The 288,358-nt window shown below is 47.4% G+C and overlaps 2 protein-coding genes, 1 long non-coding RNA gene and 1 other non-coding gene across 22 annotated transcripts; 3 read left to right on the top strand and 1 right to left on the bottom strand.

Moving 5' to 3' along the window:
- Window positions 1-51,696: 51,696 nt before the first annotated feature.
- c14h2orf69 (chromosome 14 C2orf69 homolog) lies at window positions 51,697-92,982 on the bottom strand. Of its 16 annotated transcripts, none has more exons than XM_078228658.1 (5): window positions 92,614-92,979; window positions 85,708-85,877; window positions 66,387-66,446; window positions 54,801-54,940; window positions 51,697-52,862 (listed from the first exon to the last, which is right to left on the bottom strand). In XM_078228658.1, the coding sequence occupies exon 5, from the start codon at window positions 52,845-52,847 to the stop codon at window positions 51,987-51,989; it is 861 nt and encodes a 286-aa protein (XP_078084784.1). In that variant the 5' UTR covers window positions 52,848-52,862; window positions 54,801-54,940; window positions 66,387-66,446; window positions 85,708-85,877; window positions 92,614-92,979; the 3' UTR covers window positions 51,697-51,986. The 16 variants fall into 16 exon arrangements, with proteins under 16 accessions (XP_078084784.1, XP_078084785.1, XP_078084793.1 ...); XM_078228659.1 differs by lacking the exon at window positions 66,387-66,446 and adding an exon at window positions 87,227-87,551 and having other exon boundaries at window positions 92,614-92,937; XM_078228667.1 differs by lacking the exon at window positions 92,614-92,979 and adding an exon at window positions 87,227-87,246.
- On the top strand, window positions 87,297-109,933 carry LOC144503787 (uncharacterized). The gene is made up of 3 exons (XR_013499557.1): window positions 87,297-87,624; window positions 103,796-103,984; window positions 109,726-109,933. It is a non-coding gene; the product is annotated as an uncharacterized LOC144503787 (long non-coding RNA).
- Window positions 109,934-111,695: 1,762 nt separating this feature from the next.
- Window positions 111,696-192,224, top strand: ftcdnl1 (formiminotransferase cyclodeaminase N-terminal like 1). Of its 4 annotated transcripts, none has more exons than XM_078228678.1 (6): window positions 111,696-112,044; window positions 137,150-137,284; window positions 137,371-137,466; window positions 161,559-161,714; window positions 187,715-187,906; window positions 190,240-192,224. In XM_078228678.1, the coding sequence occupies exons 2-6, from the start codon at window positions 137,170-137,172 to the stop codon at window positions 190,677-190,679; spliced, it is 999 nt and encodes a 332-aa protein (XP_078084804.1). In that variant the 5' UTR covers window positions 111,696-112,044; window positions 137,150-137,169; the 3' UTR covers window positions 190,680-192,224. The 4 variants fall into 4 exon arrangements, with proteins under 4 accessions (XP_078084804.1, XP_078084806.1, XP_078084805.1 ...); XM_078228679.1 differs by lacking the exon at window positions 111,696-112,044 and adding an exon at window positions 112,242-112,350; XM_078228680.1 differs by lacking the exon at window positions 161,559-161,714 and having other exon boundaries at window positions 111,923-112,044.
- A 47,122-nt stretch (window positions 192,225-239,346) lies between these two features.
- Window positions 239,347-239,545, top strand: LOC144504186 (U2 spliceosomal RNA). The gene has a single exon (XR_013499598.1). It is a non-coding gene; the product is annotated as a U2 spliceosomal RNA (small nuclear RNA).
- Window positions 239,546-288,358: the final 48,813 nt, after the last annotated feature.

Genomic DNA, 288,358 nt, shown 5'->3' with positions numbered 1-288,358 from the left:
GGCGGGAGGGGGGGGGGAAGAGGGCGGAGGGGGGGGGGGGAAGAGGGCGGGAGGCGGGGGGAAGGGGCGGATTGATGCTGGGTTGGGGAAGAGGGCGGGAGGGGGGGGGAAGAGGGCGGGAGGGGGGGGGAAGAGGGCGGGGAGGGGGGGGGGAAGAGGGGCGGGAGGGGGGGAAGAGGGCGGGAGGGGGGGGGAAGAGGGCGGGAGGGGGGGGGAAGAGGGCGGGAGGGGGGGGGAAGAGGGCGGGGGGGGAGGGGGGAAGAGGGCGGGAGGGGGGGGGAAGAGGGCGGGAGGGGGGGGGAAGAGGGCGGGAGGGGGGGGGGAAGAGGGCGGGAGGGGGGGGGGGAAGAGGGCGGGAGGGGGGGGGAAGAGGGCGGGAGGGGGGGGGGAAGAGGGCGGGAGGGGGGGGAAGAGGGCGGGAGGGGGGGGGAGAGGGCGGGGAGGGGGGGGAAGGAGGGCGGGAGGGGGGGGAAGAGGGCGGGAGGGGGGGGAAGAGGGCGGAGGGGGGGGGAAGAGGGCGGGGGAGGGGGGGGGAAGAGGGCGGGAGGGGGGGGGAAGAGGGCGGGAGGGGGGGGAAGAGGGCGGGAGGGGGGGGAAGAGGGCGGGAGGGGGGGGGAAGAGGGCGGGAGGGGGGGGGAAGAGGGCGGGAGGGGGGGGGAAGAGGGCGGGAGGGGGGGGGAAGAGGGCGGGAGGGGGGGGAAGAGGGCGGGAGGGGGGGGGGAAGAGGGCGGGAGGGGGGGGGGAAGAGGGCGGGAGGGGGGGGGAAGAGGGCGGGAGGGGAGGGGGGGGAAGAGGGCGGGAGGGGGGGGGAAGAGGGCGGGAGGGGGGGGGGAGGGGGGGAAGAGGGCGGGAGGGGGGGGGGAAGAGGGCGGGAGGGGGGGGGGGAAGAGGGCGGGGGGGGGGGAAGAGGGCGGGAGGGGGGGGGAAGAGGGCGGGAGGGGGGGGGAAGAGGGCGGGAGGGGGGGGGGAAGAGGGCGGGAGGGGGGGGGGAAGAGGGCGGGAGGGGGGGGGGAAGAGGGCGGGAGGGGGGGGGAAGAGGGCGGGAGGGGGGGGGGGAAGAGGGCGGGAGGGGGGGGGGAAGAGGGCGGGAGGGGGGGGGAAGAGGGCGGGAGGGGGGGGGAAGAGGGCGGGAGGGGGGGGAAGAGGGCGGGAGGGGGGGGGAAGAGGGCGGGAGAGGGGGGGAAGAGGGCGGGAGAGGGGGGCGAAGAGGGCGGGAGAGGGGGGCGAAGAGGGCGGGAGAGGGGGGCGAAGAGGGCGGGAGAGGGGGGCGAAGAGGGCGGGAGAGGGGGGCGAAGAGGGCGGGAGAGGAGGGGCGAAGAGGGCGGGAGAGGGGGGGAAGAGGGCGGGAGAGGGGGGGAAGAGGGCGGGAGAGGGGGGGAAGAGGGCGGGAGAGGGGGGGAAGAGGGCGGGAGAGGGGGGGAAGAGGGCGGGAGAGGGGGGAAGAGGGCGGGAGAGGGGGGAAGAGGGCGGGAGAGGGGGGGAAGAGGGCGGGAGAGGGGGGGAAGAGGGCGGGAGAGGGGGGGAAGAGGGCGGGAGAGGGGGGGAAGAGGGCGGGAGAGGGGGAGGGAAGAGGGCGGGAGAGGGGGGGAAGAGGGCGGGAGAGGGGGGAAGGGCGGGAGAGGGGGAGGGCGGGAGAGGGGCGGAAGAGGGCGCGAGAGGGGGCGGAAGAGGGCGCGAGGAGGGGCGGAGAGGGCGGGAGGAGGGGCGGAAGAGGGCGGGAGGAGGGGCGGGAGGAGGGGCGGAAGAGGGCGGGAGGGGGGGCGGAAGAGGGCGGGAGGGGGGGCGGAAGAGGGCGGGAGGGGGGGCGGAAGAGGGCGGGAGGGGGGGCGGAAGAGGGCGGGAGGGGGGGCGGAAGAGGGCGGGAGGGGGGGCGGAAGAGGGCGGGAGGGGGGGCGGAAGAGGGCGGGAGGGGGGCGGAAGAGGGCGGGAGGGGGGGCGGAAGAGGGCGGGGGGGGGGCGGAAGAGGGCGGGAGGGGGGGCGGAAGAGGGCGGGAGGGGGGGCGGAAGAGGGCGGGAGGGGGGGCGGAAGAGGGCGGGAGGGGGGGCGGAAGAGGGCGGGAGGGGGGAGCCAAGGTCGGGGCGGGGGCGGCGGCCGGGGGGAGCCAAGGTCGGGGCGGGGGCGGCGGCCGGGGGGAGCCAAGGTCGGGGCGGGGGCGGCGGCCGGGGGGGCGGAGTCAAGGTTGGGGCCGGAACAGTGGCCGGCTGGGGGTTGCCACAGTCGGGGCGGCGCCGGCAGCCAGGGGGCGGAGTCAAGGTTGGGGCCGGGACAGTGGCCGGTGGGGGGGGGGGAGGTGCCAAGATCGGGGCAGGGCCACCAGCCGGGGGTGTGCCAGGGTCAGGGTGGGGCCGGCGGGGGCAGGGCCAGTGGAGGCGGCAGGGCAGGTTCCGGGTGGGGCCGGCGGCCGGGATGCCAGTTTCAGAGCGGGGCCGGCAGCCGGGGGGAGCCGAGGCAGGGGCGGAGCCAAGGTCGGGGCAGGGGCGGCGGCCGGGTGGGGGGTGTGAAGGTCAGGGCGGCGCCGGCGGCCAAAGAGGGGGGGATTGGGGCGGGGCCGGAGGCGGCCAGTGTCGGGGCGGGGCAGGTGACCAGAGGCAGCCAGGCTTGGGGTGGGGTCTGCAGCCGGGTGTGCCAAGATCGGGGCGGGACCGGCGGCCAGGGGAGCCAAGGTCTGGGCAGGGCCTGGGGAGCCACGGCGGGACCGGGGCCAGGGCTGGCGGGGGGCCAGGGGCAGGGCCGGCGGCCGGGGAGCCAAAGTCTGGGGCGGGGCCTGGGGAGCCACGGCGGGCCGGGGGCCGGCGGGGTCGTCAGACCCGGGGCCCAGCGGGGGTTCGAGAAGCCAGCACTCCTTTGTATGTCGGCCTGGGATGCCCCACCCCTGGAAACAATGCTGTCAACATATTATTGGGTTTGCCACACCCACTTCACGATTGTCCGGATGTTGTAGTTCTTTTCCAAGAGGTTGGAGGAAGGCTGGAGTGGGGCCTCTCTGGCCTTGGCTGTTTGATGTGGAGATGCCGGCGTTGGACTGGGGTAAACACAGTAAGAAGTTCAACAACAACTTTACCCTGATGTTGTTGAACTTCTTACTTGGCTGTTGAGGCATAGAGAGGAGGTAGAGCATAGAACATAGAACAGTACAGCGCAGAACAGGCCCTTCGGCCCACGATGTTTTGCCGAGCTTTATCTGGAAACCAAGATCAAGCTATCCCACTCCCTATCATCCTGGTGTGCTCCATGTGCTTATCCAATAACCGCTTAAATGTCCTAAAGTGTCTGACTCCACTTTCACTGCAGGCAGTCCATTCCACACCCCAACCACTCTCTGCGTAAAGAACTTACCTCGGACATCCTTCCTATATCTCCCACCATGAACCCTATAGTTATGCCCCCTTGTAATAGCTCCATCCACCCGAGGAAATAGTCTTTGAACGTTCACTCTATCTATCCCTTCATCATTTTATGAACCTCTATTAAGTCTCCCCTCAGCCTCCTCCGCTCCATAGAGAACAGCCCTAGCTCCCTCAACCTTTCCTCATAAGACCTACCCTCCAAACCAGGCAGCATCCTGATAAATCTCCTCTGCACTCTTTCCAGCGCTTCCACATCCTTCTTATAGTGAGGTGACCAGAACTGCACACAATATTCCAAATGTGGTCTCACCAAGGTCCTGTACAGTTGCAGCATAACCCCACGGCTCTTAAACTCCACCTCCCTGTTAATAAAAGCTAACACACTATAGGCCTTCTTCACAGCTCTATCCACTTGAGTGGCAACCTTTAGAGATCTGTGGATATGGACCCCAAGATCTCTCTGTTCCTCCACAGTCTTCAGAACCCTACCTTTGACCCTGTAATCCACATTTAAATTAGTCCTACCAAAATGAATCACCTCACATTTATCAGGGTTAAACTCCATTTGCCATTTTTCAGCCCAGCTTTGCATCCTATCTATGTCTCTTTGCAGCCTACAACACTCCTCCACCTCATCCACTACTCCACCAATCTTGGTGTCATCAGCAAATTTACTGATCCACCCTTCAGCCCCCTCCTCTAAGTCATTAATAAAAATCACAAAGAGCAGAGGACCAAGCACTGATCCCTGCGGCACTCCGCTAGCAACCTTCCTCCAGTCCGAAAATTTTCCCATCCACCACCACCCTCTGTCTTCGATCAGATAGCCAGTTACCTATCCAATCGGCCAACTTTCCCTCTATCCCACACCTCCTCACTTTCTTCATAAGCCGACCATGGGGGACCTTATCAAACGTCTTACTAAAATCCATGTCTATGACATCAACTGCCCTACCTTCATCAACACACTTAGTTACCTCCTCAAAAAATTCTATCAAATTTGTGAGGCACGACTTGCCCTTCACGAATCCGTGCTGACTATCCCGGATTAATCCGCATCTTTCTAAATGGTCGTAAATCCCATTCCTAAGGACCTTTTCCATCAATTTACCAACCACCGAAGTAAGACTAACCGGTCCATAATTACCAGGGTCATTTCTATTCCTTTTCTTAAACAGAGGAACAACATTCGCCACTCTCCAGTCCTCTGGCACCATCCCCATGGACAGTGAGGACCCAAAGATCAAAGCTAAAGGCTCTGCAATCTCATCCCTTGCCTCCCAAAGAATCCTAGGATATATTTCATCAGGCCCAGGGGACTTATCGACCTTCAGTTTATTCAAAACTGCCAGTACATCCTCCCTCCGAACATCTATTTCCTCCAGGTGAAGAGGAAAGGGAGGGTCTCTCTGTCCAGCTGTTGAGGGGGGTGATGCGCGTTATCATACACAAGGCTTGATGCTCAGGAAATAAAGGCTTTTATTTACTGTAACAAGGCAGCTACTAATTCTATACACAATCCCAGACTGAGGGGTCCCAGACAGAGCAGGGACCTTTATACCTCTCCCAGGAGGCGGAGCCCGACTGGGATGTACCACAATACTACAATACAATGGTGTAACAACCCCACCCTAACCCCAACAGCAACAAGTAGAACAACCGATCCCTAACCCCAACAGCAACATATATACATACTTGTAGTACTGGCCAGACCCTGGCTCAGTACTATCTAGTGGGAGCCAATGATGGTTCACCACAGGGGGTCAGAGTTTAGTGCTCTCTCCCTGCCAGAGGGAAAGAGGGCAAGAAAGGAGCAGGAGGGAGGATGAGCGATGGGGCACTGAGGCGGACCAGTGCCCCAGGTGGGAGGAGGGGCCGGTATGGTGGGGCATATGGCAGTAGACACAGTAGTGGGTGTGGGGACTTGGGGTGTTAAGCCCAAAAGGGCCCCAACAAAAGTCCAACGCCATCGTTATCATCACCCCCCCCCCCCCCCGATCCCACCTCCCCCGTCCCTCCATCTCCCCTCACCTGTAATCACCAACCTTAGTTGGGGGGGCACTATCCCAGCAACTCTCCTTTGGTGGTTGTTTTTTTGTCATCTGTCCTCCTCCTGCAGATGATAATGTAGGCCTTGAGCCTTCAAGCCCTCGGCCTCCAAATCCCAGGCCTCTCTCCCCCTCAGCAGCAATGTTTGATTGATCCTCTTCCAAGGAGAGAGCACTCTTTAGCAGACTCTCAAGCAGGCTCTCAGTTTCAGTCTCCAGGCAGCAGGCTCCAAAAAAGCTTCAGGCACTAAAGCACAGGCTTCAGGAAGCAGCAGCACAACACCCAACTCCAGCAGCAATCAGGCAGCAGCTGTGTCCAATTCTCAGGCTGTGAGCAGACTGCTGGTAGATGGTCTTTCTGTGGCTTCTGGCAGTTTTCTGGAGTTGAGAATGGTTTCTATACTCCCTATGACATAGCAAAATTTGCACAATAGGATTGATTTACAGGTTATCGATCTTTTTAACCAACCAAATAAACAAAATCAAATTTAATGAGGGACAAATTAAAAGAGGCTGCTCCCAAAAGGAGGGGAAATATAGGACAAAGTAGAAGGGAAACTTAAAACATCAAATTAAAATGTGATTAAAAGAGTCGATAATGCACCCCAGCCACTGTGGAAACCAGCAGGCATGGAAGGTGTAAACAGTGCCCTTGGACAATGCATGCTCCTTCTCAAGGGACACCTGGCCGTGAATGTAGGTGCGGTAGAGGGACAGATAGTCGGTTGGACGACCACCTTGGTTGCCAGCTGCCTGGACCTGTTTATGGCAAATTTTGCTTGGCCCAAGAGCAGGTTCATGAGGAGGTCCTCTGCCTTCCTCGCTCCCCCCGCCCCCCCCAACCATCCTCCCCCCCGGCACCCATCGCCCCCCCCCACCTCCCCCCCCACCTCCCCCCCCCCACCTCCCCCCCCCACCTCCCCCCCCCCACCTCCCCCCCCCCACCTCCCCCCCCCCCACCTCCCCCCCCCCCCCACCTCCCCCCCACCCCAACCGCACTGGGTGTCCGTAAATCAGGAGCTTGGGACAGAAGTGTAAATAAAACATCAATAAAAGGTTTTTGAGGAAACAAAAAGGCTGTGCAATCTCCAACATGAAACGTAGACATGGTCCACAGACTCCACAAGATTGCAAAACGGACAAGTCTCTCAGGAGCGGCACAGTAGCACAGTGGTTAGCACTGCTGCTTCACAGCTCCAGGGTCCCGGGTTCGATTCCCGGCTCGGGTCACTGTCTGTGTAGAATTTGCACATTCTCCTCGTGTCTGCGTGGGTTTCCTCCGGGTGCTCCGGTTTCCTCCCACAGTCCAAAGATGTGCGGCTTAGGTTGATTGGCCAGGTTAAAAAATTGCCCCTTAGAGTCCTGGGATGTGTAGGTTAGAGGGATTAGCAGGTAAAATATGTGGGGGTAGGGCCTGGGTGGGATTGTGGTTGGTGCAGACTCGATGGGCCGAATGGCCTCCTTCTGCACTGTAGGGTTTCTATGATTTCTATGAGGAGCCTGTGAACTGGTGCAGCATACAATTGCATGGTATTGCTGCAGGCATCAGCCTCCAACGCAGCTCCCCAAGATAGTGGGGGAGAATCCCTCTGTAGAGGGATCTCCACTGGGGACCTCTGCCGCCAGACGGCAACAGGGCTTGCCAAGGTTTATCCGGGCGACAGGCGAGAAAGCAGTGGTGCAAGGTGTGCAGCAGCATCCCGTACAGGAAGCGCCTCCATGCAGTGACAAAGGGCACAGAGGGCATTTCCTCAAGGTGGCGCAAGTTGTGGGGCGTCTGACCTGGAAAGGGGGGCCCAGGCTTGGGGCCAATGTGGAATTCCGTCTGAGCAGGGGTACATTCGACGGGATCCCACCACACAGTTGCACCTCCTCGAGACCACGTGTGCATTTGAGTCCGGCCACGACCGTCCTGAGATCTTGGATGGCATTGGCTGCATGCCAGATGTCCATCCCCGCATGCTCAGCGAGCTTGTGTGGCGTCACCCAGCCCACTCCTCCCCAGCACTTCCCTGATCCGGCGGAGCCGCGGCCAGGGCCAGCGGACAGAGGAGCCGTGTTCTGGGCGGGGCCGCTGGCCAAAGGAGCCGCGGTTGGGGCGGGGGCGGCGGCCGGAGGAGCCTCAGTTGGGGCGGGGCCAGCAGCCAGAGGAGCCTCGGTTGGGGCGGGGCCGGCAGCCGGAGGAGCCGCGGTTGGGGCGGGGCCAGCGGCCGGAGGAGCCGCAGTCGGGGCGGGGCCGGCAGCCGGAGGAGCCTCGGTCAGGGCAGGGCCAGCGGCCGGAGGAGCCGCGGTTGGGGCGGGGCTGGCGGCCGGAGGAGCCATGGTCGGGGTGGGGTTGTCAGTCGGAGGAGCCACGGTTGGGGCGGGCCTGGCGCTAGGAGCCACGGTCGGTATGGGACTGGCAGTCAGAACCAAGGACAGTGCACGGCTGGCGGTCACTGCCAAGGTTGGTGCGGTGCTGGCGGTAGGCGACAAACAAAGAACAAAGAACAAAGAACAATACAGCACAGGAACAGGCCCTTCGGCCCTCCAAGCCCGCGCCGCTCCCCGGTCCAGGATTGAATCCTGAATCCAGGATCCCCGCCCAATTTTCCAGCCTATCTACATACCAATATCCTATCCACCGAGCTGTCCCTCACAGCTATGATGCTTTGTTCATTACAACCTATTAACTTACCCCCACCCCCCCATTCCAGACCATGTGATCTCCAGGGAGAGGCGAAAACCCAGAGTGAAAAACCCCAGGGCCAATATGGGGAAAAAAATCTGGGAAATTCCTCTCCGACCCCCTGAGGCGATCGAAACGAGTCCAGGAGATCACAATGGCCCCGATCGGAAAATGCTTCCCAACCCTAGTCATTTCCACTTCCACGAACACCATATGAATTCCCTGCCCCCGAGACAGGTTCCCAACTATCCGCAGTCTCACTCTGTACTGGCACCAGCAAGATGATCATAGAATGAAGCCTGACAAGGTTGTTGCGAGGGTCTAAGTCGAAGCCAAGGTATGTTCGGGTCTGACAGTCAGAGCCACCGTAGCTGAGGCTGGCAGTCAGATCTAATGTAGGTACAGGGCTGGCGGATGGAGCCACGGTCGATGTGGGACTGGCTGTCAGAGCCAAGGTAGGTGCGGGGAAGGCAGTCGGAGCAGGGCTGGCGGTCAGAGCCAAGGTAGATGTGGGGCTGGCGGTCGGAACTAAGGTCGGTATGGGGCTGGCGGTCGGAGCAGTTCTGGTGTTCGAAGCCATGGTTGGTGCGGAACTGGCGCTCGGAGCCAAGGTAGGGTGGGGGTTGACGGTGCGGTGCAGGCTGTCAGTGACAAGGTCGTTGCAGGACTCTCAGTCGGATCCAATCTAGCTGCGGGCCTGGCGGACGGTGCCAAGGTAGGTGCGGGCCTGGCGGTCGGAGCCAAGGTAGGTGCGGGCTGACGGTCGGAGCCAAGGTAGGTGTGGGGCTGACGGTCGGAGCCAAGGTAGGTGCGGGCCTGGCGGTCGGAGCCAAGGTAGGTGCGGGGCTGACGGTCGGAGCCAAGGTAGGTGCGGGGCTGACGGACGGAACCAAGGTCGGAGCGGGGCTGGCGGCCCGGAGCCAACGCATGGGCGGGGCTGGCGGCCCGGAGCCGAGGTAGGTGTGGGGCTGGCGGTCGGAGTCATGGTAGGTGCGGGACTGGCAGTCGGACGAAGGTGGGTTCAGTGTTGATGGGTCGGAGCAAATGAAGGTAGGTCGTGGGCGGCGGTTGGGCCCGGGGCCCGGTTGGGGTCCGGCGCCCGGACGGGACCCAGCGCCCGGTCCGGGCCAGGCACGGCCGTCGGACCTGGGGCCCGGCGCAGCCAGGGATCTGTTCTGGGGCCCTTGCTGTTTGTCATTTTCATAAATGACCTGGATGAGGAAGTTGGGTTGATGAGGAAGATGGGTTGGTAAATTTGCCGATGACACGAAGGTTGGTGGTGTTGTGGATAGTTTGGAGGGATGTCAGAAGCTGCAGTGTGACATAGATAGGATGCAAGACTGGGCGGAGAAGTGGCAGATGGACTTCAACCCGGATAAATGTGTAGTGGTCCGTTTTGGCAGGTCAAATGGGATGAAGGAGTATAATATAAAGAGTAAGACTCTTAGCAGTGTAGAGGATCAGAAAGACCTTGGGGTCTGGCTCCATAGGACTCTTAAATCGGCCTCGCAGGTAGAAGAGGTGGTTAAGAAGGCGTATGGTGTGCTGGCCTTCATCAATCGAGGGATTGAGTTTCGGAGTCGGGAGATAATGATGCAGCTTTATAAGACCCTCATCAGATCCCACTTGGAGTACTGTGCTCAGTTCTGGTCGCCTCATTACAGGAGGGATGTGGAAATGATTGAAAGGGTGCAGAGAAGATTTACAAGGATGTTGCCTGGATTGGGTGGCATGCCTTATGAGGATAGGTTGAGGGAGCTCGGTCTTTTCTCCTTGGAGAGATGAAGGATGAGAGGTGACCTGATAGAGGTGTACAAGATGTTGAGAGGTATAGATCGGGTGGATTCTCAGAGGCTTTTTCCCAGGGCTGAAATGGCTGCTACGAGAGGACACAGGTTTAAGGTGCTGGGGAATAGGTACAGAGGAGATGTCAGGGGTAAGTTTTTCACTCAGAGGGTGGTGGGTGAGTGGAATCGGTTGCCGTCAGTGGTGGTGGAGACAAACTCGATAGGGTCTTTTAAGAGACTTCTGGATGAGTACATGGAACTTAATAGGATTGAGGTTTATAGGTAGGCCCATATATAAGCCTAGGTAGGTAGGGACATGACCGGCGCAACTTGTGGGTCGAAGGGCCTGTTTGTGCTGTATTTTTTCTATGTTTCTATAATGATGGGATGTTTTGCTGTAATTGTATAGGGCATTGGTGAGGCCATATCTGGAATAGTGTGTGCAGCTTTGGTGTCCTTATCTGAGGAAGGATGTCCTTGCTATCGAGAGAGTACAGCAAAGATGTACCAAGCTGATTCCTGGGATGGCATGTCTGTCATATGAGGAGAGATTAAGACGGTTAGGATTATATTCAGTGGAGTTTAGAAAAGCGAGAGGGAATCTCATAGAAGCTTACAAAATTCTAACCGGGCTCGACAGGGTAGATTCAGAAAGAAGATTCCCAATCGTGGGGGAGTCCAGAACGAGGAGTCATAGTTTGAGGATAAGTGGTAAACCTTCTAGAACTGAGGTAAGGAAAAATTTCTTCACCCAGAGGGTGGTGAATGTGCGGAATTCATTACCACAGAATGTAGTTGAGGCCAAAACGTTGTCTGATTTCAAGAAGAAATTAGATATAACTCTTGGGGCTAAAGGAATCGAGGGTTATGGGAGGAAGAGGGGGATCAGGATATTGAATTTGATGATCAGCCATGATCAAAATGAATGGTGGAGCAGGCTCAAAGAGCCAAATGGCCTACTCTTGCTTCCAGTTTCTATGTCCCTGCAAAAATGAAGGATAGAAATGGCAGGATTCAGGAACCATGGATGACAAGGGAAATTGGAAGCTTAGTCAAAAGGAAAAAGGAAGCATACAATAGATCTAGGCATTTAAAATCTGACGAAGCCCTTGAGGAGTATCATGAAAGTAGGAAGGAACTTAAACGTGGAATTAGGAGACTGAAAGGAACCATGAAATATCTTTAGCAAACACGGTCAAGGAGAATCCCAAGGCTTTTTATACATATATTAGAAGCAAGAGAATAGAAAGTGAAAGAGTAGGCTCACTCGAGGACAATGGAGGGAAGTTATGCATGGAGTCACAGGAAGTGGGCGAGATCCTTAATAAATACATTGTATTGGTATTCACCAAGGAGAAGGACATGACGGATGTTCAGGTTCGGGATGGTTGTGTGAACGCTCTAGATAATGTCAATATATTGAAGGAAGAAGTATTGGGTATCCTAAATTGCGTTAAGATAGACAAGTCCCCGGGGCCAGATGGAATCTATCCCAGGTTACTGTGGGAGGCAAGGGAAGAAATAGCTGGGGCCTTAACAGATATCTTCACATCCTCTTTGACCACAGGCAAGGTTCCAGAGGACTGGAGAATAGTTAATGCTGTTCCTTTGTTTAAGAAAGGAAGCAAGGACAAGGCAATTATAGGCTGGTGAGCCTGGTGTCAGTGGTGGGGAAGCTTTTGGAGAAGATACTGAGGGACAGGATATATGCACATTTGGAAGAAAATAAACTAGTTACGAACAGGCAGCATGATTTTGTAGGGGAAGGTCACGTTTCACCAACTTGATTTTTGAAGAGGTGACAAAGATAATTGATGAGGGAAGTGCTGTGAATGTAGTTTATATGGACTGTAGTAAGGCATTTGACAAGGTCCCACATGGCAGACTGGTACAAAAACTAAAATCACATGAGATTCAGGGTGGGCTGGGTAGATGGATACAGAACTGGCTTGGTTATAGAAGATGTGGAGATGCAACTCTTACTTGGTTATAGAAGACAGAAAGTAGTGGTGGAAGGGTGTTTTCAGATTGGAGATCTGTAGCTCATTGTGATGAGTGCTTTGACCTCTGTTTGTAGTTTTTCTAAGTGATCTGGAGGAAAATGTGGGTGGTCTGATTAGTAAGTTTGCGGACGACACGAAGATTGGTGGAGTTGATTGCAACAGGATATAGATAGATTGGAGACTTAGGCACAGAAATAGCGGACAAAGTTTAATCCAGACAAATGCAAAGTAATGCATTTTGGAGGATCAAATTTAGGTGCGAATTATATTGCAAATGGCAAAACCATAAGGAACATTAAATACATGTGTGCAGGTCCACAATTCCCTAAAAGTGACAACACAGGTGGCCAAGGTGATTAAGAAGGCATATGGCATGCTTGCCTTCATCAGCTGGGGCATTGAGTACAAGAGTTGTGAAATCATGTTTCAGCTATATAAAAGCTTGGTTAGGCCGCATTTGGTGTATTGTGTGCAGTGCTGGTCACCACACTACCAGGAGGATGTGGAAGCTTTGGTTCACCAGGATGTTGCCTGGTCTCGAGGGCATTGGCTGTGAGGAGAGTTTAATAACTTGGATCGTTTTCACTGAAAAGACAGAGGATAAGGGGGCACCTGATAGAGGTCTACAAAATTATGAGGCATAGTCAGAGTGGATAGGCAGAGGCTTTTTCCCAGGATGAGAAGGAGGCAGAGGTTCAAGGTGAGAGGAAGAAACTTTAAGGGAGATGTGCAGGGAAAGTTTTTCACGCAGAGTGGTGGGTGCCTGGAACATGCTGCCAGAGGAGGTGGTAGCAGCAGGCACATAAGCAACACTTAAGAGGCATCTGGATGGGCACATGAATAGGGAGGGATTAGAGTGATACAGTCCAAGAAAGGACAAAAGGTTCTGTTTTTAGTTTAGTTGGGGCATCATTATCAGCACAGGCTTGGAGAGCCGAGGGGCTTGTTCCTGAGCTGTACTTTTCTTTGTAATAAGAATCTTGGTCTGTTAATAGTGTGTCTCTTGTGAGGAGAGCTGTTTGATTTTTAACTTACTTTTTTCGGAGTTTTTTCCAGAGCAGCAGGAAACCAGAAGTAGGCCGTGGAGAGACCTGGGAAGGTTTTTGTACTTTTTTTTCTTTAAAAGGTACTTACCTTCGACGTTTCGACCTCATTGTTCCAGCGGAGCAGGCAGAGAGGGAAGCGATTCTTGTGAGGAGAGCTGGAAGGTAAGAGTGTTTGATTTTTAACTTACATTTTTTCGGAGTTTTTCCAGAGCAGCAGGAAACTGGAAGTAGGCCGTGAAGAGACCTGGGAAGGTTTTTGCTTTGCCCAATAAATTTGAATAGTGAGGAAACCCGAGACACTACACGTGTAATGTCTCCCACCCTCCCCCCTCCTCTAACCTAAAAAAAAACTCGGTGTGAGAGCAGGTGAGCTTTTTTTTTCTTTCTTTTCTGCTTTTCTCTTTCATTTCTTAGTAAGGGAAGTTAGCAGGGATGGCAGTGCAGGCAATGCAATGTTCCTCCTGTGGGATGTTTGAGGTGAGGGACACCATTAGTTTCCCAGCTGAGTACACCTGCAGGAAGTGCACCCAATTCCATCTCCTTGAAGACCATGTTAGGGATCTGGAGCTGGAGCTGGATGAACTCAGGATCATTCGAGAGGCAGAGTCAGCGATAGATTTATAGCTTCAGGGAGGTAGTTACTCCAAGAAATGAAGATGCCTGGGTGACTGTTAGAGGGGGTAAGAAGCAGTCAGTGCAGCGATCCCCTGTGGCCATTCCTCTGTATAACACGTATACCGTTTTGGATACTGTTGGGGGGGGGATCTTACAAGGGGTAAGCCATGGGGTACAGGTCTCTGGCACAGAGTCTGTCCCTGTTGCTCAGAAGGGAAGGGGAGAGGAGTAGAGCATTAGTCATTGGGGACTCCATAGTTAGGGGGACAGATAGGAGATTCTGTGGGAACGAGAGAGACTCGCGGTTGGTGTGTTGCCTCCCAGGTGCCGGGGTCCATGACGTCTCGGATCATGTTTTCGGGATCCTTAAGGGGGAGGGGGACCAGCCCCAAGTTGTGGTCCACATAGGCACCAAAGACATAGGTAGTGTGGTGAACCACTGTAGTATTGTCTGTTTGTGTGATATGCCTGGACACGCCCCTGCTGCCTCAATCCGGAACTCCGCCCTTCTCTGGGTATAAAGGTGGCTGCACTCCGCCCCTTTTGCCTCAGTTTGGATTAGCTATCGGTTCGGGTGTGCTCCAATTCTTTCATAAATAAAAGCCTGTTATTTTGCAACAACGAGTCTTTGCATAATCAATGGTGCATCAATTTTATTTACGAAGGTTTTTGGGATGGAGCAACTCTTAAAACCTGATAAACTTGACTTGGACCCTCAGGCTGTTGGGGCCTCGAACTGTTTTGATCACTGGCTGCGCTGCTTCGAGACCTTCATCGCCTCCTCCGCCGTTGTCGTAACCGACATCGACAAACTACACGTGCTCCACGCCCGCGTCAGCGCTCACGTCTTCGCGATAATCCGAGACGCGGAAACTTACCAGGAGGCAATCAATCTCCTAAAAGGCCAGTACAACTGGCAGCCGAATGAGGTCTACGCCAGACATCTGCTGGCCACTCGCAGACAGCAGCCGGGGGAATCGACTGAACAATTCCTGCGCGAACTGCGTGCACTCGGCAGAGCCTGTAACTGCAAGGCCGTTTCAGCCGCCCAAAACGCCAACGACCTGATCAGAGATGCCTTTGTCGCGGGCATCAGGTCGACCTATATCCAGCATCGCCTGCTGGAACAAGGTGGGCTGGACCTGCAGAGGACTGTGGCGCTTGCTGGCTCGCTGGAGGTGTCTTTTCGGAATCTCGAGGCCTACACCCCCGACCACGAGGGCGCACCTTGGACACCGCGACCATCTCTGTACCCGGGAGGGCTGCAAACCTACGCCACGCCCCATCCTGACACCGAACTGACCACTGCGGCAGTCTCCGGAGGCCCGAGGTGCTACTTCTGCAGCCTGGAGAAGCACCCACGATGACGCTGCCCGGCGAAAGACGCGATCTGCTCCGGCTGTGGCAAGAAGGGCCATTACTTGAAAGTCTGCAGGGCAAAATTGGCCTCCAGGCCCAGCAGCGCCGCGTGCGATCCGTGGGAGGCACCGTCTTTGACGCGATCGGCCGCATGCGATCCACGGGAGCCGCCATCTTGGACACCATCGGCCGCATGCGACCCACGGGGGCCGCCATCTTGGACACCATCAGCCGCATGCGACCCACGGGGGCCGCCATCTTGGATGACGTCAGCCGCGTGCGAACCACGCAGGCCGCCATTTTGGGAACCATCCACCGCGTGCGGCTCCTCACCTAATCCGACGGTGGCCTCGGTCGCATTGGACCAGTCCAGGCCTCACAACTCGCCTGGTCTATGAAGGACATCAAGGTAAACGGTCACACTACAAACTGTTTATTTGACAGTGGGAGTACGGAGAGTTTTATCCACCCTAACACAGTGAGGCGCTATGCACTGCCAGTACTGCCATTGCAGCAATCAATCTCCATGGCTTCGACGTCCCAGTCGGTGAATGTCCTCGGCTACTGTGTAGCAACTCTGACTGTATGGGGCACGGTGCAAGAGAAGTGCAGGCTGTCGCTACCGTACTACTGGGGCGAGATTTCATGTGTCACCTTGGGAGCGTCACCATGGTATATAATGGGCCTTTTCCCCCAATCTCCGTCCGCAATCCACAGCTATTAGACCAGCCACCACGCACCACCTGTGGTCACTCGACCCTTAAAGTTGCCCCTCCCTCGCTCTTTGAACACCTCACCCCCGACTGCAAGCCCATTGCCACCAAAAGCAGACAGTACAGCGCTGGAGATAGAGCGTTTATTAAGTCCGAGATGCGACGCCTTCTGGGGGAGGGGATCATTGAGGCCAGTACCAGCCCCTGGAGAGCCCAAGTGGTGGTTGTTAAGACTGGGGAGAAACATTGCATGGTCATCGACTACAGTCAGACCATTAACTGATACACGCAGCTGGACGCGTACCCCCTTCCCCGCATCTCTGAAATGATCAATCAGATTGCACAATATCGGGTGTTCTCCACCATTGACTTGAAGTCTGCAAACCACCAGCTCTCTATCCGCCCGGAAGACCGCCAATACACTGCCTTCGAGGCGGATGGCCGTCTCTATCACTTCCTTCGGGTCCCCTTCGGCGTCACCAACGGGGTCTCGGTTTTCCAGCGTGAGATGGACCGAATGGTGGACCAGAATGGTCTGCGGGCCACCTTCCCGTACCTGGATAACGTCACCATCTGTGGCCACGATCAGCAGGGCCACGACGCCAACCTCAAAAAATTCCTCCACACCACGGCACTCCTCAATCTGACCTATAATAAGGAGAAGTGCGTATTCCGCACGTGCCACCTCGCCATCCTTGGTTGTGTTGTGGAGAACGGGGTCATCGGCCCCGATCCCGACCGCATGCTTCCCCTCCTGGAACTTCCCCTCCCCACCACCCACAAAGCATTGAGGAGATGCCTGGGCTTCTTCTCGTACTACGCCCAGTGGGTCCTCAATTATGCGGACAAAGCCCGTCCGCTCATCAAATCCACATCTTTTCCCCTGGCGGCAGTGGCTCAGCTGGCCTTTGACCGCATCAAAGCGGATATCGTGAAGGCCACGATGCACGCTGTAGACGAATCCATCCCGTTCCAGGTGGAGAGCGATGCGTCTGACTTTGCCCCAGCCGCCACTTTTAACCAGGCGGGCAGACCCGTGGCCGCCTTCTCGCGCACCCTCCAAGGCCCTGAAATTTGACACTGTCGAAAAAGAGGCACAAGCCATCATGGAGGCTGTACGGCACTGGCGCCACTACTTAGCTGGCAAACGGTTCACCCTGCTCACGGACCAACGGTCCGTTGCCTTTATGTTCAGTAACGCGCAACGGGGCAAAATCAAGAATGATAGAATTTTGAGGTGAAGGATCGAGCTCTCCACCGACAATTACGACATTTTATACTGGCCTGGGAAGCTCAATAAGCCCCCAGACGCCCTATCCCGGGGGACCTGTGCCAGTGCAAACCTAGACCGATTACAGACTCTCCACGACGACCACTGCCACCCGGGGGTGACCAGGTTCTTCCACTTCATCAAGGCCCGGAACCTGCCCTATTCCATCGAGGAAGTCAGGTCTGTAACCAGGCACTGCCAAGTCTGCGTGGAGTGCAAGCTGCACTTCTATCGGCCAGACAGAGCGCACCTCATCAAAGCCACCTGCCCTTTCGAACGCCGAAGCGTCGACTGCAAAGGCCCCCTCCCCTCTTCTGACCGCAACATATACTTCCTCAGTGTCATTGATGAATATTCGTGGTTCCCCTTCGCTATTCCCTGCCCGGACAAGACCTCGGCCACGGTCATCAGGGCCCTGCACAGCCTCTTCATCCTGTTCGGTTTCCCTAGCTATATTCATAGCGACCGGGGTTCCTCTTTTATGAGTGACGAGCTGCGCCAGTACCTACTCTCCAAAGGCATAGCCTCGAGCAGGACCACCAGCTACAACCCCAGGGGGAACGGACAGGTGGAGAGGGAGAACGCGACAGTCTGGAATGCCGTTTTATTAGCTCTCCGGTCTAAGGGTCTTCCAGTCTCCCGCTGGCAAGAGGTCCTCCCTGATGCGCTACACTCAATTAGGTCACTACTGTGCACAGCTACCAACGCCACCCCTCATGAACGAATGTTTGTTTTCCCCAGGAAGTCCTCCTCGGGGACCTCACTACCATCGTGGCTGACGTCCCCTGGCCCTGTCTTGCTCCGGAAGCACGTGAGGACCCATAAATCGGACCCCCTGGTTGAAATGGTCCAACTCCTCCATGCCAACCCCCAATATGCCTATGTGGCGTATCACGACGGGCGGGAGGACACGGTCTCCATTCGCGACCTGGCACCCGCAGGTACTACGTCCCACGGCCCCTCACCCCCAGCTCCCAACGTTGCCCATGATGCACCAGGGTCGCAGCACGCTCATCTAGCCCCCGTGTACTGAGCCCCAGGAGCAGCCTCCACACAGCCGGCAGTCTGAAGGGGCTACGGACAGCTTCACCGATTACTGACTGGTGTCTGACTCATCACCGCGGCCTCCTGAACCGGCACCACAGCTGATGCTGCGGCGGTCGCAGCGGCAGATCAAGCCCCCGGAGAGACTGAAGTTGTAACTCTGTGACTGTCGTTCCACCACCTCGCCCCGCCGAACTTTTTTTTTGAACAGGGGGTGAATGTGGTGAACCACTGTAGTATTGTCTGTTTGTGTGATATGCCTGGACACGCCCCTGCTGCCTCAATCCGGGACTCCGCCCTTCCCTGGGTATAAAGGCGGCTGCTCTCAGCCCCTTTTGCCTCAGTTCGGATTAGCTATCGGTTTGGCTGTGCTCCAATTCTTTCGTAAATAAAAGCCTGTTATTTCGCAACAACAAGTCTTTGCATAATCAATGGTGCATCAGGTAGGAAAAGGGATGGGGATGTAAAGCAGAAATTCAGGGAGTTAGGGTGGAAGCTTAGAAGGGTGGAAGCTAGAACAAACAGAGTTGTTATCTCTGGTTTGTTACCTGTGCCACGTGCTAGCGAGGAGAGGAATAGGGAAAGAGAGCAGTTGAACTCATGGCTACAGGAATGGTGCAGGAGGGAGGGATTCAGATACCTGGATAATTGGGGCTCATTCTGGGGTAGGTGGGATCTCTACAAACGGGATGGTCTACACCTGAACCAGAGGGGTACCAAAATCCTGGGGGGAAAATTGACTAATGCTCTTCGGGAGGGTTTAAACTAATTCAGCAGGGGGATGGGAACCTGAATTGTAGCTCCAGTGTACAGGAGGTGGAGAGTAGCGAGGTCATGAATAAGGTTTCAAGGTCGCAGGAGTGTACCGGCAGGCAGGAAGGTGGTTTGAAGTGTGTCTACTTCAACGCCAGGAGCATCCGGAATAAGGTGGGTGAACTTGCAGCATGGGTTGGTACCTGGGACTTCGATGTTGTGGCCATCTCGGAGACATGGATAGATCAGGGACAGGAATGGTTGTTGCAGGTTCCGGGGTTTAGATGTTTCAGTAAGATCAGGGAAGGTGGTAAAAGACGGGGAGGTGTGGTATTGTTAGTCAAGGACAGTATTACGGTGGCAGAAAGGACGTTTGATGAGGATTCGTCTACTGAGGTAGTTTGGGCTGAGGTTAGAAACAGGAAAGGAGAGGTCACCCTGTTGGGAGTTTTCTATAGGCCTCCAAAAGGTTCCAGAGATGTAGAGGAAAGGATTGCAAAGATGATTCTGGATCATAGAATCATAGAATCATAGAAACCCTACAGTGCAGAAGGAGGCCATTCGGCCCATCGAGTCTGCACCGACCACAATCCCACCCAGACCCTCCCCGCTAATCCCTTTTTTTAACCCGCTAATTTACCCGCTAATCCACGCATCCCAGGACTCTAAGGGGCAATTTTTAACCTGGCCAATCAACCTAACCCGCACATCTTTGGACTGTGGGAGGAAACCGGAGCACCCGGAGAAAACCCACGCAGACACGAGGAGAATGTGCAAACTCCACACGGACAGTGACCCGAGCTGGGAATCGAACCCGGGACCCTGGCGCTGTGAAGCAGCAGTGCTAACCACTGTGCTACCGTGCCGCCCTTTTTAATGCTACGCCCAAAGCGAGAATCATACCCCTAGACCAACGAGCCACCGGATAGGAGCGAAAGTAACAGGGTAATTGTTATGGGGGGCTTTAACTTTACAAATATTGACTGGAAAAGCAATAGTTTGAGTACTTTAGATGGGTCAGTTTTTGTCCAATGTGTGCAGGAGGGTTTCCTGACACAGTATGTAGATAGGCCAACAAGAGGCGAGGCCACATTGGATTTGGTACTGGGTAATGAACCAGGCCAGGTGTTAGATTTGGAGTTAGGTGAACACTTTGGTGATAGTGACCACAATTCAGTTACGTTTACTTTAGCGATGGAAAGGGATAGGTATATACCGCAGGGCAAGAGTTATAGCTGGGGGAAAGGAAATTATGATGTGATTAGGCGAGATTTAGGATGCATAGGATGTGGATGGAAACTGCAGGGGATGGGCACAATTGAAATGTGGAGCTTGTTCAAGGAACAGCTACTGCGTGTCCTTGATAAGTATGTACCTGTCAGGCAGGGAGGAAGTGGTCGAGCGAGGGAACCGTGGTTTACTAAAGAAGTTGAATCTCTTGTGAAGAAGAAGGAGACTTATGTAAAGATTGGTGCACAATCAATCGAGCAAAGACTAGTTTGTATGCAAGAACAAACAGGCTTTTATGAGCAAAAGACTTGGAGCACACCCATGCCGATGAACTGGTCCAGACTGAGGCAGGGGGGTGGGGAGCAGTCGCCTTTATATGGACTGGGGGGGAGGGGTCTCGGGTAGGGCCGGCAGGGATGTGTCCAGGCATGTCACAGGTAATAAGCTAACAGTGGTTTACCACATTCACCCCCTGTTTAAAAATGAGTCTGGGGGGGGTGAGGTGGGTGGAACGATATTTACAGAATTACAAATTTAGTCTCTCTGGGGGCTTGATCTGCCGCTGCGACTGCCGTAGTGCCGGTTGTGGTGTCGGTTCAGGTGGCCGCGGTGTTGGATCAGGTGCCAGGTCGTAGTCGCTCGAGTCGTCTGTAGTCCCTTCAGATTGTCGGGTGCGTGGTGGCGGCTCCTGGGGCTCAGGCGTGCTGTATACGGGGGCTAGGGGAGTGTGCTGTGGCCCTGGTGCTGTATGGACAACGTTGGGGGTTGGGGGGTGGGGTTGTGAGTCGTAGTGGTCCCTGGGGCACCCGCGGGTGCCAGGTCTCGATGTTCTCCCGCCCGTCAGGGTACACCACATCGGTGTATTGGGGGTTGCCGTGGAGGAGTTGGACCCTTTCGACCAAGGGGTCCAACTTATGGGTCCTCACGTGCTTCCGGAGCAGGACAGGGCCTGGGGACGTCAGCCACGACGGTAGTGAGTTCCCCGAGGAGGACTTTCTGGGGAAAACAAACATTCTTTCATTAGGGGTAGCATTGGTAGCTGTGCAAAGGAGTGATCTAATCGAGTATAGTGCATCAGGGAGGACCTCTTGCCAGCAGGTGACTGGAAGACCTTTAGATCTCAGAGCTAGTAAAACGGCTTTCCAGGCTGTCGCGTTCTCCCTCTCTACCTGTCCGTTCCCTCTGGGGTTGTAGCTGGTGGTCCTACTCGAGGATATGCCTTTGGAGAGCAGGTACTGTCGCAGCTCATCACTCAAAGGAGGATCCCCGGTCGCGATGGATATAGCTAGGGAAACTGTACAGGGTGAAGAGGTTGTGCAGGGCCCTGACGACCGTGGCCGAGGTCATATCCGGACAGGGAATAGCGAAGGGGAAACGTGAATATTCATCAATGACGTTGAGGAAGTATATGTTGCGGTCAGGAGAAGGGAGGGAGCCTTTGAAGTCGACGCTTAGGCGTTCGAAAGGGCGGGTGCCTTTTATGAGGTGTGCTCTGTCTGGCTGATAGAAGTGCGGCTTGCACTCTGCGCAGACCTGGCAGTGTCTGGTTATAGACCTGACTTCCTCAATGGAGTAGAGCAGGTTACGGGCTTTAATGAAGTGAAAAAACCTGGTGACCCCCAGGTGGCAGAGGTCGTTGTGGAGAGTCTGCAATTGGTCTATTTGTGCACTGGTACATATTCCCCGGGACAGGGCATCTGGGGGCTCATTGAGCTTCCCGGGCTGGTATAAGATGTCGTAATTGTAGGTGGAGAGCTCGATTCTCCACCTCAATATTTTATCGTGTTTGATCTTGCCCCGCTGCGTGTTATTAAACATGAATGCAACTGACCGTTGGTCCATGAGTAGGGTGAATCGTTTACCAGCTAAGTAGTGGTGCCAGTGCCATACAGCTTCCACTATGGCTTGGGCCTCCTTCTCGACAGAGGAATGTCGAATTTGAGGGCCTTGGAGGGTTCGTGAGAAGAAGGCCATGGGTCTGCCCGCCTGGTTAAGGGTGGCAGTTAGGGCGAAGTCAGACGCATCGCTCTCCACCTGGAACGGGATGGATTCGTCTACAGTGTGCATCGTGGCCTTCGCGATGTCTGCTTTGATGCGGTCAAAGGCCAGGCCTCTGCCGCCAGGGGAAAAGAGGTGGATTTGATGAGCGGATGGGCTTTATCCACATAATTGGGGACCCACTGGGCGTAATACGAGAAGAAGCCCAGGCATCTCCTCAGTGCTTTGAGGCTGGTGGGGAGGGGGAGTTCCAGGAGGGATCGGGAGCGATGGCCTCGTTCTCCACAACAACCAAGGATAGTGAGGCGGTGTGTGCGGAATTCGCACTTCTCATTATAGGTCAGATTTAGGAGTGTGGCGGTTTGGAGGAATTTGTGAAGGTTGGCGTCGTGGTCCTGCTGATCATGACCGCAGATGGTAACGTTATCCAGGTACGGGAAGGTGGCCCGCAGCCCGTTCTGGTCTACCATTCGGTCCATCTCACGCTGGAAAACCGAGACCCCGTTGGTGACGCCGAAGGGGACCCTAAGGAAGTGATAGAGGCGGCCATCTGCCTCGAAGACAGTATATTGGCGGTCCTCCGGGTGGATAGGGAGCTGGTGGTATGCAGATTTTAAGTCGATGGAGAACACTCGATATTGGGCAATCTGATTAACCATGTCAGATATGCGGGGAAGGGGGTACGCGTCCAGATGCGTGTATCGGTTAATGGTCTGACTGTAGTCAATGACCATGCGATGTTTCTCCCCAGTTTTAACAACTACTACTTGGGCTCTCCAGGGGCTGGTACTGGCCTCAATGATCCCCTCCCCCAGGAGCCGTTGTACTTCGGACCTGATAAAAGCTCTGTCTCCAGCACTGTACCGTCTGCTCTTGGTGGCGATGGGCTTGCAATCGGGGGTGAGATTTTCAAACAGCGAGGAAGGGGCGACTTTAAGGGTCAAGAGGCTGCAGGTGGTGCGCGGTGGGCGATCTAAGAACTGCTGATTGCAAACGGAGAGCGGGGGAAAAGGCCCACTATACTCCACGGTGACGCTCTTAAGGTGACTCAGGAAATCTAGCCCCAGGAGTACGGCAGCGCAGAGTTGTGGCAGCACGAGGAGCCTGAAATTTTTGTACACTGTGCCCCGTACAGTCAGGGTCGCCACGCAGTACCCGAGGACATCCACCAAGTGGAACTTTGAAGCCATGGAGATCGTTTGCTTCACTGGCAGTACTGAAAGGGCGTAGCGACTCACTATGTTAGGGTGATTAAAGTTCTCCGTACTCCCACAGTCAAACAAACAGTTTGTAATGCGACCGTTTACCTCGATGTCCATCATGGACCTGGCGAGTTGGTGAGGCCTGGATTGGTCCAGCGTAATCGAAGCCACCGTTGGATTTTGCGAGTAGTCGCACGCGGCTGACGGCGTCCAAGATGGTGGCCCGCACGGCTCGCACGCGGCTACTGGCGCCCAAGATGGTGGCCCCCGCGGGTGGCACGCGGCGCTACTGGGCTTGGAGGTCGATTTCGCTCTGCATACCTTCACGTAATGGCGCTGCTTTCCACACCCGGAGCAGATCGCATCCTTCACCGGGCAGTGTTGTCGGGGGTGCTTCCCCAGGCTGCAGAAGTAGCACTTCGGGCCTCCGGAGACTGCCGCAGCGGTCGGGTCATTGGTGGGATGTGGCATGGCGTAGGCCTGCGTCCCTCCCGAGTACAGAGGTGGCGGCGGCCGCGGTGTCCACGATGCACCCCCATGGTCGGGGGTGTAGGCCTCGAGATTACGGAAGGCCACCTCTAATGAGTCAGCAAGCGCCACAGTCTTTTGTAGGTCCAGCCCACCCTGTTCTAGCAGTCGTTGTCAGATATAGTTTGACCTGATACCCGTGACATAGGCATCTCTGATTAAGTCCTCAGTGTTTTGGGCGGCTGTTACGGCCTTGCAGTTGCAGGCCCTGCCAAGTGCTCGTAACGCACGCAGGAATTGATCACCCGATTCTCCTGGCTGTTGTGTGCGAGTAGCCAGAAGATGTCTGGCGTAGATTTCATTAGACTGTTGTACTGGCCTTTTAAAAGTTCGATCGCATCCTTGTAAGTTTCAGCGTCTCTAATCATCGAGAATACTTGATCACTTACCCGGGCGTGGAGCACGTGTAGCTTGTCGGTTTCGGTCCGGACGACGGAGGAGGAGGTGAGGAAAGTTTCGAAACAGCGCAGCCAGTGATCAAAGCTGTTAGAGGCTCCTACAGCTTGAGGATCCAGTTCGAGTTTGTTGGGTTTTAGTATCTGCTCCATCCCAAAACTTTTGCGAATAAAATTAGTGCACCATCAATCGAACAAAGACTAGTTTGTATGCAAGAACAAATAGACTTTTATTAGCAAAAGACTTGGAGCACACCCATGCCGATGAACAGGTCCAGACTGAGGCAGGGGGGTGGGGAGAAGTCGCCTTTATACTGGACCGGGGGGGGGGGGGGGAGGAGTCTCGGGTAGGGCCGGCAGGGATGTGTCCAGGCATGTCACATATACAGGTAATAAGCTAACAGTGGTTTACCACAAAGATGAGACGTGAAGGCTCAGTTAGGGCGCTTGAGAGTTACAAGTTAGCCAGGAAGGACCTAAAGAGAGAGTTAAAAAGAGCCAGGAGGGGACATGAGAAGTCTTTGGCAGGTAAGATCAAGGAAAATCCTAAAGCTTTCTATAGGTATGGCAGGAATAAAAGAATGACTTGGGTAAGATTAGGGCCAGTCAAGGACAGTAGTGGGAAGTTGTGCGTGGAGTCCGAAGAGATAGGAGAGACGCTAAATGAATATTTTTCGTCAGTATTCACACAGGAAAAAGACAATGTGGTTGAGGAGAATACTGAGATACAGGCTATTAGACTAGACGGGATTGAGGTTCATAAGGAGGAGGTGTTAGCAATTCTGGAAAGTGTGGGCCGGATGGGATTTATCCTAGGATTTTCCGGGAGGCTAGGGAGGGGATTGCAGAGCCTTTGGCTTTGATCTTTATGTCGTCATTGTCTACAGGAATAGTGTCAGAAGACTGGAAGATAGCAAATGTTGTCCCCTTGTTCAAGAAGGGGAGTAGGGACAAACCTGGTAATTATAGACCAGTGAGCCTTATTTCTGTTGTGGGCAAAATTTTGGAAAGGATTTATAATCATCGAGAAAGGAATAATTTGATTCGGGATAGTCAATACGGTTTTGTGAAGGGTAGGTCGTGCCTCACAAACCTTATTGAGTTCTGTGTGAAGGTGACCAAAGAGGTGGATAAGGGTAAAGCAGTTGATGTGGTGTATATGGATTTCAGTAAAGCATTTGATAAGGTTCCCCATGGTAGGCTATTGCAGAAAATACGGAGGCATGGGATTGAGGGTGATTTTGCGGTTTGGATCAGGAATTGGCTAGATGTAAGAAGACAGAGGGTGGTGGTTGATGGGAAATGTTCATCCTGGAGTTCAGTTACTAGTGGTGTACCACAAGGATCTGTTTTGGGGCCACTGCTGTTTGTCATTTTTATTAATGACCTGGATGAGGGCGTCGAAGAATGGGTTAGTAAATTTGTGGATGACACTAAAGTCGGTGGAGTTGTGGACAGTGCGGAAGGATGTTGCAGGTTACAGAGGGACATAGATAAGCTGCAGAGCTGGGCTGAGAGGTGGCAAATGGAGTTTAATGCGGAAAAGTGTGAGGTGATTCACTTTGGAAGGAGTAACAGGATTACAGAGTACTGGGCTAATGGTAAGATACTTGGTAGTGTGGATGAGCAGAGAGATCTCGGTGTCCATGTGCATAGATCCCTGAAAGTTGGCACCCAGGTTGTTAGGGTTGTTAAGAAGGCGTACGGAGTGTTAGCTTTTATTGGTAGAGGGATTGAGTTTCGGAGCCATGAGGTCATGTTGCAGCTGTACAAGACTCTGGTGCGGCTGCACTTAGAGTATTGCGCACAGTTCTGGTCGCCGGGTTATAGGAAGGATGTGGAAGCATTGGAAAGGGTATAGAGGAGATTTACCAGGATGTTGCCTGGTATGGTGGGAAGGTCTTATGAGGAAAGGCTGAGGGACTTGAGGCTGTTTTTGTGAGAGAAAAGAAGGTTAAGAGGTGACTTAATAGAGGCATACAAGATGATCAGAGGATTAGATAGGGTGGACAGGGAGACCCTTTTTCCTCGGATGGTGATGGCTAGCACGAGGGGACATAGCTTTAAATTGAGGGGTGATAGATATAGGACAGATGTCAGAGGTAGGGTCTTTACTCAGAGAGTAGTAAGGGCATGGAATGCCCTGCCTGCAACAGTAGTGGACTCGTCAACATTAAGGGCATTTAAATGGTCATTGGATAAATATATGAATGATATATGGGGCGGCACGGTAGCACAGTGGTTAGCACTACTGTTGCACAGCTCCAAGGACCTGGGTTCGATTCCCAGCTTGGGTTACTGTCTGTGTGGAGTTTGCACATTCTCCTCGTGTCTGTGAGGTCCCAGAGGATTGGAGGATAGCTAATGTGGTCCCGTTATTTATTTAAGAAGGGTAGGAAGGATAACCCGGGAAATTATAGGTCGGTGAGCTTGACGTCCGTGGTAGGGAAGTTGATGGAGAAGATTCTTAGAGATAGGATGTATGCGCATTTAGAAAGGAATAAATTCATTAACAATAGTCAGCATGGTTTTGTGAGAGGGAGGTCATGCCTCACTAACCTGGTGGAGTTTTTTGAAAATGTGACTGGAATGGTTGACAAGGGAAGGGCCGTGGATGTCGTCTATATGGACTTTAGTAAAGCGTTTGACAAAGTCCCTCATGGTAGGTTGGTGCAAAAGGTTGGATCTCATGGGATAAAGGGGGAGGTGGCAAGATGGGTGGAGAACTGGCTTGGTCACAGAAGACAAAGGGTGGTAGTGGAAGGGTCGTTTTCTGGCTGGATGCCTGTGACTAGTGGTGTTCTGCAGGGCTCTGTATTGGGACCTCTGCTGTTTGTGATTTATATAAACGATCTGGAAGAAGGTGTAACTGGGGTGATCAATAAGTTTGCGGACGATACGATGGCTGGACTTGCAGATAGTGAAGAGGCTACAGAAGGATATAGATAGGCTGGAAATTTGGGCAAAGAAATGGCAGATGGAGTTCAATCCAGATAAATACGAAGTGATGCATTTTGGTAGAACTAACGTAGGGGGGAGCTATACGATAAATGGCAGAACCATAAAGGGTGTAGATACGCAGAGGGGCCTGGGTGTGCAAGTCCACAGATCATTGAAGGTGATGTCACAGGTGGAGAAGGTAGTGAAGGCATATGGCATGCTTGCCTTTATAGGACGGGGCATAGAGTATAAAAGTTGGGGTCTGATGTTGCAGTTGTATAGAACGTTGGTTCAGCCGCATTTGGAATACTGCGTCCAGTTCTGGTCACCACACTACCAGAGGACGTGAAGGCTTTAGAGAGAGTGCAGAGGAGGTTTACCAGGATGTTGCCTGGTATGGAAGGGCTTAGTTATGAGGAGAGATTGGGTAAACTGGGGTTGTTCTCACTGGAAAGACGGAGGATGAGGGGTGACCTAATAGAGGTGTATAAAATTATGAAAGGCATAGAAAAAAAGATGAAAAAAGATGAAAAAAAGGCATAAAACTGTCACCGCTCTGTGTTCCCACTCTTTAAACTGTCACCGCTCTGTGTTCCCACTCTTTAAACTGTCACCGCTCTGTGTTCCTGCTTTTTAAACTTCTTTCCCAGTGCACTCTGAGGAAGGGGAAAAAGGGTTCAGTGTTCCATTGGAGCAATTCTTTTTCTTTGTAGCAGTAAGTTATATGAAGGGGATGGAAGTGAAGGCAGTGCAATGTACCTCCTGCAGAATGTTTGAGGTGAGGGACACCGTCAGTGTCCCTGCTGATTTCACCTGTGGGAGGTGCACCCATCTGCAGCTCCTCCAAGACCGCGTTAGGGAGCTGGAGCTGGAGTTGGATGAGCTTAGGGTCATCAGGGAGGCAGAGAGGGCCATAGACACAAGCTTCAGGGATATAGTTGCTCCAGGGAATGAAAATAGATGGGTGACAGTGAGAGGGGCTGGGAGGAAGCAGTCGGTGCGGGGATCCCCTGTGGTCGTTCCCCTTAGCAACAAGTATTCCACTTTGGATACAGGTGAGGGGGGCGACCTACCAGTGGTAAGCCGCAGTGACCAGATCGCCAGCGCTGAGTCCGTCCCTGTGGCTCAGAAGGGAAAGGGGGAGAGCGGTAGAGCGGTAGAGCTATAGTTATTGGGGACTCGTTTGTTGGAGGGATAGATAGGAGGTTCTGTGGCAACAAGAGAGACTCACGGATGGTATGTTGCCTCCCAGATGCCAGGGTCCGTGACATCTCCGACCGTGTCTTCAGGATTCTAAAGGGGGAGGGGGAACAGTCACAAGTCGTGGTGCACGTCGGCACCAAAGACATAGGTAAGAGAGGGGACGGGGATTTAAGACAGGAATTCAGGGAGCTAGGGTGGAAGCTGAGAGCCAGGACAAAACAGGTTGTCATCTCTGGTATGTTGCCGGTGCCACGGGATAGCGAGTTGAGGAACAGGGAGAGAGTGCAGTTAAACACATGGATGCAGGGATGGTGTAGGAGGGAGGGTTTCAGTTATGTGGATAATTGGAACACTTTCTGGGGAAGGTGGGACCTGTACCAACAGGACGGGGTGCACCTGAACCAGAGGGGCACCAATATCCTGGGAGGGAAATTTGCTACAGCTCTTCGGGGGGGTTTAAACTAATTTGTCAGGGGGATGGGAAAAGGAGTTGTAGTCCGGAGGTCAGTGAGTGTAGTGAAGTACTGGGAAGGGTATCATGGTCAAAGGTGGGTACCAGCAGACAAGAAGGTGGGTTGAAGTGTGTCTACTTCAATGCAAGGAGCATCCGAAATAAGGTAGGTGAACTTGGGGCGTGGATTGGCACTTAGGACTACGATGTTGTGGCCATTACGGAGACATGGGTAGAACAAGGACAGGAATGGTTGTTGGAAGTTCCGGGGTATAGATGTTTCAGTAAGTGTAGGGTAGCTGGTAAAAGAGGTGGAGGAGTGGCACTGTTAATCAAGGAGAGTGTAACGGCTGCAGAAAGGCATTTCGAAGAGGATCTGCCTACAGAGGTAATATGGGCTGAGGTTAGGAATAGGAAAGGAGCGGTCACGTTGTTAGGAGTTGACTATATGCCCCCAAATAGTAATAGAGATGTGGAGCAAGAAATTGCTAAGCAGATTATGGATAGGTGTGGAGGTCACAGGGTAGTTGTCATGGGGGACTTTAACTTTCCAAATATTGATTGGAGCCTTTATAGGTCGAATAGTTCGGATGGGGCAGTTTTTGTGCAGTGTGTGCAGGAGGGGTTCCTGACACAATATGTGGATAAGCCGACAAGAGGTGAGGCCACATTCGATTTGGTAATGTGAAATGAACCGGGCCAAGTGTTGGATTTGGTTGTGGGAGAGCACTTTGGAGATAGTGACCACAATTCGGTGTCTTTTGTTATTGCAATGGAGAGGGAGAGGGCCATGCGGCAGGGCATAGTTTACAATTGGGGGAGAGGTAATTATGATGCAATCAGGCGGGAATTAGGAAGCATAGGATGGGAACAAAAATTGTCAGGGAAAGGCACAAATGAAAAGTGGAACTTTTTCAAGGAACAAATACTGCGTGTCCTTGATAGGTATGTCCCTGCCAGGCAGAGAGGAAATGGCCGAGTGAGGGAACCATGGTTCACAAAAGAGGTGGAATGTCTTGTCAAGAGGAAGAAGGAAGCATATGTAAGGTTGAGAAAACAAGGTTCAGTTGGCTCGATGGAGGGTTACAAGTTAGCAAGAAATGAGCTGAAAAAGGGGCTTAGGAGAGCTAGGAGGAGGCATGAGAAGTCCTTGGCGGGTTGGATCAAGGAAAACCCCAAGGCTTTTTACTCTTATGTGAGGAATAAAAGAATGACCAGGGTGAGGTTGGGGCCGGTCAAGGACGGCAGTGGGAATTTGTGCATGGAGTCAGAAGAGATAGGAGAGGTGATGAATGAATACTTTTCTTCGGTGTTCACCAAGGAGAGGGGCCATGTTTTTGAGGAAGAGAGGGTGTCACAGGCTGATAGGCTGGAGGAAGTAGATGTTCGGAGGGAAGATGTACTAGCAATTTTGAATAAACTGAAAGTTGATGAGTCCTCTGGGCCTGATGAAATATATCCTAGGAATCTTTGGGAGGCAAGGGATGAGATAGCAGAGCCTTTGGCATTGATCTTTGCGTCCTCACTGTCCACGGGGATGGTGCCAGAGGACTGGAGAGTGGCGAATGTGGTTCCTCTGTTTAAGAAAGGGAATAGAAATGACCCTGGTAATTATAGGCCGGTTAGTCTTACTTCGGTGGTTGGTAAGTTGATGGAAAAGGTCCTCAGGGATAGGATTTCCGACCATTTAAAAAGATGCAGCTTAGTCCGGGATAGTCAGCACGGATTTGTGAAGGGCAAGTCTTGCCTCACAAATTTGATAGAATTTTTTGAGGAGGTAACTAAGTGTGTTGATGAAGGTAGTGCAGTTGATGTCATATACATGGATTTTAGTAAGGCGTTTGATAAAGTCCCCCATGGTCGGCTTATGAAGAAAGTAAGGATGTGTGGGATAGAGGGAAGTTTGGCCGATTGGATAGGTAACTGGCTATCTAACAGAAGACAGAGGGGGGTGGTGGGTGAAAAATTTTTGGACTGGAAACCGGTTACCAGTGGAGTGCCACAGGGATCAGTGCTTGGTCCTCTGCTGTTTGTAATTTTTATAAATGACTTGGAGAAGGGAGCTGAAGGGTGGATCAGTAAATTTGCTGATGACACCAAGATTGGTGGAGTAGTGGATGAGGTGGAGGGCTGTTGTAGGTTGCAAAGAGATATAGATAGGATGCAGAGCTGGGCTGAAAAATGGCAAATGGAGTTTAACCCTGACAAATGCGAGGTGATTCATTTTGGTAGGACAAATTTAAATGTGGATTACAGGGTCAAAGGTAGGGTTCTGAAGACTGTGGGGGAACAGAGAGATCTTGGAGTTCATATCCATAGATCTCTGAAGGTTGCCACTCAAGTGGATAGAGCCGTGAAGAAGGCCTATAGTGTGTTGGCGTTCATTAACAGGGGGTTTGAGTTTAAGAGCCGTGGGGTTATGCTGCAACTGTACAGGACCTTGGTGAGACCACATTTGGAATATTGTGTGCAGTTCTGGTGTGAACACTGGAAAAAGTGCAGAGGAGATTTACCAGGATGGTGCCTGGTTTGGAGGGTAGGTCTTATGAGGAAAGGTTGAGGGAACTTGGGCTTTTCTCTTTGGAGCGGAGGAGGTTGAGAGGAGACTTGATAGAGGTTTATAAGATGATGAGGGGGATAGATATAGTGAACGTTCAAAGACTATTTCCTCGGGTGAATGGAGTGGTAACTAGGGGGCATAAGTATAGGGTTCATGGTGGGAGATATAGGAAGAATGTCCGAGGTAGGTTTTTTACTCAGAGAGTGGTTGGGGTGTGGAATGGACTGCTTGCAGTGATAGTGGAGTCAGAAACTTTAGGAACATTTAAGAAGCTATTGGATAGGCACATGGAGTACTTCGGGATGATAGGGAGGAAATAGCTTGATCTGGGTTTCAGACAAAGCTCGGCACAACAACATGGGCCGAAGGGCCTGTTCTGTGCTGTACTGTTCTATGTTCTATGTTCTTCTATAGATAGGGTGAACGGTGGGAAGCTTTTTCCCAGGTCGGTGATGACGTTCACGAGGGGGTCATAGGTTCAAGGTGAGGGGGGGGAGGTTTAACACGGATATCAGAAGGACGTATTTTACACAGAGGGTGGTGGGGGCCTGGAATGCGCTGCCGGGCAAGGTGGTGGAGGCGGACACACTGGGAACGTTTAAGACTTATCTAGATAGCCACATGAACGGAGTGGGAATGGAGGGATACAAAAGAATGGTTTAGTTTGGACCAGGGAGCGGCGAGGACTGACGGGCCTGTTCCTGTGCTGTTTTGTTCTTTGTTGTTCTTTGTCGTTCTTTGTCTGCGTGGGTTTCCTCTGGGTGCTCCGGTTTCCTCCCACAGCCCAAAGATGTGCGGGTAGGTTGATTGGCCATGCTGAAAACAAATTGCCCTTAGTGTCCTGAGATGCGTAGGTTCGAGGGATTAGTGGGTGGATATGGGGTAGGGCCTGGGTGGGATTGTGGTCGGTGCAGACTCGATGGGCCGAGTACTGCCGGGTTTCTATGATTCTATTATTTCTATGATTTCTGTATTGGAATAGTGTAGGTTAGATGGGCTTTAGATTGGTTTTACAGGTCGGCGCAACATCGAGGGTTGTAATGTTCTATGTTCTATTTTTTTTACTTCCAAAAAAATTACATGGTAACAGAATAATATATTTCAGGAGTTACTGTAGTTTGTGACAATCCCTAAGTATATCCAACATTTACTTAGATATTGGTGTTGAGCCTGCCGCACATTCTGTTTTAACCCTTATATGGTGGACAAAGAATTGCGAGTAGACTTCTTGTTAGTACAACAATATTTATTTAAACACCCACCCAACCAACAAAAGTTATCTTACAGAAATACTAAAGTTCAAGTCCAATACGAGACCTTGACTTAACTTTTGCGTGACTGGCAAGTACCCAGGCAGATATTGGCCTTTATCTGTGTGCTCGTCTCTGTATCCTCTGCATAGTCTGGTCCTTTGGTCTGGTCTGACACTCTGGCTCTGGTCTTCCTTCCTTCTCGAGTGTGGTGGCTCTCCTTGTGCTGGTCGTTGCTGGCGATGGTCACCATTGTTGTAGCTCGTTCGTGGGGTCAGAGAGAGAGAGAGATTCTTGGTTGCACAGCACCCTTTGTAGCCCGTTGGGTTTCGCGCTCCTTTTGGCCATTGCCAATCAATCGATCAGGACTTGATCACCCTGATCGATAAAGTCCAATCAGGTGCTGCCACACCAATCTCTGAGTGTGTCCCCATCAGCCATGTCTGTAGGTGCTAGGGGTACGTAGGACACACATCTCCCTCCCAAATAAGGGGTTAAGGCACCCCTATGTCTGGTTATCAACCCAGTTTGACCAGAAAGTCCCCTTTGTTCTGGAGATGGCCCATATCATGTGTATTGAGCTGTCTGAGCTGCAGCCTGTTTATCTCTGTCTTTTAGGCTGCAGCCTGCCATTTTAGTTCTTGCCCAATTATCCCAGAGTGCTCTATAAATCGCCATTTTAGGTGGCCCATTTGGCCACAGTCCTGTTGATCCTGAACGCAAAGCGTGATGGATCACAAACTCAGGACAGATATGTGTCAGGAGTTGCCTAGTTACTCAACAGTCAAGCAAGGCCCAGGCGTTGGCATGTACAGTAATAATACATCCCTACAACATATTTACATTCCAGAAGCTACAGACAGCAACACTCTACAAATACAAACAACCACATATTCTAAACACCATTATTACAATAAGCGAATTACAAACCAAAACATTCAAACATTACAATAAAGTATTCATGAATCTGTGGCACATTTCGATAGTAGGATTTCCAACTTCATTAGTACATAGAACATAGAACAGTACAGCAAAGAACAGGCCCTTCGGCCCACGATGTTGTGCCGAGCTTTATCTGAAACCAAGATCAAGCTATCCCACTCCCTATCATCCTGGTGTGCTCCATGTGCCTATCCAATAACCGCTTAAATGTTCCTAAAGTGTCTGACTCCACTATCACTGCAGGCAGTCCATTCCACACCCCAACCACTCTCTGCGTAAAGAACCTACCTCTGATATCCTTCCTATATCTCCCACCATGAACCCTATAGGTATGCCCCCTTGTAATAGCTCCATCCACCCGAAGAAATAGTCTTTGAACGTTCACTCTATCTATCTCCTTCATCATTTTATAAACCTCTATTAAGTCTCCCCTCAGCCTCCTCCGCTCCAGAGAGAACAGCCCTAGCTCCCTCAACCTTTCCTCATAAGACCTACCCTCCAAACCGGGCAGCATCCCTGGTAAATCTCCTCTGCACTCTTTCCAGCGCTTCCACATCCTTCTTATAGTGAGGTGACCAGAACTGCACACAATATTCCAAATGTGGTCTCACCAAGGTCCTGTACAGTTGCAGCATAACCCCACGGCTCTTAAACTCCAACTCCCTGTTAATAAAAGCTAACACACTATAGGCCTTCTTCACAGCTCTATCCACTGGCCTTTATAAATCGGAGTATCGAGTATAAAAGTTGGAGTGTTATGGTAAGGCATTGGTGAGGCCGAATTTGGAGTATTGTGTACAGTTTTGGTCACCTCGTTACAGGAAGGATGTAAATAAGGTTGAAAGAGTGCAGAGAAGGTTCACAAGGATGTTGCCGGGACTTGAGAAGCTGAGTTACAGAGAGAGATTGAATAGGTTGGGACTTTATTCCCTGGAGCGTAGAAGATTGAGGGGAGATTTGATAGAGGTGTATAAGATTTTGATGGGTATAGATAGAGTGAATGCAAGCAGGCTTTTTCCGCTGAGGCTAGGGGAGAAAAAAACCAGAGGGCATGGGTTAAGGGTGAAAGGAGAAAAGTTTAAAGGGAATATTAGGAGGGGCTTCTTCACGCAGAAGTGGTGGGAGTGTGGAATGAGCTGCCGGATAAAGTGGTAAATGCGGGGTCGCTTTTAACATTTAAGAAAAACTTGGACGCGTTCATGGATGAGAGGGGTCTGGAGGGATATGGTCCAAGTGCAGGTCAGTGGGACTAGGCAAAAAATAGTTCGGCACAGACAAGAAGGGCCAAAAGGCCTGTTTCTGAGCTGTAATTTTCTATGATTCTATGGTTCACTTGAGTGGCAACCTTTAGAGATCTGTGGATATGGACCCCAAGATCTCTCTGTTCCTCCACAGTCTTCAGAACCCTACCTTTGACCCTGTAATCCACATTTAAATTAGTCCTACCAAAATGAATCACCTCACATTTATCAGGGTTAAACTCCATTTGCCATTTTTCAGCCCAGCTCTGCATCCTATCTATGTCTCTCTGAAGCCTACATCAGCCCTCCACCTCATCCACTACTCCACCAATCTTGGTGTCATCAGCAAATTTACTGATCCACCCTTCAGCCCCCTCCTCTAAGTCATTAATAAAAATCACAAAGAGCAGAGGACCAAGCACTGATCCCTGTGGCACTCCGCTGGCAACCTGCCTCCAATCCGAAAACTTTCCATCCACCACCACCCTCTGTCTTCTGTTAGATAGCCAGTTACCTATCCAATCGGCCAACGTTCCCTCTATCCCACACCTCCTTACTTTCATCATAAGCCGACCATGGGGGACCTTATCAAACGCCTTACTAAAATCCATGTATATGACATCAACTGCCCTACCTTCATCAACACACTTAGTTACCTCCTCAAAAAATTCAATCAAATTTGTGAGGCACGACTTGCCCTTCACAAATCCGTGCTGACTATTCCGGATTAATCCGCATCTTTCTAAATGGTCGTAAATCCCATTCCTAAGGACCTTTTCCACCAATTTACCAACCACCGAAGTGAGACTAACCGGTCTATAATTACCAGGGTCATTTCTATTCCCTTTCTTAAACAGAGGAACAACATTCGCCACTCTCCAGTCCTCTGGCACCATCCCCGTGGACAGTGAGGACCCAAAGATCAAAGCCAAAGGCTCTGCAATCTCATCCCTTGCCTCCCAAAGAATCCTAGGGTACATTTCATCAGGCCCAGGGGACTTATCGACCTTCAGTTTATTCAAAACTGCCAGTACATCCTCCCTCCGAACATCTATTTCCTCCAGCCTATCAGCCTGTAACACCTTCTCTTCCTCAAAAACATGGCCCCTCTCCTTGGTGAACACTGAAGAAAAGTATTCATTCATCACCTCACCTATCTCTACTGATTCCATACACAAGTTCCCACTACTGTCCTTGACCGGCCCTATCCTCATCCTGGTCATTCTTTTATTCCTCACATAAGAGTAAAAAGCCTTGGGATTTTCCTTGATCCGACCCGCCATGTCCCCTTCTAGCTCTCCTAAGCCCCTTTTTCAGCTCATTCCTTGCTAACTTGTAACCCTCAATCGAGCCATCTGAACCTTGTTTCCTCATCCCTACATAAGCTTCCCTCTTCCTTTTCACAAGACATTCCACCTCTTTCGTGAACCATGGTTCCCTCACTCGGCCATTTCCTCCCTGCCTGACAGGGACATACCTATCAAGGACACCCAGTCTTTGTTCCTTGAAAAAGTTCCACTTTTCATTAGTGCCTTTCCCTGACAGTTTCTGTTCCCATCTTATGCCCCCTAATTCTTGCCTAATCGCATCATAATCACCTCTCCCCCACTTGTAAACCTTGCCCTGCCGTACGGCCCTATCCCTCTCCATTGCAATAACAAAGGACACCGAATTGTGGTCACTATCTCCAAAGTGCTCTCCCACAACCAAATCTAACACTTGGCCCGGTTCATTTCCCAGTACCAAATCCAATGTGGCCTCACCTCTTGTCAGCCTATCCACATATTGTGTCAGGAAACCCTCCTGCACACACTGCACAAAAACTGCCCCATCCGAACTATTTGACCTACAAAGGTTCCAATCAGTATTTGGAAAGTTAAAGTCCCCCATGACAACTACCCTGTGACCCCCACACATATCCATAATCTGCTTCGCAATTTCTTCCAAAATGGCAGGTTTCCTCTGAACATTGCTCTACTGAATTAGAGGGGGCCGTGGATCAAGAGCGAACCCTATGTCCTGCCTCCGGGTTATCCTCTTTTTCCATTGGCTGAATTGGATTGTGAGGATGATCAGATATACCAGGGTGAATAAAATCAGTAATACCGCCAGGTGTGACATTATGCAGATGAATGAGTGGATTTGGATGTTTGAGCCCCAGTTCCAAAGATCATTCCACCATGAGGTGACTTTAATTTCTTTAATTCCCCCTTTCACCTCTTGGGTCTGCTGTATTACTTTGGTGAATGTTCTGTGGGCTGTAGCCAATTTTACCCGAATTTGGTTCAACTCCTCCGGTAGGGGTTTTAGGCTTGTGTCATATTTCTCATGGTATTCCCCTAGAGTCTTTCGGAGCTCATCAGTGGCATTTAAATCTACCCTCTCCCTCTTATGAATGTCTATTAGTTGAATGAGGCCCACCCTGGCTGGTATGTCGGGTTTGATGCAGAATGTAGTGTTAGTAATGTTACAATGTGTCGTGCCATGCTGATATTGTTTCAGGGAAGTGGTGAGATAGTATGCCCCTGCTCCCTTTTAAGCCACCCAAGTTATGTCTGTGTCCAGGCTACAAGCTTCTACTGAGCAATTTAGGCTTGTGTTTGTTCTGAAGCCACATAGTGCATGCTCATTTCAGTAAACTGGGTACGGGCATGTGATTATTTCGTCAGTTTGCTGACATCTGTCCGGAGTAGTGCCTGTGAGCCTCCCTTCTTTCTCCACTGCGTATGGTAAAGTACCCTATCCAGATATCCTCATGGATAATCCCTATATTTTTCACTTCAAAGACCCTCAGTCCGACCCGGTCGTCAGTGATTATGGGGAGCCCTAAGATCATTCCCAGGGCTTTCCCTTGAGTCCCTTTGCAGTCGTCATTGAACTAAACTTTGGTCAACTGTCGCATCTGGCAACCAGATAATCTTGGGTGTTTCTTACCTGTAAATAGGCGTTCCGTCTGTTCGTCACTGATCCAAGACGTAACCTGTCCACTCTGCTCTAGTTTTCTCTTAACTGTTCTATCATCCACTGTCCATATGCATTACATAAAGGCCGGTTCTGTTGTCGGTCACCATCCTCTAATTTTTCCCTGATAATTTGATTGATTGTCTTGGTGTGTCCTTGGGGCAGCATGGTAGCACAGTGGTTAGCACTGTTGCTTCACAGCTCCAGGGACCTGGGTTTGAATGATGCCTACCCTGGCTGGTATGTCTGGTTTGATGCAGAATGCAGTGTTAGTAATGTTACAATGTGTCGTGCCATACTGATATTGTTTCAGGGAAGTGGTGAGATAGTATGCCCCTGCTCCCTTTTAAGCCACCCAAGTTATGTCTGTGTCCAGGCTACAAGCTTCTACTGAGCAATTTAGGCTTGTGTTTGTTCTGAAGCCACACAGTGCATGTTCATTTAAGTAAACTGGGTACGGGCATGCGATTATTTCGTCAGTTTGCTGTGGACAGGCTCGGGTCACTGTCTGTGTGGAGTTTGCACATTCTCCCTGTGTCTGCGTGGGTTTCCTCCAGGTGATCCGGTTTCCTCCCACAGTCCAAAGATGTGCGGGCTAGGTTGATTGGCAATCCTAAATTGCCCTTAGTGTCCCGGGATGCATAGGTTAGAGGGATTAGTGGGTAAATATGTGGGGATATAGAACATAGAACATTACAGCGCAGTACAGGCCCTTCGGCCCTCGATGTTGCACCGACCTGTGAAACCAATCTAAAGCCCACCTAACCTACACTATTTCAATATCATCCATATGTTTATCCAATGACCCTTTAAATGCCCTTAATATTGACGAGTCCACTACTGTTGCAGGCAGGGCATTCCACGCCCTTACTACTCTCTGAGTAAAGAACCTACCTCTAACATTCTGTCCTATATCTCTCACACCTCAATTTAAAGCTGTGTCCCCTCATGCTAGCCATCACCATCCGAGGAAAAAGGCTCTCACTGTCCACCCTATCTAATCCTCTGATCATCTTGTATGCCTCTATTAAGTCACCTCTTAACCTTCTTCTCTCTAGAGAAAACAGCTTCAAGTCACTTAGCCTTTCCTCATAAGACCTTCCCACCATACCAGGCAATATCCTGGTAAATCTCCTCTGCACCCTTTCCAATGCTTCCACATCCTTCCTATAACCCGGCGACCAGAACTGTACGCAATACTCCAAGTGCGGCTGCACCAGAGTTTTGTACAGCTGCAACATGACATCATGGCTCCGAAACTCAATCCCTCTACCAATAAAAGCTAACACACTGTACGCCTTCTTAACAACCCTATCAAACCTGGGTGCCAACTTTCAGGGATCTATGCACATGGACACCGAGATCTCTCTGCTCATCCACACTACCAAGTATCTTACCATTAGCCCAGTACTCTGTATTCTTGTTACTCCTTCCAAAGTGAATCACCTCACACTTTTCCGCATTAAACTCAATTTGCCACCTTAAATATGGGGATAGGGCCTGGGTGGGATTGTGGTTGGTGCAGACTCAATGGGCCGAATGGCCTCTTTCTGCACTGTAGGATTCTATGATTTCTAATACAGCAACCATGTGGCTGCTGGTTGCGTTCCCAGTCAGTTCCCCTTCAGCATCTTGCTGATTGTCCTCATTGATGGAACTTAGTATCTGTTTAACCTGTTGGGTCAGAATCCTAAATTTATTGTCCAGGTTGGCTAAATCAAGGGCGTTGATAATTGCTAACCCTGCCCCATATGCTGTGGCCATGTCATTGGCTAACTCCCTCCTGGATCTTTCCTGTCTTTCGTCCATTCCTATCTTCCGTCCGAACAGTCTGCGAGTCAAGTGGAGGTATAATCTCTTAAATTGGGGAGAGCACCAATCTAGCAGTTGGGTCCCAGCTGTATCCATCACCACAGGTACCAATTCGTGGTGGATGTTGTCATGCAGGGTTTTCCCTGTGAGTTTTAGTATCAATCCGTTCTGTGATCCAGGGGTGGCTTCAGGACAAATCGTGTGAACAAAGAACAAAGAACAGTTCAGCACAGGAAACAGGCCCTTCGGCCCTCCAAGCCTGTGCCACTCCTTGGTCCAACTAGACCAATCGTTTGTATCCCTCCATTCCCAGGCTGCTCATGTGACTATCCAGCTAAGTCTTAAACGATGTCAGTGTGTCTGCCTCCACCACCCTACTTGGCAGCGCATTCCAGGCCCCCACCACCCTCTGTGTAAAAAACGTCCCTCTAATATCTGAGTTATACTTCACCCCTCTCACCTTGAGCCCGTGACCCCTCGTGATCGTCACTTCTGATCTGGGAAAAAGCTTCCCACCGTTCACCCTATCTATCCCCTTCATAATCTTGTACACCTCTATTAGATCTCCCCTCATTTTCTGTCTTTCCAGGGAGAACAAGCCCAGTTTACCCAATCTCTCCTCATAGCTAAGACCCTCCATGCCAGGCAATATCCTGATAAACCTTCTCTGCACTCTCTCTAACGCCTCCACGTCTTTCTGGTAGTGCGGCGACCAGAACTGGACACAGTACTCCAAATGTGGCCGAACCAGCATTCTATACAGCTGCATCATCAGACTCCAGCTTTTATACTCTATACCCTGTCCTATAAAGGCAAGCATACCATATGCCTTCTTCACCACCTTCTCCACCTGTGTTGCCACCTTCAAGGATTTGTGGACTTGCACACCTAGGTCCCTCTGTGTTTCTATACTCTTGATGGCTCTGCCATTTATTATATAATTCCACCCTACATTATTTCTTCCAAAATGCATCACTTCGCATTTATCTGGATTAAATTCCATCTGCCACCTCTCCGCCCAATTTTCCAGTCTATCTATATCCTGCTGTATTGCCCGACAATGCTCATCGCTATACGCAAGTCCAGCCATCTTTGTGTCATCCGCAAACTTGCTGATAACACCAGTTACACCTTCTTGCAAATCATTTATATATATCACAAATAGCAGAGGTCCCAGTACAGAGCCCTGCAGAACACCACTGGTCACAGACCTCCAGCCAGAAAAAGACTGTTCGACCACTACCTTCTGTCTCCTATGGCCAAGCCAGTTGTGGGATGGTTTTGGGGTTGGCTTCGGCCCATTTCTTATTTCGTACAATGCAAAGTTCCTCTCTATGAGTGTCCCGGGGCACCGCTGCCTGAGCTCTAATCCTTTTTCTGGGCTGTTAGCTCGACATCCAATTTCGGGGCACCCATTATTTGAAAATCCCCATCAATCCCCTGCTACATTCAGATAACTGATAACAGATACACTCAGTGCAAAGATGTGCGGGTTAGGTTGATTGACCATGCTAAAAAATTGCCCTTAGTGTCCTGAGATGCATAGGTTAGAGGGATTAGTGGGTAAAAAATGTAGGGATATGGGGGTAGGGCCTGGGTGGGATTGTGGTCGGTGCAGACTCGATGGGCCGAATGGCCTCTTTCTGTACTGTAGGGTTTCTATGATTTCTATGATAACATTCAGTTGAACTGCCATTTGGTTTGTTTGTATATCAGCCGCTGGTTGTTACACCCAAACATTATACTCTTATCGGGATGCACCCATAACACACCAGGTTCACATTCCCCCGCCTTAGGTGGGGCAAATCATAAATAACCAGGATACCAAAAGTTCATCCTGCTTGCGGTGTCCTGCGTGCTTATCCTGATGATGAGTCCGATGAGGTAGATCCTAGGTTGCATCTTTGTCGTCGTCCGTCGTTGTCCTGAGGAGATCAATGTAATTTCTGCTGTTATCGCGTCTAATATTTGAGGTATATACATGTATTTAAACTGTCCATGCCCCTCCCTTTTTTTTTGAACACTATCGACAGTGGTGTGGTCAGGAGGACCTGGATATATCGATTGTCGCTTGCATGTCATAGTTTTTAAAAATTCTAATTGTGAACCACTGCCGAGCAAAATTTTTGTTCAGATCGATAAATGGATGAGTCGTGGAGTGGTTGGAAAAGAGCTTGTTTAACTGGCCAGCAAAATCAAAGCAGCCTGTTTTATTCTAACAGCAGTCACCATTAGTCCTAGGGATTCGAAAAGCACTGGAGTCGGTCTGTAATGACCTGAAGAGGTGTCCGTTCCATGAGTGTCTTGGAGTTTGAAGGCAGTACGAATTTAAAATTTCGCATAAGTGCCTCTAAGAATTTAAAATGTAGCCCAGTCGCCTTGACGATTTTAAAATTTAGCACAGTTGCCTCGATGGTTTGAAAATTTAGCACAGCCGCCTCAATGATGTTAAAATTTAGCACAGTTGCCCTGTTGATTTCAAAGTTTAGCATGGTTGTATTAATGATTTGTCTTAATTGAAGAAAGGCAACGAAAGAGCACGGCTTCGGACTGTGTCCAAAGATGTGCAGGTTAGGTTGATTGGCCATGCTAAAATTGCCTCTTAGTGTCCTGGGATGCGTAGATTAGAGGGATTAGTGGGTAAAATATGTAGGGTTATGGGGGTAGAGCCTGGGTGGAATTGTGGTCGGTGCAGACTCGATGGGCCGAATGGCCTCTTTCTGTACTGTAGGGTTTCTATGATTCTATGTGTAGATAACCCAGTTAATTGTACTAGCAGTATACAGATAGGGCCCAATTTACCAAAATTTCGTACCCGAAATCGTGGTAAAGTTGGGCGTCGGGCCTAAAACGCGGTCTAGACCTGACCCAAGGCCAATCGCGCCTTTACCAATGGCCGATCCAGGCGCTGATCCGGCGCGCGCCCGAATTGGCCAGCGGGCCGATTTAAATGCATTCGCATGCATTTAAATCAGCATAATGAAGCCCGCGCCCAACTTACCCAAGGATTCCCACTTTACGAGGCTCTGATCCGATCGGCGCCCGCGCATTTACCGTGTTGCTGAATTCAAGTCCGATAGGGCTTCAACTTAGCAACTGAACCGCCGAATCGCCCCCGACCACCCTTCGCGGACCACCCCCGCAAACCGCTCTGGCAGCCCACCCTCCCCCCGATCGGACCACCCTGGGACACAGGCCCCACCAGCAGTTCCCCCCCCCCCCCCCCCCCCCCCCCCCGGGATCGAACACTCCGGGCCCCCAACCTACCTTGATCGCTGGTGTCCGTTGAAAGCATCTTGCGATCCTGAATCCTGGCCTTGCTCCGGGGGTCCTGATGGGTAGGATGACATCTCTTCATTGGGGAGGGTAGGGAGGGGGGAATGTGACATCCCTTCCCAGAGGGGGTGGGGGGGGGGGGGGGGGGGTAGGGGGGCGATGTCGCTTCTTTGGACACGGGTGAGGTCCCTGAGGATTGGAGGATAGCGAATGTGGTCCCGTTGTTTAAGAAGGGTAGCAGGGATAACCCAGGAAATTATAGGCCGGTGAGCTTGACGTCCGTGGTAGGGAAGTTGTTGGAGAGGATTCTTAGAGACAGGATGTATGTGCATTTAGAACAGAACAATCTCATTAGTGACAGACAGCATGGTTTTGTAAGAGGGAGGTCGTGCCTTACAAATTTGGTGGCGTTTTTTGAGGAAGTGACAAAAACGGTTGATGAAGGAAGGGCCATGGATGTCGTCTATATGGATTTCAGTAAGGCATTTGACAAAGTCCCACATGGCAGGTTGGTTAAGAAGGTTAAGGCTCATGGGATACAAGGAGAAGTGGCTAGATGGGTGGAGAGCTGGCTTGGCCATAGGAGACAGAGGGTAGTGGTCGAAGGTCTTTTTCCGGCTGGAGGTCTGTGACCAGTGGTGTTCCGCAGGGCTCTGTACTGCTCTGCTATTTGTGATTTATATAAATGATTTGGAAGAAGGTGTAACTGGTGTAATCAGCAAGTTTGCGGATGACACGAAGATGGCTGGACTTGCGGATATCGAAGACATTGTCGGGCAATACAGCAGGATATAAATAGGCTGGAAAATTGGGCGGAGAGGTGGCAGATGGAGTTTAATCCGGATAAATGCGAAGTGATGCATTTTGGAAGAAATAATGTAGGGAGGAGTTATACAATAAATGGCAGAGTCATCAGGAGTATAGAAACACAGAGGGACCTAGGTGTGCAAGTCCACAAATCCTTGAAGGTGGCAACACAGGTGGAGAAGGTGGTGAAGTAGGCATATGGTATGCTTGCCTTTATAGGACGGGGGTATAGAGTATAAAAGCTGGAGTCTGATGATGCAGCTGTATAGAACGCTGGTTAGGCCACATTTGGAGTACTGCGTCCAGTTCTGGTCGCCGCACTACCAGAAGGACGTGGAGGCATTGGAGAGAGTGCAGAGAAGGTTTACCAGGATGTTGCCTGGTATGGAGGGTCTTAGCTATGAGGAGAGATTGGGTAGGACTGGGGTTGTTCTCCTTGGAAAGACGGAGAATGAGGGGAGATCTAATAGAGGTATACAAGATTATGAAGGGTATAGATAGGGTGAACAGTGGGAAGCTTTTTCCCAGGTCGGAGGTGACGATCACGAGGGGTCACGGGCTCAAGCTGAGAGGGGCGAAGTATAACTCAGATATCAGAGGGACGTTTTTTACACAGAGGGTGGTGGGGGCCTGGAATGCGCTGCCAAGTAGGGTGCTGGAGGCAGGCACGCTGACATCGTTTAAGACTTAGCTGGATAGTCACATGAGCAGCCTGGGAATGGAGGGATACAAACATTTGGTCTAGTTGGACCAAGGAGCGGCACAGGCTTGGAGGGCCGAAGGGCCTGTTTCCTGTGCTGTACTGTTCTTTGTTCTTTGTTCTTAGGCCTAAAAGTTAGGGATATGTTCGGCACAACTTGTGGGGCCGAAGGGCCTGTTTTGTGCTGTAGTTTCCTATGTTTCTATGATGTGACATCTCTACCCTGAGGGGGGGGGGGTAGGGGGGATGTGACATCTCTTCCCTGAGGGGGGGGGGGGGGGGGGAGGGTGGTAGGGGGGGATGTGACATCTCTTCCCTGAGGGGGGGGGTAGGGGGGGATGTGATGTCTCTTCCCTGAGGGGGGGTAGGGGGGGATGTGACATCTCTTCCCTGAGGGGGGGGGTAGGGGGGGATGTGATGTCTCTTCCCTGAGGGGGGGTAGGGGGGGATGTGACGTCTCTGCCCCTGGGGGGGGCGGAGATGTCACTTCCCCCCCCCACCCCTCCCCCCTACCAGGGAAAGTCAAAGGCCTCCATACCCATGTCTGTTCATTGGAATGCACTGTGGGGTCTGTGTTTGGATCTGGGTTCGGGGGTCTTTTATCTTCATCTCCCAGTCTAATCAATCTATGTGTCCGGTCCCTTACCCAGGTGGGGGCTGCAGCACCGGGTGTCCCCATCAAAATAACCCGCTGCCGTTTAGTCAGGGCCTCACTGTTGGGTCTGGGGCTAGTAAGGCTTATGTTTATGGGGGAATCCATAATACTATGAGGGCCAATATCTGGCGAGTCGTGCCAGTCCTCTAGGGTGCGCAAGTCTCCTGTTATGTCTGGGTCAATTAGTACCCCTAGGGGCACTTCAGGTGTGGACAAGGCTCTGGGCTGTAGTGTGGTCGGGGTAAGGGTCTGGTCTGAACCTGAAACTGGATGAGAGGGTGTCCGAGGGAATACATTTCCTGGGTGAGGCCATTCTGGTCGCCGAGTGTCATCCTCCCCTATCTCTAATGTGAGATGGTGGAATGTGAGATAGATGGTGGATGGAATCTATCCTAGACTGCTCAGGGAGACGAGAGATGAAATTGCTGGGCATCTGACGGAAATCTTCGTCACTTCTTTGGATACAGGTGAGGTCCCTGAGGATTGGAGGATTGCGAATGTTGTCCCGTTGTTTAAGAAGGGTAGCAGGGATAACCCGGGAAATTATAGGTCGGTGAGCTTGACGTCCATGGTAGGGAAGTTGTTGGAGAGGATTCTTAGAGACAGGATGTATGTGCATTTAGAACGGAACAATCTCATTAGTGACAGACAGCATGGTTTTGTAAGAGGGAGGTCGTGCCTTACAAATTTGGTGGAGATTTTTGAGGAAGTGACAAAAACGGTTGACAAGGAAGGGCTGTGGAATTCGTCTATATGGATTTCAGTAAGGCATTTGACAAAGTCCCACATGGCAGGTTGGTTAAGAAGGTTAAGGTTCATGGGATACAAGGAGAAGTGGCTAGATGGGTGGAGAACTGGCTTGGCCATAGGAGACAGAGGGTAGCGGTCGAAGGGTCTTTTTCCGGCTGGAGGTCTGTGACCAGTGGTGTTCCGCAGGGCTCTGTACTGGGACCTCTGCTATTTGTGATATATATAAATGATTTGGAAGAAGGTGTAACTGGCGTTATCAGCAAGTTTGCGAATGACACAAAGATGGCTGGACTTGCAGATAGCAATGAGCATTGTCGGGCAATACAGCAGGATATAGAAAGACTGGAAAATTGGGCGGAGAAATGGCAGATGGAATTTAATCCAGATAAATGCGAAGTGATGCATTTTGGAAGAAATAATGTAGGGCGGAGTTATACAATAAATGGCAGAGCCATCAAGAGTATAGAAACACAGAGGGACCTTGGTGTGCAAGTCCACAAATCCTTGACGGTGGCAACACAGGTGGAGAAGGTGGTGAAGAAGGCATATGGTATGCTTGCCTTTATGGGACGGGGTATAGAGTATAAAAGCTGGAGTCTGATGATGCAGCTGTATAGAACGCTGGTTAGGCCACATTTGGAGTACTGTGTCCAGTTCTGGTCGCCGCACGACCAGAAGGACGTGGAGGCGTTAGAGAGAGTGCAGAGAAGGTTTACCAGGATGTTGCCTGGCATGGAAGGTCTTAGCTATGAGGAGAGATTGGGTAAACTGGGCTTGTTCTCCCTGGAAAGACGGAGAATGAGGGGAGATCTAATAGAGGTGTACAAGATTATGAAGGGGATAGATAGGGTGAACGGTGGGAAGCTTTTTCCCAGATCAGAAGTGACAATCATAGAACACAGAACATAGAACATTACAGCGCAGTACAGGCCCTTCGGCCCTCGATGTTGCGCCGACCAGTGGAACCAATCTAAAGCCCCTCTAATCTACACTATTCCAATATCATCCATATGTTTATCCAATATTTGAGTGCTCTTAATGTTGACGAGTCCACTACTGCTGCAGGCAGGGCATTCCACGCCCTTACTACTCTCTGAGTAAAGAACCTACCTCTAACATCTGTCCTATATTTCTCACCCCTCAATTTAAAGCTATGTCCCCTCGTGCTAGCCAACACCATCCGCGGGGTCACGGGCTCAAGGTGAGAGGGGCGAAGTATAACTCAGATATTAGAGGGATGTTTTTTACACAGAGGGTGGTGGGGGCCTGGAATGCGCTGCCAAGTAGGGTGGTGGAGGCAGACACGCTGACATCGTTTAAGATTTACCTGGATAGTCACATGAGCAGCCTGGGAATGGAGGGATACAAACGATTGGTCTAGTTGGACCAAGGAGCGGCACAGGCTTGGAGGGCCGAAAGGCCTGTTTCCTGTGCTGTACTGTTCTTTGTTCTTGGAAGTGATTGTTCTGAGTCCCGTAAGCTTTCAGTTGATTGATGTGGAACCAACCGGTTTTCCCGATGGTGATTAGGACCTTATACACTGAGGTGCTTATTTTGTCAGCGATGGTGTGTGGACCTGCATATCTCGGGGACAAGAAAGAACTGGGGTTGTTGAGAGAAATCATTACCTGCTGGCCAACTGTATATTCTACCGGGTGTACTCTTTTATCGAAATATGTCTTGCTCTGTTTCTTTTTAACTCCTAATCGGACAGCCGTGGCTAATTGGGCTGCTTTAATGTTTTCAGTTATCTGCTGGATGGTTTTCTCGTGGATGAGTGCTGTGACAGCAGATTCAGTTACGTCAAACCCCAATAAATATTCAGCTCCCCTCATAGGTCGGCCAGTCATTAACGTGTGGGGGGTGAATCCAGTAGAACTGGAAACGGTGTTACGTACCATCATGAGAGCAAAGGGAAATACTGTATCCCATGTTGTGTTGTTTTGCTGCACCGTCTTCCTAATGATCCCTTTTAGCATTCGGTTCATGCGCTCGACGATTCCATTGGATTGTGAATGGTCCGCGATATGGAATTTCTACTTGATGCCGAACATAGCCATAACGTTCTGCATCACCCGCCCGGTGAAATGTGTCCCTTGGTCAGACTCTATGCTACGGGGAAGACCCCATCGTGTGAACACCTGCTGGGCTAATATCTTTGTGGTGGCCTTAGCTGTGTTGGATCTAGTGGGGAATGGCTCAACCCATTTGGTGAAAGTGTCTATTATTACCAGGACGTATTTAAATCCATTCCTGCATGGCGGCAGTGTGCCGATATAATACATTTGGAGGTTTGTCCAGGGGCCTTCTATTGGACGTGTGTGTCTTAGATCCGCTTTTCTGGCATACCTCTCGGAGTTGTTCTGGACGCAAATTAAACAATTGTCGATATAATGGGTGACGTCATCGTGCAGTTTGTGCCACCAACATAATTCTTTTAATCACTCAGTTGTTGTCTCTATGCCCTAATGTCCATGTCTGTCATGGTACTAGTAGATGAGCTGATTTCTGTCTTGGGTAGGGACTACGCAGGTGCCTGCCTTTAATATCAAACCATCCTGAATCTATTTTGTCTTTCCATTTCTCATATGGGGCTGGGTAGACTCCTTCTAAAATTTGTTTTAGGGAACTGTCAGTGCGCTGCACCTGGACTAGGTCGGCTATATTAGTTTGGCAAATGGTCACAGCGTTTACTCGCCCTCTTACAGGTGGCTGCCAAAACTGTCCTGTACGGGCACTGGCATTGGCTAATGCATTGGCCTTACAGTTGCCAGGTGGGGAGGTCCTGTGATGGCTTCTAACCTTAATGATCCCGTATGTACACCCTTTGGTGGCCTGCAGAACATGTTTTAATAAGAGGGCTGACGGTAGGGGCTTTCCATCCGCAGAGACGAAACCTCTGGCTTCCCATAACGGTAGGAACTCAGTCAGACTGTTGCACACGTACATACTATCGGAGTGTATGTTGGCAGGGGTTGGAAATAGGTCTGGGTGACTCACTACGTATACGACTGCTGGTAGTTCGGCAGCTTGAGCACTCAAATGGCTGGGTAGTTTGAGAGCGAGTTCTATTAGTGGCTGTCCCTGTTGATTTTCCACATAAATGCCACATCCTGTGATTCTGGTCTCATCCTCTATGGTGGAAGAACCGTCTACATAAATTCTCATCGCTGAGTCTGTCTGTTGGGTGGCTATCTGTTTTGTCCCTGACCCCGCCTCGTATTGTTTCGGGAAAAACGGACCTGTGGTGTCCTTTGTGGCTATAACCTGACACTCATGCGGATCTCCCCCACAATTTAAATTATCTGCCAGGAACGTGCGCACTTTGGTTCGCTTTACGGCGATGTCCCTACCCTGCAGTAGTAGTGTCCAACGGGCAGTGCGGACCTGGCTTACCGAGCCATCTTTAAGGCAGCCGTCCAGCAGAAACTGGGTTTGAGTGTGTTCGGTGAGAACGGCTATTGGGTTTAGTCCGGTGATATAGGCGGAACGGTGCATGGCCCAAAATACCGCGAGCAGGAGTCGTTCGCACCCAGAGATGCCTTGTTCGACTGGGTCTAATACTCGTGAGGCCTGGTCTACCATGTCTTTCTTGCAATAATACTGCTGAAAGTGCGTGGTCGGTGGCTGCAACATCTAAGGCGTATGGTAGATCTGGGGCCTAGTAAGGCTGGTGCTGTGGTGAGGGTGTGCTTTAAATCGATTACTGCAGCTGTGTGCTGCACAGTCCACTTCCAGGTCGCGTTTTTCTTTAGCAGTTCGGACAGTGGGGCTGCCTTGGTGGCAAAGATGTCTGTATGGTTCCGACAGTACTCTACTAGACTTAGGAAAGATCGGAGGGCACTCACATTTCGGGGAGGTGGGAGGTGCTCTATGGAGTCTATCCTTTTCTGTTCAATCTCCCTCTTCCCATGGGTGCATGTCCAAAGATCTCTGAAGGCAGCAGCACAGGTAGATAAAGTGGTCACTAAGACATAAAGGATACTTGCTACAAGGCTATGGACCAAGTGCTGGAAAATGGGATTCGAACAGATAGGTGCTTGATGGCTGGCGCAGACACAATGAGCCAAAGGGCCTCTTCCTGTGCTGCAACACTCGATGACCCTATGAGAAGATACTTGGGATGGCAGCGGGTGGGAAGATTGGACAGGTTGTGCCTATATCAATTTGGAGTTTGCAAGATTGAAAGGTGATCTTATAAAATACCTACAGTGCAGAAAGGCCATTTATCCCGTCCAGCATTAGTGTTAGAATGCCCATAATAGAACGAACATAGAACATTACAGCACAGTACAGGCCCTTCGGCCCTCGATGTTGCGCTGACCTGTGAAACCAATCTCAAGCCCGTCTAACCTACACTATTCCAATATCATGCATATGTACCATTTAAATGCCCTTAATGTTGGCGAGTCCACTACTGCTGCAGGCTGGGCATTCCACGCCCTTACTACTGAGTGAAGAACCTACCTCTGACATCTGTCCTATATCTATCACCCCTCAATTTAAAGCTATGTACCCTCGTGCTAGCTATCACCATCCGAGGAAAAAGGCTCTCACTATCCACCCTATCTAATCCTCTGATCATCTTGTATGCCTCTATTAAGTCACCTCTTAACCTTCTTCTCTCTAACGAAAACAACCTCAAGTCCTTCAGCCTTTCCTCATAAGACCTTCCCACCATACCAGGCAACATCCTGGTAAATCTCCTCTGCACCCTTTCCAATGCTTCCACATCCTTCCTATAATGTGGTGACCAGAACTGTTATCAATACTCCAAGTGCGGCCGCACCAGAGTTTTGAACAGCTGCAACATGACCTCATGGCTCCGAAACTCAATCCCTCTACCAATAAAAGCTAACACTCCGTACGCCTTAACAACCCGATCAACCTGGGTGCCAACTTTCAGGGATCTATGCACATGGACACCGAGATCTCTCTGCCCATCCACACTACCAAGTATCTTACCATTAGCCCAGTACTCTGTAATCCTGTTACTCCTTCCAAAATGAATCACCTCACACTTTTCCGCATTAAACTCCATTTGCCACCTCTCAGCCCAGCTCTGCAGCTTATCTATGTCCCTCTGTAACCTGCAACAACCTTCTGCACTGTCCACAACTCCACCGACTTTGGTGTCATCCGCAAATTTACTAACCCATCCTTCTACGCCCTCATCCAGGTCATTTATAAAAATGACAAACAGCAGTGGCCCCAAAACAGATCCTTGCGGTACACCACTAGTAACTGAACTCCAGGATGAACATTTCCCATCACCACCACCTTCTGTCTTCTTACATCTAGCCAATTCCTGATCCAAAGCGCTAAATCACCCTCAATCCCATGTCTCTGTATCTTCTGCAGTAGCTTACCGTGGGGAACCTAATCAAACGCTTTACTAAAATCCATATACACCACATCAACTGCTTTACCCTCATCCACCTCTTTGGTCACCTTCTCAAAGAACTCAATAAGGTTTGTGAGGCACGACCTACCCGTCACAAAACCGTGTTGACTATCCCTAATCAAATTATTCCTTTCTCGATGATTATAAATCCTATCTCTTATAATCCTTTCCAAAACTTTGCCCACAACAGAAGGCTCACTGGTCTATAATTACCAGGGTTGTCCCTACTCCCCTTCTTGAACAAGGGGACAACATTTGCTATCCTCCAGTCTTCTGGCACTATTCCTGTAGATAATGACGACATAAAGATCAAAGCCAAAGGCTCTGCAATCTCCTCCCGAGCCTCCCAGAGAATGCTAGGATAAATCCCATCCGGCCCAGGGGACTTATCTATTTTCACACTTTCCAGAATTGCTAACACCTCTTCCTTATTAACCTCAATCCCGTCTAGTCCAATAGCCTGTATCTCAGTATTCTCGACAACATTGTCCTTCTCCTGCGTGAATACTGATGAAAAATATTCATTTAGTGCCTCTCCTATCTCTTCAGGCTCCACGCACAACTTCCCACTACTGTCCTTGACTGGCTCTAATCTTACCCTAGTCATTCTTTTATTCCTGACATACCTATAGAATACCAAACATGCATTTTCAATCTGTTTGCGATCTTACTGATTAATTGGACTTTTCTATTCAGTCAATCTGGGTTAGTGCAAAAATTCAGTTGTCCCAAAATTTCCTCCGAAACTGGAGTTTTAATTGCTTTTTGAAGATTGATGACAATTGCATCCATCAATATTTTTATTACACTAAGTCAACAGAATGCAACAGAAAGGAATGCAAAATAAATGCAAGTAGGACAGTACTTCAACGTACATAAAACAGATTAATCTCTATTAGAGATTTGTGGTAGGCAAAATTACATGTAATTACTCAGCCCTCACACTATTAAACACATTTATTTGTTAACATTTTTCTACTCTGCCTCACTGGGAACAGCTGAAACTGAGCATCATGGAATAATTCCATCAGTATGGATCCAAAGCAGCTTTGAAGACTTGAAGCACCTGAAAATGATTATCCACAGAGGGGGTTTCATTCTCAAAATGAAGTTGGTTTGTCACTTTTGCACCATACTCCCCAAGGAGGCAGATGAATTTCTTGTGCTCCTTCCCAATCCAAGCTCTCATTTCATCCCACACTTGATAAGGTGTAACGTGTACATGCACAGGAATACCCAGCTGTGCAAATTTCTTCAAGATTTCAGGACTTGTGACCCAGGTGTTGTTTCCTCCAGCGTGACCACCATCCAACCAATACATCTCTTTGATATTACTAATGAAAGCAGCTAGTTCCTCATCTTTCTCTGCTTCACTCAATGCATACAGCAGCTGATTCAAAACCACACAACCTTTGCTGAAACCAACCAATATAAATTTCAATGAAGGATCAGTACATTTCAAGTCTTCACACTCTTTTTGCATCCCAGGATGAGGGCACCCCAGATCTGTAGTGCCCAGGTCATTCTTAGCTACAAAATTATTTGGTTTTTCACAATGTGTACTCGAGTCTTCATCATGTGCAGTGGCAAAGTAACTGTGAGCACTTTCATCAGGTTTTGTCCATGGATGTAGGATACTATGCATCTGCTTGAAAGCGTTGGTCAAGAGTGCATGAAGGTGCTTGAAAGCTCTACTGTCTGAGTTATGTTCAGGCACACCAAACAGATTGCTTTGCACAAAGTTGTCGTAGCAACTGAACTTATGCAGGTGAATCCGGGAAGCCTTTATGATCCAAATGTGACAGTCAGGAAAACGACGGAACAGCAAAGCAGCAACTCCTTCCAGACTCCATTGCTGCCAGCGGATGTTTTCTGGATGGCGTATCATCTCATTGTGATAGTTCTAAAAAAAATTAAATGCATCAATAGCCATTATATTAAATTGTGCGTTTTGAGACACTAGTGCCAGTTGTTTCTATGTAGAAGTAAATTATGGTTGTGAATATATTTTGCACAGGTTTTTCTATTTCCATTTGAAAAACTGAGTTCTAATCAATCATTTGCACCTACGGTATTACACATTCAATGCACGCCTTTCAAGAGCACTTGTTTTGACAAAATATTTAAGAAGGTTTAACTAATTCACTGTAAATCATAAAGAAAGAAACATCCAACAGTTCTGGCAGCATCTGAGAGACAGAAACAGAGTTAATGTTTCAGCTCTGTGATCAACATTAACAGTTTCTGTTTCATGGATCATGCCAGATCTGCTGACCATCTCCAGTATTTTCTGTTTCTATTTCACATTTCCTGCAACCACAGCATTTTACTCTCATGCAATAAAGCTACACTGGTTGCACTCAAAAGTAATGGGAAACTGGATAGTATCCGAGTTTGGAAGCAGTTCAAGAAAAAAGATGTATTGATTTGCTTATTACAGCATGCAATTATAAATAAAAGCAAATATAGAACTTTCTATTCTTTCTGAAGCTATTTGTTTAGATTTCAAAACCATTGGTTTACCACTTGCAAAAAAAAACTTAACACTGCCCTCCCCCGTCAATTATATTAATTTATTAACGTATAAAGAACATTGACACAATTGTGGCACAATTCAACCAATGTGTTTTAAATTCACAGCTTGGAAAAAATGGGTCAAATGCTTTAAACAACTTAGAGACAAACAGAATTCCTGGGTGACTATAACTGTTGTGTTTATGTCCATCCCCTACTACAAAACAGAGTTACACACCAGGAAGTTAACAGGTTAGATTTAGCATCATTATGGAAAAGGACGAGGGGGGTCGGGAGACAAATTTTACAAAGCCAAGAGTTGAGCTGGTAAGATACTGGATACAGCTATTAGAAGGAAAAACCTAATTAAATCAGTGGGAGGCATTCAAAGGCAAGATTCTACGGATACGTTTAGACATGCCCCCACAAAGAAAAAGGGACATTTCTAGAGCCCCTTGGTGATCCAGGAGCATATAGGCCAAGATAAAACAGAAAAAAGAAAGCTTACGACAATCACAAAAGATTTAATGCTGTAGAAAGCCAAGAGTATAGAAAGTACAGGAGTAAAAATAGAAATTAGGAAAGCAAAGTGAGGATATGAAAAATATTGGCCCATAAAATCCTAAAATGTTTATCAGCACATTAAGAACAAGAGAATAACTAAGGAAAAGGTAGAGATGTACATGGTAACTTGTAGGTTGATTGAGAACCCTGTCCACATTCTCAATGAGCATGTTGTCTCTTCATTCTAGTTAAAAGCGGAGTGTGAAATATTAGATACAAAAAGCATAGCAAGAAGGGAAGTACTGGAGAAACAGGCGTCCTTGAAGGTGGATAAATCACCAAGACTGGATAGATTGCTTCCCAGGCTGTTGAAGGAAGTCGGGAGGAATAGTAGATGCTCTGAGGATTATTTTCCAATTCTCACTAGATAGAGGCTCGGTCCCAGAGGATTGGAGGTCTGCGAACATTGTACCATTATTTAAAAAGGGTGTGATGGATAGGCCAGTAAACTACAGGCCAGTAAGTCTGAATTCGGTGGTGAGCAAATTATTATAAACAACTCTGATTGGAAACAATTCTGAGACACGACAAGCTGTTACTTAGAAGGCATGGATTGATCAGGGGTAGTCAGCATGGGCTTATTAGGCAAAGACTGTGTCTCACTAAATAGATTTTTTTTGAGGAAGTAACAAGGATGATAAGGATACTGCAGTGGATGCTGTCTATATGGATTTCAGTAAGGCATTTGACAAGGTCCCACAAAGTCCCTTCATGATTTTGATTATCTCTATCAAATCTCCTCTTGAAGGAGAACAGTCCCAACCTCAGCTGAAGTTTGTCATCCCTGGAGCCATTCTTGTAAACTTCAACTGCACTCTCGCCAATGTGTTCACATTCTTCCTATAATATGGTGCCCAGAACTGTACACTAGATTCCAGATGAGGTCCAACTAGTGTCTTGTCTCTGATTGTCAGATGAGGAACAGAAGGGAAGAAAAGGGAGGAGGAATTTATCTAAGTTGAAATGTAATCCTCAGTAATGAGCTTTATTCAACAAATTATCTTAAAAATTCATCTTTTGCACAATCTCACAGAATGTAAAAGTTAATGTTCAATACAAGCCAAGAGATTGCATGTACGAGGAAAACACTGCCCCATGGCACAATAAAAGATTGTTGTCATTGCACTATAGCTGATGACAGACCTAGGGTGTTTAACAGCAAAATGTAGTGATCACCGGCTCATACAATGATACACAACTGAATGGCCATTCAGCTCATTGTGAGTGCTATCCAATTAACCCTTTCCCTGTAGCCTCACAAATTTTCCCCCTTCATATATCTATTCAATTCACTTTTGAAAATTGAATGTTTCCACTATTCATTCAGGCAGTGCATTCCAGATTATCAATACCTGCTGCATATAAAAAGTTTCCCTTCCTCTCACCTCTGTCTGGTTCGATGCCCTTTACTTAATGAACTTTCTGCCACTGGAAACAGTTTTCCCATATCTACGCTATCGAAACCCTTCAAGGTTTTGAACAGCTCTAATAAATTTATTTTAATCTTTTCTGCTCCAAGAGGATCAATCTCAGATTCTCCGGTATTTCCAAACTGAAGTCGTTCATTTTTGTATTTTTTTTTAACCTCCTTCTTTCTCCTGTTACCTGCGTGGGCTTTCTCCAGATGCTCCAGTTTCCTCCCACAGTCCAAAGATGTGCAGGTTCGGTGGATTGGCCATGCTAAATTGTCTCAGTGTCGGGGGATTAGCAGAATAAATACATGGGATTGTGGAGACAAGGCCTGAGTGGGATTGTTGTCAGCTCGATGGGCTGAATGGGGATTCTATGATCTATGAAAACTCACTTGGTTTTACTTAGTTTGTTTTGTTTGCAGTTGCATTTAACATAGAAACATAGAAAATAGGAGGAGGCCATTCAGCCCTTCAAGTCTGCTCCACCATTTAGTATGGTCATGGAGGATCCTCTCCACACCATACTCCTATTCTCTCCCCATATCGTTTGACACCTTTAGCGCCTGAAAATCTCTTTCCTTCATAAACATATTCAGTGACTTGGCCTCCACAGCCTTCCACGATAGAGAATTCCACAGGTTCACCACCCTCTAAGTGAAGAAAATTTTCCTTACCTCAGTCCTAAGTGGCCTACCCTCTGACGCCTTGTCATAGAATCCCTAGCCAGAGGAAACAACATCCCTGCATCCAGTCTATACAGCCCCGTCAGACTTTTATACGTTTCAACTAGATCGCCTCTCATTCTTCTAAATTGTCATGAATACAGGCCCAGTTGACCCAATCTCTCTTCATACGACAATCCTGCCATCCTCGAGATCAATCTGTTGAACCTAGGGGCGACACAGTAGCAAAGCGTAACCGCTTTGCTGCTGCCTCACAGTGCCAGGGACCCGAGTTCAATTCTCGGCTTGGGTCACTGTCTGTCCGCAGTCTGCACGTTCTCCCCGTGTAAGCGTGGGTATCTTCCGGGTGCTCCGGTTTCCTCCCACAATCTGAAAGATGTGCTGGTTAGGTGCATTGGTCATGCTAAATTCTCCCTCAATGTCCCCGAAAAGGTGCCGGAGTGTGGCAACTAGGGGACTTTCACAGTAACTTCATTGCAGTGTGTAAGCCTACTTGTAACACGAAGAAATAAAATTTAAACTTCGCTGCACTCGTCCTATGGCAAGTATATCCTTTCTGAGGGAAGGAGACCAAATGTCAGACTCCTATTTATTGACTACAACTGAGTCTTCAACACCATTATCCCAACAAAATTCATCTCCAAACTCCATGGCCTAGAGCTTGGCTCCTCTCTCTGCGACTGGATCCTGGACTTCCTAACCCACAGACCACAATCAGTAAGGATAGGCAATGACACCTCCACCATGATTATCTTCAACAGCAGTGCCCTGCAAGGCTTTGTCCACAGCACCATACTATACTCCTTATATACTTATGACTGTGTGGCCAAATTCCACTCCAACTTCATTTTCAAGTTAGCTGATGACACCACCATAGTGGGTCGGATCTCAAACGATGACAAGATGGAGTACAGGAAAGAGCTAGAGAATCTGGTGAAATGGTGCAACAATGATCTCCCTCTCAATGTCAGTAAAACAAAGGAGATAGCCCTTGACTTCAGGAAGCATAGTGGAGGACATGTCCCTGTCTACATTAAGGGGGATGAAGTGGAAATGGTTGAGAGCTTCAAGTTCCTAGGTGTACAGATCACCAAGAACCTGTCCTGGTCCCCCCAGGACTCTCACCAACTTTTACAGATGCACCAGAGAAATCATTCTTTCTGGTTACATGACAGCTGGGTATGGCTCCTGCTCTGAGCAAGAAACTACAAAGGGTTGTGAACATAGCCCAGTCCACCAATCAAACCAGCCTCCCATCTACTGACTTCATCTACACTTCCCGCTGCCTCAGGAAAGCAGCCAGCTTTAACGACTCCACACCTCCCGGACATACTCTCTTCCACCCTCTTCCGTAGGGAAAATGATACAAGTCTGAGATCACTTGAAGATGTAACTAGTAGAGTTGGCAAGGAGGAACTAGTCAATATGGTATATTTGGACTTTCAGAAAGTGTTTGACAAAGTCCCACACAAGAGATTACTCAGAGATTAAAGCACATGGGATTGGAGGAAGTGTATTGAGATGGACAGAAAACTGCTTGGCAGTGAGGAAAAAAGTAGGAATTAATGGGTGCTTTTCAAATTGGCAGGCAGTTACTAGTGGGATGCCACAGGATCGGTGCTGGGGCCCCAGCTATTCACTATATATATTAATGATTTGGATGAGAGAACAAAATATAACATCTCAAAGTTTGCGGGGTTTGTAAGTTTGCCGACGACACGAATGGGTTGGGGTTGGGGATAGTCTGGAGGGATGTCAGAAGTTACAGAGGGTCATAGATAGGATGCAAGATTGGGTGGACAAGTGGCAGATGGACTTCAACCCAGATAAATGCATAGTGGTCCATTTTGGCAAGTCAAATGGGATGGAGGAGTACAATATAAAGGGAAAAACTCTTAGTACTGTAGAGGATTAGAAGGAATTTGGGGTCCGGGTCCATAGGACTCTAAAATCGGCCCCGCAGGTGGAGGAGGTGGTTAAGAAGGCGTATGGTGTGCTGGCCTTTATCAATCGAGGGATTGAGTTCAAGAGTCTGGGGATAATGATGCAGCTATATAAGACCCTCGTCAGACCCCACTTGGAGTACTGTGCTCAGTTCTGGTCGCCTCATTACAGGATGTGGAAAAGATTGAAAGGGTGCAGAGGAGATTTACAAGGATGTTGCCTGGATTGAGTGGCATGCCTTATGAGGATAGGCTGAGGGAGCTCGGTCTTTTCTCCTTGGAGAGACAAAGGATGAGAGGAGACCTAATGAAGGTGTATAAGATGTTGAGAGGCATAGATCGGGTGGACTCTCAGGCTTTTTCCCAGGGTGGAAATGGCTGCTACGAGAAGACACAGGTTTAAGGTGCTGGGGGGGTAGGTACAGGGGAAATGTTAGGGGGAAGTTTTTCACAGAGGGTGGTGGGCGAGTGGAATCGGCTGCTGTCAGTGGTGGTGGAGGCAAACTCAATAGGGTCTTTGAAGAGACTCCTGGATGAGTACATGGGACTTAATAGGATGGAGGATTATAGGTAGGCCTAGAAGGTAGGGATATGTTCAGCACAACTTGTGGGGCCGAAGAGCCTGTTTTGTGCTGTAGTTTTTCTATGTTCTATACCAAGTTGGGTGGGAGGGTGAACTGTGACGAAGATGCACAGATCCTTCAGAATGATCTGGACATGTTGGGTGAGTGGGCTGATCAATGGCAGATGCAGTATAATTTGGATAAGTGTGAGGTTATTCACTTTGGAAGCAAAAACAAGGCGGCTGAGTGGCTGTAAATTGGAAGAGGGGATTGCGCAGTGGGACTTGGGTGTCCTTGTGCACCAGTCACTTAAGGTCAGCATGCAGGTGCAGCAGGCAGTAAAGGCGGCAAATGGCATGTCGGCCTTCATTGCGAGAAGTTTCGAGCACAGGAGCAGGGATGTGTTGTTGCAATTATACAGGGCCTTGGTGAGGCCACACCTAGAGTATTGTGCGCAGTTTTGGTCTCCTTTTCTGAGGAAGGATGTTTTTGCTCTCGAGGGAGTGCAGTAAAGATTTATCAGACTGAATCCGGGGATGGTGGGACGGATGTACGAGGAGAAATTGACTAGGGTAGGATTGTTTTCGCTGGAGTTCAGACGAATGAGGGGGGATCTCATAGAGACTTATAAAATTCTAACATGTCTGGACAGGATAAATGCAGGGAGAATGTTCCCTGTGGTGGGGGAGTCCAGAACCAGGGGTAACAGTCTGAGGATTCAGGGTAGATCATTTAGGACGGAGGTGATTTGATTTATTGTCACATTTTTTACTGTGTGTAAATACGTGTTGTTTCTTGCGCGCTATACAGACAAAACATACCATTCTTAGAGAAAGAAACGAGAGAGTGCAGAATGTAGTGTTACAGTGATAGCTAGGGTGTAGAGAAAGATCAAACTAATGCAAGGTAAGTCCATTCAAGAGTCTGACAGCAGCAAGGAAGAAGCTGTTCTCGAGTTGGTTGGTACGTGACCTCAGACTTTTGTATCTTTTTCCCGACGGAAGGTGGAAGAGAGAATGTCCGGGGTGTGTTGGGTCCTTAATTATGCTAGCTGCTGTGCTGAGGCAGCGGGAAGTGTAGGCAGAGTCAATGGATGGGAGGCTGGTTTGCGTGATGGATGGGCTACATTCACGACCTGTTGTAGTTCCTTGCAATCTTGGGAAGAGCAGGAGCCATACCAAGCTGTGATACAACCAGAAAGAATGCTTTCTATGGTGCATCTGTAAAAGTTGGTGAGAATCGTAGCTGACATGCCAAATTTCCTTAGTCTTCTGAGAAAGTAGAGGCGTTGGTGGGCTTTCTTAATTGTAGTATCGGCATGGGGGGACCAGGACAGGGTTGTTGGTGATCGGAACACCTAAAAACTTGAAGATCTCGACCCTTTCTACTTCGTCCCCATTGATCCTTGGAGAGACGAAGGATGAGAGGAGACCTAATAGAGGTGTATAAGATGTTGAGAGGCATAGATCGGGTGAACTCTCAGAGGCTTTTTCCCAGGGTGGAAATGTCTGCTACGAGAGGACACAGGTTTAAGGTGCTGGGGGGTAGGTACAGGGGAGATGTTAGGGGTAAGTTTTTCACACAGAGGGTAGTGGGCGAGTGGAATCGGCTGCCGTCAGTGGTGGTGGAGGCGAACTCAATAGGGTCTTTTAAGAGACTCCTGGATGAGTACATGAAGCTTAATAGAATGGAGGGTTATAGGTAGGTCTAGAAGGTAGGGATGTGTTCGGCACAACTTGTGGGCCGAAGGGCCTGTTTGTGCTGTAGTTTTTCTATGTTTCTATGATGTAGACAGGGGCATGTTCTCCTTTACACTTCCTGAAGTCGATGACAATCTCCTTCGTTTTGTTGACATTGAGGGAGAGATTATTGTTGCCACACCAGTTCACCAGATTCTCTATCTCATTCCTGTACGCTGTCATTGGGGAGAAACACCCAAAGTGGGGGAGGGTGTGTGTGTGTGTGTGTGTGCCTGTGGATTCCATTACCACAGGAAGTAGTTAAGAACATAAGAACATAAGAAATAGGAGCAGGAGTAGGCCATCTAGCCCCTCGAGCCTGCCCCGCCATTCAATAAGATCATGGCTGATCTGACGTGGATCAGTACCACTTACCCGCCTGATCCCCATAACCCTTAATTCCCTTACCGATCAGGAATCCATCCATCCGCGCTTTAAACATATTCAGCGAGGTAGCCTCCACCACCTCAGTGGGCAGAGAATTCCAGAGATTCACCACCCTCTGGGAGAAGTTCCTCCTCAACTCTGTCTTAAACCGACCCCCCTTTATTTTGAGGCTGTGTCCTCTAGTTTTAACTTCCTTACTAAGTGGAAAGAATCTCTCCGCCTCCACCCTATCCAGCCCCCGCATTATCTTATAAGTCTCCATAAGATCCCCCCTCATCCTTCTAAACTCCAACGAGTACAAACCCAATCTCCTCAGCCTCTCCTCATAATCCAAACCCCTCATCTCCGGTATCAACCTGGTGAACCTTCTCTGCACTCCCTCCAATGCCAATATATCCTTCCTCATATAAGGGGACCAATACTGCACACAGTATTCCAGCTGCGGCCTCACCAATGCCCTGTACAGGTGCATCAAGACATCCCTGCTTTTATATTCTATCCCCCTCGCGATATAGGCCAACATCCCATTTGCCTTCTTGATCACCTGTTGTACCTGCAGACTGGGCTTTTGCGTCTCATGCACAAGGACCCCCAGGTCCCTTTGCACGGTAGCATGTTTTAATTTGTTTCCATTGAGATAGTAATCCCATTTGTTATTATTTCCTCCAAAGTGTATAACCTCGCATTTATCAACGTTATACTCCACTTGCCATATCCTCGCCCACTCACTCAGCCTGTCCAAATCTCTCTGCAGATCTTCTCCGTCCTCCACACGATTCACTTTTCCACTTATCTTTGTGTCGTCTGCAAACTTCGTTACCCTACACTCCGTCCCCTCCTCCAGATCATCTATATAAATGGTAAATAGTTGCGGCCCGAGTACCGATCCCTGCGGCACGCCACTAGTTACCTTCCTCCAACCGGAAAAACACCCATTTATTCCGACTCTTTGCTTCCTGTCGGATAGCCAGTCCCCAATCCACTTTAACACACTACCCCCAACTCCGTGTGCCCTAATCTTCTTCAGTAGCCTTTTATGGGGCACCTTATCAAACGCCTTTTGGAAATCCAAAAACACCGCATCCACCGGTTCTCCTCCATCAACCGCCCTAGTCACATCTTCATAAAAATCCAACATGTTCGTCAAGCACGACTTTCCCCTCATGAATCCATGCTGCGTCTGATTGATCGAACCATTTCTATCCAGATGCCCTGCTATCTCCTCTTTAATAATGGATTCCAGCATTTTCCCTACTACAGACGTTAAGCTGACCGGCCTATAGTTACCCGCCTTTTGTCTCCTTCCTTTTTTAAACAGCGGCGTAACATTAGCCGTTTTCCAATCAACCGGCACTACCCCAGAATGCAACGAGTTTTGATCAATAATCACTAACGCATCCACTATTACCTCTGACATTTCTTTCAATACCCTGGGATGCATTCCATCCGGACCCGGGGACTTATCCACCTTCAGTCCCATTAGTCTACCCAGCACTGCCTCTCTGGTTACATTAATTGTATTAAGTATTTCTCCTGCTGCCAACCCTCTATCGTTAATATTTGGCAAACTATTTGTGTCCTCCACCGTGAAGACCGACACAAAAAACTTATTTAAAGACTCAGCCATATCCTCATTTCCCACTATTAACTCCCCCCTCTCGTCCTCCAAGGGTCCAACATTCACTCTAGCCACTCTATTCCTTTTTATATATTTATAAAAACTTTTACTATCATTTTTTATATTAATTGCTAGCCTAGCTTCATAGTCTATCCTTCCTTTCTTTATCGCTTTCTTAGTCTCTCTTTGTTGTTTCTTAAATTTTTCCCAATCACTTGTTTCTCCACTATTTTTGGCCACTCTGTACGCAGCTGTTTTTATTTTAATACTCTCCTTTATTTCCTTCGTTATCCACGGCTGGTTCTCCCTTTTCTTACAATCCTTGTTTTTTGCTGGAATATATTTTTGCTGAGAACTGAAAAGGATCTCCTTAAAAATCCTCCACTGTTCCTCAGCTATCCTACCTGCCAGCCTGCTCTCCCAGTCTACCTTAGCCAATTCATCCCTCATCCTATCATATTTCCCTCTGTTCAAACAGAGGACACTGGTTTGGGACCAAACTTTCTCCTCTTCCATCTGAATCAGAAATTCGACCATATTGTGGTCACTAGACCCAAGAGGGTCCTTCACAATAAGATCCTTAATTCTACCTACCTCGTTACACAATACCAGATCCAAAATAGCTCGTTCCCTCGTCGGTTCCGTAACATGCTGTTCAAGGAAACTATCCCGACAGCATTCTAAGAACTCTTCCTCCATTCCACCCTTACCGACTTGAGTCTGCCAGTCAATGTGCATGTTGAAGTCCCCCATGATTATTGCCGTTCCGTTTTTACACGCATCCCTTATCTGCTTGTTTATAGCCCTCCCTACCTCAACATTATTATTTGGGGGCCTATATACCACACCTACTAGTGTCTTTCTCCCTCTACTATTCCTCATCTCTACCCATAATGATTCCACGTTTTGTTCCTCAGAGCCTATGTCATCCCTCAGTACTACCCTGATATTATCTCTTATTAATAGCGCGACCCCACCACCTTTTCCTTCCTGTCTATTCTTCCTAAACGCCTGATACCCCTGGATATTCATCTCCCAGTCCTGGTCACCTTTCAGCCACGTTTCTGTAATGGCCACTAGATCGTACCCACTCGTGCTGATTTGCACCATCAACTCATTTACCTTGTTCCGAATGCTTCGTGCATTCAGGCAAAGTGTCCTTATTCCAGCTTTTATCTGGACCCGCTTTGATGAGTCGCGAACACATTCTCCCTCTACTCCCTTATCTAAATTACCGCCTTCATTCACTTGCACCCTCTCCTCTACCATTAATTTTGTAATTCCCCTTACCCCTGCATCCTCCACCCCATCAATTAGTTCCTTGATCCTAGTCAACTCTTCTAGCTCCCCTCCCCCCAACCTATCTAGTTTAAATTCTCCCCAGTAACCTTAGCCAACCTACCGGCCAGGATATTGGTCCCCGTGTGATTCAAGTTCCACCCGTTTTTTGTATACAGATCACCCCTGCCCCTAAAGAGGTCCCAATGGTCCAGGAACCTGAATCCCTGCCCCCTGCACCAGTCCCTCAGCCACACATTCATCTTCCACCTCACTCCATTCCTGCCCTCACCTTCCCGTGGCACAGGCAGTAATCCTGAGATTACTACCTTTGCTTTCCTCTTTCTCAGCTGTCTCCCTAATTCCCTGTACTCCCTTTTCATGACCCCTTCTCCCTTCCTACCCACATCAGCGGTACCAATATGTACCGCTACCTCAGGCTCCTCTCCCTCCCACCTCAGGATTTCCGGGACGCGACTAGCGACATCCTGGATCCCGGCCCCAGGGAGGCAGACCACCATGCGAGAATCCCGCCTACCTCCGCAGAAACGCCTGTCTGTCCCCTTCACCATCGAGTCCCCGATTAATAGTTGATGCCAAAACATTGAAATCATAGAAACCCTACAGTACAGAAAGAGGCCATTCGGCCCATCGAGTCTGCACCGACCACAATCCCACCCAGACCCTACTCCCATATCCCTACATATTTTACCCACTAATCCCTCTAACCTACGCATCTCAGGACACTAAGGGGCAATTTTAACATGGCCAATCAACCTAACCCGCACATCTTTGGACTGTATGGACACATCTTTGGATTGAATGTATTTAAGAGGCGGCTGGATATCGTACTTGGGGCAAATGGGATCAAAGGTTATGGGGAAAAAGCAAGATTAGGCTATTGAGTTGGATGATCAACAATGATCATAATGAATGGCAGAGCAGGCTCGAAGGGCCAAATGGCCTCCTCCTATCTTCTATGTTTCTATCACGTACCAACCAATTCAACTTTTTCCCTGTTGCCATCAGACTTTTAAATGGACCTACCATATATTAATAATGGGGAGCACATTGGTTAGCACTACTGCCTCACAGCGCCAGAGACCCGGGTTCAATTCTGGCCTCGGACCACTGTCTAAGTGGAGTTTGCACATTCTCCCCGTGTCTGTGTGGATTACCTCCAGGTGCTCCAGTTTCCTCCCAGTCCAAAGATGTGTGGGTTAGGTTGATTGGCCATGTTAAATTGCCCCTTCATGTCAGGGGGATGAGCAGTGTAAATATGTGGGGTTACGGGGAAAGGGCCTGGGTGGGATTGTTGTCAGTGCAGGCTCGATGGGCCAAAAATAGCCTCCTTCTGCACTGTATGGATTCTATGATTAAGCTGATCTTTCGCTACACCCTTGCTATCACTGTAACACTATATTCTTGCACCCTCTCCTTCCCTTCTCCCTTATGTAGTCTATAAACAGCATATTTTGTCTGTATAGCATGCAAGAGACAATGCTTTTCACTGTATCCCAATACATGTGACAATAAATCAAATAACAATACTCCACGTGTGGTCTCAGCAAGGTCCTGTATAGCTATAGAAGACATCTTGCTCCTCTACTCAAATCCTGATGCAATGAATGTCAACATACCATTTGCCTTCCTGTTTGCTGTACCTGTATGCTTGATTTTTGTACAAGGACACCCAGGTCCTTTTGCACATCAACATTTCTTAATGGTGGCACAGCTGCCTCTCAGTGCTAGGGACCCAGGTGACTGTTTGTGTGGAGTTTGCATGTTCTACTTGTGTCTGCGTGTGTTTCCTTTGGATATTCCAGTTTCGTCCCACAGTCCAAAGATGTGCAGGTTCGGTGGATTGGCCGTGCTGAATGCTAAATGCTAAATGGCTTCCTTCTGCACAGTAGGGATTCTATGATCGCCATTTAAATAATACTCTACCATTCTGTTTTTCTGCAGTGAATAACTTCACACCTACCCTCGTTAAACTAAATCTGCCATGTATTTGCTCACCTACTCAACTTGTCTAAACCACCTTGAAGCCTCTTTACATCCTCCTCACTACTCACGTTTCCACCTAGTCGTGTGTTGTCAGCAAACCTGGAAATATGATGATTTGATCCCTCATTCAAATCATTGATATATATTGCATCCACAATTTCCATGGCCACCTCCTTTAGCACCCTGGAATGTAGATCAGCCCTGTGGATTACAATCCTATTAATTTCCCCAGCACTCTTTTCTTATTAATACTAATTTCCTCCAATTCCACCTTCTCACTAGACCCTTGGTTCCCTAGCATTTCTGGGAAGTTTAAATGTCATCTTCTGTGAACATGATGTGGAGCTGCCGGTATTGGACTGGGGTGGGCACAGTAAGAAGTCTCACAACACCAGGTTAAAGTCCAACACATTTATTTGGAATCACGAGCTTTCGGAGCACTGCTCCTTACAGGTACAGACAGTGCGAATGGAGGGGGGGATAATCACAGGTTAAAGAAGTGCGCATGAAGTCAAGCCAGGACAGTTAGTAACATTTTGCAAGCCCAGGCCAAATGGTGGAGGCTGTTTACACGACATGACCGACAGAGTACCCTTCATCGTCCACTTGCACTGTGTACCTGTAAAGACCTGATTACCTGTAAAAACTTGCATTCCAACCATTATCTTGCAATTGTGCCTTTATCTATAAATGTTTGTGAAACCTACCTCTATGCTCACCTGATGAAGGAGCAGCGTTCCAAAAGCTCGTGATTCCAAATAAACCTGTGGGACTTTAACCTGGTGTTAGAACAAACAAAAAATAAGAAAATTACAGCACAGGAACAGGCCCTTCGGCCCTCCAAGCCTGCATCCACCATGCTGCCCGATCAGCAAATTTACTGATCCACCCTTCAGCCCCCTCCTCCAAGTCATTTATAAAAATTACAAATAGCAGAGGACCAAGCACTGATCCCTGTGGCACTCCACTGGTAACCAGTTTCCAGTCTGAAAATTTTCCATCCACCACCACCCTGTCTTCTGTTAGATAGCCAGTTACCTATCCAATCGGCCAAACTTCCCTCTATCCCACACATCCTTACTTTCTTCATGAGCCGAACATGGGGGACTTTATCAAACGCCTTCCTAAAATCCATGTATATGACATCAACTGCACTACCTTCATCAACACACTTAGTTACTCCTCAAAAAATTCTATCAAATTTGTGAGGCAAGACTTGCCCTTCACGAATGCGTGCTGACTATCCAGGATTAAACTGCATCTTTCTAAATGGTCGTAAATCCTATCCCTAAGGATCTTTTCCATCAACTTACCGACTACTGAAGTAAGACTAACCAGCCTATAATTACCAGGGTCATTTCTATTCCCTTTCTTAAACAGAGGAATAACATTCGCCACTCTCCAATCCTCTGGCACCACCCCCGTGGACAGTGAGGACCCAAAGATCAATGCCAAAGGCTCTGCTATCTCATCCCTTGCCTCCCAAAGAATCCTAGGGTATATTTCATCAGGCCCCAGGGGACTTATCAACCTTCAGTTTATTCAAAATTGCTAGTACATCTTCCCTCCAAACATCAGCCTGTGACACCCTCTCTTCCTCAAAAACATGGCCCCTCTCCTTGGTGAACACCGAAGAAAAGTATTCATTCATCACCTCTCCTATCTCTTCTGACTCCATGCACAAATTCCCACTGCCGTCCTTGACCGGCCCCACCCTCACCCTGGTTATTCTTTTATTCCTCACATAAGAGTAAAAAGCCTTGTAGGGACAGATAGAAGACAATGTGATAACTGTGATAAAATAGGTCATAACATGGCTAATTGTTGGGCAAAAAGGAGGAGGCAGTGAAGGTAAATGCAGTTAAAAAAGTTAACAAAGTCTACTGAGACACAAGCAAAAGAATCAGCAACATTCAACATTATTGCAGAAGAGATCCGAAAACTGATAAATCCACAATGGCTATTAGCGCCCCTAATGTCAGAGGATGGGAAAGATCCCCGAATGGATGTGGAAGCAGTATAAGGAAGACGAAAATGTAGCACGTTGATTGATACAGGAGCCACCATTTCGTTAACTAATTTAAATTTACCAGCAACAGATCAAAAGATAGCTACATGGAGTGACAGGGAGAATCAACACCACTATGAGTAGTACTCCTACAAGATTAGAAATAGAAGAAAAAGGAGAACAGGTTCAAATTTGAATTTGTCAAATCAGAGAAGAAAACAAGGGGATAGATTTATTAGGACAGCTGGGGCTTTCAGATAAAGCTCGGCACAACATTGTGGGCCGAAGGGCCTGTTCTGTGCTGTACTGTTCTATGTAACAATCGATGTCAGAGCAGGAGATGTTAAGATGGCACAATACATTCAAGCAGAATAGATGGGGACAAAAGAAAGGTTGTAGCATTTCTAGGATGATGTGGAGATGCCGGCGTTGGACTGGGGTAAACACAGTAAGAAGTTTAACAAAACCAGGTTAAAGCCGGCATCTCCACAACCTGTTGGACTTTAACCTGGTGTTGTTAAACTTCTTACTGCATTTCTAGGATAGCAGCATTTAAAACAGATTGCGAAAAGGGATCAGTTTGGGAAAAACTAGCTGCACAATATCCTTGAATTTGGGCTAGAAGGAAACATGATTGTGGAGGTCTAAATGTCCCACCAGAGAAGATCCAGGGAGAAGTTACACACTTCCCACAAGCAATATCCTTTGAAAAGAGGCTGTGGAAGCGGTCAGGTGCATCATCACAGAATTAGAGAAACAAGGTGTAGTGACAAAAATATCTCCTCCCAATTCACCCATGGCCAGTTAAAAAAAAACCAGATGGAAGTTACAGACTAACCATAGATTACACATCTTTAAACAAATATGCCACACATGCACATCCTATTGCAGCAAACCCAGCTAGCATCCTGAACACAATTGGGATAGATCAGAAGATCTTCACTGTATTGAATGTTGCTAACAGATTCTGGTCTATTCTAATCGCGAAAGAACATCAATACAAATTTGCCTTCATGGTAGGAAATCAACAATGCACATGGACTCGTTTGCTACAAGGATTTCATAATAGCCCAGCCATTTTTCACAAACACATGATACAGATAATTGAACCTATTAAATGTGCAGGTACAACCATCTTACAAAACGTAGATGATGTTTTGATTGCTTCACTCACATGACACATTACTTGGCTATGCATACTGTATTTCAAGCAATACAGGACGCTGGTCTTAAACTCAATCCTAGCAAAGCTCAGTTAGGACAAGAAAAGGTAACATGTTTGGGATATATCATCTCACAAGGCAAAAAAGAAATTCTGGAAGATCGAAGAAAAGCTATGCATACCACAACCACTCACTGTAAAAGGAGTAAGACAAGTATTGGGATTGTTCAACTACTCTTCGTAATTTTGTGGAAGGTTATGCTGTACTAACAAAACCTTTGCAGGATTCCATCAAAGGAGGAAGACTAATCGGGGAAAAGTGGAATGGGGAGAAGAGAAGTAAGCCTTTACTTATCTAAAATCAGCTTTAGTCAGAGCACCAGCTCTGGGTCTACCAAATCTCAATAAGCCATTTCATATTGTTTGCCAAGAACACAATGGAATGCAAGCTACAGTAGTCACTCAGAAACATGGAGACAAATTAAGACCAGTGGGATATTGTTCAGCCCAACTAGATTCAGTCACTAGAGGAATGCATAGATGCACATGGGCACTGGCTTGTGCTTCTTGGGCCATAAATGTCTCCAAACCAATCACTCCAATGGGGAAAATGATTCTTCATAGCCCACACAGTATAGTGCAACTCTGAGAAGCAGGAAGATTAAAGGGAGTTTCAGATGGGAGAAGATCAAAATGGGAAGCAAACCTCTTTCCAAGCTAACATTGCAATTGCCTTCCTGATTGCTGACTGAACCTGCACGCTAACCTTAAGAGAATCTTGAATAAGGACTCCCAAGTCCCTTTGTGATTCTGATTTCCTAAGCATTTTCCCATTTAGAAAATAGTCTATGCCTCCATTCCTCCTTCCAAAGTGCATAACCTCACACTTTTTCACATTGTATTCCATCTGCTACTTCTTTGCCCACTCTCCTGACCTGTCCAAGTCCTTCTGCAGCCCACCTGCTTCCTCAATATTACCTGTCCCTCTACATATCTTTGTATCATCTACAAACTTAGCAACAGTGCCTCCAGTTCCTTCTTCCAAATCGTTAATGTATATTCTGAAAAGTTGTGGTCCCAGCACCGAAGCCTGAGGAACACCACTAGTCACCAGCTGCCATCCTGAAAAAGGCCCCATTATCCCCACACTCTGCCTTCTGCCAGTCAGCAAATCCTCTATTCATGCCAGGATCTTACCCTTGACACCATGGGCTCTTAACTTATTTAACAGTCTCCTATACGGCATCTTGTCAAAAGTTTTTTGGAAGTCTAAATAAATCACGTCCACTGGTTCTCCTTTATCTAACTTCCTTACCTCCTCAAAGAACTGTAAACGATTTGTCAGACATGACCTACCCTTGACGAAGCCATGCTGACTTAGTCCTATTTTATCATGCACTTCCAAGTACTCTGCGATCTCATCTTTAATAATGGACTCTAAAATCTTGCCAATGACCGAAATCAAGCTAACCAACCTATAATTTCCCCTTCTTAAACAGCAAGTGTTACATTAGCTAGTTTCCAGTCCTCTGGGGCCCTCCCTGCTTTCAATCATTCTTGAAAGATCACCACTAATGCTTCCACAATTTCGTCAGTACTGTTCTTTGTTCTCTTTGTTCCTTGTTCACCATTGTACCTTCTCACATTTTGGATTGTAAGACCTGTCTTCATTGATTTTTTTCTTTTTACATACTTTTACAGTCTGCTTTTTAGTTCCTTGCAAATTTACACTTATACTCCATTTCTCTCCCAATCCCTTTCGTCAATCTCTACCCTCCTTTACTGAATTCTAAAATGCTCCCAATCCTCATGCTTGTTATTTTTTCTAGCAATTTTATATGACTCTTTGAATCTAATTATACCCTTAATTTCTTTTGTTAGCCGTGGTTCGACCACTTTTCCTGTTGTGTTTTTGCATCAGGAAGGAATGTATAACTATTGCAATGCATGCATTCTTTAAATATTAGCCACTGTTTGCCTACACTTATTCCTTTTAATAAATTTTCCCCAACCTATTGAAGCCAACTCATCCCTCAAGCTTACTAAACTGTTTAGTTTGTCAAGCTTACTAAAATGTCTTTGGGTCTTTGTGTCTCATGGAAGGTACACACCCAAAGCATGAATAACCTTTTTCCTTTACAGATACTGACTGAACTGCTGCATATTTTCAGCATTCGCTTTTGACCCTGCCATTTCAGACTCTCCTTGCTCTCCTAAAAGGTAAAGTAAAAGTGCCTGAGATCTACGTAACCTTACATTGTCTGAACCTTAAATGGTCTGTCTGTAAATCACATTTATTTGCTCATTTAACTACAAAATACACTTTTACCAAATCAATTTACCATGCATATCAGAAAGTTCAGATATTCATATTTTCTAAATGGGGAAATGCTTAGGAAATCAGAAACACAAAGGGACTTGGGAGTCATTGTTCAAGATTCTCTTAAGGTTAACGTGCAGGTTCAGTCGGCAGTTAGAAAGGCAATTGCAATGTTAGCATTCATGTCGAGAGGGCTACAATACAAAAGCAGGGATGTACTTCTGAGGCTGTATAAGGCTCTGGTCGGAACCCATTTGGAGTATTGGGAGCAGTTTTGGACCCCATATCTAAGGAAGGATGTGCTAGCCTTGGAAAGGGTCCAGAGGAGGTTCACAAGAATGATAGCTGGAACGAAGAGCTTGTCGTATGAGGAACAGCTGACGACTCTGGATCTGTACTCGTTGGAGTTTAGAAGGATGAGGGGGGTCTTATTGAAACTTACAGGATACTGAGGCCTGGATAGAGTGAACGTGGAGAGGATGTTTCCACTAGTAGGAAAAACTAGAACCAGAGGGCACAACCTGAGACTAAAAGGACGATCCTTTAAAACAGAGATGAGGAGGAATTTCTTCAGCCAGAGAGTGGTGAATCTGTGGAATTTTTTGCCTCAGAAGGCTGTGGAGGCCAGGTCATCGAGTGTCCTTTAAGACAGAGATAGATAGGTTCTTGATTAATCAGTGGATCAGGGGTTATGGGGAAAAAGGCAGGAGCATAGGGATGTGAAAAAAAATCAGCCACGATTGATTGGCGGAGCAGGCTCGATGGGTCGAGTGGCCTAATTCTGCTCCTGTGTCTTATGGATTGTGGTCTTACCAATACAAAAGGACAAGTTTATTAATTTTGCTTTCTTGACAAAAAGACACTACAATCCTTTGGATGTCTTGAAGTTTTGTCAAGAAAGCAAAACTGAAGTCTTTGGATCTTCAAACTATCATCTGTGGCTACTTCCTCACAAAAAATGTTTCACAGAAATTATAATTTGTTGCTTTTGTACCAGGATCACATACACAATATTAAGATTGATTTGCCATTGTTATTGGAACTAAATGTGAAGGTTGGATTACTGTTGATTACAGAGTGGCTTCAATTCTTCTGTAAATTAAATTCTAAAGTGTGTGCACTATGTTAACATGAGAGGTCTCTGCTCTTCTCCATTTCTTATTTTTTTTCTACTCCATTCTTACAAAGCCAATTCTCAGTATGGACCAGGCAAACTCAAATCCATCCCTCGATTGTTGCAAAAACAAAATTCCAATTGAATCCAATTCATGGTCTCCACAAGAAAGACAAAGAGCATCTAGTTCATCTCCAATTCCAGCATGCCTTCAGCTCCAGAATTCTATCTCTACATTTTTGTTCCTTAATCCTACCTCTGAGCAAATTGGGGTGGCACGGTGGTACAGTGGTTAGTACTGCTACCTCTCAGCGCCAGTGACCCGGGCTCGATTCCGGCCTTGGGTGACTGTGTGGAGTTTGTACGTTCGCCCCATGTCTGTGTGGAGTTTGTACACTCGCCACATGTCTGTGTGGGTGTCCTCCGGTTTCCTCCCACACTGCAAAGATATGCAGGTTAGGTGGATTGGCCATGGTAACTTGCCCCTTAGTGTCCCAAGGTGGGTAAGTTAGGGGGATTAGCAGGGTAAATACAAGGGGCTACGTGGATAGGGCTTGGGTGGGACGATCTGGTGGCAAGCCAGTGCAGACTCAACAAGCTGAATGGCCTCCCTCTGCACTATTCTATGAAAGAAGATTCAAGCTGACAAGATAAGACATTACACCCCATTTTGGGTATGATCCAATGTTTGCTCTTCTCCAATTACAGCATCTAATTCATCTCCAATTCCAGCTATGCCTTCAACTCCAGAATTCCATTTATACTCTTTTGTTCCTTAATCCTACCTCCGAGCAAGTTTTTGGTTACCTTGCCTACCACCTCTATATATGGTCCAGAGGTAAAATTTGTTTGGTAACATTCCTGAAGTTTTACAATGTCAAGACACCATAAAAATACAAGATGCTATAGATAGCTTATGGATATTGACCACGGTCCTCCTATATGTAAATACAGCACTGTTTCTGATGGCAGCAATTTGATTTTAAACAACAGCTAGAATAGACTATGGTCATTGGAAGCTCAAGATAGTAAGTAGCCTGCAGTATACACATATGCGGCAAAGATTGCCTGCACATCTGCGACTTTCCTGCACTTGGTTCTACTGCAGAACTGCAGCTAATGAGTCTACTGTATCTAATTGTAAATAGATATCGATATGCAAAGCAAGATGTCTGGCTCAGGGGCTGAGTTTGTGGAAAGTCAGCTCAACAAATTTTTTCTGAGCAAGTCTTTCAAAACATAGAACATAGAACATTACAGCGCAGAACAGGCCCTTCGGCCCACGATGTTGCACCGACCAGTTAAAAAAAAAAACTGTGACCCTCCAACCTAAACCAATTTCTTTTCGTCCATGAACCTATCTACGGATCTCTTAAACGCCCCCAAACTAGGCGCATTTACTACTGATGCTGGCAGGGCATTCCAATCCCTCACCACCCTCTGGGTAAAGAACCTACCCCTGACATCGGTTCTATAACTACCCCCCCTCAATTTAAAGCCATGCCCCCTCGTGCTGGATTTCTCCATCAGAGGAAAAAGGCTATCACTATCCACCCTATCTAAACCTCTAATCATCTTATATGTTTCAATAAGATCCCCTCTTAGCCGCCGCCTTTCCAGCGAAAACAATCCCAAATCCCTCAGCCTCTCCTCATAGGATCTCCCCTCCATACCAGGCAACATCCTGGTAAACCTCCTCTGCACCCTCTCCAAAGCCTCCACATCCTTCCTGTAATGTGGGGACCAGAACTGCACACAGTACTCCAAGTGCGGCCGCACCAGAGTTGTGTACAGTTGCAACATAACGCTACGACTCCTAAATTCAATCCCCCTACCAATAAACGCCAAGACACCATATGCCTTCTTAACAACCTTATCTACTTGATTCCCAACTTTCAGGGATCTATGCACACATACACCTAGATCCCTCTGCTCCTCCACACTATTCAAAGTCCTCCCGTTAGCCCTATACTCAACACATCTGTTATTCAAAGGCCTATAGAATGCCTTGTATTACAATATCATCTGTCAATTGGTGCATCTGTGCCTTTCTCGAAGTAAAATGTTAATATGTTTCCATTTCTAATATAAATGGAAAACAATTCCAACAACGAGAGGGGGGCGGGCGTCGACCCGCGGGGCGACGCGGCGGGGGTGGCGTTCGAGCCCCCCCCTCCTCAGCTCGGTATGCGGGAAGGCTGAAAGCCGACTGAATCTATTGGACTGGGGGGAAGAGTGAATGCTGCTTGGCCGCCGCACCGACCTGCACATCTCCCGGGAAGTAGATGATATGTTGACGGCTTCTGATCCGGTTGTCACCAACTCCCAGGACCAGGTCATTCTTGTTGGCCGCGCCCCAGCCCGACACACCGCTCAGTCTCAACACTTCAAATCCTGGCACGGTGCAAAGCCGAGTGGCCGCTAATGGCCAGCCGGGCCTGGTCATTATCACGGTACCCGTCTGGAGCAGCAACACACTGCAGAGAAAAGCCACAAAACCCCAAGGCCTAACCGCGGCTGCCGCGCTCCGGGCGACTCGGCCCAGAAATCCGCTCCTAAACGGCGCCGAATCACCGCGCCTCCTGGAGGCTCCTGGCACCACTGCAGGAATCGGGGAGCCATAGATTGCGCATGCTCAGAAGGCAGTTGCGACCAAAGTACTCACCCGAAGGAGTACTGCCCCGACAGGTGCTGCTAAAGATCAAGTGTAGTATGGACGGTATGGATTGCCCGTCCGTGCTGTGCTTGGTTGGGGTCATTAGGTTGTATTATAAGCTTCATTTAAAAATGAAGCAATTTTTAAAAACCGGCATCTCGGCCTTTTTTGGCTGAGATGCAAATGAGATTAGCCTTGGAGGAGGTGGGCTTGCGCCTGCTCCAATCAGCTTGTCTCATGTAGGTCAAGCCCGAGACGGAGGCTGTAGAACCTGGTCTGGCCACAGGGGATGCAGACTCTGTCTTGTTAGCTTGACAACACCAGGTTAAAGTCCAACAGGTTTATTTGGTAGCAAAAGCCACACAAGCTTTCGAGGCTCTAAGCCCCTTCTTCAGGGATCTCCACATCATTGTTAGCTTGGAGCAGGAATGTCTCAACTTGTTGAGACTTTGAATTGGATTTGATTTGATTGAATTGGAAAAGTACAAAAAAAATAAACCTGTTGCACTTTAACCTGGTGTTGTGAGACTTACTCGCAATCTGAAATAGTCAGAAAATGCTGAAAATACTCAGCAGGTCTGGCAGCACCCATGGGGAGACAGAGTTTCAGGCCACGAAACTCTAGCACAGATCAGTAAATTTGCTGATGACACCAAGATTGGTGGAGTAGTGGATGAGGTGGAGGGCTGTTGTAGGCTGCAAAGAGACATAGCTAGGATGCAAAGCTGGGCTGAAAAATGGCAAATGGAGTTTAACCCTGATAAATGTGAGGTGATTCATTTTGGTAGGACTAATTTAAATGTGGATTACAGGGTCAAAGGTAGGGTTCTGAAGACTGTGGAGGAACAGAGAGATCTTGGGGTTCATATCCACAGCTCTCTAAAGGTTGCCACTCAAGTGGATAGAGCTGTGAAGAAGGCCTATAGTGTGTTAGCTTTTATTAACGGGGGTTGGAGTTTAAGAGCCGTGGGGTTATGCTGCAACTGTACAGGACCTTGGTGAGACCACATTTGGAATATTGTGTGCAGTTCTGGTCACCTCACTATAAGAAGGATGTGGAAGCGCTGGAAAGAGTGCAGAGGAGATTTACCAGGATGCTGCCTGGTTTGGAGGGTAGGTCTTATGAGGAAAGGTTGAGGGAGCTGGGGCTGTTCTCTCTGGAGCGGAGGAGGCTGAGGGGAGACTTAATAGAGGTTTATGAAATGATGAAGGGGATAGATAGAGTGAACGTTCAAAGACTATTTCCTCGGGTGGATGGAGCTATTACAAGGGGGCATAACTATAGGATTCGTGGTGGGAGATACAGGAAGGATATCAGAGGTAGGTTCTTTACGCAGAGAGTGGTTGGGGTGTGGAATGGACTGCCTGCAGTGATAGTGGAGTCAGACACTTTAGGAACATTTAAGCGGTTATTAGATAGGCACATGGAGCACACCAGGATGATAGGGAGTGGGATAGCTTGATCTTGGTTTCAGATAAAGCTCGGCACAACATCGTGGACCGAAGGGCCTGTTCTGTGCTGTACTGTTCTATGTTCTATGTAGATCAACTAGATAGTCAATGTCTCTTCCCAAAGGTAGGGGAGTCTAAAACTAGAGGGCATAGGTTTAAGGTGAGAGGGGAGAGATACAAAAGTGTCCAGAGGGGCAATTATTTCACACAGAGGGTGGTGAGTGTCTGGAACAAGCTGCCAGAGGTAGTAGTAGAGGTGGGTACAATTTTGTCTTTTAAAAAGCATTTAGACAGTTACATGGGTAAGATGGGTATAGAGGGATATGGGCCAAATGCGGGCAATTGGGACAAGCTTCAAGTGCGGGCAATTGGGACGAGCTTCGATGTTTAAAAAAAAGGGTGGCATGGACAAGTTGGGCCGAAGAGCCTGTTTCCATGCTGTAAACCTCTATGACTCTAAGCATATTGTTACAAGCAGAGGTTAATCTCCTTTACCTCCTTTGTAATCTGTTAAATTTGTTTAGGAAGGTGTTAACTGTTCCTCATTAATGTTCAAAGATTCATCAGAATCACTAATTGAGACGTTAGATACGCTACAATTGACAAGCAGAAGGTGTTAGAATGGCAGCTGGAACTTCAAGTAGATTAGACACCAGGATCTGATAAAACGTATCTGAGCATGCGGAGAAAAGGGTGTATTTGCAAAGGCATAGGATGCCAACCAAAGGGTTGGCTCTATCGATCCTCTTTAGACACAGGGTATCTCAATCCTCAAAAAACAGTGCAACCCCAGGCAGTCAGCTTAACCAGTGGTGGGAAAGCTTTTAGAGACAATAATCTTGGAAAACTTTTGGACATATTTGGATGGAGTATGGAAAACCAGCAAGGATTGTTCAAGGAAAATAGTGTTTAACCAGCCCATACTCTTGCTTTTTTAATTCTTTCACAGGACATGATGTCACGAGCCATCTAGCAGTTTCTAGTAAAGCCTTGCTGAACCTCCTCCAATGCAAGTATATCCTTCCTTAAATATGGAGACCAAATTTGCACAAACTGAGCACGATTTTACCAGCTCACCATGTTGGTCAATCAGCATGCCAAGCCGGGAAGATAGCATGGGTGCCAAAAATCCAATTTGCGCCCTGTACGAATCATATCGCTATCCTCCCGTCCCTGTTTACAGGCGAGAATGGCTCCATGCCCAAAAAGGGCATGGAGCCATTCACTTGGAATACTGTGTACAGTTCTGGTCACCCTATTCCAGAAAGGATATTATTAAACTAGAAAGAGTGCAGAAAAGATTCACTAGGATGCTACCGGGACTTGATGGTTTGAGTTATAAGGAGAGGCTGGATAGACTGGGACTTTTATCTCTGGAGCGTAGGAGGCTGAGGGGTGATCTTATAGAGATCCATAAAATATTGAGGGGCACAGATCAGCTAGATAGTCAATGTCTCTTCCCAAAAGTAGGGGAATCTAAAACTAGAGGGCATGGGTTTAAGGTGAGAGGGGAGAGATACAAAAGTGTCCAGAGGGGCAATTATTTCACACAGAGGGTGGTGAGTGTCTGGGACAAGCTGCCAGAGGTAGTAGTAGAGGCAGGTGCAATTTTATCTTTTAAAAAGCATTTAGACAGTTACATGGGTAAGATGGGTATAGAGGGATATGGGCCAAATGCGGGCAATTGGGACGAGCTTAGGTGTTTAAAAAAAAGGGCGGCATGGACAAGTTGGGCCGAAGGGCCTGTTTCCATGCTGTAAACCTCTATGACTCTAAGCATATTGTTACAATGCAGAGGTTAATCTCCTTTACCTCCTTTGTAATCTGTTAAATTTGTTTGGGAAGGTGTTAACTGTTCCTCATTAATGTTCAAAGATTCATTAACAGAAAGACCTGACACTCACTTTAAGTAAATAATTAACAAGTAATTTATTTAACCAACCGGGAACTTTAACTAAGCAAGGAATATATCAATTAAAGTAAGGTTCAACTGGCACGCTGTTCAAATTAATACAAGGATCCCGGGTTCCCTAAGCATGGATGCTATGGAACTTGGGGAAATAAATAGTGATGTATGAGGAGTGTACAAAGAACAAAGAAGGAGGTGCTGGAAGTCTTAAAGCGCATAGAACATAGAACATAGAACATTACAGCGCAGAACAGGCCCTTCGGCCCACGATGTTGCACCGACCAGTTAAAAAAAAAACTGTGACCCTCCAACCTAAACCAATTTCTTTTCGTCCATGAACCTATCTACGGATCTCTTAAACGCCCCCAAACTAGGCGCATTTACTACTGATGCTGGCAGGGCATTCCAATCCCTCACCACCCTCTGGGTAAAGAACCTACCCCTGACATCGGTTCTATAACTACCCCCCCTCAATTTAAAGCCATGCCCCCTCGTGCTGGATTTCTCCATCAGAGGAAAAAGGCTATCACTATCCACCCTATCTAAACCTCTAATCATCTTATATGTTTCAATAAGATCCCCTCTTAGCCGCCGCCTTTCCAGCGAAAACAATCCCAAATCCCTCAGCCTCTCCTCATAGGATCTCCCCTCCATACCAGGCAACATCCTGGTAAACCTCCTCTGCACCCTCTCCAAAGCCTCCACATCCTTCCTGTAATGTGGGGACCAGAACTGCACACAGTACTCCAAGTGCGGCCGCACCAGAGTTGTGTACAGTTGCAACATAACGCTACGACTCCTAAATTCAATCCCCCTACCAATAAACGCCAAGACACCATATGCCTTCTTAACAACCTTATCTACTTGATTCCCAACTTTCAGGGATCTATGCACACATACACCTAGATCCCTCTGCTCCTCCACACTATTCAAAGTCCTCCCGTTAGCCCTATACTCAACACATCTGTTATTCCTACCAAAGTGAATTACCTCACACTTCTCCGCATTAAACTCCATCCGCCACCTCTCGGCCCAACTTTGCAACCTGTCTAAGTCTTCCTGCAAACTACGACACCCTTCCTCAATGAAGCTTGGCTCATTGTTCATCCTGAGAGAGGCAAGGAGGAGTGATTTGTTACAGGAGTGCTGGGGTAAGAGATCGACTTTTAAATCACCTTTTCGCAGACTTGGTTTATTTATCTATTTATTTTTAAACTTTTAAAGTCTAGACCGGACGTAGGCCGCGCGCGGGGTGTTGTGGGAAGGGTTTTTGAATTTTAGCTTAATATAAAAGCTACTTAGCTGGGGGGATCATCCTCATTGTTCATCCTGAGAGAGGCAAGGAGGAGCGATTTGTTACAGGAGTGCTGGGGTACGAGATCGACTTTTAAATCACTTTTTCGCGGGCTTGGTTTATTTATTTTTAAACTTTTAAAGTCTAGACCAGAAGTAGGCCGCGCGCGGGGTGTTGTGGGAAGGGCTTTTGAATTTTCTTTTAAGCGCGCGGGAGGTTTAAAAAGCAGGCCACAGTATCCAGCGGGCAGCGTTGAGAGCGGGCAGCGGGAGTGAGAAGGGAGCAGAGTGAGAGCTGAAGGGCTTTGGCTCTAAGGGCTTAGGCGGAAAGGGCGAGGCAGGGTAAGCTTAATTCTTAAGTACGTTTCTCTGTGTTCCTTGAAATAAGAAGGGAAATTATGAGTGTGAGGCCAGCCTGTTGTTCCCAATATAGGATGTGGGAAGTCCTGGAGGCTCCTGGCCTCCCAGATTCCATATCTGTGATGGGTGTGTCGAGCTGCGGTTCCTAAGGGACCATGTTAGAGAACTGGAACTGTAGCTTGAGGATCTTCGTCTGGTTAGGGAAAATTAAGAGGTGATAGACAGGAGCTATCAGCAGGTGGTCACACCAGGGCCACGGGAGGTAGACAAGTGGGTAACGTCCAGGAAGGGGAAAGTTCGGGTGATAGAGAGCACCCTGGTGGATGTGCCCCTTCACAATAAGTACTCCTGTCTGAGTACTGCTGGGGGGGACAGCCCACCTGGGGGAAGCAGCAGTGGCCATGTCTCTGGAGCAGAGTCCGGCCCTGTAGCTCAGAGGGCCAAGGAAAGGAGGAGGAAGGCAGTTTTAATCGGGGACTCAACATTAAGGGGGTCGGACAGGCGTTTTTGCGGAGGCAGACGGGAGTCTCGGATGGTCATAGAAGTCATAGAAAGTCATAGAAACCCTACAGTGCAGAAGGAGGCCATTCGGCCCATCGAGTCTGCACCGACCACAATCCCACCCAGGCCCTACCCGCTAATCCCTTTTTTTTTACCCGCTAATTTACCCGCTAATCCCTCTAACCTACGCCTCCCAGGACTCTAAGGGGCAATTTTTTTAACCTGGCCAATCAACCTAACCCGCACATCTTTGGACTGTGGGAGGAAACCGGAGCACCCGGAGGAAACCCACGCAGACAGTGACCCGAGCCGGGAATCGAACCCGGGACCCTGGAGCTGTGAAGCAGCAGTGCTAACCACTGTGCTACCGTGCCGCCTTGGTGGTCTGCCTCCCTGGATCCGGGATGTCTCGGATTGCGTTCCAGATATCCTGAGGTGGGAGGGAGAGGAGCCAGAGGTCATGGTACATATTGGTACCGCTGACATAGGTAGGAAGAGGGAAGGGGTCATGAAAAGAGAATATAGGGAGATAGGTAGACAGTTGGGAAGGAGGAATGCAAAGGTAGTAATCTCAGGATTGCTGCCTGTGCCACGAGAAAGTGAGAGCAGGAATGGAGTGAGGTGGAGGATGAATGCGTGGCTGAGGGACTGGAGCAAGGGGCAGGGATTCAGGTTCCTGGATCATTGGGACCTCTTTGGGGGCAGGTGTGACCTGTACAAAAAAGACGGGTGGCACTTGAATCCCAGGGGGACCAATATCCTGGCAGGAAGGTTGGCTAAGGCTACTGGGGAGACTTTAAACTAGAAAGGTTGGGGGGAGGGAATCGTGATGAGGTGACTGAGATCGAGGAGGTTAGCCCACAAATAGAGAAGGATTGTAGACAATGTAAGAGGGAGAATAGACGGGTGATGGAGAAGGGGAGAGCTCAGACCAAAGGTTTGAGATGTGTCTATTTTAACGCCAGGTGTGTAGTGAATGAAGTGGATGAGCTTAGAGTGTGGATCGATGCTTGGAAGTGTGATGTGGTGGCCATTACAGAGACTTGGGGACAGGGACAGGACTGGATACTTCAGAGGCTGGGTTTCAGAAAGGACAGAGAGGGAGGCAAAAGAGGGGGGGGGGGGCGGCAGTGGCACTGTTGATCAGGGATAGTGTCACAGCTGTAGAGAAGGTGGAGGCCGTGGAGGGATTGTCTACGGAGTCTCTGTGGGTGGAAGTTCGGAGCGGGAAGGGGTCAATAACTTTGCTGGGTGTTTTCTACAGGCCGCCCAATAGTAACAGGGATGTTGAGGAGCAGATAGGGAAACAGATCCTGGAGAGATGTAATAATAACAGGGTTGTCGTGTTGGGAGACTTTAATTTCCCAAACATCGATTGGAATATCCCTATGGTAAGGGGTTTGGATGGGGAGGAGTTTGTTAGGTCTGTTCAGGAGGGTTTCCTGACACAGCATGTGGATAAGCCTACAAGAGGAGAGGCTGTACTCGATCTGGTACTGGCTAATGAGCCTGGACAGGTGTCGGATCTCTCAGTGGGGGAGCATCTTGGGGATAGTGATCATAACTCTATCTCCTTTACGCTAGCATTGGAAAGAGATAGGATGAGGCAAGCTAGGAAAGTGTTTATCTGGAGTAAGGGGAAATATGAAGCCATCAGGCAGGAGATTAGAGGCGTAAATTGGAAGGAGGTATTCGCGAGGAAAAGTATCGAAGTAAGGTCCAAAGATGTGCAGGTTAGGTTGATTGGCCAGGTTAAAAATTGCCCCTTAGAGTCCTGGGATGTGTAGGTTAGAAGGATTAGCGGGTAAATATGTGGGGGTAGGGCCTGGGTGGGATTGTGGTCGGTGCAGACTCGATGGGCCGAATGGCCTCCTTCTGCACTGTAGGGTTTCTATGTTTCTATGTAAGGTGGCTGATTTTCAAGGAATGTTTGTCTGGAGTTCTGCATGACAACGTTCCGATGAGACAGGGAGGTTTTGGTCGGTTACGGGAACCGTGGTGCACGAAAGCTGCACTGAACCTTGTGAGAAAGAAAAGGAAAGCGTACAAAAGGTTCAGAGAGCTAGGCGATGATAGGGATCTAGATGAGTATTCGGCTTGTAGGAAGGGACTTAAGAAAGAAATTAGGAGAGCCAGAAGGGGTCACGAGAAGGCCTTGGCAGGTAAGATTAAGGAGAACCCTAAGGCGTTCTATAAATATGTGAAGAGTAAAAGGATGAGATATGAAGGAATAGGACCTATAAAATGTGGTGAGAAAGTCTGTATAGAACCGGAAGAAATAGCAGAGGTGCTAAATGAATATTTTACCTCGGTATTCACGGTGGAAAAAGACCTGGGTGGTTGTACTACAGGATTGAGGCGGACTGAAAAGATTGAGTACGTGGACATTAAGAAAGAGGATGTGTTGGAAATTTTAAATAGCATCAAGATAGATAAGTCGCCGGGACCGGATGGGATGTACCCCAGGTTACTGTGGGAGGCGAGGGGGAAGAGATTGCAGAGCTTCTGGCGATGATCTTTGTGTCATCGATGGAGATGAGAGAGGTTCCGGAGGATTGCGGATGTGGTTCCTATATTCAAGAAGGGGAATAGGGATAGCCCAGGAAATTACCGACCAGTGAGTCTAACCTCAGTGGTTGGTAAGTTGATGGAGGAGATCCTGAGGGACAGGATTTATGAACATTTAGAGAAGTTTAGTATGCTAAAAAGTAGTCAGCACGGCTTTGTCAAAGGCAAATCGTGCCTTACGAGCCTGGTGGAGTTCTTTGAAAATGTGACTAAACACATTGACGAAAGAAAAGCGGTAGATGTGGTTTACATGGATTTCAGCAAGGCGTTCGATAAGGTCCCCCATGCAAGACTTCTCGAGAAAGTGAGAGGGCATGGGATCCAAGGGGCTGTTGCCTTGTGGATCCAGAACTGGCTTGCCTGCAGAAGGCAGAGAGTGGTTGTAGATGGGTCTTTTTCTGAATGGAGGTCGGTCACCAGTGGAGTGCCCCAGGGATCTGTTCTGGGACCCTTGCTGTTTGTCATTTTCATAAATGACCTGGATGAGGAAGTGGAGGGATGGGTTTGCTGACGACACGAAGGTTGGTGGTGTTGTGGATAGTTTGGAGGGATGTTAGAAGCTGCAGTGTGACATAGATAGGATGCAAGACTGGGCGGAGAAGTGGCAGATGGACTTCAACCTGGATAAATGTGTAGTGGTCCATTTTGGCAGGTCAAATGGGATGAAGGAGTATAATATCAAGGGTAAGATTCTTAGTACTGTAGAGGATCAGAAGGACCTTGGGGTCCAGGTCCATAGGACTCTTAAATCGGCCTCGCAGGTAGAGGAGGTGGTAAAGAAGGCGTATGGTGTGCTGGCCTTCATCAATCGAGGGATTGAGTTTCGGAGTCGGGAGATAATGATGCAGCTTTATAAGACCCTCGTCAGACCCCACTTGGAGTACTGTGTTCAGTTCTGGTCGCCTCATTACAGGAGGGATGTGGAAATGATTGAAAGGGTGCAGAGAAGATTTACAAGGATGTTGCCTGGATTGGTTGGCATGCCTTATGAGGATAGGCTGAGGGAGCTCGGTCTTTTCTCCTTGGAGAGACGAAGGATGAGAGGTGACCTAATAGAGGTGTACAAGATGTTGAGAGGTATAGATCGGGTGGATTCTCAGAGGCTTTTTCCCAGGGCTGAAATGGCTGCTACGAGAGGACACAGGTTTAAGGTGCTGGGGAGTAGGTACAGAGGAGATGTCAGGGGTAAGTTTTTCACACAGAGGGTGGTGGGCGAGTGGAATCGGCTGCCATCAGTGGTGGTGGAGGCAAACTCGATGGGGTCTTTTAAGAGACTTCTGGATGAGTACATGGGACTTAATAGGATTGAGGGTTATAGGTGTGAGAAACGAAGCTCACTTTGCAAATAATTTACTCCAAGTCAAATTCTGAAGTAGCAAACACTTTTATTTAACGGTCTTGCAAGAACGGGTGGCCAGCAAATAGGCACACACTGGAGTATCTCTCCTATACTTTTATGCAATTTCTTTGTGTCTCTCAATCCCTCCCCTTCCCCACAGTTGGTGTTCGTGTTATCGGATATCACCTATCATAAGCCCTAGGTTTACTCCGCCTTTGTTTACTGCCCTTGCTATCCAGCTTGGCAGTCCCCGTCCATGTTTACTTTGTCCCTTATTTGGCTGTTCCCTCCCATCCTTATCTCCCATTTTCACGCCACTTTCTGTGTGAACGCCCACAGTGTACGTGACAAGCTGCAGCACTGGCTTCCCTTTGTTCCAGCCACTTTAACCCTATCCATACCTTATCAGTCGTCTTGTGATTCTCCTGCAGAAGCAACATTCTTATCTGCTTTTCACAGTCCCCCCTTTTTCTTTTCTGGTTCACACTTGTTGCCTTCTGCATACAAGGGGGAGTTCTCACAGGCTGCCTCAAACTTCTCAACCATTATCCTGGCAGCCTCATTCAATTTTGTAATTTCATCTCTGCCATCTAACAAGTACACACCTTCCACTTTATCCTTTTAGGGACATTTGTTTTGTCAGAGCTGTCTCAATTAGTCGCTGAATCAGCCCTCGTACACAGGGTATAATACAGCATCGCACCGTTATCAGCAGTCCGGCCACCACTATCAGGGAGGTGAAAATTGAGGCCACTATGTTTTTCCATTTCCCGAACCACGTGTCCAACCACCCAGTGATTGATGTCTCTACTCCTGAATTTTCGGCCATTTCTTCCGCAAGGGTAGTTAATCCCCGCAAAGCCCGAGTGATTGTCCCATCAGGTGCCGTGTTGTTCGGGATAAAATTGCAACAATTTTCTCCCAGCATCACACACACACCTCCTTTCTCAGCCAATATCATATCTAAAGCCATTCTATTCTCCCAAGCCATCCTGCTGGTGGCATCTAGTTGTTCGGCTATGCCTTTTACTGCATCCCTGGTATAATTAATAAACCTCTGCTGGTTATAGTAAATATAGTTTATCCAATCTACATTTTTGTTGATCGTAACCCACCAAAAGAGAGAGGACTCGATGCCCGCCGCAATCTGGTTGCGAGCCTTAAATTCATCAGGTTACTCCCCTTGGTATACCCAAAGAGTCTAGATATATACGATCATCAAAAGAGGTCTCTATTATTTCCCTTTTATTCCTCCCTTCTATTACCTTCCCTTTTTCAAACGCCAGGGTAAATGGGATGGCCAATTGTACAATGGCACACGTCCCCCTCCACTTTGGGGGTAAGGTAGTTCTTAATACCTTTCCTCCACAGTACCACCATAAGTCTGCTCTAGGAACGTTCAACGATGAATAGTTCCCTCCCTTGTCCGTTCCAGTCACATTCTCGATTTTCGTGCAGGATTTCAGTTCCCCCAAGTCTCGAATTAGACTTGCACCCTGCCGGCTCACACATGATGTGTGGTTTCCTACTGCAATAGAAAATACAGGAGGATTAATCATAGAAATCATAGAAACCCTATAGTACAGAAAGAGGCCACCGACCACAATCCCACCCAGGCCCTACCCCCATATCCCTACATATTTACCCACTAATCCCTCTAACCTATGCATCTCAGGACACTAAGGGGCAATTTTAACCTGGCCAATCAACCTAACCCGCACATCTTTGGACTGTGGGAGGAAACCGGAGCACCCGGAGGAAACCCACGCAGACACGAGGAGAACGTGCAAACTCCACACAGACAGTGACCCAAGCCGGGAATCGAACCCAGGTCCCTGGAGCTGTGAAGCAGCAGTGCTAACCACTGTGCTACCGTGCCGCCCGATACTTTAAATCTTTCTCTCTCAAGGGAGGGAACATTAATGAGAAGGATGTGCAGCTGCTATTATCCCAGGCAGTCTTGTCCTGATACAGGGCCATCATACACTCCATACCCTTCCGGTCACGTTCCCATCCAAGCGGAAAGGGTACTATTTGAGCTACCGGCCTGCCAGAGGCGCAAGCATAGCAATTGCTTTTGTTCAGGCTTTTTACAGTATACTTTATCCATTCAACCCAGGCGTTTGTATCCCCATATCCGGTTTCTATCTCGATGGTTTGTGCTAGGTCTTTAACCTCCATTACCCTCACTACTTCAGGGTCATTGGGAGGAACGAAGGGTCGTATTAGTGGCATTCGGGTAGCCCTACCGCCTGTTTTATTGGCTGATCCGCCCCCTTCTACCTTTATTCGGAAACACCCTTGGAAATCTTGCCCATCTGTTTTTATCCCTATTCCAAACACCTTGTTGTTCATTTCCCCATAGTATACCCCTCCAACAGTTGTTTTCTAACCTCCCCCTCTTTGGTTTTCCAGACTTTCCTTATTTCAAACACCTCTTGCCATTTTGTACATTTGATTGTTAGATATATCGGGTTACATCTCTTATCAGGACAATACGGACCCGGTTGAATGAGGCTTCGGAGAATTGTAATTTTTTTCATTTCTGATGATTCACTCCTCACCCAGGCTCCAGCTTCAGTTATTACCCAGGTGCTTCCTTCCCTAGTGAGGTACTTTTCCGAGGCACTATATTCCCTCTGACTTTCTACATCTCCGCAGTCTACCAGGCTACAAGCATCTGTCTCTATCACCTGTGGGTTGGAGCTTTCAGGGATCTTTATCGTGAATGTCTTAGATTCTTCCCATTCCTGATCAATAGGGGTGTAGTCCCACCCCATCACCAAGGAAATTAACATCGCATACCACAACCCCCACTTCATTCTAACCTGGTCCTAATTTGTTAAAGAGAGAGAGAGAGAGACCCAATATACAAACTTTTACAGACTATTTTTCCTGCGCTTGCGCCGCCACCGTATAAACAGTAACTCAAAGTCTTTTTAGTTTCAGTTTCAAAGGTTCGGCTGTCCAAGTTCCTGCTCCGACCGGGGGTTTCACGGGTCCCTTGATTCTTGTGTAGTGAGTCCAACCTCTTTCCACCGTTCTTATGGCTGTCTCAGTGGTCAGGAGAGTCTGGTATGGTCCCTCCCAATCCGGTTGTAATTTGGTCTCCTTCCACGATTTTACCAGGACCCAGTCTCCTGGCTGGATTCGATGGACAGCAAATTCGAGAGGTGGGGTTTGTGCCAATAGTCCCTGTCTCCTAAGGAAGGACAAAGAGGAGGACAGGCCCAGTCTACACTTCTTTAAAAACAGATCATTCGTCTCGAGGACAGGTAAATCCCCCTTCGTTCCCATATACGGCAGTCCGAACAACATTTCATCAGGGGACAGTCCCAGATCCTTTTGTGGTGCCGTCCGAACTCTTAGCAGGGCTATTGGTAGACACCGAGTTCAGGGCAATTTGGTTTCTACCACTAATTTGGACAGCTGCCTTTTTAGGGTCTGATTCATTCGTTCGACCCTCCCAGAGGAGGGAGGGTGCCAGGGGGTGTGAAACTCCCAAGAGATTTCCAGTCCTTTCATTATTCCTTGTAAGACTTTAGAGGTGAAATGGCTTCCTTGGTCTGAATGTATGCACTCTACCATTCCATATCGGGGAATTATGCGTTCAAGCACCATCTTGGACACCCTGCCTGCTGTTGCTGTAGCTAGAGGATACGTCTCCACCCAAACAGTTAAATGGTCTACTATAACTAACAGGTACTTCAACCTTCCCACCTGAGGCAATTCGGGAGAGTCGACCTGTAGACTCTGGAATGGTCTTAAACCAGATTCCCTTCCTCCCAGCACTTGTCCCCTCAACACCTTTTTGTTAACTTTTCTGCATGTTATACACCCCTCACATATTTGTTTAGCTACGGTGTATATGCCCTTGCATCTGTACTTTCTCAAAACCAGGTCACACATTGCTTGTACGCCCCAATGACTCCCCTGATGCAAGACTGCCATGATCTCCCTCATCAGCATTTTGTTTAGCATTTCCCGGCCATCAGGTAACATCCATCGCCCTTCGGTAGTCTTTCTTGCCCCCAACACCTCTAATTCCTGCTCTTCCTTCGCGCTAAATATTGGTCTTCCTTTAGCTTCTGGCACAATTGGTACTAAGACCAGTATCTCGACGGTTCGGGGGTTTAGGGCCACTTCCTTAGCTATCTCATCTGCTAGTCTATTTCCTCTTGATTCTGGATCGTCCCCTTTTTGGTGTCCATGTACATGAACCACTGCTATCTCTCCTGGGAGTAAGAGGTTCTCCAATACCTGCTTTACTAATTCCTCATGGGCCAATTCCTTGCCTCTGTTATTTATCAGTCCCCTTTCTCGCCATATTTTACCGAACGTGTACTACCCCGAAGGCATACTTGGAATCGGTATATATGGTCCCTTCTTTACCTTGCAGTTCTTTAAGGGCCCTTCCTAGTGCATAGAGCTCACAGGTTTGTGCTGACCAGTCGTTAGGCAGTCTGCTGGCTTCGATAACACTGCCTTCTACCCCATCCACTATTGCGTATCCATTGTGCCTCCTACCCTCAATCACTCTGGAAGATCCGTCAATGAATAACCTGGAACCTGCATGTAGGGGAATGTCTCCGAGGTCTACCCTCACTTTTGTCTGGTATTCTATGATATCGAGGCAATTATGTTCAAGGGTTCCAGGGGTCTCTTTCTCCCCTCTCCAAAGAAAAGTAGCTGGATTCAGACGGTGTCTGTGACTAGGGTAAGATCATCCTTTTCTATCAAAATTGCTTCGTACTTTAGAATTCTAGAGTCCGTGAGCCACCGCCCAGCTTTCTGGTTTAATATCGTTCGCACCTGATGTGGGGTGCTTACTATCAAAATTCCTCCAAACGTAAGCTTCCGGCTTTCCTCCACTAGTAGTGCAGTTGCTGCTACTGCCTGCACACACTCTGGCCATCCCCGGGATACCGGATCTAACAATTTGGATAAGTAGGCTACCGGCTGCTTTTTGTCTCCCCATTGCTAAGTCAAGACTCCTAAAGCTGCTCCTTTACTCACAGTCGCGAACAAGTAAAATGGCTTTTCCAGAGAGGGTAGCGCAAGAACAGGGGCATGTATCAGGCTTCTTTTCAATTCCTCTACCTGCTCTTTCTCTTTGTCTGTCCACCTCAGTGTCTGCGGTTCTTCTTCTAGCAATTTTAGGTACAATCTCTTGGTCTTTTGGGCATACGACTCAATCCACAATCTACAATATCCCGTCAATCCCAGGAATTTTCTTAACTCCCTTTTCGTTCGGGGGAGGGTCATTCCCGCTATTCCTTCGATTCTTTCTGGACTTATCCTCTTTTTCCCTTCACTGATTAAATGCCCTAAATATTTTACTTCTCTCTCTACATATTGTAACTTTTTCTTCAAGACCCTGAGTCCTTGTTTCCCTAAAAAGTTTAACAACTGGTTAGTGGCTTCTCTCGTTTTCCCTTCACTTTCCCCTGTGATCAGCAGATCAACCACATACTGCAATAAGGTCGCCCCCTCTGGACTTACAAACTTTTCCAGGGCTTGTTCCAGGACTTGGCCAAACAAATTAGGTGATTCGGTAAATCCTTGGGGAAGTACTGTCCACCGATATTGTTGTTTTCGTCCGGTCTCCGGATTTTCCCATTCAAAGGCAAACATATCTCTACTTCCTTCAGCCAGCGGGCATGCCCAGAAGGCGTCCTTCAAGTCCCATCACACTGAACCACTTGTGGTCATGTGGGATCTTACTCAGGAGAGTATAAGGGTTGGGGACTACTGGGTGACGAACCTGAACTATCCGATTAAGTGCCCTCAAATCTTGGACCAACCGGTAGGTACCATCTAGCTTTTTAACTGGCAAAATGGGGGTGTTGTAAGGGGACATACATGGCTCTAACAGACCGTCCTCGATTAGTCCCTTAATCACAGGTTGTAGCCCTCTCCTTCCTTCAGCAGAAATCAGATATTGTCTTTCACAGACTACCTCTCCTGCCTTCTTTAAACTGATCTCAAGGGGAGGGATCTGTAATCCCCCTCGATTATCTTTTTGCGCCCACACGATAGGATCTATTTCTTTCTCTTGTTCTTCCGTTAGCACAGCCATTTGTATCACTACTCTTTGATCGTGTACTCCAATTCCCAGTCCCAGCATTATTATTAAGTCTCTCCCCAGTAGGTTACTCCCTATGTCCAGAATGTACAACAATTGTCCCCTGAATTCTCCTCCATCGTATCTAATTGTCATCATCTCAAGCACAGGCACTGCAAACCCTTCTCCCTTTACTCCAGACACTGTTAATTTCCATTGTGTAAATCGTACTCCCCGGGGTATAAAATTTAAAGACGATCTAGATGCCCCTGTGTCCACTAAGAAAACTGCATCGTCCATATCTGGTCCCAGCTTTAAATTTATCAAGGGTTCCCGGGGGCAGGAACCCCTGACCCCCCTAGTCTTCTTCAAAACGCATGAGCGGCACTGCCCGCTCTTCCCTCCTTAGCTCGGGACACTCCCGCTTAAAATGTCCCATTCTCCCACAGTGATAACATCCCACTTCCTGTCCTTGTCCCTGTCTATAGGATCCCTTTTGAGGTCGTCCCCTTCCTCTTCCCCTATTATTTACATGCTGCCACTCTCTGTTCTGGCCCTTGGTGGTCGGTTCCACCCTTTTCTTCACTATTTCGTCTACAGTAGCCACCATCATTTTTGCCTTCTGCTTCTCTTTTTCATCCTCTCTCCTTACAAACACTTTCTGTGCCTCTCTTAATAACTCGTCAAGCGGTCTCTCACTCCACCCCTCTATCCTCTGAATTTTCTTTTGAATATCCGGCCATGCTTTGGTGACAAAGTGTACTTTTAGAAGTCCCTGCGCTACCGGGTCGTCAGGATCCATTCCAGTCCAAAGATGTGCGAGTTAGGTTGATTGGTCAGGTTAAAAATTGCCCCTTCGAGTCCTGAGGTGTGTCGGTTAGAGGGATTAGCGGGTAAATATGTAGGGGTAGGGTCTGGGTGGGATTGTGGTCGGTGCAGACTCGATGGGCCGAATGGCCTCCTTCTGCACTGTAGGGTTTCTATGATTCCTGAATATTTCCTCATGGTGTCCCGTAACTTTTGTAAAAAGGCTGAGGGAGCCTCATCTTTCTCCTGGTGAACTTCAAAAGCTTTAGCTAGATTCTGTGACTTGGGGACCGCCTCCCTAATACCCTTCACTATCAGGTCCCTTAAGTCTTTCATACGCCTCCGATCGTTCCCTTCGTTATTATTCCAATGTGCATCTGTATTAGGAAATTTATTTTCAGCCGGTTCAGCCTCTGCGTTTCCCCCAACTGGATTCTCTCTTTCCCATAATCTCATGGCTGCTCGTCTAATCATTCCCCTCCCTTCTCCACTGAATAGGATGTTCATAATGGACATCAATTCAACCCAGGAATATATATATTAGGTCCCAGAAATTGGTCTATTTGTTCCGATAGTCCAATAGGGTCCTCAACTAACGCTTTCATTTCTTTTTGGAATGCCCTGACTTCCCCACTAGTTAGAGGAGCACTTACAAACCCAATCACTCCCTGTCCCATAGGGACCTCTCGTAATGGGAGCATTGCCTCCCCGGATCCTTCCTGGAGTTCTCTTTCCAGTTCTCCCATCCTACTTCTGGTTATCATCCTTTCAGTCTTTGGATCTGAACCCTCCTTCTTATCCCCCCTTTTCCTAACACCTTCCCCGTCTTGCTGCGGTTCCTCTGCTTGTTCCCCAAGTGGATTATCTTGAGGGACTTCATATGGAGGGGGCAAATGGGCCAAAACATCCCAAGAGGGTGGCGGGGCAGAGGACTGCTTCTTGTCCTCTTTTTCCCTCACTGTATTCATGGGGTATAATCTGTATCCATCGGGTCTCCAACAGGAGGCGTACTCAGATTCTTCTTGGTTATATGGTTGTTTTTGGCTGACATAAATATTTAAAATCTGACAAACCCAATTCTCGTCCGATCCGTATTTTGGCCAGAAAACGGACAGAGCTCGGATAGGTTCCTTTGTCCACGTAAAGCAACAATATCTTATCATCGTTTTCTGGTCTTTCTTTTTAGTACTTTCATTGTTTTCCCAATCACTCAACATCCGTCCCAAAGGACTTTCTGGAGGGATGTTTCCCGGGGCCCAATTCATCTTCTCCTTTTTCCCGGGGGACTCACTATTTCCCATTGTGGCTACTACGTTAGCCTTGTTGACACAATCCCTACAATGAGTAAACCACCCCAGTCACCAAGGCAGTACTTAAAAGTCAATTTTCCTACCTTGGTCCGTGCACGGAGTTACCTGACTGCAGCTGTGCCTATTGTCCTTCCCTTCTCGTTCAGAATGACTTCCCTAAGATCTCTGTCAGTCAGCCGGGAGGGGTGTTCATCGACGAGAAACACGAGACCGTTCTAAAGGAACAGGACGCGTCTTCCTGGTCGTCGACGGTGACCACTCCGCCGGAGATGACTCGATCCCGGACGAGCCCCCAATTGTGAGAAACGAAGCTCACTTTGCAAATAATTTACTCCAAGTCAAATTCTGAAGTAGCAAACACTTTCATTTAACGGTCTTGCAAGAACGGGTGGCCAGCAAATAGGCACACACTGGAGTATCTCTCTTATACTTTTATACAATTTCTTTGTGTCTCTCAATCCCTCCCCTTCCCCACAGTTGGTGTTCGTGTTATCGGATGTCACCGATCATAAGCCCTAGGTTTACTCCGCCTTTGTTTACTGCCCTTGCTATCCAGCTTGGCAGTTCCCGTCCATGTTTACTTTGTCCCTTATTTGGCTGTTCCCTCCCATCCTTATCTCCCATTTTCGCGCCACTTTCTGTGTGAACGCCCACAGTGTACGTGACAAGCTGCAGTACTGGCTTTCCTTTGTTCCAGCCAGTTTAACCCTATCCATACCTTATCAGTCATCTTGTGATTCTCCTGCAGAAGCAACATTCTTATCTGTTTTTCACATAGGTAAGCCTATATATAAGCTTAGGTAGGTAGGGACATGACCGGCGCAACTTGTGGGCCGAAGGGCCTGTTTGTGCTGTATTTTTCTATGTTCTATGATCTATCTCCTGCTGTATCCTCGGATGGTCCTCATCACTATCCGCAAATCCACCAACTTTTGTGTCGTCCGCAAACTCAATCCAGTTACATTTTCCTCCAAATCATTTATATATATTACAAACAGCAAAGGTCCCAGCACTGATCCCTGAGGAACACCACTTGTCACAGCCCTCCATTCAGAAACACACCCTTCCATTGCTACCCTCTGTCTTCTTTGACTGAGCCAGTTTTGTATCCACCTTGCCAGCTCACCTCTGATCCCATGCGACTTCACCGTCTGCACCAGTCTGCCATGAGGGACCTTGTCAAAGGCCTTACTGAAGTCCATGTAGACAACATCCACTGCCCTACATGACCTCCTCTTCACAAAACCATGTTGCCTCTCACTAATACGTCCACTTATTTCCAAGTGGGAATAAATCCTGTCTCGAAGAACCCTCTCCAATAATTTCCCTACCACTGATGTAAGGCTCACCGGCCTGTAATTACCTGGATTATTCTTGCTACCCTTCTTAAACAAAGGAACAACATTGGCTATTCTCCAATCCTCTGGGACCTCCCCTGTAAGAAGTCTAACAACAACAGCTCCGAAAGCTAGTGGCATTTGCTACCAAATAAACCTGTTGGACTTTAACCTGGTGTTGTTAGACTTCTTACTGTGTTTACCCCAGTCCAACACTGGCATCTCCACATCATGACCTCCCCTGTAGCCAGTGAGGATACGAAGATTTCTCTCAAGGCCCCAGCAATTTCCTCCCTTGAATGTTATGATATTTCAAGTGCTCATCCAAATAGTTTTATAGGTGGTATGATTTCCAGCCTCCATTACCTTCCCAGGCAATGCATTCCAGATTCCCACCACCCTCTGAGTGAAAAAGGTTTTTCTCAAATTCCCTCTGAATGTCTTGTCACTTACCCTAAAACTATGCCCCCTCATGATTGACCCCTCAACAAAGGCAAACAGCTGTTCCCTACTCACCCTATCAATACACTTCATAATCTTATACACCTCAATCATGTGCCCCCTCAGCCTTCTCTGCTCTAAGAAAACATCCAAGCCTATCTTGTCTCCCTTTATCGCTGAAATGCTACATCCCAGGCTCATCCTGGTGAATCCCCTATGTACCTCCTCTAGTGCAATCACATCCTTCCTACAGCGAGGTAACCAGAACTGCACACAGTACTCCAGCCTAACCAACTCTCTGTACAACTCCAACTTTATCTCTTTGCTCTTATGCTCTATGCCACAACTGATAAAAGCAAGTGTCCCATATGCCTTCATAACTATCATGTTCACGTGCTCTGCCGACTTCAAGGACCTGTGAATAATTACCCCAAGGTCCACCTGTTCCTCTAAGCTTCCCAGTGTCCTGCCATTCATTAAATACTCCCTCATCTTGCAATCTCCGACCTCTTCAAAACCTGTTCTACCACCAGGTAAACCTCCTCACATTCTTTGATCAACTTCCATGACTGCCCTTTGCCCTTTGCCAGTAAACGATGCATCAGTTTCAACACCGTCATCAGATGCAGATGCAGAACGAACTTGCCATAATAATTAATAAGTTCCAAAAATGACTAATTGGGACACATCTTGGGCCTTCATGATGGCCTCCATCTTTTTAGACGCCCTGTGTAACCCATCTCCGTCAATTACATGGCCCAGCTACTCAGTTGAGACATTAAAGAACTCACATTTCTCTCTCTTGACTTGAGGCCATGTTCCTGCACCCTTTTAATGTTTCTTCCAGATTCTTTAAATGCTCTTTCAAACACTTGACCAAAATCACATCCAGGTAACATTGGACTCCTGTCAACCCACTCAAATTTTGGTCCTTGGCCCTCTGGAAAAGTGCCGGAGCTGATTTAATGCCAAAAGGTAGCTGCTTATAGCGGAACAGACCCGTGTGTGATTATTGTTAGTGATGGCTGTGAATCCTTCACTCCCTCATCTGCAAATAGGTCTGTGATAGGTTCATTTTGGAGAATTTCTTTTTCCCTGCCAGGCTACTGAATAAGTCCTCGATGAGAGGAAGCAGGTATTGATCCGCCCACAGGGCTGGGTTTACTTTCATCTTAAAATCCCCACAGATTCTCACTGATCCATCTGGTTTCAAAATTAGAAAAATTGGGGGGTCCTATTCGCTGGTGGTTACTGGTTCCAACGCATCCAGATCCATCTGCCATTCTAATTCAGCCTCCACTTTCGGCCTAATGATGTATGGAACCGGACGTGCCTTAAGACATTTTGGACAAGCATCCAGCTTCAACTGTAATTTAACCTTGACATCCCTTATCTCTCTAAGGGTTCCTTGAAAAACATCTTTAAAAATGTCTTGTAAACTTGTGTTCAAGTCTGCTAGCCTGTTAACCACACCACTGTTCAATTTCAACTTCTATAACCAGGAACGTCTGAATAACGCAAGGTAGTCATCACCGTTTACCATATATAGTGTCAATTCTGCACATTAGTTCCTTAACTGTACCTTCACCCTTGAGGGGTAACATTGGCTCTGTGTATGTTCACAATGTGATCTTAGAAGGCTTTAATGGCAGGGCTTTTAACTTCTCCCTGTATAGTGCTTCCGGTATGAAGAACACCACTGCCCCATATCAGCTTTCATTTTCACCATTTTGCCTTCCAGTTTAGGGAGAACCACAAACGATCAGTTTCACTCCATACCGACAGAATATTCAGCCTGAACTCTTGTTTCTCTGGACTGTTTGCTTCCCCTGCAGACCCAGCTGACTCCCTACCCTCTCCATGGCCAGCAACATGGACATTTTGTTTTGTCCTTCTAAATGCTTCCTTCTTTTTGCCCTCTCTCTGGACTTACTTTCACCTGGCAATTCCAGGCAATGTGGCCCACTTGCTCACGCTTGCGACATTGGGCCTTTCGTGTCCAACAATTCGATTCCTTGTGGCCTGTCCTGCCACATTGGCAGCATTCCGCTTGCAGCGCCGAACGGTACGGGGCTTCCGCTACCTTGTGCACCCAGACAATGACGCCCAAGTGCGATGATTCTCTGGTGGCTAACTCCACAGAAGTTGTGATCTCCAAAGCAGGCTTAAATTTTAAATTCCGTTCAGCTCATAACCTCTGCTGGATGGCTTCATGCCGGAGGCCACAAACCAGCCAGTCCCATAAGGCATCTTGGAGAACGTTTTTGAACTCGCAGTGCTCTGCCACAAATTGAACAATGGACTCCCCTTCATGTGGGTCACGCTTATAAAATCTGAACTGCTCTGCAATTACCAATGGCTTTGGAGCAAAGACAGCTTCTAACACATCGCACAATTCTTTACAAGTCTTCTTAGCCGGTTTTTCAGGTTGCACAAAACTTCTTAAAACAGCCAATGTCTTTCTCCCCATGGTACTTAAGAAAACAGGTACAACCAGGTCATCAACATCAGTGGAGGCAGAAGAGAGCCAATGTTTTGAGTCTGGATGACCCTTCATCAGAGCTGAAGACAAAAAAAAATAAAACGAGATTCATATAGTAAGGGTGAGCAGTGGGGAGAGGGGGTGTGGTGTAATTGACCAAGATATCATAGACAAAGAGACCAAGGGAATTTAAATGGTGGTGTTAGAGACTGAGAATAGTGCTATAAGTGTCCATTAAGAGATTAGAACATGTAAATGGCAGAATAAAGGCGTAGCGTGTCAAAGGACAACCTGAGGAATGTGGCAGATGGCCCGAGTGGGGTGGGGGGAGGAGAGAGGACAAGATGGAAAGCGAGATTTAGAAATGGACAAATGAAACAATGGAAGAAATTAAAATTAAAACTAATAATATGAAGTTAAAATATGGATTAATAAGATAAAAATAAATGGAAATTAAGTGGAGATGGAGCAGAAAGATCATGCTCTGAAGTTGTTGAATTCAATGTTCAGTCCAGGAGGCTGTAAAATGCCTAAGGTGATAGAATAGAGAATAGAATAGAATAGAAACCCTACAGTGCAGAAGGAGGCCATTCGGCCCATCGAGTCTGCACCGACCACAATCCCACCCAGGCCCTACCCCCACATATTTTACCCGCTAATCCCTCTAACCTACGCATCCCAGGACTCTAAGGGGCAATTTTTAACCTGGCCAATCAACCTATCCCGCACATCTTTGGACTGTGGGAGGAAACCGGAGCACCCGGAGGAAACCCACGCAGACACGAGGAGAATGTGCAAACTCCACACAGACAGTGACCCGAGCCGGGAATCGAACTCAGGACCCTGGAGCTGTGAAGCAGCAGTGCTAACCACTGTGCTACCGTGCCGCCCGGTAGAGGGGTGGAAATTAGAAGCAGGTCCCAGTGGAGGGAGAATGCTGCAGGCGGGTGAAAGGATCTGTTTCTTCGAATCTTGACTCCATCCTCTCTCCTCTTGTCCAATCTCTTCCCACAAACCTTCCCTCTGATGCCCTATGCCATATCAGCAACTTCTAGTTCCCTGGCCTCCTTCTTACCATGGATGTCCAATTCCTTTACACCTCTGTTCTCCACCAGAATGACCTGAGAGCTCTTCGCTTCTTTCTCAAACAGAGGCCTGAACAATCCTCATCCTATTGTTGGAAGGTATTTTGAGAGACAGGATCTACAGGCATTTAGAAACGCAAGGACTGATTAGGGACAGTCAGCATGGCTTTGTGAGTGGAAAATCATGTCTCACAAATTTAATTGAGTTTTTTGAAGGGGTAACCAAGAAGGTAGATGAGGGCAGTGCAGTTGATGTTGTCTACATGGACTTTAGCAAGGCCTTTGACAAGGTACCGCACAGTAGGTTGTTGCATAAAGTTAAATCTCACGGGATCCAGCGTGAGGTATCTAAATGGATACAAAATTGTCTTCTTGACAGAAGCCAGAGGGTGGTTGTAGAGAGTTGTTTTTCAAACTGGAGACCTGTGACCAGCGGTGTGCCTCAGGGATCAGTGCTGGGCCCACTATTATTTGTCACTTATATTAATGATTTGGATGAGAATATAGGAAGAGGGAAGCTTATGTAGGGATGAGGAAACAAGGTTCAGATGGCTCGATTGAGGGTTACAAGTTAGCAAGGAATGAGCTGAAAAAGGGGCTGAGGAGAGCTAGGAGGGGACATGAGAAGTCCTTGGCGGGTCGGATCAAGGAAAACCCCAAGGCTTTTTACTCTTATGTGAGGAATAAAAGAATGACCAGGGTGAGGTTAGGGCCGGTCAAGGACAGTGGTGGGAACTTGTGTATGGAATCAGTAGAGATAGGCGAGGTGATGAATGAATACTTTTCTTCAGTGTTCACCAAGGAGAGGGGCCATGTTTTTCACGAAGAGAAGGTGTTACAGGCTAATAGGCTGGAGGAAATAGATGTTCGGAGGGAGGATGTATTGGCAGTTTTGAATAAACTGAAGGTCGATATGTCCCCTGGGCCTGATGAAATGTATCCTAGGATTCTTTGGGAGGCGAGGGATGAGATTGCAGAGCCTTTGGCTTTGATCTTTGGGTCCTCGCTGTCCACGGGGATGGTGCCGGAGGACTGGAGAGTGGCAAATGTTGTTCCTCTGTTTAAGAAAGGGAATAGAAATGACCCTGGTAATTATAGACCGGTTAGTCTGACTTCGGTGGTTGGTAAATTGATGGAAAAGGTCCTTAGGGATGGGATTTACGACCATTTAGAAAGATGCGGATTAATCCGGGATAGTCAGCACGGATTTGTGAAGGGCAAATTGTGCCTCACAAATTTGATAGAATTTTTTGAGGAGGTAACTAGGTGTGTTGATGAAGGTAGGGCGGTTGATGTCATATACATGGATTTTAGTAAGGCGTTTGATAAGGTCCCCCATGGTCGGCTTATGATGAAAGTAAGGAGGTGTGGGATAGAGGGAAAGTTGGCCGATTGGATAGGTAACAGGCTATCTGATCGAAGACAGAGGGTGGTGGTGGATGGAAAATTTTCGGACTGGAGGCAGGTTGCTAGCGGAGTGCCGCAGGGATCGGTGCTTGGTCCTCTGCTCTTTGTGATTTTTATTAATGACTTAGAGGAGGGGGCTGAAGGGTGGATCAGTAAATTTGCTGATGACACCAAGATTGGTGGAGTAGTGGATGAGGTGGAGGGCTGTTGTAGGCTGCAAAGAGACATAGATAGGATGCAAAGCTGGGCTGAAAAATGGCAAATGGAGTTTAACCCTGATAAATGTGAGGTGATTCATTTTGGTAGGACAAATTTAAATGTGGATTACAGGGTCAAAGGTAGGGTTCTGAAGACTGTGGAGGAACAGAGAGATCTTGGGGTCCATATCCACAGATCTCTAAAGGTTGCCACTCAAGTGGATAGAGCTGTGAAGAAGGCATATAGTGTGTTAGCTTTTATTAACAGGGGGTTGGAGTTTAAGAGCCGTGGGGTTATGCTGCAACTGTACAGGACCTTGGTGAGACCGCATTTGGAATATTGCGTGCAGTTCTGGTCACCTCACTATAAGAAGGATGTGGAAGCGCTGGAGAGAGTGCAGAGGAGATTTACCAGGATGCTGCCTGGTTTGGAGTGTCGGTCTTATGAGGAAAGGTTGAGGGAGCTGGGGCTGTTCTCTCTGGAGCGGAGGAGATTGAGGGGAGACTTAATAGAGGTTTATAAAATGATGAAGGGGATAGATCGAGTGAACGTTCAAAGACTATTTCCTCGGGTGGATGGAGCTATTACAAGGGGGCATAACTATAGGGTTCATGGTGGGAGATATAGGAAGGATATCAGAGGTAGGTTCTTCACGCAGAGACTGGTTGGGGTGTGGAATGGACTGCCTGCAGTGATAGTGGAGTCAGACACTTTAGGAACATTTAAGCGGTTATTGGATAGGCACATGGAGCACACCAGGATGGTAGGGAGTGGGATAGCTTGATCTTGGTTTCAGATGAAGGTCGGCACAACATCGTGGGCCGAAGGGCCTGTTCTGTGCTGTACTGTTCTATATTCTATATTCATGGTTAGTAAATTTGCAGATGACACCAAGATTGGTGGCATAGTGGACAGTGAAGAAAGTTATCTCCAATTGCAACGGGATCTTGATCAATTGGGCCAGTGGGCTGACGAATGGCAGATGGAGTTCTATTTAGACAAATGCGAGGTGATGCATTTTGGTAGATTGAACCAGGGCAGGACTTACTCAGTTAATGGTAGGGCATTAGGGAGAGTTACAGAAGAAAGAGATCTAAGGGTACATGTTCATAGCTCCTTGGAAGTGGAGTCACAGGTCGACAGAATAGTGAAGAAGGCATTTGGCATGCTTGGTTTCATCAGTCAGAACATTGAATACAGGAGTTGGGACGTCTTGTTGAAGTTGTACAAGACATTGGTAAGACCACATTTGGAATAGTGTGTGCAATTCTGGTCACCCTATTATAGAAAGGATATTATTAAACTAGAAAGAGTGCAGAAAAGATTTACTAGGATGCTACCGGGACTTGATGGATTGAGTTATGAGGAGAGGCTGAATAGACTGGGACTTTTTTCTCTGGAGCGTAGGAGGCTGAGGGGTGACCTTATAGAGGCCTATAAAATAATGAGGGGCATAGACAAGGTAGATAGTCAATATCTTTTCCCAAAGGTAGGAGAGTCTAAAACTAGAGGGCATAGGTTTAAGGTGAGAGGGGAGAGATACAAAAGTGTCCAGAGGGGCAATTTTTTCTCACACAGGATGGTGAGTGTCTGGAACAAGCTGCCAGAGGTAGTAGTAGAGGCGGGTACAATTTTATCTTTTAAAAAGCATTTAGATAGTTACATGGGTATGATGGGTATAGAGGGATATGGGCCAAATGCAGGCAATTGGGATTAGCTTAGGGGTTTAAAAAAAAAGAGCAGCATGGACAAGTTGGGCCGAAGGGCCTGTTTCCATGCTGTAAACCTCTATGACTCTATCCATCCCCACTCTCCTCTGTCTGGTTGAACTTGTTCTCTCACTCAATTATTTCTCTTTTAACTTCCTCCCAATAAAAAGTATGACTGTGGGTACCCCCATGGGTCCCAGCTATGCCTGTCTCTTTATGGGGTATGTGGAACATTCCTTGTTCCAGTCCTACTCTGGCCCCCTCCCACAACTCTTTCATTGGTACATCAACAACTATTTCGGTGCTGCTCCATGCTCTCATCTGGACCTGGAAAATATGACCAATTTTGCTTATAATTTCCACCCCTTTATCACCTTCACATAGTCCATCTCTGACACCTCTCTTCCCTCCTTTGATCTCTCTGTCTCCATTTCTGGTGATAGACCATCCATCAATATCATAGAAATCATAGAAATCATAGAAACCCTACAGTGCAGAAGGAGGCCATTCGGCCCATCGAGTCTGCACCGACCACAATCCCACCCAGGCCCTACCCTCACATATTTACCCGCTAATCCCTCTAACCTACGCATCCTAGGACTCTAAGGGGCAATTTTTAACCTGGCCAATCAACCTAACCCGCACATCTTTGGACTGTGGGAGGAAACCGGAGCACCCGGAGGAAACCCACGCAGACACGAGGAGAATGTGCAAACTCCACACAGACAGTGACCCGAGCCGGGAATCAAACCCGGGACCCTGGAGCTGTGAAGCAGCAGTGCTAACCACTGTGCTACCGTGCCGCCCTTGTCAATATCTTTTCCCAAAGGTAGGAGAGTCTAAAACTAGAGGGCATAGGTTTAAGGTGAGAGGGGAGAGATACAAAAGTGTCCAGAGGGGCAATTTTTTCACACAGAGGATGGTGAGTGTCTGGAACAAGCTGCCAGAGGTAGTAGTAGAGGCGGGTACAATTTTATCTTTTAAAAAGCATTTAGATAGTTACATGGGTTACACTTTACTTGTAATATCCATTACAAGTCCATCAAGTCCCACAGCTATCTTGACTACAGCTCTTCATGCTCTACATCCTGTACGGACTCCATTCCATTCTCTCAGTTCCTTCACCTCTGCCACATCTGATCCAATGATGCCACTTTCAATAAGGGCATTGCTGATATGTCTTCCTACTTCCTTAATCGTAGTTTCCTACCCACCTTGGTTGACAGGGCTCTCATGTGTCTGACCCATCTCCCACGCCATGACTGTCACTCTCTCCCCTCCCTTCCAAAACAGGATAGGATCCCCCTTGTCCTCACTTTTCACCCCACCAGCTTCTGCATTCAAAGGATCATTTTCCACCATTTCTGCCAACTCCAGCATGATGCCACCATTCAACTTCTTCCCCTCACATCCCCTGTCAGCATTCTGCATGGAACATTCCCTCCAGAACAACCTGGTCCACTCTTTTATCACACCCAACACCTCATCCATCTACCCCGGCACCTTTCCATGTAATCGCAGAAGGTGCAACACCTGCCCCTCTCCCTGCTCACCACCCAGGGCCCAAACTTACTTTTCAGGTGAAGCACTACTTCAAGTGCACCTCCTTTAATCTGGTCTACTGCATTTGCTGCTTCCAATGCTGTCTACTCAACATCAGAGAGACCAAATGCAGCCTGGGTAACCGCTTTGCACAACTCCTTCGGTCCATCCACAAGCAGGAGCCAGACCTTCCTATCACTTGCCATTTGATCACACCATCCTGCCCTTTTGTCCACATGTCCATCCTGGGCTTGCTACAATCATAGAATCAGAATCCCTACCATGCAGAGGAGGCCATTCGGTCTATTGAGCCTGCATTGACAATAATTCGCACCCAGGCCCTATCCTTGTAACCCACGTATTTATCCTAATAATCCCCCTGACACTAAGGGGCAATTCAGTATGACCAATCAACCTAATCCAAACATCTTTGCAATGTTGCAGTGAAGCACAATGCAAACTGAAGGAACAGCACCTCATATTCCAATTCAGCACTTTACAGCCTTTGGACTGAACATTGGGTTCAACAGCTTCAGAGCATGAACTCTCTCCTCCACTCCACTTCCATTTATTTTGTTTCATTTATTTTTACCTTATTAATTTTTTTTACTTGATATTCTTATTATTTTAAATTTTAATTTCTTCCATCGTTTCATTTGTACACTTCTAAATCTCTCTTTCCATCTTGTTCCCCATCCACCCTCCCACTGGGCCATCTATGTTCTCCTTTGACACTCTATACCTTTGTTATGCATACATTCTGTCTCCTAATGGGCAATATTTTTGCACTATTCTCAGCCTTTATTACCACCATTTAAATTTCCTTTGTCTTTTTGTCGATGACATCTTGGTCAATTACACAAACTTTCCATAAGGGCACTGCTGATATGTCTTCCTACCACCGCCCCCCGTTTACAGTATAAAATCTCATCCTATTTCTTTGCCTCTGACGAAGGGTCATCCAGACTCAAAACGTTGGCTCCATTTTCTCTCCACAGATGCTGTCAGACCTGCTGATATCTTCCAGCATTTTCTGTTTTTGTTTCAGGTTCCAGCATCCACAGTATTTTGCTTTTATATTACAACCAGATCACCGCCCACCTTATTGGCCGTCATGCGCGCTGAAGTGTTCTGCACAAGGTATCCTGTTCTCTGCCTCCTCGTCGAAGGGACTGGTGCACGTCAATTGAACTCAAGACACAAAGCTTCGGTAACTGAAGGCTTTTATTGCCTAACAATGGAACTACTAGAACGTAAGTACACCACCCCAGACTGACGAGGTCCCGTCCGAGCAGGGGGTCTTATACCTCTCCCAGGAGGCGGAGCCCGACTGGGATGTGCCACAACAGTAACAACCACAGGTGTATTAATTCCACCCTAGCCCAACAACAACATTAGAACAATCCCACAGTGTGAACACCCTAGCCCAACAACAACATTAGAACAACCCCACAGTGGGAACCAACGATGGTTCACCACATTCACCCCTCCTTTGAGAACAAAGGCCGGCGGGGTGCGAAAACAGACTAAAAAAAAGTCAACAGATTATAAGTCCAGACGGTCTGGAGGACCGCACCGTCGTTGTGACCTCCTCAATACCGGCGGTGACACCGGAGTAGGTGCTTGCGGTGGCGTTCTCTCCAAAACAGCGTCCGGCTGTCCTGTCGCGGACTCACAGGCCGGTCGACCCTGATGAAGCGGTAGTGCAGGGGATCCCAGTACATTCTGCGATGGCGCCGATCTCCGGGTCTCAGGCAAGCTGTACATTGGAGTATAACTGTTAAGCACTGGTCCCGGTGCTGACCGCGCCACGTCCGGGGGAGAAATAAGGGATAAGGGATTCGTCACTGGGGGTATGGGAGCGACAGGAGTTGCTACGTCCCCTGCGGGCGCCAGGTCTCGGATCGAGACTGTGTCCTCTCGCCCGTCAGGATATGCTACATAGGCATACTGAGGGTTGGCGTGGAGGAGGTGGACCTGTTCGACCAAGGGGTCGGACTTGCGGGCCCTTACATGTCGCCGCAGAAGGACGGGTCCTGGGTACGTCAACCAGGCTGGTAAAGATATCCCCGAGGACGACTTCCGAGGGAATGAGAACATCCTCTCGTGGGGAGTAGCATTGGTTGCCGTACACAGGAGGGAGCGAATGGAGTGAAGCGCATTTGGGAGGACCTCCTGCCAATGGGAGACTGGAAGGCCTTTGGACTTCAGCGCCAATAGGACAGCCTTCCAGACTGTAGCATTCTCTCTTTCCACCTGTCCATTGCCCCTAGGGTTGTAACTCGTGGTCCTACTAGAGGCAATCCCGTATGAGAGCGGGAATTGCCTCAAGTCATTACTCATGAACGACGAGCCCCTGTCGCTATGTATATAGCTGGGGTACCCGAACAGGGTAAAAAGATCACGGAATGCCTTGATCACCGTGGCAGTCGACGTGTCCGCGCAGGGGACAACAAACGGGAACCGGGAGTACTCGTCTATGATGTTAAGAAAGTACACGTTCCGATCTGTTGAGGGAAGGGGGCCCTTAAAATCCACACTCAGCCTCTCGAAGGGGCGAGTGGCCTTGACCAAATGTGCCCAGTCAGGTCGGTAAAAGTGCGGTTTGCATTCCGCGCAAATCCGACAGCTCTTGTCACTGACCTGACGTCCTCCACCGAGTAAGGCTGGTTGCGGGCTTTGATAAAGTGGTAGAGCCGAGTGACCCCAGGATGGCACAGGTCATTATGGAGGGCGTTCAAGCGATCCTCCTGCATAGTAGCGCATGTTCCGCGCGAGAGGGCATCCGAGGGCTCATTGAGTTTCCCTGGACGATACATGATATCGTAATTATAGGTGGAGAGCTCAATTCTCCACCGCAAGATCTTGTCATTCTTGATCTTGCCCCTCTGCGTGTTATTGAACATGAACGCCACGGACCGCTGGTCCGTGATCAGGGTGAACCGCTTCCCCGCCAGGTAATGGCACCAGTGTCTGACGGCCTCCACAATGGCCTGGGCCTCCTTTTCCTCCGCTGAATGCCGAATTTCGGGACCTTGGCGGGAAAAAAACGCGACGGGCCTGCCCGCCTGGTTTAGTGTGGCGGCCAGGGCGAAATCAGATGCATCGCTTTCCACCTGAAAAGGGATGGATTCGTCTACCGCGTGCATCGTGGCTTTCGCAATGTCGTGTTTCAATTCCTTGAACGCCAATTGGGCCTCTGGCGTGAGTGGAAAAGTCGTGGACTTAATAAGCGGACGGGCTTTGTCCGCGTAGTTGGGGACCCACTGCGCATAATAGGAGAAGAAGCCTAGGCATCTCCTCAGTGCTTTTGCGCTAGCGGGCAAAGGAAGTTCAGCAAGGGGGCGCATACGGTCGGGATCAGGGCCAATGACCCCGTTTTCCACTACGTATCCCAGGATGGCTAACCGGCACGTACGGAATACACACTTCTCCCTGTTGTAGGTCAAATTCAGGCAAGATGCAGTGCGTAAAAAGTTCTGGAAATTTGTGTCATGGTCCTGCTGATCACGGCCGCAGATGGTGACATTATCCAGGTACGGGAAGGTAGCCCGCAGCCCGTTCTGGTCCACCATTCGGTCCATAGCACGCTGGAAGACCGAGACCCCATTGGTGACACCAAATGGAACCCTAAGAAACTGATACAGACGACCATCCGCCTCAAAAGCTGTGTAGTGTCGGTCCTCTGGGCGGATGGGGAGTTGGTGGTAGGCGGACTTAAGGTCTATGGTGGAGAACACCCGGTACTGCGCAATCTGATTGACCATATCAGATATGCGCGGGAGAGGATACGCATCCAGCTGTGTATATCGATTAATGGTCTGACTGTAATCAATGACCATCCGGGGTTTGTTCCCGCTCTTAACCACCACAACCTGTGCTCTCCACGGACTAACACTGGGCTGTATGATCCCTTCTTTGAGGAGCCGCTGAACCTCAGATCTGATGAAGATCCGATCTTCAGCGCTGTAACGCCTACTTTTAGTAGCGATGGGCTTGCAGCCTGGTACCAGATTCTTGAATAAAGAGGGTGTGGTGATCTTTAATGTGGAAAGATTGCATGCGGGGCGCTTTGGACAATTTGGAGACTGCAGCTGGTCCCCTACTGTCAGCGAAGGGAGTGGCCCACCGTACTGTAGGATCACACTCTTCATGTGGACCATAAAGTTTAGTCCGAGGAGAATTGGTGCGTAAAGATGCGGCAACACAAGGAGCCTGAATCGCTCGTAAATTGTGCCCTGCACTTTCAGAGTTACCACACAACGTCCTTGAACAGGGACAGACCGGGACCGTGATGCCATAGAGATTGTCTGTTTGGCAGGTTGAACCTGGAGTCCACACCTCTTTACAGTGTCAGGGTGAATAAAGCTCTCAGTGCTCCCGCTGTCAAACAGACAATAAATTGCACGACCATTTACCTTTATGTCCATCATTGAACAGTCAAGCCTGTGGTGCTTAGCCTGGTTCAGGGTGATCGACGCCACCGTTGGCCCTTGAACGTCACTGCAGGCAGCTGAGGTCGATGCTGAGGACCCCTGCTGGTTGCTCCTGGTCGTCGTCGACCAAAATGGCCGCCCCCATGAATCGCACATGGTTGAGGGCGCCAAGTGTAGCGACTCCTGGTGGTCATCCTCCTCCGACTCCGTCGACCACAATGGCGTCGTCCTGGACTCGCACGTGGACGAACCCCGTGGGTACTTCGACGTCGATGGTGATGATCCCCGTTCTGAAGGGTCACAGGCTGCACTGCTGTTCTTGGGCTTTGATCTGCAGACCTTCGCGTAGTGCCCCTTTTTACCGCATTGATTACAGACCACCGCTTTAGCAGGACACTTTTGTCGTGGATGCTTGGCTCCTCCGCAGAAGTAGCACCGCGGGCCGCATGGGGCTGCCGCCGTCGTCGGGTCTACATGGGAGCACGCCATAACACTGCACTTCGAGCCCGTGGGGCAAGGAGGGATTTGTGACTGCTCCTGCCACGTTGTCTCCACGTGGTCCTCCGGATACAGGACCAAGCTCTTCGAAGCCGCCTCAAGCATTTCAGCCGTTTCCATAGCTTGGGTCAGGTTGAGATTTCCCTTTTCTAGCAGCTTGAGACGGATGTACGAAGACCCTACCCCTGCCACAAACGCATCTCGGGCGAGGTCATACATATACTGCTCAGCCGACACAGCTTTGCAGTCGCAGCCCCTGGCAAGCTGCAAGAGCTCATTGGCGTAATCCTCCATGGTTTCGCCCGACTGCCGACGTCGTGTAGCGAGGAGGTAACGAGCGTGGATCTCATTGGGAGGTTTCGTGTAGCGCTTTTTTAAAAGCTCGAGGGCCCTCGGGTAAGTGGTGGCCGCACGGATCGCGAGGTAGACAGTGTCGCTTACCCTCGCATAGAGGACCCGGAGTCTGTCGTCATCTGTGATGACCGCTGCGGAGGCTGCCAGGTAGTCCTCAAAACACTTCAGCCAGTGGTCGAAGGTGTTAGAGGCGCCCACCGCACGTGGATCCAGCGTCAGACGCTCTGGCTTTAAGATTTGTTCCATACTCTCCTTTCCGTCGAGAGCTTAGTGTTAGGCAATAAAATTGGTGCACGTCAATTGAACTCAAGACACAAGGCTTCGGTAACTGAAGGCTTTTATTGCCTAACAATGGAACTACTAGAACGTAAGTACACCACCCCAGACTGACGAGGTCCCGCCCGAGCAGGGGGTCTTATACCTCTCCCAGGAGGCGGAGCCCGACTGGGATGTGCCACAACAGTAACAACCACAGGTGTATTAATTCCACCCTAGCCCAACAACAACATTAGAACAATCCCACAGTGTGAACACCCTAGCCCAACAACAACATTAGAACAACCCCACAGTGGGAACCAATGATGGTTCACCACAGGGACCTATCGCACCAAATTGGGTTGCATTTTTTTGCCGCTGGCAGGAATTATTTTCCACCATACAAGTTGAGGCACGATGCCTTCTCCTGCTATTACCGGCAGCCTCCCGCAGCCCCAAACCCATTGGATACGACCCCCCATGATGGCCGTTCCCTTTACACCTGTAGTTAGTACTCCTTCCCAGCCAGCGACTGCAGCCCGAGTCCCCTTGGCGACTGCTTCCCGAGACCTTTTCAGCCAGTTCCCAGGCAAGTACTACCTTCCCCTGAATGGACTGTCCACACAAAGCAACAGTGGTCAGAACACTCTTACCCGTTCTTCGTGGGGTTATCATACTTCGGGTCCTTTCCAGCACTGTCCAACGAAGTCCAGAGTGAAGCTCGATCCCTTCCCCCTTCACCAGAATGGAGTGCCAGCAAAATGCATAGGCCATCAAACAGCCTTGTGACAAGTTATCGAAGTAAGGTGCAAGGAGAACCACAAAGTAGGCCTCGTAACTTAAACACTAGGGAACTCGATTATAGGTGTGCATTGTCCCATAGTCAGATCCTAGACTTCTTAACCGAGTTCCACCCTGGGAGGAGCTATCCCACCTCAGGGGTCACATGTCCCGCCCTCCTACAGGGCAGTACGCACCCCAAATCCTCAACATACATATATATCAAAAAAATAAATAAAGGTACCTTTAGTTATCAGTTGTTGTGTTCAGAGCCATTTATTTCTCTTGTGTGCCCTGTATTTGTTGATTACATTGTATTCATGCAATTCATTGACAGATTGGATGACGTAAGAGGAGACCTTGCAATGAACAGATTTTTCTCCCAGACAACTTAGCCACAGGTATTTTTTCCAGACTAAGTGCCATGCAATTGTCATCCAAAACTTGGATTTAGGTTTCCCATTCAAGATACTAGCACTCTACATTTTAGATACTGAGCTGATCATGGATGTTACTAAAAATACTATTTAATAAAAGGAATATCAGTACATTTACTTAAAGTTGGGAACATTGGTGATTATTTTCTAAGTACAATGAGCAAGGATGCATCATTTTTCAATAAACTTGTTCTTATCATATGTTTACCCTTTTACTTTTATTCTTTTTTTCAGTTAATGCAAGGGTAAAATGATTATTAAGATGGGAAGATGTTGGAAAGCCTCAATAGCCAATGAAGCAAAATCAGTCAAAGCAACAAGCAAATTTGAGTACTTGGCAATCACAGTACAATCACTTGTACCCTCATTGACTTAGTTTGGATGTAAAAAAGTGATCATAGTAACCTGTCACAATATGTCATATATTAAAAATCTTATGTCTATGTCTTGCTAGTCAATTTTTCCACTCACGTTTATAATGGAAACTGCTTTTGTAAACTTGTCATGATGTACAGACACCCACTTTCCTGTCAGTCAATAATGGGGCTGCAATACCTCCATTATCCAGAGATGATAACAACAATCTGGCAATTTCACTTCGGCAAAAGCAAAAAACAGTACTGGAAATCTGAAATACTGTTCTAATGTGCTGAGGTTCTGATGAAAGGTCATCAATCTGAAACATTAAGAATCATAGGATCCCACAGTGCAGAAGGAGGCCATTCAGCCCATTGAGTCTGCACCAACCACAATGCCACCCAGGCCCAACCCCCACAACCCCATGCATTTACCCTAGCTAGTCCCCCTGACACTAAGGGGCAATTTAGCATAGCCAATCCACCTAACCCATACATCTTTGAACTGTGGGAGGAAACCCACCCAGATACAGGGAGAATGTGCAAACTCCACACAGACAGTGACCCAAGCCGGGAATCGAACCCGGGTCCCTGGTGCTGTGAGGCAGCAGTGCTAACTACTGTGCCACCGTGCTGTTTCTCTGTCCACAGATGCTGCCAGAGCTTTGTTTTTATTTGTTTAAGAAAGATGAGTGTTGCTGGCAAGGTTAGCATTTATTGCCCATCCCTGATTGCCCTCGAGAAGGTGGTGTTTAGCTGCCTCTTTGAAAAACTGCAGTCCACAGTGCTGTTAAGTTACAGCTTTTTGCAATGAAGGAACAGTGATGTTGCTCTGAGTCAGGATGCTGTGTGATTTGGGAGGGGTACTTGCAGGTGTGGTGTTCCCCAAGCACCTACTGCCTCTAGGTGTTAGAATTTGCAGCTGTGAAAGGAACCTTGGTGAGTTGGTGTTGTGCATCTTGTAGGTGGTACACACTGCTGCCACTGTGCATCAGTGATGAAGGTGGTGGATGGGGTGCCAATCAAGCGGGCTGCTTTGTCTGGAATGGTGTGGAGCTTCTTGGGTGTTGTTGGAGCTGCATGCATCCAGGCAAGTGGGGATTATTCAACCATATTCCTGACTTGTGTCTTGTAGATACTGATAGGTTTTGGGGAGTCAAGAGATAAGTTACTCGCCGTAGTATTCCCAGCCTCTGATTTGCTCTTGTAGTAAACAGTATTTATATGGCTGACCCATTTAAGTTTCTGGCCAATGGTGCCCCCAATTAGTTGATGGTGGTAATGATAATGCCATTGAATGTCATGGGAAGAGGGCTCGGTTTTCTCTTATTGGAGATGGGCATTGCCTGATACTTGTGGGGTATGAATGTTCATAGATAGATTCATAGAAACCCTACAGTGCAGAAGGAGGCCATTCGGCCCATCGAGTCTGCACCGACCACAATCCCACCCAGGCCCTACCCCCACATATTTACCCGCTAATCCCTCTAACGTACGCATCCCAGGACTCTAAGGGGCAATTTTTAACCTGGCCAATCAGCCTAACCCACACATCTTTGGACTGGGGGAGGAAACCGGAGCACCCGGAGGAAACCCATGCAGACACGAGGAGAATGTGCAAACTCCACACAGACAGTGACCGAGCCGGGAATCGAACCCGGGACCCTGGAGCTGTGAAGCAGCAGTGCTAACCACTGTGCTACCGTGCCGCCCTTGTTACTTGTCACTTATCAGCCCAAGCCTGAATGTTGTCCTGATCTTGCAGTTATGAATGACACTGAATGATGTGCAATCATCTGCAAACATTCCCATTTCTGAGCTTATGGTTGAAGGGAAGACGTCATCAAAGAAGCAGCTGAAGATGGTTGAGCCCAGGACACAGCCTGCTGAGTATTTCCAGCATTTTCTATTTTTAGTTCTTGAGTAGCTTACAGTAAAGAAGTGTTGTTTCTGGCTCTGCTAGTTTTGGTCTTCATTATGACATGGCCAATACTAAGAAAATACTTCAAGCATTGAGAAAGCATGTCATACTTGGGTCTGGAATGTCGAGAGGCAGTGCTTTATCAATGCCAGATGGGGGCACTATATGATAAATTTTGGACTGTGTTGCTCACCGTATCCAGAGTCCAGTCGTATGTTCAAAAGTCCAGTGATCGACTCGGTTGCAATAACTGACCGGGCCTTTCTGCGTTGACAGGTAAGTGTATGAAGTGCACCGGAACGTGGTTGGCAGCAAGTTCTTACATTTGCAATATTTCTGTGCTGCAATCACCCGTCTTAAACAAAATGCCAGGCCCTTCTAAAATCAACAGGAACACAGCACATCCAGAAAGTTAGAGCGAAATATTCTAGTGAACGAAGAGCAATTGTGGAAAGCGTGTGATTGACAGCTATGTTTGATTGACAGCTGGATGTGCTGAGCGCAGGTCGCTGCTCCATTACAGCGTGAACCGTTTGGAGTGGTGACTGGGACCAGATTTCTCCGGTGGAGGAGCTGCAAGAAGTATGTCTGCGAAAAGACCAGTTCCACCGCCCCCCCCCCCCCCCCCCCCGCTGCTTTGCTCAGAAGTGGCAACTGGAAAGCTAGGCCTTTAAGGCTAAGTTAATGTTTCAGGCGGATGGCCCTTCATCAGAAGTGGAAAAATATTTGATTAATAGATTTTTAAGCAAAGGGGGGGGGGGGGAGGGTGCGGAACAAACAAAAGGAAAGGCCTATGATCGCGGGAGGGGGGAGGGGAGGGGGCGGACAGGAGAGATTGAATAATAAGTGTGGGCCTGAGGGAGTATCATTGGGACACTTAGGCTGGAATTCTCCCACCCTGCCCACCACGGGAATTGTACCGGGGGCGAACCATGTAAAGGTCCATTGACCTCGGGCGGGATTCTCCGGTTTTGGGGCCAGCGTGGCCAGAGAATTTTAGAAACAAAAGGTGTGTCGAGACCATGTGTGAATGGCAGATTAATGATTGACTGCAAAAATGAGAAAAACAGGAGTAAAACTGAAATGTGGGAAAGCAAGGAAACCAAATGGGGGCAGAGGTTTGGATTTTAAATTCTTGAACTCAGTGGCTAGTCCAGAAAGAAAGTGCCTATCCAGAAGATATGTCCTATTCCTCAAACTTGTGTTGGGCTTCATTGGAACACTATATTAGGCAGAGTGCAGAGAGGTCTGTCCTTAGCAAAGGGCTCTGCTTTATTTCCTTACACCCCTACCTCGATAGGTTTTCAGGTAGCCATGATGTTGACCTCCTCTGTGCCCACTTCTTTGGTCAGGTGGTCTCAATTTCTGTCCTCCATTCACTCAAGCTTGTTTCCCTCTGAAACAAAACAGAAAATGCGAACATCTCAGCAGGTCTAATAGCATCCGTGCAGAGAGAACAGAGCCAACATTTGGAGTCAGGATCACCCTTTGTATGAACTGACGACAAGGAACAAAGGACAAGATTTATAATGTTGGAGGGGTGGGGGAAGCTGTAATTGATAGGGATGGCACAGACAAAAAGATAAAGGGAATGTGAATCATAGAATTCCTACAGTGCAGAAGGAGGCCGTTCAGCCTCTCTTTACAACAATCTGAGATCCCTATCTGCTTCAAGAAGACGACCATCATCCCGGTACCTAAGTATGTCCTTTAACAGTATGTAATGGAACCGACAAGGGAGCAAGCTATCCTCGAGCAGGTCCTGTGTAATGAGATGGGAATAATTAATGATCTTGAAGTTAGGGATCCTCTTGGAAGAAGCAAGCACAGTATGGTTGAATTTAAAATACAGATGGAACGTGAGAAGTAAAATCCAATACCCAGTGTCTTGTGCTTAAACAAAGGAGACTATAAAGGGATGAGGGAGGAGTTGGCTAAGGTAGACTGGGAGCAAAAACTTTATGGTGGGACAATTGAGGAAAAGTGGAGGACCTTCAAAGCGATCTTTCACAGTGCTCAGCAAAAGTATATACCAGTGATAAGAAAGGACTGTAGAAAAAGAGATAATCCGCCATGGATATCTAAAGAAATAAAGGAGGGTATCAAATTGAAAGAAAATGCATACAAAGTGGCAAAGATTAGTGGGAACCTAGAGGATTGGGAAATCTTTAAAGGTCAGCAGGAAGCCATAAAGAAAGGTAAAATGGATTATAGAACATAGAAAAACTACAGCACAAACAGGCCCTTCGGCCCACAAGTTGCGTCGGTCATGTCCCTACCTACCTAGGCCTATTCATAGGCTTACCTATAACCCTCAATCCTATTAAGTCCCATGTATTCATCCAGAAGTCTCTTAAAAGAACCCATCGAGTTTGCCTCCACCACCATTGACAGCAGCCGATTCCACTCACCCACCACCCTCTGAGTGAAAAACTTACCCCTGACATCTCCTTTGTACCTATTCCCCAGCACCTTAAACCTGTGTCCTCTCGTAGCAGCCATTTCAGCCCTGGGAAAAAGCCTCTGAGAATCTACCCGATCTATATCTCTCAACGTCTTGTACACCTCTGTCAGGTCACCTCTCATCCTTCGTCTCTCCAAGGAGAAAAGACCGAGCTCCCTCAACCTATCCTCATAAGGAATGCCACCCAATCCAGGCAACATCCTTGTAAATCTCCTCTGCACCCTTTCAATAATTTCTACATCCTTCCTGTAATGAGGCGACCAGAACTGAGCACAGTACTCCAAGTGGGGTCTGACGAGGGTCTTATAAAGCTGCATCATTATCTCCCGACTCCTAAACTCAATCCCTCGATTGATGAAGGCCAGCACACCATACGCCTTCTTAACCACCTCCTCTACCTGCGAGGCCGATTTAAGAGTCCTATGGACCCGGACCCCAAGGTCTTTCTGATCCTCTACACTGCTAAGAGTCTTACCCTTGATATTATACTCCTTCATTCCATTTGACCTGCCAAAATGTACCACTACACATTTATCCGGGTTTGAAGTCCAAAGAGTAAACTAGCTCAGAATATAAAAACAGATAGCAAAACTTTCTACAAATATATAAAACGAAAAAGAGTGGCGAAAGTAAACATTGGTCCTTTAGAGGACGAGAAGGGGGATGTAATAACTGGAAATGAGAAAATGGCTGAGGCATTGGACAGGTATTTTGTGTCAGTCTTCTCAGTGGAAGACACAAATAACATGCCAAAAATTGATGACAGGAAGGCTATGGCAGGTGAGAACCTAGAAACTATCACGCAAACCAGCCTCCCATCCATTGAATTATGCTGGCTGCTTTGCCGAGGCAGCGGGAAGTGTATTCCCGCTGCCTCGGCAAAGCAGCCAGCATAATTAAGGACCCCACGCACCCTGGACATTCTCTCTTCCACCTTCTTCTGTCGGGAAAAAGATACAAAAGTCTGAGGTCACGTACCAACCGACTCAAGAATAGCTTCTTCCCTGCTGCTGTTAGACTTGAATGTACTTACCTTGCGTTAAGTTGATCTTTCTCCACACTCTAGCTATGACTGTAACACTACATTCTGCCCTCGCTCGTTTCCTTCTCTATGAACGGTATGCTTTGTCTGTATAGCACGCAAGAAACAATACTTTTCACTGTATGTTAATATATGTGACAATAATAAATCAAATCAATTCAAAATCGAGTCTGCACCGACCACAATCCCACCCAGGCCCTATTCCCGTAACCCTGCATATTTACAAACAACAAAGAACAAACAAAGAACAACACAGCACAGGAACAGGCCCTTTGGCCCTCCAAGCCCACGCCGCTCCCTGGTCCAAACTAGACCATTCTTTTGTATCCCTCCATTCCCACTCCGTTCATATGGCTATCTAGATAAGTCTTAAACTCCCAGTGTGTCCGCCTCCACCACCTTGCCTGGCAGCGCATTCCAGGCCCCCACCACCCTCTGTGTAAAATATGTCCTTCTGATATCTGTGTTAAACTTCCCCCCCTTCATCTTGAACCTATGACCCCTCGTGAACGTCATCACCGACCTGGGGAAAAGCTTCCCACCGTTCACCCTATCTATGCCTTTCATAATTTTATACACCTCTATTAAGTCTCCCCTCATCCTCCGTCTTTCCAGGGAGAACAACCCCAGTTTACCCAATCTCTCCTCATAACTAAGCCCCTCCATACCAGGCAACATCCTGGTAAACCTCCTCTGTACTCTCTCCAAAGCCTCCACGTCCTTCTGGTAGTGTGGCGACCAGAACTGGACGCAGTATTCCAAATGCGGCCGAACCAACGTTCTATACATCTGCAACATCAGACCCCAACTCCTATACTCTATGCCCCGTCCTATAAAGGCAAGCACGCAATATGCCTTCTTCACCACCTTCTCCACCTGTGACGTCACCTTCAAGGATCTGTGGACTTGCACACCCAGGTCCCTCTGCGTATCTACGCCCTTTATGGTTCAGCCATTTATCGTATAGCTCCTCCCTACATTATTTCTACCAAAATGCATCACTTTGCATTCATCAGAATTGAACTCCACCTGCCATTTCTTTGCCCAAATTTCCAGCCTATCTATATCCTTCTGTAGCTTCTGACAATGCTCCTCACTATCTGCAAGTCCTGCCAATTTTGTGTCGTCCGCAAACTTACTGATCACCCCAGTTACACCTTCTTCCAGATCGTTTATATAAATCACAAACAGCAGAGGTCCCAATACAGAGCCCTGCGGTACACCACTAGTCACAGGCCTCCAGCCGGAAAAAGACGCTTCCACTACCACCCTCTGTCTTCTGTGCTGCTAACACTGCTTTTAACGCTGCTTTACGCTGCTAACCCCTTGACACTAGGGTGGTTAGCATGGCCAATCAACCTAACCCACACATAATGGTGATGTTAAAGGCTAAGAATGGTGCTTATAACGTCCATTAAGAGATCGGAATATGTAAGTGGCAAAACAAAGGTGCAGGGTGTCGGAATCTGGCAGATGGTCCTAGTGGGGTGGGGATGGGAGGATGTTCAAACAAGATGGAAAGTGTGATTTTCGAAGTGGAAAAATAAAAATAAGAATATAAAGTAATAAAAATGGGTCAATAAGATGAAAGGAAATTAAATAAAACAAATGGAGTGGAGGTAGTGGAGATGAAAGAGAGAGTTCATGCTGTGAAGTTGTTAAACTCAATATTCCATCCGAAAGGCTGTAAAGTGCCAAATCAGAAGCTGAGGTGCTATTCCTCCAGTTTATGTTGGGCTTTGCTGGAACATTTCCCAAGGACAGACACGTGGACAGGAGAGCAGGGTGGTGTGTTGAAATGGCAAGTGACAGGAAGGTTTGGGTCCTGCTTGTGGACGGGACCGAAGGTGTTCTGCAAAGTGGTCACCCAGTCTGCATTTGGCTTCTCCGATGTAGAGTAGACTGCATTGAGAGCAGCGAATGCAATAGACCAGATTAAAGTACGTGTACGTGAAGCACTGCTTCACCTGAAAAGAATGGTTGGGCCCTGGGATGGTGAGCAGGGAGGAGGTAAAGCAGCAGGTGTTGCACCTTCTACGATTGCATGGGAAGGTGCCATTGGAGATGGGTGAGGTGTTAAGTGTGATGGAGGAGTGGGCCAGGATGTCCCGGAGGGTTTGATCCCTGTGGAAGTGAAGGGAAGATGTGTTGAGTGGTGGCATCAAGTTGGAGTTGGCAGAAATGACAGAGGATGATCCTTTGAATATGAAGGCTGGTGAGGTGAAAAGTGAGGACAAGGGGACCCTATCCTCGTTCTGGGTTCTCCTTCTGAACTTGATACATCTCATTCTCTCAGGTTCAACACTAGAATTGTTAACAAACCTGCCTCAAGTGGTTGGGATGGTTGTTACTTAGTGTACCGAGCAGAGGTTGAATGCCAACCTTCCTATTTTCCATGGGAACATGACCCCACCACAGAACATAAAGCTATTATTTACAGGACTGTCACTGGCCTCATCCCTCTAGAGATTTCCCAACCTAACCCCAAACAGCCCATGTTCCCAAGATTAACAAACTGGACTGTCTTGATAGACTTTTTTTTAGTCTTTCAAGGGAAGTGAGTGTTACTAGCAAGGCCAGTTACTCTTGCTCATTCATTGTTCATCCCAGTCCAAAGATGTGCGGGATAGATAGATTGACCCTTAGTGTCAGGGAGATTAGCAGGATAAATACATGGGGTTACAAGGATAGGGCCTGGGTGGGATTGTTGTTGTTGGTGTAGGCTTGATGGGCTGAATAGCCTCCTTCTGCACTGTAGGGATTCTATGATCCTGTTACCTCTTCACATGGTCTATCCCTTCTCTTCCTTGACTTCTCTGTGGTTTGGCTATCAACGGAATATTCACAATGAGCCCACTGATATCCATAGAAATTTTGGTTACATTTCCTTACACCACTCTTCCTGTGAGGACGCCATTCCATTCTCCCAGTGCCTCCGTCTCTGTTGCATCGGATCTGGTGATACCTGCTTCACACCAAAGCTTCTGACATGTCTTTGTTTTTTTTTCCCTTAAGGTTTTCACCTTTCACCCCACCAGCCTCCGTGTTCACAAATCATCCTCTGCCATTCCCACGACCTCTATTGTGATGCCAAGCGCATCTTCCCTTCTCTAATGTTCCAAAGAGACTTCCCCCACTTCCCAATATCTTGCCCTCCCATGTAGGTATTTAGGCATACTTTCCCATGCAAGCACACGAGATGGAACACGGTCCTCTTACCTCTTCTCTCCTTAACGTCCATGACTCCAAACACTCCTTCCAAGTGATGAGTGATATGCCTCAGGGATCAATGTTGGGACCACAATGCTTATAATTTACATGGATGATTTGGACTTGGGGACCAATTGTAGTGTGTCAAAGTTCACAGATGACACAGATATGAGTGATAGAGCAAAGTGTGCAGAGGACACTGAAAGTTGGCAGAGGGAAATAGATAGTTTAAATAAGTGGGCAAGGCTCTGGCAAATGGAGTACAATGTTGGTAAATGTGTCATAGAGGTTTACAGACCTCTTGGGGTGGCACGGTAACACAGTGGTTAGCACTGCTGCTTCACAGCTCCAGGGACCTGGATTTGATTCCCGGCTTGGATCACTGTCTGTGCGGAGTTTGCACATTCTTCTCGTGTCTGCGTGGGTTTCCTCCGGGTGCTCCGGTTTCCTCCCACAGTCCAAAGATGTGTGGGTTAGGTTGATTGGCCATGCTAAAATTGCCCCTTAGTGTCCTGGGATGCGTAGATTAGAGGGATTAGCAGGTAAAATATGTAGGGATATGGGGGTAGGGCCTGGGTGGGATTGTGGTGGGTGCAGACTCGATGGGCCGAATGGCCTCTTTCTGTACTGTAGGGTTTCTATGATTTCTATGAATGCAAACAGGCCCTTCGGCCCAGCTTGTCCATGCCACCCAGTTTTTACCACAAAGCTAGTTTCAATTGCCTGCATTTGGCCCATATCTATACCCATCTTACCCATGTACCTGCCTAAATACTTTTTGAAAGACAAAATTGTACCCACCCATCCTACCGCCTCTGGCCGTTCGTTCCAGACACTCACCACCCTCTAAGTGAAGAAAATTGCCCCTCTGCACCCTTTTGTATCTCTCCCCTCTCACCTTGAACCTATGCCCTCTAGTTTTAGACTCCTCTACCTTTGGGAAAAGATGTTGACTTTCTATGCCCCTCATTATTTTAGACCTCTATAAGATCACCCCTAAGCCTACTAAGCTCCAGGAGAAAAAGACCCAGTCTGTCCAGCCTCCTTATAATTCAAACCAAGTCCTGGTAGCATCCATGTTGTTTCTGGGTCAGCTGAAGAAGGAAGCAGGAGACCTGCCCTCCTTGAGGCTCTGGTGGGATGTGGGCAAGACTGATCTCAGGCAGAGTGGCAGCAGACCCCCCCCCCCCTCCACTGATCTTACAGAGTGACAGCAGACCCCCCCCCCCCCCCCCCCCCCCCACTGATCTCAGGTAAGAGTGATGTGGAGATGCCGGCGTTGGACTGGGGTAAGCACAGTAAGAAGTCTCACAACACCAGGTTAAAGTCTCAGGACCTCCCAAGGGCGCAACATTGAGGAGGGGGCTCAACGTAAAGGTATCGCTGGAGGGTCTGAAGATGGAAGATCACTTGGGTGTGAAGGCACACCAGGGCCTGACTGCCCTCCGAAGCGGGAGATTCAGATCCACAGCAGTGACCCTGTCCAGCTCTTACCAATTCGCCAGCCAGGATTCCTCAGTTGGGCAAAGATGGACTCCCAAGTAGAGGCTGGTCCTGCTCCAGGTGAAAGGCCTGAGCTCCTCTGGGATGGGTCCATTTGCCACAGAACCTCCAGGAGTCTGGAATATTTGGCCCAGTTGATCCTGGCAGAGAACGTGGCAGAGTACATGGCCTGGCACTCACGCATCCTCCGCAGGTCAGCCAGGTCTGTGAACATGAGGAGCACGGCATCAGCATAAGCTAACTGGATTACTCCGATATCCAGCCCGTTCAGGATCAAACATAACAACCTCCTCTGCAAGAGGTGCAGGAATAGCTCCATGCAAATGGAACACAGTTGGCCAGACAAGGGGCAGCTCAGCCACACTCCTTTCCCAAAGCGAAGGGGCGCCATCATAGCCCAGCTGAGGAATCCTGGCTGGTGAATTGGCAAGAGCTGGAGGCCAAGGTCACTGCTCGCCTGAATGGCTGGACAGGACTGCTCCGAGTGCTGTTCTCATCATTAACCAGTTGATTAACCTTAACAAGACACTTGCGGCAGCATACAGTAATTGGATCCGGGCAACAAATGTGTCACGAACCCGAATGCCTGCAGAGTCCCCAAATAGTTCCTCATGAACCACACTGTCAAATGCCTTCTCCTGGTCAAGGGACAGGAAGGCATTTCGACAGACCAGCCCACTGAGTGATGGATTAGGTCCCAGACCAGATGGAGATTGTCATGGATTGTGTAGCCCAGGACCATGTAGGACTGGTCAGAGTGGATCATGTCGTCCAGCACGGTGCCAAGGTATGAAGAAAGTGCCCTGGCAAAGATTTTATAGTCCATGCTGAGGATGGAGACCGGGCGCCAGCCCTCAAGGTGGCGGAGAACCCCATCTTGGGCAGCAGGCAATAATGGTCCAGCACCACAAAAGGGGCATCTCCCCAGTCGCAATGCTCACCCCCAGCACCGAATGTAGTCATTCCCAGGACATCCCCGAATGCCCTGAAGAACTCCATCAGCCCATCCAGTCCCAGAGCTTTTCCGCATGAGAGGCTGTCGAGGGCGCAGGTCAGCTCTTCCAGGCTGATAGGAACATCAAAACTACCGGCGCCCTTGAGCTGACCTGCAGCCTGTCCTCCCACAAAACTCTGCATCCTCGCTGGACGGATTTGGAGAGAAAAGGGAAGTGTAGCAATTTCGGACAATGGCCCTGATGCCCTCTGGATCCGAGACATGGGATCCATTGTTGGCCAGCAGCATAAGGAATTGCTGACGGATCCCACATCTTTTTTTAAGCGAGTAGAAGTAGAGGGAGCCGTGGTCCAGGTCTGTACGGATCTAGATCTGCGACCTTACGTACACGTCACCGGACCCAACAAGTTGCAGGTCCCGTAGTGCGCCCTTCTTCTGTCTGTACACCAGCTGAGGGCCTCCTTTTTGATCTCAACATGACCCAAATTATCTACACACCCGGGTAATTATAGGCCGGTGAGCTTGACGTCCGTGGTGGGGAAGTTGTTGGAGAAGATTCTTAAAGATAGGATGTATGCGCATTTAGAAAGGAATAAACTCATTAACGATAGTCAACATGGTTTTGTGAGAGGGAGGTCATGCCTCACGAACCTGGTGGTGTTTTTTGAAGAAGTGACCAAAATGGTTGACGAAGGAAGGGCCGTGGATGTTGTCTATATGGACTTTAGTAAAGCATTTGACAAAGTCCCTCATGGTAGGCTAGTGAAAAAGGTTGGATCCCATGGGATAAAGGGGGAGGTGGCTAGATGGGTGGAGAACTGGCTTGGTCATAGAAGACAGAGGGTGGTAGTGGAAGGGTCTTTTTCCGGCTGGAGGCCTGTGACTAGTGGTGTACCGCAGGGCTCTGTATTGGGACCTCTGCTGTTTGTGATTTATATAAATGATCTGGAAGAAGGAGTAACTGGGGTGATCAGTAAGTTTGCGGACGACACAAAACTGGCAGGACTTGCAGATAGTGAGGAACATTGTCAGAGGCTACAGAAGGATATAGATAGGCTGGAAATTTGGGCAAGGAAATGGCAGATGGAGTTCAATCCTGATAAATGCGAAGTGATGCATTTTGGTGGGAATAATGTAGGGAGGAGCTACACGATAAATGGCAGAACCATAAAGGGTGTAGAGACGCAGAGGGACCTGGGTGTGCAAGTCCACAGATCTTTGAAGGTGACGTCACAGGTGGAGAAGGTGGTGAAGAAGGCATATGGCATGCTTGCCTTTATAGGACGGGGCATAGAGTATAAAAGTTGGGGTCTGATGTTGCAGATGTATAGAACGTTGGTTCGGCCGCATTTGGAATACTGCGTCCAGTTCTGGTCGCCACACTACCAGAAGGACGTGGAGGCTTTGGAGAGAGTACAGAGGAGGTTTACCAGGATGTTGCCTGGTATGGAGGGGCTTGGTTATGAGGAGAGATTGGGGAAACTGGGGTTGTTCTCCTTGGAAAGACGGAGGATGAGGGGAGACTTAATAGAGGTGTATAAAATTATGAAAGGCATAGATAGGGTGAACGGTGGGAAGCTTTTCCCCGGGTCGGTGGTGACGTTCACGAGGGGTCATAGGTTCAAGGTGAAGGGGGGGAGGTTTAACACAGATATCAGAAGGACATATTTTACACAGAGGGTCGTGGGGGCCTGGAATGTGTTGCCGGGCAAGGTGGTGGAGGCGGACACACTGGGAACGTTTAAGACTTATCTAGACAGCTATATGAACGGAGTGGGAATGGAGGGATACAAAAGAGTGGTCTAGTTTGGACCAGGGAGCGGCGCGGGCTAATTGTTCCTGGTTTCTCGTTTCAAGGCTTCATTCTATGATCATCTTGCTGGTGCCAGTACAGAGTGAGACTGCGGATAGTTGGGAACCTGTCTTGGGGGCAGGGAATTCATATGGTGTTCGTGGAAGTGGAAATGACTAGGGTTGGGAGGCATTTTCCGATCGGGGCCATTGTGATCTCCTGGACTCGTTTCGATCGCCTCAGGGGGTCGGAGAGGAATTTCCCAGATTTTTTTTCCCCATATTGGCCCTGGGGTTTTTCACTCTGGGTTTTCGCCTCTCCCTGGAGATCACATGGTCTGGAATGGGGGGGTGGGGGTAAGTTAATAGGTTGTAATGAACAAAGCATCGTAGCTGTGAGGGACAGCTCGGTGGATAGGATATTGGTATGTAGATAGGCTGGAAAATTGGGCGGGGATCCTGGATTCAGGATTCAATCCTGGACCGGGGAGCGGCGCGGGCTTGGAGGGCCGAAGGGCCTGTTCCTGTGCTGTATTGTTCTTTGTTCACCCTTCCCAGACTCATTATTCAGCAAGTCCTTCTCTTTGGTGAATACTGACGCAAAGTACTCTTTTAATACCTCACCTATTTCCTCTGGCTCCACACATAGATTCCCTCCCCTGTCCTTGAGTGGGCCAACCCTCTCCCTGGCTACCTTCTTGCTCTTTATTCTTGAGAATTTCCTTAATCCTGCTGGCCAATGACTTTGTGACCCCTTTTCGCCCTCCTGCCCCCTCGTTTAAGTTTCTTTCCTTGTATTTGCTTTGTGTGTTCCCAGCCTCCAAGCCTTGACAAATGCTTCCTTTTTCTCTTTGACTAGGCTCACAATATCTCTCGTTATCCAAGGTTCCTGAAACTTGCTACACTTGTCCATCATCCTTACAGGAACGTGCCAGTCCTGAATTCCTGGCAACTTGCACTTGAAAGCCTCTCACATCCCAGATGTTGATTTGCCCTCAAACATCTGTCCCTAATCTACATTCTTCAGTTCCTGCCTAATGTTGTTGTAATTAGCCTTCCCCCAATGTAGCATCTTCACCTGAGGACTACACTTACCTTTATCCATCTGTAACTTAAAGCTTTCTGAATTGTGGTCACTGTTCCCGAACTGCTCCCCAACTGAAATGTCGACCACCTGGCCGGGCTTATTCCTCAATACCAGATCCAGTCCAGCCCCTTCCCTGGTTGGTCTATCCACATACTGTTTCAAGAAGCCCTCCTGGATGCTCCTTACAAAGAACAACAAAAAACAAAGAACAATACAGCACAGGAACAGGCCCTTCGGCCTTCCAAGTCCGCGCCGCTCTTGTGCCCACTAGACCATTCTTTGAGAACCATAGAAAATTACAGCTCAGAAACAGGCCTTTTGGCCCTTCTTGCCTATTTTTTGCCTAGTTCCACTGACCTGCACTTGGACCATATTCCTCCACACCCCTCTCATCCATGAACCCGCACAAGTTTTTCTTAAATGTTTCTTAAATGTAGGAACATCAAAACTACCGGCGCCCTTGAGCTGACCTGCAGCCTGTCCTCCCACAAAACTCTGCATCCTCGCTGGACGGATTCGGAGAGAAAAGGGAAGTGTAGCAATTTCGGACAATGGCCCTGATGCCCTCTGGATCCGAGACATGGGATCCATTGTTGCAATTACCACTTTATCTGGTAGCTCATTCCACACTCCCACCACTCTCTGCGTGAAGAAGCCCCCCCTAATATTCCCTTTAAACTTTTCTCCTTTCACCCTTAACCCATGCCCTCTGGTCTTTTTCTCCCCTAGCCTCAGTGGAAAAAGCCTGCTTGCATTCACTCTATCTATACCCATCAAAATCTTGTACACCTCTGTCAAATCTCCCCTCATTCTTCTACGCTCCAGGGAATAAAGTCCCAACCTATTCAATCTCTCTCTGTAACTCAGCTTTTCAAGTCCTGGCAACATCCTTGTGAACCTTCTCTGCACTCTTTCAACCTTATTTACGTCCTTCCTGTAACTAAGTGACCAAAACTGTACACAATACTCTAAATTCGGCCTCACCAATGCCTTATATAACCTTACCATAACACTTTAACTTTTATACTCGATACTCCGACTTATAAAGGCCAATGTACCAAAGGCACTCTTTACGACCCTATCCACCTGTGACATCACTTTCAGGGAATTCTGCACCTGTATTCCCAGATCCCTCTGTTCAACTGCACTCTTCAGAGTCCTACCATTTACCCTGTACGTTCTTCTTTGGTTTGTCCTTCCAAAGTGCAATATCTCACACTTGTCTGCGCTAAATTCCATTTGCCATTTTTTAGCCCATTTTTCTAGCTGGTCCAAATCCCTCTGCAAGCTTTGAAAACCTTCCTCACCGTCCACTACACCTCCAATCTTGTATCCCTCTATTCCCAGTCTGTTCATGTGGCTATCTAGATAAGTCTTAAACGATCCCAGCGTGTCCGTCTCAATCATCTTGCTTGGCAGTGCATTCCAGGCCCCCACCACCCTCTGTGTAAAATGCGTCCCCTTGACATCTGTGTTGAATCTTGCCCCCCTCACCTTTGAACCCGTGACTCCTTGTGTTCGTCAATGGTCTCCCTTAAAAGGGAGGTCTGTGCCCCATCCACACCCCTAGCTATAAGTGAGTCCCAGTCAATATAGGGGAAGTTAAAATCACCTACCACAACAACCCCGTTACTTTTACACCTTGCTAAAATCTGCTACATATCTGTTCCTCTATCTCCTGCTGGCTGTTGGGAAGCCTATAATAAACCCCCAACATTGTGACTACACCCTTCTATTCCTGAGCTCTACCCATATTGGGCAGCACGGTGGCACAGTGGCTAGCACTGCTGTCTCACAGCGCCAGGGACCCAGGTCATACTTCCCATCTCAGAGGACCGAGAAGTTCTGGAACTTACGTTGTGCCTGTCTGCCGCCATTGACGTTGAGGCTGGCTATGGTTACCTTCATGTCACAAGCTTGGTGTTCCCGTCACCAACACCACTTCGTGAAACAAAATGAAATGTAAAATAATGAGGGGCACAGATCAGCTTGAGAGTCAATATCTTTTCCCAAAGGTAGGGGAGCCTAGAACTAGAGGGCATAGGTTTAAGGTGAGACGGGAGAGATACAAAAGTGTCCAGACAGGCAATTTTTTCACACAGAGGGTGGTGAGTGTCTGGAACAAGCTGCCAGAAGTAGTAGTAGAGGCAGGTACAATTTTGTCTTATAAAAAGCACTTAGACATTTACACGGGTAAAATAGATATAAAGGGATATGGGCCAAATGCAGGCAATTGGGATTATCTTAGGGGTTTAAAAAAAAAGGGTGGCATGGACAAGTTGGGCCGAAGGGCCTGTTTCCATGCTGTAAACCTCTATGACTCTATGACAGTTCCTGGTGCTTGAGGAGAGCAAGATGCCCTATGAACCCAGAGAGGAAACCTTGCAGTTGGCGCTGTTCATTCCGGATCAAATCCAGTGCCATCTTTGAATAGGCACACACGGACCGGACCAGCAACGCCAGATCTGACCAGTGGTCGAGGGCTAGCTGTACTCTATCCTCACGACCGCAATGCTCCAGCAAAAAAGTCCCGGAGATCCCCAGGGGGGGTGAGGGGCAACTTGGTGGGGGGGGCATGAGGGTGTCCACACTCTCGCTCCTAATGGACTCCAAATTGTCCCCTGTGCCCACCACCGAGCAGCCATCCTCCTCCAGGCAATCGCCCTCCGTATCCAAGTCCACCGCCATGGAGCCATCAGCTAGCCCCAACTCCACCTCAGTTCCACCCCCAGGATCGAAGGAGGAGGGGTCCCCTTTGGGATTCTCCCTGGTCTCTGGGTCAGAGGGTGGTCATGATGTGGAGATGCCGTATGGACTCTATCTTGGTTTCCAGGCTGCGGCGTTTGCTGTAGAGCTGGTGTATGAGGTGGTTGAGGAGGGTGAGAGAGGTGCGACGGCAAAGTCTCTCAGCGTAGTCTGTGTTATAGAACATAGAACATTACAGCACAGTACAGGCCCTTCGGCCCTCGATGTTGCGCCGACCAGTGGTACCAATCTAAAGCCCCTCTAACCTACACTATTCCAATATCATCCATATGTTTATCAAATAACCACTTGAACGCTCTCAACGTTGACGAGTCCACCACCGCTGCAGGCAAGGCATTCCACGCCCTTACTACTCTCTGAGTAAAGAACCTACCTCTAACATCTGTCCTATATCTCTCACCCCTCAATTTAAAGCTATGTCCCCTCGTGCTAGCCAACACCATCCGAGGAAAAAGGCTCTCACTATCCAGCCTATCTAATCCTCTGATCATCTTGTATGCCTCTATTAAGTCACCTCTTAACCTTCTTCTCTCTAACGAAAACAACCTCAAGCCCCTCAGCCTTTCCTCATACGATTTTCCCACCATACCAGGCAACATCCTGGTAAATCTCCTCTGCACCCTTTCCAACACTTCCACATCTTTCCTATAATGCGGCAACCAGAACTGTACGCAATACTCCAAATGCGGCCGCACCAGAGTTTTGTACAGTTGCAGCATGACCTCCTGGCTCCGAAACTCAATCCCTCTACCAATAAAAGCGAACACACCGTACGCCTTCTTAGCAACCCTATCAACCTTAGGGGGGGCTTCTTCACGCAGAGAGTGGTGGGAGTGTGGAATGAGCTGCCGGATAAAGTGGTAAATGCGGGGTCACTTTTAACATTTAAGAAAAACTTGGACAGTTCATGGATGAGAGGGGTGTGGAGGGATATGGTCCAAGTGCAGGTCAGTGGGACTAGGCATAAAATGGTTCGGCACAGACAAGAAGGGCCAAAAGGCCTGTTTCTGAGCTGTAATTTTCTATGGTTCTAACCTGGGTTATAGGTTGACCTGAGTGGGTTCGTGATCAGAGGGTGGTGGCAGCTCAGACCCCAGCTTTGTCCAGACACAGAGAGAACCCGTGAGTCTGGAAAAAACACCGGTTCCGGGGCGGGGTGCCCTGTGCTTGGGACTGGGATGGGTTGGGACTCCTCACCACCACTACCCAAAGATCCAAACAATGGGGTGCCGCCGCAGCCCCCCTGACATTCTAAAAATGAACTCCTCCGGGGTACAAAATGAGGCCTCGGTGGTCCCGCTTGCACCTGGCCCTGGGGAGTCCCACTCGGGGGACTGCGGCAGCAGGTGTTTAATTTTCTTCTTTTTGCCCCCACTCAGGATGAGGCACAAAAGCGGGCAGGGCATGAAGCTGGAGGGGCGGGGCGGGGCGGGGGGGGGGGGGCGCTGCAAGGAAGCCGCTACCTCATCATTGGGAGTGGAGATGTTGACAACTCCACAAATTATGGGGGCCTTCCCCTCCGAGGCGTAGTGCCGTTACTTTCGGGGGACACCCCTTCCCTTGGGCGCTCCGCTTGTCTTAGCCCCCTCCTTGCTACACCCATCCTTAATCCTGGCTTTTGCAATCCTTTTAAGGGAGACCATTGGCTCATTGATGCGCGCCTCACCACGGCTGGACCCAGGGACCTGCGTCTTCCGGCCCTGTGGATGCGCATTCCCCCTCCCCACCAGCAGCCGAGGCTCCCCTTGTGGGCAGCCTGTAGTAGTATCAGTGGGAGGGGGAGGGCCTGCCTTGATGGTTTCAGCGGCCTTGGAGGCAGGGAAATTCTTCCAGACGTAACCCACCTCCTTAAATGCATGGCACAGCACACCCTCCACAGAAGACGCGGTATAGAAACATAGAAAAACTACAGCACAATACAGGCCCTTCAGCCCACAAAGCTGTGCCGAATATGTCCCTACCTTAGCGATTACTAGGCTTACCTATAACCCTCTATCTTACTAAGTTCCATGTTCTTATCTAAAAGTCTCTTAAAAGACCCTATCGAATCTGCCTCCACCACTGTTGCTGGCAACCCATTCCATGCACCCACCACCCTCTGAGTGAAAAAATTACCCCTGACATATGTGATGCCCTCTTGCGAGATCTCAAAACTTCCTTCCAGGAAGTCGTCCCTTGCTAGATGTACAAACACCTGGCACCTAAAGGAATAAACATGTGCAGGCTGGCTTCCTGCTGACCAAGCGGGACCGGTACCAACTTGAAGCCGACCTCCCCCAGAAGGCGGAGGTGGGGAAGAAGAAGTCCACTGAGAACAAAGGGCAGGACGTTGGACAATATTAGTCTCTGGGCAGTGGCCTCAAGAGGGGTCCAATGCCAGGAAGGTCCTAACCACTGTGAGCCCCTTTTCCAGAGTGAGGTGGACCGCCAGCTTGGTCTTCAGGAAGTAAATTGCCTTCCCATACATTCTCGAGGCTGCTACAATGACTGAGGCACCGACAACCCCGGCCATTGCCCGGACGCAAGCCTCGATAGTCATGTTGGGGTGGGTGTAGCACTTCACTCCGAGTTTCTTGGTTATTAAATTAAATGGCGATGGAGCTGAGGGAGCAGCAGGGGCTCGGGATGCCACCACTGCCGTTTTGGCAGCCCGGGAGGGCTCCGCCACTGGCGAAGGTGGTGGTGTCATCATCTGGGTGGTGCTACACTCACCCCAAGCAATTTTTTTAATAGTGTAAAGTGGAGGCGGGGGGGGGGGGGGGGGGGCGGCGGGGGAGGTGGCGCAAGGGCCTGGGGCCTCCAGGCCCCAGGCCCTTCCAGTCCAGGCCTCTCTCCCCTATGCAGCAGCCCAGCTCAGTTCAGCTCCAGAAAACTCTGGCAAAAGATCTTCTAACAGTAGCAAAGGATTCAGCAGCAAGCGCCAACCTGTTGTAAAAATGTGGCAGTCAGCTCACACTCAGTCCAAATGCCTCCTGCTCTTCCCTCCTTCCTCGGGTGTAGTAGGCCTTCAAGCCTCCAGGCCTCAGGAGGGAATCTGCACGTTAATGTCAGTGGGGGAAGCACCTCTGCGCACTGCTCTGAAAATCAAGGTGCTCAAATCATTCATTGGCTACAGCGGGTGGCATACATTGGCAGTGACTTACATCTGTCATGGCATCTCCAGAGCCCAGGAAAGATCCCCACCCTCCCTGGGGCCCTGCATACCCAGCACCCAGATATGGGCCCAGGTGCCAGCATGCACACACAGCTCAGGTAGGAGTCAGACTATTTTGCACTAGTGCATCATCACAATGGCACATAGTGAGTCGTCATCATCCTCCTGCCTGCCACAGAAACTTGCTAACACAGCATACCCAGGCCCACCACTCTGGTGTTACAATATTCAGGAGATTATAGGACTGCATGGGCTTTGGGGGCGGGGGGGGGGGGGGGTGTGCGGCAATGGAACCCGCGTGCGGCAACACAAGCCCCTAGTGACCAAAGCGCGCAGTGATCAAGACCTTCCTCGCCACCCTCGCATGCCTGACCCTTGCTGCCACCAGCCTTCCACCGCCTGGGTGGTGTTGCTTGTTATTGTCGTCCCCCTGCTCCTCTTCCTCCTCCTGCTGGGCAGCCTCCTCCCTATCGACACCCAGCTGGTTGGGCTCCACATCCTCCTCCTCCAAAAGGTCTTCTTGTTGCTGTGCTAGGTTGTGTCGGGCACAGCACACCACCACAATGTGGGACAATATCAGGGGGCTACATCGGAGGGCCCTGCCAGAGCTGTCCAGGCACCTGAACCCCATTTTGAGGAGCCCTGTGCACTGCTTCACTATTGAACGGGTGGCAATGTGGGCTTCATTAAATCGGGTCTCTGCCTCAATCTCAGGCCTCCACACAGGCGTCATCAGCCAAGTCTGAAGCGGGTACCCCATGTCCCCCACGAGCAATCCCTGCACACTGGGCTCCCCCTCAAAGACCTCCAGGATATTGGAGCTCCTCAATATAAAGCTGTCGTGCATGCTGTTGGAGTGTCTGGTGCAGACGTACATAATGTTGAGTTGTTGATCACACACCAACTGCACATTTATTAAATGGAAGCCCTTTCTGTTCATGAATCTTCCTGGATTTTTCACCGGGCCTTGAGGGTGATGTGGGTGCAGTCTATAGCCCCCTGCACATTTGGCATCCCCGTTATAGCCACAAATCCTGCAGCCTGGGCTTCCTGCTGGGCCTGGTCTAGGTCATATTTAATATACTGGCCAGCCTGAGCATACAGGGCATCCTTCACACACATGTGGACGAATGATTGTGAAATTCCACAAAGGTCTCCACTGGTGGTCTAGGAGGACCCGGTGGTGTAAATGTTTAAGGCGGCCATGAGTTTCACAGCCACCGGGAGTGGGTGCCCCCTGTGCTCCGAGGTGCCAGGTCCTGCAACAAATGGCAGAGGTGTTGCACTGTCTCCGGGCAGCACATGATGTCCAATAGTTGCTCAAAGGACACTTGCGTGTGGAACTGCTGGGGTCTCCGCACCCTCCTTCTCCTCTCCTCCCCCCCCCCCGCCCCGGGGCGAATGGTGGCCAAGTCCTGCCTCCGGCGGCCGTCTCCCTTCTCTCCTGCGAATGGTAAGGCCTGGGCCTCCTCTGCCTGCAATTCATCCTCATGCTCCTCCTCCTCCGCTCCAGCAGCAACCAAAAGAACAGCAAGATCAATGGGTTGCATTGCAAAAACCATCTCATCAATCTAAAGGGGGGGCTGGGTTTGGGAAGGGGAGTGACAGATGGAGAGGTTAACAAACTCTGCTCACCCCCAGCCCAGCAACACACACACCCCACATTTACCCCCACAGCACTCCAGAATGGCAACATAGCACCCCCCTGCCACCCCCAACCTCACAAGCACACACCCAGAATCCATACAGTAGTGGTCCAGATAGTGCTGCTGGGCAAATCCTGAGGCTGCAGCACTGCTACTTCAGAGAGTTTCCAGCCCATCCCCACCTGCAAAGTGCTTGCTACTGCCAGCACTAGGACCCAGAGTCAGCACTCAGACCCGAGTCCATGCTGAGGGTCTGAAGCCGGACCCCATGAGCAACAACAGCCCCCCACACACTCACAGGTCCCCCCCGACGAAACGCAACATGGCCGTCATGAAACAACGTGAGCAGCATGGAGCAGTTTGAAAGCAGAGACTTACCTCCTTGGTCACCCTCACTGCTTCAGCGCCTGAAACTGACTTGTATTCTTGAGGTGCATTCTAGCTGCAGTGAATGAGGTTGTTAAGGAAGGTAAGTTGGGACAATTGGGAGTGAAGCTCGCTAATTACATTGTGATGAATTGACGTTTCAGCCATTTTGGATGGGGCCCGATCGTGTCGATTTTTTTGTAAAATGGGAATGGACATGAAAACGGGTGCCATTCCCGCTAGTCGCATCACCCCCGATTTTACGACTTTTTCCTGCCGCAAAATGGGCGTGATGAGGTCGTACAATTCTGCCCTATATGTGTTCTAAATCAGAGCTGAAGAAGTTAAAGGAAACTAAATAGAGGATTTGGGGGAAAAACGTAAATTTATGATATTTCAAATGTTAGAATGTAGGGTTCTTATTTGCTTTTTCATTGGTCCAAACTGACCAATCCAAACAAAAATGTAAAGCAGGAAATATCTCGGTAATCATCACAGGGGACTGAATTTTAAATGAACAATGGGACTGGGAACGGATGCATCGCCGCAGCAGATAACCATAGCATAAAAGACCTCAGAGAAGTCTGCATGAATTGGCACACAGTTGCTACCAAATGAGTGCAGCTTCCTGAGCATCTGGACTGCAACTATAGGGCAATTGGGGTGAGTGAGCCAACATGGATCATAGGGGCAAATATGGCAGGGTGTGTTGGGGGTGCCCAGGAAATCTACAGTCGATTTGACAGCAAAGAAGACCAGAACTGGCAATGGGAATAAGCTAATTTGAAATGGGGATGAGAAGCACCTGCAGTAGCAGATGCGGCAGGCCGGGCATGAGCAGTGCAGAGGAGAGGATGACAGGCAGGAAGGTAATGAAGGGGTACAGCCAAAGAATAAGCTCCTTTGGTATGTCAGTGCAATAGTGCTGCTGGAGGCTTTTCTAATCCACGCAGATGGTCTCTGATCTATACCACATGGTAGGGAATCACCCCAGACCTCCCAGGTTTTGTGGACATGGTCCTTCTGTTGGCAGGGAGGTTCCTCAATAGGAAGAGCTTCTGCCCTCTAAACATTCAGCTGATAGGGACCACAACAAGCACTTTATGCCAGTGTGCGCATACTATTCTGGCAGTTGAGACTAAACTGCCCTCCCTCACCACTTCCAGTGGAACAATCACATGAGATTTGACAATCTTCATAATGGTGCTGGATTTGTGAGCCTTGCCTAGGGCTCAATAATGCTGTGAGGTGCAGCAGAGCACTGTGGGCCTTCAGGCCTGTGAGTTTGCTGCTGACGACAGGACCAGAGTTGTGTAGCATTTGACTCACATTACCAGATCTAGGAAGGTCATTGAAACGCTTGTACTGAACCCAGAACCTCTTCACAATGCTGACACTACTCATGGCAAGGACCACCTCCAGTCTTTGTTCCATCATTTGGCTGGGTGGCCTCTGGTAAAGAATATTTCTCTTGAGCTGCCATGGCTCCTATACCACCTCGAGGGACTCATCATGAGGAGAGCCTTGCCACGGATGGGTTACTGCCTGCTGCTCTGCACTCCTACATTTGTGGTGAAATGGCCAATACCATGATGGCTACTGTTGCCCTTTGAATCAGCTTCATTCTTTGTAAATCACAACTTCTCCCTGCACCAGCCGCTACTAATTGAATAGTGATCTAAACCTGAGGTAAACTCATGCCCTTTTCTTCCAAAATCATGCCACATAACTATTTCCAAACTGGTACAGTGCCAGGACCCAGTTCTGTCAATGTTGGTGTCCTGACCCCTGAATGAATAGCCAGCCCATGGTATCGGTGAGACACAGTCTTTGAATATTGAACAGGCACCAGCTTTCCCACCTGATGTGAGAACACAGCAGCATGGCTCAATTATCAAGCTCTGACCCCCATGTAACACTGAGATAAAGATGAAAACTCTTTACAAGCTGCTACATCAGTGGTCAGCCTCCATACTGCAGACCTTGCAACATACATAAGCAATAGTATGGGAGACGGACTCTTAACACTTGCTGAAGTTTCAGTTGCATTTCAAATCTTAGTTACAAATGAACATGGCAGTATTCTCTGATTGCATTATTATTACATTCAACTGTTTATTAACTCGTATGAAAGCAAGAAAACAGATAATAAAGAACCTGTTTAATGACTGAATTGCTAAAGTACCAGTTTTCCTTTTCCAAAGGTTGTACTTAAGCCCCTGTTAATCAAGGTGAAACCATTGCATGCTCATAAAATGTAACAACCCTATGTGTTCAAGATGAAAGCTAATCATTTAATTTATAGCCATGGCTTTTATCGTCTTAAAGAGTCATTTATTTTGTGTGTTTGTGAACAGGGTAGTGCAGAAATATTATTTCCGTAAAAAATACAACAGAACTGCCTTTTACAATATTGCATAATCATAAAAGCTTTGAAGTGTGAAGACTTCACATTTTCTTCTACAATGTAGGTTTGGTGTTACTTGGTAGTACAGGTAATTGCAATATTGGCAAGTTCAGCTATTGCAAATACCAGTGATTTTATATCCATCTGTTCTGATGAAAGGTCGTTGACCTGATTGTTTCCCTTTCCACAGATGCTGCTTGATCTGCTGAATGTTTCCAGCATTCTGCTTTCATTTTAGATCCTCAGTGCTCATTACTGTCAGCTTTCTTGCAGTAAGGCTGCACCAATTCATGCTCACGTTGTTAACTTGGTGAGCGTCTATCGCCATGTATATCCTAAACTCTGCTTAAAATAAATGTCATGATGTGGAGATGCTGGCGTTGGACTCGGGTAAACACAGTAAGAAGTTTAATAACACCAGGTTAAAGTCCAACAGGTTTATTTGGTAGCAAAAGCCACACAAGCTTTCGGAGCTCCAAGCCCCTTCTTCAGGTGAGTGGGAATTCTGTTCACAAACAGGGCATATAAAGACACAGACTCAATTTACATGAATAATGGTTGGAATGCGAATACTTACAGCTAATCAAGTCTTTAAGATACAAACAACGTGAGTGGAGAGAGCATCAAGACAGGCTAAAAAGATGTGTATTGTCTCCAGACAGGATAGCCAGTGAAACTCTGCAGGTCCAGGCAGGCTGTGGGGATTACAAATAGTGTGACATGAACCCAATATCCCGGTTGAGGCCGTCCACATATGTGTGGAACTTGGCTATCAGTTTCTGCTCAGCGACTCTGCGCTGTCGTGTGTCGTGAAGGCCGCCTTGGAGAACGCTTACCCGAATATCAGAGGCCGAATACCCGTGACCGCTGAAGTGCTCCCCAACAGGAAGAGAACAGTCTTGCCTGGTGATTGTCGAGCGGTGTTCATTCATCCGTTGTCACAGCGTCTGCATCGTTTCCCCAATGTACCATGCCTCCGGACATTCTTTCCTGCAGCGTATCAGGTAGACAATGTTGGCCGGGTTGCAAGAGTGTGTACCGTGTACCTGGTGGATGGTGTTCTCACGTGAGATGATGGCATCTGTGTCGATGATCCGGCACGTCTTGCAGAGGTTGCTGTGGCAGGGTTGTGTGGTGTCATGGTCACTGTTCTCCTGAAGGCTGGGTAGTTTGCTGCGGACAATGGTCTGTTTGAGGTTGTGCGGTTGTTTGAAGGCAAGAAGTGGGGGTGTAGGGGTGGCCTTGGCGAGATGTTCGTCTTCATCAATGACATGTTGAAGGCTCCGGAGGAGATGCCGTAGCTTCTCCACTCCGGGGAAGTACTGGACGACAAAGGGTACTCTGTCCACCGTGTCCCGTGTTTGTCTTCTGAGGAGGTCGGTGCGGTTTTTCGCTGTGGCGCGTCGGAACTGTTGATCGATGAGTCGAGCGCTATATCCTGTTCATATGAGGGCATCTTTCAGCGTCTTTTGCGATCCTCCTCATCCGAGCAGATCCTGTGTATACGGAGGGCTTGTCCGTAGGGGATGGCTTCTTTAACGTGTTTAGGGTGGAAGCTGGAGAAGTGGAACATCATGAGGTTATCCGTGGGCTTGCGGTACAGTGAGGTGCTGAGGTGACCGTCCTTAATTGAGATGCGTGTGTCCAAGAATGCAACCGATTCCGGAGAGTAGTCCATGGTGAGTCTGATGGTGGGAAGGAACTTGTTGATGTCATCATATAGTTGTTTCAGTGATTATTCACCATGTGTCCAAAGGAAGAAAATGTCATCGATGTATCTAGTGTATAGCATCGGTTGAAGGTCTCGTGCGGTGAAGAAGTCTTGTTTGAACCTGTGCATGAAGATGTTGGCATATTGAGGTGCGAATTTGGTCCCCATGGCTGTTCCGTGTGTCTGGATGAAGAACTGCTTGTTGAAGGTGAAGATATTGTGGTCCAGGATGAAGCGGATGAGTTGTGAAATTGCATCTGGAAACTGGCAGTTGTTGGCGTTGAGTACTGAGGCCATTGCAGCAATGCCATCATCGTGGGGGATGCCGGTGTAGAGTGCTGAGACATCCATTGTGATGAGGAGTACTCCTGGTTCAACTGCTCCATGTGTGCCGAGTTTCTGTAGGAAGTCCATAGTGTCGCGACAAAAGCTGGAGGTTCTTTGTACAATGGGTTTCAGGATGCCCTCGACAGAGCCGGAGAGGTTCTCGCACAGGGTCCCATTGCCCGATACAATGGGACGGCCGGGTGTGTTTGCCTTGTGTATCTTCGGGAGGCAGTAGAGATCTCCAACGCGGGGAGTACGTGGGATGAGAGCACAGGGGGTGTTCTGAAGGTCCAGATCAAAGGTCTTGATCAGAGTGTTGAGTTGACGGGTGTGCTCTTTGGTCGGATCTGCAGGTAACTGTCTGTAGTGTTCCTCGTTGTTTAGTTGTCGGTACACTTCTTTGCAGTAATCCGTTTTGTTCAATATGACGATGGCCCCTCCTTTGTCTGCTGGTTTGATGACAATGTCTTGGTCTTGAGAGCGCGGATGGCGTTGCGTTGTGCTTGGGTGATGTTCGGGGCTGTCTTGTGAGTGCAGCTGATGAATTTTGTGTTGACGCACCTCCTGATGGCTTGGGCATACATGTCAAGTAGAGGGCAGCGGAGGAGTCCAATTCGACTCTTTCCTCTTCGGATGCACTGCGGATCTCTCTGTCTCTGTAAAATAAATGTGGCAGCAGACTATGTAGGTGCATTTGTGCTGTTCTCTACTGAATGAAAGGAGAGTGCAGAGTGAAGACAAGGTAATTTTCCACAGTCAGAAAGTATTGCCGAGTAATTTTTCAAATTCCCTGTGTGCATCTCTGTTACATAGCAGCATTTGAAGGGAGCTGGTGTTAGGTCTCTCTCTTGATTGGGCAGTTATAAGCACCACAAGGGGAAATTCATTAATAATGGATTTATTTTAAAAACGAGATCAAAACAAAATAATTTTCATATTCTACTGTTTTTAGTTTTCTGGTCAGACCAAAATATGGCATCCCCAAGACTAGGTTTCCGTCTGGCTGTCTGTTTGCTGAACATTTCTGAAGCTAGAAAGCAAGATGTTGTGGAAACGATTGCTAAAGCTGCACTCTGTGATAAGCCAGGTACATTTAGATTTTTTATTGCTGAAACTATGAGCAAAATATAATTCCTGAAATGTTTGTAAGACATTTTTGTGCCTTGATTGCAGGCCAGAAGAAAATACAGACAACTGTGCTGAATATATTTTCAGATTATGACTATAACAGATCCGTCTTAACTCTTGCTGGTCCCATTGAGACATTAGGTAAGAATTCACAGTAGACATGTTTGCTCTTAAAAGTACCATTTTTGTTATCAACTCCAGAAGTAACTAAATAATACCCTGCTCAAAGACAAATGTTTGACTCCATAATAAGGCCCCAAGTTCAATTGTCAGGCTTGATTTGGGTTCTGTTCCTCCGTGAGTTTGGTATTTACAAGATAGGCCACTAAGTAGAACAATAATTGGGTCATGAAATTCCTAGTCATGTTGTTAGGATGAAAGGAAGAAAAATTGGTTGTACCAGCTGCCTTGCAGAAGTATGACCCTGCCAAACTGATTCTAAATCTCATTAGTATTCCCACATAGTAAATTCCCTATCTTCTTGGGCCGTTTCTGAAGGAAGGTAAGGGAGGAAGGGAAGAAAATTCACTGACAAATCAATCTCAAACACCATTTACTATTAGGGTTACCACATTTAGCTACTTGCAGAAGTGGACAGTGCATGAGAAGGAATCGGGTTGGATTGCACATAGAACATTACAGCGCAGTACAGGCCCTTCTGCCCTCGATGTTGCGCCGACCAGTGAAACCAATCTAAAGCCCATCTAACCTACACTATTCCAATATCATCCATATGTTTATCCAATAACCATTTGAATGCTCTTAATGTTGACGAGTCTACTACTGCTGCAGGCAGGGCATTCCATGCCCTTACTACTCTCTGAGTAAAGAACCTACCTCTAACATCTGTCCTATATCTCTCACCCCTCAATTTAAAGCTATGTCCCCTAGTGTTAGCCATCACCATCCAAGGAAAAAGGCTCTCACTATCCACCTTATCTAATCCTCTGATCATCTTGTATGCCTCTATTAAGTCACCTCTTAACCTTCTCTCTAACGAAAACAACCTCAAGCCCCTCAGCCTTTCCTCATACGATTTTCCCACCATACCAGGCAACATCCTGGTAAATCTCCTCTGCACCCTTTCCAACACTTCCACATCCTTCCTATAATGTGGCGACCAGAACTGTACACAATACTCCAAGTGCGGCCGCACCAGAGTTTTGTACAGTTGCAACATGACCGCCTGGCTCCGAAACTCAATCCCTCTACCAATAAAAGCTAACACACCGTACGCCTTCTTAACAACCCTATCAACCTGGGTGCCAACTTTCAGGGATCTATGCACATGGACACCCAGATCCCTCTGTTCATCCACACTACCAAGTATCTTACCATTAGCCCAGTACTCTGTATTCCTGTTACTCCTTCCAAAGTGAATCACCTCGCACTTTTCCTCATTAAACTCCATTTGCCACCTCTCAGCCCAGCTCTGCAGCTTATCTATGTCCCTCTGTAACCTGCCACTTCCCTCCGCACTGTCTAGAACTCCACCGACTTTAGTGTCATCTGCAAATTTACTAACCCATCCTTCTACGCCCTCATCCAGGTCATTAATAAAAATGACAAACAGCAGTGGCCCTAAAACAGATCCTTGCGGTACACCACTAGTAACTGAACTCCAGGATGAATATTTCCCATCAACCACCACCCTCTGTTTTCTTCCAGCTCACCAATTCCTGATCCAAACCACTAAATCACCCTCAATCCCATGTGTCCGTATTTTCTGCAAAAGCTTACCATGGGGAACTTTATCAAACGCTTTGCTGAAATCCATATACACCACATCAACCGCTTTACCCTCATCCACCTCTTTGGTCACCTTCTCAAAGAACTCAATAAGGTTTGTGAGGCACGACCTACCCTTCACAAAACCGTGCTGACTATCCCTAATCAAATTATTCCTTTCCAGGTGATTATAAATCCTATCTCTTATCATCCTTTCCAATACCTTGCCCACAACAGAAGTAAGGCTCACTGGTCTATAATTACCAGGGTTGTCCCTACTCCCCTTTTTGAACAAGGGGACAACATTTGCTATCCTCCAGTCTTCTGGCACTGTTCCTGTAGACAATGACGACCCAAAGATCAAAGCCAAAGGCTCTGCAATCTCCTCTCTAGCCTCCCAGAGAATCTTAGGATCAATCCTATCCGGCCCAGGGGACTTATCTATTTTTACCCTTTCCAGAATTGCTAACACCTCCTCCTTATGAACATCAATCCCATCCAGTCCAACAGCCTGCATCTCAGTACTCCCCTCGACACTGTTCCTCTCCAGTGTGAATACTGACAAAAAATATTCATTTAGTGCCTCTCCTATCTCTTCAGACTCCACGCACAACTTCCCACTCCTGTCCTTGACTGGCCCTAATCTTACCCTAGTCATTCTTTTACTCCTGACATACCTATAGAAAGCTTTAGGGTTTTCCTTGATCCCACCTGCCAAAGACTTCTCATGTCCCCTCCTGGCTCTTCTTAACTCTTTCTTTAGGTCCTTCCTGGCTAACTTGTAACTCTCAAGCTCCCTAACTGAGCCTTCACGTCTCATCTTTACATAAGTTTCCTTCTTCCTCTTCACAAGAGATTCAACCTCCTTAGTAAACCACGGTTCCCTCACACGTCTGCTTCCTCCCTGCCTGACAGGTACATATTTATCAAGGACGCGTAGCAGCTGTTCCTTGAACAAGTTCCACATTTCAATTGTGCCCATCCCCTGCAGTTTCCTTCCCCAACCTATGCCAGCTGAACCTCGCCTAATCGCATCATAATTTCCTTTCCCCCAGCTATAACTCTTGCCCTTTGGTATATACCGATCCTTTTCCATAGCTAAGGTAAATGTAATCGAATTGTGGTCACTGTCACCAAAGTGCTCACCTACCTCCAAATCTAACACCTGGCCTGGTTCATTACCCAGTACCAAATCCAATGTGGCCTCGCCTCTTGTTGGTCTATCTACATACTGTGTCAGGAAGCCTTCCTGCACACATTGGACAAAAACCGACCCCTCCAAAGTACTCGAACTATAGCTTTTCCAGTCAATATTTGTAAAGTTAAAGTCCCCCATAACAACTACCCTGCTACTTTCGCTCCTATCCAGAATCATCTTTGCAATCTTTTCCTCTACATCTCTGGAACTTTTCGGAGGTCTATAAAAAACTCCCAACAGGGTGACCTCTCCTTTCCTGTTTCTAACCTCAGCCCATACTACCTCAGTAGACGAGTCCTCATCAAAAGTCCTTTCTGCCATCGTAATACTGTCCTTGACTAACAATACCATACCTCCCCCTCTTTTACCACCTTCCCTGCACTTACTGAAACATCTAAACCCTGGAACCTGCAACGACCATTCCTGTCCCTGCTCTATCCATGTCTCCGAGATGGCCACAACATCGAAATCCCAGGTACCAACCCATGCTGCAAGTTCACCCACCTTATTGTGGTTGCAATCATTGCTTCACTCATAATGAAAATTAATTGAAAAACATTTGTCATGTTAATGAAGAACATTTAGAACATAGAACAGTACAGCAGAGGAACAGGCGCTTTGGCCCATGATGTTGTGCCGAACATGACACCAAATTAAATTAATCCTTTTGCCTGTCTGAGGTCCATATCCTGCTATTCCTTGCATATGCATCTGCTTATCTAAATGCCCCTTTTGTATCTGCCTGCACCATCACCCCTGGCAGCACGTTCCAGACACCTACCACGATCTGTGTAAAAAAGAAACTTGCCCCTCACATCTCATTTGAACTTTCCCCCTCTCACTTTAAGTGCTTGACCTCTAGCATTCGACATTTCAACTCTGGGAAAAAGATTCTGACTGTCAACTCTATCTATGCCTCTCATAATTTATGGACTTCTATCAGGTCTCCTCTCAGCCTCCACCATTCCAGAGAAAACAACCCTAGTTTGTCCAGCGTCTCCTTACAGCTCATACCCACTAATTCAAGCAGCATCCTGGTAAACTTATTTTGCACCCCCTCCAAAGCATCCACATCCTTCCTGTAATGTGGCAACAAGAATTGAATGTAATACTCTCAATGCGGCCTCACCAAAGTTTTATAAAACTGCAACATGACATCTTGACTCTTGTCCTCAATACCCCGACCAATAAAGGCAGGCATGCCATATGCCTTCTTTACCACCCTATCTACTTCTGTGGACACTTTCAGGGAGCTATGGACTTGAACCCCAAGATCCCTCTGTACATCAATGCTGTTCAGAGTCCTGCCATTAACTGTGTACTTACCCTGAACATTTGATCTCCCAAAATGCAGCACCTCACACTTGCCCGGATTAAACTCCATCTGCCATTTCTCCGCCCATATCTGCAACTGATCTATATCCCGCTGTATCCTTTGATAACCTTCTACACTTTCCACAACACCATCTATCTCTGTGTCATCTGCAAACTTACTTACCCACCCACCTGCGTTTCAATCCAAGTCATTTATATATACCACAAACACCAGAGGTCCCAGTATGGATCCCTGCGGAACACCACTCGTCACGGACCACCAGCCAGAAAAACACCCTTCCACCACTACTCTCTGACTTCTATGGGAAAACCAATTCTGAATCCAAGTGGCCAAGTCACCATGGATCACATGCATCTTAATCATCTGGATGAGCCTGTCATGAGGGACCTTGTTGAAAGCCTTACTAAAATCCGTGTAGACATTACCCACTGCTCTACCTTCATCGATCATCTTCGTCACCTCCTCGAAAACATCAATCAAGTTAGTAAGACATGACCTGCTCTGCATTTGTAAAACATAAAGCAGAGCATTAAGTGAGGGAAATGATTTCCTCTTAACTCCAATCTTATATGCCATCAACATCAAATTGTAAAAAATTCAAATTTTTCCAGATGGTGTGTGGCCTGGATGGAAACTGCAGGTGTTGATGTTGCCATGTGCCTGATGATCTTGTCCTCTGGGTGGTAAAGGTCACAGGTTTGGAAGGTGCTCTAGAAGGTGAATTGCTGCAGTGCATCTTGTAGATGGTGCACACTGCAGAAACTGCACCAGTGGTGGAGGGAGTGAATGATTAAGGGCTGCTTTGTCCTGAATCGTGATGAGCTTCTTGAGTGTTTTTGGAACTGTACTCATCCAAGTAAATGTAGAGTAGAGTATTCCATCACATTGCTGACTTGTGCCTTGTAGATGGTGAAAAGCTTTGGGAAGTCAGGAAGAGATTCATTCACAGCTCCTAACCTGCTGCTGTAGTCACAGTATTTATATAGTGTGACAGACAGGAGTGCGAGAAACTGAACTTCCTTTTGATTTTTGATCCTGGCAACCATGAAATGCAGAAACCTTTGCGCCGTGATATGACTGGGGTCAATCTGAAAATGATTCGTAGGTTTATTGGAAGTATGAAACACAAACAGTGTCAGATAGATAAATGGTTTCCTATCAGTGGAAGAGAAAAATGCTCCGAAACATGCATCTCCAGTGCCGACAGAAGAAAAGGTGCTGTGATGAAATTCTTCACACTTGGATTTGCTATGTAAGATCTCCTTCTCATATATTTTTGCTCAGGTCAAATGTAAATTTCAGTTTATACAACTTCTTTCTTTGATCTTGGAATTACATAAATGATGTTTAACATAGAAGATAGGAACAGGAGGAGGCCATTTGGCCCTTCGAGCCTGCTCCACCATTCAATACGATCATGGCTGATCATCCAATTCAAAAGCCTAATCCTGCTTTTTCCCCATAACCTTTGATCCCATTTGCCCCAAGTGCTATATCAAGCTGCCTCGTGAATAAATTCAATGTTTTGGCATCAACTACTTCCTGTAATGAATATGGTAATGAATTCCACAGGCTTACCACTCTTTGAGTAAAGAAATGTTTCCTCACCTCCATTCTAAATGGTCTACCCTGAATCCTCAGACCGTGACCCCTGGTCCTGGACTCCCCCACCATTGGGAATATCCTCCCTGCATTACCTTGTTTAGTCCTGTTAGAATTTTATAAGTCTCTATGGGATCCCCCCCTTATTCATCTGAACTCCAGCGAAAACAATCCTAACCTAGTCAATCGCTCCTCATACATCAGCCTGGTAAACCTTCACTGCACTCCCTCGAGAGCAGGAACATCCTTCCTCAGAAAAGGAGACCAAAACTGCATAAAATACTCTAGGTGTGGCCTCGCCAAGACCCTGTATAATTGCAACAACACATCTCTGCTCCTGTGCTCGAAACTTCTCGCAATGAAGGCCAACATGTCATTTGCCCTCTTTACCGCCTGCTGCACCTGCATGCTTACCTTCAGTGACTGGTGCACAAGGACACCCAGGTCCCATTGCACACTCCCCCTCCCAATTTACAGCCATTCAGGTAGTAATCTGCTTTCTTGTTTTTGCTTACAAATGAATAACCTCACACTTATCCAAATTATACTGCATCTGCCATTGATTAGCCCACTCACCCAACCTGTCCAGATCATTCTGAAAGATCTCTGCATCCTTGTCACAATACACCCTCCCACCCAATTTGGTATCATCTACAAACTTTGAGATGTTACATTTTGTTCCCTAATCCAAATCAAATCATTAATATATATTGTGAATAGCTGGGATCTCAGCACCGATCCCTGTGGCACCCCACTAGTTACTGCCTGCCAATTTGAAAAGCACCCATTAATTCCTACTCTTTGTTTCCTCTCTGTCAACCAGTTTTCTATCCATCTCAATACACTTCCCCCAACCCCATGCGCTTTAATCTTGCACGATAATCTCTTGTGCGGGACTTTGTCAAACGCTTTCTGAAAGTTGAAATATACCACATCGACTGGCTTCCCCCTTGTCAATTCTACTAATGACATCTTCAAAGAATTCCAACAGATTTGTCAAGCATGATTTCCCCTTCATAAATCCATGCTGACTCTGTCTGATCCGGCCACTGCTTTCTAAATGCTCTGCTATAAAGTCCTTAATAATGGATTCGAGAATTGTTCCCACTACCGATGTTAAGCTTACATGTCTATAATTCCCTGTTTTCTCTCTACCTCCCTTTTTGAATATTGGAGTGACATTCGCTACCCTCCAATCTGCAGGGACTGTTCCAGAGTCTATAGAATCCTGGAAGATGACCACCAATGCATCTACTATTTCGACAGCCACTTTCTTAAGTACCCTGGGATGTAAATTACCAGGCCCTAGGGATATATCCGCCTTCAATCCCATCAATTTTCCCAGTACCATTTCTCTATTAATATTGATCTCCCTCAGTTCTTCCCTCTCACTAAATCTTGCATTCTCCAACATTTCTGGCATTTGATTTATGTCCTCTTTTGTGAAGACAGAACCAAAGTATGTATTCAGTTGCTCGGCCATTTCTTTGTCCCCTATTATACATTCCCCTGTTTCTGTCTGTAGGGGACCTACATTTGTCTTCACCAACCTCTTTCTCTTCACGGATCTGAAGAAACTCTTAGTGTCAGTCTTTATGTTCCCTGCAAGTTTACGTTCGTACTGTATTTTCCCGTTCTTCATCCCCCTGGTCCTTCTTTGCTGAGTCCTATACTGCTCCCAATTCTCAGACCTATTATTTTTCTTGGCCAAAGAACAGTAGAGCACAGGAAACAGGCCCTTCAGCCCTCCAAGCCTGTGCCGCTCCTTGGTCCAACTAGACCATTCGTTTGTATCCCTTCATTCCCAGACTGCTCATGTGACTATCCAGGTAAGTCTTAAACGATGCCGGCGTGTCTGTCTCCACCACCCTACTTGGCAGCGCATTCCAGGCTCCCACCACTCTCTGTGTAAAAAACGTCCCTCTGATATCTGAGTTATACCTCGCCCCTCTCACCTTGAGCCCGTGACCCTTCGTGATCGTCACCTCCGACCTGGGAAAAAGCTTCCCACTGTTCACCCTATCTATACCCTTCATAATTTTGTACACCTCTATTAGGTCTCCCCTCATTCTCCATCTTTCCAGGGAGAACAAGTCCAGTTTACCCAATCTCTCCTCATAGCTAAGACCCTCCATACCAGGCAACATCCTGATAAACCTTCTCTGCACTCTCTCTAAAGCCTCCACGTCCTTCTGGTAGTGCGGCGACCAGAACTGTATGCAGTACTCCAAATGTGGCCTAACCAGCGTTCTATACAGCTGCAACATCATACTCCAGCTTTTATACTCTATACCCCGTCCTATAAAGGCAAGCATACCATATGCAGCCTTCACCACCTTCTCCACCTGTGCTGCCACCTTCAAGGATTTGTGGACTTGCACGCCGAGGTCCCTCTGTGTTTCTATACTCTTGATGGCTCTGCCATTTATTGTATAACTCCCCCCTACATAGTTCTTCCAAAATGCATCACTTCGCATTTATCTGGATTAAATTCCATCTGCCATTTCTCCGCCCAATTTTCCAGCCTATCTATATCCTGCTGTATTGTCCGACAATGTTCATCGCTATCCGCAAGTCCAGCCATCTTCGTGTCATCCGCAAACTTGCTGATTACACCAGTTACACCTTCTTCCAAATCATTTATATATATCACAAATAGCAGAGGTCCCAGTACAGAGCCCTGCGGAACACCACTGGTCACAGACCTCCAGCCGGAAAAAGACCCTTCGACTGCTACCCTCTACAAAGAGTCGGAATAAATGGGTGTTTTTCCGGTTGGAGGAAGGTGACTAGTGACGTGCTGCAGGGATCGGTACTCGGGCCGCAACTATTTACCATTTATATAGATGATCTGGAGGAGGGGACGGAGTGTAGGGGAACGAAGTTTGCAGACGACACAAAGATAAGTGGAAAAGTGAATCGTGTGGAGGACGGAGAAGATCTGCAGAGAGATTTGGACAGGCTGAGTGAGTGGGCGAGGATATGGCAAATGGAGTATAACGTTGGTAAATGCGAGGTTATACACTTTGGAGGAAATAATAACAAATGGGATTACTATCTCAATGGAAACAAATTAAAACATGCTACCGTGCAAAGGGACCTGGGGGTCCTTGTGCATGAGACGCAAAAGCCCAGTCTGCAGGTACAACAGGTGATCAAGAAGGCAAATGGGATGTTGGCCTATATCGCGAGGGGGATAGAATATAGAAGCAGGGATGTCTTGATGCACCTGTACAGGGCATTGGTGAGGCCGCAGCTGGAATACTGTGTGCAGTATTGGTCCCCTTATATGAGGAAGGATATATTGGCATTGGAGGGAGTGCAGAGAAGGTTCACCAGGTTGATACCGGAGATGAGGGGTTTGGATTATGAGGAGAGAACATAGAACATAGAAAGCCACAGCACAAACAGGCCCTTCGGCCCACAAGTTGCGCCGATCACATCCCCACCTCTAGGCCTATCTATAGCCCTCAATCCCATTAAATCCCATGTACTCATCCAGAAGTCTCTTAAAAGACCCCAACGAGTTTGCCTCCACCACCACCGACGTCAGCCGATTCCACTCACCCACCACCCTCTGAGTGAAAAACTTACCCCTGACATCTCCTCTGTACCTACCCCCCTGAGGAGGTTGGGTTTGTACTCGTTGGAGTTTAGAAGGATGAGGGGGGATCTTATGGAGACTTATAAGATAATGCGGGGGCTGGATAGGGTGGAGGCGGAGAGATTCTTTCCACTTAGTAAGGAAGTTAAAACTAGAGGACACAGCCTCAAAATAAAGGGGGGTCGGTTTAAGACAGAGTTGAGGAGGAACTTCTTCTCCCAGAGGGTGGTGAATCTCTGGAATTCTCTGCCCACTAAGGTGGTGGAGGCTACCTCGCTGAATATGTTTAAAGCGCGGATGGATGGATTCCTGATCGGTAAGGGAATTAAGGGTTATGGGGATCAGGCGGGTAAGTGGTACTGATCCACGTCAGATCAGCCATGATCTTATTGAATGGCGGGGCAGGCTCGAGGGGCTAGATGGCCTACTCCTGCTCCTATTTCTTATGTTCTTATGTTCTTATGTCTCCTGTGGCCAAGCCAGTTTTCTACCCATCTAGCCACCTCTCCTTGTATCCCATGAGCCTTAACCTTCTTAACCAACCTGCCATGAGGGACTTTGTCAAATACCTCACTGAAATCCATACAGACGACATCCACGGCCCTTCCTTCGTCAACCGTTTTTGTCACTTCCTCAAAAAACTCCACCAAATTTGTAAGGCACGATCTCCCTCTTATAAAACCATGCTGTCTGTCACTAATGAGATTGTTCTGTTCTAAATGCGCATACATCCTGTCTCTAAGAATCTTCTCCAACAACTTCCCTACCACGGACCAAGCTCACTGGCCTATAATTACCTGCGTTATCCCTGCTACCCTTCTTAAATAACGGTACCACATTTGCTATCCTCCAATCCTCAGGGACCTCACCTGTGTCCAACGAAGAGACAAAGATTTCCGTCAGAGGCCCAGCAATTACATCTCATGTCTCCCTGAGCAGTCTAGGATAGATGCCATCAGGCCCTGGGGATTTGTCAGTTTTAATGTTATCTAAAAAACCTAACACTTCCTCCCTTGTAATGGAGATTCTCTCTAACGGGTCAACACCTCCCTCTGAGACACTCCCAGTCAACAAGTCCCTCTCCTTTGTGAATACCAATGCAAAGTATTCATTTAGGATCTCCCCTATTCCCTTGGGTTCTAAGCATAATTCTCCTCCTTTGTCCCTGAGAGGTCCGACTTTTTCCCTGACAACTCTTTTGTTCCTAACATATTAATAAAATGCCTTAGGGTTCTCCTTAATCCTGTCTGCCAAGAACATTTCGTGACCTCTTTTTGCCCTCCTAACTCCCCGTTTGAGTTCTTTCCTACTCTCTCTGTATTCCTCCAGAGCTCCATCTGTTTTCAGTTGCCTGGACCTAACGTACGCCTCTCTTTTCTTTTTGATCTGATCCTCAATTTCCCTGGTTATCCACGGCTCTCGAATCCTACCTTTCCTATCCTTCCTTTTTACAGGCACATGCCTGTCCTGCAGCCTTATCAACTGTTCCTTAAAAGACTCCCACATGCCAGACGTGGACTTACCCCTGAACAGCCTCTCCCAATCAACGGCCACCAATTCCTGCCTAATCCGGCTATAGTTAGCCTATAGTTAGCAATCTGTATGCTTCTCCCTTAGATCGGATATTCTCTTTAATTTCCTTTGTAAGCCTTCTTACCCATTTTGCTTTTGTAGCAGACAGGAATAAACAGTTGCTGCAGTTTCCCCCATGTGTTCCTTGAATGGTTGCCATTGCCTATCCACTGTCATCTCTTTAAGTAACTCTCCCCAATCGATCAAGGCCAACTCACACCTCATATCTTCATAGTTTCCTTTATTAAGATTCGGCACCCTCGTCTCCAAACCAACTACTCTCCATCTTGATAAACAATTCTATCATGTGATGGTCGCTCATCCCCAAGGGGTCTCGTGCAGCGAGATTGGCAATGATTCCCTTCTCATTACACAGTACCCAGTCTAAGACAGCCTGCTCTCTAGTTGGTTCCTCCACAGATTGGTCAAGAAAACCATCCCGTATACACTCCAGGAATTCCTCCTCTACGGCATTGTGGTTAATTTGATTTGCCCAATCTATGTGCAGATTAAAATCACCCATGATCACCGACATTCCCTTATCACAGGCATCTCTAATTTCGTGTTTAATGCCATTCCCAACATCATCACTGCAGTTTGGGGTCTATATATGACACCCACTAATGTTTTTTGCCCCTTGGTATTTCTCAACTCTACCCATCCAGACTCCACGTTGTCAGAGGTAATATCCTTTCTTACTATTGTGTTAATTTCCTCTTTCATCAGCAGTGCCACTCCACCACCTTTTCCTTTATGCCTGTCCTTCCTAAACATTGAATACCTTGGGACATTCAGTTCCCACCCCTGGTCACCCTGGCAGCCATGTCTCCGTAATCCCAATTATATCGTACCCGTTTACATCTATCTGTGCGATTAGTTCATCCATTTGCAAATGCTCCGCGCATTAAGGCACAGAGCCCTTAAAAGCTTGTCTTTTTAACATTATCTATGCGGCACGGTAGCACAGTGGTTAGCACTGCTGCTTCACTGCTCCAGGGACCTGGGTTCGATTCCCGGCGTGGGTCGCTGTCTGTGTGGAGTTTGCACATTTTCCTCGTGTCTGCGTGGGTTTCCTCCGGGTGCTCCGGTTTCCTCCCACAGTCCAAAGATGTGTGGGTTAGGTTGATTGGCCATGCTAAAATTGCCCCTTAGTGTCCTGAGATGCATAGGTTAGGGGGATTAGCGGGTAAATATGTAGGGATATGGGGGTAGGGCCTGGGTGGGATTGTGGTCGGTGCAGACTCGATGGGCCAAATGGCCTCTTTCTGCACTGCTGGGTTTCATAGAACAGTACAGCACAGAACAGGCCCTTTGGCCCACCATGTTGTGCCGAGCTTTGTCTGAAACCCAGATCAAGCTATTTCCTCCCTATCATCCCGAAGTACTCCATGTGCCTATCCAATAGCTTCTTAAATGTTCCTAAAGTTTCTGACTCCACTATCCCTGCAGGCAGCCCATTCCACACTCCAACCACTCTCTGAGTAAAAAACCTACCTCGGACATCCTTCCTATATCTCCCACCATGAACGCTATAGTTATGCCCCCTAGTTACCGCTCCATTCACCCAAGGAAATAGTCTTTGAACGTTCACTCTATCTATCCCCCTCATCATCTTATAAACGTCTGTCAAGTCTCCTCTCAACCTCCTCCGCTCCAAAGAGAAAAGCCCAAGTTCCCTCAATCTTTCCTCATAAGACTTACCCTCCAAACCAGGCAGCATCCTGGTAAATCTCCTTTGCACTCTTTCCAGTGTCTCCACATCCTTCTTGTAGTGAGGTGACCAGAACTGCACACAATATTCCAAATGTGGTCTCACCAAGGTCCTGTACAGTTGCAGCATAACCCCACGGCTCTTAAACTCAAACCCCTTGTTAATGAATGCCAACACACTATAGGCCTTCTTCACGGCTCTATCCACTTGAGTGGCAACCTTCAGAGATCTATGGATATGAACCTCAAGATCCCTCTGTTCCTCCACATTCTTCAGAACCCTACCTTTGACCCTGTAATCCACATTTAAATTTGTCCTACCAAAATGAATCACCTCGCATTTGTCAGGGTTAAACTCCATTTGCCATTTTTCAGCCCAGCTCTGCATCCTATCTATATCTCTTTGCAGCCTACAACAGCCCTCAACCTCATCCACTACTCCACCAATCTTGGTGTCATCAGCAAATTTATTGATCCACCCTTCAGCCCCCTCCTCCAAGTCATTTATAAAAATTACAAATAGCAGAGGACCAAGCACTGATCCCTGTGGCACTCCGCTGGTAACCGGTTTCCAGTCCGAAAATTTTCCATCCACCACCACCCTCTGTCTTCTGTTAGATAGCCAGTTACCTATCCAATCGGCCAAACTTCCCTCTATCCCACACATCCTTACTTTCTTCATAAGCCGACCGTGGGGGACTTTATCAAACGCCTTACTAAAATCCATGTATATTTCTATGGTTCTATGGTTATACAAATCCATGTATATTTTTATGGTTCTATGGTTCTATTGCTTGCCTTGCTCCCAATATTTTTCTCTGCAGCCCTGTTTGAACTTTGTCCTTGGTTTCTCTGCCTATCACTTTTCTTATTCCCTTTTCTACCTTTTGTTTTTGTCCTTGCTCCCTCCTTCTCTGACTCCTTACATAGGTTCCCATCCCCCGGTATGTTAGTTTAAACCCTCCCCAACCAGTCTAGTAAACAGTTACCCTCGGACATCAGTCCCAGTCCTGCCCAGGTGTAGCCCGTCCAATGTGTACAGGTCCCACCTCCCCCAGAACCGGTCGTAAAACCCAGGAATCTGAAACCCTCCCCCGACACCATCTCTTCAGCCACATATTTATCCGATATATCCTGTCATTTCTATTCTGACTCGCACGTGGCACCGGTCGTAATCCTAAGATCACTACCTTTTGATGTCTGGTTTCTTAACTTCCTTCCTAGTTCCTTGTATTCTGCTTTTAGGACCTCATCCCTTTTTTCTAACCTATGTCGTTTGTACCGATGTGTACCACGACCACTGGCTGTTCACCCTCCCCCTCCAGAATGTCCTGTACCCGCTCCACGACATCCTTGACCCTAGCACCAGGGAGGCAACATACCATTCTGGAGTCTCATTTGCGGCCACATAAACGCCTGCCTATTCCCCTTACAATTGAATCCCCTATAACTATTGCACTGGCACACTTTGTACCCCTCCCCTCTACAGCAGAACCAATTGTGGTACAACGAGTTTGGCTACTGCTGCTTTCCCCAGAGAGGTCATTCCCCTCAACAGTATCCAAAGCCATATATCTGTTTTGCAGGGGAATGGCCACAGGAGATTCCTGCACTACCTGCCTATCTCTCTTGCTCTGTCTGGTTGTCACCCATTCCCTTCCTGCCTGCGGAGTTTGAGCCTGCGGTGGCGCCGGTCATGAGATCTTGGATAACATGAGATCTTGGATATTTTTGGATGTCTTTGAATATTTTAACTTGACATTGATCCCTCACAATGTGCTAGGTCAAACAGTGGAAGTCTTAATCATGCCTGCTAAAGTGTCTGTAACAACTTGTATCTCTTCACTGATGAGTACATATAAGCATTTTGAGAGTTAATGAGTGCAGTTCAAATTTACGTATTTTTTCTGACCTGAAAGAAGTCTCTCACGTCATTCTCTATTGGAAATGCTAGCAATACTTATTGGTGTTCCTTTGTGCAGGTCGAAGCAGTCTGTTAGACTTTAGAAAATTGAGCTTGCATGGTGAATCCGTAAACATAGCCACTAAAGAATACTTCAGGTTTACTTGTGTATAAGTTTTGTCCTTTTATTTTTTTTTAAACTGCCTGGGGTGGTGGTGGGAGCAGGTACGATAGCAGCATTTAAGGGGTAACTAGACGACTATATGAATAAGATGGGAATGGAAGGATACGGACTCCGTAAGTGCATACGGTTTTAGTTTAGGCAGGGATCATGATCGGCGCAGGCTTGGAGGGCCGAAGGGCCTCTTCCTGTGCTGCACTTTGTTCAGTTACCATCCATATTGAGGTTTAGTTACAACAAAAACAGAAAATGCTGGAAAATCTCAGTTGGTCTGACAGGATCTGTGGAGAGAGAATAGTGTCAGAGCTCAAATGAAGTCAGTATTGTGCTTGAGGAAGGATCATCCAGATTCGAAACGTTGGCTGTTAGCTCTATTCTGTCTCAGTAGATGCTGTCAAGTCTGTTGAGTTTTTCCAGCATTTTCTGTTTTCATTTCAAATTCCAGCATCTGCAGAATTTTGCCTTTACCTTGAGGTTTTAGTGTTGGGAAGCCATTGTCTAGGCGGGCCCTCTGACTCTGCTAGAGGGTAAAATTATCATGACCCAAATGATGTCTGTTGTCCTCTCAGTGGTCCCCTTGAAATGGACCTGGGCAGACCCAGGTGTGAGATGGGTCTTTTAACAGCTCTGCAGGCAGAATGAGCGATATTCTTCCATTTTGAGACGAAGTGCAGTGGTGGTCATTCTAGGGCACCTGTCCTGTCAACTAAAATGGCAAGACCCCATGCCAGATTTTGCACTTGGAACCTCATTTATTATGCACAGGCGAGCTCCCCTCTGACTCTCCTGGAGGACGGGCATCCTATTCATCCACCTGCTCTTCGCTGACAAGTTTAAATATTTAAATACCAGTCCAGCACACTTAAATCACTCTCCAGCTCACCTGTCTTCCGTAAGCTGTGCAAGATGTTAGCAACCCCGAGGAAAAAGACTAACAGCCTCAAGAAGAAGTCTGTTCATCAATAAGACCATCTTCCCCTGAGCCCATCACATGCCCAACCATACACGCGCCAACTTGGACCTCTATTCACTTCCTCTGGAGTGTTCATTTTTATTTGATTTATTGTTATCATATGTATTGGTATACAGTGAAAATGATTGTTTCTTGTGTGGTATACAGACAAAGCATACCATTCATGGAGTACATAGGGGAGAAGGAAAGGAGAGAGTGCAGAATGCAGTGTTACAGCCATAACTAGAGTGTAGAGAATGATTATTTTAATATAAGGTAGTTCCATCCTCTACCAGTAAACCATGTGGTATGCCTTAACACCTTTGTTCATCTACATTTCATACAGCCTTGTCAGGGTCCAGCTGCCCTTCCCTCCCCTCCAACTCCCTCTGCCTTCCTATGCTCATGTTCACCCACTCATCTCCATCCACTTCCTTGCCTCTCTGCCAGCCACTATGAGTGCTCACCCAAACACCTTCCCCACCGCCCCCCCGCCCCCACCCTCCCCTCCCAAACATACACCCACAGCCTTCCTTCAGGCTTAACCCCCTAACCCCCCCTCCCCGCCCGACCTTCCTCACCTCAGACCCACCCCCAGTGGAACCTCAGATCTTTGTTGCAGTGGCTGCATGAGTCCTGCAGCACAGAGTTGTCCAGATGGACACTGATATGTGGCAACAAAGAACAGTACAGCACAGGAAACAGGCCCTTCGGCCCTCCAAGCCTGCGCCGCTCCTTGGTTCAACTAGACCAATCGTTTGTATCCCTCCATTCCCAGGCTGCTCAGGGGGACAGAGACAATTATGCTCCCCAACCCAGGCACAGTACTGATCCAACTCAGTGTCACACGAGGGTCCGTGGGCTCAGCAGCACTATCCATGAAGATCAGCCTGGGATGGAGATGGAGGGCAGGGAATTGGTCTACTCTGGCAGAGTGATGAACAGTGTATCAGGAGCAGCACTATGGCCACAATCCAAAGATATGCAGGATAGGTGGATTGGCCATGCTAAATTGCCTCTTAGTGTCCCAAGATGTGTAGGTTAGGGAGACTAGCAGGGTAAATACATGGGGTGTCGGTGAGTTGGTGCAGACCGAATAAAAGTCACAGGGCCCGATTTTATCATTTTCATTCTAAGTGCTGAATCTGGTCGCAATTCAGATCCGAATTGGAAATCTGCTCTCAGGTGCCCCCATACGCACTTCGCTTGAAAAAAAAATCGCCAGTCTGAATCACGCTGTGGACGGGGCTTAGTGCACTTGAAACGATCGGAGCTCTGAACTGCGCATGCGCAGTGAGAAAAAAAAATTGAAAAACACGTTGCTGTCACATCACCCTCAGGAGCAAAAAACGGGAATGATTGCCCCCACAGACATCACCCCACCCCCACAACATAACTGTCCCCCATATTCACGCCCCCCCCTCCCCCGGCTAACCAAAGAACAAAGAACAATACAGCACAGGAACAGGCCCTTCGGCTCTCCAAGCCCGCGCCGCTCCCTGGTCCAAACTAGACCATTCTTTTGTATCCCTCCATTCCAACTCCGTTCATGTGGCTATCTAGATAAGTCTTAAACGTTCCCAGTGTGCCCGCCTCCACCACCTTGCCCGGCAGCGCATTCCAGACCCCCACCACCCTCTGTGTAAAATACGTCCTTCTGATATAAGAACATAAGCATCCCCTAGGGGCGGCACGGTAGCACAGTGGTTAGCACTGCTGCTTCACAGCTCCAGGGTCCCGGGTTCGATTCCCGGCTCGGGTCACTGTCTGTGTGGAGTTTGCACATTCTCCTCGTGTCTGCGCGGGTTTCCTCCGGGTGCTCCGGTTTCCTCCCACAGTCCAAAGATGTGCGGGTTAGGTTGATTGGCCAGGTTAAAAATTGCCCCTTAGAGTCCAGAGATGCGTAGGTTAGAGGGATTAGTGGGTAAAATATGTGGGGGTAGGGCCTGGGTGGGATTGTGGTCGGTGCAGACTCGATGGGCCGAATGGCCTCCTTCTGCACTGTAGGGATTCTATGATTCTATGATAAGAAATAGGAGCAGGAGTAGGCCATCTGGCCCTTCGAGCCTGCCCCGCCATTCAACAAGATCATGGCTGATCTGAAGCGAATCAGTTCCACTTACCCGCCTGCTCCCCATATCCCCTAATTCCCTTATCGATCAGAAAACTATCTACCCGTGATTTAAACATATTCAACGAGGAAGCCTCCACCACTTCAATGGGCAGAGAATTCCAGAGATTCACTACCCTCTGAGAGAAGAAGTTCCCCCTCAACTCTGTTCTGAACTGGCCCCCCCTTATTTTGAGGCTGTGCCCTCTAGTTCTGGTTTCCCTTCTAAGTGGAAAGAATCTCTCCACCTCTACCCTATCCAGCCCCTTCATTATCTTATATGTCTCTATAAGATCACCCCTCATCCTTCTAAACTCCAACGAGTACAGACCCAATCTGTTTAATCTCTCCTCATAAGCTACACCCCTCATCTCGGGTATCAACCTGGTGAACCTTCTCTGCACTCCCTCCAAGGCCAACAATCTGGCCTCCCTCTGCTTTCCCGCCCCTCCCCCACCAGAGAGCGATCTGGCCTCTTCCCCCCCCCCCCCCCCCCCCCACCCCTCATCCACCAGAGAACGATCTGTCCTCCCTCCCCCCATCAGAGATACATCTGATCTGCCTCCTCCTCCCCACCACCAACCCCCCTCCAACCAGAATATGATCAGGCCTCCCTTCTCCCGCCCCCCCTCCCCCCCACCTAATCAGAGAATGATGTGACCCGCCTCCCTCCCCCCTCCTGATCTAAGTCAGAGAGCCCCTGGAAGCTCTGAAACCTACCCCTTCAGAAGCTGGAGCGCCCGAAACCGACCTTTGCCCAGCATGTCTGTTTTGTGCAGAATCTGGACATGTGAACATGGTGGTAAAGGGGGAAGTGCTGATAAAGTTGGTCGGGCAGCCCATTAATTCAATTTAAATGCATGCAAATGCATTTAAATCGCTGTTTCATCCGTTTTGGGCGTGAATCGGATCACAGCCATTTTGGGGCCTTGGTCAAGTGGGCATTTGCGCGTACGTGGGCGGGATCAGTAAGTCCAAAGATGTGCGGGTTAGGTTGATTGGCCATGCTAAAATTGCCCCTTAGTGTCCTGAGATAAGAACATAAGAAATAGGAGCAGGAGTAGGCCATCTAGCCCCTCGAGCCTGCCCCGCCATTCAATAAGATCATGGCTGATCTGACGTGGATCAGTACCACTTACCCGCCTGATCCCCATAACCCTTAATTCCCTTACCGATCAGGAATCCATCCATCCGCGCTTTAAACATATTCAGCGAGGTAGCCTCCACCACCTCAGTGGGCAGAGAATTCCAGAGATTCACCACCCTCTGGGAGAAGAAGTTCCTCCTCAACTGTCTTAAACCGACCCCCCTTTATTTTGAGGCTGTGTCCTCTAGTTTTAACTTCCTTACTAAGTGGAAAGAATCTCTCCGCCTCCACCCTATCCAGCCCCCGCATTATCTTATAAGTCTCCATAAGATCCCCCCTCATCCTTCTAAACTCCAACGAGTACAAACCCAATCTCCTCAGCCTCTCCTCATAATCCAAACCCCTCATCTCCGGTATCAACCTGGTGAACCTTCTCTGCACTCCCTCCAATGCCAATATATCCTTCCTCATATAAGGGGACCAATACTGCACAGTATTCCAGCTGCGGCCTCACCAATGCCCTGTACAGGTGCATCAAGACATCCCTGCTTTTATATTCTATCCCCCTCGCGATATAGGCCAACATCCCATTTGCCTTCTTGATCACCTGTTGTACCTGCAGACTGGGCTTTTGCGTCTCATGCACAAGGACCCCCAGGTCCCTTTGCACGGTAGCATGTTTTAATTTGTTTCCATTGAGATAGTAATCCCATTTGTTATTATTTCCTCCAAAGTGTATAACCTCGCATTTACCAACGTTATACTCCATTTGCCATATCCTCGCCCACTCACTCAGCCTGTCCAAATCTCTCTGCAGATCTTCTCCGTCCTCCACACGATTCACTTTTCCACTTATCTTTGTGTCGTCTGCAAACTTCGTTCCCCTACACACCGTCCCCTCCTCCAGATCATCTATATAAATGGTAAACAGTTGTGGCCCGAGTACCGATCCCTGCGGCACGCCACTAGTTACCTTCCTCCAACCGGAAAAACACCCATTTATTCCGACTCTTTGCTTCCTGTCGGATAGCCAGTCCCCAATCCACTTTAACACACTACCCCCAACTCCGTGTGCCCTAATCTTCTTCAGCAGCCTTTTATGGGGCACCTTATCAAACGCCTTTTGGAAATCCAAAAACACCGCATCCACCGGTTCTCCTCCATCAACCGCCCTAGTCACATCTTCATAAAAATCCAACATATTCGTCAAGCACGACTTTCCCCTCATGAATCCATGCTGCGTCTGATTGATCGAACCATTTCTATCCAGATGCCCTGCTATCTCCTCTTTAATAATGGATTCCAGCATTTTCCCTACTACCGACGTTAAGCTGACCGGCCTATAGTTTCCCGCCATTTGTCTCCTTCCTTTTTTAAACAGCGGCGTAACATTAGCCGTTTTCCAATCAACCGGCACTACCCCAGAATGCAACGAGTTTTGATAAATAATCACTAACGCATCCACTATTACCTCTGACATTTCTTTCAATACCCTGGGATGCATTCCATCCGGACCGGGGGACTTGTCCACCTTCAGTCCCATTAGTCTACCCAGCACTGCCTCTCTGGTAACATTAATTGTATTAAGTATTTCTCCTGCTGCCAACCCTCTATCGTTAATATTTAGCAAACTATTTGTGTCCTCCACTGTGAAGACCGACACAAAAAACTTATTTAAAGACTCAGCCATATCCTCATTTCCCACTATTAACTCCCCCCTCTCGTCCTCCAAGGGTCCAACATTCACTCTAGCCACTCTATTCCTTTTTATATATTTATAAAAACTTTTACTATCATTTTTTATATTAGTTGCTAGCCTAGCTTCATAGTCTATCCTTCCTTTCTTTATCGCTTTCTTAGTCTCTCTTTGTTGTTTCTTAAATTTTTCCCAATCACTTGTTTCTCCACTATTTTTGGCCACTCTGTACGCAGCTGTTTTTATTTTAATACTCTCCTTTATTTCCTTCGTTATCCACGGCTGGTTCTCCCTTTTCTTACAATCCTTGTTTTTTGCTGGTAGGTTAGAGGGATTAGCGGGTAAATGTGTAGGGTTATGGGGGTAGGGCCAGGGTGGGATTGTGGTCGGTGCAGACTCGATGGGCCAGATGGCCTCTTTCTGCACTGTAGGGTTTCTATGATTCTATGATCGCGTTAATGGCCTCACGCCTGACTTTACCATGTTTTCACACCCAAAAACAGGCGCGATGCAATGGTAAAATCGGGCCCATAGAGATTCTATGATTCTGTGAACAGCTAGTTCAACAGGGACCGGCAGGATGTTGATGATGGAGTTGACGATGATGATGATGCCATTGAATGATACGGGAGTTGGTCAGATACTCTGTTTTGGTGACTGTCATTGCCTCACATTCGTGGGGTGCAAATATTACTTAATCCTCATAGAGCACTGTTGACAACAGATCACATAGTCCTCAACTTGCTGAGGGAAAGATATTTGAGGTCAGCTAAGGTACAGGAAGAACGTAATGTCAAATCAGTCAGGGATAGAAACAGTTCAAAAAACAACAGGACCAAACTGATAATAGCCACATGTTCCTGCAATTTAATTGGCTAATTGGTGATAATGGAGAAATAAAAGGCAGTCTACCATTTTTCATTACAAGAGTAACTTCATTCAAGGTAGATAAAATTAAGTTTCTTAGTTGCAGACATGCACCAGGTTTTCTGGTGGCGAAGGCGGCCCAACATTGGCCGGTTTCCCGAAGGTGTGGCCAGCAAGCTATGGAAAATTCCATTGCTTTGGCAGGACTGCAAAATCCGCCCCAAGGTGGTTGGGGAGAGCTGGGAGGACTGGAAAACTCGCCCCAGGGTGGTGGTGGTTGGGGGGGAGGGGTCAGTCATTTCTGGAGCCTAAGCCTCCCAATGTGTGAGAGCCCATGTACTTTACTTACATCAACAAAATATGGCCCACCTGATTGTTTTGTCAATACTTGTTAATATAGCAATATCAAGAAACCTTAACTGACATGTAACCAGCAAAGGGAGGGAAGAAGGTTGCACGCAAAATTTACCATTATTCCTACGAAACTCATCTCCAAACTCAGTGGCTCCTCCCTCTTCAATGGATCCTGAATTTCCTAACCCACAAACCGCAATCAGTAAGGATAGGCAACAACACCTCCTCCATGATCATCCTCAACACCGGTGCCCCATAAGGCTGTGTCCTCAGCCCCCTACTATATTCCTTATACACCTATGATTGTGGCCAAATTCCCCTCCAATTCAATTTTCAAGTTTGCTGATGACACCACCATAGGGGTCGGATCTTAAACATGACGAGACAGAGTACAGGAATGAGATGGAGAATCTGGTGAATTGATGCAGCGACAATAATCTCTCCCTGAATGTCAACAAAATGAAGGAGACAGTCATTGACTTCAGGAAGGGTAGTGGAGAACATGCTCCTGTCTACGTCAATGGGGATGAAGTAGAAAAGGACGAGAGTTTCAAGTTTTTAGGTGTCCAAATCACCAACAACCTGTGTGCAGTTTTGGTCTATTGTATGCAGTTTTGGTCTATTGTGTGCAGTTCTGGTCTATTGTGTGCAGTTTTGGTCTCCTTTTCTGAGGAAGAATGTTCTTGCTCTCGAGGGAGTGTAGCAGAGGTTTACCAGGCTGATTCTGGGGCTGACAGGACTGCTGTATGAGGAGAGATTGACTAGGTTAGGATTGTTTTTGCTGGAGTTCAGAAGAATGAGGGGGGGATCTCATAGAGACTTATAAAATTCTAACAGGACTAGACAGGGTAGATGCAGGGAGGATGTTCCTGATAGTGGAGGAGTCCAGAACCAGGGATTCATCCATTTAAGATGGAGGTGAGGAGAAATTTCTTCACCCAAAGAGTGGTGAGCCTGTGCAATTCATTACAACAGGAAGTAGTTGATGCCAAAACATTGAATGTATTCAAGAGGCGGCTAGATATAGCACTTGGGCCAAATAGGATCAAAGGTTATGGGGAGAAAGCAGGAATATCCATTGAGTTGGACAATCAGCCATGATCGTAATGAATGACAGAGCAGGCTCGAAGGGCCTCCTGCTCCTATCTTCTATGTTTCCATGTACCCTGTCCTTGTCCCTCCATGCCGACACCATAGTTATGAAAGCCCACCAACGCCTCTATTTTCTCAGAAGACTAAGGAAATTTGGCATGTCCGCTACGACTCGTACCAACTTTTACAGATGCACCATAGAAAGCATTCTTTCTGGTTGTATCACAGCTTGGTATAGCTCCTGCTCTGTCCAAGACTGCAAGAAGCTACAAATGGTCGTGAACGAAGCCCAGCCCATCACTCAAACCAGCCTCCCACCCATTCACACTGTCTACACTTCCCGCTGCCCCGCAAAAGAAGCCAGCATAATTAAGGACCCCACGCTCCCCGGACATTCTCTCTTCCACCTTCTTCCGTCAGGAAAAAGATACAAAGGTCTGAGGACTCAAAAACATCATCTTCCCTGCTGCCATCAGGCTTTTGAATGGACCTACCTCGCATTAAGTTGATCTTTCTCTACACACTAGCTATGACTGTAACACTACATTCTGCACTCTGTTCTTTCCTTCTCTATGAATGGTATGTCATAGAATCCTACAGTACAAAAGGAGGCCATTTGGCCCATCGGGTCTGCACCGACCATAATCCCATCCAAGCCCTATCCTCATAGCCCCATGCATTTACCCTAGCTAGTCCCCCTGACACTAAGGATTAATTTAGCATGGCCAATCCACTTAACCCGCACATCTTTGGACTGTGGGTGGAAACCAGAGCACCCGGAGGAAACCCACGCAGACACGGGGAGAACGTGCAAACTCCACACAGACAGTGACGCAAGCTGGGAATCGAACCCAGGTCCCTGGCGTTGAGGCAGCAGTGCTAACCGCTGTGCCACCATGCTGCGCCAAAGAGCAAAAAAAAGTATTTGAAGCTTTATCTGTGTAGCATGCAAGAAACAATACTTTTCACTGTATATTCATATATGTGACAATAATAAATCAAATTTGTAGAAGTAGGTGGGCAATTGTGAAAATCATTCAGATGTTTTTACAGTTATTACATATTTTAAAGGAAAGCCACTTACAAAACAAAGCAACAATACATTTTATACAATATAATAGAATGCATTAAATATCTGTGCTGAATAAGTTACGTGTTAATGTTGAATACACTGAGCTCAATCATTATACCTTTTTTGTAGTGTTATATAGCAGCAGGTCAAATCAGCTTTCCTTTTTCAGGTCATTCCATTGTGGCAGCATGCACTGAAGCCTATGATTTGATTGACATGGAACAGCATGACGGCATTCATCCTTGTCTTGGGAGTGTGGATCTTGTCCCTATTTACCCTCTGTCAGAGTGCGTTAGCCTGGAAGAATGTGGCAAAGTGGCTCATGGTGGGTTAACCGCAGCATTCATTTCATTTCAGTTGCAGCTGAGCAACAACAATTTGATAACAACAAAATAACTCCTCTAACATAATAAAGTGGTCTAAGGCACTTCACAGCAACTTCTGGAAGAAAAATTTAGCACTGAGTGAGATAAGGAAATATTAGGGCAAATGACCAAAAATGTGGTCAAAGACAGGTTTTAAGGAGCATCTCAAAGAGAGAAAGAAAGACGGAGAGATACAAGGAAGGAAGTCTGGAACATTGGGCCTTGGCAGCTGAAGGCATGGCTACCAATGGTAGAGCAATTAAAATCAGGCATGGTGTCACAGTGGTTAGCACAGCTGCCTCACAGCACCAGGGACCTGGGTTCAATTCTCAGCTTGGGTCACTGTCTGTGTGGAGTTTGCACATTCTCCCCGTGTCTGCGTGGTTTTCCTCCAGGTGCTCCGGTTTCCTCCCACAGTCCAAAGACATGCGGGTTAGGTGCATTGGCCATGCTAAATTGTCCCTTAGTGTCAGGGGGACTAGCTAGGGTAAATGCATGGAGTTATGGGGATAGGGCCTGGATGGGATTGTGGTCAGTGCAGACTCGATGGGCCAAATGGCCTCCTTCTGCATTGTAGGGATTCTATGATGATGTGTCCAAGAGGCCAGAATTAGATGAACACAGATATCTCAGAGGGTTGTGAGGCTGGAGGGGATTACAGAGATAGGGATTGACAAAGAAGAATTCAGCCACTAGTGGGGAAATCTACAGAAGAACAGTGAGGGTTCAAAAAGGGAATGGGGAGGTTAATGGGGAGATAAACCAGGGAACTACAGACCACTGAGTCTCATGTTAGTGGTAGGGAAACTATTGGAGTAAATTTTGAAGGAGAGCATCCAGCTCCACTTGGAGAGGCAAGGCTCATTATCAGGGATAGTCAGCATGGCTTCGTCAGAGTGAGGTCATGCCTAACAAATTTGGTTGAATTTTTTGAAGAGGTGATCAGTTGTGTAGATATGGGTAGTGCAACTGATGTAGTTTATATGGATTTCAGCAAAGCCTTTGACAAGGTCCCACATAGGACACTTATAAAGAAGGCAAACACACATGGGATACAGGGTAATTTGTGAAGTGGATTCTATGCAGCTCTTAAACAAAAGCACAACATTTGCCATCCTCCAATCTTCAGGCACCTCATCTGTGGCTGTCGATAATTCAAATATCTTTGCTCGGGGACCTGCAATTTCCTCCCTAGCCTCCCACAATGTCCTGGGATGCATTTCAACAGGTGATCTTAGTATTGGCTGTAGTTAAAGTGCAAGGGAGTGGAAATTGAATAGCTTTAACAAAGGTCAGATACAAATAAGATAGGTCTTCTATGCTTTATAATTCTGTTCAGTATTCAAGTTCCTATATCTTATATCCAAACTAAAGTTTAATACCAAAGGCAGAATTTTCGCTTCCCCGCTGGTGGGTTTGCATATCTCCCCAGATGGTGTAGCGGGATCCCTCTTTTTAACTCCACTGGGCTTATTTTAGGTTGGGTTCTCCGTCACCCAAACCCCACCAATGCCCGAGTGATTCTCTCTCTCGCCGATGGAACAACGGCCTCCTTGCGTCTACTTCACTAGAGTAGCGCTCCCAAGAGAGAGAAAAGGAAACTGCTGCCTATCCACTACCTGGCAGCCTTTCCTGAGTGGGCGGTTTCGAAGCGCCCAGGGTACCCTCAGTTCTAGACTCCGGAATTATGGTGAGGAATATTTATATTGTGACTTAGTCAGAGATCATTGGTGAGAAATTGAAAAGATCAAAACGGACTCCAACGGAAGTCAAAGATATATATATATATATATTTATTAAAACATCAAGGTCAAAGGTCGCCAAACACCAGGAAAACAACACACCATGCCTTATGCTCTATAAGACTATAAGCTATGGAAGGAATACTAAGACGGACACCTCGGAATTCTTATTTTATACAAGTTTACCAGTGTCTTAAACTATGAAAGGTGCATTCAAAAGCCTCCCCACTTTCCCCAAAGCCTCATCCACTATGATGATCTCGGGAACTTCGCGAATTACCAGGGGATACTCACAATCCTAGTTTAAATTGCTCAGTGGCTTCAGGCTGCGTACTGGAGACGACCGAGTGGAGAGTGCTGTCATGCTGGTCCGAAGAGAAAAGAGAGAGAGATGGCCGACGTGACCATCCTTTTATATTGTAAACTTGAATTCTTTTTCCAGCCAACTCCGCCCCCCTTCCAACCGGCAGTTCCACAGACAAAGGCTTGCTCGTTATTTGCAGCTGCGATCTTACAGTCCATAGAGACCAGATGGTCCCATCCCAGGTGATAGGTCCCTTGCTGTCCTGTATTGTTCCATCGGAGATCGTTTAATTGTTTTCCCATTAGGGAAATGGGCTTCTCCTCGCTCTGGGACAAGGCCATTATCACCTGTATTGAGTCCAGACCAGGTGCATTGTCTTGCTGCCGGCCTAGTCTGGTGATGTCGTGAGGTTCTTTTTGTGCTGCTGATAACCTAATCAGCAGCCCGTCTGGTTTCTGGCTGCTTGCAATTTTTGGACTGGGCCTCTTTTCACACACACACACAGGCTGGCTGGGCTCACTGACCAGGTCAAGTCCTGCAGTCAAGTGTAGCCACTTTCACAGTTCTTTAGGGTTCAAGTCCTTTTCCCAGCTCATAAAAAAGGCCTGAGTTGCCCGAAAAACTTACAATGGCCTTCCCACCTGTCCTGACCTTTCTGCATTTTTATGGTGGGATGGGTGAGGCCTAAGTCAGCCTGCCCTCTCTTGCCCTAATTGAAGCCCTCGTGTAATAACTTTAATGGAGCCCATAATGTGAACCTCTTAGAATACAAGTTCCCAGATTAAGGCAGAAATGGCTTGTCCAATCAGAGAGCCCTGCATGTACACGTAGCATGGAGTGTCTGGGCTTATTCTCTGTACAAGAAAGTACCTGTCTGAATGTTGCTTATTGTGGAAATACATCTAAATTTGGTGAAGAGATACTGGCCTTGGAAGAGTTATTTCACCTTAAGTAGCCAATGAATGACCACTTAAGGGTAATTTCACACACAGTTTCAATTTTTAGGCTTGCGGGAGGAATTCAAGAGCAGGTGGCTATCTGGAAAGTGACCCTGCTCAGACCTTGGGCCAGAATGGCAACGTTGGTGTAGGGAGATAGGGTTCTCCACCCACAGCCTTCTTTCCCCCCCCCCCGCCCCCACTCCTTTGCTCCTTCATCAAATTTTATATAGTCACATAATCTATAACAAAGAAGCACTAATTCAAGTTCAGAAGAGGAAAGGTGAACACATGGTTTAAATAACAAAAGTTCTTGAAAAATTCAGCAGGTTTGGCAGCATCTGCAGGCAGAGAATTTGAAGAAAGGTTACACTGAACTCAAAATGTTAACACTTTCTTTCTCCACCTGCTTAGTTCATAGAATCCCTACAGTACAGAAAGAGGCCATTCGGCCCATCAAGTCTGCACCGACCACAATCCCACCCAGGCCCTCCCCCCATATCCCTACATATTTATCCACTAATCCCTCTAACCTACGCATCTCAGGACACCAAGGGCAATTTCTTTAGCATGGCCAATCAACCTAACCCGCATGTCTTTGGACTGTGGGAGAAAACCGGAGCACCCGGAGGAAACCCACGCAGACACGAGGAGAATGTGCAAACTCCACACAGACAGTGACTCAAGCTGGGAATCGAACCCAGGTCCCTGGAGCTGTGAAGCAGCAGTGCTAACCACTGTGTTATCGTGCCGCCCCACAGACTTTGTGTTTTTATTTCAGATCTCCAGCATCCACAGTATTTCACTTTCATTGCAATGTTTAAATGTAATAACTCTGACTATAGAGTAGTTTATGTGTGGTAGGCACTGTTGGGAGAGGTGATCAAGGCAAATTGCATTGGTAAATTGAAGAGGAAACATAGTGGATATTTGGCAAGGGTAGAATTTCAAGAGGGTGTGCAAGATGAGAGAGTGCCATATAGCATTTTATAAACTCTGGGATCATTTTAAGGAATAATTACTTTTTTCAAATGTTATATGTTCCGAGCTCTGTTGTGTTTCCCCTGCTGAATAAACATGATAAGAAATTTAACAACACCAGGTTAAAGTCCAACAGGTTTATTTGGTAGCAAAAGCCACACAAGCTTTCGGAGCTGCAAGCCCCTTCTTCAGGTGAGTGGGACGCACGAATAAACATGAAACAGTATTAAGGATAGTAATCGTAGTCGAGCACAGAATTTGGCTGGTTTTTATTTTTCTTCCCTGGTTAGTATAAATGGATAATTTATGATCTGGATGGCCATGAAGCTACATTGCCTTTTGCTTTCCCTTCCCAACGCTTGCCAAGGTTTTCCACCTGAAAGCGTGGCTGAAGTGGAACTCACCGAGGAAGATCAATAATAGTCTACTTGGGGAAAGTTAACCAGTTAAAAAGTTAACCTATTATTACCATCCCTGTAGCATCTCATAACTTTTTAAACGATATTTAAATTTCCAGTGACCTACTTAAAGGAATTACATGACAAGATTTTATATTTAAAGACGTTTACTGTAACAGACAAACCAAAAACAGCTTTGACTAAATGTTGCTTAGTAAGCAACTAGTACTCTGAATGACAGGAAAGATAACATAATAATGTCTTAACATGACTGATAACCCAATGTCACATTTATATATGTGCATTATAGGACATTTTCTGCAGAATTGCAATAGTTTCAGAAAACACTCCAAATTCACTCCCAGCTTCCAAAGAGTTCACTTCTCCCCATTTCACTGAGTCATGATGTTCAGCATCTGTTTCCCTCCATTTTTCAAGAATTCCTGAACGGACCACCAGCAGCACAGCTCACCCTGATAATTCCTTCCCTTAATTGTGCCAGGACGAATCTTTCAAAATTCTTGGAAGTTCCCTCTCTTTTAGTAGAGGACCACTTGCCAACAATATCCCGCCTAGTAGCTAACAAGAAACAGTCTTTTCTCTGCAGCTCATGACTGATGTTGTGTCTCTGTCACTCTCTCTTTCTCCCCTGGACTCCCCTTCTTTCCCTGTTCAACATCTCTGAGATGGAAAATCTACAATAACAGGAACATCTGATTCTGACTTTCCAGGTATTAAAAACCTGGCATGTGCCTTTTTATAGCATCTGACCTAGGCCCCCTGTCCCCATGGTAAACTAACCTCACAGGCTTATTGCCTAGCACAATTCATAACAGCTCACATGACTCTCTTCATTGCTCCATTTTACATATCATATGATTCTGTTTATTGCTCCATTTTACCTTAAATTAAAGAGACTGTTTTCTGTGAAATATTCAATACAGATATTTCAACCACTTTATTACTTTTACTCAAGTGCCTTTATGAGACAAAGGACTGTGGTTCAAACTTAGCTTTACTAAAAACACACTCAGAATTAAGAAACAATTCTTATACGATAGATTAGGTTAACTTTTTCCAAAGTAGGTTAATTGCCTGAGAAATAGATATTATCCGGTCTGGCGAAATCGATTGGGCTGTTGGATTCAATTCACTGAGCTCATGGCAATCAATGATCTCAGGGTCCTCTGAGCATGAAGGTGAACCTCGCACGCCCTCTTGCTTGTCGCAGGTCACAGTAGGTTTGGTGGTGTCTTCGTTGGAGTTTGTCTTGAATATGGCTGCTTTTATCCTCCCTTCTTCGAATGTTTGCTTGTTTTCAGCCAATGTGGTAACAGGGTGGGCAGGTCACAACACAAAATGAGGTTAGGCCAGGTCAGCCTAGTTGCACTTATTTCTTTAATAGCTGAGAGTCTGGCTGAAACTATGAAATACACAATCATAATATCTTCTGGCTGAGTACCTCCTGATGGGTTTTGGGCTATAATGACTCTTTCATTGTAAACCTTGAGCCTTTCTATTGAATATGTAAGAAGTCTGGATTCTGCTGGTTTCGGGTCATGATGACTTGTCTATTGCTAAGGTGAAGTATGCGAGGCAGTTCTGTTATGTGTCCCTGTTGGCTTTTGACCTGTGGTAACCTCATAAAAGCAGTTTTTAGCTGTATTAATTTAAAATGTCCAGCTTTGTGTTGGGACTAATTTTTCAGGCCTTGTCCACTTAACCACAACAAATTGTAAAACATAACCATATTATTCAACCTCGCATTTGTAATATTATTGACCAATTTGCCTGGGAGAAATTACAGGTCTCGAAAGTCCACAGGAGTTGTTTAGCTTTAATATAAAAAGAAAAACACCATGGATACTGAAAGTCTGAAATAAAAACTGAAAATGTTGGAAATACTCTCATTAAGGATGTCACCCACTTCCTGTGGCTCCATGCATAACTTCTTTCCATTGTCCTTGAGTGGGCCTACTCTTTCTCTTGCTCCTAATATATGCATAAAAAAGCCTTGGGATTCTCCTTGACCCTGTTTGCTAAAGAGATTTCATGGCCCATTTTAGCCCTCCTAATTTCACATTTAAGTTCCTTCCTACTTTCACTATACTCCTCAAGGGTTTCATCAGTTTTTAGTTGCTGAGATCTTTCGTATGTTTCCTTTTTCCTTTTGACTAAGCTTATAATTTCCCTTGTCATCCATGATTCCCGAATCCTGCCATTTCTATCCTTCATTTTTGTGGGGACATGCCTGTCCTGCACTTCAATCAACTGGCGTGTAAAAGCCTCCCACATGCCAGATGTCGATTTGCCCTCAAATAGCTGCTCCCAATCCACATTTCCCAGTTCTTGTCTAATTTGGATGTATTTGGCCCTCGCCCAATTAAGCACCCTCACCCAAGGACCACACTTGTCCTTATCCATGACTACCTCAAATCTTAAGAAATTATGGTCGCTAAGCCCAAAATGCTCCGCTGAAACATCGATCACCTGGCCTGACTCATTCCCCAATACCAAGTCTAGTATGGCTCCCTCCCTGGTTGGATTGTCATAAGAACATAAGAACATAAGAAATAGAAGCAGGAGTAGGCCATCTAGCCCCTCGAGCCTGCCGCGCAATTCAATAACATCATGGCTGATCTGAAGTGGAGCAGTTCCACTTACCCGCCTGATCCCCATAACCCCTAATTCCCTTACCGATTAGAACAAAGAACAATACAGCACAGGAACAGGCCCTTCGGCCCTCCAAGCCCGCGCCGCTCCCTGGTCCAAACTAGACCATTCTTTTGTATCCCTCCATTCCCACTCCATTCATGTGGCTATCCAGATAAGTCTTTAAACGTTCCGAGTGTGTCCGCCTCCACCACCTTGCCCGGCAGCGCATTCCAGGCCCCCACCGCCCTCTGTGTAAAATACGTCCTTCTGATATCCGTGTTAAACCTCCCCCCCTCGCCTTGAACCTATGACCCCTCGTGAACTTCACCACCGACCTGGGAGAAAGCTTCCCACCGTTCACCCTATCTATGCCTTTCATAATTTTATACACCTCTATTAGGTCACCCCACATCCTCCGTCTTTCCAATGAGAACAACCCCAGTTTACCCAATCTCTCCTCATAACTAAGCCCTTCCATACCAGGCAACATCCTGGTAAACCTCCTCTGCACTCTCTCTAAAGCCTCCACGTCCTTCTGGTAGTGTGGCGACCAGAACTGGGCGCAGTATTCCAAATGCGGCCGAACCAACGTTCTATACAACCGCAACATCAGACCCCAACTTTTATACTCTATGCCCCGTCCTATAAAGGCAAGCATGCCATATGCCTTCACTACCTTCTCCACCTGTGACGTCACCTTCAAGGATCTGTGGACTTGCACACCCAGATCCCTCTGCGTATCTACACCCTTTATGGTTCTGCCATTTATCGTATACCTCCCCCCTACGTTAGTTCTACCAAAATGCATCACTTCGCATTTATCTGGATTGAACTCCATCTGCCATTTCTTTGCCCAAATTTCCAGCCTATCTATATCCTTCTGTAGCCTCTGACAATGTTCCTCACTATCTGCAAGTCCAGCCATTTTCGTGTCGTCCGCAAACTTACTGATCACCCCAGTTACACCTTCTTCCAGATCGTTTATATAAATCACAAACGGCAGAGGTCCCAATACAGAGCCCTGCGGAACACCACTAATCACAGGCCTCCAGCCGGAAAAAGACCCTTCCACTACCACCCTCTGTCTTCTGTGACCAAGCCAGTTCTCCACCCATCTAGCCACCTCCATCTATCCGTGATTTAAACATATTCAACGAGGTAGCCTCCACCACTTCAGTGGGCAGAGAATTCCAGAGATTCACCACCCTCTGAGAGAAGAAGTTCCTCCTCAACTCTGTCCTAAACTGACCCCCCTTTATTTTGAGGCTGTGCCCTCTCGTTCTAGCTTCCTTTCTAAGTGGAAAAAATCTCTCCACCTCTACCCTATCCAGCCCCTTCATTATCTTATAGGTCTCTATAAGATCCCCCCTCAGCCTTCTAAATTCCAACGAGTACAAATCCAATCTGCTCAGTCTCTCCTCATAATCACCACCCCTCATCTCTGGTATCAACCTGGTGAACCTTCTCTGCACTCCCTCCAAGGCCCATATATCCTTCCGCAAATAAGGGGACCAATACTGCACACAGTATTCCAGCTGCGGCTTCACCAATGCCCTGTACAGATGCAGCAAGACATCTCTGCTTTTATATTTTATCCCCCTTGCGATATAGGCCAACATCCCATTTGCCTTCTTGATCACCTGTTGCACCTGCAGACTGGGTTTTTGCGTCTCATGCACAAGGACCCCCAGGTCCTTTTGCACAGTAGCATGTTGTAATTTTTTTCCATTTAGATAATAATCCAATTATTATCTAAATGTATATTATTTCCTCCAAAGTGAATAACCTCGCATTTGTCAACGTTATACTCCATCTGCCAGATCCTCGCCCACTCACTCAGCCTGTCCAAATCTCTCTGCAGACCTTCTACGCCCTCCACATGATTCACTTTTCCACTTATCTTTGTGTCGTCTGCAAACTTTGTTACCCTACACTCAGTCCCCTCCTCCAGATCGTCTATATAAATGGTAAATAGTTCAGGCCCCAGTACTGATCCCTGCGGCACGCCACTAGTTACCATCTGCCAACCAGAAAAGCACCCATTTATTCCGACTCTCTGCTTCCTGTCGGATAGCCAATCCCCAATCCACACTAACACCCTACCCCCAACTCCGTGTTACCCAATCTTCTTCAGAAACCTTTTGTGAGGCACCTTATCAAACCATAGAACCATAGAAAATTACAGCTCAGAAACAGCCCTTTTGGCCCTTCTTGTCTGTGCCGAACCATTTTATGCCTAGTCCCACTGACCTGCACTTGGACCATATCCCTCCACACCCCTCTCATCCATGAACCCGTCCAAGTTTTTCTTAAATGTTAAAAGTGACCCCGCATTTACCACTTTATCCAGCAGCTCATTCCACACTCCCACCACTCTCTGCGTGAAGAAGCCCCCCCTAATATTCCCTTTAAACTTTTCTCCTTTCACCCTTAACCCATGCCCTCTGGTTTTTTTCTCCCCTAGCCTCAGCGGAAAAAGCCTGCTTGCATTCACTCTATCTATACCCATCAAAATCTTATACACCTCTATCAAATCTCCCCTCAATCTTCTACGCTCCAGGGAATAAAGTCCCAACCTATTCAATCTCTCTCTGTAACTCAGCTTCTCAAGTCCCGGCAACATCCTTGTGAACCTTCTCTGCACTCTTTCAATCTTATTTACATCCTTCCTGTAACTAGGTGACCAAAACTGTACACAATACTCCAAATTTGGCCTCACCAATGCCTTATATAACCTTACCATAACACTCCAACTTTTATACTCGATACTCCGATTTATAAAGGCCAATGTACCAAAGGCACTCTTTACGACCCTATCCACCTGTGACGTCACTTTTAGGGAATTCTGTACCTGTATTCCCAGATCCCTCTGTTCAACTGCACTCTTCCGAGTCCTACCATTTACCCTGTACGTTCTTCTTTGGTTTGTCCTTCCAAAGTGCAATATCTCACACTTGTCTGCGTTAAATTCCATTTGCCATTTTTCAGCCCATTTTTCTAGTTGGTCCAAATCCCTCTGCAAGCTTTGAAAACCTTCCTCACTGTCCACTACACCTCCAATCTTTGTATCATCAGCAAACTTGCTGATCCAATTTACCACATTATCATCCAGATCATTGATATAGATGACAAACAACAATGGACCCAACACCGATCCCTGCGGCACACCACTAGTCACAGGCCTCCACTCAGAGAAGCAATCCTCCACAACCACTCTCTGGCTTCTTCCATTGATGTGGAGATGCCGGCGTTGGACTGGGGTAAACACAGTAAGAAGTTTAACAACACCAGGTTAAAGTCCAACAGGTTTATTTGGTAGCAAAAGCCACACAAGCTTTCGGAGCTGCAAGCCCCTTCTTCAGGTGAGTGGGAATTCTGTTCACAAACAGAGCATATAAAGACACAAACTCAATTTACATGAATAATGGTTGGAATGCGAATACTTACAACTAATCAAGTCTTTAAGAAACAAAACAGCATGAGTGGAGAGAGCATCAAGACAGGCTAAAAAGATGTATATTGTCTCCAGACAAGACAGCCAGTGAAACTCTGTGGGGGTTACAAATAGTGGGACATGAACCCAATATCCCGGTTGAGGCCGTCCTCGTGTGACGTCCTCCACACGAGGACGGCCTCAACCGGGATATTGGGTTCATGTCCCACTATTTGTAACCCCCACAGAGTTTCACTGGCTGTCTTGTCTGGAGACAATACACATCTTTTTAGCCTGTCTTGATGCTCTCTCCACTCATGCTGTTTTGTTTCTTAAAGACTTGATTAGTTGTAAGTATTCGCATTCCAACCATTATTCATGTAAATTGAGTTTGTGTCTTTATATGCTCTGTTTGTGAACAGAATTCCCACTCACCTGAAGAAGGGGCTTGCAGCTCCGAAGGCTTGTGTGGCTTTTGCTACCAAATAAACCTGTTGGACTTTAACCTGGTGTTGTTAAACTTCTTACTGTTCTTCCATTGAGCCAGTGTCTTATCCAATTTACTACCTCCCCATGTATACCTAGCGACTGAACCTTCCTAACTAACCTCCCATGAGGGACCTTGTCAAAGGCCTTGCTGAAATCCAGGTAGACAACATCCACCGCCTTCCCTTCATCCACTTTCCTGGTAACCTCCTCGAAAAACTCTAATAGATTGGTCAAACATGACCTACCACGCACAAAGCCATGTTGACTCTCCCTAATAAGTCCCTGTCTATCCAAATATTTGTAGATCCTGTCCCTTATCACACCTTCCAATAACTTGCCCACCACCGACGTCAAACTTACTGGCCGATAATTTCCCGGATTTCTTTTGGAACTTTTTTTAAACAACGGAACAACATGAGCCACCCTCCAATCATCCGGCACCTCCCCCGTGAATACTGACATTTTAAATATGTCTGCCAGGGCCCCTGCAAGTTCAACACTAGCTTCCCTCAAGGTCCGTGGGAATACCCTGTCCGGTCCTGGGGATTTATCCACTCTGATTTGCCTCAAGACAGCGAGCACCTCCTCCCCTTTAATCTGTAAAGGTTCCATGGCCTCCCTACCAGTTTGCCCTATTTCCATAGGCTCCATGCCCGTTTCCTCAGTAAATACAGATGCAAAAAAACCATTTAGTATCTCCCCCATCTCTTTTGGTTCCATACACAGTCTACCACTCTGGTCTTCAAGAGGACCAATTTTATCCCTCACTATCCTTTTGCTCCTAACATACCTATAGAAGCTCTTTGGATTTTCCTTCACTCTGTCTGCCAAAGCAACCTCATGTCTTCTTTTAGCCCTCCTGATTTCCCTCTTAAGTAGCTTCTTGCACTTTTTATACTCCTCGAGCATCTGATGTGTTCCTTGCTGCCTGTACATTTCATACAACTCTCTCTTCCTCTTAATCAGTGTTACAATCTCCCTCGAGAACCAAGGTTCCTTATTCCTATTTACTTTGCCTTTAATCCTGACAGGAACATACAAACTCTGCACTCTCAAAATTTCTCCTTTGAAGGCCTCCCACTTTCCATTTACATCCTTACCAGAGAACAGCCTGTGCCAATCCACACTTCCCAGATCCCTTCTCATTTCATCAAATTTGGCCTTTTTCCAGTTCAGAACTTCAACCCGAGGACCAGATCTATCCTTATCCACGATCAGGTTGAAACTAATGGCATTATGATCACTGGATCCAAAGTGTTCCCTCACACTCACATCCATCACCTGCCCTAACTCATTTCCCAATAGGAGATCCAATATCGCATCCTCTCCAGTTGGCACCTCTATATACTGATGTAGAAAATTCTCCTGAACACATTTTACAAACTCTACCCCGTCTAAACCTTTAACAGTATGCGAGTCCCAATCTATATGTGGAAAATTAAAATCCCCTACTTTCACAACTTTGTGTTTCTTGCAGTTGTCAGCTATCTCTCCGCTGATTTGCTCCTCCAATTCTCGCTGACTATTGGGTGGTCTGTAATACAAGCCCATTAATGTGGTCATACCTTTCCTGTTTCTCAGCTCCACCCATAGGGCCTCTGTAGACAAGCTCCCTAATCTATCCTGCCTGAGTACCGCTGTAACATTTTCCCTGACCAACAATGCCACCCCCCTACCTTTTATCCCTCTGCCTCTATCCCGCCTGAAACATTGGAACCCTGGAACATTGAGCTGCCAGTCCTGCTCCTCCTGTAGCCAAGTTTCACTAATGGCTATAATGTCATATTTCCATGTGTCTATCCACGCCTTCAGCTCATCTGCCTTCCCCACAATACTCCTGGCATTGAAATAGACACACCTCAAAAGATTATTTCCACCACACTCTACCCTTCCATTTGTGATTTTGCTTGAACTAACCTGTCTTTTTACCCCTGCTCCACTATCTGCTCTGGCACTCTGGTTCCCATCCCCCTGCAAATCTAGTTTAAACGCTCCCCAATAACACTAGCAAATCTCCCTGCAAGTATATTGGTCCCCTTGTAGTTTAGGTGTAACCCGTCTCTCTTGTACAGGTCCCACCTGCCCCAGAAGAGGTCCCAATGATCCAAGAATTGGAAACCCTGCCCCCTGCACCAGTTCCTCAGCCACGTGTTCATCCGCCCAAGCATCCTACTCCTGCCCTCACTGGCATGTGGCTCAGGTAGCAATCCTGAGATTACTACCCTCGGGGTCCTGCTTTTTAACTTCCTTCCAAGCTCTTTGTACTCACTCTTTAGGACCTCCTCACTCTTCCTTCCCACGTCATTGGTACCGACGTGTACCATGACATCTGGCTGATCACCTTCCCACTTTAGAACGCTGTGCACGCGATCAGAGACATCGCTGACCTTGGCACCTGGGAGGCAACAAACCATGCGGGAGTCTCTGTCCCGACCACAGAACCTCCGGTCTGTACCTCTGACCATTGAGTCCCCTATCACTACTGCTCTCCTCTTCTTCATCCCACCCTTTTGCGCTGTACAACCAGACTCAGTATCAGAGTTCCGGCTGTCGCAGCTTGTCCCAGGTAAAGCATCTCCCACAACAGTATCCAATTCAGTATACCTGTTGTGGAGGGGTATGGCCACAGGGGAACCCTGCTCTGCCTGTCCTTTCACACTGCCATTTCCTCTCCTTACAGTAACCCAATTTCCTGTGCTCTGCTGCTTAGGTGTAACTATCTCCCTAAAGCTACTGTCTATATACTTCTCATTCTCCCGAATTAGATGGAGGTCATCAAGCTCCTTCTCCAGTTCCCTAACACGCTTTGCTAGCAGCTGCAGCTGAATGCATCTTTTGCAGGTGCTGTCGTCAGGGATACCGGAGGTCTCCCTGATCTCCCACATCCTGCAAGAGGAGCATTCCAACATCTTGCTTGGCATATTTTTTTTTTTTACGTCTTTTGGAAATCCAAAAACACCGCATCCACCGGTTCCCCTCCGTCAACTGCACTAGTCACATCTACATAAAAATCCAACAAGTTCGTCAAGCACGACTTTCCCCTCATGAGTCCATGCTGCGTCTGCTTAATCGAACCATTCTTATCCAGATTGCCTGCTATTTCTTCTTTAATGATGGATTCCAGCATTTTCCCAACTACAGGCGTTAAGCTAACCGGCCTGTAGTTACCCGCCTTTTGTCTATTTCCTTTTTTAAACAGCGGCGTAACATTAGCCGTTTTCCAATCTGCCGGCACTCCCCCAGAATCCAACGAATTTTGATAAATAACCACTAACGCATCCGCCATTACCTCTGACATTTCTTTCAGTACCCTGGGATGCATTCCATCCGGGCCCGGGGACCTGTCCACCTTCAGTCCCGTTAGTTTACTAAGCATTGCCTCCCTGGTAACATTAATTGTATTGAGTACCTCTCCTCCTACCAACCCTCTATCGTTAATATTCGGTAAACTGTCTTCCACCATGAAGACCGACACAAAAAACTTATTTAAAGTTTCAGCCATTTCCTCATTTCCCACTATTAAATCCCCCCTCTCGTCCTCCAAGGGTCCAACATTCACTCTTGCTACTCTATTCCTTTTTATATATTTGTAAAAGATTTTACTATCATTTTTTTATATTTAGAGCTAGCCTAGCTTCATAACCTATCTTTCCTTTCTTTATCGCTTTCTTAGTCGTACTTTGTTGTTTCTTAAAGTTTTCCCAATCTTCCGATTCTCCACTATTTTTGGCCACTCTGTACGCATCAGTCTTTAATTTAATACTCTCCTTAATTTCCTTCATTATCCACGGCTGGTTATCCCTTTTCTTACAGTCCCTCTTTTTACAGTCCCTCTTTATCACCGGAATATATTGTTGCTGAGTACTGAAAAGGATCTCCTTAAAAATCCTCCACTGTTCCTCAGCTGTCCTACCTACCAGTCTGCTCTCCCAGTCCACCTTAGCCAATTCAGCCCTCATCCTATCGTACTTCCCTCTGTTCAAACAGAGGACACTGGTATGGGACCCTACTTTCTCCTCTTCCATTTGTACCAGAAATTCGACCATATTGTGATCACTTGACCCAAGAGGGTCCTTCACAAGAACATCCTTAATTCTACCTACCTCGTTACACATTACCAGATCTAAGATAACTCGTTCCCTCGTCGGTTCTGTAACATACTGTTCAAGGTAACTATCCCGACAACATTCTAAGAACTCTTCCGCCATCCCACCCCTTCCAACTTGAGTCAGCCAATCAACATTCAGGTTGAAGTCCCCCATGATTATTGTCGTTCCGTTTTTGCACGCATCCATTATTTGCTTGTTTATAGCCCTCCCCACCTCAACATTATTATTTGTCAACATACTTTGTGTCAAAAAGTCCTCCAGGGTGTCCTTGTGCAGGAATCTCAAGGAGTTGGTTTGCAGGTGCAGCAGGTAATTCAGAAGGCAAATGGAATTTTGTCCTTCATTGCTGGAAGGATGGAGTTTAAAAACAGCGAGATTATGTTACAGCTGTATAAGGTGCTGGTGAGGCCACACCTGGAGTACTGTGTACAGTTTTGGTCTCCTTACTTGAGAAAGGATATACTGGCACTGGAGGGGGTGCAAAGGAGATTCACTAAGTTGATTCCGGAGTTGAGAGGGTTGGCTTATGAGGAGAGACTGAGTAGACTGGGGCTATACTCATTGGAATTCAGAAGAATGAGGGGAGATCTTATAGAAACATATAAGATTATGAAGGGAATAGATAAGATAGAAACAGGGAAGTTGTTTCCACTGGCGGGTGAAACTAGAACTAGGGGACATAGCCTCAAAATAAGGGGAAGCAGATTTAGGACTGAGTTGAGGAGGAACTTCTTCACACAAAGGATTGTGAATCTGTGCAATTCCCTGGCCAGTGAAGCAGTTGAGGCTACCTCATTGAATGTTTTTAAGGCAAGGATAGATACATTTTTGAACAGTAAAGGAATTAAGGGTTATGGTGAGCGGGCGGGTAAGTGGAGCTGAGTCCATGAAAAGATCAGCCATGATCTTATTGAATGGCGGAGCAGGCTCGAGGAGTCAGATGGCCTACTCCTGCTCCTAGTTCTTATGTTCTTATGCCACCAATCTTGGTGTCATCTGCAAACTTACTAACCATGCTTCCTAAATTCCCATCCAAATCATTAATATAAAAGGCAAATAACAGTGGACCCAGCATCGATCCCTGAGGCACACCGCTGGTCACAGGCCTCCAGTTTGAAAAACAACTCACTACAACCACCCTCTGGCTTCTGTCATCAAGCCAATTTTGTATCTATTTGGCGACTTCACCTTGGATCCCGTGAGATTTAACCTTATGCAACAATCTACCATGCAGTACCTTGTCAAAGACCTTGCTAAAGTCCATGGAGACAACATCAACTGCACTGTCCTCATCTACCTTCTTGGTTACCCCTTCAAAATACTCAATCAAATTTGTGAGACAAAGAACAACAAAGAACAAAGAACAGTACAGCACAGGAAACAGGCCCTTCGGCCCTCCAAGCCTGTGCCGCTCCTTGATCCAACTAGACCAATCGTTTGTATCCCTCCATTCCCAGGCTGCTCACGTGACTATCCAGGTAAGTCTTAAATGATGTCAGCGTGTCTGCCTCCACCACCCTACTTGGCAGCGCATTCCAGGCCCCCACCACCCTCTGTGTAAAAAACATCCCTCTAATATCTGAGTAATACGTCGCGCCTCTCACCTTGAGCCCATGACCCCTCGTGATCATCACTTCTGATCTGGGAAAAAGCTTCCCACCATTCACCCTATCTATCCCCTTCATAATCTTGTACACCTCTATTAGATCTCCCCTCATTCTCCGTCTTTCCGGGGAAAACAACCCCAGTTTACCCAATCTCTCCTCATAGCTAATACCAGGCAACATCCTGGTAAACCTTCTCTGCACTCTCTCTAACGCCTCCACGTCCTTCTGGTGGTGAGACATGATTTTCCACTACAAATCCATGCTGATTGGTCCTTAATCAGACCTTGCCCCTCTAAATGCCTGTAGATCCTGTATCTCAGAATACCTTCTAACAACTTACCCACTACAGATGTGAAGCTCACCGGCCTGTAGTTCCCAGGCTTTTCCCTGTAGCCCTTCTTAAACAAAGGCACAACATTTGCCACCCTCCAATCTTCAGGCACCTCACCTGTGGCTGTCGATGATTCAAATATCTTTGCTAGGGGACTCGTAATTCCCTCCCTAGCCTCCCACAATGTCTTGGGATAGACTTCATCAGGTCCGGGGCATTTATCTACCTTGATGCGCTTTAAGGCTTCCAGCACCACCTTCTCTGTAATATGCATATTCCTCAAGGCATCACTATTTATTTCCCCAAGGTCCTTAACATCCATGCCTTTTTCAACAGTGAATACTGATGAGAAATATTCATTTAGGATCTCACCCATCTCTTGCAGATCCAGACATAGATTACCTTGTTGATCCCTCATCACTCTTTTGTCCTTTATGTATTTGTAGAAGCTCTTTGGACTCTCCTTTGCCTTATCTGCCAAAGCAATCTCGTGGCCCCTTTTTGCTCTCCTGATTGCTATCCCAGGTTACTGCGGGAGGTAAGGGGAGAAATAGCTGGGGCCTTAACATATACCTTCACATTCTCTTTGACCACAGGCCACGTCCAGAGGACTGGAGAATAGTCAATGTTGTTCCCTTGTTTAAGAAAGGAAGCAGGGATAATCCAGGACATTATAGGCTGACGTCAGTGGTGGGGAAGTTTTTGGGGAAGATACTGAGGGACAGGATATAGGCACATTTGAAAGAAAATAAACTGGTTACTAACAGTCAACATGGTTTTGTATGGGGAAGATCATGTCTCACCAACTTGATTGAGTTTTTTGAGGAGGTGACAAAGATAATTGATGCGGGAAGGGCTGTGGATGTAGTTTATATGAACTTAGTAAGGGATTTGACACATGGAAGACTGGTACAAAAACTAACATCACATGGGATTCGGGGTGGGCTGGCTAGATGGATACAGAGGTGGTTTGGTTATAGAAGACAGAGAGTAGCAGTGGGTGTTTTTCAGAATGGAGATCTGTAGCTAGTGGTGTTCCGCAGGGATCAGTGCTGGGTCCTCTGTTGTTTGTAATGTATATAAATGATCTGGAGGAAAATGTGGGTGGTCTGATTAGGAAGTTTGCAGATGACATGAAGATTGCTGGAGTTGCTGATAGTTCCAGGGATTGTCAGAGGATACAACTGGATATAGATAGATTGGAGACTTGGGCATAGAAATGGCAGATGGAGTTTAATCTGGACAAATGCAAGGAAATGCAATTTGGAGGATCAAATTTAGGTGTGAATTATATGGTAAATGGCAGAACCATAAGGAATATTAAAATACAGAGGGATCTTGGTGTGCAGGTCCACAGTTCCCCAAAAGTGGCAACACAGATGACAAAGAACAAAGAACAGTACAGCACAGGAAACAGGCCCTTCGGCCCTCCAAGCCTGTGCCGCTCCTTGGTCCAACTAGACCAATCGTTTGTATCCCTCCATTCCCAGGCTGCTCATGTGACTATCCAGGTAAGTCTTAAACGATGTCAGCGTGTCTGCCTCCACCACCCTACTTGGCAGCGCATTCCAGGCCCCCACCACCCTCTGTGTAAAAAACGCCCCTCTGATATCTGAGTTATACTTCGCCCCTCTCACCTTGAGCCCGTGACCTCTCGTGATCGTCACCTCCGACCTGGGAAAAAGCTTCCCACTGTTCACCCTATCTATACCCTTCATAATCTTGTACACCTCTATTAGATCTCCCCTCATTCTCCGTCTTTCCAAGGAGAACAACCCCAGTCTACCCAAATCTCTCCTCATAGCTAAGACCCTCCATACCAGGCAACATCCTGGTAAACCTTCTCTGCACTCTCTCTAACGCCTCCACGTCCTTCTGGTAGTGCGCGACCAGAACTGGACGCAGTACTCCAAATGTGGCCTAACCAGCGTTCTATACAGCTGCATCATCAGACTCCAGCTTTTATACTCTATACCCCGTCCTATAAAGGCAAGCATACCATATGCCTTCTTCACCACCTTCTCCACCTGTGTTGCCACCTTCAAGGATTTGTGGACTTGCACACCTAGGTCCCTCTGTGTTTCTATACTCCTGATGACTCTGCCATTTATTGTATAACTCCTCCCTACATTATTTCTTCCAAAATGCATCACTTCGCATTTATCCGGATTAAACTCCATCTGCCACCTCTCCGCCCAATTTTCCAGCCTATCTATATCCTGCTGTATTGCCCGTCAATGCTCTTCGCTATCTGCAAGTCCAGCCATCTTCGTGTCATCCGCAAACTTGCTGATTACACCAGTTACACCTTCTTCCAAATCATTTATATATATCACAAATAGCAGAGGTCCCAGTACAGAGCCCTGCGGAACACCACTGGTCACAGACCTCCAGCCGGAAAAAGACCCTTCGACCACTACCCTCTGTCTCCTATGGCCAAGCCAGTTCTCCACCCATCTAGCCACTTCTCCTTGTATCCCATGAGCCTTAACCTTCTTAACCAACCTGCCATGTGGGACTTTGTCAAATGCCTTGCTGAAATCCATATAGACGACATCCACGGCCCTTCCTTCATCAACCGTTTTTGTCACTTCCTCAAAAAGCTCCACCAAATTTGTAAGGCACGACCTCCCTCTTACAAAACCATGCTGTCTGTCACTAATGAGATTGTTCCGTTCTAAATGCACATACATCCTGTCTCTAAGAATCCTCTCCAACAACTTCCCTACCACGGACGTCAAGCTCACCGGCCTATAATTTCCTGGGTTATCCCTGCTACCCTTCTTAAACAACGGGACCACATTCGCTATCCTCCAATCCTCAGGGACCTCACCCGTGTCCAAAGAAGCGACAAAGATTTCCATCAGAGGCCCAGCAATTTGACCAAGGTGATTAAGAAGGCATTTGGCATGCTTGCCTTCATCGGCCAGGGCACTGAGTACAAGAGTTTGGAAATCATGTTGCAGCTATATAAAACTTTGGTTCGTCCGCATTTGAAGTATTGCATGCAGTTCTGGTCGCCACACTACCAGAAGGACGTGGAAACTTTGGAGAGAGTGCAAAGAAGGTTCACCAGGATGTTGCCTGGTCTTGAAGGTGTTGACTATGAGGAGAGGTTGAACGAACTAGGATTGTTTTCACTGGAAAGGCAGAGGTTGAGTGGGGACCTGATAGAGGTCTACAAAATTATGAGAAGCATAGACAGGGTGGATAGAGGCTTTTTCCTCGGGTGGAAGCATCAATTACAAGGGGGCACAGGTTCAAGGTGAGAGAGGGAAAGTTTAAGGGAGATGTGCAGGAGAAGTATTTCACGCAGAGAGTGGTGGATGCCAGAGGAGGTGGTGAAAGCAGGCACATTAGCAACATTTAAGAGGCATCTGGCTGGGTACATGGATAGGGAGGGAATAGAGAGATACGGACCGAGTAAGGGCAGAAGGTTTTTTTTAGTTTAGTTAGGGCATCATGATTGGCACAGGCTTGGAGGGTTGAAGGGGTTGTTCCTGTGCTGTACTTTACTTTGTTCTTTGTACTCAGTAGCTCAGACAGCATTTGTGGAAAGAGAAACCAAAGTTAACCGTTCAAGTCGATCCTTTTGTGAATGTTGATGAAATTTCTTTTTACCAGCTTCAAAGTTTGAGAATATAGACATTTTTGTAACATCATCTTGCTCCCTTAATTTACTTCAGCAACTGATTTATTGGGCAGAGTTCTCCATCTCTTTGTCTAAGTGGGGTGGCAGATGGTCCTGGTGGCACCCTTCCCACTGGCCAGAATAGCGGAAACCCGTACGTGATTCTGCCCTTTGAAACTTATTAATTATGCACGAGCGTGTATCTCTCTGGATCACCTTGTGGGCTGGGAGCTGATTCTCAGCCAGCAGTCAGCTGGTAAATTCGAAAATCCCAGCACTATATTAAAAAAAAACAGTTCAACACAAACATCTCTCTCTCTCCAGCCCATCTGTCTTCATCAGACCGTGCATGATGTCCGGAACTCAGAAACAAAATGCTACCAGCCTCAAAAAGAAGTCTGCAAGCCAATTCAGCCTCCCTCGAGGCCTTGATCGCAGGAGTCTAGGCACAGAGGCATGTCTTCTATCCCAGAGATGACTCCAAGAAGCTCCCCAATGTCACCTCTCCAATGTCACCTCTCCAGCCTGGGAAGCCAAGGCCCAGGATATCAGCTGGGAACTGGGTCTGACGCGCTACACAGTGTAGGAAGCAGATGAATGGTCTCAGTTGCTCTGTGAGGATATGGCATCTCTCAGCTCCCTCCACTATCAAACTCTCAGCATGGCATCATGTACTAAAATGACTACTCTCTTCATGGATCTCACACCTCCATTAGCGGGGGACATATCATCACTCACTCTCTCATGGGCACTTTCACATCACCACCCATTTATCATCTCCTTCACACTCCATCCTGTCTTTTCTGGGCTCACCACAAATACAGGTGACATGCATATCACCCAATCTCTGCTCCACCCCCTCTGATCACATGACGTTCTTTCATCTTCACACACACCAAGTTGGCACACAACAAGAGGGAGCGAACCAGAGGACAGATGGCAGAGATCTTTACCCTCACAGGATTCAAGGAAGTTACAGCCAAGCAGGCTGGGGAGGATAGGGATCATTCCTATGGGGAAGGGGAGTTTGGCCTCTTTAAACAACCTAGTATAGATCACAGCCTCATCGCTTCAACAAACCCTGACAATCACAGTGAGTCAAATGTACTCTGAAATAGCTTCAGCTTATCCACCATACCTGCCATTTCTATCTTGCATGCACAAGCAGATCATTACTAGCCAGGCACCTAAGCAGTGGCTAAGACCCTAAAACATGTCTGAGGATGAGGGGACTCAGGAAGAACCGACACAGCGCTCACCGTACCATCCACCAGGGCAGAGAGACACACCTCAGTGGAGTGTAGTTCAAGGTTAGACTTGGGATCACTTTCTGGAGAACACCTCACTGACAAATTCCCATCAAAGTCTGAGGCAGTGACAGCCCAGGTCTCCGGCACCCTGAGGGCTACTGGAGATCAGCCACCTGCTCAGTCCCAGGCATACGATGAGCCTCTAGTAGTGGCTGTCAACTCAGTGGTGGAGATGCAATGGCAAGCAGTGGAACATTGGGCAGAGTTTTGAGAGTCATTTATCAGACTAGAGTGAATGATGAAGGAATATCCCCACATTCTTTCTGTCTGTTGTGGCTCCAACATGTGATCACCTCAAGGCCATCATGTGAAGGTAGGCGACCATCATTTGATTTGATTTGATTTGATTTATTATTGTCACATGTATTGGTATACAGTGAAAAGTATTGTTTCTTGCGTGCTATACAGACAGAGCATACCGTTCATAAAGAAGGAAATGAGAGAGTGCAGAATGTAGTGTTACTGTCATAGCTAGGGTGTAGAGAAAGATCAACTTAATGCAAGGTAGGTCCATTCAAAAGTCTGATGGCAACCGGGAAGAAGCTGTTCTTGAGTCAGTTGGTACGTGACCTCAGACGTTTGCATCTTTTTCCCGACGGAAGAAGGTGGAAGAGAGAATGTCCAGGATGCGTGGGGTCCTTAATTATGCTGGCTGCTTTGCCGAGGCAGCGGGAAGTGTAGACAGATTCAGTGGATGGGAGGCTGGTTTGCGTGATGGATTGGGCTACATTCACGACCTTTTGTAGTTTCTTGCAGTCTTGGGCAGAGCAGGAGCCATATCAAGCTGTGATACAGCCAGAAAGAATGCTTTCTATGGTGCATCTGTAAAAGTTGGTGAGAGTCGTAGCTGACATGCCAAGTGTCCTTCGTCTTCTGAGAAAATAGAGGCATTGGTGGGCTTTCTTATCTATAGTGTCGGCATGGGGGGACCAGGACAGGTTGTTGGTGATCTGGACACCTAAAAACTTGAAGCTCTCGACCCTTTCCATTTCGTCCCTGTTGATGTAGATGAGGCATATTCTCCTCTACGCTTCCTGAAGTCAATGACAATCTCCTTCTTTTTGTTGACATTGAAGGAGAGATTATTGTTGCCGCACCAGTTCACCGGATTCTCTATCTCATTCCTGTACTCTGTCTCATCACTGTTTGGTGTCATCAGCAAACTTGAAAATCGAGTTGGAGGGGAATTTGGCCACACAGTCATAGGTGTATAAGGAGTGTAATAGGGGGCTGAGCCTTGTGGGGCACCGGTGTTGAGGATGATCATGGGGGAGGTGTTGTTGCCTATCCTTACTGATTGTGGTCTGTGTGTTAGGAAGTTCAGGATCCAGTCACAGAAGGAGGAGCTGAGGCCCAGGCCACAGAGTTTGGAGATGAGTTTCGTAGGAATAATGGTGTTGAAGGCTGAGTTGTAGTCAATAAATAGGAATCTGACATAGGTGTCTTTGTTATCTAGGTGTTCCAGGGTTGAGTACAGGGCCAGGGAGATGGCGTCGGCTGTGGACCTGTTGCAAAACTGTAGGCAAACTGTAGTGGATCTAGGCAGTCCGGGAGGCTGGAATTGATTCGTGCCATGACTAGCCTTTCGAAGCACTTCATAACGATGGATGTCAGAGCCACCAGACAATAGGGCGGCACAGTAGCACAGTGGTTAGCACTGCTGCTTCACAGCTCCAGGGACCTGGGTTCGATTCCCGGCTTGGGTCACTGTCTGTGTGGAGTTTGCACGTTCTCCTCGTGTCTGCATGGGTTTCCTCCAGGTGCTCCGGTTTCCTCCCACAGTCCAAAGATGTGCAGGTTAGGTTGATTGGCCATGCTAAAATTGCCCTTAGTGTCCTGAGATGCGTAGGTTAGAGGGATTAGTGGGTAAATGTGTAGGGATATGGGGGTAGGGCCTGGGTGGGATTGTGGTGGGTGCAGACTCGATGAGCCGAATGGCCTCTTTCTGTGCTGTGGGTTTCTATGAATAGTCATTAAGGCACGGTGCTTGGCTTTCCTTAGGTACTGGGATGATGGTCATCTTCTTGAAGCATAGGGACCTCAGATTGTTGTAAAGAGAGGTTGAAGATGTCTGTGAATACCCGGAATACATGGAGACCTTCTTCCAGCAGATCCTGCCAGATTTATGCTTGGCCCTGCACTCAATGACCACACACTTTGGTGGGCACCATCAGGGTATAAGCCACTTGGAAACCAGACACCTTGACCTCCCCATCCATCACCTGCACGAGTCAGGCTGGGCCTCCTGGTATCCACAGGAAGAGTGAGTGTAAGCTAGATACCCACCGGCATCCACTCATGTCATTCCAAGGATGTGTAGCTGCACAGAGTTCCCTCTGCCTGTGCCCTCACCAACTCTGCTGCTGAGGACATTTCTGCCTTGAGCAGAAGACTCTTGTCAGGCTGCGGTCTCTGGACCTCAGGCCACCAGAGGACATCCACCAAAGTCATCACAAGCATCAGAACATAGCAGTCAGCAGGCTGCCTCTGCCCCTGCTGCGGCTTTTAGTGCTGCACAATGTCATAATGGTAAGGTTAGGAGAGTGAAATGAATCAATATCATCTCTGGTTCACAGGAATGCTCTCATTGTAAATAAATTACACTTATTGACATTCGTTGGGTGAGTATATGAATACCAACTGAAGGTGTTTTGATTTTGTACTTTGCAATCCTCTTATCTCAAGATCTAGCCATCCTCTCACTCAGTGAAAGTGTACTATTGTAAGATTAACAATCATGTGATTTCAATCTCATTGCAGTTAGTGTCCAGACACTTTGTGTCATTTAAGTCTTTATTAGGAGTGTATGATTGGAAAGTTTTGAATTTTTATCGTTTAATGGACAGCGATGGTTGAGGGCAGCTCATCAGCATTTGTGTCTCCTCACTATTAGCGTCCAAACCCAAGGCATGTACTTTCAGATGAGTCCTAAGCTGGCCCACATCTCATTTGTGGCAATATTCCCACTGTTAGATGGTGTCGAAAGGGTCAGGCCTTGTCACACCACTGTTGTTCCTTCATAGGACTTGGCATTTACAGAGTGCTACATTTATGAGCCCCCATCCCATATTCTGGAGTCTGCGTGCATTCCCTTCCAGTAAATGATGTGGTATCCTTTCGACCCTTTTGTTTGTCAGTGCTAAAAGCATCCTTGTTGAAGTACATCTTCCTTGTCCTTGGTCTTCCCTTTGCTTTCTATTGTTTGTCTCTCTCATCCACTTCCTTCTTTCCTCAGCCTTCCATTGTGTACTCTTGCACTTGCCTCCCCTGCACATGCACAGCACTCCCCCACCCCCACCGTCAAACTTCAGTCTGTTAGAGTAGAAGCTGCATGACTTCTACAGCATGGTACTGTCCAGACAGAAAACTGTGTCCGGCACTGGGAGCAGCAGACCGCTGCACTCCACAACCCCAGGTATAGTGGAGATCTGAGCCGATGAAAGGGGAAGATCCCGGAGTCCAGCAGCACAGGGCTCCCCATAAGAGAAACTCAGCACAGAGCTGGAGGGCGTGAACCAGTCTGCCCCAGCAGTGTGGCGTTGAGTGCTCACTGGAGCGGCGCACCAGTATGGTAGGTGGGCTATGTATGTTGTACTCACCTCAAAGGCACGAGCACACTGAGGTCTGACTTGTGCATACCACTCAATTGCAAACCGGTTTGAGGCTGATGTGATTTCCCGCTGGCATATTGGATTATGGAGTGCGGTTTTAATGAGTATTCATGAGATGCAAATGAATGCAAATTGCATTCACCCCAGCAGGAAGTGGGAGAACCAATCCACCATTAACCCACCATGAGGAGATTGCAAACTGTTTTTATGCCAGTGTGTTTCCATTTTTTTGGCTGGCGCTGGTTTCTCCACTTTCACCTGTCACTAAGTCTGCTGTGGGCAGGATGGGAGAATTCTGCCCATTGCTTCTATTTTTGAATCAGTGCAGGAATTGATCTCTTTTAACTAAACAAATTACAAATAAAGTTAGGTCCTATAACCTGAGGATTTCCTATTTATTCCCTTTTATTTCTCTCTATAGATATTGCAGAAAGTTTATTCCATAATATACCAGATTGCAGTGTATTTTATTTTGGATACGCTGATCAACCTCACAAACGAAATCTGGTCCAACGCAGAAAAGAGTTAAACTGGTATAAGAGGAGCAATTTGAATGTGAATGACATAAAACCAGATGTAGGAACTACAGTGTCTCCTAGATGTGGTTTAACAGGTTGGTAATAGCACCTAAAAGTATATGGTGGAAGTGAAAAATCAAGCCTCTCAAAGTTAATTCACCTTTGTGTAACCATCAATGTTATTTCTCTACTTACTCACATCACATCAATTAAGCTACATTATTTCTATTTGCTTATCTTAATTGGGATCAGTTACTTCAACGCAATTGTTTCTACACACCACCATCCTATCCACTTATCTTACACATTTCCCTTAACCCTAGGTTCTCAAAGTCCTCCTGACCCTTGTAGTACCCACCATCACCAATGACTATCCCCAAACTCCGATAATCCCCCAATCTCTGATTATCCCCTAACTACTCGCCCCCCCCCCCATTAACTCTCCTTCTACTCCATGCTTGCCCACCTGATTACACATCCGAACCCTCTGACCAACCCCCCGATTACCTTTCCGACCCTCCGACTACACTCACAACAACCCACTTGACCCCCCCTCCCACTACTCCCTACTGCCTCTGACTAACCACTCGACTCTTCACCCATCCTACCTCCCCAACTCATCCCAGCTCCTGAGCCATCCTATTCCCCTCCAACCCTTTGACAGATCCTAACCTCCTGACCCATCCTATATCCTCCTACCCATCTTATCCCCACCACCCCAAGCCATCTTATCCCCGATGACCCAATCTACGCCCTCCCATCCATCCTAACCTCACCATTTTACCCACTTGTCTGACAGAGTTAACTTATCCGCAGTTTCTAACAGTGGCTGGGATCTTTAAACTTACCTGATTTACAGCAGCCAGTGCTGTGAAAAGGAAATGTGGCTTCACTTCCCCAGTTGCCGCTGTGCTGCACTGACAATCTCGGCAACATGCCGTACTGCACTGGGCCTCAGGAACACACTGCACTGAGGGCCTCGGGAACACACTGCACTGAGGGCCTCGGGAACACGCTACACTGAGGGCCTTGGGAACACATTGCACTGCACTGAGCCTCAGGAACACACTGCACTGAGGGCCTCGGGAACACACTGCACTGCACTGAGGGCCTCGGGAACACGCTACACTGAGGGCCTCGGGAACACGCTACACTGAGGGCCTTGGGAACACACTGCACTGCACTGAGGGCCTTGGGAACACGCTACACTGAGGGCCTCGGGAACACGCTACACTGAGGGCCTTGGGAACACACTGCACTGCACTGGGCCTCAGGAACACACTGCACTGAGGGCCTCGGGAACACACTGCACTGAGGGCCTTGGGAACATGTTGCACTGCACTGGGCCTCGGGTACACGATGCACTGGGTCTTGGAAACATGCTGCACTGGGCCTTGGAAATATGCTGCACTGCACTGAGATTGGGAACACACTGCACGGCACTGGGTATCTGGAACATGCTGCACTGCACTGCACTGAGGGCCTCGGAACACACTCCACTGCACTGGGCCTCGGGAACACGCTCCACTGCACTGGGCCTTGGGAACAAGCTGCACTGCACTGGGCCTCTGGAATGCGTTGCACTGCACTGAGCCTCGGGAACATGCTGCACTGCGGGCTTCAGGAACATGCTGCACTGCACTGAGGGCATCGGGAACACACAAGCTTAGGTATTGTAAGAAGCTGAATGTGAGATGCAAACCCATCTTACATTTGAGTGTCTCTGAAAACAGAAGCTTCCAAAGTAAGTGAGAGAAGTGCTTCATTAGACGGACCTTCCAGTTGATTGAAATGAGTGAAAACTGCATGCTCTCCACTAATTGTCCCATCGTGTTTCTCAAAAGATTGAATATCTGTGTCAAGGTCACAAACTCTGGAATTCTCTTCCTAACCTCACTGCCTCTCTCTACTAGCTTTTCTCCTTTAACTTACCTCTTTGGTCAATCTTGTATCTAAATATGTCATTACGCCAGGAGCTAAAATTTGATAACGTTCCTGTAATGCACTTTGCAGTGTTTCTCACCGAATGTGCCAAATTCTTGCAAGTTGTTGATGTTAGAAAACCAGGTTGTGAAAACTGATTTTGCATTCATTTTCACTTCTAGTTCCTGCAGAACAGTGATTTTGACTGGAATTTGAATATATCTTATATTTACGCAGGCTATCTGTAATTAGTTAGTTAGTTATCCTCCAAGTCCCGAGTGGGACATAGGGCCACAACAATAATCCTCCATTGGACCCTGTCTTGTGCCTCACCCCATGTATCTGTAATGCCAGCTTGTATAATACTCATAAGCTTGCCATACAGGTGATGAATGAAAAGATAAAAATTATCGTTTTAAAAGCAGAAATAATTTTGAAATCAAATTGATTACAGCTTCTGAATAGAGACATTCGTTTAAAATGTTATTTTCTTTGTTTTTTTTAGGAATTGGTGCTAGTCCATATGTTATGAACTGCAATGTGACTGTAGGTACGCAGGATCTGAACATTGGTCAGCAAATTGCCAGTGCTGTACGAGGAGCGAACCCTGGTGGCCTTCAAGGCATTCAAGCAATGGCCTTTCCTCATGAGGACGCCGTGGAGATAGCCTGTAACGTGGAGAGCTTTAAAGACAAACCTCCATTGCCGATGACAGAAGAAAGCACAAAATATATTTCTTATTATATTCAGGGGGAAGAATACTTTTACTTTACTCCAATATCCATCGAGAGGCAGATTAAAAAGTTGGCTGCCAGCTATGGAGTTAAAACAGTTGGTACTGCATTAATTGGGTTCACGCCGGAACACTGTAAATGCTTGGCAGAACAGGCAATAAGGGAAGGGTGTGGAGAGTTCTGGAAGAAGCGTAAGACCATTACTATGTAAGAGAGGCACAGGTGTGTGATTAATGCCATGAAGCAATCATGTTCAAACTAACCATATCTCTCACTAGACATATCTCAATACACCATGATGAATTTTTTTGAGTTATTATTCCTGGAAAATATGTGGGAAGTGATTATAATATGCGTATGACAAGAAATTAGGCATATCATAGAAATTATTTGAAATAGGAACAAGTTCTTTTGAGATGGTAGACAGGCAATTGATTTCCAAGATTCTGCCAATGCCACTGTTGACGTAGCTCATGAGAAAGGATGAAAGTGGTCCTGGACTGGCTTATTCATTGATTTTTTTTTCAAGACGTAATCCTTCTATTCTTTTACTGAAGGCAATGGCCAATGCTTAGTTAGCCCACGGATAACCTCACGATGCTCCACTTCTCCAGCTTCCACCCTAAACACGTTAAAGAAGCCATCCCCTACGGACAAGCCCTCCGTATACACAGGATCTGCTCGGATGAGGAGGATCGCAACAGACACCTCCAGACGCTGAAAGATGCCCTCATAAGAACAGGATATAGCGCTCGACTCATTGATCAACAGTTCCAACGCGCCACAGCGAAAAACCGCACCGACCTCCTCAGAAGACAAACACGGGACACAGTGGACAGAGTACCCTTCGTTGTCCAGTACTTCCCCGGAGCGGAGAAGCTACGGCATCTCCTCCGGAGCCTTCAACATGTCATTGATGAAGACGAACATCTCGCCAAGGCCATCCCCACACCCCCACTTCTTGCCTTCAAACAACCGCACAACCTCAAACAGACCATTGTCCGCAGCAAACTACCCAGCCTTCAGGAGAACAGTGACCAAGACACCACACAACCCTGCCACAGCAACCTCTGCAAGACGTGCCGGATCATCGACACAGATGCCATCATCTCACGTGAGAACACCATCCACCAGGTACACGGTACATACTCTTGCAACTCGGCCAACGTTGTCTACCTGATACGCTGCAAGAAAGGATGTCCCGAGGCATGGTACATTGGGGAAACTATGCAGACGCTGCGACAACGGATGAATGAACACCGCTCGACAATCACCAGGCAAGACTGTTCTCTTCCTGTTGGGGAGCACTTCAGCGGTCACGGGCATTCGGCCTCTGATATTCGGGTAAGCGTTCTCCAAGGCGACCTTCGCGACACACGACAGCGCAGAGTCGCTGAGCAGAAACTGATAGCCAAGTTCCGCACACACAAGGACGGCCTCAACCGGGATATTGGGTTCATGTCACACTATTTGTAACTCCCACAGTTGCGTGGACCTGCAGAGTTTCACTGGCTGTCTTGTCTGGAGACAATACACATCTTTTTAGCCTGTCTTGATGCTCTCTCCACTCCCATTGTTTTGTTTCTTAAAGACTGGATTAGTTGTAAGTATTCGCATTCCAACCATTATTCATGTAAATTGAGTCTGTGTCTTTATAAGTTCTGTTTGTGAACAGAATTCCCACTCACCTGAAGAAGGGGCTTAGAGCCTCGAAAGCTTGTGTGGCTTTTGCTACCAAATAAACCTGTTGGACTTTAACCTGGTGTTGTTAAACTTCTTACAATGCTTAGTTACACAGAAAACATAGAAAATAGGTGCAGGGGTAGGCCATTCAGCATTTCGAGCCTACACAGTCATTCATTATGATCATGGCTGATCATGCACATTCAGTATCCCACTCCCGCTTTCTCTCTATGCTCTTTGATCCCTTTAGCCGCAAGGGCCATGCCCAGCTCCCTCTTGAACATATCTGACAAACTGGCCCCATCAGCTTTCTGTGGTAGAGAATTCCATAGGTTCACAGCTCTCTGAGTGAAGAAGTTCATCCTCATCTCAGTCCTGAATGGCTAACTCCTTATTCTTAGACTGTGACCCGTAGTTCTGGACTTCCCCAACATCAGGATCATTCTTGCCGCATCGAACCTGTCCAGTCCCATAAGGATTTTATGTTTCTATGAGATTCCCTTATTTTTCTAAATTCCAGTGAGTACAAGCCCAGTTGATCCATTGTCTCTTCGTATGTCAGTCCTGCAATTCCAGGAATCAGTCTGGTGACCTTCGCTGGACTACCTCAATAGCAAGAATGTCCTTCCTCAGACTAGGAGACCAAAATTGCACACAATACTCAAGGTGTGGCCTCACCAAGACCCTGTATAACTACAGCAAGACATCCCTACTCCTATAGTCAAATTCTCTTGCTATGAAGGCCTGAATGCCTCAAGGACAAAGTTCAAACAGGGCTATAGAAAAAAATATTGGGAGCGAGAGAAACAATGTTAGTAAGGCAAGCTTAAGGGCTCTGTGCCTTAATGCACAGAGCATTTGCAAAAACGTGGATGAGCTAATCGAGCAGATAGATGTAAACAGGTATGATATAATTGGGAATATGGAGACATGGTTGCAATGTGACTGGGGTGAGAATTGAATGTCCCAGGGTATTCAATATTTAGGAAGGACAGGCATAAAGGAAAAGGTGGTGGAGTGGCACTGCTGGTTAAAGAGGAAATTAACACAATAGTGAGAAAGAATATTAGCTCTGACAACGTGGAGTCTGGATGGGTAGAGTTGAGAAATACCATGGGGCAAAAAACATTAAGTAGGTGTCATATATAGACCCCCAAACTGCAGTGGTGATATTGGGAATGGCATTAAACACGAAATTAGAGATGCCTGTGATAAGGGAATATCGGTGATCATGGGTGATTTTAATCTGCACAAAGATTGGGCAAATCAAATTAACCACAATGCCGTAGAGGAGGAATTCCTGGAGTGTATACGGGATGGTTTTCTTGACCAATATGTGGAGGAACCAACTAGAGAGCAGGCCATTTTAGACTGGGTACTGTGTAATGAGAAGGGAATCATTGCCAATCTAGCTGTACGAGACCCCTTGGGGATGAGTGACCATAATATAATAGAATATTTTGTCAAGATGAAGAATGAAATAGTTGATTTGGAGACTAGGGTGCTGAATCTTAATAAAGGAAACTATGAGGATATGACAGGCGTTTCTGTGGCCGCAATCAAGACTCCAGGATGGTGTGTTGCCTCCCTGGTGCCAGGGTCAAGGATGTCTCTGAGTGGTTGCAGGGCATTCTTAAGGGGGAGGGGGAGCAGCCAGAGGTCATTGTACATATTGGTACCAACGACATAGGTAGGAAAAGGGATCAGGTCCTGAAGTGTGAATATAGAGAATTAGGCAGAAGGCTAAAGTGCAGGACCTCAAAAGTAGTAATTTCTGGACTACTACCGATGCCACGTGCTAGTGAGAGTAGGAATAGGAAGATTAGGCAGATGAATGCATGGCTTGAGAGCTGGTGCAGGAGGAAGAGATTTAGACATGTGGATCATTGGGATCTCTGCTGGGGAAGGGCTGACCTCAAGAGGGACGGGTTACACCTGAACTGGAGGGGGACTAATATCCTGGCGGGGAGATTTGCGAGAGCCACTCGGGAATGTTTTAACTAGTTTGGCAGGGGGTGGGACCCAAAGCAGTGGGGAGACAGAAGAGAAGGTTGAGGACAGCACAGAAGCTGAAGAGAGCACATTAAATAGTAAAGGCAGTATCAGTAATCCTAGTACTAGACAGATCAGGCAAAAGCAAGACAGAGAGCAAGGGAAGTCGAGATTAAGCTTCATTGATTTCAATGCAAGAGGCCTGACAGGCAAGGCAGATGAACTCAGGGTATGGATGGGTACATAGGACTGGGATATTATAGCAATTACGGACGACACGAAATTGGCTGGACTTGCAGATAGTGAGGAACATTGTCAGAGGCTACAGAAGGATATAGATAGGCTGGAAATTTGGGCAAAGAAATGGCAGATGGAGTTCAATCCTGATAAATGCGAAGTGATGCATTTTGGTAGAACTAACGTAGGGCGGAGCTATACGATAAAAGGCAGAACCATAAAGGGTGTAGATACGCAGAGGGACCTGGGTGTGCAAGTCCACAGATCCTTGAAGGTGACGTAACAGGTGGAGAAGGTAGTGAAGAAGGCATATGGCATGCTTGCCTTTATAGGACGGGGCATAGAGTATAAAAGTTGGGGTCTGATGTTGCAGTTGTATAGAACGTTGGTTCGGCCGCATTTGGAATACTGCGCCCAGTTCTGGTCGCCACACTACCAGAAGGATGTGGAGGCTTCAGAGAGAGTGCAGAGGAGGTTTACCAGGATGTTGCCTGGTATGGAAGGGCTTAGTTATGAGGAGAGATTGGGTAAACTGGGGTTGTTCTCACTGGAAAGACGGAGGATGAGGGGTGACCTAATAGAGGTGTATAAAATTATGAAAGGCATAGATAGGGTGAACGGTGGGAAGCTTTTTCCCAGGTCGGTGGTCATAGATTCAAGGTGAGGGTGGGGGGAGGTTTAACACCGATATCAGAAGGACGTATTTTACACAGAGGGTGGTGGGGGCCTGGAATGCGCTGCCGGGCAAGGTGGTGGAGGCGGACAAACTGGGAACATTTAAGACTTATTTAGATAGCCACATGAACGGAGTGGGAATGGAGGGATACAAAAGATTGGTCTAGTTTGGACCAGGGAGCGGCGCGGGGTTGGAGGGCCGAAGGGCCTGTTCCTGTGCTGTATTGTTCTTTGTTCTTTGTTCAATCACTGAAACATTGTTAAGGGAAGGACAGGACTGGCAGATCAATGTTCCAGGGTACAGATGCTATAGGAAAGATAGAACAGGAGGTAAGAGAGAAAGAGGAGTTACACTTTTGATTAAGGAAAACATCACGGCAGTACCGAGGGGATATATCCCAGGGTTCGCCCACTGAGTCTATATGTATTCAACTGAGAAATAAGAAGGGGGAAATCACTTTGATAGGGTTGTACTATAGGCCTCCAAATAGTCGGTGGAAATTGAGGAGCAAATATGTAAGGAGATTACAGGTAGCTCCAAGAAAAATAGAGTGGTAACAGTGGGGGATTTTAACTTTCCCAACATTGACTGGGACAGCCATAGTATTAGAGGCTTGGATGGAGAGAAATTTGTTGAGTGTATTCAGGAGGAATTTCTCATTTAGTATGTGGATGGCCCAACTAGAGAGGGGGCAAAACTTGACCTCCTCTTGGGAAATAATGAAGGGCAGGTGACAGAAGAATTAGTGAGGGATCACTTTGGGACCAGTGACATTAGTTTTAAGATAGCTATGGAGAATGATAGGTCTGGCCCAAAAGCTAAAATTCTAAATTGAGGCAAGGCCAATTTTGATGGCATCAGGCAGGAACTTTCAACAGTTAATTGGGAGAGTCTGTGAGAAGCCAAGGGACATCTGGTAAGTGGGAAGCTTTCAAAAGTGTGTTAAGGGTACAGGGTAAGCACATACCTCTTAGAGTGAAGGGCAAGGCTGGTTGAAGAAGGGAACCCTGGATGATTTGGGATATTGAGGCCCTGGTCAAGAAGAAGAAGGAGCACATGACATGCATAGGCAGCTGGGATCAACTGGATCCCTTGAAGAGTATAGAGGGTGCAGGAGTAGAGTTAAGAGAGAAATCAGGAGGCAAAAAGGGGACACGAGATTGTTTTGGCAGATAAGGCAAAGGAGAATCCAAAGAGCTTCTCACATAAAGGGCAAAAGAGTAACTAGGGAGAGAATAGGACCTCTTAATGTGCAGATCCACAAAAGATGGGTGAGATCCTAAATGAATATTTCTCATCAGTATTTACTGTTGAGAAAAGCATAGATGTTAGGGAATTTGGGGAAATAAATAGTGATGTCTTGAGGAGTGTACATATTACAGAGAAGGAGGTGCTGGAAGTCTTAAAGCGAATCAAGGTAGATAAATCCCCGGGACCTGATGAAGTATATCCCAGGACACTGTGGAAGGCTAGGGAGGAAATTGCGGGTCCCCGAACAGAGATATTTGAATCATCGATAGTCACAGGTGAGGTGCCTTAAATTGGAGGGTGGCAAATGTTGTGCCTTTGTTTAGGAAGAGCTGCAGGGAAAAGCCTGGGAACTACAGGCCGGTGAGTCTCACATCTGTAGCGGGTAAGTTGTTTGAAGGTATTTTGAGAGACAGGATCTACAGGCATTTAGAGACGCAAGGACTGATAAGGGACAGTCAGCATGGCTTTGTGAGTGGAAAATCATGTCTCACAAATTTGATTGAGTTTTTTGAAGGGGTAACCAAGAAGGTAGATGAGGGCAGTGCAGTTGATGTTGTCTACATGGACTTTAGCAAGGTACCACATGGTAAGTTGTTGCATAAGGTTAAATCTCACGGGATCCAGGGTGAGGTAGCCAAGTGGATACAAAATTGGCTTGATGACAGAAGCCAGAGGATGGTTGTAGAGGGTTGTTTTTCAAACTGGAGGCTTGTGACCAGTGGTGTGCCTCAGGTATCGGTGCTGGGTCCACTGTTATTTGTCATTTATATTAATGATTTGGATGAGAATTTAGTTGGCATTTAGAATTTAGTCAGTAAGTTTGCAGATGACACCAAGATTGGTGGCATAGTGGACAGTGAAGAAGGTTATCTAGGATTGCAATGGGATCTTGATCAATTGGGCCAGTAGGCTGATGAATGGGAGATGGAGTTTAACTTAGATAAATGTGAGGTGATGCATTTTGGTCGATTGAACCAGGGCAGGACTTGCTCAGTTAATAGTAGAGTGTTGGGGAGAGTTATAGAATAAGAAGATCTAGGGGTACAAGTTCACAGCTTCTTGAGAGTGGAGTCACAGGTGGACAGAGTGGTGAAGAAGGCATTCGATATGCTTGGTTTCATTGGTTAGAACATTGAATACAGGAGTTGGGATGTCTTGTTGAAGTTGTACAAGACATTGATGAGGCCACACGGTGTACAGTTCTGGTCAGCTTATTATAGAAAGGATATTGTTAAACTAGAAAGAGTGCAGAAAAGATTTACTAGGATGTTACCGGGACTTGTTGGTTTGAGTTAAAAGGAGAGGCTGGATAGACTGGGACTTTTTTCTTTGGGGCGTAGGAGGCTTAGAGGTGATCTTATAGTGGTCTATAAAATAAGGAGGGGCATAGATCAGCTAGATAGTCAATATTTTTTCCCAAAGGTAGAGGAGTCTTAAACTAGAGGGCATAGATTTAAGGTGAGAGGGGAGAGATACAAAAGTGTCCAGAGGGGCAATTTTTTCACAGAGGGTGGTGAGTGTCTGGAACAAGCTGCCAGAGGTAGTAGTAGAGGCAGGTACAATTTTGTCTTTTAAAAAGTGTTTAGACAGTTACATGGGTAAGACGGATGTAGAAGGATATGGGCCAAACGCTGGCAATTGGGATAAGCTTAGGGGTTAAAAAAAGAGCGGCATGGACAAATTGGACCAAAGGGCATGTTCCCATGCTGTAAACCTCTAAGAGGCATGAGTTGGCCTTGATAGATTGGGGAGAGTTAATTAAAGGGATGACAGCGGCTAGGCAATGGCAACCATTCAAGGAGCACATGGAGAAACTGCAGCAATTGTCTATTTCTGTCAGGCACAAAAGCAAAATTGGTAAGAGGGCCAATCCATGGCTCACAAAGGAAATTAGAGAGAGTATCCGATCTAAGGAAGAAGCATACAGATTGGCCAAGAAAAATAATAGGTCTGAGGATTGGGAGCAGTTTAAAATTCAGCAAAGAAGGATCAAGCGATTGATTAAGAAGGGGTAAATACAGTACGAAAGTAAGCTTGCAGGGAACATAAAGACTGACACTAAGAGTTTCTATAGATATGTGACAAGAACGGGGTTGGTGAAGACAAATGTAGGTCCCCGACAGACAGAATCGGTGGACTGTATAATAGGGGACAAAGAAATGGCCGAGCAACTGAATACATGCTTTGGTTCTGTCTTCATAAAAGAGGACACAAATCAAATGCCAGAAATGTTGGAGAATGCAAGATTTAGTGAGAGGGACAAACTGAGGGAGATCAATATTAATAGAGAAATGGTACTGGGAAAATTGATGGGATCGAAGGCAGATAAACCCCAGGGTTAAGGAAGTGGCTGTCGAAGTAGTGGATACATTGGTGGTCATCTTCCAGGATTCTATAGATTCTGGAACAGTCCCTGCAGATTGGAGGGTAATGTCACTCCAATATTCAAAAAAGGAGGTAGAGAGAAAACAGGGTATTATAGACCAGTAAGCTTAATATCGGTAGTGGGAACAATTCTCGAATCCATTATCTAGGACTTTATAGCAGAGCATTTAGAAAGCAGTAGCCGGATCAGACAGAGTCAGCATGGATTTATGAAGGGGAAATCATGCTTGACAAATCTGTTGGAATTCTTTGAAGATGTCATTAGTAGAGTTCACAAGGGGGAACTAGTCGATGTGGTATATTTCAACTTTCAGAAAGCGCAAGAGATTATCGTACAAGATTAAAGCAAATGGGATTGGGGGAGTATATTGAGATGGATAGAAAACTGGTTGGCAGAGAGGAAACAGAGGGTCGGAATTAATGGGTGCTTTTCAAATTGGCAGGCAGTAACGAGTGGGGTGCCACAGGGATCGGTGCTGGGACCCCAGCTATTCACATAATGATTTGGATGAGGGAACAAAATGTAACGTTTCAAAGTTTGCAGATGATACCAAGTTGGGTGGGAGGATGAACTGTGACGAGGATGCAGTGACCCTTCAGAATGATCTGGACAGGTTGGGTGAGTGGGCTAATCAATGGCAGATGCAGTATAATTTAGGTAAGTGTGAGGTTATTCACTTTGGAAGCAAAAACAAGAAGCCTGAATGGCTGTAAATTGGGGGAGGGGAGTGTGCAGCGGGACCTGGGTGTCCTTGTGCACCAGTCACTGCAAGTAAGCATGCAGGTGCAGCAGGTGGCAAAGAAGGCAAATGGCATGTCGGCATTCATTGTGAGAGGTTTCGAGCACAGGAGCAAGGATGTGTTGTTGCAATTATACAGGGCCTTGGTGAGGACACACCGAGAGTATTCTGTGCAGTTTTGGTCTCCTTTTCTGAGGAACAATGTTCTTGCTCTCAAGGGAGTGCAGCAAAGCTTTACCAGGTTGATTCTAGGAATGGCAGGACTCATGTATGAGGAGAGATTGGCTTGGTTAGGATTGTTTTCACTGGAATTCAGACAAATGAGGGGGGAATCTCATAGAGATTTATAAAATTCTAACAGGACTAGACAGGGCAGATGCAGGGAGGATGTTCCCAATGGTGGGGGAGTCCAGAACCAGGGGTCACTGTCTGAGGATTCAGGGTAGTCCATTTAGGACAGAGGTGAGGAGACATTTCTTCACCCAAAGAGTGGAATTCATTACCACAGGGAGTAGTTGATGCCAAAACATTGAATGCATTCAAGAGGTAGCTGGATATAGCACTTGGGGCGAATGAGATCAAAGGTTATGGGGAAAAAGCAGGATTAGGCTATTGATGATCAGCCATGATCTTAATGAAAGGCAGAGCAGGCTCAAAGGGCCAAATGGCCTCCTCCTTCTCCTATCTTCTATATTTCTATGTTCCTATGTAAAACAGCAACTGATCCCTGCATAGTGAAGTCCCACAAGTAGCAATGAGATAGATGACATGGTAATCTGTTTTAATGATGCCATCAGCTGAGAGAGCAGATGGAACAGACCTCCAGTGCACCACTTCATCCATATGGAACTGATGTCTCAGGCTGCAATTCCCCCAAATGGGGACTAAGTGCCCAAGCCAGCGGGAAACCCTCAAGGTTTCCCATTGGCGTTAGCAGCGTTTATCAGGTGGATCCTCCCACCTGCAAGATGTTCATTTATTCACAGCAGACAACCTGCCAGCCAACCCCAATGTCCCAAAACCAGGCTGCCATTTTCAAATGGCAACACGATCTTTACACTTGGAAATAGGCCCCCATCCCACAAAAACAATCAATAGTGTTCCCCCCAAAACTGACTAGGGATGTATCACCAATACCCACCTCTCTTCCCCCACCCCCCCAAGACCACACCACACAGGCATGAGGATGACCTGACCTCCCCCACCACTCAGCCTCTCTCCCCCCTCAGATCCTCCACTCAGCCTCCTTCCCTCTCAGACCCCCCCACTCAGCTTCCTTCCCTCTCAGAACCCCCACTCAGGCCCCTTCAGGCCATGCAGCTTGGCTATGCCAACAGCGCACTGCCCCCAGGCACTGACACACTGGACTAGTGCCTTGGACCCCGAGGGGATTCAAAAAGGTAGGTACAATGGCCATTTTCCCCTCTGCTGCTGCCAGGCTGCAGAGGAAGGGTCCCTCAAGGATCTTGGGGGTTGGGTGGGCTCAGGCTGGGAGGCAAGTGGTTGAACATGTCTCTCTCTGCCGGGATGGGGGTGTCATGGTTGGACTGTCCCCTCTAGCCCTGGCAGACCTGATGGTTACCCCTGGTCTGGTGAATTCAGGAAGCACCATAATCAACATCTGCATTCCTACCTATCAGCTGTGAAAATTCTGAAGTGACCTGGTCAGTTTCATCTCCATGCCCCCTCGTCACCTGACAGGCTTTTAAATCATTACAGCACTCCATTCTGCAGCACAGAGCTCCCTTTCCCCCTACAGAAGCTGAGGATGAGAGCAGAACCCTTTGAAGTCTCTGACAGAGAAGAGATGCCCATTCCAATCTGCCCAGCTGTGCATTCAGCCCCAATTTATGCACACAGTTTGGAATTGAAGTTGCTGCGGCTTCCCAGCAAACTGAAATCATTGAAACCTTCTCCATTACACTTGAAGTCTTTCGATATGCAGTGCGTTGTAAAAGATTCAGTTGTCATCTTAATGGATTTCTATCATCTTCCAGCCACTTGTATTTATTTTTATTTCCCTTTACGGTTGAATGTACCGCAAGTACACCATTAATCCTGACTGCAATGTTGACAGAGTCTAATCATGGTTGACAGTCTGTGGTTTCTCGTCCTCTTTGAAGTGGTTTGAAGGGAGGCTGAGTGGGGGGGTCTGAGGGGGAAGGGGAGTTGACTGGGGGAGGAGTCAGATAAACCTCATGCCTGCGTGGTGTGGAGGGGGGTGGTGCCTCTCATTGCTGAGGAGTTGGTGGTGCTTCCTTTACCCTTGGGGTCCAATACAGCAGGCTCTCACTTGTGAGGAGCTGTACAAAAGCCCGCCCAGTGCAGATCCCACTACGGAGGTGGGCAAATAGAGAGAGCTATTTGAATCAGGCTGCAAGCCTGCTAATTATATTTAAAATAGTGAATATGAATATTCATCATATTGCACCCGCTATAGGCATGAGGTTTGGGGTGGCTTTTAAATTAAAAACCCGCTTTTTAGCCAATTCCCGATTCTCCAAGACATCACGATACTTGCCGGGAGCTCGTATACCCAGAGAATCCACCCCGCACCCTCCCCCCCAACAAATCTAGATTCCGTACATAAGTCTCTGGAGCGTAACTAAAACCCATAATATTCTGACAGAGGCATGTGTGCTTTCCACAGAGCCACAGCCAATATCTACTATGTTGTCACATTTCCTTCCTATGTAAAAGTTCTTTCTACATTTTCATTATTATAATTCATGTAATTTTAAGCAGACCATGAAGCTAAAATTCGACTTTGATGGGCTGCAAAGTGGCTAATAGAGAATTGAGTGTCAGTCATACAACTTTCATTTTGCATGCCATTGAAGTCGATAGGTGAGCTGTATTTAATCATAGAAAAATAGAAACTAGAAGCAGGAGTAGACCATTCAGCTCTTCGAGCCTGCTCCACCATTCATTACCATCATGGTTGATCATCAAATTCAATATCCTGATCCCGTTGCCCCACATATCCCTTGATCTCTTTAGCTCCAAGAACTATATCTAATTTCTTCTTGAAATCAGACAACGTTTTGGCCTCAACTACTTTCTGTGGTAGTGAATTCCACTATTCAAGGCTAACCAATCCAATACTGTCAATTTTGCAGAAGCTGAAAGTGGTGGCAGTAATCTCACATCCTTAAAATTAACATTTATCACAAGAAACCTTGGGTGGAATTTTACAAAAAAATTCTAAGTGCCAAATGAATGAAAGAACTGGAGAGTTTGAGACTTGTTTTTTGGGTAAGTTTGAAAATGCAGTCTTACAGCACTTAGTGCAAAAGAAATGCCAAGATGAAATTTCCACCTCAGGCTGCCAGTGAAGCAGGCTACTCAGCTCTAGGGGCGCTATTGTGCAGGCACCCTGATCTCCCAGTGTATTGAGAGAATTCCTGCCTCCACCACCACCTCCCCCACACACCCCATGGACATCAGAACCCCTCACCTACAGACATCAGGATTCCACCCCCCCTCCCCAATTACTGATCGCCACGCCCCCGCCCCCCCCCATCGACAGAGTTCCATCACTCCCTCCCTGATCGCCCCCGGCAGATATCCCTCCCTCCCCAATTGCCCCACCTGCTGAGTTCCCCTTCCCTCCCTCCCTGATCATCCCTCACAGAGTCCACCTCTGCCGATCACCCCCATGGCAGAGCTCCCCCCTTCCCTCCCACACCAGCAGAATTCCCTCCCTCCCCTGTGGAGCTTCCCACTTATCTCTCCCTCTGCCATGGCTCCACCCCCACGCTGGCTCCACCCCCCACTCTAACTCTGTCCCCTTGGCACTGCCTGTTGCAGTTATGGTACCTGGTGGGCAGTGCCAGGGTGTCAGACAAGCACTGCCAGGCTGTTACTTGCGGGCCCTGCCCCTGACTACCTACAGGGAGGCTTAAATTACCTCCAATCCCCCCTGCAAGACCATCACACATGGTCCCGTTGGTGGGGACCATGCATGATTCTCGTTGAGGAAAACCTCAGCTGATGAGGTCATACAGGAAAGTGAGCCCAGACGATAGCATACTGATCTCATTAATGACATTCAAATGATGTCATTAATATTTAAATCGGCTTTGCCGGCAAAACAGTGCCGGTACAATCGACGGAGGTGAAAAACCAGGCACGATCCTGATTTTTCACGTTCCATCCGATCTTACCACCTCGTCTTGTCAAAAATTGAGTCGGTCAAGGTCGTAAGATTGCACCCTTAGTATTTCATCTTTTTAACGTTAGTAAAGAGTTGGCATATAATAGGTGACTTGAAAATTTGGATGCCATTGATTGGAGCTCTGTATATTGTTTGCAGCATGTATGCAACTAGCTCCATGTTTCTACCTGGTCAGTGATGAAAGGTTAACAATATACATCAGGTCTAGCAATCCTGTTCTACAATCAGCAGGGACCTCAATTACTGAAGTAAATTGACTCCTTAAATCTATAAATGTTCAAGGTTATTTAATGGAATTCTATTGCATATTTCTTAGCTGTAAAATTATATATACTATTGTGACCTACAAAATAGATTATCCCTTGAACTCATTAAGAGATGCATAGGGCACATTTCGGATTAAAGCAAGGTTAACAGTACTTCCTGAAGTTTATAATAATTAACTGACTTTACGGTGTGTGAACCATCATGTGACTTCATATCTACCTCCAATCTATAACCTTGCATGAAGGACTTAATCTTTAAAAGAAACTTGTCCATCTTGCTTTGTTTTAATTCCATTTCGTATTTTTGCTGGAACGTCGCCCACAACACTTGATTGGCAATGAGTCTGATGCTGGTTACAATTTGCTTGGTTTTACTTTCACACTCTGTGTCTCGTGGTTGTGGTACTCACTCTCCTCTAAAGTTTATTTATTAGTCACAAGTAGGCTTACCTTCAAACTGCAATGAAGTTACTGTGAAAATCTATCTCTTTGGATTAGTAAATCAATCATACCTAGTCCATTGGCAGGGGCTTGTAGCTAATCTTTCCCATCCATCCTGAAGATATTGTCCAGTGCATAATGAAAATTAGCTTAAATTTTTACATTACTCCATTTCTGCTGGAAAGTGTTTTGTAATACTAACGTTTTAGAGTTGTACCACAATAGAAATTCACTCAATGAAATAAGGATATCACCATTGAGATGCCGGTGTCACACCTTAAAAAAAATAAATTTTCATGCCTCCAAATAGACACACTACAATTTTGATTTATTATTGTCACATATTAACATACAGTGAAAAGTATTGTTTCTTGCGCGCAATACAGACAAAACATACCGTTCATTGAGAAGGAAACGAGAGACTGCAGAATAAAGTATTACAGTCATAGCTAGGGTGTAGAGAAAGATCAACTTAATGCAAGGAATATCCATTCAAAAGTCTGACAGCAGCAGGGAGTTCTTGAGTCGGTTGGTACGTGACCTCAGACTTTTGTAAGTTTATCCCAAAGGAAGAAGGTGGAAGAGAGAATGTCCAGGGTTCATTGCATCCTTAATTATGCTGGCTGCTTTGCCAAGGTAGCGGGAAGTGTAGACAGAGTCAATGGATGGGAGACTGGTTTGCGTGATGGATTGGGCTACATTCATGACCTTTTGTAGTTCCTTGTGGTCTTGGGCAAAGCAAGAGTCATATCAAGCTGTGATACAACCAGAAAGAATGCTTTCTATAGTGCATCTGTAAAAGTTGGTAAGAGTCATAGCTGACATGCCAAATTTCCTTAGTCTTCCAAGAAAGTAGAGTCACTGGTGGGCTTTCTTAACTATAGCGTCGGCATGTAGGGGACCAGGACAGGTTGTTGGTGATCTAGACACCTAAAAACTTGAAGCTCTTGACCTTACATTGTCCCCGTTGATGTAGACAGGGGCATGTTCCCCTTTACGCTTCCTGAAGTTGATGACAATCTCCTTTGTTTTGTGACATTAAGGGAGAGATTATTGTTGCCGCACCAGTTCCTCAGATTCTCTGTCTCATTCCTGTACTCTGCCTTGTCATTGTTTGAGATCCTACCCACTACGGTGGTGTCATCAGCAAACTTGAAAATCGAATTGGAGGGGAATTTGGTCACACAGTCATAGGTGTATAAGGACTATAGTAGGGGGCTGAGAACACAGACTTGTGGGGCACCGGTGTTGAGGATGATCGTGGAGGAGGTGTTGTTGCCTATCCTTACTGATTGTGGTCTGTGAGTTAGGAAGTTCAGGATCCAGTCGCAGAGGGAGGTGCCGAGGCCCAGACCACGGAGTTTGGAAATGAGTTTCATGGGAATAATAATGTTGAAGGCTGAGCTACAGTCAATAAATAAATAGGAGTCTGACATAGGTGTCCTTGTTATCTAGGTGTTCCAGGGTTGAGTGCAGGGCCAGGGAAATGGTGTGGACCTGTTGAGGCGGTAGGCAAACTGTAATGGATCCAGGTAGTCCAGGAGGCTGGAATGGATTTGTGCCGTGACTAGCCTTTTGAAGCACTTCATAATGATGGATGTCAGAGCCACCGGCCGATAATCATTAAGGTACGCTGCTTGGTTTTTCTTAGGTACCGGGATGATGGGTGACTTCTTGAAGCAGATAGGGACCTCCGATTGTTCGAAAGAGAGGTTGAAGATGTCTGTGAATACCTCCGCCTGCTGATCCACGCAGGATCTGAGTGCTCGTCCGGGTACCCCATCTGGACCAGTCGCTTTCCGTGGGTTGACCTTCGAGAAGGCTGCTCTGACCTGAGAAGGTAATGGGATTACCACAGTGGTATTTTTAACCTTGTACATCTGGATTTCAAATATCCAAATGCCTATCGCAGTAGCACATGTAAAAAAAGTCAAGTTTGCTGTTGTACTTCCAAGACTGTATACTGGCATGCTCATAGGTAATGTATCATAGAATCATAGAAACCCTACAGTATAGAAAGAGGCCATTTGGCCCATCGAGTCTGCACCGACCACAATCCCACCCAGGCCCTACCCCCATATCCCTGCATATTTTACCCACTAGTCCCTCTAATCTACGCATCTCAGGACACTAAGGGGCAATTTTAGCATGGCCAATCAACCTAACCCACACATCTTTGGACTGTGGGAGGAAACCGGAGCACCCGGAGGAAACCCACAGTTTGCTGCCCAGGTACTGGAAACCCCATTACCATGTAGTAAGGTAATGATAGTAAGGCCAGTACTATAATAACCCAGTACAGATAAATAAACAGCAAAAGGATTTCAAGCTGTCTTGGCCACCAGGGTTGACTATGGGGGCTATTTTCCTGTCCCGCCCGTCACGGGAATCGGAGTGGATGGGGCGTTGGACCATGCAAAGGTCCATTGACCTTGGGCAGAATTTTCCGGTGACTCACCCAAACTGCCTGCAGCTGATCTGTCCTAACAAGGGCGAGCTTCATAAAAGCTCCAAGGATGGACAGACAGGCAAGTAGTGCAGGAAAATGGCTTCAAGAAAACCGCCCCCACCCCCCGACACCTTTCCCTGATGGAGAGCTAGCCAAGTTGCTGGAGGCAGTGGAGGATAGAAGGGACACCCAATTCCGCCCCCCCCCTCCCCCAGAGGGACTCTGCCCCAGGGGAAGGATGGCAAAGTAGCCTGGGAGGTGGTAGCAGTAGCTGTCAGTACGAGGTAACTGGCACAGAGAACTGGAAACCAATGCTGCAAAAAACTCAACGACCTAATCTGGGCAGCAAGAGTGAGTATTAAACTTGACCTAACATATTTCCCCTATGTGACCGCCACTTCACCCACCTCCACCCTGCTGCTCCCACCCATCTTCCCAATTACAGTTTGGAAAACTGCTCAGATAATGGGACCTCTGAGGCCAACACCAGTCTCATGTCAGCTTCCACCTCGCAGTTCATTACATCGGTGGGTCAAGTTAGTGGTGAGGCATCTGGATCACTCTCTGATGCCCACACATCTGCTGATGTACATCGGGTGGAGGAGGGAATGTCCAAGGCCTTTGGCACACAGGGGCCTACCGGAGATGAGGACTTAGCTGGCCCAGGTTACATGCTGGGCCTCTGCGGACAGTTCTTCCTCACACTTGGAAGACTGTGTACAGTTCTGGTCACCCTATTATAGAAAGTAAGAAGTCTCACAACACCAGATTAAAGTCCAACAGGTTTATTTGGAATCACGAGCTTTTGGAGAGCTACTCCATCATCAGGTGTGGAGAGGTAGATTTAACAAACACAGCATATGTAGACAGACACAATTGCAAGATAATGGTTGGGATGCGAGTCTTTTCAGGAAATCAAGTCTTTACAGGTACAGGCAGTGTGTGTGGAGAGAGAGATAATCACAAGTTAAAGAGGTGTGAATTGTCTCAAGCCAGGACAGTTAGTAGGATTTTGCAAGTCCAGGCCAAATGGTGGGGGTTACATGTAGTGTGGCATGAACCCAAGATCCTGATTGAGGCCATCCTCATGTGTGCGGAACTTGGCTATCAGTTTCTGTTCGGCGATTCTGCATTGTCATATGCCTTGAAGGCCGCCTTGGAGAATGCTTACCCGAAGATTGGAGGCTTAATGCCCTTAACTGCTCAAGTGTTCCCGACTGGAAGGCAACATTCCTGCTTGGCGATTGTCGCATGGTGTCCATTCATCCATTGTCGTAGCATCTACATGGTCTCGCCAATGTACCATGCCCCTGGACATCCTTTCCTGCAGCTTATGAAGTAGACAATGTTGGCCGAGTCACATAAGTATGTATCGTGTACCTGGTGGGTGGTGTTCTCACATTGATGGTGGTATCCATGTTGATGATCTGGCGCGTGTTGCAGAGGTTACCATGGCAGGGCTGTGTGGTGTCGTGGTCGCTGTTCTGCTGAAGGCTGGGAACAATGATCTGTTTGAGGTTGCGCAATGATCTGCGCAATGATCTGTTTGAAGGCAAGTAGTGGGGGAAAGTAATGGTAAAAAGTGGGCGGCATGGACAAGTTGCGCTGAAGGGCCTGTTTCCATGCTGTAAACCGCTATGACTCTATTAGGCAACATATGTGAAGAGTTAGATTTCAGCTTGATGACTTTTTATCAGTGTTCTTAGTCATCGTTTAGCCAACGTTTTTAATGATATTGTTGAGGGATAAGTATTGCCCAGAATACTGAGTAGAATTCTCTTATGTCCATCTGAGAAATCAAATAGGCATCTTGGTATTATCTGAAAGATAACAGGTGCAATCTTACCAGCTCACCGCGTTGGTTGGTCAGGGTGGCGAGCCGGGATGATAACCTGGAAGAGTAAAACTATCACTAACCTCCCAGCCACTCTTTACTGGCGAGAGTGGCTTTGTACCCTCCTATTAACATAAAAATGATGACATTTAAAAGAACTTAACTGATTCGACATGGTTCCTTCTGCCCTCCTGGATGCTTCCACCCTCAGTAGCAAGACGTCACACCTGCCAGAATCACTACCACTCTGCAATAGCAGGGACCAGGCACATGGACAGGCTGGGGGAATCAGGGGCCATTGAAGCACCTGGGTGGTAGGGGGCATGGATGGGCAGTACCCATCGGGCAATGCCAGCCTGGCAATGCCCACCTGCCAGCCTGGCAGTGCTCGGTTGGAAACCATAAGTGTGTCAGAGGCAGTGCCAAGGGGGTGGGGCTTTTATGGGAGTATACACAGTGATGGGGGGCTTATGCAGGGGGGTGGTGAGGAAGGGGAGCTCTTCAAGGGTGGTAGTTGACAGGAGGGAGCTCATCAGGGGTAGTTCTGCAAGGGGGATGGTTGTGCAGGAGGGTGGTGCAGGAGGGGTGTGCAGGGGGACTGTGCAAGGGTGGATCACAGAGGATTTTGTGATGGGGGTGAGGGAAAAATATCAGGGGTCCACCAGGGACTCATTGGGAGGGTCCTGATACCAGCAACTCATGTTGGTGTGTGGAGGGGGGGGTGCGGTGCGACAATGCTGCCGATGATAAGACCATGGACACGCCTCCTCAGCAACATCTGCCTGGACACCAGGAAGTCTCCCTGCTGCTGTGCCAGGTTGTGGAATGCACAGCAAACATTCCTGTTGGAGGTTAATCCGAGACAATGTAGTCATAGCTGTGGGGTGCAATAACATTTATTGGCGGCAATAAATGTGCCATCAAACTCAGTGCTCGTATATTAAAAGTGCAAGATAAACTGAATGGTGCCTAATTCCTCAATCTAACTTATGCGCTTCTTCACCCGTGCCATCTTGGTGATGCTATAACTTCTTAATTCTACGTGGCCTAGCATTGCGTCTTGGTTTCTCCCCAGGATGTACATTGGAGGTGGAGGCTGCCAACTGCCTACTATGCCCTGTGGCCCGTGCTGCCCTTGGCGACCGTCCGGTGGAGGGCCTGGACCTTGAGGGCTCTGGCCGAGTTCCAGGTGTCACGGATGTATCCATGCCACCCAATTCATCCCGCTGCCTCTGAGAAGCCTGATGTCAGGAAGGGGGGAAATCAGAAGGTGTAGCCCCAGCTGCAGTCTCCTGGGTGGAAGGCCCCGGCATGTTATGGACTCCATAGGACAGTGGTGCTGCTGCAGTGAGCTCCAGAAACTCTGGCATCACCTGGCTCTTGCCAGTCCTGTAGGCCCACATAGAACCATAGAAAATTACAGCTCAGAAACAGGCTTTTTGGCCCTTCTTGTCTATGCCGAACCATTTTGTGCCTAGTCCCACTGACCTGCACTTGGACCATATCCCTCCACACCCCTCTCATCCATGAACCCGTCCAAGTTTTTCTTAAATGTTAAAAGTGCATTTACCACTTTATCCGGCAGTTCATTCCACACTCCCACCACTCTCTGCATGAAGAAGCCCCCCCTAATATTCCCTTTAAACTTTTCTCTTTTCACCCTTAACCCATGCCCTCTGGTTCTTTTCTCCCCTAGCCTCAGCGGAAAAAGCCTGCTTGCATTCACTCTATCTATACCCATCAAAATCTTATACACCTCTATCAAATCTCCCCTCAATCTTCTACGCTCCAGGGAATAAAGTCCCAACCTATTCAATCTCTCTCTGTAACTCAGCTTCTCAAGTCCCGGCAACATCCTTGTGAACCTTCTCTGCACTCTTTCAACCTTATTTACATCCTTCCTGTAACTAGGTGACCAAAACTGTACACAATACTCCAAATTCGGCCTCACCAATGCCTTATATAACCAGAACACTCCAACTTTTATACTCGATACTCCGATTTATAAAGGCCAATGTACCAAAGGCACTCTTTACGACCCTATCCACCTGTGACGTCACTTTTAGGGAATTCTGTACCTGTATTCCCAGATCCCTCTGTTCAACTGCACTCTTCCGAGTCCTACCATTTACCCTGTACGTTCTACTTTGGTTTGTCCTTCCAAAGTGCAAATTCCATTTGCCATTTTCCAGCCCATTTTTCTAGTTGGTCCAAATCCCTCTGCAAGCTTTGAAAACCTTCCTCACTGTCCACTACACCTCCAATCTTTGTATCATCAGCAAATTTGCTGATCCAATTTACCACATTATCATCCAGATCATTGATATAGATGACAAACAACAATGAACCCAACACCGATCCCTGCGGCACACCACTAGTCACAGGCCTCCACTCAGAGAAGCAATCCTCCACAACCACTCTCTGGCTTCTTCCATTGAGCCAGTGTCTAGTCCAATTTACTACCTCCCCATGTATACCTAGCGACTGAACCTTCCTAACTAACCTCCCATGAGGGACCTTGTCAAAGGCCTTGCTGAAATCCAGGTAGACAACATCCACCGCCTTCCCTTCATGACGTGCGTTCTTTCAATGGCCAAGTCCTTGGCGATGGCCCACTGAGTCTGGTGCCACCTGTCAATGGCAGCAGAAAATGCCCTCTAAGACTGGGTCATGCTCTGCAGCCCCTCAGCCATGACTCTGTGAGTGAGCTATGCTCTCATGGGCTGCTGCCATAGCCCGCTGCGGCTCGGAGCTGTCCCTCTGGGTCTCCTGCAAGCTCTCGAGCCTGTCAGCCATGGGCCGCAGAACCTCAATAAGCCTGTTGAGGCCCTCAGCTGTGGCCTGCTGTGACTCAACCATGGCCTGTGACTCAGCCATCGTTTGGACCCTGCCAATCATGGTGATGATTTCCGAGCCCAGGCTTTCCACAGTGTTGGCCTGGGAACCACGCAAGACCAGAAAAACCTGCTCCACCCTGAAACCTTTGAGACTCCTCCCAACAGCCTCGCAGTCAGACAAGTGTTGCTGTCAGCCCCTCCTGCTTTCCATGGCTCTGTTGCTCAATCTCCAACAGCTCATAGAATACCCGCCTCTATTACTACCTCTGGCAGCTTGTTCCAGACACTCACCACCCTCTGAGTGTGGTGAGTGTCTGGAACAAAAATTGCCCCTCTGGACCCTTTTGTATCTCTCCCCTCTCACCTTAAATCTATGCCCTCTAGTTTTAGACTCCCCTATCTTTGGGAAAAGATATTGACTATCTAGCTAATAGAACATAGAACATAGAACAGTACAGCACAGAACAGGCCCTTTGGCCCACGATGTTGTGCCGAGCTTTATCTGAAACCAAGATCAAGCTATCCCACTCCCTATCATCCTGGTGTGCTCCATGTGCCTATCCAATAACCGCTTAAATGTTCCTAAAGTGTCTGACTCCACTATCACTGCAGGCAGTCCATTCCACACCCCAACCACTCTCTGCGTAAAGAAACTACCTCTGATATCCTTCCTATATCTCCCACCACGAACCCTATAGTTATGCCCCCTTGTAATAGCTCCATCCACCCGAGGAAATAGTCTTTGAACGTTCACTCTATCTATCCCCTTCATCATTTTATAAACCTCTATTAAGTCTCCCCTCAGCCTCCTGCGCTCCAGAGGGAACAGCCCTAGCTCCCTCAACCTTTCCTCATAAGACCTACCCTCCAAACCAGGCAGCATCCTGGTAAATCTCCTCTGCACTCTTTCCAGCGCTTCCGCATCCTTCTTATAGTGAGTTGACCAGAACTGCACACAATATTCCAAATGTGGTCTCACCAAGGTCCTGTACAGTTGCAGCATAACCCCACGGCTCTTAAACTCCAACCCCCTGTTAATAAAAGCTAACACACTATAGGCCTTCTTCACAGCTCTATCCACTTGAGTGGCAACCTTTAGAAATCTGTGGATATGGACCCTAAGATCTCTCTGTTCCTCCACAGTCTTCAGAACCCTACCTTTGACCCTGTAATCCACATTTAAATTAGTCCTACCAAAATGAATCAGCTCACATTTATCAGGGTTAAACTCCAATTGTCATGACTAATCTATGACTATCTAGCTAATCTATTTTGTAGATCTCTGTCAGATCACTCCTCAGCCTCCTACGCTACAGGGAAAAAAGTCCCAGTCTATCCAACCTTTGATTCCACTTTCAAGGAACTATAGATCCAGTACTGAGCCCTGAGACATACCTCCAGTCACAGGCCTCCAGTTTGAAAAACAAGCCTTCTGTCATCAAGCAAATTTTTTATCCAATTGGCTACCTCATCTTGGGGGATCCCGTGAGATTTAACTTTATGCAACAACCTACCATGTGGTACCTTGTCAAAGGCCTTGCTTAAGTCCATGTAGACAACATCAACTGCACTTCCCTCATCTACCTTCTTGGTTCCTTCTTCAAAAAACTCTATCAAATTTGTGAGACATGATCCTCCACTCACAAAGTCATGCTGACTGTCCCTAATTAGTCTTTGCCTCTCAATGCCTTGCAGATCCTGTCTCTCAGAATACCTTCTAATCTGCTGAGTATTTCCGGCATTTTCTGTTTTTTTTCACTTAAACATTTCAGATCATTTATTCATTACTCTTTGTGGGACCTTGCTGTGTGTGAATTGGCTGCAGCATAAAACAGCTCGTTGTGTACCTCCACGTGCAAGATCTTCAGGGCAGTGTTAATTTATCTCTTGGAGTTGGTCACACATCTATTACCTTGAGTAGAGTTAGGCCATCATCCCAAGTCCAAAGGTTTACTATTGAGTTGATGTGCAACTAAATCTATCCCACCTCAACACAGAAACGGTAGTGTGTCAAAATAAAAGCAAAATGCTGCTGGAAATCTGAAATAAAAAACAGAAAATGCTGAAAAACTCAGCAATTCTGGCAGCACATATGGAGAGAAACAGAGTTAACGGACAGGATTCACTGCCCCACCACCCCCTCCTCCCCACAGTATGTTTCACGGTGGCAGGCGGCAGCCTGTTGTTGGCCAGTGGTGGGATCTTCTAGTCCAGCTGCTGTTAATGGGATTTCCCACTGAATCCGCCCACGCCACGGGACACCTGCAGCAAGGTGCGCCAACATCAGGACCAGAAGATCCTGCCAGTGGGAAGGACAGGAATATCTCACCCCAGGTTTCAAGTCCGTATGACTGTTAGGTGAGACCTGCACAGAAAATGCTGGATAAACTCAACATGTCTGCCAGCAGCTGGAAAGAGAAACAGAGGACAGAATTCTCTGACTCATGGCTGGGACTCTCCGATCCTACTGCAGTGTATGGAGTTTTGGTTGAGTGCCAAATTCTTTGTTCTCACTGGCAGCGGTGGCAGGGCGAACAAGATTGGAGAATCCTGGCCACAGTTAATGTTCCGAGTCAGTATGACTTTGAAGTCAGATCTGTTGAGTTTTTCCAGCATGTTCAGTTTTTATTATTGTAGTGTACCAAGATGGTTGCATTGTTGAATTATTGAATCATTAAAGAAAATGCAGGAGCCTGGGAGAGGCGATGAAAGGTGGAGCTATTGGAAAGTCTCTCCGCCCCAATGGTATCTTTATGCCTGACTTCATGGTGAAACATTAACTCGATTTCGCTCTCCACCATTCCAGAATTTCCAGCATTCTGAGTTTTAATTTCAGATTTGCATTTCCAGATTGATTTTTGTTTTGGTTGTATTGATGAACAGGTTAGTTCAACCATCAGTTAAATGTTTGGTGAACAAGGAAAGATTAACACCCTCAGTGCATAATCAAAGGGGTCGGTTTTTGTCAGTTAACATTCTTTACATTTTTAAAATAATTTTCCTTAGAAGCACGACTGCAGCCTATTATGACCACTTGGTCAATAAAATATATTTTTATTTTTCATGGTTATAATTTTCATCCTGATTAGAGTCATAGAGATTTACAGCATGGAAACAGGCCCTTCAGCCCAACTTGTCCATGCCACCCTTTTTTTAAGCACTAAGCTAGTCCCATTGCCCGTGTTTGGTCCATATACCTCTATACCCATCTTGCCCATTTAAATGTCTAAATGCTTTGTATCTGCCTCTACTACTACCTCTGGCAGCTTGTTCCAGACACTCACCACCCTCTGAGTGAAGAAATTGCCCCTCTGGACCCTTTTGTATCTCTCCCCTCTCATCTTAAACCTATGCCCTCTAGTTTTAGACTCCACTACCTTTGAGAAAAGATATTGACTATCTCGCTGATCTATGCCCCTCATTATTTTATAGACCTCTATAAGATCACCCCTCAGCCTCCTATGCTCCAGGGAAAAAAAGTCCCATTCTATCCAGCCTCTCCTTATAACTCAAACCATCAAGTCCCGGTAGCATCCTAGTAAATCTTTCTGCACTCTTTCTAGTTTAATAATATCCTTTCTATAATAGGGCAACCAGAACTGCACACAGTATTCCAGTGTGACCTTACTAATGTCTTGTACAACTTCAACAAGACGTCCCAACTCCTGTATTCAATGTTCTGACCAATGAAACCAAGCATGTTGAATGCCTTCTTCACCACTCTGTCCACCTGTGACTCCACTTTCAAGGAACTATGAACCTGTACCTCAAGATCTCTGTTCTATAACTCTCCCCAACGCTCTACCATTAAGGGTATGATTTAGGTGTGTTTGTTAATATGTGCTTCTTCCTCTTACTTTTGGAATGGTGTTTGGTTTCAATTTAGTTGAAACATATGTCTGTAACATGCTAGGTATCCTACCCAGCTCCTTTTTGTTGTAAAAACTGGATTGTGTCATTCAAACCTCACCTCCTAAACCATCATTCTGGAAATCAGAATGCAGACCTGGGGCAGAATGTTACGCTCCCGATGTGGTTTCTGAGGTGTGGGGAGGAGGGGGGGATTGAGAGTAAAATTGCATGGACGGGATTCCCCTGGATCCCACCTGCCCCAACTCAGATGCAATTTCATGGCTGAATGGGCAGGTTCTCGGATGAGAAACCCTAACCCTTAACCCTTTCCCCTATTGACCACTTTGGCTACTGAAGGGCCTTTTCCTGCCGAGCCTCAATTTTTAGACTGGTGGATGCTGGTCAGAGGAGGGTGGGAAACAGAAAAAGAAACCATTCTTTATCTCAAGCGGAATGTGGTGGGGGAGGGTGCACCTAAATCTGAAGGCCTCTTCAAATTGGGAGAACACTCCCCTCCCGGACCTGGGAGCTGAAATCTAACGCTGTCCCCCTCTGGCCTACCTCCCAACACCGCAAAGGCCTCTCTTTCTGATGCTCCCCAAGACATCCCCTACCCTCATGCCTGGGACCCAGACTTAAGGGGAGATAGTGGCAGAATGGTAACATCATTGGAATAGTGATCCAGAGGCCCAGGCTAATGATCTAAGGCCACATGTTTAAATCCCACCATGGCAGCTTGTGGAATTTAAGTTGAGGATGGCAGTGTCACAGTGACACACACTACCGCCCCCCCCTCCAGTTCTGGGAACACCTCAGAGGAAGGGCAGGAGGAAACCTCCGAGGCCAGGACCAGCTTCTCGACACAGGCTTCCACATCACAGTTCACCACCCCAGAAACTATCACCTTGATGGATTAAGTTAGTTGTGAGGCTTCTGGACCACTCTGTGGTGTGCACAACACATCTATTGATGTACATTGGGTGGAGGAGGGAACTCTGGCATGCGAAGCCTGCCGGAGGCAAGGACTCAGCTGGCCCCATGCCACATGTTGGGCTACTGCAATTACTTCTCCCTTAGCTGCTGGAGATGCAACAACAGAGCTGAGGAATGCAGGAGGGGATGCCAGCCACGCAGCAGCAACTGCGAGATTGTTGGGAGAAGTCCCAAAGTTCTGTGAGGTTCCCAGGCCAACACTGCAAGGGTGGCGTCCACGGTGAAAAGCCTGGAGCAGGAAATTATCACTGAGTGGCAGGGTCCAAGCCATGGCTGAGTCAGAGCAGGCCATCGCCAAGTCACAGCAGGCCACGGCGGACTCCCAGAGGGCCACGGCTGAGTCACAGCGGGCCACAGTCCAAACACTCAGTCTTATTGAGATTCTGCGGTCCATGGCTGAGACGCTTGAGAGCTTGCAGGAAACCCAGGGGGACAGTGCGAAGACACAGTGGTCCAGGCCCTCCAGGGAATGCCTGCCAAGAGCATCACAGGCCACGGGCATCACAACTGACCGCCTTCACCGCTAATGGGGACATAGACGTAGTGGTAGGCCACGAAGGTTAAGAAGTTGTCGGGTCACCAAGAGGGCACAGGTGAAGGGGTGTACCACCTGGGTTGAGGGAATTAGGCACAGTTAGGATTCACGAGCACATGGTAAGTATGAGCACTTTCAGTTATTGCAATTAATGACAAAAATAAATATAATTGCACCCCACAGCTGTGACTAATATGTCTCTGATTATCCTCCATCAGGGATGACCGTACCCCGACCTTAGCCAGAGGGGATCTAAATATCAATGTACATGGGGGAGGGCCCTCGGCGCCCCGCTACTGCGATCCCCAACTCCAGGCACATGTTGTTTATTCATCACTGCATTTACAATACAGGTGCTCAAAACCATCCGTTCCAAGTTCCGAGTGCCATGCAAGGCCACTGAGTCACTGAAGCTGCCATGGTATCCCCAGAACCAAGCAGACACTGGATACTCCCTCCCCCCACCCATCCCAAGGTCCTACAGTGGTGGCTCATGTTCTCCGACCCCCCACCCCCCCCCCAGCTGTGGGCCCAGGTGCCAGCATGCATGCAGATTTCAGACTTGTTTGCAACAGGGCACCATCTCAGTGTGCCGCATAGTGAGTCGTCATCACTCTCCTGCCTGCAACACGGCCTACCCAGGCCCATCACCCTGGTGTTACCATGGTGTGGGAGAGTGACTAGTGTTATTGGGGGAATTGGTTTCCACATGTTGCACCGCACGCTCCCTTGTTGGTGAACTTGGAAGCAATGAGGGCCTCCCTCGCTGTCCTGGCATACTGAACCCTTGCCGCCCGCCCCCTGTCCTCCATTGCCTGGTTGGTCATTGGTGTCATCGTCATTGTCCTCCTCCACATCCTCCTGGGCTGTCTCCTCCCCAGCGACGCCCGGTAGGTCACCCTCCACCTCCTCTTCCAAAAAGTCTCCCTGCTGCTGTGCCAAGTTGTGGAGCGCACAGCAAACACCACCATGCGGAACACTTTAACGGGGCTGCACTGGAGGGCCCCACCAGAGTGGTCCAGGCACCAAATGCGCATCTTGAGGAGCCTAATGTACCTCTCAATGATTGACTGGGTGGCAACTATCCCGGATTAATCCGCATCTTTCTAAATGGTTGTAAATCCCATCCCTAAGGACCTTTTCCATCAATTTACCAACCACCGAAGTAAGACTAATCGGTCTATAATTACCAGGGTCATTTCTATTCCCTTTCTTAAACAGGGGAACAACATTCGCCACTCTCCAGTCCTCTGGCACCATCCCTGTGGACAGTGAGGACCCAAAGATCAAAGCCAAAGAGTCTGCAATCTCATCCCTTGCCTCCCAAAGAATCCTAGGATATATTTCATCAGGCCCAGGGGACTTATCGACCTTCAGTTTATTCAAAACTGCCAGGACATCCTCCCTCCGAACATCTATTTCCTCCAGCCTATTAGCCTGTAACACCTTATCTTCCTCAAAAACATGGCCCCTCTCCTTGGTGAACACTGAAGAAAAGTATTCATTCATCACCTCGCCTATCTCTACTGACTCCAGACACAAGTTCCCACTACTGTCCTTGACCGGTCCTAACCTCACCCTGGTCATTCTTTTATTCCTCACATAAGAGTAAAAAGCCTTGGGGTTTTCCTTGATCCGACCCGCCAAGGACTTCTCGTGTCCTCTCCTAGCTCTCCTAAGCCCCTTTTTCAGCTCATTCCTTGCTAACTTGCAACCCTCAATCGAGCCATCTGAACCTTGTTTCCTCATCCCTACATAAGCTTCCCTCTTCCTTTTCACAAGACATTCCACCTCTTTCGTGAACCATGGTTCCCTCACTCGGCCATTTCCTCCCTGCCTGACAGGGACATACCTATCAAGGACACCCAGTATTTGTTCCTTGAAAAAGTTCCACTTTTCATTAGTTCCTTTCCCTGACAGTTTCTGTTCCCAACTTATGCCCCCTAATTCTTGCCTAATCGCATCATAATCACCTCTTCCCCAATTGTAAACCTTGCCCTGCCATACGGCCCTATCCCTCTCCATTGCAATAACAAAAGACACCGAATTGTGGTCACTATCTCCAAAGTGCTTTCCCACAACCAAATCTAACACTTGGCCCGGTTCATTTCCCAGTACCAAATCCAATGTGGCCTCACCTCTTGTCGGCCTATCCACATATTGTGTCAGGAAACCCTCCTGCACACACTGCACAAAAACTGGCCCATCCAAACTATTTGACCTACAAAGGTTCCAATCAATATTTGGAAAGTTAAAGTCCCCCATGACAACTACCCTGTGACCCCCACACATATCCATAATCTGCTTAGCAATTTCTTCCTCCACATCGTAGCACAGTGGTTAGCACTGCTGCTTCACAGCTCCAGGGTCCCAGGTTCGATTCCCGGCTCGGGTCACTGTCTGTGTGGAGTTTGCACATTCTCCTCGTGTCTGCGTGGGTTTCCTCCGGGTGCTCCGGTTTCCTCCCACAGTCCAAAGATGTGCGGGTTAGGTTGATTGGCCAGGTTAAAAATTGCCCCTTAGAGTCCAGAGATGCGTAGGTTAGAGGGATTAGCAGGTAAAATATGTGGGGGTAGGGCCTGGGTGGGATTGTGGTCGGTGCAGACTTGATGGGCCGAATGGCCTCCTTCTGCACTGTAGGGTTTCTATGATTTCTATGATCTCTATTACTATTTGGGGGCTATAGTAAACTCCTAACAACGTGACCGCTCCTTTCCTATTTCTAACCTCAGCCCATATTACCTCAGTGTGCAGATCCCCCTCGAAGTGCCTTTCCGCAGCCGTTAGACTATCCTTGATTAACAATGCTACTCCTCCACCTCTTTTACCAGCTTCCCTACACTTACTGAAACATTTATACCCCGGAACGTCCAACAACCATTCCTGTCCTTGTTCTACCCACGTCTTCGTAATGGCCACAACATCGTAGTCCCAAGTACCAACCCACGCCCCAAGGTCATCCACCTTGTTCCGGATGCTCCTTGCATTGAAGTAGACACACTTCAACCCACCTTCCTGTCTACCGGTACCCACTCTTGACCTTGATACCTTCCCCAATACCTCACGGAACTCGGGGAGAGAGACTGTGAGGCTTTAAGGAAAATTATCATAGGAAGTGACAAGGTATTAGCAGCATTGGTGGGCATAAAAGTGGACAAATTTCCAGGTCCGGATGAATTGTGTCCCAGGCCTGTTGTGGGAGGCAAGGGAGGAAATTGCAGGGGCTCTGACCCAAATTTTTAATTCCTCTCTAGCCACCAGGGAGGTGCCAGAGGACTGGAGAACAGCTAACTATTTAAGAAAGATTGGCTGAGTGGTTAACAATGGAGTTCAGTGTCTTGAGTTACAGGAAGATATAGACAGGATGGTCAAATGGGCGGATAAGTGGCAGATGGAATTTAGCCATGAAAAGTGTGAGGTGGTTTGGAAGGAGTAATTTGTCAAGGAAGTATGAAAGGTCTGTCACTCGGACGTGACGGTCTGGAATGCACTGCCTGGGATGGTGGTGGGGGAGGCACAGTGCCTCACCATCCTTTAAAAAGTACCTGGATGAGTACGTGCCTCGCCATAACATTCAAGGCTATGGGCCAAGTGCTAGCAAGTTGGATTAGGTGGGCAGGTCAGGGCCTTTCATGCATCGGCGCAGACTCGATGGGCCGAAGGGCCTCTTCTGCACCGTAGTATTGTGTGATTCTCTGGTGACCAGGAAGTTTGATGAGGGCAGGGCGATAGACCTAGTCTATATGGACTTCAGTAAGGCTTTTGATAAAGTTCCACATGGTAGGCTGCTCTGTAAAATTAGATCACATGGAATCCAGGGAGAGCTGGCAAATTGGATATACAATTGACTTTATGGTAGGAAGCAGAGGGTTATGGTGGAAGGATGCTTGACAGACTGGAGGCATGTGACTTGTGGTGTTCCTCAGGGGTCAGTGCTGGGCCCATTGCTATTTGCTATTTATATCAACGAATTGGATGAGAATGTACAAGGCATGATCAGTAAGTTTGCAGATGACACTAAAATAGGTGATATTGTAGACAGTGAGGAAGGTTATCAAAAATTGCAGCAGGATCTTGATCAGCTGGGGAAGTGGGCTGAGAAATGGCAAATGCAGTTCAATACAGATAAGTGTGAGGTGTTGCATTTTGGAAAGTCAAATCAAGGTAGGACTGTCACAGGGAATGGTAAGACCTCAGGGAGTATCGTGGAACAAAGGGACCTTGGAGTTCAAGGTGCATGGTTTTCTAAAGGTGGAGTCACAGGTAGATAGGGCTGTGAAATTGGCTTAATGACAGAAGACAGAGGGTGGTTGTAGAGAGTTGTTTTTCAAACTGGAGCCCTGTGACCAGCGGTGTGCCTCAGCGATCAGTGCTAGGTCCACTGTTATTTGTCATTTATATTAATGATTTGGATGAGAATTTAGGAGGCATGGTTCGTAAGTTTGCAGATGACACCAAGATTGGTGGCATAGTGGACAGTGAAGAAGATTATCTCGGATTGCAATGGGATCTTGATCAATTGGGCCAGTGGGACGAATGGCAAATGGAGTTTAATTTAGATAAATGCGAGGTGATGCATTTTGGTAGATCAAACCAGTGCAGGACTTACTCAGTTAATGGTAGGGTGTTGGGGAGAGTTATAGAACGAAGAGATCTAGGGGTACATGTTCATAGCTCATTGAAAGTTGAGTCACAGGTGGACAGGGTGGTGAAGAAGGCATTCGGCATGCTTGGTTTCAGTGGTCAGAACATTGAATACAGGAGTTGGGACGTCTTGTTGAAGTTGCAAGACATTGGTAGCGCCATGCTTGGAATACTGTATGCAATTCTGGTCACCCTATTATAGAAAGGATTAAACTATTATTAAAGTATAAAGAGTGCAGAAAAGATTTACTAGGATGCTACCAGGACTTGATGGTTTGAGTTATAAGGAGAGGCTGGATAGACTGGGACGTTTTTCTCTGGAGCGTAGGAGGCTGAGGGGTGATCTTATAGCGGTCCATAAAATAATGAGGGGCATAGATCAGTCAATGTCACAGAGTCATAGAGGTTTACAGCATGGAAACAGGCTCTTCGGCCCAACTTGTCCATGCTGCCCTTTTTTTAAAATCCCTAAGCTAATCCCAATTGCCCGCATTTGGCCCATATCCCTCTATACACATCTTACCCATGTAACTATCTAAATGCTTTTTAAAAGACAAACATTGTACCCGCCTCTACTACTACCTCTGGCAGCTTGTTCCAGACACTCACCACCCTCTGTGTGAAGAAATTACCCCTCTGGACACTTTTGTCTCTCTCCCCTCTCACCTTAAACCTATGCCCTCTAGTTTTAGACTCCCCTACCTTTGGGAAGAGATATTCGACTATCTAGCTGATCTGTGCCCCTCATTATTTTATAGACTGCTATAAGATCACCCCTGAGCCTCCTACGCTCCAGAGAAAAAAGTCCCAGTCTATCCAGCCTCTCCTTATAACTCAAACCATCAAGTCCCGGTAGCATCCTAGTAAATCTTTTCTGCACTCTTTCTAGTTTAATAATATCCTTTCTATAATAGGGTGACCAGAAGTGTACACAGTATTCCAAGTATGGCCTTATCAATGTCTTGTACAACTTCAACAAGACATCCCAACTCCTGTATTCAATATTCTGACTGATGAAACCAAGCATGCTGAATGCCTTCTTCACCACTCTGTCCACCCGTGACTCCACTTTCAAGGCGCTATGAACATGCACCCCTAGATCTCTTTGTTCTGTAACTCTCCCCAACCTCTTACCATTAACTGAGTAAGTCCGGCCCTGGTTCAATCTACCAAAATGCATCACCTCGCATTTGTCTAAATTAAACTCCATCTGCCATTCATCAGCCCACTGGTCCAATTGATCAAGATCCCATTGCAATTGGAGATAACTTTCTTCACTGTCCACTATGCCACCAATCTTTTGTCATCTGCAAACTTACTAACCATGCCCCCTATATTCTCATCCAAATCATTAATATAAATGACAAATGACAGCACTGATCCCTGAGGCACACCGCTGGTCACAGGCTTCCAGTTTGAAAAACAACCCTCTACAACCACCCTCTGGCTTCTGTCAAAAAGCCAATTTTGTATCCATTTAGATACCTCACGCTGGATCCTGTGAGATTTAACCTTATGCAACAACCTACCATGTGGTACCTTGTCAAAGACCTTGCTAAAGTCCATGTAGACAACATCAACTGCACTGCCCTCATCTACCTTCTTGGTTACCCCTTCAAAAAACTCCATCAAATTTGTGAGACATGATTTTCCACTCACAAAGCCATGCTGACTGTCCCTAATCAGTACTTGCGTCTCTAAATGCCTGTAGATCCTGTCTTGTCAAAATACCTTCCAACAACCTACCCACCACAGATGTGAGGCTCACTGGCCTGAAGTTCCCAGGCTTTTCCCTGCAGTCCTTTTTAGACAAAGGCACAACATTTGCCACTCTCCAATCTTCAGGCAGCTCACCCGTGACAATCAATGATTCAAATATCTCGGCTCCTAACAGTAAGGGAGTCCAAAACTAGAGGGAATAGGTTTAAGGTGAGAGGGGAGAGATACAAAAGGGTCCAGAAGGGCAATTTGTTTCACACAGAGGGTGGTGAGTGTCTGGAACAAGCTGCCAGAGGTAGTAGTAGATGTGGGTACAATTTTGTCTTTTAAAAAGCATTTAGACAGTTACATAAGTAAGATGGCAATCGAAGGATATGGGCCAAACGCAGGCAATTGGGACTAGCTTAGTCGTTTAAAAAAAAAAGGGCGGCATGGATAAATTGGACCAAAGAGTCTGTTTCCATGCTGTAAACCTCTATGACTCTATGAAGAAGGCCTTTGGCATGCTGGCCTTCATCAGTCAGGGCACTGAGAAGTTGGGAAGTTATGTTGCAGTTGTACAGGATGTTGGTGAGGCCACACCTGGAGTATTGTGTTCAATTTTGGTCACCTTGCTATAGGAAAGATGTTATTAAACTGGAGAAAGTGCAGAAGAGATTTACAAGGATGTTGCCAGGACTCAAGGGACTGAGTTACAAGGAAAGATTGGACAGGCTAGTACTTTTTTCTTTGGAACACAGGAGACTGAGGTGTATAAGATCATGAGAGGTATGGATAGGGTAAATGCATTCAGTCTTTTTCCCAGTTGGGGAATCGAGAACTAGAGGGCATAGGTTTAAGTTAAGAGGGGAAATAATTAATGGGAACCTAAGGAGCAACCTTTTTACACATAGGGTGGTACGTATGTGGAATGAGCTGCCAGAGGAAGTGGTTGAGGCAGGGACAGTGACAACACTGAAAAGGCATTTGAATAGGAAAGGTTTAGAGGGATATATGCCACATGCAGCCAAATGGGGTTCGTTTAGATGGGTTTTTTGTCAGCATGGACCAGTTTGGGCTGAAGTGCCATAGATTCTATGAAATATAACCAGATTTTTTCACCAGATCTTCTGACATTCTGTCAAAACAAAATCAGGGGGTGTTGTTCACGCCATCAATGTGGTGGGGCAGGGCCTGATAGAGCCAGTAAGGCTTGGTGGGGGGGGGGGTGTGGTCATTCTTAAACGGCATCCCAATCTCAAAGCTAAATTAAAGGCCCCTTTCCCCACCCCCACAGATATTGGGATCCCCAGCGGACAAGGGGAACACCCCCAACACTCACACACAGAGGAGCAATCCCTCTCCTCCCCACCACTCAAAGATCGGGCCACCACATCCCACGCTACGCATGCATCAAGGTGATCTGACCCCTCCACCCCTCCGCAGGCATCGGGGCATCCCTCCCCATTCAGTCTCTGTGCCCACTCCCATTCACAGTCCCTGTGTCCCCCTCCTCCCCCCACCCAATGCAGGCACAACCCCACCCTATCAGCCATAAGGCGAACACCCACAGTTGACAGTGCCCAATTGACAGTGCCAACAGAGCTAGATACAATGGCAAAAAACATTTTAATTATATTTACCTATTTAAATTCATACTCTGGCTCTACCAGGGCATTGCCCTCTCCCCTCTGGGGGTTGTACTCACCCACAGTGGGTTCTGATCACTAGGTGCATATGATGAGGATGATCAGGCTTTCTAATTCCTCCATTGCATCACCCTATCCTATCTGGCCTCCAGCCCCAAGATCCGCCGAGATATCTGCACAATTTTGTCCTCTTAAACATCCTGATTTTAATCGCTTCACACTGGACATGCCCTCAGCTGCCTGGGCCCTAAACTCTGGGATGCCCTTTCTAATCCTCTCCACGCTTTTACTTTGCTTTCATCCTTTAACATGCTCTTTATAACCTATCTCTGTATCACATTTTGGTCACCTGCTCTAATATTTCCTTATGTCGAACAGTGTCATATCTTATTTAATAATGTTAAAGGCCTTGGGATGTTTTAATACTAAATGTGATATGTAAATACAGGTTATTGTAGTTGAAATCAAAGTATCATCACCATCTTTGTGCAGAAAACAACTTATGACTCAAATAATCACATAATGTTCGAAACCGTATTGTTGAACAAACATAATTTGCCACATTAATGGTGAATCGTACTTTTAAGATGGTGTTGAAGTTGTATATGTGTTTTAGAATTTGTACGTTTTGTGCAATGCCTCTGCAGTTAAATGATTAAAATATTAGACCACTATGTTTGTGGTATGTGGGCAGCTGGTAAACCTGGAATGGGGTAATACAAGAAGTAAAATTTGGGAACCTTTGTGTTCAATCAAACTGAAACTGGTCTCATTGCTTGAGAAGCAGACTGTATTTGCATTTTTATTCACTGTGCTTATATTGTGAATGTTTGCAAAAGTCTTAGATCAACATTCAATAAATACTAGAACAGAAATCTAAAACTATCCCATGATAGATGAAGGGTCTGTTTCCTTTCTCAGAATAAACTTGAGCACGACTGGTCTGAAGTAAATACTCCTTTATTTAAGCATCTTTTATAAGCATTTTACAGAAAGCGAAATAAGGATTACTTAAGAGAGAGAGAGAGCAGCCAAAAGCCAGTGCTGAGATCGAACAACTCAAAACATAGCCTGGATCGAACTAACTAAACATCGATTTGTCCACAATATAACTGAATACTTACATTATTACTATGTTGGGTGCAGTCTACAGCTGCATCAACAACTGGCTTCTGTGGCCCTGAAAGCTTCTGTTTACCTCATGAAAAAACTTGTTTACCTTACATTGTACTTTCAGAGAATGCATCTAAGATTCTAGGCTGGCCCCAGAATTCCAGCTGATGTGGCCAAATTAGCTTAAATTAGCTTAAAGCATAGCACAATTAGTTATATTAGGCAGAAGTACCTTAAAATGAAGCCTTTTAACTGGGCAAACCATACAGAGGATCCCACAATCCCTCCTACAATTCAATATAACTATCTTGAATCAAATATATGAAACTTCCTTCAGCTGTGGAATGGTTTGCTTCCCGTTCGCTTTACATTCATCATCATCACTGATTTACCCTTCTCCATTGTCATTAAATGGTTACACATGCATTTAAGAAATAAGACTTTGCAGTAAATCATTACAAGAATGACAAAAAATATCACAAGTCCTTGCACCAGGGAGCTTCTGATTGAACTTAGCCAACCAGTCACCCAACTCCACAAGATGGAGGTGGGTGCTTTTTTACAGTTTTTCCACTTCGTTTTTAATGTGCCTCGCCAAGTTGGTGATATTTTCTGAACTGTCGGGTATGTATGTGCAGCATTCAGTTGGAGACATTCACTGTCTTGGCATAGGTGTAGGCCATGTACACGAAGGTGTTCATCTGTAAATCTTTGGTCACTTGTTGTGGTTCCTCAGGTGCAAAGGATTGGCAGGCTGGGAATAGATAAATGCTTAACATACAAAACAACACAATACTGAGTTTAAACATGATGTGGAGATGTCGGCGTTGTACTGGGTAGGCACAGCAAGAAGTCTCACAGCACCAGGTTAAAGTCCAACAGGTTTATTTGGTAGCACAAGCTTTCGGAGCGCTGCTCCTTCATCAGGTGAGTGGAGGATTTGGTTCACAAACAGGGCATATATAGACACAGACTCAATTACAAGATAATGGTTAGAATGTGAGCTACCACCGACACCGCAAACTGCCGGTTCAAAGAAGATGGCGCGTAACGACACAGACATCAAGTTTCTACAAAGATGCAAGAAAGCTAGACAAGATACCAAAAGGACTGCAGATCATGAACCCACTCAGGTCAAACTATAACACAGACTACGCTGAGAGACTTTGCTATCGCACCTCTCACACTCCTCAACCACCTCATACACCAGCTCTACAACAAACGCTGCAGCCTGGAAACCAAGATAGAGTCCATATTCTCAACTTGCGCTCAGGACACAGACCAGCTGCAAAACACTGCCAAAGAGACCAGACAACGGAACTACGTCATCTACATGCACACCAAGAACAGGAAACTTGAGAAACTCGGCATCACCACCAGCAGCAACTAAGCCTCCCCCGGTACCACAGTAGAAAACAGTACCACTGCAGGGAAGTCCATTGTCAACTTGTTGGACTACACACTTCAACCAGACGAAATCGAAGTTCTCAGCCGAGGGCTCAATTTCTGCCCCACCAGCAAACGGGACCCCATCAGTCTCGCAGCAGACACAGAGGAATTCATCAGGCGAGGCTCTGGGAGTTCTTCCACAAACCCCAAGAGGCCAACAGCGAACCCAATGAGACAGCCAATGAGACGGAACAGTCGACAGAGAGATCCGTGGTGCAGCAACCAAAGAGGAAAGAGTCAAATTGGACTCCTCCGGAAGGCTGCCGCCCTCGACTTGACATGTATGCCCAAACCGTCAGGAGGTGCGTCAATGCCAGATTCATCAACCACACTCACAAGACAGTCCCAAACATCACCCAAGCACAACGTAATGCCATCTGCGCTCTCAAGACCAACCGCAACATTGTCATCAAACCAGCAGACAAAGGAGGGGCCACTGTCATACTGAACAGAATGGATTACTGCAAAAACGTGTACCGACAACTGAACAATGAGGAACACTACAGACACCCGCAGATCCGACCAAAGAACACACCTGTCAAGACGTTTGATTTGGACCTTCAGTGCTCTCATCCCACGTACTCCCCGCGTTGGAGATCTCTACTGCCTCCTGAAGATACACAAGGCCAACACACCTGGCCGTCCCATCGTATCAGCAATGGGACCATGTGTGAGAACCTCTCCGGCTACGTCGAGGGCATCTTGAAACCCATCGTACAAAGAACCCCCAGCTTCTGTTGCGACACTACGGACTTCCTACAGAAACTCAGCACCAACGGAGCAGTTGAAGCAGGAACGCTCGTCATCACAATGGATGTCTCGGCGCTCTACACCAGCATCCCCCACGATGACGGCATTGCTGCAACTGCCTCAGTACTCAACGCCGACAGCTGCCAATCTCCAGACGCAATTCTGCAACTCATCCACTTCATCCTGGACCACAACAGTTCTTCATCCAGCCATGGGGACCAAATTCGCACCTCAATATGCCAACATCTTCATGCACAGGTTCAAACAAGACCTCTTCACCGCACAGGACCTTCAACTGATGCTATACACTAGATGCATCGATGACATTTTTTTCCTTTGGACTCACGGCGAACTATCACTGAAACAACTATATGATGACATCAACAAGTTCCATCAGACTCACCATGGTCTACTCTCCAGAAACGGTTGCATTCTTGGACACATGCATCTCCATCAAGGACGGTCACCTCAACACCTCACTGTACTGCAAGCCCACGGATAACCTCACGATGCTCCATTTCTCCAACTTCCACCCTAAACACATGAAAGAAGCCATGTACAAGCCCTCTGTATACACAGGATCTGCTCAGATGAGGAGGATCGCAACACACACCTACTGAAAGACACCCTTGTAAGAGTAGGATATGGCGCTCGACTCATCGATCGACAATTCTGATGCGCCACAGCGAAAAATCACACTGACCACCTCTGAAGACAAACACAGGACATGGCGGACAGAGAACCTTTCGTCGTCCAGTACTTCCCCGGAACGGAGAAGCAATGACATCTTCTCCGGAGACTTCATCATGTCATCGATGAAGACGAACATCTCGCCAAGGCCATCCCCACACCCCAACTACTTGCCTTCAAACAACCGCGCAACCTCAAACAGACCATTGTACGCAGCAAACTACCCAGCTTTCAGGAGAACAGTGACCACGACACCACACAACCCTGCCACAGAAACCTCTGCAAGATGTGCCAGATCATCGACACAGATGCCATCATCTCAGGTGAGAACACCATTCACCAGGTACACGGTACATACTCTTGCGACTCGGCCAACGTTGTCTAGCTGATACGCTGCAGGAAAGAATGTCCCGAGGCATGGTACATTGGCGAGACCATGCAGACGCTACGACAATGGATGAATGGACACCACTTGACAATCAACAGGCAGGAGTGTTCCCTCCCTGTTGAGGAACACTTCAGCAGTCAAGGGCATTCAGCCTCTAATCTTCGGGTAAGGGGGCGTTAAGACACACAACAATGCAGAATCGCCGAGCAGAAACTGATAGCCAAGTTCCGCACACATAAGGCCTCAAACCGGGATCTTGGGTTCATGTCACACTATCGTGGGGTACATGACTTGCCTGGACTTGCAAAATCTCACTAACTGTCCTGGCTTGAGACAATTCACACCTCTTTAACCTGTGCTTAACCCTCTCTCCACTTGCATTGTCTGTACCTGTAAAGAGTTGATTACCTGTTAAGGTACTAAGACTCACATTAAGACTCACATTCCAACCATTATCTTGTAATTGAGTTTGTGTCTATATATGCCCTGTTTGTGAACCAAATCTTCCACTCACCTGATGAAGGGCCGTGCTCTGAAAGCTCATGCTGCCAAATAAACCTGTTGGACTTTAACCTGGTGTTGTGGGACTTCTCACTGAGTTTAAACATGTTAAAATAATGTGATACGTTTAACAGGTAAAAAAACAAATGTCCATTAGTTGGAGCCACTGGGGGGCTCTCTTCACATGTGATGCATGTATCCAGGCCTTCTTCCCCTGGGCTTTCACTGCCACTTGGGTTGTTAGCAACACCTGGAACTGATCCACTCGAACCACTTGGCTCCTAGGGGTTCCCATTGTATCTTCTTCACGTAGACTTAATTTCCTGATACGAGGTCATGACCGCCTTCAGGAGGGTTGCCCTAGGCTGCGGCCATCTGTTGGGAAACAGAACTGATAACATTTGTCAGATTTTTACAAAAGTCCAACAAAGTGTCAGTCACCAAGTGGCAATCGGCTTTTCGCAAATCAATAGTTGTAGGCAATGACATTGGTCTTCCGACTGTTACTTTAAATGAACTCAGGCCTGTGGTCCTATTTAGGATTGCTCTAATACTACATAAGACTATCGGTAGTGCCTGGGGCCATGGTGCCCCTTCTTGGTGGTTTTTAGCAAGTCAATCTTTCAGAGTTCGGTTCATTCACTCCACTTGTCCAGATGATTGTGGATGGTAAGGACAGTGTAAATTCCAGGTGATGTTTAACATTTCCTTACAGACAGCGCCTGTGAAGTGGGTTCCCTGAACGGAGTCAATATTGTTCAGGACTCCCCATCTGGAAATGCAGTCCTTACACAAAACCTTGGCTGTGTGTTTGGCAGTGGATTGCCTTGCCGGGACAGCCTTTATCCACCTGGAAAATCTGTCCATAATGACCAAAACTTTTTTCTATCTTTGATATGGAGGGAGAGATATATAATCGACTTGTAAATCCTGGAATGGTCCCGCAGGTGTAGGGGGCCTTAGCTGGGGCATTACCATGATGGGTCCTGGATTGTTTTTCTGACAGACCACACAATGATCTGCTACCAGCTGGGCGTGTTTGTTGAATCCTCGTCTCCACCAGCTTTTCTGAAACTGCATCGTAATCTGTTGTGGCGCCAGGTGTCCCTGCGAGTGGATCTGCTGTGCTAGAAAGGGCATCAGTGCCTGGAGCGCGACTGGCTTCTCGGTGTCTCTTTGCCTCCATATACCGTCTTCCCATAACTTCATTCCTGCCTCAATCCATGTCCATTTTTCTTCCCACGTACACTAATATTGCATCTTCTGTAGTTCTTGTGTCAGACTAAGTGCTTCCAGTTTATAAACTGGATATATCCAGATTGATTCATCCAACCAGGTGGATTGTGAGGCAGCCTCTCTGACTGCCTGGTCGGCCAGGGCATTTCCCTTTGCTTCCTCAGTGTTTTCAAAGAACAAAAGAACAAAGAACAATACAGCACAGGAACAGGCCCTTCGGCCCTCCAAGCCCACGCCGCTCCCCGGTCCAGGATTGAATCCTGAATCCAGGATCCCCGCCCAATTTTCCAGCCTATCTACATACTAATATCCTATCCACCGAGCTGTCCCTCACAGCTACGATGCTTTGTTCATCACAACCTATTAACTCACCCCCACCCCCCCATTCCAGACCATGTGATCTCCAGGGAGAGGCGAAAACCCAGAGTGAAAATCCCAGGGCCAATATGGGGAAAAAAAATCTGGGAAATTCCTCTCCGACCCCCTGAGGCGATCGAAACGAGTCCAGGAGATCACACTGGCCCTGATCGGAAAATGCTTCCCAACCCTATTCATTTCCACTTCCACGAACACCATATGAATTCCCTGCCCCCGAGACAGGTTCCCAACTATCCGCAGTCTCGCTCTGTACTGGCACCAGCAAGTTGATCATAGAATGAAGCCTTGAAACGAGAAACAAAGAACAATTAGCCCGCGCCGCTCCCTGGTCCAAACTAAACCACTCTTTTGTATCCCTCCATTCCCACTCCGTTCATATAGCTGTCTAGATAAGTCTTAAACGTTCCCAGTGTGTCCGCCTCCACCACCTTGCCCGGCAACACATTCCAGGCCCCCACGACTCTCTGTGTAAAATATGTCCTTCTGATATCTGTGTTAAACCTCCCCCCCTTCACCTTGAACCTATGACCCCTCGTGAACGTCACCACCGACCCGGGGAAAAGCTTCCCACCGTTCACACTATCTATGCCTTTCATAATTTTATACACCTCTATTAAGTCTCCCCTCATCCTCCGTCTTTCCAAGGAGAACAACCCCAGTTTCCCCAATCTCTCCTCATAACCAAGCCCCTCCATACCAGGCAACATCCTGGTAAACCTCCTCTGTACTCTCTCCAAAGCCTCCACGTCCTTCTGGTAGTGTGGCGACCAGAACTGGACGCAGTATTCCAAATGCGGCCGAACCACCGTTCTATACATCTGCAACATCAGACCCCAACTTTTATACTCTATGCCCCGTCCTATAAAGGCAAGCATGCCATATGCCTTCTTCACCACCTTCTCCACCTGTGACGTCACCTTCAAAGATCTGTGGACTTGCACACCCAGGTCCCTCTGCGTCTCTACACCCTTTATGGTTCTTCCATTTATCGTGTAGCTCCTCCCTACATTATTCCCACCAAAATGCATCACTTCGCATTTATCAGGATTGAACTCCATCTGCCATTTCCTTGCCCAAATTTCCAGCCTATCTATATCCTTCTGTAGCCTCTGACAATGTTCCTCACTATCTGCAAGTCCTGCCAGTTTTGTGTTGTCCGCAAACTTACTGATCACCCCAGTTACTCCTTCTTCCAGATCATTTATATAAATCACAAACAGCAGAGGTCCCAATACAGATCCCTGCGGTACACCACTAGTCACAGGCCTCCAGCCGGAAAAAGACCCTTCCACTACCACCCTCTGTCTTCTATGACCAAGCCAGTTCTCCATCCATCTAGCCACCTCCCCCTTTATCCCATGAGATCCAACCTTTTTCACTAGCCTACCATGAGGGACTTTGTCAAACGCTTTACTAAAGTCCATATAGACAACATCCACGGCCCTTCCTTCGTCAACCATTTTGGTCACTTCTTCAAAAAACACCACCAGGTTAGTGAGGCATGACCTCCCTCTCACAAAACCATGCTGACTATCGTTAATGAGTTTATTCCTTTCTAAATGCGCATACATCCTATCTCTAAGAATCTTCTCCAACAACTTCCCCACCACATCAAGCTCACCGGCCTATAATTACCCGGGTTATCCTTCCTACCCTTCTTAAATAACGGGACCACATTAGCTATCCTCCAATCCTCTGGGACCTCACCTGCGTCCAGTGACGAGACAAAGATTTGCGTCAGAGGCCCAACGATTTCACCTCTCGTCTCCCTGAGCAGCCTTGGATAGATTCCATCAGGCCCTGGGGATTTGTCAGTCTTTATATTCTCTAACAAACCTAACACTTCCTCCTTTGTAATGGAGATTTTCTCCAACGGTTCAACACTCCCCTCAGAGACACTCCCAGTCAACACATCCCTCTCCTTTGTGAATACCGACGCAAAGTATTCATTTAGGATCTCCCCTACTTCTTTGGGCTCCAAGCATAAGTCCCCACTTTTGTCCCTGAGAGGTCCGATTTTTTCCCTAACAACCCTTTTGTTCCTAACGTATGAATAAAATGCCTTGGGATTCTCCTTAATCCTGTCTGCCAAGAACATTTCGTGACCCCTTTTTGCTCTTCTAATTCCCCGTTTGAGTACTTTCCTACTTTCTTTGTACTCCTCCAGAGCTCCCTCCGTTTTTAGCTGCTTGGACCTAACATACGCCTCTCTTTTCCTTTTGACCAGTCCCTCAATTTCCCTGGTTATCCACGGTTCTCTAATCCTACCCTTCCTATCCTTCTTTTTTACAGGCACATGCTTGTCCTGTAGCCCTAACAACTGTTCCTTAAAAGACTGCCACATACCAGATGTGGATTTACCCTCAAACAGCCTCTCCCAATCAAGAGCTGCCAATTTCTGCCTGATCCCAATAAAGTTAGCCTTCCCCCAATCCAACACCTTACCCTTGGGACACCACTCATCCTTTTCCATCACTATCCTAAAGCTAACAGAATTGTGGTCACTATTTGCCACATGTTCCCCTACCAAAACTTTGAAGACCTGACCGGGCTCATTCCCCAGTACCAGGTCCAGTATAGCCCCCTCTCGAGTCGGGCTGTCTACATATTGTTCCAACGAACCCTCCTGTACACTTTTTACAAATTCCTCCCCATCCAGAGTCCCTGCCCTCAGCGATTTCCAGTCTATACCAGGGAAATTGAAGTCTCCCACTACAACAACCCTATTTTTCCTGCACCTATCCAGTATCTCCTGACATATCCATTCTTCCACTTCCCTTGGGCTGTTGGGGGGCCTGTAGTACACCCCCAACATAGTGACTGCGCCTTTCCTGTTTCTAAGCTCCACCCAGAGTGACTCGTTACACGACCCCTCTGAATTGTCCTCCCTCTGCACCGCTGTAATATGCTCTCCAACTAATACCGCTACTCCCCCACCTCTTTTGGCCCCTCCTCTGTCTCGCCTAAAACACTTTCCTTCGTATGGGATTTGCATTTCAAAATGGATACCTCCTGGGGCAACTGTATGGCTTCCAGTAAGTCTCAGACATCCCCCCCGTTATGGATAGGTGTACCTACTGCTGTGAGGAAACCCCGTTTCCGCCATAACTGTCCAAAGTCATGGCGACTCCGAAGGTGTACCATGAGTCCGTGTAAATATTAGCCATTGTCTCTCTGCTATCTGGCAGGCTTCTGCCTCGGCTCTCAGTTCGGCTTGCTAAGCTGACTTTCCTGAGTGTAGACAGCCTTTTGCCACAATATCATGTATGGTAGCAACTGCCCATCCGGCTTTTCTGACACTATTGTCAACATAGGAGGAGCCATCGTAAAAAGGATGAGATCTGGGTTGGGCAGAGGGTCCTCCGCTGCCAGAGCAGCTTCGTCTGTTTCTTTTAGAAGTTTCACACAATCATGGCCTTCTTCATACTCTCCCTCCTCGGGACGCAGGAGCATAGTTGCAGGGTTAACTGGACTAGTCCAGACAAAATGGAGATTGTGGGCCTCCAGAAACGCTGTCTAGCGGGTCCATCGGGCTGTCGTGACCTGCGATACTCTCTGTTCATTGACAACAAAGCATGGACTGTGTGAGGGCACTTGACAGCTAGCCTCTGATCCAGAACAACAAGTGCAGTGGCCATTACGGCTCGACAGGTGGCATCCATGGCCCTTCGGCAACTTCCCCATCCAAGGGCTACTGTATCCACTTTCGCTGAATAGTAGCCAATAGGTGTTTGCTGGTCCCCATGTTCCTGTTTCAGTACAGCTGTCATAAATCCGTCCTTTTCATGGACAAACAAGGTGAAAGGCTTTCCATTTTGGGGATTCCTAATGCTGGTGCAGTGCACAAAGCATCTTTGAGGTTCCTGATGGCCTCTCTCTGCTCTTCTGTGAGGGTAATAGCTTCCTTTGAGTCCCGTTTGCCCTTCAAAAGGTCAGTCAGCGGCTGGGTAAGCTGTGTGTAAGAGTTCACCCAACTTCTGTTCAAGTTGCACAGACCCAAAAAGGATCTCAATTCTTGGACCGTAGTGGGCTGTTTAGTGGTCCAAATGGCTGTGGCCCTGTCCGGGGTATGTTCTCTTTTTCTCTCTGAAATCTTCTGTCTCAAGTACACAACCTTTCTTTGGACTATCTGTGCTTTGTTGATGCTAGCCTTGTGTCCTTTCAGGTGAAGGTGATCCAGCAGGGTGCATAAGTCCTGCGTGTGCTGTTCTTCCATGTCGGAGGCTAACAGGATATCATCTACGTATTGAATAACCTTGGAGGCCAATGTAGGTAGTTCTCGTAAATGACTTTGTAAGGCCATGTGAAATAACGTAGGGCTATTGTGAAACCCCTGTGCTAGCCGGGTCCAGGTATACTGTTACTGCTGGATTGTAAAGGCAAACCATATTTGGACCTCAGGTGCAAGTGGCACCGACCAAAATCCGTTAGCCATGTCGATGACTGAGAAGTACTTATGTTCTGGGTTTAAGCTGTTAAAGATGGAGGAGGGGTCTGCGACTAGAGGAGCCTTTTGATCAATACACTGATTGGCCTTTCTGTAGTTGACCGGTCAAATGCCAGGTTCCATTTGATTTCTTTACTGGCCACATGGGGCTGTTAGACGTGCTATGTGTTTTGATTAACATGCCTTGTTTCTCCAGTTGTTCAGTAACTGGTAGGATGCCAGTGATAGATGTCGGGCTGATAGGTATTGTCTGGTACAGGGTGGTGGTTTTCCGGTAAATGAGGCTGGCTCCATCTGGAGTAGGCCGCAATCATTCTTATATCGGGCCAATATTGGGTTACCTCAGCTGTCGTTAGAAACTTGTCCAACTCCCCTTTCAACATTAGGTGCGAGTCTGCCCAGGTCACAATCTCTTATCATCTGCTTGTAAAACAGATTATTTCTCATTGGAATGGGAATTCTCATTTCTTATTCTGACATTTAAAATTCGGGTTTTTCAAAGGATTGATAAACCACGTCACTTTACCCTCTTTAAAATCCAAAGAAGAGTTTAGCTGAATCAGAATGTCCATTCCAAGTAAGGCCTGTTGTACCAGTCCTACCCAAATTCGAGTTATCACTTCATGAAGATCGAGGTGAATTCTAGTGGGTTTAGTCCACTGGAGTTTCACTTTACCTCCGCTTGCCCCTGTTGCTGTTAATCACCCGCGCCCATGGAGAAATGTCTTTTGTATTTCAGTGGTTAAACAGGTTAATTCTGCTTCGGTGTCCAAGAGACAGTCTATTTCTTGATCGCTATCGCCCACCCTCATTGTTACATATATCCCTTCCCCCACAGTTCCACCAGCGCAAGAAGGGGGTCTGTGAGGGCGAGGGCGGGCTCTTCTAGTTTTTTGCTGTGGCGAGCTGCGGTGTGCTGCCTTAACTTCTTCAAGCGTTCTTCCTCTTCGGACCGATGCTGAGACGGATGGTGTCCCTGGTGTCCATCAGCTCGCGGCATGCTTTTACTCAGTGACCTTTTTTGCAGTAGTAGCATTTCCCGGAAACCTCCCTCTGTGGGGCCCTTCTGGATCCTCGGGTCTCTTTCCTGCTTGCAGGGTACGGACATTAGCTCCCATGTCCCGATCTATTGGTTACACTGCTCCACCAACACTCCGAATGTTGTTCCGCTTTTGTCCCATTCTGGCAAGTGTAACTTTACCATCTTCGCCAACTCTGTCTTTAGGCTGGCGACAAATGCAGCTTTCATAGGAGCAGAAGTACTGGCATCCATTTCTTTGGGTCCACCATTGTCTATTCAATCCACATAGCTCTAATCCGTTTGTCATATTCCCAGACCTCTTCAGTACCTTTCTGTTGACAGGTCGCTATTTTTTGCCAATCCGTTTTGGAGGGGCCGAATATCTGTAGCCACTGCTTGATGGCATCCCATCCTGCATCTAGTTGTTGTTCGTCTTCACCCAGAACCGTTTTCACCTCTCGTTGTAGTCGCTTTGCTGCTCAACTGGGCACCATTACAGTTATAATCTGAACTCTGTCCCACGGGTGGAGTTGGTAGATAGCTTTGAGACGGTTTAATTGATCCCAGGTCTTCAGGCCCCCTTTCTTAGGGTGTGGTAATTCTTTAGACCACTTATCAATTTTCTCCGGATCTGCCGGTTTGTGTAACTGGTGGTAAACATACTGGCCCTCTTTAATGGTTTTCCCATCTGCCATGGTTGTCTCAGACTTAATCTTGACTCGGGCTCTCCTTAAGGGTGCGAGTCTTATGTCAAGGGTCCCTTCTGCAGTGTTGCTATCTTTGCTAGAGCTGCTAGAGGACCCTGAGTCTGCTTCTGAAGCAGCCTCGTGCTGCTGCACATCTCGCCATTTCTTTCCCATCTGCTGCATGCTAGGGTAACCTGGTCTGCACCTGATATGTACTCCTTTAGACAGGGCTAGTTCTTTAAAAGATGGGTTCTTTAAATCTTGGTTCTCAGCTTTAAGCGTTTTGTTTTCAGTCTTAAATCCCTTAAATTCCGCTTGTAACTTCTCTAACTCCTTTTTATTTTCCAACTGTTCTTATATCACTTTTAGTTGGTTCTTTACATTAGTCAGGTCCTGGTCATGTTGGGAATTCTTCATCATTTCATCCCGTTGTCGGATCTGGGCCATGATGGCCAGGGCCCATCTTAGACGTTCCTCATCTTGCATGAGAGTCGTTTCCCCCAACCCTCTTTATCCCATCCAAGGACCATTGTCCTTTGGAGGTGCCATATTTCTGTTCAATCTCAGTACGGAGTTTTGGCAAATAAAATTGATGTTCTATATACTCTCTTAATTGCTGCAGAATCTCAGCCTCTGACACAATAGGTGGGGCCTGCCCTCCTTTAACTGTGGTCCGTAACTGATTCTGTAGAGTTTTAGTCTGACTTTTCGCGGCACGGTAGCACAGTGGTTAGCACTGCTGCTTCAGAGCTCCAGGGACCTGGGTTCGATTCCCGGCTCGGGTCACTGTCTGTGCGGAGTTTGCACATTCTCCCTGTGTTGCGTGGGTTTCCTCCGGGTGCTCCGGTTTCCTCCCACAGTCCAAAGATGTGCAGGTTAAGTTGATTGACCAAGCTAAATTGCCCCTTAGTGTCCCAGGATGTGTAGGTTAGAGGGATTAGGGGGTAAATATGTAGGGATGCAGGGATAGGGGCTGGGTGGGATTGTTGTCGGTGCAGACTCGATGGGCCGAATGGCCTCTTTCTGCACTGTAGGGTTTCTATGGTTTCTGTCATGGCTATAAAAGGTTAACAGGTCTCGAGCTGTAGGCTTTCTAGCCGGGTCTGAGTCACTTATCACTGACACTGCCGAAACGTGATCTCTATATGGGGCCTCGAGCCAAGGGTAACCAGTGTGCCGAATTTAACAGCGTAAAGGGGAGGACACCATAGACAACTGACCGAGGACTTTTAAACAAGAGGAGTCCTTACCCCTGGGTTGCGATGTAAGTTCAATGTCCTGGATTCAGTCCAAAGGCCTTTAGCTGTTCTTGTTCGGGTACCAGAACTGAAGGGTCTGCTTTCTTCCTCAGAATAAACTTGAACACAACTGGTCCGAAGTAAATACTCCTTTATTTAAGCGTCTTTTATAGGCATTTTACAGAAAGCCAAGTAAGGATTACTTAAGAGAGAGAAGGAGAGGCACGGTAGCACAGTGATTAGCACTGCTGCTTCACAGCTCCAGGGACCTGGGTTCGATTCCCGGCTCGGGTCACTGTCTGTGTGGAGTTTGCACATTCTCCTCGTGTCTGCGTGGGTTTCCTCCGGGTGCTCCGGTTTCCTCCCACAGTCCAAAGATGTGCGGGTTAGGTTGATTGGCTGTGCTAAAATTGCCCCTTAGTGTCTTGAGATGCGTAGGTTAGATGGATTAGCGGGTAAATATGTAGGGATATGAGGGTAGGGCCTGGGTGGGATTGTGGTCGGTGTAGACTCGATGGGCCGAATGGCCTCTTTCTACACTGTAGGGTTTCTATGATTTCTATGAGAGAGAGAGAGCAGCCAAAGCCAGCACTGAGATCGAACAACTCAGAACAGAGTCTGGATCGAACTAACTGAACATCGATTGCTTCTCAGCCTTTTGGCTAAGATCAAGTGTAGTATCGACATGCTGTACTTGGTTGAAGTCATTAGGTTACATTTTAGCTTCATTTGAAGCTATTTTTAAAAGCGGCATCTCGGCCTTTTGGCTAAGATGCAAATAAGATCAAGCCTTGGAGGAGGTGTAATGCCTACTCCAATCAGCTTGGATCATGTAGATCAAGTCCAAGACAGGTGACAGCCCTGTCTTGTCAGCTTGGATCGGGAATGTCTCACTTGTTGAGACTCTGAATTGGACTTGATTTGATTGAATTGGATTTTAAAAAACTGAACATCGATCTGTGTCTACAATATAACTGAATATTTATATTATTACAATGTTGGGCAAAGCAGTCTACAGCTGCATCAATAACTGGCTTCTGTGGCATTGAAAGCTTCTGTTTACCTTATGAGCAAGCTTATTTACCTTACTTTCAGAAAATGCAGCTAAGATTCTCGGCTGAACCCAGAATTCCAAGCTGATGTGGCCAAATTAGCTTAAGTTAGCTTAAAGTGTAGCACAATTACTTACGTTAGGCAGAAATACCTGGTAAACTATACAAATAATAGAATAATGACTCTGTTCACATAGAAGTAATTAGCCCTGCATATATTCACATTGTATGTTAATAAGAATTGCTAGTGTCAAAAAGAAATACAGAAGCAATTGATGCCAACTTAAATAAAAACAGAGAATGATGCAAATACATAACTGGTTTGTCAGCATCTGTGAACGAACATAGCAACCCATTTCACTGTTGAATGTGGGCTATAAAGTTCTGTCCAAGGTCATCACCAATCAGATCAGGTCTGCTCTGAAGTTAGTGATCCATCCCGACCAGACCTGCTCTGTACCCGGCTGGAAGATCTCTGATAGCCTCCCACTACTCAGGGATACGATCACCTATGTCCAGGACAGAGGTGAGGGTACCTGCCTCATCAGCCAGGAGAAGGCCTTTGACACAGTATTGCACACCGACATGATGGATGTGCTGTCCAAAATGGGGTTCAAGGAGGGAATTCGTAATTGGATCCAACTGCTCTATACAAACGTCAGCGGCGCAGTTTCAATCAATTGGTGGGAATCAGATAGCTTTCAAATTAAATCTGGGGTCAGGAAAGGCTGCCCTCCCTCTCCTGTATGCATGTTGTATAGACTCCTATGCTGCATCCATCAAGCAGTATTTGGGCAAGAGAAGAGTGATGATCCCAGGCAGTGGAGGCACTTTTCCTGTGCATGGAGAACGTCACCGTCTTCTGCTCAGATCCGCTGTTGGTGCACAGACTGATCAACATCTGCGACCAGTTCGAATCGGCCTCGGATGCCAAGGTAAATTGTGGCAAGAGTGAGGTCATGTTCTTTGTGAATGAGGCTGATTGATCCCTTGTCCCAATCACTGTCAGGTCAGATGGCCTGAAGAAGCTGGGGATATAGTTTGGAGGGACCAAGGCATATGTTAGAAACTGGAAGGAGCGAGTAAGAATAAAGAACAGTCCAGCACCGGAACAGCCTGCGCCGATCACGTTTACCTACCTAGACCAACCGTTTACATTCCTCTATTCCCCGTTTGTTCATATGTCTATCAAGATAAGTCTTAAATGTGACTAATGTAACTGCCTCAACTACCTCACTTGGCAGTGCATTCTAGGCCCTCACCACCCTCTGTGTAAAAATACTTCCCCTGCACATCTCCACTGAACCTTTCCCCCTTACCTTGAACTTGTGCCCGCTTGTAATTGTCATTTCTGCCCTGGGAAAAAGCTTACAACTGTTCACCTTATCTATCCATAAGAACATAAGAACATAAGAAATAGGAGCAGGAGTAGGCCATCTAGCCCCTCGAGCCTGCCCCACCATTCAATAAGATCATGGCTGATCTGAAGTGGATCAGTTCCACTTACCCGCCTGATCCCTATAACCCCTAATTCCCTTACCGATCAGGAATCCATCTATCCGTGATTTAAACATATTCAACGAGGTAGCCTCCACCACTTCAGTGGGCAGAGAATTCCAGAGATTCACCACCCTCTGAGAGAAGAAGTTCCTCCTCAACTCTGTCCTAAACTGACCCCCCTTTATTTTGAGGCTGTGCCCTCTAGTTCTAGCTTCCTTTCTAAGTGGAAAGAATCTCTCCACCTCTACCCTATCCAGCCCCTTCATTATCTTATAGGTCTCTATAAGATCCCCCCTCAGCCTTCTAAATTCTAATGAATACAAACCCAATCTGCTCAGTCTCTCCTCACAATCAACACCCCTCATCTCTGGTATCAACCTGGTGAACCTTCTCTGCACTCCCTCCAAGGCCAATATATCCTTCCGCAAATAAGGGGACCAATACTGCACACAGTATTACAGCTGCGGCCTCACCAATGCCCTGTACAGATGCAGCAAGACATCTCTGCTTTTATATTCTATCCCCCTTGCGATATAGGCCAACATCCCATTTGCCTTCTTGATCACCTGTTGCACCTGCAGACTGGGTTTTTGCATCTCATGCACAAGGACCCCCAGGTCCCTCTGTACAGCAGCATGTTGTAATTTCTTTCCATTTAGATAATAATCCAATTTGCTATTATTTCTTCCAACGTGAATAACCTCGCATTTGTTAACGTTATACTCCATCTGCCAGATCCTCGCCCACTCACTCAGGCTGACCAAATCTCTCTGCAGACCTTCTACGCCCTCCACACAATTCACAATACCTCTCATAATTTTATAAACTTCTATAGGCAGGTATAATGAACCAAAACTGGGTGTGTGGGAGCGAAGCTCCCTCTCCACTGAAGGTAAGAACCTGATTATTCACAGTGTGAGGTACTCTTGGTGTTGCTGTATATGGTGCAGGTCTGGCACATTTCTCACTCCTGCACTGTGCAATCATCCGAGCCATTTTCCACTTCATCTGGGTGTCAAAAATGGGCTGTGTTCATAGGGACGCAATGTACAAACCTCCAAGGGGGGGTGGGGGCAACATACCCAACATCACCCGCATCCTGATGTCGACCTTTGTGTGTGGTTGCATCAAGCTATGCGTAGATCTTCAGTATGCAAACGCCTAGGATGGGATTCTCCAGCCTCCCAGTCACGTGTTTCTCAACAGTGGGAGGCGGCGGTGGTGGGATTCTCTGGTCCATCTGCTGTCAATGGGATTTCCCACTGAAGCCACCCCATGCTGCCAGGAAACCCATGGACAGGAGGATCATTGACTTGGTGAAATACTCTCTTTGATCTGCCCGAAACCTGTTGGTGTTCCAGTAAAAAAAGTTGCCCCCAACCGAGTGTTGCAGACTGGCACATTCCAAAGCCCAGAACTATGTGCTGAGGGATGCACTAAAGCTTGGGGTAGCTGCTGCAGAGATGCAATAGAAAAGGTCACTAAGACGTTTCAGCCATAATGAATTGAGGGGAGTGGAATTGTACAGAATCCCCTCAGGCATACAACTTGACTCACATTGAATGCACACAGTGAATACTACATGTATCACAATTGTATTGAAGCACCTCAGAGTGCAAAATGATTTATGTAGACAACTACCTTTGCACCATTTGTAATGACCATTTTGAAATGTCTGTAACGTTTCTTTGACTCAGAGTGCAACATGATATGTAGAGAACCTGAATGTTATTGCACTTTGTGGTAGCCACTTTGAAATGTTTGTAAAGTTCTTTCAGATATTTAACAAATATATATATAACAAGTATACTTATGCAAAAAAAAGAAATGACAAGTGTGAAAGAGCCACGATCATGCTGCGATTAAGCCTGTACTTTCTGTTCTACTCAACTTTTCATGATGTGAAAAGGCAACAGTTGAAAATATCTTGTGAAAAATTGCGAATTGTGCAGAGTTGATACTCACCCGATTGCAGTCAGTTTTGGCATTGTTGAATTAAAATCAAAAATACTCATTTAACTAAAACTCCATAAACATGAACAATTCAGGAAAGTTGTTTGTATTTCTTTATTTCTGTGATTCTCAGAGATTTACAGCACAGAAAGAGGCCTTTCAGCCAATCATGTCTGTCCCTGTCACCAAGCACCAATCTATTCTATTCCCTTGTTCCACAGCCTTGCATGCTGTGGCGTTTAAAGTGCTCATCTAAATGCTCTTAAAAATGTTATGAGGGTTCCCACAACTCCCTTTCAGGCAGTGAGTTCCAGATTCCCACCCCCTCTGGATGAAAATCTCCTGACCCTAACTATCTATGCCCCCTGGCTATTGACCCCTCTACTAAGGGGAACATTTCTTTCCTATCAGCCCTGTGTCCCTCATAATTTTGTACAACTTGATCAGGTTCCCCCTCAACCTTCTCTGCTCTAAGGAAAACAACCCAGCTGAGGCAACCTCTTTTAGCTGCAACGCTCCAGCCCAGGCAAGATCCTGGTTAATCTACTCTGCACCCTCTCTAATGCAATTTTAATTGTTCCGAGTTTGAGACTATAATTTAGGCTGGTGCTTAACTGCAAAACTGAGTGCTCAGTCATTGAGACATTAAACCAAGGTCCTGTCTGCCATCTCAGGCTGAGATAGTATTAATTATCTTACTCAGACTAAATAAAGATCTATTTCCATTCCTTATTTTGCTTCTCCCAAATGTTATCATTATAATTAATTCAAAACTACTTCAAAGTGAAAATTATCCTATCCTTTAAAATGAAATAAACTGTAAAACTTAAGTGACAGAGTGAGTCAACAAGTAAAAAAGAAAGTGGAGAAATCTCAGCAATGGACGTCTTTTCATACTCAGCACGGACTCACGTGCATGCACTCAGCTCTTGAGATAATCACAACAAATAATTTCATATTTTAATGTGAAAAACAAATGCCTTATAAATCAAGAAAGTTTGGAAGAAATGGGCTGTTAATTCTATGAAGGGATGATACTAGAAGTAATACTGTAATAGGGCGGTTTGCAGACAGAGGTAATGGTCATATTTGAATGAATATAGGATTCTGATGCTGAGAGCTCTTTCTGTCCAGTTGTCTGGTCAATTATATTCTAGGTGGGAAAAGGAAAATTGCACCCGGAATCTCTCAAAGGAAAGGATAACATGATCTGACTCTCTCCGTCTGTTATATTTCCACTTTTAATTTTCCTCACCAGATTGAATATTTCTCCACATGCAAAATCTGAAACAAAGGAATGTCTTCACACACACAGCCATTTAACACCTGAGGGTTTAGCATGAATTGAACATGTGGACTGGATGCTGGCTTTCTGTGCCCAGCTGAGCAAAGCAGCTGTGTCAGACATTGCAGGCATCTTATCCATTTATCTCTTGAGACATGCTCTGAACCACTGAACTCCACACTGATTTATGTAACTAATTAATGCTAAAGCAGTCAGCATGGATGGTATTCGTAAAGGACTCCCAAGAAACTTGCCCCTTTTGCCATCTTGTTGAGTCCGTGAACCATGTCTATGTTCATTGTTTTAGGCTGAACTCACTTTTTAGTTACCTAAAAATGCTTTTATTGATGTTCTGCTTGCACTTCAGTCCCACACTCCTCATTTACAGGCACCCAGTGCAGAGAGGGGCGGGGAAGGCAGAGGACCTCCTCGTGAACCTGCTCCTGGGCCTGGCCAAACTCACCATAAACAGGTCCAGTCAGCGGGCGACCGAGGGGGTCATCCAACCTGACTGTCTGCCCCTAAATTTGCAGCTGGGTGTCCCTGGAGAGGGAGTATGTGGTGTCCGAGGGCACAATCGAGGCCTTCTGTGCCCATTTGGCACCACAGGGACTGGGGTGTATTATCAACCCCTTTAATGTTTTAAGTTTCCTTTCAACTTTTTTTGTTTCAGGTGGTTATCTTCTTTTTGGGGGTTGCCCTTCTTGCTTTGTCCCTGAGTTTGTTTGATTTAGTTCATTTGATTTACCAAAAAGAAAGATGGTATTTGTAAAGAATTCTCAACAGATGTTCTGATTGTGGATATTACCAATGATCACTGACTTTTTTCAGAACGGTTGCTATGAGATGGCCAAACATGATTTTGTTTGAGGTATGAAATGTTCAGTACTCCCAAATCCATGTCCATTTTTCCTGAAACTCCAGCTTGGAATCCTTCCAATCAAGATCCCTTCCACAGAACCAAACCAACTCTAATCAAAGACAAAAATGACATCCTACATCATTGGCAAAAGGAAATTATCTCTCCTCATCCATTAGAATCGATTTGCAGCTTTTCACACAGTTAAACACATTGGGCAGAATTTTATGAGATTGATTCTAAGTGTCCAGCTAGCGTGAAAATGGGAGAGTTCCTGATCCGTTTTTTAGGCAAGTTTTCACGCCCAATCTTATGCACTTAGTCACTGAAAAAATGGTCTAAACCATTTCAAGCTGCTGCAGGCAGTGGGCTGAGCTCAATTCGCTAGCCAGCCTGTAGAGGGAGTTTCTGCGCATGATTCCGCGCTTTGATTCTGCACATGCTCAATAGCAACTGCAGGGGTCTGATAGAAAAAGAGCTGATGTGGAGATGCTGGCGTTGGACTGGGGTAAGCACAGTAAGAAGTCTCACAACACCAGGTTAAAGTCCAACAGGTTTATTTGGTAGCAAATACCATAAGCTTTCGGAGCACTGCTCCTTCGTCAGATGGAGTGGAAATGTGCTCTCAAACAGTGCACAGACACAGAAATCAAGTTACAGAATACTAATTAGAATGCGAATCTCTCCAGCCAGCCAGGTCTTAAAGGTACAGACAATGTGGGTGGAGGGAGCATTCAACACAGGTTAAAGAGATGTAGAACATAGAACATAGAACATTACAGCGCAGAACAGGCCCTTCGGCCCACGATGTTGCACCGACCAGTTAAAAAAAAACTGTGACCCTCCAACCTAAACCAATTTCTTTTCGTCCATGAACCTATCTACGGATCTCTTAAACGCCCCCAAACTAGGCGCATTTACTACTGATGCTGGCAGGGCATTCCAATCCCTCACCACCCTCTGGGTAAAGAACCTACCCCTGACATCGGTTCTATAACTACCCCCCCTCAATTTAAAGCCATGCCCCCTCGTGCTGGATTTCTCCATCAGAGGAAAAAGGCTATCACTATCCACCCTATCTAAACCTCTAATCATCTTATATGTTTCAATAAGATCCCCTCTTAGCCGCCGCCTTTCCAGCGAAAACAATCCCAAATCCCTCAGCCTCTCCTCATAGGATCTCCCCTCCATACCAGGCAACATCCTGGTAAACCTCCTCTGCACCCTCTCCAAAGCCTCCACATCCTTCCTGTAATGTGGGGACCAGAACTGCACACAGTACTCCAAGTGCGGCCGCACCAGAGTTGTGTACAGTTGCAACATAACGCTACGACTCCTAAATTCAATCCCCCTACCAATAAACGCCAAGACACCATATGCCTTCTTAACAACCTTATCTACTTGATTCCCAACTTTCAGGGATCTATGCACACATACACCTAGATCCCTCTGCTCCTCCACACTATTCAAAGTCCTCCCGTTAGCCCTATACTCAACACATCTGTTATTCCTACCAAAGTGAATTACCTCACACTTCTCCGCATTAAACTCCATCCGCCACCTCTCGGCCCAACTTTGCAACCTGTCTAAGTCTTCCTGCAAACTACGACACCCTTCCTCACTGTCTACCACACCACCGACTTTGGTGTCATCAGCAAATTTGCTAATCCACCCAACTATACCCTCATCCAGATCATTAATAAATATTACAAACAGCAGTGGCCCCAAAACAGATCCCTGAGGTACACCACTTGTAACCGCACTCCATGATGAATATTTACTATCAACCACCACCCTCTGTTTCCTATCCGCTAGCCAATTCCTGATCCAATTTCCTAGATCACCCCCAATCCCATACATCTGCATTTTCTGCAGAAGCCTACCATGGTGAACCTTATCAAACGCCTTACTAAAATCCATATATACCACGTCCACTGCCTTGCCCCCATCCACCTCCTTGGTCACTTTCTCAAAAAACTCAATAAGGTTAGTAAGGCACGACCTACCTGCCACAAAACCATGCTGACTATCACCTATCAATTCATTACTCTCCAAATAACTATAAATCCTATCCCTTATAATTTTTTCCAACATCTTGCCGACAACAGAAGTGAGACTCACCGGTCTATAATTCCCGGGGAAGTCTCTGTTCCCCTTCTTAAACAATGGGACAACATTCGCTAACCTCCAATCTTCTGGTACTATACCAGAGGCCAACGACGACCTGAAGATCAGAGCCAGAGGCTCTGCAATCACTTCTCTTGCCTCCCAGAGAATCCTTGGATAAATCCCATCCGGACCAGGGGATTTATCTATTTTCAGACCCTCCAGAATATCCTGCACATCCTCCTTATCAACTGTAATACTGTCTATTCTACTCCCTTGCAACCCAGTGTCCTCCTCAGCTATATTCATGTCCCCTTGCGTGAACACCGAAGAGAAATATTGGTTCAATGCTTCACCAATCTCCTCCGGTTCCACACATAACTTCCCTCTGCCATCTATAACTGGCCCTAAACTTGCCCTAACCAACCTTCTGTTCTTGACATACCTATAGAACGCCTTAGGATTCTCTTTAACCCTATCCGCCAAAGTCTTCTCATGTCCCCTTTTAGCCCTTCTAAGCTCGCTCTTCAACTCCCTCTTAGCCAATCTAAAGCTTTCTAGTGCACTACCCGAGTGCTCACGTCTCATCCGAACATAAGCCTCCTTTTTCTTTTTAACCAACAAAGAAACTTTTTTGGTGCACCACGGTTCCCTAGCCCTACCAATTCTTCCTTGCCTGACAGGGACATACCTATCACAGACTCGCAGTAGCTGCTCCTTGAAAAAACTCCACATGTCGGACGTTCCCAGTCCCTGTAATCTCCTAGTCCAACCTATGTTTCCTAATTCTCTCCTAATAGCCTCATAATTACCCTTCCCCCAGCTAAAACCACTGGCCCGAGGTTCATGCCTATCCCTTTCCATCACTAAGGTGAACGTAACCGAATTGTGGTCACTATCACCAAAATGCACACCAACTTCCAAGTCTAGCACCTGGTCTGGCTCATTTCCCAGCACCAGATCCAATATAGCCTCACCTCTAGTTGGCCTGTCTACATACTGAGTCAAAAAACCTTCCTGCACGCTTTGAACAAAAACTGACCCCTCTAACGAGCTAGAGCTATAACAATTCCAGTCACATGTGTATTGTCTCCAGACAGAACAGCTAGTGAGATTCTGCAAGATCAGGGGGAAAGCTGTGGGGGTTACTGATAATGTGACATAAATCCAACATCCCGGTTTAGGCCGTCCTCATGTGTGCGGAACTTGGCTATCAGTTTCTGCTCAGCGACTCTGCGCTGTCGTGTGTCGTGAAGGCCGCCTTGGAGAACGCTTACCTGAAGATCCTGAAGATAAAAAGAGCTGTCAGGCCCTTGCTACTGTAGGCAGCCTCAACCAGTGTCCTTCTCCCTTCAATTGCAGGGACCTCCGGTCAATCACTAGCCCTACAACACATGGGCATCTAGCCCCTGCTGCCCAAACCGATCGGGCCCCCTTCCCCCAATCCGATTGCAACTGCAGAGAAGCAGCAGCATCCCCCCCACCCCTCGATCTGATCCCGTTGCAGAGTGCGCAGCGGGTCCCCCTCCAACACCTCCCCCCCCAAATCGGGCTTCCTCTTCATGGCCCCCCCTATAAGCCTGGCCCCATAGGACCAGCACCTCCCCAATAGGCCCTGCCCCTATAGGCCCTGCCTCCAGCACTGTCTGGTGGGCAGTGCCAAGGTGTCCACTGGGCATTGCCCAGATGCCAGGCTTGCAGTGCCAAGGTGGTACTGCCAGGCTGGCACTGCCCAAGGGGCACCTCCCTTCCCCTTGGCCTCCCCGGGAGCCTCAATGGCCTCTGGTTCCACCGGCAAGTCCAACAGGGCTGTTCTCTGTTCATGGGGAGCAGGTGCTTTCTCGCCGGAGAGAACATGTTCCGGTGAGGCCATAAACGCAAGGGAGCCCAGACAATTGAGCGCTGGGCTCACTAAACACATGTTAATCCTCATTTAAATACATTTGAATAAATTACTCAGCCTCTCGTCCATTTCTGGCTGGAGGCTGACCGTGCCGGAAATCCGGCTCTCGTACATTCGTGAGAGCCGAGCAATCGGGCATGATCCTGATATCTCAGCTCTTGCACGATTTTACCAACTCACTCCACTCATCAATGGGGTGAGCTGGTAAAATTCCACCCATTGTCTTTCAATACCTAAAGAGAAAACACTGAAAAATCTCAGCAGGTCTGGCAGCATCTGTAGGGAGGGAAAAGAGTTAATGTTTCGAGTCCAGATGACTCTTTGTCAAAGCTAAAAGGCATAGAAAGTGGGAGATATTTATACTGCAGGGTGAGGGAATGAAAGATGAATCATGACATTGAAATCAGGGGAAAGGACTGCTACTAGCTGTCCAGAGAAAGAGTAAAGGGTGTGAATGGCCAAACGGTAGAGGAGCTGTAAGCTGTGACAGATGAAGGTGTTGGGAGTGGGTGGAAAAGATGGGACAGAGGTAGAATGTAGAAAAGGGGAAGCAGGGGGAGAAAAGGTAAGGGGGAAAGAGTGGGGGGGGGGGAGAAAAATGAGGAAAGACAATAAAGAAATAAAAGGTAGAGAACAGTAAAAAATTAAATAAAATAGAATGAAAACAAAGGGGGCCGAGATGGGGTACAGCAAATCATCTGAAGTTGTTGAATTCAATGTTGAGACTGGAAGGCTGTAAAGTGTCTAGCCAGAAGATGAGATGCTGTTCCTCCAGTTTGCATTGAGCTTCACTGGAAAATTGCAGCAAGCCAAGGACAGACATGTGGGCATGGGAGCAGGATTGTGTGTTAAAATAGCAAGAGAACAAAGAAAAGTACGGCACAAGAACTGGCCCTTTGGTCCTCCAAGCCTGTGCCAATCATGAAATTCTAACTAAACTAAAGAAAAAACTTTCTGCCCTTATGCAGTCCATATTCCTCTATTCCCTCCAAATTCATGTACCCATCCAGATGCCTCTTAAATGTTGCTAATGGGCCTGCTTCCACCACCTCCTCTGGCAGCGTGTTCCAGGCACCAACCACTCTCTGCGTGAAACACTTCCCCTGCACATCTCCCTTAAACTTTCCCCCTCTCACCTTGAACCTGTGTCCCCTTGTAATTGACAATATCACCCTTGGAAAAAGCCCCTGACTATCCACCCTATCTATGCCTCTTATAATTTTATAGACCTCTATCAGGTCTCTCCTCAGCCTCTGTCTTTCCAGCGAAAACAATGCTAGTTTATTCAGTCTTTCCTCATAGTCATCACCCTCAAGACCAGGCTTGGTGAACCTTCTTTGCACTCTCTCTCAAGCTTCCACATTCTTCTGGTAGCATGGTGACCAGAACTGCACGCAATACTCCAAATGCGGTCTAACCAACTTTTATATAGCTGCAACATGACTTCCCAACTCTTGAACTTAATTACCCAGCTGATGAAGGCAAGCATACCATATGCCTTCTTAATTACCTTGGCCACCTATGTTGCCACTTTTAGGAAACTGTGGACCTACATGCCCAGATCCTTCTGTATGTTAATATTCCTAAGAATTCTGCCATTGATAGTATAATGCACACCTAGATTTGATCCTCCAAAATGCATCACCTCGCATTTGTCCGGATTAAAATCCATCTGCCATTTCTGTGCCGAAGTCTCCAATCTATCTATATCCAACAATCCCTGGCACTATTAGCAGCTCCAGCAATTTTCATGTCATCCGCAAACTTACTAATCAGAGCACCCACATTTTCCTCCAGATCATTTATATATACTACAAACAACAGAGGTCCCAACACTGATCCCTGCGGAACACCACTCGATCTCCATTCTGAAAAACACCCTTCCACCACTACCCTCTGTCTCCTATAACAAAGCCAGTTCTGTATCCTTCTAGCCAGTCCACCTTAAATCCCTATGATTTTAGTTTTTGTACCAGTTTGCCAAGTGGGACCTTGTCGAACGCCTTACTAAAGTCCATATAAACTATATCCACAGCCCTTCCCTCATCAATTATCTTTGTCACCTCTTCAAAAAAACTCAATCAAGTAGGTGAGATATGACCTTCCCCATACAAAACCATGCTGCCCGTCACTAACTAGTCCATTTTCTTCCAAATGTTCACATATCCTGTCCCTCAGCATCTTCTCCAAAAGTTTCCCCACCACTGACGTCAGGCTCACTAGCCTATAATTTCCTGGATTATTCCTGCTTCCTTCCTTATACAAGGGAACAACATTGGCTATTCTCCAGTCCTCTGGGACCTCGCCTGTGGTCAAAGAGGATGTGAAGATATCTGTTAAATCCCCAGCTATTTTTTCCTTGGTCTCCCACTGTAACCTGGGATAGATCCCATTAGGCCCCAGAGACTTGTCTACCTTAATGCAATTTAGGATACTCAACACTTCCTCCTTCGATATATTGACATTCTCTGGAGCGTTCACACACCCATCCCTGACCTCAACATACGTCCTTCTCCTTGGTGAATATCGATTCAAAGTATTCATTAAGGATCTCACCCACTTCCTGTGGCTCCATGTATAACTTCCCTCCATTGTCCTTGAGTGGGCCTACTCTTTCTCTTGCTCCTATTATATGCATAAAAAGACTTGGGATTCTCCTTGACCCTGTTTGCTTTTCATGACCCTTTTAGCCCTCCTAATTCCATGTTTAAGTTCCTTCCTACTATATTCCTCAAGAGCTTTGTCAGTTTTTAGATGCCTAGACCTATCATATGCTTCCTTTTTCCTTTTGACTAAGCTTACAATTTCCCTTGTTATCCATGGTTCCTGAATCCTGCCATTTCTATCCTACATTTTTGTGGGGACATGCCTGCCCTGCACTTCAATCAACTGGCCTGTAAAAGCCTCCCACATGTTAAACGTGGATTTGTCCTCAAATAGCCGCTCCCAATCCACATTCCCCAGTTCCTGTCTAATTTGGATGTATTTGGCCCTTGCCCAATTAAGCACCCGCACCCGAGGGCCGCTCTTGTTCCTATCCATGACTACCCGATATCTTATGGAATTATGGTCGCTAAGCTCAAAACGCTCCCCACTGAAGCATCGATCACCTGGCCCAGCTCATTCCCCAATACCAAGTCAAGTATGACCCCCTCCTGGTTGGATTGTCAACATGCTGTGTCAAAAAGCCCTTCTGGACACATCCAACAAATTGCTCTCCATCCGAGCCCCTGACTCTACGGGAGTCCCAATCAATATGGGGAAAGTTAAAGTTACCCATCACAACTACGCTGCTTTTTTCACATCTTTTCAGTATCTGACCGCACAGCTGCTCCTTTTTCTCCTGCGGGATGCTGGGAGGTCTATAGTACACTTCCAACATTGTAATTTCACCCTTCCTATTCCTGAGATCCACCCATAATGCCTCACTGTAAGATCCCTCCAATGTGTCCTCCCTCAACGCAGCTGTGATGTGCTCCCTAATCAGTAATGCAACACCCCCCCCCCCCCCCCCCACCCCTTTCGTTTCCTTTTCTGTCCTGTCTAAAACAACGATATCCTGGAATGTTAAGCTGCCAGTCCTGTCCCTCCTTTAACCATGTCAATTGCAATAACATCATAATTCCGTGCAGTAATCCATACTCTCAGTTTGTCTGTCTTACCCGTTATACTTCTTGCATTGAAGCAAACACGCTCCAGACCTCCAGTCTTGCCGACCCGTGACTTCCCTCTGCCTGCTCTTACTCTGCGCAATGTTTATCTCAGTCTCACTTTTTTTCCCAGTCCCTACACTTACTGACCTGCTGTTCTGGTTCCCCTGCCACACTAGTTTAAACCCTCCCGAATAGTTCAAGCAAACCTCCTGTCCAGGATATTGGTGCCCCTCCAGTCCAGGTGAAATCCATCCTTCTTGTAAAGTCCCACCTTCACCAGAAGACATCCCAGTGATCCATATATCCAAAGCTCTCCCTCCTACTCTCCCTCTTTAGCCACGTCTCCAACTCCACTATTTCACTGTTCCAAGCATGTGGCACAGGGAGTATCTCCCTACCTAATTCTCTGAATTGTTTTCACAGGATCTCTTCCTACTTCCTTCCTATGTCATTGGTGCCAATGGCGACAATGACATCTGTCTGTTTACCCTCCCATTTCAGGATGCCCTAAACCCGCTCAGAGACATTCTGGATCCTGGCACCAGGGAAGCAACACACCATCTTAGAGTCTCATTTGCGGCCGCAGAAGTGCCTGTCTGTGCCCCTGACTATCGAATCTCCCTCTACTATCACTTGCTTGGACTTAGCCTGACCCTGCTCTACAGCAGAATCATTTGTGGTGCCAGAGGCCTGGCTGATGCTGGTATTTTCCCCTGAGAAGCTACCCCCCCAACAGTATCCAAAACGGACCCCTATTTGAGAGGGGAATAGCCACAGGAGACTCCTGCATTACCTGCCTGCCTCTCCCAGCGGTCACCCATCCACCTGTCTGGACCTGTGGTGTGACCACCTCCCTAAAGCTAGTATCTATCACACTCTCTGCTTCGCAGTCTATTCAGCTACTGCTCCAATCAGACCACGCGGTCTGTGAAGAGCTGCAGCTGGTCACATTTCCCGCAGACACGGTCATCAAGGACACTAGAAAGTTCCATGATCAATATCATTAGCAAGATCGTCACAGCCGTTTCCACCCTCCCATACCTTTCCCACCTCTCTGGTGTGACGTCATGCCAGCATGAATCACAGATGGTCTATAGAAGTCTGGGCCAGGTGCAGCAGTAGCGAAGGAGAGCGAGGATGTGAGTACCACTGAGCACCAACCCCCAGAGTGCAGGGAAGAGGCACTGACATGTTTCAGTGTGGGTGGGGGCTTTGCATGGGTGTAAGGGTTTGGGGGGGCTCGTGCCATTCTGTGGGTCCTCAGGTTGGGTGTTGCTGCTGCCTTGGGGCTCGTGTTGCATGCATTCCCCCTGGCTGCTGAGTGATCCCCCAGGTGATTCACGTGAGGTCAATGACCACCCTATGAATATCACTCTGGTTGCCTTGCCATCTGTTTGCTGGATGGCGCTCTGGCTGATTGCTGACAGTCTATCCCAGGCGCCACTAAGACTGACATGCAGCAGCTCTGTCAGCTGCTGCTCCAATCAAGGAAGCTCGGCAGATGTTAACACGGCTCCTCACACAGAATGGACTCTACAGTGCTGCCTTCCTTGGGAACCCATCTTTTTTTAGTCATGAGGACTCCTGCAGATAAGGCGGGAGTCTCCCGTGGCTATTCCCCTTTCAAACAGGTATACCGTTTTGGACACTGTTGAATGGCCTTCTTCTGCACTGTAGGGATTCTATGATTCTATGACATAGGTAGGAAAAAGGATGAGATCCTGAAGTATGATTATAGAGAGTTAAGCAGAAGGCTAAAGTGTAGTACCTCGAGGATAGTAATTTCTGGACTACTGCCAGTGCCATGTGCTCGTGAAAGTAGGAATAGGAAGATTAGGCAGATTAATGCGTGGCTTGAGACCTGGTGCAGGGGGAAGAGATTTAGACTTGTGGATCATTGGGATTACTTCTGGGGCGGGGTGACCTGTTCAAGGAGGGACAAGTTGCAACTGAACTGGAGGGGGAGATTTGCTACAGTCACCTGGGAGGTTTTAAACTAGTTTGGCAGGGGTGGGACCCAAAGCAGTAGGGAGACAGAAGGGAAGGTTGAGGACAGCACGCAAGTTAGAGAGAGCATGTTAAATATTAAAGACAATGTCAATAATCCTAGTACAAGACAGGTCAGGCTTGGGAAGCCTAGATTAAACTGCATTTATTTCAATGCAAGGCAGATGAATTCAGGGCATGGATGGGTACATGGGACTGGCATATTATAGCTCTTACTGGAACATGGCGAAGGGAGGAACAGGAATGGCAGCTCAATGTTCCAAGGTACAAATGTTCCAGGGAAAGAAAGAACAGGCGGTAAGAGAGGAGGGGGAGTTGTGTTTCTGATTAAGGAGACCATCACAGCAATACTGAGAGGGGATATTTCTGAGGGTTCGCCCACTGTGTCTATATAGGTAGAACTAGGAAATAAGAAGGGGGAGATTGCTTTGATAGGATTGTACAATAGGCCCCCAAATAGTCAGTGAGAAATTGAGGAGCAAACATGTAAGGAGATTACAGATAGCTCCACGGAAAATAGGGTGCTAACAGTAGAGGACTTTAACTTTCCCAACATTGACTGGGGCAGCCATAGTATTAGAGGGTTGGATGGAGAGGAATTTGTTGAGTGTATTCAGGAGGGATTTCTCATTCAGTATGTGGATGGCCCGACTAGAGAGAGGGCAAAACGTGACCTCCTCTTGGGAACTAAGGAAGAGCAGGTGACAGAAGTGTTAGTGAGGGAACCCTTTGGGACCAGTGACCATAATTCCATTAGTTTTAAGATAACTATGGAGAATGATAGGTCTGGTCCAAAAGTTAAAATTCTAAATTGGAGCAAGGCCAATTTTGATGGCATCAGACAGGAACTTTCAAAAGTTAATTGGGGGAGTCTGTTGGCAGGCAAAGGGACGTATGGTAGGTGAGAGGCTTTCAAAAATGTGTGAACCAGGGTTCAGGGTAAGCACATTCCTTTTAGAGTGCAGGGCAAGGCTGGTAGTAGTAGGGAACCCTGGATGACTCGGTATATTGAGGCCCTGGTCAAGAAGAAGAAGGAGGCATTTGACACGCATGGGCAGCTGGGATCAAGTGGATCCCTTGAAGAGTATAGAGAGTGTCTGTAGTTGAGAATTCTGATTAATTCTAAATACCCAACATGAGGATAATTAGCAGCCAATGTTTTAATTTGTGGTTTGAGAATAATATAAAATATTAGGTAACATTAATAATGTCTCTAAGAAATGAATTTATAACATACCAGTAAAATGAAAGATATTTTATTCGTTTAATGCGAATTAATGTTAGTTAATTGAATCTATGTAATTAATAAGAAAAAGCTTATTCAAGCTTTTTGCGTTGAAGTATGTACCATTTTAATTCTAATGTTACCACTAAAAACAGTAGAAATTTCAATATTGTATTCATGAAAGATACCAGCACAAGTCAGACAAAAATTATGCAACAAAGTAAATTACCCATGTAACATAGAAATCATAGAAACCCTACAGTGCAGAAGGAGGCCATTCGGCCCATCGAGTCTGCACCGACCACAATCCCACCCAGGCCCTACCCCCACATATTTTACCCGCTAATCCCTCTAACTACGCATCTCAGGGACAATTTGTAACCTGGCCAATCAACCTAACCCGCACATCTTTGGACTGTGGGAGGAAACCGGAGCACCCGGAGGAAACCCACACAGACACGAGGAGAATGTGCAAACTCCACACAGACAGTGACCCGAGCATCGAACCCAGGACCTTGGAGCTGTGAAGCAGCAGTGCTAACCACTGTGCTACCGTGTATATCCAGGCCGGGGATAATGCCAAAAGATAAAGGCGCCTTCATTTGGTGTTAGAGCCGGTTTAAACTGGTTAGAGAAATGCTGAATCATAAGAAGCCATTTTTGGGAGAGAACTTCTGTAAAATGGAAAGGTGAATGTCAAATCAATATTTGAAGGTGTCAAATTATAATTGATTGAAGGACATGCTATTGTTAGATTGACAGAACAGTGAATGAATGAAATTGCTTTTAATTAAGTGCTGGGCTATATAATTTGATAACAAAAACTATAACCATTCTGCTTTTTGGCATGAAATCTGAGATCTTTTGAGAATGCCTCATAGCTCAATTGCTGCGCAGGTGAAATCAGAGATCTTCCTTTCGGCCAAAATAAGTTTGTCTTGTCTTAATTGTATGGCTGTCAGATTATTTTTACTTTGTAATGTTTTTGATTCTAATATTTCAATGTTTTAATAAAACTAGTTTTTAAAAAATAAAATGTTATTACGCTTTGAAGACTGAGTTTTGTTTACCTTTGCAAGAGTTTACTTATCAAAGTTGCTTTTTAGAAATTTTGAAAGCAATCTGGCCAACAAAATAGAATTCCCCACGACAGTGTCAGAGTAAAGAGAGAAATCAGAAGGACAAAAAGAGGACATGAGATAAGGCAAAGGAGAATCCAAAGAGCTTCTTCATATGCTTAAAAAGTAACTAGGGAGAGAGTAGGGCCTCTTAAGGATCAACAAGGGTCATCTATGTACGGATCCACAAAACATGGGTGAGATCCTAAATGAATATTTCTCATCAGGAATAACTGTTGAGAAAGGCATGGATGTTAGGGAACTTGGGGAAATAAATAGTGTTGTCTTGCAAGTGTACATATTACAGAGAAGGACGTGCTGAAAATCTTAAAACGCATCAAGGTAGATAAATCCCCGGGACCTGATGAAGTTTATCCCAGGACGTTGTGGGAAGCTAGATAGGAAATTGCGGGTCCCCTAGCAGAGATACTTGAATCATCGACAGCCACAAGTGAGATGCCTGAGGATTGGAGGGTGCCAAATGTTGTGCCTTTGTTTAAGAAGGGCTGCATGGAAAAGTCTAGGAACTATAGGCCAGTGAGCCTAACGTCTATAGTGGGTAAGTTGTAGAAGGTATTTCGAGAGACAGGATCTACTGGCATTTAAGAGAGGCAAGGACTGATTAGGGACAGTCAGCATGACTTTGTGAGTGGAAAATCAAGTCTCACGAATTTGATTGAGTTTTTTGAAGGGGTAACCAAGAAGGTAGATGAGGGCAGCACATTAAATCTCACAGGATCCAGGGTGAGGTAGCCAATTGGATACAAAATTGGCTTGACGACAGATGACAGAGGGTGGTTGTAGAGGGTTGTTTTTTAAACTATAGGCCTGTGACCAGCGGTGTGCCTCAGGGATCAGTGCTGGGTGCACTGTTATTTGTCATTTATATTAATGATTTGGATGAGAATATAGGGGGCATGGTTAGTAAGTTTGCAGATGACACCAAGATTGGTGGCATAGTGGACATTGAAGAAGGTTATCTAGGATTCAACGGAATCTTGATCAATTGGGCCAGTAGGCTGATGAATGGCAGCTGGAGTTGAATTTAGACAAATGTGAGGTGATGCATTTTGGTAGATCGGATCGGGGCAGGACCTACCCAGTTAATGATAGGGCATTGGGGACAGTTATAGAACAAAGAGATCTCGGAGTACAGGTTCATAGTTTCTTGAAAGTGGAGTCACAGGTGGACAGAGTGGTGAAGAAGGCATTCGGCATGCTTGGTTTCATCGGTCAGAACATTGAATACAGGAGTTGGGACATCTTGTTGAAGTTGTACACAACATTAGTCAGGCCACACTTGGAATACTGTGTACAGTTCTGGTCACCCTATTATAGAAAGGATATTATTAAACTAGAAAGAGTGCAAGAAAGATTTACTAGGATGCTACCGGGACTTGATGGTTTGAGTTATAAGGAGGCTGGATTGACTAGGACCTTTTTCCCTGGAGGCTTCGAGGTGATTTTATGGAGGTCTATAAAATAATGAGGGGCACAGATCAGCTAGATAGTCAATATATTTTCCCAAAGGTAGGGGAGGCTAAAACTAGACGGCATAATTTTAAGGTGAGAGGAGAGAGATACAAAAGTGTCCAGAGAGGTAATTTCTTCACATAGAGGGTGGTGAGTAGTCACAAACAAGGCTTACATTAGTTACTGTGAAGTTTCATCTGGAACAAGTTGCTAATCATAAAATCCAAAAGGAGGCCATTCGGCCCATCGGGTCTGCAACGATCACAATCCCACCCAGACTCTATCTCCGTAACCCCCTGTATTTACCCTAGGTAGTAACCCTGACAGTAAGGGGCAATTTACCATGGCCAATCCACCTAACGTTCACATCTTTGGACTGTGGGAGGAAACCCATACAGACACGATGAGAATGTGCAAACTCCACACAGACAGTGACCCAAGCTGGGAATCAAACCTGGTCCCTGGTGCTGTGAGGCAGCAGTGCTAATCACTGTGCCACCATGCCGCTCCACTGTGCTGCCCTCTACAACTCTGAGGGTTGTGAGTCTCTGGATCTCTTTTCCTCAAGAGGCAATGGAAGCAGAGTCTTTGAATAATTTTAGGGTAGTCGTAGAGGCAGGTACAATTTTGTCTTTTAAAAAGCATTTCGACAGTTACATGGGTAAGATTGGTATAAAGGGATATAGGCTAAACACGGGCAATTGGGGCTAGCTTTATGATTAAAAACTGGGCAGCATGGACAAGTTGGGCCGAAGAGCCTGTTTGCATGCTTTAAACCTCTATGACTCTTTGGTGCCAGAAGTTTGGCTGTGTCTGCACTCCCTTGAGGAACCAGGGAGCAAGACCCCAGGGGACTCCTGAATTACCTCCCTGTTCTTCTTGGACTGCCTGGTGGTCTCCCATTCACTTCCTTCCTTTGGGCCCTTCAGCTGCCAGGTGACCACCTCTCTAAACATGCTCTCACATTCACGGATGCTCCACAGTGTCCCCAGCTGCTATTCCAGCTCCAAAATCCAGGCTTCCAGGAGCTGCAGCTGGACACACTTCCTGCCCACATGCTGACACCGGGCAGTGGAAATGTGCCCGGCCTCCCACATAGAGCAAGAGGAGCAAACCACGACTTTGAACTCTCCTGCCATGACAAAACCCTTTTAAGTTTAAAATCTTTAGAAGACTTTTTAGCAGGAAATAAATCAAATAATTCCCTAACCTTTCTTAAACAATGACTTAAAATTTAATATTGTTTGACAATATCCACCAGGACGTACTCACCAATCAGCTGCTCCCATTGGGAAATTGCTTCCCAATGCTCATTTAAGACAGAGATAAAGATTTTTTTTCTCTCAGACGGTTGTGAGTCTCTGGAACTCTCTTTCTCAAGAGGCAGTGGAAGCAGAGTCTTTGAATAATTTTAAGGCAGAGCTCGGTAGGTTGCTGGTTAACAAGGGGGGCGGTTGAAAGATTATTGGGGGTAGGCAGGAATGTGGGTTTGAAGTTACAATCAGATCAGCCATGGTCTTATTGAATGATGGAGCAGGCTCGAGGGGCCGAGTGGCCTACTCCTGCTCCTAATTCGCACATTTGTATGAGAAAGTGATAGATGGTGAGAATTTCTTCTTGAATCACTACAATCCATGTTTGTAGAAGTTTGATAAAACTGAATGGTTTCTGAGGCCAATTTAGCAGGACTAGAGACACATTTAGGCCAGAGTGAGTAAAATTAAAATAGGTTTTAATTTTCAGGACATTAATGAACAATTTTGTTTTTCCTTATAGTTTTATGGTCAGATTTACTGCTCCTATCTTTTAAATTTAATTTGCAGATTATTAAACTGGAATTAAAAAATTGTAAACCACCAGTGTGGGATTGAACTCTTGTTCTCAGCATCATTAGTCCAACAGTCACTACACTACTGTACTCTAATGTTTGCACATCCATGCTGTGGTCAGAATGGTCATGATGATTCACTCCTACATTTAACAGGAATATATGAATATGAGTAGGCTATTTGAGCCATCTGCCATTTAATTTGATTATGGATAAATGGTGAAATGACTTGCTAACCATGGCAATTAGGAAGAACTTATAATACTTGTAGCCTAGCTAACCTGTCTGAAGTTTAGACTTGATCATGCAATAGCTGAGCCTGAGAGCTCCATATTATTCCAATCTGGCTCACTTGTGGATCCTGAAGGTGCAGCCTTGTTATTGAAGCCTGGAATTCTTCCCACTCAGTCAGGCATATTGTGTTCCAATAGGAAATCTAATTATATTTTGCAAGTTATACTATCCTATTTAGAACATAGAAAAGCTACAGCACAAACAGGCCCTTCGGCCCACAAGTTGTGCCAAACAGGTCCCTACCTACGAGGTTTACCTATAACCTTCTATCTTACTAACTTCCATGAACTTATCCAAAAGTCTCTTAAAAGACCCGATCGAATCCATTCTACTTTATGTCACTAGTACTGGAACAAAGGTTGCATGGCAACTCTTAGAATCATAGAAACCCTACAGTGCAGAAGGAGGCCATTTGGCCCATCGAGTCTGCACCGACCACAATCCCACCCAGGCCCTACCCCCACATATTTTTACCCACTAATCCCTCTAACCTACACATCCCAGGACTCTAAGGGGCAATTTTTAACCTGGCCAATCAACCTAACCCGCACATCTTTGGACTGTGGGAGGAAACCGGAGCACCCGGAGGAAACCCACGCAGACACGAGGAGAATGTGCAAACTCCACACAGACAGTGACCCAAGCCAGGAATCGAACCCGGTTATTCGAAAGAGGACCCTCACTCGCTATCCACAGATTGGAAAACCCAGAGCAGCATGATATTCAAATTTATGCTATGCGCTGTCATTTGGGCTAGACTCCCCCTCGCACCTCCCTCCCAACCTCCTATGCTCCAGCAAATCTGTAAAATTGCCAGGTCAAAGTGAAGAATGGGAACAAATTGGCAGTACAGTGGCGCAGTGGTTAGCACTGCTGCCTCACAGTGCCTGGAACCCAAGTTTAATTCCAGCTCAGGTGAGCCTGTGTGGAGTTTGCACGTTCTCCTCGTGTCTGCGTGGGTTTCCTCTGGGTGCTCCGGTTTCCTCCCACACTCCAAAGATATTTGGATTAGGTTGATTGCCATGCTAAATTGACTCTTGGCACCAGGGGGTTTAGCAGGGTAAATATGTGGCATTTTGGGGATAGGGCTTGGGTGGGCTCAAAGAACAAAGGAAATTACAGCACAGGAAGAGGTCCTTCAGCCCTCCAAGCCTGCACCGACCATGCTGCCTGATTTAACTAAAACCCCTGACCCTTCCGGGGACCATATCCCTCTATTCCCATCCTATTCAAGTATTTGTCAAGACGCCACTTAAAAGTCACTACCATATTTGTGATTTATATAAATGATCTGGAAGAAGGAGTAACTGGGGTGATCAGTAAGTTTGCGGACGACACAAAACTGGCAGGACTTGCAGACAGTGAGGAACATAGTCAGAGGCTACAGAAGGATATAGATAGGCTGGAAATTTGGGCAAGGAAATGGGAGATGGAGTTCAATCCTGATAAATGCGAAGTGATGCATTTTGGTGGGAATAATGTAGGGAGGAGCTACACGATAAATGGAAGAACCATAAAGGGTGTAGAGACGCAGAGGGACCTGGGTGTGCAAGTCCACAGATCTTTGAAGGTGACGTCACAGGTGGAGAAGGTGGTGAAGAAGGCATATGGCATGCTTGCCTTTATAGGACGGGGCATAGAGTATAAAAGTTGGGGTCTGATGTTGCAGATGTATAGAACGTTGGTTCGGCCGCATTTGGAATACTGCGTCCAGTTCTGGTCGCCACACTACCAGAAGGACGTGGAGGCTTTGGAGAGAGTACAGAGGAGGTTTACCAGGATGTTGCCTGGTATGGAGGGGCTTGGTTATGAGGAGAGATTGGGGAAACTGGGGTTGTTCTCCTTGGAAAGACGGAGGATGAGGGGAGACTTAATAGAGGTGTATAAAATTATGAAAGGCATGGATAGGGTGAACGGTGGGAAGCTTTTCCCCGGGTCGGTGGTGACGTTCACGAGGGGTCATAGGTTCAAGGTGAAGGGGGGGAGGTTTAACACAGATATCAGAAGGACATATTTCACACAGAGGGTCGTGGGGGCCTGGAATGTGTTGCCGGGCAAGGTGGTGGAGGCGGACACACTGGGAACGTTTAAGACTTATCTAGACAGCTATATGAACGGAGTGGGAATGGAGGGATACAAAAGAGTGGTCTAGTTTGGACCAGGGAGCGGCGCGGGCTAATTGTTCCTTGTTTCTCGTTTTAAGGCTTCATTCTATGATCATCTTGCTGGTGCCAGTACAGAGCGAGACTGCGGATAGTTGGGAACCTGTCTCGGGGGCAGGGAATTCATATGGTGTTCGTGGAAGTGGAAATGACTAGGGTTGGGAAGCATTTTCCGATCAGGGCCATTGTGATCTCCTGGACTCGTTTCGATCGCCTCAGGGGGTCGGAGAGGAATTTCCCAGATTTTTTTTCCCCATATTGGCCCTGGGGTTTTTCACTCTGGGTTTTCGCCTCTCCCTGGAGATCACTTGGTCTGGAATGGGGGGGTGGGGGTGAGTTAATAGGTTGTAATGAGCAAAGCATCGTAGCTGTGAGGGACAGCTCGGTGGATAGGATATTGGTATGTAGATAGGCTGGAAAATTGGGCGGGGATCCTGGATTCAGGATTCATTCCTGGACCGGGGAGCGGCGCGGGCTTGGAGGGCCGAAGGGCCTGTTCCTGTGCTGTATTGTTCTTTGTTCTTTGTTCTTTGTTCTTTGTATATCCGCTTCCACTACCTCCCCCAGCAATGAGTTCCAGACACCCACCACTCTCTGTGTAAATAATCTGCCTCGTACATCTCCTTTAAACCTTGCCCCTCACACCTTAAAGCTGTATCCCCTAGTAATTCCACCCTGGGAAAAAGCTTCTGACTATTCACTCTGTCCATGCCCCTCATAATCTTGTAGACTTCTATCAAGTTGCCCCTCAACCTTTGTCGTTCCAGTGAGAACAAACCAAGTTTCTCCAACGTCTCCTCATAGCTAATGCCCTCCACACCAGGCAACATCCTGGTAAATCTTTTCTGTGCCCTCTCCAAAGCCTCCATATCCTTCTGGTAGTGTGGCAACCAGAATTAAACACTATATTCCAAGTGCCACCTAACTAAGGTTCTATAAAGCTGCAACATGACTTGCCAATTTTTAAACTCAATACCCCGGCCGATGAAGACAAGCAAGCCGTATACCTTCTTGACTACCTTCTCCACCTGCATTGCCACTTTCAGTGACCTGTGTACCTGTCCACCCAGATCCCTTTGCCTATCAATACTCTTAAGGGTTCTGCCATTCACTGGTGCGGCCGCACTTGGAGTACTGTGTGCAGTTCTGGTCCCCACATTACAGGAAGGATGTGGAGGCTTTGGAGAGGGTGCAGAGGAGGTTTACCAGGATGTTGCCTGGTATGGAGGGGAGATCCTATGAGGAGAGGCTGAGGGATTTGGGATTGTTTTCGCTGGAAAGGCGGCGGCTAAGAGGGGATCTTATTGAAACATATAAGATGATTAGAGGTTTAGATAGGGTGGATAGTGATAGCCTTTTTCCTCTGATGGAGAAATCCAGCACGAGGGGGCATGGCTTTAAATTGAGGGGGGGTAGTTATAGAACCGATGTCAGGGGTAGGTTCTTTACCCAGAGGGTGGTGAGGGATTGGAATGCCCTGCCAGCATCAGTAGTAAATGCGCCTAGTTTGGGGGCGTTTAAGAGATCCGTAGATAGGTTCATGGACGAAAAGAAATTGGTTTAGGTTGGAGGGTCACAGTTTTTTTTTTTTTTTTTTAACTGGTCGGTGCAACATCGTGGGCCGAAGGGCCTGTTCTGCGCTGTAATGTTCTATGTTCTATGTTCTATGTATATTTCCTATCTGTATTAGACCTTCCAAAATGCATTACCTCACATTTGTCCGGATTAAACTCCGGCACTGAGTCCATCCCTGTGGCTCAGGAGGGTAAGGAGGAGAGCGGGAGGGCAATAGTTATTGGGGACTCGTTAGTTAGAGGGATAGATAGGAGGTTCTGTGGCAGCAAAAGAGACTCGAGGATGGTTTGTTGCCTACCGGATGCCAGGGTCCGTGACGTCTCGGACCGTGTTTTCCGGATTCTTAAGGGGGAGGGGAAACAGTCACAAGTCGTGGTACACATTGGTACCAACGACATAGGTAGGAGAGGGGACGGGGATTTAAAACAGGAATTTCGGGAGCTGGGCTGGAAGCTGAGAGCAAAGACAAAACATGTGGTCATCTCTGGTACGCTACCGGTGCCACGTGATAGCGAGTTGAGGAACAGGGAGAGAGTGCACTTAAACATGTGGTTGCAGGGATGGTGCAGGAGGGAGGGTTTCAGATACGTGGATAATTGGAACACGTTCTGGGGAAGGTGGGACCTCTACAAACAGGACGGGGTGCACCTGAACCAGAGGGGCACCAATATCCTGGGAGGAAAATTTGCTACGGCTCTTCAGGGGGATTTAAACTAATTTGTCAGGGGAGTGGGAAAAGGAGTTGTAGTCCGGAAGTCAGTGTTGAGGGTGGTGAGGTATTGGGGAAGGTATCAAGGTCAAGGGTGGGTACCGGTAGACAGGAAGGTGGGTTGAAGTGTGTCTACTTCAATGCAAGGAGCATCCGGAACAAGGTGGATGAACTTGGGGCATGGATTGCTACTTGGGACTACGATGTTGTGGCCATTACGGAGACGTGGGTAGAACAAGGACAGGAATGGTTGTTGGACGTTCCGGGGTATAGATGTTTCAGTAAGTGTAGGGAAGCTGGTAAAAGAGGTGGAGGAGTAGCATTGTTAATCAAGGATAGTTTAACGGCTGCGGAAAAGCACTTTGAGGGGGATATGCACACTGAGGTAATATGGGCTGCAGTTAGAAACAGGAAAGGAGCGGTCACGTTGTTAGGAGTTTACTATAGGCCCCCAAATAGTAATAGAGATGTGGAGGAAGAAATTGCTAAGCAGATTATGGATACGTGTGGGGGTCACAGGGTAGTTGTCATGGGGGACTTTAACTTTCCAAATATTGATTGGAACCTTTGTAGGTCGAATAGTTTGGATGGGGCACTTTTTGTGCAGTGTGTGCAGGAGGGTTTCCTGACACAATATGTGGATAGGCCGACAAGGGGTGAGGCCACATTGGATTTGGTACTGGGAAATGAACCGAGCCAAGTGTTAGATTTGGTTGTGGGAGAGAACTTTGGAGATAGTGACCACAATTCTGTGTCTTTTGTCATTGCAATGGAGAGGGATAGGGCCGGACGGCAGGGCAAGGCTTACAATTGGGGGAGAGGTAATTATGATGCGATTAGGCAAGAATTAGGGGGCATAAGATGGGAACAGAAACTGTCAGGGAAAGGCACTGATGAAAAGTGGAACTTTTTCAAGGAACAAATACTGGGTGTCCTTGATAGGTATGTCCCTGTCAGGCAGGGAGGAAATGGCCGAGTGAGGGAACCGTGGTTCACAAAAGAGGTGGAATGTCTTGTGAAAAGGAAGAGGGAAGCTTATGTAGGGATGAGGAAACAAGGTTCAGATGGCTCGATTGAGGGTTACAAGTTAGCAAGGAATGAGCTGAAAAAGGGGCTGAGGAGAGCTCGGAGGGGACATGAGAAGTCCTTGGCGGGTCGGATCAAGGAAAACCCGAAGGCTTTTTACTCTTATGTGAGGAATAAAAGAATGACCAGGGTGAGGTTAGGGCCGGTCAAGGACAGTGGTGGGAACTTGTGTATGGAATCAGTAGAGATAGGCGAGGTGATGAATGAATACTTTTCTTCAGTGTTCACCAAGGAGAGGGGCCATGTTTTTCACGAAGAGAAGGTGTTACAGGCTAATAGGCTGGAGGAAATAGATGTTCGGAGGGAGGATGTATTGGCAGTTTTGAATAAACCGAAGGTCGATAAGTCCCCTGGGCCTGATGAAATGTATCCTAGGATTCTTTGGGAGGCGAGGGATGAGATTGCAGAGCCTTTGGCTTTGATCTTTGGGTCCTCGCTGTCCACGGGGATGGTGCCAGAGGACTGGAGAGTGGCGAATGTTGTTCCTCTGTTTAAGAAAGGGAATAGAAATGACCCTGGTAATTATAGACCGGTTAGTCTGACTTCGGTGGTTGGTAAATTGATGGAAAAGGTCCTTAGGGATGGGATTTACGACCATTTAGAAAGATGCGGATTAATCCGGGATAGTCAGCACGGATTTGTGAAGGGCAAATCGTGCCTCACAAATTTGATAGACTTTTTTGAGGAGGTAACTAGGTGTGTTGATGAAGGTAGGGCGGTTGATGTCATATACATGGATTTTAGTAAGGCGTTTGATAAGGTCCCCCATGGTCGGCTTATGATGAAAGTAAGGAGGTGTGGGATAGAGGGAAAGTTGGCCGATTGGATAGGTAACTGGCTATCTGATCGAAGACAGAGGGTGGTGGTGGATGGAAAATTTTCGGACTGGAGGCAGGTTGCTAGCGGAGTGCCGCAGGGATCGGTGCTTGGTCCTCTGCTCTTTGTGATTTTTATTAATGACTTAGAGGAGGGGGCTGAAGGGTGGATCAGTAAATTTGCTGATGACACCAAGATTGGTGGAGTAGTGGATGAGGTGGAGGAGTGTTGTAGGCTGCAAAGAGACATAGATAGGATGCAAAGCTGGGCTGAAAAATGGCAAATGGAGTTTAACCCTGATAAATGTGAGGTGATTCATTTTGGTAGGACAAATTTAAATGTGGATTACAGGGTCAAAGGTAGGGTTCTGAAGACTGTGGAGGAACAGAGAGATCTTGGGGTCCATATCCACAGATCTCTAAAGGTTGCCACTCAAGTGGATAGAGCTGTGAAGAAGGCATATAGTGTGTTAGCTTTTATTAACAGGGGGTTGGAGTTTAAGAGCCGTGGGGTTATGCTGCAGCTGTACAGGACCTTGGTGAGACCGCATTTGGAATATTGCGTGCAGTTCTGGTCACCTCACTATAAGAAGGATGTGGAAGCGCTGGAGAGAGTGCAGAGGAGATTTACCAGGATGCTGCCTGGTTTGGAGTGTCGGTCTTATGAGGAAAGGTTGAGGGAGCTGGGGCTGTTCTCTCTGGAGCGGAGGAGATTGAGGGGAGACTTAATAGAGGTTTATAAAATGATGAAGGGGATAGATCGAGTGAACGTTCAAAGACTATTTCCTCGGGTGGATGGAGCTATTACAAGGGGGCATAACTATAGGGTTCATGGTGGGAGATATAGGAAGGATATCAGAGGTAGGTTCTTCACGCAGAGAGTGGTTGGGGTGTGGAATGGACTGCCTGCAGTGATAGTGGAGTCAGACACTTTAGGAACATTAAAGCGGTTATTGGATAGGCACATGGAGCACACCAGGATGGTAGGGAGTGGGATAGCTTGATCTTGGTTTCAGATGAAGGTCGGCACAACATCGTGGGCCGAAGGGCCTGTTCTGTGCTGTACTGTTCTATGTTCTATGTTCTAAACTCCATCTGCCATCTCTCCACCCAAGTCTCCAACCGATCTATATCCTGCTGTATCCTCTGATGGTTCTCATCGCTATCCGCAAATCGACCAACCTTTGTGCCATCCGCAAACTTACTAATCAAATCAATCATGGATCATTGTCAGTTCATGTTCATTGGGCCGAATGACCTCCTTCTGCACTGTCGAGATTCGGTGATTCTATGAAATGTAAGGCTCAGGTATGTACAGCAATGGGCGATCAACTACATCTTTAAGATGGATAAGGGTAAAGTTGTCCTGCAGTCAAATTCCTGGGAGGCAGTGGATCAACTTCCACCACACCCCACCCCACCCCCTCCACCACACCCCACAGTCAGTATGCCAGCCCCCCTGGATAAGCTAATGGTCCGACCAGCAGACTGAATTTCTAGAGAAAACTGAAGTACTTTGAAAGAGCTGCCTTACAGAATCCCAATTCCCCCCAGAGCCAGAGGTCACATCATTGAGTAGCCCTCTGGCTTTATAACAATGGGTTAAAGTCCAACAGGTTTATTTGGTAGCACAAGCCACGAGCTTTCAGAGTGCTGCTCCTTCATCAGGTAAGTGGGAGTTCTGTTCACAAACAGGGCATATAAGGAAACAAACACAATTTACAAAATAATGGTTGGAATGCGAGTCTTTACAGGTAATCAAGTCTTAAAGGTACAGACAATGCGAGTGGAGGGAGGGTTAAGCACAGGATAAAGAGATGTGTATTGTCTCCAGACAGGACAGTTAGTGAGATTTTGCAAGCCCAGGCAAGTCGTGGGGGTTACAGATAGTGTGACATGAACCCAAGATCCCGGTTGAGGCCGTCCTCATGTGTGCAGAACTTGGCTATCAGTCTCTGCTCAGCGACTCTGCGTTGTCGTGAAGGCCGCCTTGGAGAACGCTCACCCGAAGATCAGAGGCCGAATGCCCGTGACCGCTGAAGTGTTCTTGCCTGGTGGTTGTCGAGCGGTGTTCATTCATCCGTTGTCATAGCGTCTGCATGGTCTCCCCAATGTATCCACACTATCTGTAATCCCCACGACTTGCCTGGACTTGCAAAATCTCACTAACTGTCCTGGCTGGAGCAAATGCACATCTCTTTAACCTGCGCTTAACCCACTCTCCACTCACATTGTCTGTACCTTTAAGATTTGATTACCTGAAAAGACTCGCATTCCAACCATTATTTTGTAAATTGAGTTTGTGTTTTTATATGCCCTGTTTGTGAACAGAACTCCCACTTACCTGATGAAGGGGCAGCACTCCGAAAGCTAGTGGTTTGTGCTACCAAATAAACCTGTTGGACTTTAACCTGGAGTTGTAAGACTTCTTACTGTGTTCACCCCAGTCCAACGCCGGCATCGCCACATCATTAATAGCAATGGGACATGCTCTCTGAATCTCACAGAAGAGAACCTGGTTTGATGTCTTACCACCCAACACTTCACTGACAGAATTTACCCACAAAGAAATTAATTTTGGGACTGAAGAAGCAGGTTACTATTGCATCAAAGATTTTGATGTACGATGCTATGCCCCTCATGCTACACATGGCCGTACCACCTATGTCCAATCAGACATTGCCGATGCAGCCACTCTGTCATTAACTGCATTCTGTGACACAATTCAGGTCATGGTTTTCATATCGTCAACATGCACAAGCCTCCAAGTGCCAACTGGGAACAGTGAGTTCCACCAATACTGCCCCAGCCAGCCACCTACGTGTGAGACTTCAATAGGCAGCACACAGACTGGAGTTACTCAGCACCAGACAGTGATGGTGAACAGTTCCTAGAGTGAGCCTCCAGAAACAACCCGATCCTGGTGAGTGGGGAACGTTCCATTAGCCAGATGTGGTCGTCAGTTCCTTGATGGTCCCCAACCAACAAAGTGCCTCGTCCTGGTTGACATCCTACATAGTCAACACAGGCCATCAATCAGTTATATTGGCGTTTGCCATCCGGTCACCAACAGTGCAACAAAGATTTGATGGAACTTCCATGAAGCAGCTTGGAAAAAATCAAATGAGGTCTTGGACTGTGTCATTGTAATTATACCTATTCATAATATACTTGCAGCAGAACTATATCAGTGCTTTGTGGTGTTATTGACAAAGCTGCTTACAAAGCCATCCCTCATGGCTATCGAGCCATCTACATCCCTTGCCTTGAAGCAGAGCATGCAGCACTCTTATAGAAATATGAACCCTCAGGTGTCCCTGATATAGCAGGTTACCTTATTGAATCGCTCAATGACAGATAGGAGGAAATGACAGCAGGTCTTTATTTCATTCATTCCAATTGGAAATGCTGGATCCTGATTCACCAGTTGCCAGTCACTTGCCCATGTAGCAAGGACACCATTGGAAAATAAAATGCATCACCTATAACAAGCTGGTAACTATAACAAACATGCAGAGCACGACAGCCCTGATCCCTTCAAGAACATAGAACATAGAACAGTACAGCACAGAACAGGCCCTTCGGCCCACGATGTTGTGCTGAGCTTTGTCTGAAACCCAGATCAAGCTATTTCCTCCCTATCATCCCGAAGTACTCCATGTGCCTATCCAATAGCTTCTTAAATGTTCCTAAAGTTTCTGACTCCACTATCCCTGCAGGCAGTCCATTCCACACCCCAACCACTCTCTGAGTAAAAACCTACCTCGGACATCCTTCCTATATCTCCCACGATGAACCCTATAGTTATGCCCCCGAGTTACCACGCCATTCACCCGAGGAAATAGTCTTGGAATGTTCACTCTATCTATCCCCCTCATCATCTTATAAACCTCTATCAAGTCTCCTCTCAACCTCCTCTGCTCCAAAGAGAAAAGCCCAAGTTCCCTCAACCTTTCCTCATAAGACCTACCCTCCAAACCAGGCACCATCCTGGTAAATCTCCTCTGCACTCTTTCCAGTGTCTCCACATCCTTCTTATAGTGAGGTGACCAGAACTGCACACAATATTCCAAATGTGGTCTCACCAAGGTCCTGTACAGTTGCAGCATAACCCCACGGCTCTTAAACTCAAACCCTCTGTTAATGAACGCCAACACACTATAGGCCTTCTTCACGGCTCTATCCACTTGAGTGGCAACCTTCAGAGATCTATGGATATGAACCCCAAGATCTCTCTGTTCCTCCACATTCTTCAGAACCCTACTTTTGACCCTGTAATCCACATTTAAATTTGTCCTACCAAAATGAATCACCTCGCATTTGTCAGGGTTAAACTCCATTTGCCATTTTTCAGCCCAGCTCTGCATCCTATCTATATCTCTTTGCAGCCTACAACAGCCCTCTACCTCATCCACTACTCCACCAATCTTGGTGTCATCAGCAAATTTATTGATCCACCCTTCAGCTCCCTCCTCCAAGTCATTTATAAAAATTACAAATAGCAGAGGACCAAGCACTGATCGCTGTGGCACTCCGCTGGTAACCGGTTTCCAGTCCGAAAATTTTCCATCCACCACCACCCTCTGTCTTCTGTTAGATAGCCAGTTACCTATCCAATCGGCCAAACTTCCCTCTATCCCACACATCCTTACTTTCTTCATAAGCCGACCATGGGGGACTTTATCAAACGCCTTACTAAAATCCATGTATATGACATCAACTGCACTACCTTCATCTACATACTTCAAGATCACAGAATCAGAGAAAGCATTGAAGGACCTGAAAGGAGTCACATGTGTTGTGGATAAAGGGGAACTGGTGGATGTACTGTACTTAGAATTCCAGAAGGCATTTGATAAGGTGCCATATCAAAGGTTATGATGGAAAATAAGAGCTCATGGTGTAGGGATAATATATTGGCATGGATTGAAGATTGGTGAGATAACAGGAAACAGACAATAGGCATAAATGAATATTTTTCTGTTTCGCAGCATGTAATGATTGGTGTTGCCACAGCGATCAGTGTTGGGCCTCAACTTTTTATAATTTATATAAACAACTTGAATGAAGGGACTGAAAGTATGGTTGTTAACTTTGCTGATGACACAAAGATAGATAGGAAATTAAGTTGTCAAGAGGATGCAAGAGGCTGAAAAGAGATATATTGTGAGAGAATCTGGAACTGGGGTTCAGTGTTTAAAAATAAGGGGTTGCCCATTTAAGACAGAGATGAGGAGAAATCTTTCCTCTCAGAGTTACGAGTCTTTGGAACTCTCTTCTCAAAAAGGCAGTGGAAGCTGAATAATTTTAAGGCAGACCAGGATCGAGTTTTGATCAGCAAGGGGGTGAAAGGTTATTGGGGTAGGCAGGAATATGGGTGGCACGGTGGCACAGTGGTTAGCACTGCTGTCTCACAATGCCAAGTGATGTGGGTATGATTCTGGCCTTGGGTGACTGTCTGTGAGGAATTTGCTCATTCTCCCTGTGTCTGTGTAGATTTCCTCCAGGTGTTCTGGTTTCCTCCCACAGTCCAAAGTCCATGGATTAGCCATGGTAAAAATGTGTGGTGCTACAGGGGTAGGGCGGGGTGGTGGCTCTGGGTAAAATGCTCTTTTGGACAGTCACTGCAGACTCAATGGGCTGAATTCCCTCCTTCTGCACTGTAGGGATTCTATGGTTCTATGGTTGAGACTACAAGCAGATCGGCCATAATCATATTGAATGGCGGAGAAGGCTCGAGTGGGAAAGTGGCCTACTTCTACTCCTGGTACCGCTGATGTGGGAGGGAAGGGGGAAGGGGTCATGAAAAGAGAGTATAGGGAATTAGGGAGACAGCTGAGAAGGAGGAAAGCAAAGGTAGTAATCTCAGGATTGCTGCCTGTGCCACGGGAGGGTGAGGGCAGGAATGGAGTGAGGTGAAGTATGAATGTGTGGCTGAGGGAATGGTGCAGGGGGCAGGGATTCAGGTTCCTGGACCATTGGGACCTCTTTAGGGGCAGGTATGACCAGTACACGCAAAACGGGTGGCACTTGAATCCCAGGGGGACCAATATCCTGGCAGGAAGGTTGGCTAAGGCTACTGGGGAGAGTTTAAACTAGATAGGTTGGGGGGAGGGGATTGGGACGAGGTGACTGGGAGCGAGAAAGTTAGCTCGCAAACAGAGAAGGGTTATAGACGGTGCAAGAGGGAGGATGGACGGGGGATAGAGAAGGGGAGAGCTCAGACCAAAGGATTGAGATGTGTTTACTTTAATGCCAGGAGTATAGTGAATAAAGGGGATGAGCTCAGAGCATGGATCGATGCCTAGAAGTGTGATGTGGTGGCCATTACGGAGACTTGGATGTCTCAAGGACAGGACTGGATACTACAGGTGCCGGGATTCAGATGATCCAGGAAGGACAGGGAGGGAGGCAAGAGAGGGAGTGGTGTTCCACAGGAGCAGGCTGAGGGTAAGGGAGCTTGTTTGTGCACTAATTTATTTAATTATTTTTCAGTTAAATTAGTGAAAAAAATCGGAGGTTTTTTTTCCTAAACAGGAAATAGGCCCAGCAGCAGCCTGGGAAGGTTTTGGAGGGTTTAAAAGTAGGCCGCACCTTTGAGCGGGCAGCGTCGTTAGCGGGCAGCGGAGTGAGCAGGGGACAGAGTGAGAGCTATAAGGGCTTTGGCTCACAGGGCTTCGGCGAGGAAGGTTGTTTGTTTGTTTTTCTTTGGTTACACCCCCTTTTTGTTTTATCCCCAAAACTAAAAAGGACATGGCTGGTATGAGTGGGAGGCCAGTATACTGCATTCGGTGTGGGATGTGGGAGTTCCTGGAGACAACTTGCCTCCCGGAAGTCCATATCTGTGCCAGATGTGTGGAACTGCATCTCCTGAAGGATCGTGTAAGGGAGCTGGAGCTGAGGCTCGATGAACTCAGTTTAGTTAGGGAAAATGAGAGAGTAATAGATAAAAGTTATAGTCAGGTAGTGACACCAGGGTCTCGGAAGGAAGACACGTGGGTCACGGTTAGGAGGGGTAATAGTCAGAAGGGTGATGTGCCAGAAAGCACCCCAGTGGCAGTCTCCCATGAGAGAAAGGGATGGGCAATAGATGGGAGAAGGGAAGGGAGTGAGCAGTCTGTGGAGGGATCCCCTGTGGTTGTCCCCCTCCAAAATAGGTATATTGTTTTGGATTCTGTGGAGGGGGATGACCCTCCAGGGGTAAGCCACGAGGACCAGATCGCCTCCACGGAGACAGGCTCAGGGGTCCGGAAGGGAAAGAAGGGTTTAGGAGAGCGATAGTTGTGGGGGACGCAATAGTTAGAGGCACGGACAGGCGCTTCTGTGGGACTGAACGAGAATCCAGGATGGTAGTCTGCCTCCCTGGTGCCGGGGTACTGGATGTCTCCGAGAGGGTAGGAAGCATATTTAAAAAGGAAGGTAGTCAAACGGATGTGATTGTACACATTGGGGGAAATGATGTAGGTAGGAAGAGCAGGGGGGTCATACGAGAGAAATTCAGGGAGTTGGGTGCTAGGCTAAAAAGTAAGACCTCCAGGGTAGCAATCTCTGGACTGCTCCCGGTGCCTAGTGCAAGTGAGGCTCGGAACAGGGAGATTCTACAGTTGAACGCGTGGCTAAAGGACTGGTGCAAGAGGGAGGGTTTTAAATTCATAGATAACTGGGAAATCTTCAAGTCAGGATGGCAACTGTACAGAAAGGATGGGTTACACCTTAACTGGAAGGGAGCAAATATCCTGGCTGGGAGTTTTGCTAGAGTGTTTCGGCAGGATTTAAACTAGTGTGGCAGGGGGGTGGGGAACAAAACAGGAGGTCAGTAAATTCTGAGGCTGGGGTCGAGCTGGGGGCCAGGGCAAGGCTAGCTAAGAAGAGGAGCACTCTGGAGGAGGAGGACCTGACTGGGCCTGGAGGTCTGGAGTGCATCTGCTTCAATACGAGGAGTGTAATGGGTAAAACAGACGAACTTAGGGCCTTAATGCTTGTGCGGAATTTGGATGTGGTTGCGGTGACGGAAACTTGGTTAAAAGAAGGACAGGACTGGCAGCTGAATATTCCGGGGTATAAGTGTTTTAGGCGAGACAGAGGAGGGGCTAAAAAAGGTGGGGGAGTAGCGATATTAGTTAAGGAGCATATTACCGCGGTGCAGAGGGTAGACAACTTAGAGGGGTCATGTACTGAGTCGCTGTGGGTGGAACTCAGAAACAGGAAGGGTGCAGTCACTATGCTGGGGGTGTACTACAGACCACCCAACAGCCCACGGGAAGTGGAGGAAAGGATATGTCAGGAGATTCTGGATAGGTGCAGAAAACATAGGGTTGTTGTAGTGGGGGACTTTAATTTCCCTGTCACAGACTGGAAAGTGCTTAGAGCTGGGGGACCGGACGGGGAGGAATTTGTAAAATGCGTACTGGAAGGTTCTTTGGAACAGTATGTAGATAGCCCGACTAGAGAGGGGGCTATACTGGACCTAGTTCTGGGAAATGAGCCCGGTCAGGTCGTCAAAGTTTCGGTAGGGGAACATGTGGCAAATAGTGACCACAACTCTGTTAACTTTAGGATAGTAATGGACAAGGATGAGTGCTGTCCTACGGGCAGGGTGCTAAATTGGGGGAAGGCTGACTATAGCCGGATTAGGCAGGATTTGGTGGATGTTGATTGGGAGAGGATGTTCGAGGGTAAGTCCACATCTGGCATGTGGGAGTCTTTTATGGAACTATTGATAAGGCTGCAGGATAGGCATGTGCCTGTAAAAAGGAAAGATAGGAAAGGTAGGATTCGAGAGCCGTGGATAACCAGGGAAATTGAGGATCTGATTAAAATGAAAAGGGAGGCGTACGTTAAGTCCAGGCAACTAAAAACAGATGGAGCTCTGGAGGAATACAGAGAGAGTAGGAAAGATCTCAAACGGGGAGTTAGAAGGGCAAAAAGAGGTCACGAGATGTTCTTGGCAGGCAGGATTAAGGAGAATCCTAAGGCATTCTATTCATACGTTAGGAACAAAAGAGTTGTCAGGGAGAAAATCGGACCTCTCAGGGACAAAGGAGGGGAATTATGCTTAGAACCCAAGGGAATAGGGGAGATACTAAATGAATACTTTGCATTGGTATTCACGAAGGAGAGGGGCGTGTTAACCGGGAGTGTCTCGGAGGGAGGTGTTGACCCGTTAGAGAAAATCACCATTACAAGAGAGGAAGTGTTAGGTTTTTTAGGGAACATTAAAACTGACAAAGCCCCAGGGCCTGGTGGCATCTATCCTCGACTGCTCAGGGAGACGAGAGGTGAAATTGCTGGGCCTCTGACGGAAATCTTTGTCGCTTCTTTGGACACGGGTGAGGTCCCTGAGGATTGGAGGATAGCGAATGTGGTCCCGTTGTTTAAGAAGGGTAGCAGGGATAACCCAGGAAATTATAGGCCGGTGAGCTTGACGTCCGTGGTAGGGAAGTTGTTGGAGAGGATTCTTAGAGACAGGATGTATGTGCATTTAGAACGGAACAATCTCATTACTGACAGACAGCATGGTTTTGTAAGAGGGAGGTCGTGCCTTACAAATTTGGTGGAGTTTTTTGAGGAAGTGACAAAAACGGTTGATGAAGGAAGGGCCGTGGATGTCGTCGAGATGGATTACAGTAAGGCATTTGACAAAGTCCCACATGGCAGGTTGGTTAAGAAGGTTAAGGCTCATGGGATACAAGGAGAAGTGGCTCGATGGGTGGAGAACTGGCTTGGCCATAGGAGACAGAGGGTAGTGGTCGAAGGGTCTTTTTCCGGCTGGAGGTCTGTGACCAGTGGTGTTCCGCAGGGCTCTGTACTAGGACCTCTGCTATTTGTGATTTATATAAATGATTTGGAAGAAGGTGTAACTGGTGTAATCAGCAAGTTTGCGGATGACACGAAGATGGCTGGAATTGCGGATAGCGAAGAGCATTGTCGGGCAATACAGCAGGATATAGATAGGCTGGAAAATTGGGCGGAGAGGTGGCAGATGGAATTTAATCCGGATAAATGCGAAGTGATGCATTTTGGAAGAAATAATGTAGGGAGGAGTTATACAATAAATGGCAGAGTCATCAGGAGTATAGAAACACAGAGGGACCTAGGTGTGCAAGTCCACAAATCCTTGAAGGTGGCAACACAGGTGGAGAAGGTGGTGAAGAAGGCATATGGTATGCTTGCCTTTATAGGACGGGGTATAGAGTATAAAAGCTGGAGTCTGATGATGCAGCTGTATAGAACGCTGGTTAGGCCACATTTGGAGTACTGCGTCCAGTTCTGGTCGCCGCACTACCAGAAGGACGTGGAGGCATTGGAGAGAGTGCAGAGAAGGTTTACCAGGATGTTGCCTGGTATGGAGGGTCTTAGCTATGAGGAGAGATTTGGGTAGACTGGGGTTGTTCTCCTTGGAAAGACGGAGAATGAGGGGAGATCTAATAGAGGTATACAAGATTATGAAGGGTATAGATAGGGTGAACAGTGGGAAGCTTTTTCCCAGGTCGGAGGTGACGATCACGAGGGGTCACGGGCTCAAGCTGAGAGGGGCGAAGTATAACTCAGACATCAGAGGGACGTTTTTTACACAGAGGGTGGTGGGGGCCTGGAATGCGCTGCCAAGTAGGGTGGTGGAGGCAGGCAGGCTGACATCGTTTAAGACTTACCTGGATAGTCACATGAGCAGCCTGGGAATGGAGGGATACAAACGATTGGTCTAGTTGGACCAAGGAGCGGCACAGGCTTGGAGGGCCGAAGGGCCTGTTTCCTGTGCTGTACTGTTCTTTGTTCTTTTGTTCTTTGAGTGGCACTGCTGATCAGGAATAGTGTCACAGCTGTAGAGAAGGTGTATGCTGTGGAGGGATTGTCTACAGAGTCTCTGTGGGTGGAAGCTCGGAGTGGGAAGGGGGTCGATCACTTTGCTGGGAGTTTTCTATAGGCTGCCCAATAGTGACAGGGAGGTGGAGGTGGCAGATAGGGAAACAGATCCTGGAGAGTTGCAATCATAGCAGAGTTGTTGTGATGGGAGACTTTAATTTCCCAAACATAGATTGGAATATCCCGAGGGTAAGGGGATTGGATGGGGAGGAGTTCGTTAGATGTGTTCAGGAGGGTTTCCTGACACAGCATGTGGACAAGCCTACAAGAGGAGAGGCTGTACTTGATCTGATACTGACCAATGAGCCTGGACAGGTGTCAGATCTCTCAGTGGGAGAGCATCTTGGGGATAGCAATCATAACTCTATCTCCTTTATGCTTGCATTGGAAAAAGAGAGGATCAGGCAAGCTAGGAAAGCATTTGTATGGAGTAAGGGGAAATATGAAGACATAAGGCAGCAAATTAGAGGAGTAAATTGGAAGGAGGTATTCTCGGGGAAACGTACTGAAGAGAGGTGGCAGTTTTTCAAGGAATGTCTGTCTAGAGTTCTACAGGACAAAGTTCCGAGCAGACAGGGAGGAGTTGGTAGGTTAAAGGAACCGTGGTGCACGAAAGCTGTGCAGGACCTAATCGAGAAGAAAAGGAAAGCGTACAAAAGGTTCAGAGAGCTTGGCGAAGATAGGGATCTAGATGAGTATACGGCTTGTAGGAAGGGACTAAAGAAGGAAATTAGGAGAGCCAGAAGGGGTCACGAGAAGGCCTTGGCAAGTAGAATTAAGGAAAACCCTAAGGCGTTCTATAAATACGTGAAGAGTAAAAGGATGAGACGTGAAGGAATAGGGCCTATAAAAGGTGAAGGAGGGAAAGTCTGTATGGAACCAGTAGAAATGGCAGAGGTGCTCAATGAGTATTTTGCCTTGGTTTTCACAGAGGAGAAGGACCTGGGTGGATGTACTGCGGGCTTGCGGTGGACTGAAAAGATTGAGTATGTGGACTTTAACAAAGAGGTTGTGCTGGAATCTTTGAATGGCATCAAGATAGATAAGTCGCCGGGTCCGCATGGGATGTACCCCAGGTTACTGTGGGAGACGAGGGAAGAGATTGCAGAGCCTCTGGCGATGATCTTTGCGTCGTCGATGGAGACGGGAGAGGTGCCGGAGGATTGGAGGATTGCGGATGTGGTTCCTATTTTCAAGAAGGGGAATAGGGATAGCCCAGGAAATTACCGACTGGTGAGACTAACCTCAGTGGTTGGTAAGCTGATGGAGAAGATCCTGAGGGACAAGATTTATGAGCATTTAGAGTGGTTTAGTATGCTCAAGAATACTCAGCGTGGCTTTGTCAAAGGCAGATCGTGCCTTACGAGCCTGGTGGAGTTCTTCGAAAATGTGACTAAACACATTGACGAAGGGAAAGCGGTAGATGTGGTTTATATGGATTTTAGCAAGGCGTTCGATAAGGGTCCCCATGCAAGGCTTCTAGAAAAAGTGAGAGGGCATGGGATCCAAGGGGCTAATGCCCTGTGGATCCAGAACTGGCTTGCCCAAAGGAGGCAGAGAGTGTGTATAGATGGGTCTTTTTCTAAATGGAGGTCGGTCACCAGTTGTGTGCCCCAGGGATCTGTTCTGGGACCCTTGCTGTTTGTCATTTTCATTAATGACCTGGATGAGGAAGTGGAGGGATGGGTTGGTAAGTTTGCCGACGACACGAAGGTTGGTGGGGTTGTGGATAGTCTGGAGGGATGTCAGAAGTTACAGAGGGACATAGATAGGATGCAAGACTGGGCGGAGGAGTGGCAGATGGACTTCAACCCAGATAAATGCGTAGTGGTCCATTTTGGCAGGTCAAATGGGATGAAGGAGTACAATATAAAGGGAAAGACTCTTAGTACTGTGGAGGATCAGAAGGACCTTGGGGTCTGGGTCCATGGGACTCTAAAATCGGCCCCACAGGTGGAGGAGGTGGTTAAGAAGGCATATGGTGTGCTGGCCTTTATCAATCGAGGGATTGAGTTTAGGAGTCCAGGGATAATGATGCAGCTATAGAAGACCCTCGTCAGACCCCACTTGGAGTACTGTGCTCAGTTCTGGTCGCCACATTACAGGAAGGATGTGGAAAAGATTGAAAGGGTGCAGAGGCGATTTACAAGGATGTTGCCTGGAATGAGTGGCATGCCTTATGAGGATAGGCTGAGGGAGCTCGGTCTTTCCTCCTCGGAGAGACGTAGGATGCGAGGAGACCTAATAGAGGTATATAAGATGTTGAGAGGCATAGATCGGGTGGACTCTCAAAGGCTTTTACCCAGGGTGGAAATGGCTGCTACGAGAGGACACAGGTTTAAGGTGCTGGGGGGGGGTAGGTGCAGGGGAAATGTTAGGGGGAAGTTTTTCACACAGAGGGTGGTGGGCGAGTGGAATCGGCTGCCGTCAGTGGTGGTGGAGGCAAACTCAATAGGGTCTTTTAAGAGACTCCTGGATGAGTACATGGGACTTAATAGGATGGAGGTTTATAGGTAGGCTTAAAAGGTAGGGATATGTTCGGCACAACTTGTGGGTCCGAAGGGCTTGTTTTGTGCTGTAGTTTACTATGTTTCTATGTTTCTAATTCATTTGTTCATATGCAAACGTTCAGGCACTCACCAGTGAAAATGGCTTCTAAAAGAATCTGAAGTCAGGCATAGTGCTAGTGGAACTCTCAGCTGTGATACTGTGCAGCACATTGGCCTGCTCTAAAGCTGTCCCGAATACTACCAACCTGGGACAGCACAGTTGTTGAAATACTTCTTCACAACAGATGATTCAGAGTCAACTTTGGGCAGGGGAGATGTTCAGGAAGAAGACTGGTCAATAGACTACATTGGGGCTCAGTGCTCGTCCCATATTCAATGTATATACAAATGGCTGCCAACAATCACATCCCACAAGTTCATCTATGATGATGATATCTGTTGTGCCACCCAAGCTTCATCTTTCTGCACCCTGGACCAGACACTTAACAAAAACATTACAAAGTTGACGCACTACCGCAGGACATGATTCCACATTATATCCAGTGTATTCCACCTGCCCAATTCCAATACCAAAGAAGAATTGCAGATTGTCTGGATGGCTGGAGACTAAAACCATGATCCCAACCCAACATACGTGGGAGTGACTCTGAACGGACTCCCTCTTTCCAGGAATATCTGAAAAAACAGCAGCAAAGGTCAAAACCAGAAACAATGATGAACAAAACTTGCTAGATCTATGTGCGGTGCTGATGCTGCAACAGTCTGAAAGTAAATACTTACTCAATCATACTCTGCAGCAGAGTACTGTGCACCTGTTCAGCAAAGGTCATCACATCCACATCTTGTTGACACTCCACAGTGTCAATGAAGCAGTGGCACATCATGACTAGAACCCTCCGCTCACAGTGCCCCCCTTGTCAGCCGGTCCTCGTAAAAATCACTCTGCCACACATCCTCCGACTGATGAAAATCCACAAACTGGTTGAAACCATCCATGCTGCACCTCACCGACCACTCCATGATGACCTGTTCACCTCATCTTCTGCCAGCCTTCCATCTTGACACCTTATATGAAGTACTCCTTCTGAGCAAGATTCACCAGCAGACATCCTTTGGACCAGTGAATGGGAAATGCAGCAATGGAAGGAATGTGTTAGTAGTGTCACTACTAACACATTCCTTCCATTGGTCAAATGGCAGGCTTTGAATTACCAGGACGACAGTGGTCCTTGCTGAATAGGTTCAGAATAGGCCAGGGCCCCTGTGCAGCTAACCTTCACTGCTTCGGCCTCAGTACAAATTCCTTATACACGTATGGAAAGACACACACAATGGAATACATTACCCAGGACTGTCCTCTCTACAGACTAAGTGGCAAACTAATCACCAAAGTAAGAGGCTAGTGCTTGGCTTTCGGCATTTGCATTCACTAAATAAATAAAATAATGTCCAAACCCACTCATCCAGATATTGATAGTGATCCTGCAGGATCACATACAAACACTAGCACTGACATGCTGAATATTGATAGTTAATAGTAAAGTACTTATAATCAATGGGCTGAATATTCACAATTAATACTATACTGGTAATAAAAGACTGAATATTCATAGCTTTACATAATGGTACTATGAGACTGAATGTTCAGAGGATGGATCCGATAATGGGATTGAAAGACTGCCAATCAATCATTTCCAGGAATGAAAGCTTGTTTTTTACATCAATTTGAACACATCTACGCATAATCGAATAGATACATTATCAGCATCACTTCCTGCCAGTCAAGCAGAAAGTCAACAGAATTGTTCTCAAAGAAATCTTAGCCATACAATTAGAAGATAGCATAACGCTGGTGGAGAATCTAGGCCACTATGTAAAAACATAACAAATATGAACAGAAGTAGGCCATTTGGTCCTCCAAGCTTATTCCACTATTGAATATGATCATGGATGAACCTCCACCTTAATTCTACCTTCCTGTGCCATCCCCATGTCCCTTAATTCCATTAGTATTCAAGAATCTTCCGACCTCTGAATGTGCTCAATGATTGAGCACTCAGAGCTCATTGGGCTAGAGCATTCCAAAGATTTACAACCTAGAACAAAGAACAAAGAACAATACAGCACAGGAACAGGCCCTTCGGCCCTCCAAGTCCGCGCCGCTCCCCGGTCCAGGAATGAATCCTGAATCCAGGATCCCCGCCCAATTTTCCAGCCTATCTACATACCAATATCCTATCCACCGAGCTGTCCCTCACAGCTACGATGCTTTGTTCATTACAACCTATTAACTCACCCCCACCCCCCCATTCCAGACTATGTGATCTCCAGGGAGAGGCGAAAACCCAGAGTGAAAAACCCCAGGGCCAATATGGGGAAAAAAAATCTGGGAAATTCCTCTCCGACCCCGAGGCGATCGAAACGAGTCCAGGAGATCACAATGGCCCTGATCGGAAAATGCTTCCCAACCCTAGTAATTTCCACTTCCACGAACACCATAGAATTAAGCCTTAAAACGAGAAACAAGGAACAATTAGCCCGCGCCGCTCCCTGGTCCAAACTAGACCACTCTTTTGTATCCCTCCATTCCCACTCCGTTCATATAGCTGTCTAGATAAGTCTTAAACGTTCCCAGTGTGTCCGCCTCCACCACCTTGCCCGGCAACACATTCCAGGCCCCCACGACCCTCTGTGTAAAATATGTCCTTCTGATATCTGTGTTAAACCTCCCCCCCTTCACCTTGAACCTATGACCCCTCGTGAATGTCACCACCGACCCGGGGAAAAGCTTCCCACCGTTCACCCTATCTATGCCTTTCATAATTTTATACACCTCTATTAAGTCTCCCCTCATCCTCCGTCTTTCCAAGGAGAACAAACCCAGTTTCCCCAATCTCTCCTCATAACCAAGCCCCTCCATACCAGGCAACATCCTGGTAAACCTCCTCTGTACTCTCTCCAAAGCCTCCACGTCCTTCTGGTAGTGTGGCGACCAGAACTGGACGCAGTATTCCAAATGCGGCCGAACCAACGTTCTATACATCTGCAACATCAGACCCCAACTTTTATACTCTATGCCCCGTCCTATAAAGGCAAGCATGCCATATGCCTTCTTCACCACCTTCTCCACCTGTGACGTCACCTTCAAAGATCTGTGGACTTGCACACCCAGGTCCCTCTGCGTCTCTACACCCTTTATGGTTCTTCCATTTATCGTGTAGCTCCTCCCTACATTATTCCCACCAAAATGCATCACTTCGCATTTATCAGGATTGAACTCCATCTGCCATTTCCTTGCCCAAATTTCCAGCCTATCTATATCCTTCTGTAGCCTCTGACTATGTTCCTCACTGTCTGCAAGTCCTGCCAGTTTTGTGTCGTCCGCAAACTTACTGATCACCCCAGTTACTCCTTCTTCCAGATCATTTATGTAAATCACAAACAGCAGAGGTCCCAATACAGAGCCCTGCGGAACACCACTAGTCACAGGCCTCCAGCCGGAAAAAGACCCTTCCACTACCACCCTCTGTCTTCTATGACCAAGCCAGTTCTCCACCCATCTAGCCACCTCCCCCTTTATCCCATGAGATCCAACCTTTTTCACTAGCCTACCATGAGGGACTTTGTCAAACGCTTTACTAAAGTCCATATAGACAACATCCACGGCCCTTCCTTCGTCAACCATTTTGGTCACTTCTTCAAAAAACACCACCAGGTTAGTGAGGCATGACCTCCCTCTCACAAAACCATGTTGACTATCGTTAATGAGTTTATTCCTTTCTAAATGCGCATACATCCTATCTTTAAGAATCTTCTCCAACAACTTCCCCACCATGGACGTCAAGCTCACCGGCCTATAATTACCCGGGTTATCCTTCCTACCCTTCTTAAATAACGGGACCACATTGGCTATCCTCCAATCCTCTGGGACCTCACCTGTGTCCAGTGACGAGACAAAGATTTGCGTCAGAGGCCCAACGATTTCACCTCTCGTCTCCCTGAGCAGCCTTGGATAGATTCCATCAGGCCCTGGGGATTTGTCAGTCTTTATATTCTCTAACAAACCTAACACTGCCTCCTTTGTAATGGAGATTTTCTCCAACGGTTCAACACTCCCCTCCGAGACACTCCCAGTCAACACATCCCTCTCCTTTGTGAATACCGACGCAAAGTATTCATTTAGGATCTCCCCTACCTCTTTGGGCTCCAAGCATAAGTCCCCACTTTTGTCCCTGAGAGGTCCGATTTTTTCCCTAACAACCCTTTTGTTCCTAACGTATGAATAAAATGCCTTGGGATTCTCCTTAATCCTGTCTGCCAAGAACATTTCGTGACCCCTTTTTGCTCTTCTAATTCCCCGTTTGAGTATTTTCCTACTTTCAATGTACTCCTCCAGAGCTCCCTCTGTTTTTAGCTGCTTGGACCTAACATACGCCTCTCTTTTCCTTTTGACCAGTCCCTCAATTTCCCTGGTTATCCACGGTTCTCTAATCCTACCCTTCCTATCCTTCTTTTTTACAGGCACATGCTTGTCCTGTAGCCCTAACAACCGTTCCTTAAAAGACTGCCACATACCAGATGTGGATTTACCCTCAAACAGCCTCTCCCAATCAAGAGCTGCCAATTTCTGCCTGATCCCAATAAAGTTAGCCTTCCCCCAATCCAACACCTTACCCTTGGGACACAACTCATCCTTTTCCATCACTATCCTAAAGCTAACAGAATTGTGGTCACTATTTGCCACATGCTCCCCAACCAAAACTTTGAAGACCTGACCGGGCTCATTCCCCAGTACCAGGTCCAGTATAGCCCCCTCTCTAGTCGGGCTGTCCACATATTGTTCCAACGAACCCTCCTGTACACATTTTACAAATTCCTCCCCATCCAGAGTCCCTGCCCTCAGCGATTTCCAGTCTATACCAGGGAAATTGAAGTCTCCCACTACAACAACCCTATATTTCCTGCACCTATCCAGTATCTCCTGACATATCCATTCTTCCACTTCCCTTGGGCTGTTGGGGGGCCTGTAGTACACCCCCAACATAGTGACTGCGCCTTTCCTGTTTCTAAGCTCCACCCAGAGTGACTCGCTACACGACTCCTCTGAATTGTCCTCCCTCTGCACCGCTGTAATATGCTCTCCAACCAATACTGCTACTCCCCCACCTCTTTTGGCCCCTCGTCTGTCTCGCCTAAAACACTTGTACCCTGGAATATTCAGCTGCCAGTCTTGTCCCTCTTTCAACCAAGTCTCTGTCACCGCAACCACATCCAAATTCCTCGTGCGCATTAAGGCCCCAAGTTCGTCTGTTTTACCTGCTACGCTCCTTGCATTGAAGTATAAGCACTCCAGACCCCCAGGCTCAGTGAGGTCGTCCTCCCCCAGAGTGCTCTTCTTCTTTGCCAGCCTTGTCCCAGCCCCAAGCTCGTCCCCAGCCACCACACTTATAGACCTAATAGTTTGATCCCCACCCCCCTGCCATACTAGTTTAAACCCCCCCGAACTGCACTAGCAAAGCTCCCAGCCAGGATATTTGTGCCCTTCCAACTTAGTTGTGACCCCTCCCTCTTGTACAGGTGCCATCCTCTCCTGAAAACCTCCCATTGGTCTATGAAAATAAAGCCCTCCCTCCTGGACCAGTCCTTTAGCCAGGCATTCATTTGAACCAACTCCCTATTCTTAGCCTCACTGGCACGAGGCATTGGGAGCAGCCCAGAGATGGCCACCCTAGTGACCCTACTTTTTAATCTATTTCCCAACTCCCTGAATTGCTCTCTTAGGACCCCCCTACTCTTCCTATCTACGTCATTTCCACCAATGTGTATAATGACGTCCGTTTCTTTATCTTCCCCTTTTAATATGCCTCCTATCCGCTCGGAGACATCCGTGACCCCAGCACCAGGTAGGCAGACTACCATCCTGGAGTCCCGTTCGCCCCCACAGAATCGCCTGTCTGTGCCTCTAACTGACGCATCCCCCACCACTATCGCTCTCCTAACCCCTTTCTTGCCTTTCCGGGCCACAGAGCCTGACTGTGTGCCAGTGACTTGGTCACTGTGTCTTACCCCTGGAGAGGCACACTCCTCCACACTATCTAAAACCTACTGACTGACAAATATACTCCTCATCTCAGTCCCAAATTTCTGACCCCCTTATTCAGAGACTGTGATCTCATATTCACAGCATATACATTGCCTTTAAGAATTTTATATGTTTCACTGTGTGAGCAGTATAAAGTCAGGTGAAATTTCATGCAGACTAATGTGAAGTCCTGCACATAGGAAGAAAAGATGGACCAGACATACTCCATGATGTACTGCAGGCTATGAGGTACTGACAACTGAAATCAGTAACTACAATATAATTCCTCCTATGTGTAGGGAAATTAAGTTGGCACTTGTAATTCATGGCTACCTTAGACACTGGTTAATATACTGATGTAGCAATAGTTCTAAATGTTACACATTCAATAGAATTCAGGATGCTATACATTATAGCAAATGCTCATATTCTTTGATGTATTATGAAGCAAATAAATCTGAGTAATTAAGTCAATATAGTTATGAGTGTATTTATACATTTATAATTCATACATTTTATAAATACTACCTTCAATTTCCTTATGTATTTTCTTCCAATTAAGGTAATATTTAGCCCTTTGAAGACAATCTGTATTCCTGCTCAATAGGCAGGAACACCAGATGGTAGAAAAAATAAATTCTGTGTTTGATGCAATGGATGCTTTAAAGCAAGCCAGGATGTTGTCTAGCACATCAGCGCACACACTTTTAATGGCTAACAATGGGCACGCGAGGGAGCAGAAGAAATCCATCTTGCTCCAGGCTGCACCTTTGTTCTGAGGTATTTGTTCTTTGTTCTCAAATTTCTTGGCAACAGGCCTGCATTTCTTTTCACATCTCTCCCATTTACTCTCCTTTCCTAAAGGTGCTGACTTTCTGCAACTCAACTAATCATTCTCCATGTATGAGCCTTGACAGACAGTGTTAATATTAGCCTAAAGTCATAATGATCAAACCAAATGCTATTCTGACTCGATGTCCAAATATGTGCACCTTCTAACATGAGTTGATGTTGAAAGTGAGCACTCGGTCAGATCTTTGCCTTTCCTTGCCCAGGGTTAGTTACTAGTTGGAGGTGTAATACTGATTCAGGGTAGACCATGGATCAAAATGAGCTTAGTTTGCCTAGTTTAGTCCATACATTAGCAACAACTTGCATTTATATAGCACTGGACCACATAAAGATGTATTAGGACAAACATTTGGTGAAACAGGTAGAATCTAAAGAGTGACTCAAAGGAGGAAAGAGAGATAGAGAAATTGGGCAGGATTACGGCCTTGCTCATCCTGAAACCATAAAATCCCACCCAAGGTAAACAGACCTTCCCATGCTCCGTCCCTCACATGCTCCGATTCCCATGGCGGGCAGGATGATAAAATTCTGGCCATGGTGTATAGTGAAGGAATTCCAAAACTTAGGGCCCAGTCAGTTGAAGGCAATTGGTGAAGCAATTCAATTCAGGATGTACTAAGTGCCAGAATTGGAGAAGTGTAGAGATCTCAGAGGGTTTTAGGAATGGTGGAGTCTACATAGACAGCAAGGGAAGTATTTCAAAGCAAGAATGAAAATCTTAATATTGAGGTACTGCGGGACTGG

Source organism: Mustelus asterias, chromosome 14, assembly GCF_964213995.1.
Source record: "Mustelus asterias chromosome 14, sMusAst1.hap1.1, whole genome shotgun sequence".
NCBI lineage: Eukaryota > Metazoa > Chordata > Chondrichthyes > Carcharhiniformes > Triakidae > Mustelus > Mustelus asterias.
Note: the sequence above shows the minus strand (reverse complement) of the source record. Positions and strands in the feature narration are given on the sequence as shown.

Bases quoted from the DNA above. Each gene is read 5' to 3' on its own strand.
- c14h2orf69 (XM_078228653.1), bottom strand. From the start codon at position 74,717: ATGACCAGGCCCGGCTGGCCATTAGCGGCCACTCGGCTTTGCACCGTG. The intron at 66,447-74,534 runs GTCGGTGCGGCG...TTCTAACACCAG, and splicing joins ACTTCCCGGGAGATGTGCAG to GTTAAAGTCCCACAGGTTTA. The intron at 52,863-66,374 runs GTAGGTTTCACA...AATTTTTTTTAG, and splicing joins TTCATCAGGTGAGCATAGAG to AACTATCACAATGAGATGAT.
- ftcdnl1 (XM_078228678.1), top strand. From the start codon at position 137,170: ATGGCATCCCCAAGACTAGGTTTCCGTCTGGCTGTCTGTTTGCTGAAC. The intron at 161,715-187,714 runs GTGGGTTAACCG...TTCTCTCTATAG, and splicing joins ATGTGGCAAAGTGGCTCATG to ATATTGCAGAAAGTTTATTC. The intron at 187,907-190,239 runs GTTGGTAATAGC...TGTTTTTTTTAG, and splicing joins TCCTAGATGTGGTTTAACAG to GAATTGGTGCTAGTCCATAT.